The sequence below is a fragment of the Oryctolagus cuniculus genome, chromosome 9, assembly GCF_964237555.1.
Source record: "Oryctolagus cuniculus chromosome 9, mOryCun1.1, whole genome shotgun sequence".
In the NCBI taxonomy this organism is placed as follows: Eukaryota; Metazoa; Chordata; class Mammalia; order Lagomorpha; family Leporidae; genus Oryctolagus; species Oryctolagus cuniculus.
Genome location: NC_091440.1, coordinates 86,016,988 through 86,228,601, shown reverse-complemented (window position 1 = coordinate 86,228,601; position 211,614 = coordinate 86,016,988). Strand labels below are relative to the sequence as shown.

Here is a 211,614-nt window from a genome sequence, read left to right as displayed (position 1 = left end):
GAGTCCTTGGGCCCCTGTACCCACTTGGGAGACCTGGAGGAGGCTCCTGGCTCCTGGCTTCAGATCAGCCCAGCTCTGGCTGTTGCAGGTACTTGGGGAGTGAACCAGTGGATGGAAGACCTCTCTCCCTCTCTCTGCCTCTGCCTTTCAAATAAATAAATCTTTTTTTTTTTTTTTAAATGAAGTATATGGGGCCGGAGTATGCAAAGGCTCTATGCAAATGCCATGCCCTCTTAAGTGAAGGGACTTGGCCATCCAAGGGTTTTGGCGTTGGTGGAGTGGTGGTCCAGGAACCACTCCTGCCAATATACCAGGGGGTGGCTGTGTGTAAGAAAACAGTGATGGATACAAGAAGAAAGCCATGCAAGACAAAGGGTGTTGGGTAGGATTGCCAGTTTGTGCAAATGAAGAATATAGAATACCCAGTTGAATTTTCATTTCAGATAAACAGCTGATAATTTTTATAGTATAGCTGTGTCAAGTACTACGTTGAGACAGACATGTACTAGAGAATCCCCCATTGTCTGCTATTCACGTGCACCTGGCTGTCCTGTGTTTCATCTTGCAGCTCTAGATGGGAGTGGTGGTGCGATGATTCCAAGTGAGGTAATCTCACTAGGAGGCCTCAGTGAGAAGCTGATGGGTGAACAAGGACTTGCAAGAGAACAAACCAGCCATGCAAATAGCTGAGGAAATGCACCAGGAGCATCTAAGGAGTGGCAGGGGGGTCGGTGCAGCTAAAGCAGGGTTAAGGAGGAAGGGAAACCGGAAAGGTGGGGAAGAGGTGGTGTCTGGTGAACCACTTATAAAGCGTTCACTCTCAACTGGGGAACTGCAGGGGGGGTTGAACAAAATGGCTCCATGTTCCATCACTTGACAAGGGTCACCCTGGCCACTACTGTGTTAAGAATGGACCGGGAACAGGAGGTGAGCATCAGCTATGGGAGAAAGCACCCCACGTAAAAGATGCGGGATTAGACTAGGGTGGTGGCAGCTGAGGAAGTGCAAAGTGATTGAATTCTGAGTCTGTTTTAAAAGCAGACCCAACAGGAGGAGGCGTCCTGTTGGATTTGTTCGATGTGGAGTAAGAAAGGAAGGGAGAAGTCAAGAGTGACTTTAGGATTTTGGCTTGTCGCGTGCAGGATGAAGGGCTCTGCCGAGTTGAGAGACGCTTAGGCAAGAAGGGCTTTGCAAGGCAGTGGGAAAGACCACTGGGAGTTTGGTGCCCATTACATTTGAAATGTTTAGTACACATTTATTCTGCTAATGTATTGTTTCACAGCAAATGGCTGAAACCTAATGGCATAAAACATGCATTTTATTCTGCTCAGAGATTCTGTGGGTCCGGAACTTGGATAGGGCACCAGCAGGGATGGCTTGATCGACCCCATTGTGTTTGGGACTTCAGGAAGGAAAATTTCAGTAGCTGGGGGCTGGACTAAGGGGGGGACTGTCCGAGGAACACCTGCACATGTCTGTCCTCTATCTGCCATGTGGCTCCGCCTTCTCTGGGCATGGCAGCTGGCTCCCTGGGAAGAGCTTTTGGAGGGGAGTGCACCGTGATGCTCAGGGAGAAAGGGCGTGGTGTTCTCTGACCTGGCTTCCAAGTTAGGCAATGTCACTTCTGAATTCTGCCATTTCCAAGTGAGTCATAGAGTCAGTTCTGCCCTTGGGGGAAGAAGATTCGAAGGGAGAGTGGCAAGAGCGTGTTGCTAAACAGGTGGGACAGGACATACTATGTTGAACAAGAGTCGGCCACAGCAGCCAGGGAGGGATGTCAGTGTAGCGAGGTCTGTCCTGTACCTGAAAGTCATTATCGCATAGGTGCTATTGAAAGCCCTGACATCGGCTGAGAAGAGAGGAGTTCCGGGGCAGAGCCCCGAGGTAACTGGAGCACTGCTCAAAGGCAAGGGAACAGAGGCAGAGACAAGCAGAAGAGACAGGAGCCAGCGAGATGGGAAGAACAAAGGTGCTGGATGTCGGGTAAGACCGGGCCTGAGAAGTGAGCGTTAGGGTTAGCAGTAGTGGGGTCGCTGTGATCATCTGAAACGGTTTCTGTGAGTGTGAGTGTGAAAGCTCTGAGCGAGTGTAAGGTGACTGGGAGGAGAGCAGTGGAAGCAGATAGTGTAACTGACCCATCCAGGGAGGTTTGCTCTGAAGGGGGATGCAGAAATTGGGGTGGGGGCTGGCAAGGGAAATGAGGGGATTTTTGTTTTTTAAGACGTGAGAGAGAACAGCATGTTTGTACTATCCAGTGGAAAGGGGGAAAAACCGCTGGGAGGGAGGCAGTGGTGACTTGCTGGAGCAGTGTCTTGGAGCTGGTGAGGCCCAGGGGTCAGGTGCACTGGCCTGGGCTTTGGGTTGGCTGTGTGGAAGGGAAGCCATAGCATCCGAGCAGAGGTGCCGGCGGCTGTGAGGGTGGGAGTAAGCACTCACTAGGCAGCGGCGCCGAGTCCAGATATCAACCTACAGAATAGCATTTGTTCATTTGAGTCTTCCTAATGAGGCTGTGTGGGTTTTTTGTTTTTGTTTTTATAAATTAAAGTGGAAACAGGAAAGATAATGCCAACAGCCCGTAACTTAATGATTTTTGAGCTTCACAATGGTGCAAAAAAGGATCTGCCTTTAGTGGAAACTCTGCTTCAGGTTTTAAATTTTGATCTTTTCTGGCTGGCGCTGTGTGCTCCGATTCTCTCTCGGGTGCTGGGCAGCGGCAGCAGCCACGTCTCTCAGACAGCCCTGCAGTCAGGCGGGCACACAACCCACGCCCTGCAGTGAGCTCTTCCCAAACCAGGATGGTGCTGAGTTGGGTGTAGTAAGCACCCTTTTGCCTTATGGTGTTTTAAACTGACAATGCATTTACTGCAATGTAATCACGTAAGTCGAGGCGCATGTCTGAAATAAAGCTGAATGAATATAGTTTGAGATTAAGCAGGTTTTTTTTTTTTTTTTTTGACAGAGTTAGAGAGAGACAGAAAGAAAGGTCTTCCTTTTCTGTTGGTTCACTCCCCAAAATGGCCATTATGGCCAGCGCACTGTGGCGGGCGCACTGCACCAATCCGAAGCCAGGAGCCAGGTACTTATCCTGGTCTCCCATGGGGTGCAGGGCACAAGCACTTGGGCCATCCTCCACTGCACTCCGGGCTACAGCAGAGAGCTGGCCTGGAAGAGGGGCAACCGGGACAGAATGCGGCGCCCCAACTGGGACTAGAGCCCGGGGTGCCAGCGGAGGCTGCAGGATTAGCCAAGTGAGCCGCAGCGCCAGCCAAGCAGTTCTTTTAAAATGGTCCCCACCCACCCCCACCCACCGTGGGAAGTTGTGGTAGTAGACAGAAGGGCTTTTTCCTTCTTTTTTTTTTTAAATTTATTTATTTGAAAAGGAGAACTACACAGAGAGAGATCTGTGTATGTACTGGTTCACTCTGCAAATGGTGGCAGCAGCCATGCCTGGGCTAAAGACAGGAGCCCGGAACTCCATCCAGGACTCCTACATGGGTGCAGGGGCCCAAGTACTTGGGCCGTCTTCCACTGCTTTCCCAGGTGCATTAGCAGGGAGCTGGATGGGAAGCAGAGCAGCCAAGACTCTAACTGGCGTCCATAGGGATGCCAGCGCTGCAGGCCAGGACTTTAACCCTCTGTGCCATGATGCTCTCACCTGATTCTCCTTATTGCCGTGTGTGTGTGTGTGTGTGTCTGAAGATTAGCACACAGAGCTGAAGTAGAGCAAGATGGTAGCCGGGTAGGATGCTCCACGGATGGTCTCCCCACAGAGATGCCGGTCTGGGCAGCTTTTCACTCACAATCCACCTTTCCACCTTTGCAAGCGCTGGGGCAGCCAGGTGAGACACAGCACCTGATTTCGTGCAGTAATAGGAAAAGACCCAGTGAAGAAGGCAGAAAGGAAATAATTGCCTGTGTCACCCCTCCCTCAACCCCAAGCAGCAAAGTGTATATAAAGTGTGTGTGTGTATATATATATATATATATGTGTATATATATATGTATACATATATATATGGGGGGCTCCCATTTGGGGGTGACAGAGGGGATCTTTTTTTTGACAGGCAGAGTGGACAGTGAGAGAGAGAGACAGAGAGAAAGGTCTTCCTTTGCCGTTGGGTCACCCTCCAATGGCCGCCGCTGCCGGCGCGCTGTGGCCGGCGCACAGCGCTGATCCGATGGCAGGAGCCAGGTACTTATCCTGGTCTCCCATGGGGTGCAGGGCCCAAGCACTTGGGCCATCCTCCACTGCACTCCCTGGCCACAGCAGAGAGTTGGCCTGGAAGAGGGGCAACCAGGACAGAATCCGGTGCCCTGACCAGGACTAGAACCCGGTGTGCCGGTGCCGCAAGGTGGAGGATTATTAGCCTAGTGAGCCGTGGCGCCGGCCAGAGGGGATTTTTTTAAAGACTTATTTGTTTCAAAGTCAGAGTTACACGGGGGGTGGGGGTGGTCTTCCATCCACTGGTTCACTCTCCAATTGGCCACAATGGCCAGAGCTTCTCTGATCCAAAGCCAGGAGCCAGGAGCTTCATCCGGGTCTCCCATGCAGGTTCAGGGGCCCAAGGAGTTGGACCATTTTTTACTGCTTTCCCAGGCTACAGCAGAGAGCTGGATCAGAAGTGGAGCAGCCGGGTCTCAAACCGGCAGCCATATGGGATGCCAGTGCTTCAGGCCAGGGTGTTAATTCGCTGTGGCACAGCACCGGCTGGGAGAGAGGGGATTAAATGAAGTCTTCTGGGCAGATCCCCATGGCCCCTGCCCCAACCAGGAACCCAAGACTGAGTGCCTGCAACCAGCTTAGCCAGGTGACCAGGAGACAACTTCCAGAACCCCTGCCCCAGTCTTAGGCAGCACAGCCCCGATGGTGACTCCGCTGCTGGAGGGTGGACTGGGCATTGCAGAACATGGAGATACGCAATGGCCCTGTAAATATGGGATCTAAGCACATGGCACTGCTGTTCTCTCAACCCGAACCAAGACAGATGTGGTTGAAGGCTAAGCAAGAAGCCTCCAGCAGTCCCCACTCATGCCACAGATCCCGGGGCACTTAGCACTGGAGAGCCCTGTGTGCTTGGGGAGCTGCTGTTTACTACACTGCTGCAAGGCCCTGGTGGTGAGTGAGCCACCATTGTGCCCCCTTCTACCCAGGCTCTGGCTGCATGAAGTCATTTTGTGATACCCACCACGCCCACCCGGGAGCCCACGAGACAGTTGGATAGCTGCTTCTGGAAGCTCCACAGACCAGCCCTGTGAACTGGCCAGGAGGCCCTGCCCGCCTGCCTGTGCCTCTGGGAAGAACCTGGACAGCACACTCAGTGGCTCATCCCACAGAGGCCCTGGGGGCAGCTTCACCATGCCTGTCCTCCTGCCACCGCAGAAGCAGGCAGGTAGCCTGTGCACATAGGCTTGGCCCCAGGGAGTAGCAGGGCAGCCCAGCCCGCACTCCTGCTGTCTCATAAAGACCCAGGTGCACTACCCTTGGCCCAGTAAGCAGCCAAGGAGGTTTTCTTGAATGGCTTAGCCCCCTGAGGCTCCCAGGAATCAAGAGGCTCACCCCGGAAACAGTTCAACAGCCTGCTCTCAGCATCTTGACCCACTGAGGCCATGAGAAGCTGAGGTTATGCCCTGCCCACCCACCTCCAGCCCTGGGAAGCATCTGGAGGCCCCACAGAGTCACCTGGTAGCCCTCACACATGAGCGGCACCCCCATCTCACTACCAGGCGTACTGTGCCACACCTCCCTGGACCCATAGGGGTGCTCCTGCCCTCCCATAACCTGTAGAAAGCAATGGGCACCTCACACTTGCAGCCAGGTGTCCTGCACCCAGAGACGCCAGCAAACCTGCCTGCCCGAGGGAGCTGAATCTCAGCTAGCGGTGCAATCTTCCAAATCCTGCAGCCTCAGCTGCGGAGACACCCACAGACACCAGCAGTGCCGACTGCAGCTGAAGAGGCTGCACAGCCACTACACCAAAGCAGCCACCTGGAACCAAAGCCAGTGCAAGAATCCAACCAGCGCCCTGGGACACATCGCGCAGCAGAAGAGTCGCTTGCTCCAGGGGCCAGCATTGTGGTGCAGCGGGTTAAGCCGCCGCCTGCAATGCCAGCATCCCACATGAGCACAGGTTCAAGTCCTGGCTGCTCCACTTCTGAGCCAGCTCCCTGCTAATGCTCCTGGGAAAGCAGTAGAGGATGGTCCAAGTACGTGGACCCCTGCCACCCACGTGGGAGACTTGGATGTTGCTCCTAGCTCCTGGCTTTGGGTCAGCTCAGCCTTTGCAGTTGCAACCATATGGGGAGTGAACAGCAGATGGAAGATTCTTTCTCTGTCTCTCTCTCTCATCTCTCACCCCTTCTCTCTGTAATTTTGCCTCTCAAATAAATAAATAAATCTTTTATAAAAAAGCTAAAAGAGAATCTTTGATATTCTTATAACAAATGACAAATGTTTAAGGTGATAGGCATACTAACAACTCCCATTTGATCATTTCACGTTGTGCGCATGTCTGGAAGTATGACAGTATGCATCCTAAATATGTACGATTATGTGTCAATCAGAAAAACTCTGCATAAAAAGGACAACATACATTCACATACACTGCCTACGGGGGACTTCAAGAAGTTCATGGACAATGAAATCAAAAGATTATTTTGGTGCAAAAAGTTTTTTTCTATTTTTTATTTTTGACAGGCAGAGTGCACAGTGAGAGAGAGAGACAGAGAGGAAGGTCTTCCTTTGCCGTTGGGTCACCCTCCAATGGCCGCCATGGCTGGCGCGCTGCGGCCAGTACAGCACGCTGATCCAAAGGCAGGAGCCAGGTACTTATCCTGGTCTCCCATGGGGTGCAGGGCCCAAGCACTGGACCATCCTCCACTGCACTCCCTGGCCACAGCAGAGAGTTGGCCTGGAAGAGGGGCAACCGGGACAGAATCTGGCGCCCTGACCGGGACTAGAACCCGGTGTGCCAGCGCCACTAGGTGGAGGATTAGCCTACTGAGCCGTGGCGCCGGCCACTGCAAAAAGTTTTGAAATGCAGAGTTTCTCATATGCGTTTCCGTGATTCTTCTGCGGAGCCCCAGGGTGTGAGCACGCACAAAAGTTCACACGAGTGTCCAGCACAGTGGCTTCTCACACAGTGAACACACATGGGCAGCACCACCCACATCAGGAAATGCAGCGTCCCGTCCATGGCATCCAGTTAGGGTTGTAATACATTGTTTGCATTTTGCTTTTTCCTCCCTAAAATGCTCCTCTTTCACAAAATACTCACAGAAGCTTGGTCATCACTGTGTTGGAACCAGGATATATTTTTTTCAGTTTCCTGACCTGTGAGACCCAAGAATCTGAAAATGTGTTTTAACATTGAGGAGTCCATTAACCATACTAGGCTATCCTCCTGCAGAAAAAAAAAAAAAAAAAAAGAAAAAGAAAAAAGAAAAAGAAAGGAAGAAAGAAAGAATTCCCCAATGCACCATCAGTTTCCAGAGTCGTGAGAAAATTTCTGACCTGTGATGTGACACTGATTCCTCAAGCATTCTTCAAATCATTGTCCAAATGAGTGTTAGGGAAACCGAGGTTTTAGAAGGATTTCAGGCTACTGCAGATAAAGTTATCTCTTACGTTCTTCAGTTAGCCACGAGTTTACTGAAATTGGCCATTTACCCTCTTTCCTTCTTGTTGCCCTGAAGCAAGTAGGCCCGACCGTTCCCCTAGCAATGTGGTTTCCGTGCTGATGTGGTCAGACTCAGCACTCCGTAAGTCAGGCTGTTGGCCACTTTTTCTACGTCTACCAGTGATCGCCAGTTGTTTCCCTCCCTGGAATGCAATCCAGAAAACAAAACCGAATTCTCAGCTGGTGTACTTCCCTCGTGTTTTAGGCTTTTGTCTGTTACGTCCTATGGTTTCCTGCATGGCAGCCTCCAGGACACATGCACGTGCGTACGTGTGGACGCACACACAAACCTTGTAATTACGGTAACTGTTTATGGTCGGGATCCCCCCTCCCGCGCCCCCCAGAATGGAGGGCAGCGGTTTGCAGCCAGGACTCACTCACTGTGTGTGTGCACCAGTGGCTTCAGCATCCTGTTCACTCGAGTGTCTAGTTTTCTGGGCAATCCGCCTAGACTGGTTTTACTTCTTATTTACAGTTTGTACGACCCTGATTATTCAGTGCAGCCATTTTGTGATGGAAAGTTCTTTGCCCTCTCTGGTTGTGTTGGCTTTCTCTCTCTTGCACTGTGTAGTACTTAAGCTCTCCCAGAACACCAGTCCACCGCCCCCACCGACACCCAGTTTTCACTCACAAGATCAAGAGGAACACCTGGAGATAACTTTGGATGTTAATTTTATTATATGAAGATAGTATACAAAATACATTCATCATGGCTAGACATGTAGAACCAAACTATGTCTTCCTTATATCTGTAGCATATCTTCTTAGTTTGTATAAAAAGTAGTTTTAAAATTCCAGTTTCCTTAAATAGTCATGCACAAAACACAGAGACACACATACTTCCACGAGTACACAAACGGTAACGAGCACTTGCGGTCAGAGAGGCGCTCCCCCTTAGCTGGATCTGAGTGCGGCAGGCACGTGTTATCCGTGTCATGTCTGACACTCTCATGGGCTGGGAAACAAGCGAGAGCTGCACAGGTTTCAAGACTTGGACGAATTTTCCCAGGGGCTAAAACTACTTTCTGAGCATCGTTTCTGAGATTAACTTGATGTAAAACTTGCATATGGTGTCAGTCCCATCCCACCCACGCTAGTTCAGAGACGTGCCTGTTCCTGGTTAGTGCCAGCCAGTTCCGTCTTGAACGGCACACCAGTTCTGGAATTACCATCCGTTCGTACTTGCACTGCCAGCACTGTTTTAACGAGCAAACACTGTGCAACTCGGCAACACTCATGCCTGCAAGCTTCCGTTTTTCTGTGTTATGACTCCAGATGGGAAAATTTTTTTTGACTGATGCACTCGCGCAGATTACAAATCCGAGGCTTTGAAGAGGCAGAGTAGCCTAATTCTAATAGATTGGCTCATTTGGTCTCCTAAGATTATTAGACGACTAAAATCAAGACATCAGATGAGTAGCTAAGATTTTTATTGTAATCACTCATTTTTGGAGCCTTATCTGATTTGAAAAAAAGTAGAGAATTACTCGGGTCCTCTTCCGTTTCTCTCTGTTGAACCTCCTCCTAGGTTATCTTAGTTGTACTACTGCCAGTAGTCACAGGTGCTTCTGTGTATGCAAAGAAGAAGAAAAACAAAGGTGTTTCTCTCTTTCTGGCCTTGGCCTGATTTTGCTTGAATTTGGTTCTTGGTGGAGAGGCCTTGCTGCCTCCTCTGGCCTGGCCGTGGAGGCCCTGAGAAGCCCCCCTAGGCGCCCACCGCCTCAGCCGGGCCTGTGCTACCTCGCCCTGCTTTCCCCACAAAGAACCTGCACAAGAAAGTGGCAGGTGGAGGAGGAGTCTTCTGTCACCTGGGAGCTGGGGCCCCAGAGCCACCTCACCGGCACAGAGGCAAGTCCCCCACGCTCCTCTCGGAAGCAGCGGTCACTGCTGCCTGCCTGGCTTCCGTGCCTGCACACATCCTAACACACAGCCCACAGCTTGCACAAATAGCATCGCACAGAGCCGGTGGAGAGGTCCGGGGCTCGCTGCTCTGGAGCCCCCCAGAGAGCAGGCGCCCTTTGCTACCCTGTCCCCCGTTGCCTGCGGCCTCAGCCCCAAGGCAAGGTCCACAGCTGTCTCCTCCCCTGGGGATGGCTCAGGAGCCGCTATCCAGGGTCCCAGCTGGAGAGACACCTTGCATAAATCACATCTCACCTCTCCCTCCCCCGCCCCCTCAGGAGCATAAAGTGCTTGATGAACATTGGTTAACGCTCTCCACACCCTTTCCAGGTTAGTGTAAGACCGCAAGGAAGCACGGCTGACTTCCTGGGCGTCCGGGTCCCAATGCTTCTGCTGAGGTGGTTTGGTTGCTATAGAGACGGAGTTTGCGCCCTGCCTTGTTTTTCCCCATTTGTGCTAGTTTTCATCCAGAGAAAACCCTCTGCAAGACTGCATCTCCAGTCGCCTCAGCTTCCTTTTGCAGCTAACTGTACAAAACGATAGAACACGAAACAAAGCTAGTGTCTTGACTATACATTAATCTTGGAAATACAATCTGACGTCATTTTTAAACATATGGCTTTGAGCCCCATAGTGGACAACCCCTGCCAACCAAACTAATCCCGCGGGGCTCCTCCTGAACAGCGTGCTACAGAGGCCCGGAGCAGGCCGAGCCCTGCTAAGTTCCCAGTGTATCCGCCAGAGGAGCCCACCCGCCATCCTCAGTGCTAAAACTCGAAACGGGCCACGTGTGCAAGCGGGCACAGACCTGTTCCCACAGGCGAAGCTCTGACATCTACTTGAGTTCCAAAAACGGTTTGTCCTTTTCCTGCCTCCCAGAACCCAGCCACCGTCCCCTTATCGCTGCACTGTCTGGGCACAGGGGCCGTGGCTGGACGCCACCCGAGGGCCTGACATGCCTCTAGTTCCATCTTGGACCCTCTCCTGGTTCTTCCCCTCCTTTTTCTCTTTCCCCTTTTCTCTCTCCCACGTCTTACACCTGCCTCCCAGAAGATTCCACAGGCCACGTTTCGGCCAGAGAGCGATCCCTCCAGCACAGGCCTGTTGTCCCCTGGCTCCGGGGCTGTGGGGCTGGCCCAGCGGCGTCCATAGTGCACGCCCCAAAGCGCATGCGTGTGCCTGACGTCTCAGGGGTTGGAGCAGGTGCGTCACGGGGCTTCGAAGGGATTTTGCCAACACAGCGAGTAATATGAGGATTGAGCAGTAGTGTTCCTCACTTGTCACTATTTCTCTAATTGATCTGGGGTTACATTCTTGTTAGTCCAAAAAAAAAAAAAAAAAAAAGCACTATTAAAAACTCACAAAAAGCAGCTCACTCCTGTGAAAAGGAAAAAGTGTAAACTTATATATGCATAATACTGGCAAAAGCTAGCTTTCGGGGTGTGAATACACATGTGCTTCTAGACGGAAGGCTTCCCCTCGGGCTCTAGACCGGCGGGGTGCAGTACAGGACCACCGAGTCGTAGTCGGGGGGCGGCGAGCAGCGAGCCGTCTTCTGCTCCAGCTCCGCGTTGGCGAACGTGAACCTGCGCCGGCCTCGGCTGAGGTGCCCGCAGCTGGCGTGGCAGACAGGTGGCCCGGGGATGTCACAAAGCCCCGACTCCTTGCTTCTGCTGGTCACTCGCAAGCTGAAGAGAGAAAAAGCAACACCATCAGCTGTAGGTACAAAATGGGTGTCCCGACAACAAATGCACAATCTCTGCTTTCTCAGTGGGTGCTTTGCTGGCGCCCGTCCCCGGAGTGTGCAGGGTTCCCGAGCCCATCTCAACCTCTGCTCAGATTTTCTCCGTTCCAAAACTGGACGCCACCTCCCGGAAGCCTGCGTGGTGTCACCGGGTAGAAGGGTGCGGCCCAGGGGTTGGGGGTGGAAGGCACGGTTAGAGAATGAAAATTCACAATTCCAGCGGGCAGTAACTCCGGGAGGGGGGCATCTCTGCTACCCTTGGGTCGCATAGCTTCTGTGGTGGTCCCCAGAATACCCACGTCAAATCCACAGAACCTGTGATGACACCTTCTATGGCAACAGAGCAAAAGCCGCGGAGGGTCTGAGTGCGCTCTGGATCGTGAACAGAGGAGCTTACCCAGAACTCTCTGGGGGGACCCTACAGAGCACCGCAGGTCCTTACAGGAGGAAGGCCGAGGGAGGCAGAGCCACGCCTGACCTCCCACAGTGGGGAAGACCACGGGCAGACAGCACAGGGAGGTGCAGCCACAGCCAGGGAGTGCCTGAAGCTACCAGGGGCCACAAGCCGCCAGCACTGGATTCCCTCCCAGAACCTCCGAAGGCAGTGTTTGTTTAGTGGGAGACCCTCAGGACCCGGTTAGCAAGGCAGGGCAGGCCTAGCAGGTGCTGCCTGGTGGGCTTAGTGGGGGGAGGGCGTGGGGGGGATAGAATTTACAGTTTTCTTTCCTTCGTCAAAGATCCAGAGAAAGGTGCCCACCCACTTTCTGGAGTGTTCCAAGGTAGGAGGCAAAACCCTCCTTCCCTCCTTCCGCTTTTCATCCACCTCATGGTGTCCTCCAGGCTGCTGGGACTCACCCCTGGCCCCGCCATGATGCTTGCATTAGAAGGGAACGGACATGCAGATCACTGCCTGGGAACGTTCCCTGTCTTTCCAAGCTACTGACGGGTGACAGATTGTGTCCGTCGTGGCACTCGGATGTATCTGTTGCCATAACTTAGATTGCCCAGGGGCTGGTACCGTTGGGTCTATATTTTTTATTTTTAAAGGCTGTACGCATTCATTGGAAAGGCGGAGTTACAGAGAGAGGCACAAACGAGAGAGAACGGGGCTGCCTTCCAAACGACCATGGCTGGGGCTGGGCCGCTCTCCAAACGACCATGGCTGGGGCTGGGCCGGGCTGACCCCGCTTCTCTGAAGTGACACCCGCGGGGGTCCGTGGAGCTCACAGCAGGAGCCAGAGTCATTCTGGTGGGGAGGTTTGACCACGGCGGGGAGGGGGAGATATGCTCAAGTGAGAGAAGGGTGCCAGAATCCAACAGGGGGCAGGAGGGCGGATTCTCGGCCCCGAGGAGCCCTGGGACTCCTCTCGCACAAACCTTCTCACCTGCCGGGAGCCCACCTCCCTCTGCTAGCTCAGCTGCAGGCTCTGTTCCTCGGAGGCCCTGTGCGCCCTGCACAGCCGGACCCCGGCCGCCCGTGCCTGCAGGAATGTTCTGCAGCATTTCTCTCCTAAGCCCCAGGCTTGTCTCCCTGAGCTCGGCGTTCGCTTGCCTGACTTCATGCCCTGTTGCTGCGCTTTGGAGGGGAAGTGCTTTTCTGCGATGCCTGAAAGCCACAGCTGAGGAGGGCAAGTAGCTCTGGGATAGCCCCCTGCAGCCTTCCTGCCCTCGGCCCTGAGATAGCCCCTCTTGCCCACGGCCCTGAGAGAGCCCCCTGCAGCCCTGTGCCCCGCAGCCTCCGGCAGTCCCCTCCACCATCAGGTCACAGAGAGGAGGCCTGGCGTCCTTACTCGAGCTTCAGCGAGGCCTTGGGTTTGCTTTCAGTCCAGGTGAAGCGCTTCAGCAGCGGGGAGGCCAGCAGTGTGCCACTGTCCACCTGATGATCCTGGCGGGAGGGAGGGAGGGGGGGAAAGGTTATGGTCTGGCCTGGCCCCCGCAGCGCCCCTGCCCAGTCTCTGGAGTGATATCGCGATGAGCCTCTGATGTCCACACTCCCTACTGAGACAAAGCACTTTCTCCAGATTGCAAATAGGAACTTGGCGAGCGACAAGAAATGCCTACTCCTGGTGCATGGAGGTGAAGCGGATGAATCTAAATCACAGCAGCAGGTTAGCACTGTCCACAGATTATGTTTAGTGCCAATCACTGTGCAAGTGCAAGAAAACTACTTTTGGCTATGAGTCTGCTTTATTATTGTTTTTGAAGATTTACTTATTTGGAAAGAGTGACAGAGAGGGAGAGACAGAGAGGCATCTTCCATGTGCTCGTTCACTCACTCCCCAAATGCCCGCAAAGGCCAGGGCTGGGGGCAGACAGAAGCCAGGATCCAGGAGCTCCATCTGGAAGTAGAGCCTCTGGGACTCAAACTGGCACCTCTTCTCTCTCTCTCTCTCTTTTTTTTTTTTTTTTTAAACAGGCAGAGTGGACAGTGAGAGAGAGAGACAGAAAGAAAGGTCTTCCTTTTGCCATTGGTTCACGCTCCAATGGCTGCCACGGCTGGCGCACTGATCTGAAGCCAGGAGCCAGGTGCTTCTCCTGGTCTCCCATGGGGTGCAGGGCCCAAGCACTTGGGCCATCCTCCACTGCACTCCCGGGCCATAGCAGAGGGCTGGCCAGGAAGAGGGGCAACCGGGACAGAATCCTGCGCCCCGACCGGAATTAGAACCCGGTGTGCCGGCGCCACAAGGCGGAGGATTAGCCTATTGAGCCACAGCGCCAGCCTCTTCTTTCTCTTTTTAAAGATTTATTTATTTATTTGAAAGGCAGAGATCCAGAGAGGAAAGAAAGAAAGAGATAGAGAGGGAGAATCTTCCATCCGCTGGTTCACTCCCCAAACTACTCTAACAGCCAGGGCTAGGCCAGGCTGAAGCCAGGAGCCTCCCCTGGGTCTCCCATGTGTCTCAAGGACTTGAGCCATATTTCATTGCTTTTCCCAGGCCATTTGCAGGGAGCCGGATCAGAAGAGGAGCAGCCAGGACTCGAACCAGTGTCCATATGGGATGCCAGCACTGCAGGTGGAGACTTAACCTACTGCGCCACAGCGTTGGCCCCTCAAACCGGCACCTTTATACGGGATGCTGGTATCTTAAGCTATGGTTGGTTTAACCATGCTGCAGCAGAACACCAGTGCCAATGCTATATTATTTGGGAGCCTGATCCATAAAAGTTCTAGGAAATTATAAAGAGATGGTTCAATTTTTTTTCTTGAAGATTCTGTGGCATTTTCAGGCCCTCCTTAGTCACTGTATGCAGCAATTACATTTTCTCACGGGTTCACCTCTGGCATCGAGTGTCACGCAGATTCTTCATTACTCTGTTAACACAGCGTGCTCCGGTAAGTGGGTTCATAGGGCTCCCACCAGCCTTCAGGGACCTCACTGGGCTATATGCAATGTTCTCAAAGGCCAGCAAACACCGGAGCAAACAAAACAGCCGTCGTAATTCACCCCTGTGTTGGGGTGGGGTTTAAGGTTACAAGATACCTTCCGTGTTCTTCTCAGTTTTATCTCCTTGGACTTGAAAGGCAATTACAGAGAGAGAGAGAGAGAGAGAGAGAGAGAGAGAACATCTTCCATCTACTGATTCCCTCCCCAAATGCCCAGGATGTTGGAGCGGGGCCAGGCTGAAGCCAGGAGCCAGGAGCTCCATGCAAGTCTTCCACGGGAAGCAGGGGCCCAAGCACCTGGCCATCTGCTTTCTCTGGCACATTAGCAGGGAGCTGGACAGGAAGCGGAGCAGCCAGGACTCAAATCAGTGCCCCGGGACCACGGATGTTGACGTTGTAGGTGGCGGCTTAACCTGCTGCTCCACAACACCAGCCCGGCCAGAAATTTTTTAAAACACTTATTAGAGAGAGAGAGAGAGAGAGGGAGAGGAGAGACAGAGTAAGTGCGCCTCTGCTGATTCACTCCCCAGATGCCTGAACCAGTCCCTGGCTGGGACTGAAACGGGGTGCTGGGAACTCAGTGCATTTGTTCCACATGGGTGGCAGGGACCAGTGCTTTGAACCCTCACTGCCGCCCACCAGGAAGCCAGAGGCAGGCATTCTGATGTGGCACACGGGCATCTTAACTGCTGGGCTCACTGCCCACTCTGGGGTTTTTTAACGGGTGGCTGTTGCTTCTCCCAAGGCTGTATCAGCTGTGGTGATGATCTCTGCATTGTGGCTGTCTTCCAGTCCCTTTGCGGGCCATGGTCAAGATCAGCACTTCTCCGACTTTCAATTGCACGGGAGTCCCCTGGGGATCTGTGGCAAGGCGGAGCAGGTCCCGAGGGTCGGTGTTTCTAACCTGCTGTCAGGTCATGGCCCCGTGCTTTTCCAGGGGCCACAGGCCGAGTGTGAGCATGCGCAGTAGCAGCAGTGTGCTCCTGCCCACCCCTCCTCTCCTCTCCCAGGGATTTCAAGGGAAGAGCTGGTTGAGACACAGAGCCAGGGCCGAAAGCCTAGGTAGAAACCTACCAGATTGTAGGTGGCTATTCAGAGTGAACTCCCGCTTACATCTCAAGGCCTAGCTACTCACACAGCCAAGAGTTCTTCCTCTATTACTCTGAAAGCAAGGAGGCATCACTGATCGCCCAAGGGCTTAGAAACATGTATGAGTTTACCGAGGGTCTAATTCCTACCAGGCAAGGCCCTGGGTCTTGAGGGGAATTCTGGGTCATCTTCAAACCATGAAATTCTACTTTCAGATGAGCTCGGCAGAGCAAAGTCCAGCTGTTGGTCTGCCGACAGTGCTGGCTTGGCCGCCGGTGGCCGGCCCTCGGGGACTCCTGCAGCTGGGATCTGGGTGGATGCCGGCTGAGGGTTCTGAGGGGCCTCGAGAAGCTTCAGTTCACAACTTACGTCAAGCACGGAGGTGGTGTGTGGCGCAAGTTCTTCCAGTGTTTGGATTCTCTCCAGGCTCATGAACTTGAAAGTGTTCACGTATCTAACAAGGAAGCAGAGAGAACAGCCAGCTTGGGAGAGTGTACCAGCCGGGATGAGTCAGGAGACCTGGGGCTCCAGGGCCCAAGAAGACGAACCGAAACGCCAGAAGGCGCCGCTGAACTCCCCCAAGGCTCACGTTTCCCAGTGGTGGGCCCCTGGGAATCCTCAGGGCAATGCAACTTCCTCCCGCGGCTGCTAATTCACATTCCGTGATGTTGAGCAAAACCCCAGAGGGTCCCACACTGGTCCCTTGTGGAATCAGAAGGCATCAGGCCACCAAGAGACCTGAGACCTCACGTGTTCTGAACGCGCCTGCGGTGGACAACAGAGAAATGATGTCCGGGGAAGCAATCTTACCACTGCCTACTTCCTAAAAGGCTGTGAGGTCACACATAAAACGGCCTGCCAAGCTTGTAGCACAGCTAACTGAAAGGTATTGTGGGGGGCTGGTGCTGTGCCGTAGCAGGTAAAGCTGCCGCCTGCAGTGCTGGCATCCCAGATGGGCGCCGGTTCAAGTCCCGGCTGCTTCACTTCCAATCAAGCTCTCTTCTATGGCCTGGGAAAGCAGAAGATGGCCCAAGTGCTTGGGTGCCTGCATGCCTGCACCTGCATGGGAGACCCGGAAGAAACTCCTGGCCCCTGGCTCAGTTCCGGCCATTGTGGCCATTTGGGGAGTGAACCGGCAGATGAAAGACCTCTCTCTCTCTCTCTCTCTGCCTCTGCCTCTCTGTAACTCTGCCTTTCAAATAAATAAATAAATCTTAAAAAAAGGTATTGTGAAGTGCTGGGGCTGCACTTGTATGTTGTTCCGTGACTGCAGAGTGGGAGAAATGGGTAGTTATGTACATGATTTCTCTGTAAGTACCCACTGAGTTTTGTTGATGATCTATTTAGGAAAGAGTGGCAGAGCAGGTTACCCACCAGGCCAGCTGATACTCTGTCATCCTTGGAAGGCCAAATTTCTTTAGGCAAGCATCAAAGACTGAGCAACATATTAGCAGGGCCCGTGTAACCTGGACATTCTACGCCACTCCACACCACTCCCATCACCAGCCGAATCAGACCTTGCTAATCCAGGTTATCCAAGATAGCTTCCTCATATTTAAAAAAAAAAAGGCTGACTCATGTGCTCCGGCCTCTTGGGCTGCCTGTGAAGCAAGAGCACGGATAAGTCTGGGCTGCCCACGGGACGGCTGTCACACCAGGCTGCAGTTCTCCCCTGCCTCCCCAGGGGGCGGTCAAGGTCAAGGCCGAGCGCTGTGCCCACTGCAGACAAAGATGCTGGCAGGCCTGCAGGGCAGTCTAGAAGTCCTCAAGGGCGTCCGGATTGCCTGGGGTGCAGCGAGAGACGGTCAGAACTGCTGAGTTGGAAGCTTCGTTCTGCCATCCCTAGCCACGCTGTTTTGGCAAGCTCTCCTCCTTGGAGCCTTAATGCTGAGTGTGTAACAGGAAAAATCTCTACTTCACGAGACTTCTGGGGACCAAAGGAGCTGATGAAAGCACAGAGCCCAGGGCAGTGCCTGAGCACAGCGTGTGCCTGTGTTACCGCCGGGGCTGCGTGTGGTCAACGCACGTGTGACGACAGGTCCATGGCTGGCGGGGGCAGGGGGTGCCCACCATGAATATTTGTCCCCTTGCCCCTTCTCCAATTTCCTCTGCAGTAACGTGAGCATATTCATTTGCTTGACAAGAAAAAAGAGCCTTTTTTGTCTATTTAATTTTTAAAGATTATTTATTTATTTGAAAGAAAGAAATAAAGAAGGGGGGACAGAGAGAGAGAGACACTGTCCATCTGATGGTTCACTCACTCCCCAAATGGCTGCAATGGCCGGGGTTTGGCCAGGCTGAAGCCAGGAGCCAGGAACTTCCTCTGGGTCTCCCACCCAGGCGCAGGGGCTCAAGGACTTGGGCCATCCTCCGCAGCTTTCCCAGGCCATTAGCAGGGAGTTGGATGGGAAGTGGAGCAGTGCGGGTTTGAAACAGTGCCCATATGGGATGCTGGCGCTGCAGGCGGAGGCTTAGCCTTTTATACCAAAGCACCGGCCCCTGTTTATTTAATTTCATCTAAAAAGATCAATGTCATGGGGGGAGGGGGGGAAGAAGAGGAATGATTTTCAAATAAGATAGACTAAAGAAACCTCAGAAAATACCCTGTGTTACTCTCTATTGGGTTCTTGTTGTTTTTAAAAGAAGTATAAAAATGTTTGGCAGAAATTTTAAAAATCTGAATAGATGATATTAGGAATTACTTTAGTGTGATAATTTTGATGCAGCTACATGGAATTCTCTTCTGGCAAAAACACACCAAAAATAGTTAAGACTAAAGTGTTGGAAATGCCTAATGTTCTTTATAAAATGCACAGATATTTAGAGTATATAAACATAACAGGGCCGAATGGCTGCAAGGGTTGGACACAGAGGTGGGCATAAAGGTGACTGTTACACAGTTCTTCATTTATTTTTTATTACTATCATTTGGCAGGCTTGAAAATTCAGTAATTAAAGCTGGGGAAAGAAATCTTACCTGACATTGGCCGGCGCCGCGGCTCACTAGGCTAATCCTCCGCCTAGTGGCGCCGGCACACCGGGTTCTAGTCCCGGTCGGGGCGCCGGATTCTGTCCCGGTTGCCCCTCTTCCAGGCCAGCCCTCTGCTGTGGCCAGGGAGTGCAGTGGAGGATGGCCCAGGTGCTTGGGCCCTGCACCCCATGGGAGACCAGGAAAAGCACCTGGCTCCTGGCTCCTGCCATCGGATCAGCGCGGTGCGCCGGCCGCAGCGCGCTGACCGCGGCGGCCATTGGAGGGTGAACCAACGGCAAAGGAAGACCTTTCTCTCTGTCTCTCTCTCTCACTGTCCACTCTGCCTGTCAAAAAAAAAAAAAAAAAAAAAAAATCTTACCTGACATCATCAGAGCTTCCTGAATCAAACCCGGGAAGCGACACGCCCTCCTTGAAGAAGTCCTGGGAGAAGGCAGGAGCGGAGTACGGAAACTTACTGCTTCCGGTCAGGATGGCATTGAGGGGGATGTAGTCTTTCCCACCCTGAAACAGCAGAGACACAGCTCCAGTCACACAAGTCCTCCTTCACCCCGTTCCTGGGAAGCACTCGCTCAACTTCTGCTACGCCATTTACACATCTTGGTTCCATATGCGTGTTTCAAAGATTTATCTGTTTATGTATGTGAGAGGCAGATGGAGAGAGAGTGACGAAGAGATTGAGAGAAAGACAGAGAGAGAGCGCGAGAGAGAAAGAGAGGAGAGAGAGAGAGATCTTCCTAACACTGGTTTACTCCCTAAAGAATGCAACAGCCATGGCTGGGCCAGGCTGAAGCCAGGAGCCGGGAACTCTATGCAGTTCTCCCATGTGGATGGCAGCAACTCAAGTACTTGGGCCATCATCTGCTGCCTGCTGGGAGCATTTGTCAGGAAACCGGATCAGTAGGTGGAAGCAGGACTCTATCCCAGGCACTCTGATATGGGATGTGGGCATTGCAAGCAGTGGCTTAGCCTGCCGAACCACAACGTCCACCATAGTTGGGTTTTGAGAAGAGAATTTTGCACATACACGCATACATTTTTTTACACTGCTGATTTCAGCTATTCTGCTAATGGTGCTCAGAACGACAACAAGCGAGTAAAACAGCCCGCGGACTGTCGGTCAAAGGCATCTGGCCTTCTGATGGTCTACCTTTACCTGCTGAACATTCGCTTGCAGCAAATCGCCGAGTTTCTCTACAAGCTCTGCAAACCTGGGCCTTTCTTTTGGGTCTTTGTGCCAGCAGTCCAGCATGATCTGGTAGCTGTTGGGAGAGAGCACAGCAGGAGCAGCTGGAACACAGTGCTAACTACACATCGTCCTCTCGATCCAGCGTGGTGGTGTCAGTGGACGCGCCAAGACCAGGCTCGCAGTGGCAGGGACATTGCTCCCTTTTTACCTCTGGGCCTGCAGCACCAGCCCAGAATGGTCTCCTGGGGCCAGGTCGTGCTGGTGACAGGAAAACACCTGCCTACCAAGGCACGGTGACCAACCACCCGTGCAGAGCTCCTGGGCCCCCGCACTTTGGAGCGCCTGCAGCCTCTGCAGTGGCAGCTTGGGGGGCTCTGTAGAAAGGGGGCAGCAGCGTCTGCTCGCCTTCCAAAGCAGGACCGTGTCATTCACAAGGAAGCGCGGACACGGCCCCAGTCCCAGGGCGCGCACCGTCTGCCATTCTCATGTCCCAGCCTCGTAATTTCCACGTGCTGTTTCCAAGTCCTCACAGTGCCCGGGTGGGGCCCAGCTGTGGAGCCTGGTGAGAAGGCCCGGTGTGCACCACGCCCACCCCTTCCCCAGGGTGAAGCCCATGTCGTGTGCGGAGGTGCCTGCGTAGGGCTGATTCCTCTCCCGTTGCAATGCAGAGCTGCTGCTTATTACCAACTGGCCTCCCCCGCCCCCAGGCAAATATGACGTGTCACAGGCAAAGGCAGCAGGCTCCTTTCGCGCTCACATCTGCAGATGCACTCTGACCGCACCCCCGGCAAAACCCACGCTGCACCGCTGGGGTTGGGATTTATTCTCGTGAGGGACATTTATTCTCGGCTACCCCATTGGACTGCGTCAGATATGAACCTGAATGGCTGGGCCTTTGGAACTGGGTCAGAACCAGCCAGGCAGCATCATATCGCCAGGGACTGGCGTCTCTGTGCCCCGCCCCCAGCCCAGGGCTGGTGCACGTTAAGCCTGTGACAAACAGCTGCTGAAGGCAGCCAGCCTAGTCACCGGGAAGAGATGGCTCTGCTGCTGGCACGGGCACTTCAGCCAGGCTGCAGGCATCACTCGTTAGCTGGGAGTTACGTGTTTCAGGGGAAAACTTGAGGAATTCCAGTGCCTGCTCCTGTCCCTGTCTCGTCTTAGATCTGTGCCTTCAGGTTGCCCCAACAATACCAATTATCTCACCAGTGTGGCCCTATTTTATTTCAAAGCACGGGAGGTGACGAAGATGGTAAGAATACAGGAAGGTAACAAAACAGAGAGAGGAGGCGGGGGTAAACGGACAAGCGAGATCCATCTCTGGATTCTGAGCGCTTCAGCAGAGGCAGGTGCCAACCGTCCAGGCAGGTGGTGAGAAGGGGGGGGAGCAGTGACAGGAAACGAGGGAGGCGGAGTCTGAACACCAGGCCAGTTACTGGGAGGCAGTGTGGCCGTTCCCAGGCCTGAAATGCGAAACAAGGGCCTCCCGGGCCTCTCTCCCACCCTACCAGCCTGGCAGTAACGGCTTCACAGCACTGCTTTGCTACGAGGTCGGCCAGAGCTTGACCTGCAGAAAATGCTCTCAGCAAGGCAAAGCAGAGTGTCCCAGGGCTGTGTCCTAGGCTATGCGTTAGGCCCAGGAGAGAATTTTCGAGGCACCCAGGGAAGTGGAGGCACCACATGGTCCTTGGACACCTTCTCGGGGCCTTGGGTCTTCAGCTAAAAGTTTGCCAAACAGCTGGGCAGTGGAACTCGGCTTCTGCTGTCCAGTAAGTGCCCAGCGAGCAGATAGTGTGAGTCTTCGAGAAGAGGCAGGAGGCCTCAAGTACAGAGAGGCAGGGGAACCTGGCATCCACATGTGGTTCTGGACGACGGCCTCCCGCTCCTTCTTCTCCGTGCAAACTTGAACTTTAAAGGGGATTCTGGGTGCCCTCCGCCCTGTATCTCATCTCCTGTACCCACAGGACCCGACCCCTGGAGAGTGGGATGGGGTGAACTGGCTCCGAAAGAGCTGCGAGGGCCCCGTGGCCAGTGAGATGGCCCCCAGAGTCCCAGCCATCACTGATCAGCAGCACCAGGGAGTGAGGGCTCGGGGCCCTTGTGGCCAGAGGCACCTGGCTGCTCCAGGACTAGCCTCTGCGTCACCCTGTCTCTCCAGCCATCAACAAGTGGCCCGAGGCAGTTGGAAGAACATCAAATGTGTACCTGCAGAGTGTATGGAAGACAGCCAGGGCAAGAAAGGCTCAGACCAGGAAAACAAAAAGGAGCCTGGGCCACAGGCAGTAGCGAGCGCAGTCTTTCCAGCGGCTCACCGCACACAGTGGCCAGCAGGTGTAGGGGAGAGGCGCAGCCCCCAGCGCGACCCTCCCTGGCTTCTCTGCTGAAACTAGCAACAGGGACCACCTTCAGCCACTTGCTGCTATGTCACTTCTCATTCCTAGATTCCACTCCTCTTGTCTAGAAGGCACTGTGCTTCGCACCAAAGGAAGAAGAAAATCCACTGCTTATTCTCTTATTGAAAGACATCTGATGAAACAGGCTTGGGCGGGAAACCAATGGTTCAGCATTCTATGCTTTCACACCACCAAGTCAACAGGTGTCATAAAGAGACACTAGTTGTCCACAAACCCGGGATGAGAGGCCTATGGGAAGAGTGTTTCCTTTCCAAGCTGTCATAGCCCAAGTTCCCAAGTGCACACGGCTTTCGGCCAAGTTCAGAAGCCCAGTTCTGAGAAGCCGAGAGCGCTGTCCTCTCCCGGGTCCTCCTGCTGGTGGAACAGACCAGACGGCCATCACTGACTGCCTCTGCTTCCATGTGCTTGGGGAGACGCTGAGGGCTTGAGCTCTGGCTTCCCACACGCACCTTTCACAAAGCTTCCCGTCACGTTTGGATGTTTCTCCCAGAAATGTTCCCCTCCCCCAGAGCTGAGCCTCTCTCTAGTGACTGCTTGGGGTTCCGGGGACCCCGGGTGCAGTTCATGTAAAGACTTGAAAGTCTGATAAAGCCCAAGGAAGTTTAGTCCGGAACAGATGCAACTTTGTACCGCCAGAGTTCTTTTGTCTCAGAACGTGGATAAAGAACTGGAAAGAAACCTTGCACGTATATAGGACATCTGGACTCACACCAAGTTTGCTTAACTTATTAACAATGTGGCCTTGGGCAAATCATGGAGATGTCCAGTGCCTCAGTTTTCTCATCTGTAATATGGGTATTATAATAATAACACCTATCCTATTGGGCTGCTATGAGCATTAGGTCCATCAATCAATGTAATGTTAACAGTGCCTCTAAAACAGTGGCTAGTGGCTACTGGCTAGCATTTAGAGCACTGGAGAAATGCTGAGTGACTGAATGTGACTCCATAGTACTTGTAATTACTGTCACACTGTTAGTAAGGAGAACTGAGTCCCACGGATTGCAGATGATGCAAGGCACAGAGGGGGCACAGTGGATGGAGTGGGAGTGGGCTTCCGCCAGACACGCGGGGTCTTCTGTTATCTCACAGCCCCCGCACTGCAGGACCCTGTGGGTCCAGGGGACTGAGCTCCCACGGTGTCTCCACTGCTGCTGAGCTGACGGCAGACACAGCGTCTCATCACAGCGTCTGTCCAGTTCAGAGGCCGATGCCAGGACCTCCAGACCAGGAGATGCGTGGGAAATCAGCGGGGAAACCAGGAGGTGCAAAGTCAGGTCTCCTGGGGTTTGCTTCTCTGGCCAAGTTCTGGGGAAGCAAAAAACTTGAGACTCCCACAGCCTTCCACACTCTTCGTCCCAGGCCAGCTCCCGACGCTAATCTAACTTGGTCCCTGGCTCTCCCGAGGGGCTCTTGCCTCCAGCTCTGCCGTTCCCTGGTGAGGACCCCAGGCAGGATGGAAGAGCGCAGGCCCTGTGCCTGCTGTCCTCTGCCCCTGCCTGAGTCTTTGCAGGCCTGAGTCCTGGCCCCGTCACCCAGCTAGCTCCCCAGCCTGGGTCTCCCCAGCCTTGTCCTGAGACACCAGGAAAGAGCAGTGGCCTTGCCCTTTGGCCGAGCCCGCATTTCCTTAACTCCTTCCAGCTCCTCCCCAAACGCCTCGAACAGGACCCCATTGTGCGGGTGGGAGGGAGAGGGCCGCCCGCCAGGCCAGGTCAGGCCAGGCCAGGAAACCTAGTGCCGCCTCCTGGAGGCCCAAAGCCTTTGTCAGCAGTGCCAAAGAAACTGCAGGTGTCATCGCATTCCTGCCCTGGCCTCCAAGTGCAGGACCTGCACAGGGCTCAGGAGGAGTGCCCCAGAGAGGCGGGTGGGGCTCCCCCCAGGGTCGCCAGGAAGGCACAGCAGGGGGCCACCGCCAGGGCTCTAGGCCTGCGCCTCTCGAACCGATTCCAAAGCCCTTATGGTGCCCAGCTAGCCCGCTGTGGAAGATGTTACGGCTTCTGTCAGGAAACTCCCCTTTCCTCTCCTACAGCCTGAACCAAGCCCCTTGTGGGCCCGTGGTGCAGACGGAGGAGTGGTCCACAGCAGCCTGCAGCCCTCTGTCCCCAATTCATTTGGCTCCCAACCAGGTGAGGAGGGCCAAGGTCCCACATTCACTTCCTGGGTGGTCTAGCCCTCTGGCCTAGATTCAGCCCAGACACCCAGAGTCTAACTTCACTTCCCAGCTGCAGGCCTTGCAAAGCCGCGGCAGGGGTCAGGAGGGGAGTGGGTGAGGGACAGGCGGACCACTGTGTACCCTGCGCAACCCGCATCGGGCTGAGGGGGCACGCCGCCTGGAGGGGGCACTCCACACCCACCCCAGCGCTCTCTGGGGGCCGCCGTGGAGGAAGTGGGGAGGGTGCTCACATTTCAGGGGTCGCGTGGTCAGGCGCCCGCATCCTCATGCCTTCCTTGAGCCGGCTGCAGAAGTCTTCATCCATCTGCACTCCTGGGTATGGAGACCCACCTGGGTGGGGGGGGCAGGGCACGAGGCATAGGGCACGTTACGGCTGCAGGCTACAAACGGCCCTTCCACTAGAGTGACATCTTAGGTATACATTCCCAGGGATGGCTCCAGCGTGCAGCTACACACACACACACACATGCACGCACGCACGGAGGGGCTCAACGGACCCCAGCTGGCGACACATGCGTGGTTGGCCAGGCCCACAGTGCTGGGGGTCTGATGCTCTCAGGCCTCTCTGGTTTCCTCATTGTCAGGGAAGGGGCATGGTCACTGGAGGCTCAGGCCCGGGTAAATGAACCTCTCCTTTAAAAGCCAATGGACTTGTGGATCCTCCCTACCTCCCTGGGGGAGGATGATTTGGATTCCCTACTTTTTTTTTCACCAATATCTTGCGGCACAGGGAAACTAGGAGTGGGGACAGGCCTTGGGCTCCAGGTCCAGACTGAACGGTGTGAGGCCAGGGCTGCCCGGGGTCAGGAGACTGCAGACTTACAGATGCTAGAAGCGCCTCGATGCTGCCTTTGCCAATGTCCAAGATCCTCCTGTCACTTTCCAACTTTTACGGAGACTCTAGACTGGGTAGGGGTGGCCAAGGCCTCCCAGTCTGTTCTGTCCCAGCCCTTGACCCTACTCGACCCCAGCATTTGTTTGTCTGCACTTTCCAGGGATCGCTGCTGGTAGGAAGCAGCTGGGAGACGCGCGGTGCTGGCACTGTGTCATTGAGGGATCACTGTGGCCGCCAGGCTGCTTTCAAAGACTGGAAGCAGCAGGTGCCTGTCATTAAAGCAGGCGAATCGTTTTCACACATTACAGGAAACCAGGGATGTTACCCGGTGGCTTTTGCTCCGATGGGCTGCAAAGGCAAATCTCTGGCAAAGCCCAAAAGACTCTTGGCTAGAACCCGAGTTAGGGAGGCCTCAGGTCTGTGCTGTATGTCTGTGAGCAGATGTGGGCTTGTTGTGCATCTGTGTACATGGGATCTGGAGCACGGCTTTTAGCCACCCACCGTGGATGCCGCTGCCAGCAGAATAAATACAACCACTGTTCTTTATCGTAAACCAGGGTCCTGGACTGTGTAATGATAATGTCACGAGAAAGTACTAGAAGGTGCTAGTAGGTACTAGAAGCACTAGAAAGGCCTCCTGTTTCTAACAGCACCTTCTCTACTGGTTCAGTGTGCTTATCAAGGCCTCTCTAAGAAGAAATTCTGACAGGGGAGGTAGCGTAGGGGGCGAAGGGGAAGGGAGCTGGCTGTTTGAGGAAGTAGGAGAAGGGGGCATGGAGCAGAGAAAGATAAACTTGACCTCAGTTTTTCTGCCATCTGTGTAAGCCACTGATGACCCTACTGACCCTTTCGACAGCAAGGGGTGCACACAATGCTAACACCCATCCGAGCGTCTCCCTGGACCCAGGCCTCCCTAGGACTTGGCAGCTGTTTCACAGGCTGATCTGAAGGTGGTGTCCCTCCCAGGGGCAAGCACTTATGGGCTGTCTGACCGCTGCCCCCGCCCAGGTTTACCTAGGGAGAAGATTTCCCACAGCAGGACTCCATAGGACCACACGTCGCTCTTGGTGCTGTAGATTTTGTCGAAGATGGATTCCGGAGCCATCCATTTCAGAGGAAGTCGAGTCTGAAGGAAGCAGGGTGACTGTGAGCAGAAGGTCAAGAACACAAAGCAGCCGCAACCCACGTGCCCAAGGGTCACCTCCCAGATCACACTTGGCCCAGAAATCATTTCCTACAGCAGCCCCGGCTTCCTAACAGGGAGAGCACTCTCACCGCGCACATTGCTCTGCTACCAGACGGACCCATGTGAAAGCAAAATGGAATTAAAAAGTGAGTTTATTTTGGTGCCAAAAAAAAGTAATCCATGTGTTTTTCATAATACACATTTTCTATCAACGTTTTGCCGTGCGCTCCTACGCCATGCTGAGCTGAGGCCCATGAGGGCAACACACGCTTAGGAAGCCCCTCTGGTGTGTCCAGAAGATTCTCTACAGCTCCGTGAAATATCCTTCTGCCCCTGGGCGGGCGTTTGGTGCGGGGTAAAGATGCATGCCACATTGGTGAAGCGCTGGGTTCCAGTCCCTGCTCTGCTTCGGATCCCAGCTTCCTGCTAACGTTCACCCGCGGAGGCAGCCGGTGATGGCTCAAGTGTGTGGGTCCCTGCCACCCACGAGGGAGGGACAGGTTGAGTTCCTGGCTCCTGGCTTCAACCTGGCCCAGCCCCAACTGCTGCAGGGGGTTAGGGAGATGTCCCTCTGTGTGTGTCTGTCTATCCTCTTTCTGTGACTTGCAAATAAATATTAAAAAAAAAAACTTTAAAAAGGAATCCTCCCCCAAACATTCTACATTCCTTAGGAACACTTAAGGGCTTAGAAAAGACTGGTTTGAATTAGAAGGCATCCTGAAAATTGGTGATTTCTAGGATTTTTTAATTCCAAGGAAGATGATTTGAAAGGCAAAAAGGCAGGATTCTAAAAGTTTCTGAATAGGGAGAGTGGGCAAAGGTGCAGGAAAAGGGGAAGCTGACTTAGAGTTTAAACATTTAGTATTTGGTTTTCAGAAAATATATATTTAGAAAGAAATATTTTCAAGCATGCAAATCTCCCTTCTGTTTCATAGAGCAAGCATCCCAGTGAATGAGGCCTGCCACTATATATGGATGGGGATGGCTAAGACAGAGGAGAGCGGGAAGAAGCTGAAACAAACACGGACAGATAGCAAAGAGAAAAAGGCCAGATGGCAGCTTTGCGCAGTGGGGCTCCACGGGACGTGTGTTTTGTCCCCTCTGATGAGGGAGTGTGGGACACTGGGTCTCCAAGTCCTGGGAGCAGCTCTGGCAGAATCACTTGGCAGTGTGCTAGAAATGCAAGTTCTCAGGCCCCACCAAGGCTTCCTGAAGCAGAAGCTGTGGGGGTGGGGCCTTCTCTGGCTATCAGCCTGCCCACTGGAGTCTGATGAGTCCACAGTGGCGTCCAGACAGGAGTCCGGAGGCCACAGGAGGTCAGGCACGGAAGGAGAAAATCACACGGTGTTCACAAACAAGAAGAGCAGGGGCGACTGCACAAGCCAGCAGGGAGACACTGCGCCCGGCCGCCGCCGACCCCACCCTTTCCTGAGACGCACACACACCTGCTGAATCCATCATCCGGTTTATTCGAGGGGGAGAGTCCAGGCTGTTCTTTTCAGTGGGACAAGCAACTCCCCCAGGAGTGCGTGGGAGGGAAGGAGAGCATCTGACCAGGGCCTCCGCCCCAAGGACAGGGACCAAGCCAGGGATGAGGGACACACAGGAGCAGGACACACAGCCCTTCCAAGCCCGCGCCAGGGCTGTCTGGTTGGCAGAGCCTGTGTATCCTACACCAGGAGCACGTGGCGGCTGCGGCGGCTACAGCCGAGGAAGTGCAAATATTTACTGAGGGCTTCAGCCTGTGGTCTGAGAATGACAGAGTATAAAGGAGTCAAATAAACACCAAACCCTACTCACATCTCCTTTTCTCACATAATCGGGGTTCTTATAAATATCCCGGGCGAGGCCAAAGTCGCAAATCTTCACCACATTGTTCTCAGATAAAAGAATGTTCCGGGCTGCCAGGTCCCGATGAATGCACTATAATAAAGACGGCCGCAGAATCAATGCACTTCCTTGATTTAACCGACTGGTTTCCTGTGCCTTCTGGGGGCCATCAGTCTTAATTCCCTGATCCGTTTCACATGCGGCAAAGGAAGCGGCTGGCGAGCACACGGTGACCGTAAACACACAGCGCGTCTCTGCAAAGCCAGGTCCCTCAAGGCCCTGAAGCCAAGAAAAGCGCCAAAAGCACCGGGCTACTGTTTGCAGGTGGTGCCCTGGTCAGCATGGTTGCTGGCAAGCTGAGGTCTTCTAGTGACCCAAACTCCCCTCCCCCACCCCAGCCAAGCCTTGTATCTCGAGCTGCTCAGGGCAGATCTGTTGCCAGCTGCCGCCTTGGGGGAGGGCCCTCCAGGGCTGTATTACTAGAAGCACTCCTGGGGAGTCACAGATTCTGAGATTCTGGCCAGTGTTTGAAAATCAGCCAGCCGGGCAGAACGGTTGCCAGAGTGAGAAGCCCAAACCCCGGGATGACGTTTGTCCCTGGAAACCGGTTCCGCCTGCTGGAGTCCAAAGTTCATCATCCTTAAACCTTGTCCTATCCGGGCAAATGAAGGCTCGTGTGGTGACAATCATCCTACACTTCAAGCTGCAGGTGTAAGCAGGGTGGGGGATTAGAAATGGACTTGTTGCTAAGATGGCGTGCAAGCCTGGCAAAGCAGAGCCACTGTAAAGAACCAGACTGACCTTTCTGGACGATAAGAACTCCATGCCCCTGGCCACTTGAAAACTGTACGAAATCAGATCTTCCATGGTGATGGGCTGCTTGTGGAACTCATCCAAGTCTGGAAAACATGAGCACCGTAACTGTCAGGGCGCTTGTGAGTCCACCGAATCCCAATGTAGTGGAACAAGGTTAGCAAAACATAAACCAAAGCGACATGTGGGTCAGAGTTCATTTGCAAGAGCATCTGAGTTCCAACATGAGCAGCAGAGATTGTTCCAGGCCCTCCAGCCCATTTCACCTAAGCACGGTGGGGCCAGAGGATGAGCCCTGAAGACATAGAGGCCCTGAAGGGTGGGGGACCGGGAGGGACAATTCTGTCCCTGTCAGAATGAGTAACTCTAAATAATCTTAATTCAAATCTTATCTCTTCAGGCCACTACCCTTGGAGTCTCCCACGGATGTTTATTAAGGGCGAGAAATAAGAAAACAATTTCAGGGATGCACAGTATGTTATAAAAATATCCCAGGCCGCAGGACAGGAAGGACTCGATACCTACCCTCCTCTTCCTCAGCATCGCTCAGACTTTTATCTTCCTGGAAGCCGGAGCTCGCGAAGCTCTCGCTGCTGGTGACGCTGTCTAGTCTGGGTTTCTTGTCTTGTTCCAGGCCTGGCTCCGGTTTTTCTTTCTTTGGCTCCATGTGTAATGCTGCCTCCTTTGAACAGACCACGAAGGTACACAGGTGAGGAAGGGGCGCTCTAGGTCAGCCCCAGGGAAATTGGGCCCTACGCTGGAGACCAGGGGCCCGAGCTGAGGGCCTCATTCTGCAGAATGGACAGTGGTGGCCACACGCCTGGCAACTTGTGGGGTTGTGGGCTCTCTTCTGCTCCTGACCGGGCTTCTACATAGCATCGTAGATCAGATTTAAGACTGTTAATTCCAATGTGAAGCAGATGGCACTTACTGAATGCTTACTCTTTTAATCTTCCCAAAATTTTGCACAGGAGTTTTCTAATTTTATTTATTTAAATTTTATTTGAATGGCACATGCACACATACCCACGCAGAGAGAAACAGAGAGAAGAGAGAGCGCCTCCATCCACTTGTTCAATCCCCAAACGCCCGTGACAGCTGAGGCTGGGCCAAGTTGAAGCCAGAAACCTGGAACTCAACCCAGGTCTCCCACACGGGTGGCAGAGAGCCAAGTACTTGAGCATCATCTGCTGCCTCCCATGGTGCCCAGGAGCAGGAAGCTGGATTAGAAATGGAGGAGACGGGACTTGAACCCTGGGCACTCACCCCATCAAGTAGTTCTTAGATGTGGAGAAGCCAGTTCACGTGCCCCTAAGTCTGGCCAAGAAGACAAGTAGCTGCTTCTGCACACCACATATCATCTTGTGCAAGATAATGTGAATGATGGAAAAGTATCCCCGGAGTACCTGGGGCTTCATTTGAAATTCCATGAGACGCTTTAAGAGTAGGCTACCGTAGCCAATTTCTCCAGTTTTCCTGGAGGAGGGAACACGATCATTTCTTTTCAAAGATATATTCTGATCCTAACAGAGGTGGAAAAGGCCTTTCTGCGTGGAATGGGCACCTGAGCTTTGGCTGGTCCTCTGGCTCTTTCCAACCATCACGTGAGCTTGGTCTTCATGTTCACGTTCTGGGTAGCATTTTCCTCATCCCAAACCCTCTACCATCCTGCGGTGATTTAATGGGTTGGAGGAAAGGAGTTGGTTCAGGGTTTTCACATGGAACCGGAAAAGACTTCTACTGCCTTTAAGAATTCATGTATTAACAGCGACACTTAAAAGGCGGCACTTGCAGTGGCTTCAGGATTGGACCACGTGCCTCACCTAGCTTCCGCTAGAGGGCGATCCTGAGTCAGAGGCTGAGAGGGAGTGGGGTTTGGTGGCATCTCTTTATCCACCTGCACAGCGTAGCAGGGCTCCCTCTAACCAGCCTTCTCATCCTTCAGTGGCTTTTCTAGAAATGTCACACAGCAGGAGTGGTCCCTCCACTAGAGGGCACAGTAGGAGCAGGCAAAAGACAGGGAGGAGCTTCTGGCGGGACAGCCCCAACAACAGACCTTCTGCAAGGGTGTGTGTGTGGAGTTCTGCAAGGGTGTGTGTGTGGAGTACCGAGGCCCTTGTTCCCCAACAACGGACCTTCTGTGTGGCCAGAGAGAGGCAGGGCTCAAGAATGCACAACCCCCACCCACCAAATGCTCCATGCTCGCTTAGCTCTTCTTCTTTGCACAGTGCGAAGCCCAGGGCACCAAGTGTGCCTGAGGGCAGGTGGAGAGTCTCACCATTGGTGGCCAGGTCTCCAGGAGGCAGTGAGATTGGGATTTGATTTCTCACAAGACCCTCTCCCAGAACAGGAGGGCAGTGGAGAGTGCTAGCAATGGCCTGGGGGAGAAAAGTGACCCCTGGGCTAGTCTCTCGGGCAGCCCCTAAGGACCCAAACTTAGACTTTCTCACCTGCCTCCCGCCCTCCAACCAGTGGTTCATTCAGCTTGGCTTATGGGTAACCCTCTCTGTGAAACAAAGGTGAATTTACTGAATTTATTGGGAATATGGAACATCCTATTTTCAAGTCAGCTGTTTTTCTTTTTGGTTCATTTTTCTTTCGTCTCCTCTCTCTAGTCCTTTAGGATCCAAATAGAAAAGGTAATTGTGGGTTCTCCATGAAAACACTAAGCTCCACCAAGGTGCAAGGGAGGCGAACCATTAAATATAGTCAGGGAAGGAAGCAGACTCTTTAAAACAAAGGACGCACGAACCCAAATGTCCCATCCTGCCAAGGTCCCCAGGGCGTCCTGCTGGCTTAGTTCTTTCTGAACCTAGTCCAGGACTTCAGAACCGAAAAGAATATGCACTGCTCACAGCCCAGGGCACCACCTTCCACTGCTGCTGTTTCTTCCCCTTATCCAGTGTGGTGCACAGGAAAGCAGTGGGTGCAGGGTCAGGAGAGCTGGATTCGTGTGGGAGGTGGGTGTGTCCTTTAGCCAATCATGTGACTTCTCTGGGCACCTCTATCTCTGCCAGTGTGAACCAGATGATCAAAGAGATGCCTTTCAGTTTCAAGATTCTACCAATTAGAAGGCCTGGTTTAAAATCTGGGGAAAGTGTTTCTTGCAGACCATATCACCAGGCTGGTGGATCCCCTGTGTCTTTAGTTAGATCAAAGTTTGGGAGCTGAGAGAATGGTCCAGCTGTCTAGTATTGTGCAAAGATTCTTGACAGAGATGGGACCCATTCTCTGGTGTCTGACTCTTTATCTGCCATGTAGATCGGTGGCATTAAGTTGAACTCACCCAATCTTTTTGTCTCGGAGGGTAGATGTGGATGATGGTGGTAGTCAACATGTATTGAATGCTTCACTGAGATATGTTGATTCTCCCAACAATTCCATCAGTTGGGTTCTAGTATTAGCTCTGTTTCACAAATGGGGAAGTGGAAACTTAGAGAAATCGGGTTACTGGCTCAAGGTCCCAGATTTCAGAAGAGGCAGGGGCAGGATTTAAATCACAAAAGTCTGATTCTGGAAACTAAATATTTCATCTCTTTGCCACACAGATCCCTTACTGGTTAATAACATTGACTCATTGTTCACTGGACTTCTTGAGCCCAGGGAAGGACACAGCACTGGTGCAACGTGTTATCATAAAGTTTGAGTAAATTATTTCTTGGTAAGACTGGTTCAGAGTGTGTATGGGGATGACCTGAGCAGTGACAGTGCTAGGAAGTGAGAGAAAGGGCAGAAGGAAGAAAAGAAAATGATTTCCAGCTCTGGGCCCATCAGTGGTCTATTGCTGCCTGTCCAAGCCACCCAGTGGATTCAGCCTTTCCTTCCCTAACCTCATAAATGGAGAGAGTTACCCGTGCCAGCATCTTCCTTGAAGAAATCAGTGACTTGAATATGTGAGACTGCACAAGGGGGACGTCAAAGAATTCATGGGAAAATGTGCATTTTCTTTGAATTCCATTTTTTCCACAGACTTTTTAAAGCCCCCTCACGTGAATGTGTGTCATGGGCGTGCACACAAATACATGGACAAACACAGAGGGGCGACAGAGAAGTAACATTATCATACCGCATTACTGCTGCATATGCTGGGGTCAAACGATTTTCTGTGCTATCCACAAATTAGCGTGGAAGTAAAACATGGAAAAAGGAGATGGAATAAGCAGAACTGAGTTTTCGGCCCCAATTTCATTACTAGAACAATACAGGTCTAAGCTGTAAGTTGCTGCAACCCAAAGGGAAACTCAGACTCCAACCTGTAAGACCCTTACCTTGTTGAGAAAGAATAAGTCCCGTTTGCTCTTGAGGTAGTTGGACAGGTTGCCATATTTGCAGTATTCCACAATCACCATCAGCGGCCCTGCAGCCAAAACAGCACATGTCCGCCACCCCGGGGCCAGTGGACCCCTCCATGGGTGTCAGAGAAGCCACCACCCAACCTGCCTTGCTAGAGCTCAACTGGGGGCTGAGAGGCCCCGGAGCACAGTGACTTCTGCAAAGGAAGCTGGGAAGGGTAAGGTTAAACCTTACAATAGAAATAGGAGAAGATGAAGGGGTGAGTGGAGGGGGGGGGCGAGGCAGGGGCAGCGCAGGGGAAGCAAAGAGGGAAAGAAAAAGAGCACAGGAGAAGTAGAAAAATGACTTTGAGTCGGGGAGAGGTAAAAGCCAGCTACCCTCCCTGGCCCTGAACCGGACCCTGGCGGGTGAGTGGCTCCTGGTCACTGTCACAGCAAGCCTAGACTACTGGGCAGCTCCTCTGTCCCTCGCAGGGCGGAGAACAGGCCAGCAGGCCCGCCTCTGTCCAGCAGCGCTGCCACTTGGGGTCGTCTGCACAGTTTGTTTCGGGCTGTGTTGGAGGGTCTCAAGCAGGGGATTCGTCAACTCTTGCCGTTAAGGATCAGGCTTTGCAGGGCACCCGACTGTTCAGTGCTGGAGCCAGTCCCAGAAAACCACCAGAGGAGGGTGTCCGTGCTCCCACACACGTGTGAATGCCGAAAATGGACGCCACGCAATTTTACACGGCTCTTCATCTTTTGATCTTCTCTCCTCCCCCAACCACTTAAAACACACAAACTGTTCTCAGCTTAGAGACTGGCTGTGGTTTGCCAACCCCTGGTCTAACAGAAGCAAGAGGATGGGAAGGAAGCCCGGCTGCATTGCAGATGCCCGGTGGGGCACAAACCACTCCTTTCTTTTGTTGCCTGCTCCCCCCAAACCACCACAAGCACCACTTCCGGGTCAAAGCACGCATGACCCCGGAGGTGCTCCATGGAGCTGCTGCCGTGGGGCATGCTGGGAGCACACCCCGGATGCTGGGTGCGGAAGTGGCAGGGTGCCTTAGGTCGAGGTTGCCGGCGTCTGGGCTTGTCCTGGCTGTGTGATTACTACCAGGATTTTGCTGGTTTTTGAAAGTGCTGGAAATCCTCATAGCACCTCCTCCTCCCGCGGGGTTCTGGAACAGAAAGTGCTAGCACAGTTTGCCTGTCTCCTTGCCTACCTGGTTTACAGAATCCTGCCTTCAGCAGGGCTTCCATCCCGCCACCCGTGTCTCATGGACGGGCAGAGAGGTGGGCGGTCTCATTAGCTCTGATCTATTAACAGGTGCTAAATGGGAAAGCAGGCGGGGCTGTGTCGAGGTCCCCAGCCCTCACCTCCAAGCCCCTTTTTTTCTGGCTCAATCATTAACTGCACCGTCTACACCCAAGCACTAGCCTTGCCCTTGAGTAGGAAGAAAGGTCGGTGAGACCATGATGGGCCTTTCGTCCCAGGGCACAGCCCTGCCCCTTCCACTTGTCCCAGGGAGTAAGACCTGTCCACACGGTGGAGCTGAAAAGGAAGGGCCTCTCTGGCTATCCCCCATCACCTGCTCCCGCCATCTCACCCGTGGTGGTGAGTCGTGCATTTAGAGGAAGCTTCGAGAAATGTGCAGCCTTTCAAGTTTAGCTCTTTAGGTCACACCCTCTCCAAGTCACCCTGAGAGAAGAACGCCCTCCGCTTGACCTAGAGGCTGGAAGGGGTCGTCTCTTCTGAATCTGTGTGTAGGGAAGGCATTTCTAGGGTGGGAACGCCCTTCTGTGAGTGGATAAATTGTGTCACCTGGAGCTAGCGAGAGGCCACTCTGCTGGAGGGGGAAGAAGCACAGATAGGGGAAGGAGCTGGGTGTTAGGGAACCCCTGTTTCAGCCGGCGCCCTGCGGGGTGGAGCCCTCCCCACCTCCTTTACCTCCTTGCTTGGTACATGCTCCCAGCAAGTTAACCACGTTCAGATGGTGGCCAATGTGGGTCAAGATCTTGAGCTCAGTCATCAGGGCTTTGTACTCGCTGGCCGTGGCTCCCTCTGTGTGAGAAGAAGGAAGAGTCAGGGCGACAGGACAGTAGAGCTGCTTCCGGCAGAAGCAGTATTCCTGCCTGCCTTGTTTGTCAGTGCTCAGCCGGTGGCTTCATTAACTTCCCCGCATTCTGCAGAGAGGCCAAGCCTCCAGACTGTTTTCATTACTCCTACCCTCCCGAGCCAACATCCTTTTGATTACAGTAAGGCCCAGTGCAGTGCTGGGGTTAGTCATTGGACATTTCCTCTTGGTGGACCCAGTGCTCTTCATCTAGCACTGACTCAGAGCTGGGCATGGCCAGCCAAAGGCTTCCCTTCTGGCAGAACCAAGTGCAGCAAGAACGCTCTGGGCAGGGGAGGCACCCCCTCCCCCACTGGAGAGTCTCAGAGAAGGGGCACCGGGGGACCCAGCTAGGGCAGAATGGCTGCTTCTGTAAACATCTTTGCCATGTGTTATTTTCTCCTGCCCCAGAGTTCACAGGGTTATCTTGGGTTGGGAGGATCCGTAGCATCTGACTGCAACTTCACTCTGAGAGATAAGGAACACATCAGTCCAGGAGTTAGCAGAGTCTACCGCCTCCATGTGTTTGTTCTCATTGGCTCCTGTCTAAGGCATCCAAACTTTAGAAATTATTTTTAGAAACAGAAGGGTCCAAGAGTCTTGCCTTAACACAGTCCAACAATGTGAGTCGGAGTAGAAATTTGTGCAGTAAAAGGAGGATCCACTGACCTTCTTCCAAACTGCCACTGTTACTAGCTTGCGGTTCAGAACTTTTATGTATACTCCATGAGAAGTCAGCTTTGAAGGCGATCATATCTGCACGCAGATGTATTCTTAAATTTTGTTTTTCTCCACTTCCAATCTGTCAGAGGCCTTTTCTAGTCTGTGAAATGGATTAGCAAGCCTCCAGATATTTAGACTGTAGTTGTTTGGCTAGGACAGATAACACTGTGGTAGACAGCATGTGTGTAATCTTTGTGCACATCTGCAAGTGTTTCTGTAGGATTAGAGTGTTGGAAGTGGGTTAAAGGTATGTGCATTTCATGTTGTTAGATGTTAACATGGTATTTCATATGCACAAATCATATTTTAATAATAACCAAGTAAACACCAGAAGCCTCCCCTTGGGGCTGTGGCTGGCTCAGAATAGATGCTTAACAAGTATTTTTGGATAACCATACTTATTCTTCCCATTTCAGACATGAATGTTAGGTCCAAAAGGTTATGATTGTTGCTCAAAGAGCCTTTGAAAGGGCTTTGACTCGTGGCCTTGGTTTGACATTCTGCCTCTTCTGTTTCTCCCAGATACAGCTGGCCAACCAATTTAAGCAAGAGAGCTGAATGGAAATGGTTTTTAAGGAATTTTGTAGAGTGGGTCATTTGGCAGGGTTTTTTTTTTTTTTTTATTTCAACTCATGCTGATGACTTAATAAAAGATGTGCAGTTAGAAAGATATTGGACACACGATTTCTGTACTACATAGAAACTTTCTATGGATTCTTTAGAAAGAAACAAAAAACCTCGAGTCAGAATCTTCTCCCCCATCAGACCCTCCAGGCATTTATACCCTTTTGGCGCAGGCCAAAATCTGCTGACCAGATTGTTTCTTTTCTAGGCAGGATCCCAGGTGTGAACTTGGACGCAGAGCAGAATAACTCAGACATCCTCTGTGCCTCTCCTTGACACGGTGGGTGGCAGTGAGCTGGGAAGCGGGACCGGCTGAGGGCGCAGAGCTTCCTCCAGATCCGGCTTTGACTTTCCCTCCATGTTAGATATTGGACTGCCTCCCTGAAGCATGCCAGGATGATTTTTCAGGCCTTGCATACAAACCCTCAACTTACGCACAGAGCCAAGTGTGGCCTCGCAAAGGCTATTTAACCTTCTGGGGCCATATTTCTTCATCTGCACATTGGGAAGAATACCTCACGGGCTGGCAAAGGATCAGGATAATCAAAGTCTTCCCAAGCACACGGTTCCCTCCCGGGATTCTGTGCTAGTACTGGGTAGTTGTCCTGCTCCTTTTTTTTTTTTTTTTTTTTTTTTTTTTTTTTTTTTTGTCTTAAAACGATTTGAAATGGCATGAGCTCTCCATCACGAATGCTGAAGCGTTTTCTAAACGTTAAAGGGTTTGTACCAAAATGTATCTTGTAATTCCATTTCCCTTGACTTTTGAAGTGCACCCACAGGAATGGGTGAGACATTAGGCTTATGCAGTTTTTGCAGATTTTCATTTTCTGTCTCTTATGCTGGTAGCCATGACTCATTTGTGTGATTTGGCTCTTTCTCCTAGTATTTCACCGAGTGGTAGTATCTTTCAGCCCTAGAAAGATAACTTGGTTTTTGCAGTTTCTAAAGAAGAAATATTTTAGTGGTCAGGGCTGGATAATGTAAAATCATGTGGTGTTCTGATCAGCTGAGTTGTCCTAGATTTATAGTCTCCCTTTACAGTCAGGTCAAGGCCACGTTCTAAGCCCTTGGGATTTGTGATGTGCAGCTAGGTTTCCCTTAAGGCAGCGTCGGAGTGGATCATGTCAATGCTTGGAACCTACAGCTACAATGGGCTTACATCCTTGGTAGTGAAGAGGCTGAGACAACAGGAGAGGAGAAAGGCCTTGCAGGTGACAGAGACCTTTTTCCCATCAGAAGTGCTGGATTGTTCCATGGTTAAGGTTTATTCTGAGCTAGTGCTGGCTGGCCTCACGGGAAACTCCTGGAGTAGAGGGGCCTTCCGTGACCAGAGCAGGCATGGCTTGTGTCTCTACTTGCACCACTGTCAACCTGGGCCAGCATAGGGAGCACACGTAGGGCTGGCTCAGCTGAACACCGACCTGCCACACACGTACCTTTCAGCATCTTCACGGCCACTGTCCGGCAGGTGGGGGATTTCTTAATGCCAAACGCAGATGCTTGAACCACTTTTCCAAAAGCCCCTCGGCCAAGCGATTTGCCTGCAAGGAAAAGAAGACAGTAGGTTTGTTTGCCGAGTCAGCAGAGTGAGTTGAAGTCTTTTTCAGGAAGGAAATGGCCTTTTCCTCAAGGCATGTAGCTTTCAATGGATCTCAGATGAGCTGACACGTTTCTGGAGCCTTCCCATCACCCCGGCTCTCTTTTGCGCGCGACCCCACATCCTTCGGAAGGAGGCTGGCTGTCTAGGAGGCAGTTTCCTAGGAGAGAGGCTACCAAATCCTGGGTGGTCTCTCCATTGTTTAATAACGTGATTACTTAACCTAAGGCCTCTTCTTGCCACTTAAGGTCATTTCTTCTCATCTGTTTTCAGCTAAAAGAGAGAAATAGAGAACGGTGGTTTCTGCTCTGGGTTATAATAATGCTTCATAACTCAGTAATAATCGCCAAGCCATTTCTCAGACTGCCCTCTCAGGCAAAATATCCCCAGTCTTGCCAGCATGTCTCTATGCAATGATTATAAATCCTCGTGGCTCAGCATGGGAGCCCCGCGACCACTGCTAGGAACTTGTTTCGACCCCAGAGAAGCAGTTGCCAGCTGTGGTAACAAGACAAGGCTTCCTTCACTGTACCAGTTGGGCTATGCTATCACCAAGGGTAAACCTGGTTTTTTTTCCTTCCTTCCAGTGAGCCAACTTGGCTCGCAGGGACAAGGACCCTGTCTGAATCTTCCCAGTACTTTCCCCGCTGCCAGCTGTGCAGGTCCCCAAGTTTGTGGCCAATAGAATTTAGTATCAGTTTATCTTGGTGCAAAAACTTTTTGAAAACTTTGGGCTTCAAAATTTAATGGAGGTGCTGGCGTTGTGGCACAGCAGGTTAAGCTGCTGCTTGCAATGCTGGCATCCCATATCGGAGCACCAGTTCTAGTCCTGGCTTCTCTGTTTCAGACCCAGAGTCCTGGGAAAGCAGTGGAAGATGGTCCAAGTGCTTGGACCCCTGCCTCCTTCGTGGGAGACCAGGATGGAGTTCCAGGCTCCTGACTTTGGCCTGGCCCAGCCCCAGGGGCCATTTGGGGGATGAATCAGCAGGTGGAAGATCTCTTTTTTTCCTCTCTGTGTCTTTCCCTCTCTTTGTTACTCTGCCTTTCGAATAATAAAAAAATCTCTAAAAATAAAGTTTATGGAAGCTGTGTATTATGAAAAAACTGCATGGATTTCAAAATATTTTTGCATCCAAATAAACTTAGCCTTAATTCCACTTTTCCATGAACTTTTTGAAATCACCTTGTACAAACAACATCAAAGCGCCACAGGCCCAAAGTCAGTGCTCACCTTCTGAGTAACGTACCACGACCCCTCCTTTCCTGAGCGATTCTTTTTTCTCAGACTGCTTGGATAGTGTGCCTTCAGGTAATTAACCTTTCTTCCTCCCCTCCGCATCCTCTTATCCCCTTGCCCAAAAGACATTAAAATGAAAAGTGTCTCATAATGTTTCTTACGTAGCTTTCCTGTGCCTTTGTCATACTGGAGCCTTTATAATTTTTTTTTGGCCCACTCAGTGGTGAAAATGTCTTCCCCGTTGCCTCTGACCAGTGCCTCTACCTCACTGCCCCCCAGGTATGCAGTTTGGGTGCGGGCGAGTTTCCATTACCAGCGCAACGCTGACACCCTCCGTGCGCCTGTCTCTGCACATCAGTACAGGTACACTGGTGAGATGACCTGATTTTTCTCTGGTCAAACATGCACCCCGGGCTACTCCTACGTGCTGTTCCTCCCACAGCATGCCACTTGGGCAGAGAGATGAGGGGGTTCAAAACATTTATGGAGAATTGGAATGGAAAGCTAGATTTTATTTTGGTACAAGAAACTTTGAAATCCATGCCTTCAGGAAGTTCCTGGAACTATCATTTTAGTCTTAGAAGTGTATCTGTGGCCGGCGCTGTGGCTCACTAGGCTAATCCTCCACCTAGCGGCGCCGGCACACTGGGTTCTAGTCCCGGTCGGGGCGCCGGATTCTGTCCCGATTGCCTCTCTTCCAGGCCAGCTCTCTGCTGTGGCCCGGGAAGGCAGTGGAGGATGGCCCAAGTGCTTGGGCTCTGCACCCCATGGGAGACCAGGAGAAGTACCTGGCTCCTGCCATTGGATTAGCACGGTGTGCCGGCTGTGGCGGCCATTGGAGGGTGAACCAACGGCAAAGGAAGACCTTTCTCTCTGTCTCTCTCTCTCACTGTCCACTCTGCCTGTAAAAAAAAAAAAAAAAAAAAAAAAAAAAAGTGTATCTGTGAGCTACATTGACTCTGTTCTCTTTGTATTAATGTCATATTAGCATGAGAACTGATGAGGAAAAAAAAGCCCAAAAAGTTCATGAAAAATGCTTATGCAAAAAACTATGCATGGATTTCAAAATTTTTTTGCACCAAAACAAGCATCCTTTAATGCCATTTTCCATGAACTTCAAAAATTTTATTTATTCAAGGGATAGAGAGACAGAGACAGACAGAGCTCCCGTCTACCATTTGACTCCCAAGTGTCCGCAATGGTGGGACTAGGCTAGGCTGAAGGTGGGAGCCAGGAGCTCAATGCAGGTCTCCCACATGGATGGCAGGAACCCAGTTACATGAGCCATCACCTGCTACCTTCCTGGGTATACATTAGCAGGATGCTGCAATCAGGAGTGGAGCCAGAACGGAAACCCAGGTATGCAAATGTGGGATGGGTGTGGCCTAACCACTACATCAAACGCCTGCCCTTCCACAAACTTTTGAAAGTACCCTTGTATATTCCCCACTTCCTTCAGTAATATTATCCAAGAACATCATGGAGACTGTGAAAATAAGAGAGCCCTTTGTGGAGGGCTTTGTGGATCAGCAAGTTAAGCTGTTTGCTTAGGATGCCCCCATCCCATATGGAAGTGTCAGTTTGTGTTCCGGCTACTCTGATTTAGATCCAGCTTCCCGCGAATGCTCCTGGGAAGGCAGCAGACTATGGCTCAAGTATTTGGGTCCATGTGCCACCCTCATGAGAGAGCTGGATACAGTTTCTGGCTCCTGGCTTGGGCTCAGTCCAGCCCTGGCTGTTATAGCCACTGGAGGAGTGAACTAGAGGATGGATGGAAGATCCCTCTCTCTCTCTCTCTCTCTCTCTCTCCCTCCCTCCCTCCCTCCCTCTCTGTAACTCTCCCTTCCAAATCAATCAATAAACATTTTAAAAATTAGGAGAGCTCCCAGTGGACCCCGGAAAGTGCTGACATATAATCACGTGGGAAGTGCTCTGGCAGACACCTTGTTAGAAAGGGGTGCATTTGGGTTGGAGATTTAGTCTTCACTTTACTTAGGGACAAAGAACGATGTTTCCCTTCCACAGTGCCTTCTACCCTTAACTATGAGGAGAAACCCCGGGGCTCCTCTGCCCACACAGCGCCCCTGCAGGCGCTTGCCTGGAGCAGCAGATGGAATCCGTCCACCCCCACACATTCCCTTCCAGGCCATCACAACACACTTTGTTTTAACAAGTGTCTGGGGACTTCGCTTCCATCAGTGAGAATAAACGGGTTCTCACTTGGCCTCTCTCAATCTTTTCATTTACTCTCTTGGAAGCTGGTTGCTGCCTCATAAAACAGCATGAAGCTCATTGGATGGTTGTAGTCCATCTCAGAGCCATGGCTGGGAGCCCCACCCCCATCCCGCTCAGCTCCCAAACACTGGGCTTGGCCTCACCTCCTCCTCCTCTCCCCCCAAATTCTTCATGTTGCTGCCTGCAAGGCCACTAACCAGCTTGGCAGTGTGCGAGGTCATTGGCATACAAGGCAAGAATATTGGGATCCCCTCCCAGAGTGCCCAGGACTGCCAGTGTCCCCCACCACCCTGGGGGAGAGTGCACGGCAGCCCTAGCAGGCCCCTGTGTGGCATTCAGGGCTGGTTCTGCCATAGACAGCCCCAGCCTAGGCAGCATCCATTTGCCAAATTCCAGACTGCTGGTGAGGTTCCCTCCATGAGTGAATTTTGACTTTAAATTCTTTTCCACTGGAAAGATGCAGCACGGGCCATTACCTTAGCTTCTGTGATAAAATTTATGGGGGCTGACTTTTCTCTCAGGGTTAATGAGGAAGCACCACCACAAAACCAAACCAGGTTGCTTTTGTTCCTGAATTTCAATGGTAGCGACATCTTTGCCCCCAGCTCCAACTATAGCCATTTCTCAGGTCCTGCAAATGGCAACTTCCCTTGCCTGAGCTGCTCGCAGCAACCCTCAGAGGTAGCGCCACGTCAGACGCAACTTGGTCTGTGCATTTCTCTGCGTTTATAAACCTGCTGTAAGTCTGCCCATCAAACCAGCCTTTTCTCTCTGTGCAGACAAGCGCTCTCACTTGCCAGGCATTGCTTCAAATGACTGTCGCTTATTTGGCTTCGACAACAAAGCAACTCTCACGCCTCCATGCTCCCACGCGAAAGGGAGGAGCATCCCCCCGGCCAGCAGATGCCAGGGCACACTTTCTCCCACCCATCAGAGATGCTGCAGCAGACATGGGCCCTGTCATGGCACGTGGCATCTCCAGAAAGGAGGCTCTCCTGAAGTGGGATCGTGTAGATCCCCAGAGCCCCCGGGGACTTGGGTGGAAGGGTGAGCAACGTCCCTCACCGTGCTAGGGGTCACTGCCGTTCTAGGATGGCACGAAGGGACGGGAGGCACAGCTCACGTGTCCTCCGCTGCAAGAAGACACATGGTTAATCATGACTAATAACTCTGGAAAGCAGCGCGGGCTGAGAATGGCTCGCGATTGTGGGAAAATGATCCCAGGGTCCCTGCCAAGGTCACTGACAGGCTGGGCCAGCTGCCATGGAATTGAGACTTGCAGAAGGAACTCATTCAGTGTGTCACCTGCCCTTCACCACTCTAAATTTAGTTGGTCTCCCCACCTCCCCCACCCCTGTCAGCAGCCATTGCTAACTTTGTCGTGCCTCTCCAGAGTTTAATGATATCCACTCTTTGGTCAAAGCCAAGCAGAACATGCTCCCGGGGCCAGTCCTTTCACAATGGAAGTGGAATCATTTCAAAGCCCAAGGGGGAAAACAACAAGCCATCATACCCTCTCCGTCCCCTCCCCATCCCAGCCTGGTTTGCTCGTGGGGAGAGAGGCAACGCTGTTGAACTTGGAACCGCAGCTCCTTCGCACTGAGAGTGACAAACTCCAGGAACGCTGGATCCACAGTCTGTTTTCCTACTTCCGATCACTAATGACTTTGGCACACCCAGGAGGGAGTGGAACACTCACAGAAACCACAACCCAAACACTTTAGGTCGGCGTCATCGAGGCTCCAATTGTTCTGTAGCCCCGCGGGCTGGAGATGGACTCACTTTGTGACGTGAGGGTTGGAGGAACCGGGGTAAGCTAGAAGGACATTGGCCTGCTGTTTACATCGTCTCTGCTACCTAGAAAACAATAGTCTGTGCTCTTCAAAAATGAAGCGTCAGTGACCCCTTAGTGGCCCTGGGGAGCCCAAGGCCTGTAAACGGTGGATCTGTGCAGATGAGACTTCCCATCCACAACTTTGAAGAGCACCGACTCTCCCCAGACACGTGATGTCACTGTTGCTCGCCAGACTCAGTTGTACGCTGGCTGACAGCAGACACCTTTGCATCCCTAGGGCTTTGACCAGTGCCCGCGGCTGACAGGTCTCAAGGTGCGTCGTAAGTACTGCATGAACAGACCGCTGCTGCCGTGTCACCTGCCCTGCTGTCGAGGCATTGCTTAGGGTAGCCACCGTGTGTCCTTTCCCCTCCCTGGCTTCTGGAGGGTGGACTCCCGGATCTAAGTGACTTTTGCCCCCGCAGAGCACAGCACGGGCTTGAGAGTCTGTTGCACACAGATACATTACCCAGTTTGAGTCTCTCCCGGGCGAATTCCCACTTGCTGGCATCGTAAGGGAGCCGCTCACACTGCTCATCCAGGGGCACTTCATCCGGGTCCATGATAATCGACAAGTAGTCGGTCTTCATTTCAGAAGAAGACTGAGGAATAAAGAGATCGTAAAGTCACCAAGAACAAAACGGTATTATTATTCTTTTTTAACTTGAGAGTCAGGGAATTATTATTATTATGCTTAACCTGACAGGGAAACAGAGAGAGAGAGAGAGAGAGAGAGAGAGAGAGAGTTCTCCCATCTACTAGTTCACTCTCCAAATGTCTGCAATGGCTAGAGCTGGGCCAGGAACTCAATCCAGGGCTCCCATGTTTTTAGCAGGAACCTAATTACCGGAGCCATCAGTGTTTTCTCCCAGAGTCTGCATCAGCAGGAAGCTGATGGGAATTGAACGCAGGCACTCGGATGTGGTTTTGCAGACGTCTTACTTGGCATCTTAACTACCACGCCAAACACCCACCCCAAGAAGAAGACAACTTTTAAAATTCCAGAAATGCAATGTAAAACAGTACTCGGCAGCATCTCCTGTTGCTCTGGGTCCTTGCAGTTGAACCTGGTCGAGAACAGAGAGTGTGCCCTGAGCACATCCACACATCACAGTTGAGCGTGCAATTTTCACAAAATGATTCCTCACAATTCCCACACTATGTTTCTGCAGTGCCAGCTCCACCATCCTATCTTGGACAAAACACATATTCTCAAGCGACCTTATGTGTCACGTTTGTTCTTAAGCAGTTACATGGTGGGTTTTCTTAAAAAAAAAAAAAAAAAGTGCAAACCATTCTAATAAAATCATTCCACACAATGACCAACAAGGACTTTCCATGGCCATTCTGCACAACCAGGAATGTACATTTCAATTGGGCTAACACTGGAGTGCAATGCGGCTTCTCTCTCTTTATAAGGAGGTCAGAAGCCGTAAAGTAGACCCAGGGCTCCAGAGGCAATGAAAGGCACCTGTGTCGTAAAGTCTTTAAACACTTAGAAGGCTTGGGTTGCCTCAGCCACCTGTACAGACTACAGAGTCCATGAGTGAGGTTAGAGGAAGGTTTGCCTTCAGTAAGGAGTAGAAGTTAATTATCTCAAGGACAAGGGGTGCATGTGGTATAAGACTGATACACAGGCATGTTCTGGGTTCATCTGGCCATTTTGGGTGCCAGTGGGTAAGGCAGGCATCTGTCTTGAAGCACTTGTTTTAGCTCAGTCATGCAAATCAAGTCCAGAAAATAGTCTTCATTTCAGATCAGAGATAACTGGATTCACATTTAATGTCTTGGATTCATGTCCATGGGTGCCTTTCCTGCTAGTGGGCAAATTTCCAGAACTGACGTCTGCACATCTGCGGGCAGAGCAGAGAGGAAGCCCGTTTTCCCATGTAGCTCTTGTCTAGAAGCTATGCAAATTTCATTTAAATGAGTCTGGGAGGCCCTTCCTTCCGGGGCTGTTCCCCATGCCGGCTCAGAGTTGGAGTGGAGATGACCTCTCCATGCACATCACTTCACGCCCACCACATTCTTCTATCTTTACTCACCCTGTCCTGGGCTGTCACAGCCCACCTCATCCATCACTTGCAGTCGGGGGCTCCTTCTCCCCCAAATTATCACCAAAGTGTGTGATAAACAGCTCATGGCAGAAAAGCTTGCCTGGGGCCTCCAGAAACCAGCAGAGCACAAAGATAGGGAGCACGGGGGTCACAAATTGCATTTGCCATTGGCGTTGCACGGCAAGGACTCAGCCTGGAGGTCAACATGAGTCCCAAGGTGCTGGGTGTCCGTGAGAAGCTACGGAAATAGGCCCTCTGACCACACTTTTCAGTGCCCAGTAGAGCCAAGACCACAGGAACAATGCCCAATCCCCTAAGGGCCCGGGATGGCTACCAGGTAGCAAGGGACATCTTGAGTTTATGCAGGATGTGTAGGGAGGTTGGCAGTGGTGCTGACTGAGACAGGGGACCAGGCCATGGTGGACAGCCTCCCTGCGGGTCACCAGGGAATTTTACGGTTTATCTCAGTGGGGCAGATGAGAGGAAACACCACACAAACCTTAAGTAAGGGCTTTGAGGCGAGCGTGATAGGAGACCGCTAGCCGACAAATATTTATTCTTTCCATTGACGTTAACGCTGAGCAGCCTGCTAGGTGCTTGGCATGGAGGCTGCACAGTTACGTGTGCTGGAGCCCAGGCGGGGAGCCTGCTGCCTGGATGTGACTCAGGGCTTAGCTTCTGACCGAGTATGTGACCCTGGGCAAGTTCACTCCTCTAAGCCTAGTGTCCTTATCTGTAGAATCGTGTAAGAACAATCATCTCCCAGGGTTGTTGTGACTATCAAATGAATGAGAGAGAGTGGAAAACTCTTCGAGCAGAGCCTGGTATCTAGCAAGCATTAATAAATGTTAGCTCTAATTATAACCCTGGCTTGCGCAGGGCAGGGCTCAGCAGATAAGATCCTGCCTTTATCAGGGAAGAGTTTACACTGTGGTTAGAGAAGCCACATGCTTTTTTGATGCCTTGTTTCTTTTTGCCTCTCACAACCAATTCCTTTTTGAATTTTATGGGCGTTTGATTTTCAACATAAGTATCTCATGTTCTCATCCTTTTTCTTTTTCTTTTTTTTTTTTTAAGATGTCAAAATGTCACAGAATTTTAGAAACAGAAGAGAGTGCTCCCGTGGGGCAGGTGTTTGGTGCAGGGGTAAATCTCCACCTGGTGGGGCTGGAGTCTCGGGGCGGCGCAGTGGGTGAAGCCACTGCCCTGTCGGTGTCCCAGCTACTCTGCTTACTATCCAGCTCCTGCTAACGGGCCTGGGGCTGCAGGGAAGGTGACTCAAATGCTTGGGTCCCTGTCACCTCTGTGGGAGACCTGAATGGAATTCTGGTTCCTGGCCTAGGCCTGGCCCAGCCCTGGCCATTGGGGCCACCTGGGGAGTGAACTAGAGGATGGAAGAGCTCTCTCTCTCTCTCTCTCTCTCTCTCTCTCTAACTCTTTCAAATAAATACATCTTTAAAGAAAAAAAAAAAAAAAAAAAACCTCAGCTGGGGATGCCTGCAACTCATATCGGAGAGTCTGGTTTGAGTCTCAGCTACTCTGCTTCCAATCCAATGTGGGAGGCAGCAAATGATGGCTCAAGTACTTGGGTCCCTGCCACCTATGTGGGAGAACTGGTTTGAGTTCTGGCCTCCTGGCTTTAGCCTGGTCCAGCCCTAGCTGTTGTGGTCATTTGGGGAGTAAACCAGAGGATGGAAAAATCTCTTTCTCCATCTTTCTGCCTTTCAAATAAAATGAAAATAAATAAATCAAAAATTTTTTTATAAAGAAGGAACCACTTCCACGCAGGCCCAGCTACCTTCCCAGTCTCTGTGTGCCATGTTCTTGTGTGCTAAGTCACCAGACCACTTCCCCAATCTGGGGAATGGGAGGGGTCGGGCAGGCTGTGTTTCTCTGCTTCTTTTCTTCTAGCTACAGCCTTCAAAGTCTGACCCAAGCATCCCTCTCTCTGAAGTTTTTCCCTTCCCCTCTGTTCCTTTGAACTGTGGCCTTTGGGTCTCTGTCCAGCTTAGCCGAGTTTTGCTTTTGTTCCCTGTGTTTCCCTATATGAGCCCCCAACCCTAAAGCTGCTCTGTGCCCCGCCCCCCATTTCCTTCTCAGGCAGCGGCCTCGACTGATCAGGTCTCAGCACCAATCGCTTTGGACGGCACCAATGTTAGGTACTTGGCACCGGGGGCTGCTAGCCTCGCCTCTCGCACAGTGCTGTCAGAACACCTTGCCGGCTTTTTAGTAGCAACATCTAAGTTCCAACAGCCGGGGTCTGAAAACCAAGCTCCAAAAATAGTGGCTTGGGACCCAACAGAGCCTCAGTTTCCCTCTATAAAACAGGACTGACTGTGTAGCCTCCTCTTTGCGATTGGGGCAGGATTCACTGAGATCACCCCACAGGACCTCCTGACACATGAATAAGGCCTCTTGGATGTTTCTGGAATCTGTTGGCTTTCCCTCCTATCTCTCAACTCTAATTATTGATTTGGAGCTGTCCTCAGTTCTTTTTTTTTTTAAAAGATTTATTTATTTACTTGAAAGTCAGAGTTACACAGAGAGAGGAGAGGCAGAGAGAGAGAGAGAGAGAGAGAGAGAGAGAGAGAGAGAGAGAGAGGTCTTCTATCCACTGGTTCACTCCCCAATTGGCTGCAATGGCCCGGAGCTCCGCTAACCTAAAGCCAGGAGCCAGGAGATTCTTCCAGGTCTCCCATGTGGGTGCAGGGGCCCAAGGACTTGGGCCATCCTCCACTGCTTTCCCAGGCCACAGCAAAGAGCTGGATTCGAAGTGGAGCAGCCGGGACTCATATGGGATGCCGGTACTACAGGCAGTGGCTTTACCTGCTACGCCACAGCACCGGCCCCTGTCCTCAGCTCTTGCTTGGACTACCATAAAGCCTTCTGCCAGCTGCCTGTCTTTTTACTCTTTCTCACTCTGCTCCAGTCCTCTCACAGACACCCATCTCTGTCATACCTATTCCCTGCCCCCACCTTTGCTTACTCTCCTTGCCCCGTGCAAGGCTTTTACTGCGCTTAGAATGCACACGAAATTCCTCCCCAGGGCCTACAAGGGCCTGCCTGGCCAACCTCGCCTCCAACCCTGCCACCCCTGGCCCCACCGATGCAGCCCTCCTGGCCTGCCACTCCTCCCTCATCCTCACGGTGCTGCCCCTCCCTCCCTCCAGCCTCACATACGCCCTGCCCTTCATCGACAACACCTGTCTCTTCCTTCTTTTTAAAAATTCTCTTATTATTTATTTGTGCGTTTTTAGCAGTAAGCATGTTAGCCAAGGTTAATGAAGAAAGTGCACCTAACAGGTGGCATCTCAGCAAAGGTCAGGGAGCCCAGTCGGTGTCCAGACTGGAGTGTTTTTACAAATTGGTTATGGTTCCTGTTTCTTGCCCCTTCCCCATTCGGGGACATTACCAGGTGGCCAGCTTCCTGGGCATGGAATTCCTGAAATTCCAGAGGACTGCCTAATTTTCTCCTCTCTTCTTTGCCCGATCACCCCCCTTATAGAACTTTTGGTCAGCTAACTCTAAGTTGCAGTTTTTGTTTTGTTTTCATTTTCTTGGGAAGCCAGAGGGACAGAGACAGAGATAGAAAGAGAGACAGACGGGGCAAAGAGCTACTGTCCACTGGTTCGCTCCCCAAGTGCCCATAACAGCCAGGGTTGGGCCAGGCTGAAGGCAGGAGCTCCAAACTCTATCTGGATCACCCACATGGGTGGCAGAGCGCCAAGTACTTGAGCCGCCATGTGCTGCCTCCCAGGGTTCCCATAAGCAGGAAGCTGGATTGGAAGTGGGCAGCTGGAACCTGGACCCAGGCACCCTGACAGGGCATGTGGGTGTCTCGAGCAGGGACTTCACGACTGTGTGGCTGATCAAAGCCAGGCTCCTCCTTGGTCTGCATGTGCCACTACTTGTTCGCCACTGTCACCACCAGGCCTGCACAGGACCCAGCACTCGGCCTTGTGCAGGCTCATATAAATATTTGAAGCATTGCCTTTATTGGAACTGCCATAGTGTTATCTAAGAGAAATCAGGGTGCCTTTCCTTTTCATTTCTTCACAGAGAATGAGGTTAAAACAATGAGGATTTTACAGGTCCCATCCTGAATTTAAAGACTCAATTTCATATTTTTATATAAAAAATTCTTCTGTTTCTGAGATATATTTATCTGCTTTTTTGTTGTTGTTGTTCACCCACTGCTGCCTGTGGTCAGAGACATCTCTCTGGTTGATTACCAGTGCTGACGAGATCACAAAGAGGAATGAGCTCCTAAGGAAAGTGCTTGCTCCAGATATCAGAGCAGACTTGCTAGAATATCATGTAGGGTCCAGCGCTGTGGTGTAGTGGGTAAAGCCACTGCCTGCAGTGCCAGCATCCCATATGGGCTCCAGTTTGAGACCCAGCTGCTCCACTTCCGATCCAGCTCTCTGTTATGGCCTGGGAAAGCAGGGGAGGATGGCCCAAGTTCTTGGGCCCCTGAACCTGCTTGGGAGGCCTGGAAGAAGCTCCTGGCTCCTGGTCACGGCCATGGCCACTTGGGGAATGAACCAGCGGATGGAAGACCTCTCTCTCTCTCTGCATCTGCCTCTTTGTAACTCTTTCAAATAAATAAATAAATCTTAAAAAAATAGGAATATTATGTAAGAAGCAGAGCAGAACTTCACCCACATCCTTACCCTTTTCAGCTTTCGGATGAAGAGAGTTAGCAGGAGCCAGAAGAGAGTGGCAGCCACGCAGGTGCAGGTCAGTGTGATCAGCTCCAGGCTGGACTTGTCTGAGGTTCCTGGAAAGAGAAAGATCCCCAAGGTGGTGCTGACAGCCATACCTGAACCGGCATAAAGGCCCAGGGCCTCTACGCAGTCTGTTGCCACGTTCACAAGCTGCGGTGGCAAAAATTAGTCTCAGCTCGTCTGACTTTCTGAGTCAGGCAGGTGCACAACATTAGCATAAGGGACTCACATGACAATGAAAAGCTTTTCTAGACATTTGGCTGCTGGGTTTTCAAACTTCGTAGTCCCAGAGATGATGAATTAAAAAAAAATCAGAGGAGAAATTAAAAATGGGGGCAAAAAATGAAGGCACAGACAAAAGCCCACTAAAGTGCTAAGTCTGGATTATGTTAGCTCTCCCTAATGGGTTTTAGAGGAAATTCTAAAGAAAAGAAAAAAAAAAAATGGATGACATGAGAGCGCTCCTTTGGGACTCACAAAATTCTTCAAAGTAGATTAGAAAAATAAAAATAAAGCCCAAGGGCTGTCACAGTTGCCTGCTTGCTGCTTTCGGAACGGCCAGGGAAAAGCAGCCCCATCCTATGCCGCGCATCTGGGCGCTGTATGATCTCTTCACTGCCAGCCTGCAGGTGCTGGGAGGGCAAGAGGTATGGGCAGTACGGGGTCCTTCGAAGCCACCTCATTTCCCAGGGACACAGAGATCAAAAGCTGAGGGCTGCTCCTCCAAGACCAGAAAGGAGAGGCCCAATGTAGTCCAGCTGATGGCTCCGGGGAGGAGGCTCTTTGGAATTTGCAGAGGAATGCCCCAGTGGGCCAGAGCAGAGCTTCCCGCCATGACGATTCCAGTGCACGATTTCCCAGGGCGTGTGTAGCAATGCCTCATCCTCTACTTTTGTAAACACGAGACCGACGTTTATAGAAGGATGGGCTGAGGGCAAGCGAAAAGTTTTAGAAGTGAAGATGTGGATAAAGATGAAATTTATTGAGTGCTTATTAAGTGCCACGCACTCACATCCACCCAGTGAGAGAGTCAGCCGTAATATCCCAATTTCACAGACGAGGCTCATCTGGAGGGCTGTTTTAATTCTCTTAGATACACCAGCCTTACTACACCACCATGCTTGTCTACCAGAATGCGAACTTCCTGGAGCCTGCGGCCACACATCACATTTACTGTATTCATGTCAGTGAAGGGGCCAGGTTAGGGGCTGGACGAGACGGGAGAAGAGTCAGCGAGGGTAGCCACCCTCAAGGAGCCCAATCAAGCCTACCTCCGAGATAGGAGGCAAATGCAAAGAAACTGACTGCTATAAAACTTGGGAGATGGAGGGTAACTGATGGCTTTTGGAAGAGGTGGCACTGGAAGCAGATTTTCCAGTGAAGAGATGAAGGCAGGGAGAGGGAACAGGATAAATTATGACAGAGACCTGGAAACAATAGGGCACTCCCAATAGTGTGGGAGAAGACACAGAATGGGCAAGGCCATCGAAGGTCCTGAGCATCTGTGTGCATGGTTCAGATGCAATGTTGCAGGAGTGGGAAACTTCCCCACCCCAATCATAGCAATCACTCAAACAGGTAGATTTAGCAAGCCCTCTCTATCCCAAGGGCCCTCCTGTGGACTGACAGTGGTTCATTTATCCAGGACTCACAGCAGCCCTACGAGCAGCTTATTCCCACTTTCTGAAGGAAACTGAGACACGGAGAGAGAAAGCCTCTTGCTGCAGGCACACAGCCTGCGAGTTGGGGGTTGTGACTGTCGCCCAGGGACTGACGCTGCACGTATGACCAACTACTGAACCCTCCATGGCATGCCACTTCCTCCTCTCTCATCCCGTCAGCTTCTACACAAGCATATTAATCACTTCCTAGAGGCCAGAGCATTCTTAGTCTGGAAGGGAAAGAGACATTTTGCTCTCTGTCCCGTCCATCACCAAGTCCTGCCCATTGGACTTCCACGGTTCATGAGACTGTCACCACCTCTCCCGCCCCAGCGCTACTGCCTCCTCACCTGCACCAGGCTCACCTCCACCTCTGCAACCACAGTGTTCTCGCCAGAGCACAAATTTATTCCTTGCACTCCTCAACCTCAATACTCTCATCATTGTCAGCACAGAAATCCAGATCCCAATCTTGAATATCTCTTCCGCTTCATCCACTGCTGTCTCCCCACTGGCCCCAGTCCCATCAAAATACTTGTCATCTCTTAAATACACCAGCCCTATGACACCGCCATGCTTTGTCTCCCAGAATGCAAAATTCCTGGAGCCTGCGACCACACATCACATTTATTGTATTCACGCTGGCCATTGGACTTGGTGAATGGCTGCAGAAACTATGTTTTGCTTTATCTGTCTCTGATGAATAAGCTTTCACAAAGAGTTGAGGGTAAAATCTCTATTAATTCAATAAACATGTGGATGAGCACCCATGTCCCAGATTTGTTCTAGGGGCTGGGACCCTGTGATAGGGGAAGGGGTGTGGGTGGTGCTGTGGTATTCAGATCTGGACTGATGCGTGTGCTGAACGTTTTGAGCCACACTGCAGAATGCAGGATCATGACCCCCGGGGTCACAGCTCACATCTCCAGTGTCCAGAGAGTGCCTGGCAGTGGCAGGCATCCTGAAAGGAGCGGTCGGATGGATTTGCAAATGGGCTTCATTTGCTGTTTTGCCCACTTGTGGCTAAGTTCCCTTGAACATCTTGAGCCTGAGAACAACTTCCTTAGAGAAGTTTCTAAGGATGATAACCCCTTTCTCTCGGCAGCTAGCCTCACCACGGCAATGCCGGAAGTGCAGGTTCCTCTGAGTTTGGATTTCATCCCCTTCCCCGTGAAGTCTAATGCTTCTTTGCTGTACACAGTCGCACGCGTGAGCACGCACAGAGAGGTTTTATGGCATTTGATTGGGACCTGGTCAAGGCACAATGGCCTTTGGCCGGCAGGGAGACTGATAGCATCTCGAGACACGGTGCTGTCTACACAAAGCTCTGCACATGCTTCCCGCATGGAATGTGCCGAGAGAGGCCCCCTCTGATTGTGGGAACTTTCCCATTGCATTCCGCAGGGCAGGAAGTTGAGCCCCAAAGTCTAATTCCATAGTCCTTACTCAAACGAAATTCCTTTCAGTGGGACCAAATGTGTTTGTGTGCAAACACTGACACATTTAAGGAATTAGCTCATTAGAAAACATCTTCAAGATGGGCATGTATTAGAAGGGAAGGATCTATTTCTGATTAATACTATGCAGTATGACTTTCCATAAAATAAAGATCGACTTTTACAGTACACAAAGAAAATTGAATGAACAGATACATTTATTTTGGTGTGAAAAATACTTGAAGTCCATACGTATGAGAGGCCTTCAAAAAAGTTTTTGGAAATATGTATTATGAAAAAAATCTGCGTGTGGAAGAAAAGATTTTTTTGCATCAAAACCGATGCATTTTCCCCTAGAGTTCTGAAGAACTCTCTGTTGCAGGGTCTGCACTCTTGTCTGTTTGACAACTGGCTGTTGGGACAGTCATAAGCCGGGGGTAGAGATTCAAAGGAGCTCGTAGGTGTGGTCTAGGTGGCCAAGCATCTGTACAGCAGGCTGGTTAGGACCCAGCTCCAGCCCCTGGTGACAGCTGATGCGCTCAGGGCATGAAGCAGCCCAGCTGCACAGGGTGGGGGAAGAGAGCCCAGCATTGATGTGGGTAGAATCTGACAATAACAAGGAATTAGTGCTGGGTCTCGGGGACATCACTCCCATATGATGTGTCCAAGGCCAATGTCAGGACACAGCACAAGACTATTTTTTATCTGGGATACTGACACACATGTGGCTGATTTGAAGAGTGTTTGGTGATGGTGGCTTCTATCATAGATTGCTGACCCTACTGTCTGGAACATTCCGTGTCCATGTCCCAACCCTCTTGCAATGTGAAGAGCAGGCACCCCACAGGGATAGACCGGATTCCAAGGGGCAGTGTGCCTTGGCTACAGGGTCTGCCGCTCTTCAGTGGCCTGAGCCTTTCTCCTGGCCACTGCAGATCTCTGAGTGTGTGGCCTCGGCTGCATAATATGTAGCAGCTCACCAGCCACAGCATGAGGCAATGTGTGGTACCACACTGAATTCTCAGCTCATATGATATAACCAGGTAGAGTTTCTCAAGAAGTCAAGGAAATACCTGGCTATGGTTTGACTATGATCTGATTCCTGAACTCACACAGAGGGTACTCCTCAAAGTCTTATGATGTTAGTGGCACTGAGGGGTGGAAACCCACTCCAGTTATGGTCTTTAAGTGTGGGGCCTTTGGGAAATGATTGATTGGATCAGGTCATTGGGAGTGATGTCCCTGTGATTGGATCCTGGCAGCTCTGTGGCTGGAAGAGCGAGACCTCACATAGACAGACATAGACTGGCACACCTTCCATGTCTCTTGCTACATGATGCCTGTGCACCTGGGGACTCTGCCAGCAAGAACATCATCACCAGAGGCTGACCCAGTGGGGCTGCCTGATCTTGGGCTGTGGCCCTCAAGAACCATGGGTTGAAATAAACCTCTTTCCTTTACAAAGTTAGTCTTATTGAGGCATTTCACTATAGGGATGGAAAGTTGATTAATACACACTTTAAACGAAAGACCAGGGCCCCTTGGCCATAGAGCTTGGCTTCACTTAGGGACTGAGCACAGGTTTCATCAGGAAAGGGTAGGGAGCCCTCATGTGACCCTATGAGCACTGTGACCCAGGACTCAATGTCTCAGTGTCCTTAATCTTACAAAACGGGTAACAGCCCCTATCTCCCAGGTGAAATGGGTAAACCTGGTGCTAGCTAAATGTTTAAGGTGCCCTCGACTTCTCTCCTTACCTCCCTGCCCCTTCTCTCAAACCCTCCCATCCCCTTTACTTTTTTTTCCTCCTTGTCACTTTTTGGGCCTCAAATAATTTTTGTCTTCAGAAAAACAGACTGCACGCATCACAATTTGTCTTTTCTCTGACTTTGGCTCAGGTACTTGTAATTTCTGCAGACAGCTGAGCTGTGCCTGCCTCAAGAAACTTGCTTGGCACTGCAGGGTGGTGTAGGTGCTATTCTCTGGTCTGCTTGTTATTTTAATGTGGGGTAACAATTTATAGGGGCCCCAACTTATTGGGACCTTCAAAAAAGGGAGAGAAGGAGATTGATGAACGGATACTGAGTTACTGTTAGACAGCAGTGAGACGTTGTGGGGGTCTCCAGCACAGTAGGGTGACTAGATAACAATATACTGTACATTTTTCTAAAGAGAAGCAGAACTAGAAGGAAGGACTTTAAATGTTCTTATCATAAAGAAATGATAAATGTTTGTGGAGATAGATATGTCTACCCTGATTTGAACATTGTATAATGTGCACATGTATCAAGGCATCATATGATACCCCATAAAATTTACAATTTTTCTGTGGCCATTAAAAATAGATAGTCAGTGTTAATTTCATATCTCTAGCACTGGCCAAGAGGGTCTCAATCAAAATTGATGTGTGGATAAAAGCAAATTAGTCAGAGCCAACTAGACCTGACCGCTAGAGTTCCTGATCAACACGGGCTGATCAACAATGCTGCTTCCTCCTGTCCTAGTAGCTAGTGATCCAGCTAACCTTATGATGTGGGCTCGCTAAAGCTTACTGAAATATCAAAACTGGCCTGCAAGCCTTTGTGACTGTTTGTGAAGCTTTTTAGGAATGTGTGTACACCAATTTGAAACTGTGTGTGGAAATTATGGATTCAAATCTAATTTGAAGTACATTTTCAAAAATAATTTTAGGCAGATACAAAATACCGTTCTAATGTAACATTAGTTCTGTAATGTGTCTTTATTATAACTCGTGAGATCTTTAAGCCACAGGGGAATTCTGTGGTTTGGAACTCTCTTTGGGAAATTCACTAAGACCTGAAGTAAGTAGAATATCGAAAGTTGTGCTGAAATGGGATTTGGGATATTCATGTTAGCTAACACGTATGAAGTTTTTATTGTACACTGGGCATTGCTTTAAATGTGTTAATCCTACAACACACCCTATAAGGGTGGGAATACCATTATTAACATTCCCATTTTACAAGGAGAAACCTGGACGTCAGGAATGTGATTAACTTGCCAAAGGCTGTACAGTTCATGAGCAGTAAGCCACCTACCTTCAGAGTGGATCTTTTTTTTTCTTTTTCCCTTTTTAACTTTTATTTATTTATTAAAGAGGCAGAAAGACAGACAGGCAGTTTCTTTCCATTGGATCACTTCCCAAATGCCCATGACAACCAGGGCTGGGCAGAGACCGAAGCCGGGAATGCAACCCAGGCCTCCTCCATGGGCGGCAGGAGCAGTCAGGAGCCAGAGCTGGGACTTGAACTTTGACGTGGGACATGAGTATGCTACCTAGTATATTAACCACTAGGCCAAATGCTCTCCCTGAGTGGGTCCTCTTAACCGTGATATTCCTGCTATCACATAATTGAGAGATAATAGAGTGGAATTGTTCAACATGGCTTTAGTTCTCAGCTCTGCCACTTCCGAGCTGTGCAGCCCTAGACACGTCATTTACCCTTTCTGTGCATAGATTTACACTTTTAAATAACTGCACTTCCTTGCAGAATTATTGCAAAAATTAGCTAGGGTGATGCATGCTATGTGCTTAAAACAGTGCTTTGCGTGTTTTGTAGCCATAAGACATAATGCCATAGTCTCCAGCCTGCACAGCACCTAACACCAAGTTCACCAAGGCTAAGTCCACGGTCCCCTACTCAGTTTCATGCTATCTGCTTCCCACAGGAGGAATTAAGGTAGTTTGAGTTTGAATCAATGTTTTTGTCACAGAAACTATCTACGAAAAGCTCAAGCCACTCTAAATGGAATTCCACCCAGTTTTTGAATCTGTGATCCAGGCCAGCTTTATGTCATTGTTTAGATTGGAAGTAAAAAAGGCATGCGTGTCCCATCCCCCAGTCATCCTGTGTGGAATCAGCAAGCAGCCAGCTCACTTGCTGGGAGCACTGCTCTGTGCTTGGGAAACCCTTCAGAATTGCCAACACCCAAGCGAGCAGCAACATCAATCCCCAGCGTGTTCCTGCGAATGACTGTACCACATCCTTCCTCTGTGCCAGGAGGGCCACGGGAGGGGGCTGGGGGGCAGGATTCAGGAAGGGGAGGGCCAAAGTCTAGAAGACTCAGGGATCAGAGAGGTCACAGGAACAGGAGCTGAGAGCTGCTGATGGAAAGCAGTGGCTGGAAACCCCACACAGTTCTGCTCTCTTTGAGCCTCTTCCAGTCTCGACTCCTGGAATTTTACTAGAGAACACAGACCTCTACGTTCTGTACTTCCTACAGGTGAACGCAGCCTCAAGGGAGGGCTGATGTGCAGTTATTGTGGCAGACTACCGCCATGTCACACCAGCACCCTCACGTCAAAGATCAAGACTGCAGGGCCAGGGCAAGCCTTGGTGCCTTCTGCCATATTTTGCGTCCATCATCTCCAGAAAGTGTGTAAAACTGAAGTTGTGCTTCTTCAAGCTATTTTCTCCTGGGTAATTACAATGCTACTGAGTGCTAGGCCTCCACCTCGCCCGGGAATGCTCTTGTGTGTATTGTGGCTATTACTTGCAGTATGATGATAAAATTGGATGAAAACATTGCCAGACTTCCGAGGTGACAGTCCCATTGCATGTTACATTAATTTCAGAAATGATCTGGGTGACTAACAGCTTGGTTGCCGGTTTTGACATTGCAGCTTCCCCTCTGAGAGCCCCACGTGTGCCACACTCATGCTCACGCTCTGTCCAAACCAAACAAGACCTGTGATTATTTAAGGACACCACTTGGACTCCATGGTCCATGCATCCTTTTCAGATACCAAAATAACACATTGTTTTATCTGTGGGCATACGAATCTTTTTTCAAGGGAAATAAAAAGAGCAGACGGTTTCCTTCCTGGCTAATTCGTGACCCTCTTTAAATCTGTTAAACATAGCCACAACTCGTTTGCCTGGTTTTCATTTCCTAAACTCAGCTGGACAAGCTGGGTCAGTGTAGAGGGTCCACTTGCACCTCGCAGGAAAGCAACTCCAAAACTGGCAGACTCGGCAGCACCAGGCTGATAAGAATGGCTGTGGCTCGAGAGCCAGTATCCAAGTTCAACTATAACATATCTGGGCAGGCACGTTTTCAAGAGCAGCAGCCAAGGATCCAGTTTTTATTCAGTGAACCACAAGTACTTTAAGATCCTGCAGCTGGCTCCCACGTGCAGGCTTTCTTCAGATGCATGTCATATGAACTTCCAAAAACTCTTCCTGTTCACAAACCGGATCCTTGGGATGACTCCAAAACCCCCCACCCAGAAACTTCTCCTCCATTGCCCTTCCTTGGTTCTGATGCATCAAAGGAGGAGTTAGATGCCTCTTCCATCAGATAGCACCTTAGGCGTTGAGAACAAAACAGCCATGTTTTCCCCTGGGTTGTCTCCTTTTTTTTTTTAAGACTAACTATCCTCACAGACTTGCACGATTCTACCCAGGCCATGGTTCATTTCTGTATGCTGCTTTTGTACACGGGCATGGGACTCCAGGTATGGTTCATGGCTGCAAATCAGGCAATCCATTTTCTCATTAACCATAAATTTTAAGCAAACAGGTGGGAGACAGCCAATATTAGAGAGGAAATGACAAAAGCAAGCAAGCAGAAGGCTGACAAATGACAGAAAGTAGACACGAGAACTCAAAAAGCATAGCAGTTAAGGCCACTAATAGGTAAAAAGGAGTCATACAGGTGAGGGTACTTCAAAAAGTTCATGGAAAACAGAGTCATTAAAAGGCGTATTTTGGTGCAAAAAACTGAAATCGTGAGCATATAAATAAGCTTTAGAAAGTGCATGAAGAACAGATTTTATGAAAAATTATGCCTGGGTTTCAAAAGGGTTTTGTAGCAAAATAAAGTTCCCTTTTAATTGCATTTTCCATGAGCTTTCTGAAGCCCCCTAATGTGTCCACAGCTACCTTGCAAGTGGTGCCATTTCCCTAAGTGACGCTGAAGATTAATGCCACATGAAGGAAGAGGGGCTGAGTCAGAAGTACTCGCTCCACAGAAAACCTGATGCACTAGCCACTGGGCACGTTTGGAATTATTTAGACTTCGCTATCGCCCAGGGGAATATCCAGGTAGAAGAGTCAAAGCTGACTCGAGACTCGCTGTCTTGCCATTTCCTGCCAATGCAGCGTCCTACAAGACCGCCTCTGGAGGTCAAGTCCCCTCCACATCCTTTTCTGCCTGTGAACTCCGCTGCCCTCTGTCAGTAGCTTTGTGGAGCCTGTTTTCTATCAGCTCGTGTTTCTACTACACCCTGGGGAGGGGCTCAAAATGTCGATTGGGCTCATGAGCACCTTAATCTTTTTTCTTCATTTTTTTTTAATAAGGGAAAGAAGCATACAATTTATTAATGTACCCAATGGGAAAATCATGCCACAGGAAATCGCAGCCGTGTGATTACACACTCACTTGGTGTTTCAAAAACTGATATACTTCTCTCCCTGCAGGGAAGGGGAGAAATGGGAAATACAGACAATTTTGAAGGCTCGTAAACATGAATCTTCTCTCAGTTGGGTTTTCAAAGCACACTGAGGTTACTGATCCTAGCCTTCATCCCCATATCCTGCAGGGACCCAAGCAAATAAATAAGTTGTTAACTACTTGGATGTGGCTTATCTCTATCACCCTACACAATGTAGTAGTGCGTTTTCTTTTTCTGACATTAAATAGTGGTTTTCTAAATAGGTCAACCTAACAACTGTTGATGGAGCACTCTGGGATAGAAAAACGAACGGTGAACAACGGAAATCAGTGCCTTACAGGCCCACAGCAAGTGCTATGGGAGGCCAGGTATAAGAACAGGGACCAGGGGCTGGTGTGGTGGATCAGGTTAAGCCACCACCTGCAACACTGGCATCCCACATGGGCACCACCAGTTCAAGACCCGGCTGCTTCACTTCCAATACAGCTCCCTGCTAAGGGCCTGGAAAAGCAGCTGAAGATGACCCAAGTGTTTGGGCCCCTGCACTCACGTGGGAAACCAGAGGGAGCTCCAGGCTCCTGACTTTGGCCTGCCCAGCTCCTGCCATTATGGCATTTTGGGGGAGTAGACGAGCAAATGGAAGATCTCTCTCTCTCTCTCTCTCTCTCTCTCTCTCTCTCTCTTTCTCTCTCTGTAATTCTGCCTTTTAAATAAGTAAATCTTTACAAAAATAATAGAAATAACCAACAGACAAAAAGGAGAGTGATGGGAGAGCAAGAGTGAGTCTTGAAGGATCAGTGGGAATGCCCAGGAAGAGAACGAGTTGGGATGGAACTGGCCGGACACCAGGGAGAGACGGCCAAGGCAGAGAGGCCATGAGGAGCCCGATGTGTTCAGGAGGCCTTGGGCTGGTGGGGAGGGGGTGGAGGAGGCTGGAGGTACATATTAGGCCACCAGGAGCTAGTGCAAGATTTCAAGCTGGGGAGACACACATCCTAAGCTTAGATGGTGAACAAAATTCCTCTAGTTTGGGGGGTGAGTTGGAGGAGGGCAAGGGGAGAAGTAGACAGGCCAGCTGGGAGGTTGAGAGAGGAGGCCAGGAAGGGTAAGGGTCAGAACATCCGCCCCTGGGGGAACACTCTTCCCTTCCTCCGGAGCAACTGATTCAGGCTGACAGACACTTTCAGAAATGATCCGTGAGGCAGTAGCCTGGACATTGATCGACTTTTCAGAACAGTAAACCACTTAGTGGGAAAAGGAGTCCCCACAGGAAGTGTAGAGGCATGGAGAGAGAAAACCAAAACAGCAGGATAAGAGAAAGACTTCAAAAGACTGATTTATCATCAGACCTTGCCAATAGCACTTCAGCAAGAGCAGAGGTGGGGCTACTCCAATATTCACTCTGATGTGGACTCAAGTCTCAGCCTCACTGTGTGTTCATTGTGAGACTCTGGGCATGGTATTCAATGTCCTTGGGTCTCCATTTGCCCATCCGTACACTGAGGATAATGACTATGTGTATTTACTTAGGATTCTCATAAAATTAAGCTTGCACAGAGCCTGCAGTTACAGTACTAACTACATGTGCTTCGTGGGCATGCTGTGGAGTACCAAGATACAGCAGACAGTTCCTGCCTCAAAAAGTTTGCAGCTCAGCAGGGAAGAGAAGCACATTGATGCTGACATGACAAAAGGCAGAAGAAAATCAGTTCTGACTGATGATCCTGAAATCAGCATGTGAGAGAGCCAGGCAGCAAGTGAGTACGTGACTTGGCAGCTCATCTGGAGGCTGGCCGTGAGGGGGAGGCTTGTTTGGAATAGGGGATGGAGCCTGGACAGAAGACATCCCAGGCTGTGGTCACATCATGAACAATGGCCAGAGCCCTGCATTGGAATCCAGTCCAGGACCCTCCCCAGTGCCACTGCTCTGGCCCCGGGCAGTGCAAGGAGAACCTCAGGCATCCTGGAAAGCAGACTCAGAGCAGACAGGAGGGCGATGGTCAAGACCGGTAGGCGGAAGGCACACACAGATGTCCTAAAGCGCAATTGAAGCCGGGGGGCTCCCGAGGAAGCCAGATCAGCCTGGTGGGAAAGGAGGGCCTCTCTGCACAAACATATCTGTTTCACACCAGAGCACCTAAGCAGTCAGCAGTGGCTGACCCATGTTCTCTTCTAAGGCCAGCGGAGGCAGCCAGGGATGGGGGAGTGGGGGAGTCCAAGAAAGGGGTCCAGTTTGCATCTAGGATGGCTGTGACCTGACCTTGTAATGAGGTCACTCATGTTAGACCTTGCTAGAGGTTCCTAATTGCTATAGGTTTCTTATGTGGTTATTGCAAGGCTATGAAGGAAATGCCTTTTATTTTTTTAAAAGATTTATTTATTTACTTGAAAGGCAGAATGATGGAGAGGGAAAGGAGAGAGAAAGAAGAGAGAAAGAAGAGAGGAGAGGAGAGGAGAGGAGAGGAGAGGAGAGGAGAGGAGAGGAGAGGAGAGGAGAGGAGAGGAGAGTCCACCTGCTGGTTCACTCCCCAAATGGCCACAGCAGTCAGAGCTAGGCCAAGCTGAATTCAGGAGCCAGGAGCTCCATCCTGGTCTCCCACGTGAGTGGTAAGGATGCAAGTACTAAGGGCCATTATCTTCTACTTCTCAGGCATGTGAACAGGGAGATGGGATCACGGGAGGAGGAGCTGAGATGAGAACAGGTGCTGCCGTGCGGGATGCAGGCATCCCAAGCACCATTTAACCTGCTACGCCACAATGCCTGCACCAGAAAATACTCCTTGATCTGAGGATGAAGAATGCCTCCTTGCTCTCTACTCCCTGGCTTGATGCAGCCACACCCTAAGGACCACATCCAAAGTCCTTGTTAAAAGATAGATCAGTAGGGCCGGTGCTGTGGCATAGTGGGCTAAGCCTTCGCCTGCAGTACCAGCATCCCACATGGGAGCCTGTTCCAGTCTCAGCTACTCCACTTCTGATCCTGCTTCCTGCTAACATGCCTAAGAAAGCAACAGAAAATGGCCCAAGTGCTTGGGCCCTGCACTCGCATGGGAGACCCGGAAGAAGATCCTGGCTCCTGGCGTTGGATCAGCACAGCTCTGGCTGTTGCAGACATTTGGGGAGTGAACCAGAGGATGGAAGACCTTTCTCTCTGCCTCTCCCTGTCACTGTCTGTAACTCCACCTCTCAAATAAATAAATAAAATCTTTTTTTTTTTTTAAATCAGGAATCAGCCAGCGCCGCGGCTCAATAAGCTAATCCTCCGCCTGCAGCGATGGCACATCGGGTTCTAGTCCCGGTCGGGGCTAGCAACCAGGATTCTGTCCCGGTTGCTCCTCTTCCTATCCAGCTCTCTGCTGTGGCCCAGGAGTGCAGTGGAGGATGGCCCAAGTCCTTGGGCCCTGCACTCACATGGGAGACCAGGAGAGGCGCCTGGCTCCTGGCTTCGGATCGGCGTGGTGCTGACCTTTCTCTCTGTCTCTCTCTCTCTCTCACTGTCCACTCTGCCTGTCCAAAAAAAAAAAAAAAAAAATCAGGAATCCTTTGTAGAAAGGGGGTGATGAGGAGAGAGGCTCACTTAATTGTTTCCTCTGTGTACACACAGAAGAATTCAAACACTATTTTGAAATAAGGATTATTTGGGAGACAAACAGAAATGCTACTCTTTTACTTTTTCTGAAAGAACCAATTTGTAGTAGTCTCAGATTTCCAGGAGTTTCTCTAAAATCATCTCCCATGGGGCTGGCACTGTAGCATAGTGGGTTAAACCACTGCTTGAGACACTTGCATCCCATATTGGAGTGGCTGTACAAGCGCTGGCTCCTTAGCATCCAATTCAGCTCCCTGCTAATGCACACCCTGGGCAGCAGGGGATGATGGCCTAAGTGTCTGGGTTCCTGCCACCTATGTGGGAGTCCTGGGTGGAGTTGTTCCTGGTTTTGGCCTGGCCCAGATCTGGCTGTTGTAGCCATCTGGGAAGTGAACCAGTGGACGGAAGATTGATCTCTCTCTTCCTCCCTCTCTTTCTTCCCTACTCTGCCTTTCAAACAGACAAAAATGAACATTGTAACAAAGTAAAACCATTTCCCTGTAAAAGAGTGAGGATGCTATTCTGTCTTAAAGGAGGCCGAATTCTCAGAGTTACAGTCTCTAAGGAGCACAAGTTCCCAAGACGAGAGAACTCAACTATGTTGCTTTCTTCCTATTTCTTTTGCTAGAAAGACTTGCGTATGCTGAGACAGGTGGCTGAACAAGCTCCAGCTCTTCGTGTCAAACCTCAGTAGCCCATAGATACTCACATGAGAAGCATCAACGTGCTATTATATGGAGTTGGAAGTTTTCAGTCTTGGATGATTACTAGCACTGGAAAATTGAAATTCAGGTACAGTGGTGGGGAGCCTTTTTTTGTGCCCAGGGCCATTTGGGCATTTATAACATCATTAGTAGGACATGCAAAATTATCAACTTTAAAATGAGCCTGCTACAGATTTAGTAAATTTTGAGTCCCACCTGGGGTTGCCTTGGCAGGACCAGAGCAAATGCTTTTGCAGGCCTTATATGGCCCGTGGGCCGGCTGTTTCCCACCCCCGGAACTGAACAGAAGCTACATGTCCATTGGCAGAGCTGGACTAGGCTTCCTTGTATTTTCCTGCTCAACAAACGGAGGCCTATAAAGAGGAAGCATTTGGAATATTTTTCTTAAATGTGGTCTGTTTATTATGTGTTGTTCCCTCTTTGATAATACTTTGCAGACAACGTCATGTTAATTCCTAGCTTACGGAAACATACGGGGAGAGCAGCACACACCTACCTACCTCTGGGAATCAGAAAAGGGAAAACAAGGAACACATTTAAGTGCTGTAGGGTCCTCTGCCCATCTTCCCCGTCTCCCCCTCCCTGCCACCCTACAGCCTGGCTGATTTGGGGGTACGACCCTCTCTGGATCTGGCCTTGATAACTCAGGTCGTGGCCCTGCTGCTGTCAGGGGCAGAGGGCCCTGGCCCTTCTGCGTGGGTTGGTGCATCCACCCTGTGAGCAGGAGCTACTGCTCCATCCGAGGCTGTGTTCGGCTCACAGGCTCAGGATGGCCAGCCCACTGGTGGCTTCACCTGCTGTCTTGCCAGACAGAACCAGACAGCTGCCTCCCAGAGGGACAGGGAGAGGGGGAGGAAGAGGTCAGGGAGAGGAACAGGCTGGAGCGGGCAGCAGGAGACCGGGAGGTAGGAAGTTAAACAAACAGGGAAATAGGTGTCTGAGCAGTTTCTTGTTGCTCTGCTCGGCGGCTGTTTACCTTCCACGGTGAGGTATGCCGAACTTTCCACGGAGCCCTTCTGGTTGCTGGCCCTACATTGGTAGACGCCCTCATCCTCTGGAGTGACTCTTTCAATAAACAGCGTGCTGCTTCCTGGTCCTAAAATAATGCCTGAGGAGTGAGAGATGTTTAGATTAGTGGGCCTGGATGACAAACAAAGACAGCTCCTTCTGTAACACAACCTTCTTCCTATCATTATGCATTCAGACAAGGAAATCCGAGCTCCACTCCGGGTAAGCTGGGCCAGGGCTGCATTGTTTGTTTGCCCTCTGTCCAGGCTTTCTGCTAACACCTTCACCACCCGGCAGAGCTGGGACCTCCAGCTTTGGAGATGCAGGTCTGCCAAGTGTGGGGAGCGGCCAGAGCCAGCCTCAAGCACGGCACACATCCAGCAGGTGAGAACCAGCACTTGCCCTGCCCACAACCTCACCATTCCTACCTCAGCATTCAGAACCCCACCCTGTCTCCCTCTTACACACCAGGACCCTGAGAGTCCACGTGGCTAAGTCGCTTCACCGAGGGCTGCATCTGGACTGCAAGCCGTTTATGGCCCATGAGTCAGAGGCAGCCGTGTTTCGTTTGTCATGTTGTTTGGTGCAACCATGTGGCAGAGTTGTAAAGAGCATGGGCTGGCTTTGAATCCATTCCTTACTTACCACGTCAGGATCTGTCACTTTGGGCAAGTCACCTAACCTTTCTAAGCTCTGGTTTCCTCGTGTTAGGATAAAAATGAAACATCTCCTACCCGATGCAGGAGAACATGAGCGGCAGGTGCATGACACATAGTAAAAGCAAGCATGGACTTAACGTACTACTATAAGGCACGGGTTAGGGAAGGAGCCCCAGGAGTTTCCAGATCCCTGAAAGATTTCAACACCTAGGAGCTTACACACCTGCTACTGTCAACAAGTATTTATTGAGTATTTACTAGGTCTCCAGTCTGCATTAGAGACTTTGTGCGGAGGGCTGGGATGTGGTATCTGCTGAGGAGGGAAAATTAATGTATATCAAATGCACACATATACACTCTGTCTCAGACACACACACACACACATACACACACATACACATCCAACAAAACGTTTAATGATCGAGAATGAATAAATGTAGCATAGCATACTCAGTTAAGTGCAAAGTCTGGGCAAGGAAGGAGATGAGTAAGGAATGCTTAATGTTGAAATGAACATGCATTGAGCACTTGTTGAGGAACGCTGATAAAATAGGCCAGACCACTTGGTTGGCTATTTTTTTAGTTAAATAGTTTTCATTTTCTCTGATTATTAAAGATATACTCAATATAAAAATTGAATAATAATTGAAAGTATAAAAGATAAAATGTTTTAAAAATGATAAACCCAAACACCTACAATCTCGCTTCTTAGATGGTCCTTTAGTTATTTTTAAGTGGATTTCTTTTTTATAGTTCATTCATTTATGTGAAAAATAGGTTGACCTCCCACTATGTATTATATACGAACTGTAGATACTAGTGAGAGAATAATCAGCAAAGCAAATAAAATCTTGCCCGCCAAGGACTTAACTTCTGCTTTTACAGAATGACAAACAAATAACGTGACTTCGGGTAGCAATAAAGTCTATGAAGAAAATAAAGGAGGTTAAGAGGGCCATGGGTTCTGGAATGTGAGGAGGCCTTTCAGGGTTAGGAAAGCTCTGAGGAGGAGGTGTGTGCCAGCCCTGCACCCCCACGTGGGTTCCAGCCCTGCATTCCCACGTGGGTGGCAGCCCTGCACTCCCTCGTGGGTGCCAGCCCTGCACCCCAACATGTGTGCCAGCCCTGAACTCCCACGTGGGTGCCAGCCCTGCGCCCCCACATGTGTGCCAGCCCTGCACTCCCATGTGGGGCCAGCCCTCCATTTCCAAAGCACCTACTCTGAGCAGATGACTGGAATAAGTGAGCTCAGCTTACAGAGAGCTTTGCACTCTCGGTTGAGGAGATCCGCTTCGGTGTGGAAGGAAAGAGAGTCCAGAAAGGTTTCGAGCAGGGAAGTGACACAATGAAGGGGCTGTTTCAGGAAGTTTAGTCTAGGAGGAGAATGCAGGACAGACCGAGCCGAGCAGACCGGCACGTGCAAGTCCAGCTCCCAGCAGCTGCAGTTCAGCCGGGGACTGACAAGTCCTCCAGCCTGGATGGTGGGAAAGGAAGTGGAGAGGAAGAAATGGAAGCAGACACTCTGCAGAAACAATCCACAGGGATCTGTGCCTCACTGGCTTCAGGAATTCAGAGACATGAATCCAAAGTTGGCCCAAGATTTTAAGTCCAGAATATAGGAAAAAATGGGAGCCTTACCCTGTAACCTCATATAAATCATTTATCCTCCTGGGGGCTCTTTCCCTATCTGTACCATGAAAGTAATGGCTTCATTATCTATTTTATGGTATTGCTCTGAGGGTCAGTTTTGAGATAATTTAAAAGAAAGCTTGGAAGCCTTGAAAAGTGAAAGATATGGTCTAAGTGGCAACACAGAAAGTAGAAGTATGATTGGACACAGCGGTGAGAGTTGACAGTATCAAGTACAACAGTCATCTTGCTACCCACAACTGCTCTTCTGCAGGAGATCTGAACCGCAGCCAAGGGCAGATCAAACCCCAGCTTCAGGCTCACACCATGAACAAATGCAGCCAGAGGATTTGGATTGCACTGAAGGAGTTTACTTCCGTGCAACGGCGAAAGGGGAGAGGATGGACCCAAGGATGCGGATGAGCTAACAGCATCCGGCCCAGGCTCTTCCTTCCATCCCGTGCTGGACAAGGATGGGGTAGGAGCGAAACCAGTGGGCAAAACTCTTGTGTCTGATTTGCCTGCACAATGGACTTGGACAAATGGCACAAAGACAATGGTGCGTCACAGGCAGACAGGGCACTCGCCATCCTCACTGGGCACTTTCTCATCCTCTCCGTTTGCTCCTTAACTCCTTTATATACATAAAAAAAAAAAAATGGACTATAGGCAACAGTTCGAGTCCCAGCTGCTCCACTTCTGATCCAGCTCCCTACTAATGCACCTGGGAAAGCAGTGGAAGGTGATCCAAGTCCTTGGGCCCCTGCACCCACATGGGAGACCTGGAAGAAGCTCTGGGCTCCTGGCTTTGGCCAGGCCCAGCCCTGGCCGTTGTGGCCATTTAGGGAGTGAACCAGCAGAAGGAATATCTCTTCCTCTGCCTCTCCCTCCCCCTCTTTCTCAAACTGCCTTTCAAATAAATAAATAAATAAATAAATAAATAAATAAATCTTTTTAGAAAATGGACATTACTCCCTTATTATTTTCTCTGTACCTCGAGTCTTCTCATACTTAATTTGCTTAATTTGTAATTGTCTCCTGCAATTTCTCGTCTAAACCTTGACCTACTGGTATCACTTGATGACTCCAGATCTTTGGCACAGGTTCTGTCTGTCCTGTTGAGCACACCATCTTAAAAGGGGTCTATTTGAGTTTAATTTGAATTTTTATTGTAGTTAATGGAAACACTTTTTAAGGTGTAGAACAAATGTAGCCCATGTGCCTACCATTGACAAAATGTGTGTCAACATTTTGCTGCATTTGCTACAGATTCCTTTTCCTCCTTCTTCTACATGAAATAAAGTTTCTAGATACTTTATCCCTTCCCTCACTCTCTCCAGGGGGACTGCTATCCTGATGTTGGTATCACTCTCATGCATGGTTTTATATGCACAAACAACATACAATCTTGTTTTGTCTGTTGAATAACTATAAATGAACATGCTCATATGGTATGTATGCCTTTTCAACTTTTTTTTTCATGCAACAATGTCTATGTTTTTCCTTGTTGAAGCATGTGTTTTAAACTAATGCATAATATTCTACTGTATAAAAAGACACAGATCCAAAACCAAATCTACTCAGCTACTGTAGGATAGTTAGAATTTTCATTATTTTGCTTTGAACAGGATGCTTGAGTGAGCACTTGACAAAGTTTTGTGTATATTGCTATGAGCATGTCTTCTGGTGTGGGATTGGAGGGCACATCCATTTTTAACTCCACCAAGTATTATACAAGTGTCTCCCAAAGTAGATTAATTTACGATTTAATCAGGAATGAGTAAGAGCTTCTCTTTCCTTGTGTATTTACCAGCACTTGATATTATCATACTTTATGAAAGTATACTGAAATGATGGGTGTAGAGCGGTATCTTGCTGTGGTTTTAACCCACATTTCTCTGATTACTAGTCAGGTAGAAAATTTTAATTAACCATTCAGGCTTCTTCTTTTGTGACTTACCTGTTTATATCTTTTGCTCATTTTTTCATTGGCCTATTTGTCTTCTCCTCAGTGATGTTAGGGAACTTTGTATGTTTTGGATGCTAATCCTTTGTTAGTTAATTAGGTTGCACACCTCTTGTTCTATTTATTTATGGTGAATTTTTAAAATACAAAATCTTAAGCATTTTTGATGTAAAAGGTATCAATATTTTTTTTTTTTTACAGGCAGAATAGACAGTGAGAGAGAGAGAGAAAGGTCTTCCTTTTCCGTTGGTTCAACCCCCAATGGCTGCTGCGGCCGGCGCACCACGATGATCCGAAGCCCGGAGCCAGGTGCTTCTTCTGGTCTCTCATGCAGGTGCAGGGCCCAAGGATTTGGGCCATCCTCCACTGCACTCCCGGGCCACAGCAGAGAGCTGGCCTGGAAGAGGGGCAACCAGGACAGAATCCAGCGCCCCGACCGGGACCAGAACCCAGGGTGCGGGCGCCTGCGGCACGGCGGCGGAGGTTAGCGTGTTGAGCTGCGGCGCCGGCCAATGTTTTCTTGTTTTTTAAAAAATCTGCACATGTTGAGTACAGAGGAAATTTTTTTTCTGGATATTGTTAAAAGTTTATTTCTGTAAATTACCTGAAAGACAGAGATAGCTAAGTATTTCCCATCGGCTGGTTCACTTCTGAAACGTCCACAACAGCTGGAGTTGGACCAAGCAAAATCCAGGAGGCAGAAACTCAGCCCAGATCTCCCCTATGGGAGGCAGGGACCCAAGCACTTGAACTACCACCTCTGCCTTCCAGGGTGTGCATCAGCAGGAAGCTGGACAGGAACAGCGGCAGGAATTGAACTCAGGCACTCTGATATAGGGTGCAGCGTCAACTGTGTTCCAAAAGGGTACTCCTATACTTTGTATTATAGTTTGTGGTTTTTGTTTCTTGTTGAAAAAAATCTTCTCCTACACTGATGGCATAAAGAATTCCTTTAGTATACTTCATAAAATCTGTTTAAAAGATTTAGAGTTCACTTTTTTCTTATTTAGATGTGTAATCTGTATGGATTTTTCTTTGGGGAAGGCTATGTGTATGGTTTGAGGTACAGATCTAAATGTTACCATATAAATAGCCAGTGATCTCAGCATCATTTACCAAATCTATTTTTCCCCCGAGTTGTGATGCCAGTTCAACCAGATACTAAGTTTCCATACATTTGTGCTACGATTTCTAATTCTCTATTTCTTAACAGTAACGTAGTTCTTTGTCTATCCTTGTACCAAAAGGTTCATATTTTGACTGCTTGATAATACATTTGCTATCTAGTATGGTCTAATACCTTCTTCTCACAGTGATCTTGACTGTTCTTTGCTCTTTATACTTCAGTAGGAATTTCAGAATTAGCTGTTAAATTCTGTAAAAAAATACGCTTGCAATGTTCACTAGAATTCTACTGAATTTATACACTAATTTGGGGAAAATTATCACATTTACTTTTGAAGCATATAAAATTGTTAATATTTTGACCCACAAAAATGTTAGTAGGGTATCACATAATAATAAATATTTTCAACTAAGTGTACCAAGTGTCTGAGTTATTTAGGTATTCTTTTATGTCATTAAATACTTTCATGCTTTTCTCTTTAAATATTTGGCCTTTCTTTAATTAGATTTATTCCTGGGGATGTTGTAATTTTTTTGTGATACAAAAACATAATGGGTTATTTGAAAGGTTGCTGTATCTGAATTTTCTGTTTCCTCTTTAGCTGTCTGTCATTAGAACTAACACATAGAACTCACTTATAAACATGGTGCTACACTGTATTGCTGAGATAATTTAATTGCAGACCTATTTGCTTCTAGAGGGCTAGCTTAAGTCATTTCCATAGGCCTGTTTATGTGTTTCCATGGCTTCTGATACTAAATACAGATTGTTTAACCACTGAAATCATGACAACTCATGTAGAAGCTCCTATTATTTCTCTTTACTATAGGTAGTTGTATCTGATTGGACCAACAGGGCATAGAGCAGATCTTGCCAATGTAGACAGCTGCAAGGTGCAAGCAGGTAACATAAATGAGTTGGGGATGAGATGGAGGGAGAGGGATTGTGTCTACGGAGCATGGGAGGCTCATCTGCCATGTACTTCTTGGCTCCAACTAGTGGGAATCTCAGTGCTGTCTTCTAAGTTTAAATTAAAGGGAAGTCAAAAATCTAAATGTTTCTATAGCATTAAAGCTCATGATTTTTAAATGCTAACAGTCAAATCAATTTATATAAATTTACTGTGAGGGTCAATTAAAAAATCCCATCATAAATAGATTAGACACACTCTGCCTTAGAGGATAGGCATGGGGATCAGCTTTGATATTTGGATTAAACAAGAACCTTTGTAACCTAGACCATGCTTGTCTTCCTGGCTTCTGGGGCTATTACAGACTTAACTTTGCTTGGGTATGAGCCATGCTGATCTAGTTCCAGTTCCTGCCAAGTCTCAGTGACTTTGCCCCTGTTGTTTCTGTGGCTCTTGGTTAACAGGTGCTTGTTCTTCACTATTCAGCTCAGTGTTGGCTGCTCTGGAAAGCATCTTGCGACGCTCGGATCCCTTCTCTGTTCATCCTGTGTCACTCTGTTCATGGTCCTCCTCTGGCACGTCCCGATTTGCCATGAAACTGTTGGCTTCCTTATCTGTCCATTCCTCTGTGGGCTCTGGACCCACAGACCCGTGACCTTCAGGAACAGAGGAAGTGACCAGACACATCAAGACAATGGAAAGTGGGAAGTGGGTGATCCAGGAGGGGTGAGCTGAGTATTCTGAAGCTGAGCTGGTCATTAAAGCAGACTGTCTCCATGGCGGCATTGACTGAAGTCCTGCACTGGGAAGAACCTCTAAAATCATGTCGACTGGTTTTCTCAACTTGCGGCCTAAAAAGCCCCAGTTTGCAAACTAGGTTTCAGAGGTTTCTAAAACATTAGCTCCAAAGGGACAAAAAAAAAAAAAAAAACAAAAAAACTGTACCCTGGGTGGATTTTGCGGAAGCCTGTAATACCTCTCTAAGGTATTTGATGATGAAACTCAGTGTAAAGCCTTGAATGACCGATTGTGCTGGTTGCTAATGGAGGCCATGGATCAGTTTGTGATCATGTTAGTTTATTTATTTATACAGGGGGTGTGGCCTAAAATTCAAATGAGCTCACCCCTTTTACTATTTTTGCAGGACATTGTAAATAACTGTCTCTTCTCATTACACCTGTCGATGAAGAGCAATCTTGTCATTTTAATCCAACTCATTGTTGAGTAAATAAAACTGTACTGACTGGCATTGCAGCATAGTGAGGTAAGCCATTGCCTTTGAGGCTGGCATCCCATATGGGCGCTGGTTTGTATGCCAGCTGCTCCACTTCTGATCCAGCTCCCTGCTAATGTGCCTGGGAAAGCAGCAGAAGATGGCCCAAGTGCTTGGGCTCCTGCATTCATACTGGCTCCTGCTTTCTGCCTGGCCCAGCCCAGGCTGTTGTGGCCATTTGGGGGAGTGAACCAGTAGATGGAAGACCTCTCTCTCTCTCTCTCTCTCTGTCTTTCAAATAAATGAATACATCTATCTTTAAAAACAACTGTTGTGCTTCTGGAATCACGCATTTAATTAAATGAACAGGTATTGCTCCTTATTTCTTGCGCGCGCACACACACACATACACATACACACACAATGAACTTTTGCTTTCTTAAATTATCTGCTAATCTGAAAAATGACTCCTGTTTTGTTGTGCAGTTTAACATTTGCGCTTCTGATTTAGAGAACATTCTGTTGCTCCAATTTGGCCAAACTAATTGTCATCATCCCAACTCCCTTTTTTGGCAGGCAGAGTTAGTTAGATAGTGAGAGAGAGATAGAAAGACAGAGAGAAAGGTCTTCCTTCCATTGGTTCACCTCCCAAATGGCCACCACACTGGCGCACTGCGGCCGGCATGCCGCGCCGATCCAAAGCCAGGAGCCAGGTGCTTCTCCTGGTCTCCCATGCGGGTGCAGGGCCCAAGGATTTAGGCCATCCTCCACTGCATTCCTGGGCCACAGCATAGAGCTGGCCTGGAAGAGGGGCAACCGGGACAAAATCTGGCGCCCGACCGGGACTAGAACCCGGGGTGCCGGTGCCGCAGGTGGGGGATTAGTCTATTGAGCCGCGGCGCGGCCCCAACTCCCTTTTTTATCCAAAAAAGTCCAAGTCAAATGACATTTCTATAAATCCTCATATCACCTGTTAGAAGTGTTCATTTGAGATTTAAAAATGTGTTTATTTTCACATACTTGAAAGGGAGAGGAGAGATATTTTCCATCTGCTGGTTCACTCCCCAAATGTCTGCCACAGTCAGGGCTGAGCCAGGCCAAAGCCAAGAGCCCAAGACTTCATCTGGGTCTCCCTCAGGGGTGGCAGGGGCTCAAGCATTTGAGCTATAATGTGCTGCCTTCAAGGATACATTATCAGGAAACTGAATCAGGAGCACAGTAGCTGGGACCCAAACTGGCACTCTGAAAAGGGATACAGGTGTTTCAAATAGCTGCTTAACCTGCTGTACCACAATGCTCATCCCTCTGATGGAATATCACTCACATTGCACATTTGCAAATTGACTTTGCACCTGTTGTGTGTAAGTTTTTCATAGTTAAGCACTAGGTGTTGTTTATTTTCATTTTCTGTAGATTATAACAAAGTCATAATACCTGTTTTTAAAGTTCAATAGAATAACAGGTGAATCTTGTTTGTTACTATTGTGATAATGGCTCTCTAACTAAATGATAGGTTCTTTAAGTTGGCACATTATATGTTTTCAATAAATGGTAGTCATGATGATTGTGATAGTGATCATGTATTCAGTGCTAGATAGAACAAACGATTGTATCTTTAGAGTGGTAACTCTTAAAGGAGTTGATTAGTTGAGAGTTATGTATGAACGAAGGACTAGAAAAGCTAAACTACAGATTTAAGATGGCTAAAGGTGACCCAGGAAGTCTAGAGTGACAGTCTGGTTGACTTGCTGTAGCAAGAGATTTTCCATATCCAGTCAAACTTCAAAGGTTTGGGAAACTACATCTGGGAAAGAGAAATCCAAGTTTAGTGAAATGGCAGAGTGTGCTGAAACTGGGAGATAAAGAATGATACATCCCTGAATTGCTCCCATGGGCTTTTCAGCCACATCTGAATTCCTTAAGGGCTGATTCTGAGGTCAGAGTGTTCCTTAAAGCAACTGTCATTCTATGAGTCTGCTGTGTGGATTGCTTCCCATGTTGGACATTCCATCCATTTTAATTCTGTCTTTTCAGCACTTTTTATGTTTTGTGTGTGTGTGTGTGTGTGTGTATGCACAAACTGTTGAAATTTTTACTTAGTGTAGATTTAGTTTTCTGTATATAAAGTTAATTAAAAATGAATCTTGGGATGATGAAAAATGAAAAATGGGATGGGAGAGGGAGTAGGAGGTGTGTTGGGAGTGGAGGTATGAGGGTGGGTATGGGGGGAACTGCTATATTCCTAAAGTTGTACCTATGAAAATTGCACTCATTAAATAAAAGCTTTTTAAAAAAAGAACGATAGAGTTATTCAATGGCACTGAAAAAAAAATGAATGCTTCCAATGTTTCCGGATGACCACCTTGTGGCTTCTTCCTTCTTCACTGAGAATTTTCCCCCTAATATCAAATCTCCTGCAAAGCCTCTGTGAGAAAACAAAACTCTGATGAAGTGTAGGATCACTGGAGACATAATGAAAAGTGGTTTTAGAATAACATGTTAGGCTGGAAGAGAATTGTGAGGGTTTATAAACATGTGATTTACAGGAGGTCTAGTGTGCAGTGTGATCCCTGATGAGACGTGAGAGAAAGAAGAGGAACTCTTAGAAAAGGGTAAGATTGAGGACAATGGGTTAAGCATCTGCCCGGGGCACAGGCATCCCATATGGGTGCCAGTTCAAATCCCAGCTGCTCCACTTCCAATCCAGCTCTCAGCTCTGGTCTGGGAAAAGAGAGGAAGATGGCCCAAGTGTTTGGGCTCCTGCACCTATATGGGAGACCTGGAAGAAGCTCTTGGCTCCTGGCTTTGGATCAGCTCAGCTCTGGCCATTGCAGCCATTGGGGGAGTGAACCAGCAGATGGAAGATCTCTCTCTCTCTTTCTCTCTCTCTCTGAACCCCTCCCCCCCTTTGTCTGTAACTATGCTTCTCAAGTAAATAAGTAAATCTTTTTTTTTTTTTTTTTTTTTTTTTTTGACAGGCAGAGTGGACAGTGAGAGAGAGAGACAGAGAGAGAAAGGTCTTCCTTTGCCGCTGGTTCACCCTCCAATGGCCGCCGCTGCAGCCAGCGCACCGCGCTGATCCTGGCAGGAGCCAGGAGCCAGGTGCTTTTCCTGGTCTCCCATGGGGTGCAGGGCCCAAGCACCTGGGCCATCCTCCACTGCACTCCCTGGCCATAGCAGAGAGCTGGCCTGGAAGAGGGGCAACCGGGACAGAATCCGGCGCCCCAACCGAGACTAGAACCCCGTGTGCCGGCGCCGCAAGGTGGAGGATTAGCCTATTGAGCCACGGCGCCGGCTAATAAGTAAATCTTAAAAAAAAAGATTGAGGACAAAGATTAAAAAAAAAAAGCTGTATTATAGTCTTCTCCATGAAACCATCAAATAAGGAAAAAACCACAAAGGTCTTTTCATTTGAAATAATGTCTACTGCTTCACCAACTTATAAAATTGAGATATGAGCATAGAATAGCTCCCAAAAGCTTTCAATAAATGGTGTGCTAGTTGACTGGAAGAGGTTATAGTTGCTGTGAACCCCTTGAAACTTGGCCCAGACACACATATTTTTCAACACTTAAAAATAAAATAATTTTTGTTTTCATTCACCATGAATTCTGCTCTTGTAAGAGTTTGAGGATGAGTCAGGCATTTGCAAAATGTGTCAAGTGGTGCTCATCTATTATTACTGACTATAACATATTAGGTGTCAACTATGTATGTCTATTACTTGTAAACATACACAAATGCATGCACACACTGGTATACACACACACACACACTTTGGCCTCAATAACTTCCTGTGATATGTTTAAATTTGCCATTGTCTGTCATGTGAGTTTCATTCCTACTGCATGATATACTCATGTACCTATACTATGTGCTTTTCTTGTGTGATAAATAGCATTTCTGATGACCAGTTTAAGACTGGGATTGTAAAAGAGAGGTTAAAGTCAGGAAGGTATTTTTCTAGCAATTAAAGAATAGCTAAATAAATTTTTGAGATCTATCAATCTATATATATATATAAAATCTTTCTCTATATAAAGTTTATATATATATATATATATATATAATGGTGGATGACTGCAGAATAGAACGAGATAGAACACTATGTACTGACATAGAAAGATCTCATATTTTAGGTGATAAAAATAAGTCATGAAACAAATCCATTAGTATGGTCTTAACTCAAATTTCATCTCAGAGATGCTGGCTACTACTGACAAACAAACCCACTACTGACTCAGGGTAACCCATTATCTTACTTATTTGCATCACACTGGTTATTATTATCTGATAGTATGCTACCTGTAGGTTTGCTAAATTTCTTGCCTAGATTTTTCATGTTCCCATCACCCAGTACATGCTTGTCACAGAGGCTGCTCCCAGGGAATATCTGTTGATTGAACAACTGAATCCTGTTTATATACATATTTTTAAAGCCTCACATTTGTATGTTACACATATATAGATAAAAATGGAAAACTCATTGAGAAGAGACATACCAAATTATGTTAACGTGTTAATTCTCTATAAGGAGAGTGTTTATAGATTATTCTATTTCTTTTTTAAAAAATATTTATTTATTTATTTGAAAGTCAGAATTACACAGAGAGAGGAGAGGCAGAGAGAGAGAGAGGTCTTCCATCCAGTGGTTCACTCCCCAGGTGGCTGCAACAGCCGGAGCTGTGCCCATCCGAAGCCAGGAGCCAGGAGCTTCTTCTGGGTCTCCCACATGGGTGCAGGGGACCAAGGACTTGGGCCATGTTCTACTGCTTTCCCATGCCATAGCAGAGAGCTCGGCAGGAAGTGGAGCAGCTGGGTTTCGAACCAGCGCCCATATGGGATGCCAGTGCTTCAGGCCAGGGGGTTAAGCTGGCCACAGCACCGGCCCCAAGATTATTCTATTTCTATACTCAGTGAGTCTCTTACAATGAGAATGTACTCATGTATTACTTGTTTAATTACAATGAGTAGAAAAGTTTAGAAAACGAAGACCTCTTTAACATCAGCAGAGTCATTAAATAAAAGCTTGCATGCTCTATCAATCCAAAGCTTAGACATTTGTAAGACCTTGTAATACTGACTAGTATAGAGTGACCAAATATTTTGGAAGCAAGGATAGTAGCTTTACACTTTTGTGATAATGTATAGTTTTGGATTAAAGCAATAGAAGAGCAAACCCAAACCCATTCCATCAGGAAGATTGGCGCCCTGTGAAGCAAGTATGTGTGTGTGTGTGTGTTGGGGGTGGGGTTGCAGCAGGGACCATGATATGGAATATGTTTTCCATGTTTCAGATTCGATTTTCAGTGATGGTCAGTTTAATTATGAGCGAGTAAATGACTACTTGAACGAATTTGTATACAGTCTTGATTATTTAAGACTCCTTAGCAGCAGATTATGTAACATTCAGGGTGTGTCATTTCAGTGGAGGGGATGATGAACTTTGTTGATCTGACTGTTTTAGTAAGGACTGGTTGAGTTCACCTACCAGGTTATTTATCTGAGCACATGATCGTTTGCATGCTTTTCTAGACTAAATTGGGCACCATGGCAAGCCCAGAGGCACTGCTGAGCCTGTGTCTGTTAAGGTCCTGGTTAAATGACTCCAAGCTTGTGCTTGGGGGCATAAAGTCTTCCCGTGCAAATTTCATGCAAATTTCCATGCAAATTTTGATAGGGAAGAAACCATTTCACAAAGGAGATGGGGAGAAAGCGTATCTAAGGTAATGGAGTTTTCCTTTTTTGGTCATCCAGAATTCAGGGTAAACATGGAGGAACTTGTAGATCCCTCCTATTGTGAGAACTATGTAGCTCTTAATCTGGGGGTGTCTTTGTCAGGGTGCAGTCCCTGCAGAGCTCCGGAATGGATACTGGGAGAGGATGTCATTCCCACCATCATGGTCTCATATTTCTTTTTCTCTCTTCTCATTGTTTTTCTGCATTCCCCACAACATTTTCTTTGCCATTGGTCCCTCAAGCATTGACTGCTCTTCAGACAAGCTGCTGATCTTGGCGGGACAGTTTTGTGAGTTGCAAGAGGTCACAGAGAGCATCAGAGGAAGAGGTCAGTTACAGTCAGAAAGGAGAGGTTTGAAGGAATATGGGATTTCTGTGTGGGGTTATGAAAAAGTTCTGATAGGGCTGGCACTGTGGGATGGTGGGTTAAGCCACTGCTTGCTATGCTGGCATCCCATATAGGTACTGGTTCAAGTCTCAGCTGCTCTGCTTCCAATCCAGCTCCCTGCTAATGTACCTGGGAAAGAAGCAAATGATGGCCCAAGTGCACCCTGGAAGAAGCTCCTGGCTCCTGGCTTCCATCTGGCCTAGCCCCAGGCATTGCAGCCATTTGGGGAATGAACCACTGGATGGAAAATTCTTTCTCTCTCTCTCTGTCACTACCTTTCTCTCTCTGTAACTCTGACTTTCAAATAAATAAAACAAATCTTTAAAAAGAAAGTTCTAGGACTGGATAGTACCGACAGTTGCACAACATTGAGAATGTATTTAGTGCCATTGAACTGTATACTTTAAAATGCTCTCCATGGTAAAACCTATGTTGTGTTACTTTGCTACACTTTTAAGAAAAAGGAGATACTCTTTCTAAAGTGATGTCCACAAGGCTGGCATTATTGCACAGAGGCCAGTATCCTATAATGGAGTGCTGATTCATGTCCCAACTGCTCGGCTTCCAAACTAGCTTCCTGCTAATGTACCTGGGAAAGCAGCAGAAGCTGGGTCAAGTACTTGGACCCCTGCCACCCATGTGGGAGACTTGAATGGATTTCCAGGCTCCTGGTTTTGACCAGGTCCAGTCTTGACTCTTTAGGGGGGTGAACCAGCAAATGAAAGATCTCTCTCTCTCTTTCTCCATTTCAAATAAATGAATAAATCTTAAAAGCATTAAGTGAGGGCCACATTTGCAAGTTCTCTCTTAGTTCTTACATTCTAAATCTTTTGTTTGAAAATTCAAGAGAACTTCACACACACACATTCTCACACACTCTCTCTCTCTCTCTCTCACACACACACACACACAAACTTAAGCAACTCGCAGGGGAACCCTGTCATTTATATCCACAAGTCTGCTGCTGCCTAATGCATGGATCGCACAGTTGGGACCTAAGTGGCTAAATGGGACTGAGGGTGATATAATGTAAGATCCATCCCTGAAATTTTCTTTGGACAAAACATTAGGATATAACATATACGTGTATATGTAGGTGCAAGACTTAGTAAGTATACGTGCATATGCCCTGGATAAGCTGAAACTTGCCAATATAAATTTGTATTTGGGGACAAAGATTGATTCTCAAGAAATATCTTCCATCAATTTCTGACTCAAAATGGGACTTAGCACATGGGTTACCTTACTTTTCTGAATAGAAACAACAGAATGCTTCAGCTTATACTTTTCGTTTTCACTGAACTAGGCAGACATTAACAAATGGCTGCAGAGTTGTAGAAAGTAATGTTTTCCACTTTCTCACCAGGTGAGTGAGAGTTGTGGTTAAAGTCAAGGTCCCTGTGTTGTCTGAAGTCAGGGCTGAAGCTCTGAACTTGGGCATTGCCAACAGATGACACGTTTCCATGCTGGTATCCACTCCACTCCACTCCAGTCCACTCCGCTCCTTACTTCTACTTTTTTTCTCCCCTTCTAGAGGGAAGTTTAACCTTGGAAAGGAGCTAAACCTTGGTTGTACAACGTGTTCAGAGTCGCATTATTTACACTGTCAAAGGTACAAATATACCTGGAGGACTTTTGGAGGTCCTGGTGGGAGGGGAGAGGGGCGGAGGTACTGGTATATCTACTAATGAAGCCTGTTTCTTCTTGGTTTGGGTATACAGACTCGTTGACCTTAAGGATGCACATTGAAGGAAAAGAACTGTTGAGAACAGCTACTGAGCTAATCACACCAGAACAGCCCTGGCATCGGGGATGGTAAGTAGAGCAGCTGGCTCACCTGCCCATGCACTGCCCATGTGTACCTGGGAATCTTGTACACGTTTCCCTTCTGCAGTAATAGTGCTTTATTTGGGTGCAGGGGCCCAAGCACTTGGGCCATCATCTGTTCCTTTCCCAGATGTTCCCTTTCACATTAGCAGGGAGCTGAATTGGAAGTGGAGTAGCCAGGACTCCACTCGGCAATGATTGTTTGAGTTTTGCAGAAGATAGTTGCTATTTCTGAATTTGGTTATTACCAAGAAATCATGCAAATCTGCAGATTCTGATGGCCTGAGGGCCTCAGCACCATCACCCATCCCTTCCACTTTTATGTATCTTTCTGAGACTGTTCACACCACTTTACAGTTCAGAGAAGATTCTGCCTCCAGCCTGCCCCTCTCCCAGGTACAAGAATGAGAGGTCACCTGGATCTGAAAATGGTGCCTACAGAGGCACATTTGGTGGCGGTGACATAGTGGTGGCAGCAAAGATGTCCCCAGCTGATCACTAGGTAAATACTTAGTCCTTGTGACCATGAGAGTCCTATTACAGCAGGGATACTAATGACCAGCCTAGCGTGATGCTCTCCTCTTTCAGCCTGTCTATTTAAGACAGTTGATTTTTTTTCTGAACTCTTCGCTGTTTCGATTCTACTACCTTAACTAAATCAACTGTGTTGCAAAGGTTTGGCTGTCACGGAAGTTCAATTTCAACAACAGTTTGATGGTGGCTCCTTGGTGCAGGCCAGCTTTACTACGAATGTCTTCGGTCAAAGTTGCTTTTTGTGGTCGCAGGTGTTTTCACAGGAGGAGAGGTTGTGACTTTTTCGCAGCATTGTAATGACTCTTGCCGAAAATCCATTTTCTTTGCACAGTCACTGATGCCATGGTTTGCTCTTGTTTCAGGGCACACAAGGCCTCCACCAGGCCTAGCTTCCCCGCACATAAGTGCCACTAGGGAGTGGGGCACCTGCTTCTCCATACAACAGCTCCAAGCATGTTAGGACTGTAGTGGGCAATCTGGGAGGAATGTGAGGTAAGAAGATAATTTTTTTTATTATTTTGGAGGAGCTGCTGGTCCACTGGGCAGGGACAACTCTCAGAGTCATAGGTTCTCCACGGTGAAGCCGTGAACTTAGCAGTGCCAACAGATTATGTTTCTGTGCTGTTATCCCATAGTGGTTGCAAACTTAAACTTGTTGGCCCACTAGGAATAAACGTTTCTTAAAGGAGCCTTGCTGTCTGTGCACCCAAGGGACCAAGGGAGATAGAATGCAGGTCAGACACGGAACTCTGGGGTGGGGCTTCCATGGTTTTGCTCCCTCCCTCACCTCTGCTTTTTTTTTTTTTTTTTTGACAGATACAGTTAGACATTGAGAGAGAGAGAGACAGAGAGAAAGGTCTTCCTTCCGTTGGTTCACCCCCCAAATGGCCGCTATGGCCGGTGCACTGCGCCGATCCGAAGCCAGAAGGCAGGTGCTTCTTCTTGGTCTCCCATGAGGGTGCAGGTGCCCAAGCACTTGAGCCATCCTCCACTGCCCTCCTGGGCCACAGCAGAGAGCTGGACTGGAAGAGGAGTAACCGGGACTAGAACCCAGCGCCCATACGGATGCTGGCAATGCAGGCGGAAGATTAACCTAGTGAGCCATGGCGTCGGCCCCATCACCTCTGTTTCTTTACAGCATGCTTGCTTGTGCTGGTCTATTCTCTTTGCACCTATCTTTTCAAAGTAAATATGTCTTTTCTGTTTGTTTTCAAAAAATTTTGTTTATTTGAAAGGCAGAGCAACAGACAGAGGGGGAGAGACAGAACAAGAGAGAGCTCTTCCATCCTCTGGTTTGCTCCCCAAATGGCCACTACCCCTCAGGGTTGGGCCAGGCTGAAACTGGGAGCCAGGAACTCCACTGGGTGTCCCACATAGCTGGCAGGGGACCAAGAACTTGAGCCATCATCCCTGCCTTTGCGGCAGGAAGCTGGATTGGAAGTGGAGCAGCCGGGACTTGAACCTGTTCTGGGATGCAGGCATCACAAGCCAGGCCTTAACCCACTGCACCCCAACACCAGCACCATCAAAGTAAATATGTCTTAAATTGGCTTCATCTTTCAACACTTTGCACCCATGCAGCCCCTGCTGCTCTTCACTCAGTTCTAACTGGAGGCTCTCCCATCTTTAAATGCTTTCCTTATATTTTCTCCTGTTTTTCTCTGGACCCTTTTCCATATCAATATGTTCAGCTTATAAATGAGAAGCTACTTACACTTGGCAGTAAAGGAAGAAAATTAAATGCACAGGATGTATTGTTCATTTTTCTCATCCTGCAGCAGTGGGGAATGTCTGGCCTGCAGGCCACCACTGGCCTGGCCCTGCCAAGGCAACTGCAGGGAGGGCTCGAAATTCAATCCAGCCATAGCAGGTTCATTTTTAAGTTGATCATTTTGTACGGCCCACGAATGGATGCTATGAATATCCAAATGGCCCTGGGCAGAAAAAAAGCTTCCACACCCTTGTGCATCAAAGCTCCTTGGATTTTGTGATGAGCATTAGCATTTTCCACTTGTTCCATTTATTAGCTTATCTTATTCCATTTTTAGACTTGTTGTGATGATACAAAGGCTTGCTGCTTGAAGAAGCTGCATTTCATGTCAGCACACATGTACATGAATTACTTTTGCTTTTTGGTCATTCAGATTTTTAGGTGTCTTTTTCCCTGCTGTGTTCGCAGAGCCTTGCACATTGCCACAGATAAAGCTGTACCTTATAAACATTAGCTAAATAAGTAAGTAGATGAGTGTGGGGCTCATGTGGCATGAATTCTGGACCTTTGGAAACTTAGAAGTCACTAGATTTGCATCAACCCTACGGATTGTCCAGTTTTCAAAAATGCTCTTTTTTTCATAAATGTGCTTTACAAATGTTTAAAAATGTCTTCAAATAAACTGTCATCTTTAGGAGACAAGACTTAAGGGTTAGGAATGAAAAGATATTCATTTTAAAAAATTATTATTATTTAAGAAGAAGAGAGCGAGAGAGTGAGCTCCGATCATTGATTCACTTCCTCAAATGCCTTCCAAGGGGCCCAGGCTGGGGGCCGAAGCTGGGAGCAGGGAGTCAGTGCATATTTCCACTGGCGGTGCAGAAACCCAGCTTCGTGAGGCACCAGCTGCTACTTCCCAAAGTCTCCTGCTGGCGGGAGACTGGAGGCAGGAGGTGGAGCCAGGCGCTAGGCTCAGGTGCTCTGATTCAGGATGCAGGTGTCCCGACCACCTCTCAACCTCTAGACTTCGCACCTGCTGCAGCTATGCAGTTTTTAATGTATGTTTGCCGTTGCCCCAGTATGAAATGACCATTTCAAACTAGAGCGTGTTTGTTCTCTTGTGAGTGATATAATACTTAGCTGCACACACACAGTGCTCCGAGTGCAAACCTCAGAGGCCAATGCTTCCGGTGGGAACCTTGGTGGGCTGCCTACCAGCTCCAGGACCTGGGGCTGTCACTTCTCCTCTCTGCATTTCTAGACTTCCTCAGCCTTTAGTCTATAAAACAGACCCGATCATTTAGCAAGTCGCATGGAACTTTATGAGAAGTAAACAAATCAACACCAGTAAAACGCTCACAGCAATAGCAAGCACTTAATGCTTAGGTAAAAATCTTTGAGTTGCATCTGATAGTTAGACCTCTCTCGAAGGTGATTATGAAAATTGAATGAAATCTTTCTAAATACTCAACGTGCTGTCTTGGTGAATGTTCAACATGTCTTTATTATTATTTTTAGTAAAGGAGACTAATTAAAATACTTCATCTGTCTTCAAAGGCTTTAAAAGTAAGCCCACATGAAAGCAGAGAGCGGCCCAGGGGTGTGCTCTGTGAACCCACTGGACACGGAAGAAAACAGGAACAGTCACTGCCCTGGAATGTGTGAGAAGGATCCCTGGTGACAGCAAGAATTAGAGTGGGATTGAGAAGAACTTAGGGAGAGGAAGGAGAGGTGTTCAGGCAGCCCGAGGCCCAGGGGCGGAGGGGCGAAGACAATAGGAAGAGTGAGAATGAGAAGATTCAAGGGGCAGGAGGAGCCTTGCAGATGAGGGCCAGGAAAACCCCAGTGCAGTGCCCAGAGCAGGGTAGCAGGCAGCTGGTTTGCAATGCGCCTTCTCTTCTGATTTGGCCTACACTGATGGCCCCTGGGCACAAGTTTCCTGGGCCTGTACACTGAAGGTCTCTGGTGTTCCTGCTTGGTGCCCTTTGGCCCAAGAATTCACGGCTCAGCTTTCATGACCACTTTTTTGAACTTGTGTTTCTCCTGGAGAATGGCTGGGCCCATTGGAAGCTCTTTCCGGAGAGGAAATGAGAAGGGAAAAGAAAGCTCCCAGTCCCCCAGGTTCTCCCAGCCTGGAGCGCGAGCTCTCACCCATGTGTGCCCTGCTTCCTCCCTCATATTTTCTTTGGAATGGGAGCAAGTTATCACTTAACAAGTAACAATGATAATGGACCGGATCTTAGAAATGATCCAAGGTTGCTAAAATTCTCTGCCAAGCTTCAGATAAAATGATGCACCCCAAGTCTCTAAAGGATGCACACTCTATTCTCATGGTTTCTTTTTGTTGAGAGAGAGAGAGAGAGAGAGAGAGAGAGAGAGAGAGAGAATCTCTCCCATTGGCTGCTTCATTCTCCAAATGACTGCAACAGCCAGGGCTGAGCCAGGTCAAAGCCAGGATCTTCCATGTGGTGGCATGGACCCAAGTACTTGAACCATCACCTGCTGCCTCCCATTGTGCACAGTAGCAGGAAGCTGGAATCGGAAGCTGAACGTGGGCACTGCAGCATGAGTTGTGGATGTCACAAGCAGTGACTTCGGGCTGAGCCAAAAGCCTGGCTCATATTCTCAGGGCTTTGAAACTCAGTCTAAATTGCCCATGGCTCCGTACACAATGACCTAGCTTTCAGTCTTTTCAGGTCACCATCTTGATGTCCTTTCCCTTCAACTTTGGAATAATTGGTAAGTCAAAGATTAGCCTTTGGTTCTCTGTAACCTTTCGTCACAGGTTTATAAAGAGGAACAAGTTCGGCAGAGTCGGCAGCGCTGCAGGTATCGTTACGCATTAAAGTTAGGGTCCCTGCCACAGAGACTCTTGCATTGGCGACAGCATTTGCTGCTGCAAATTACATATGGAACTTCACAGAAACTACATACACTTAAGAAGATCAACTCCAGAAAAATCAAGAAATATCCCTTTCCAGAAAGGCTCTGGTAATTTTAAAGAGCAAATAAAAGGAAGCGAGAAAGACAAAATCAATCACTCAGCATAGTGGAGTTCAGTAAATGCTAATAGTAGCACACTAGAAGGATATTTGTAAAAGACTTTGGGTAAGAATGTACTGAAGACCCATTTTACATATTCTTCTCTTGACTCTCCCAAGATTAAAAACCTGGGCGGAGGAGTTCATTTTACCTATTTCATCATCATCATCATCATCATCATCATCATCACCATCATTTGAAGGTGAGAAACAGGGAGATAGAGAGAAAGAGCTCTCACTCACTGGCTCATTCTCCAAGTGCCCACAACAGGGGCCAAAGCCCGGAGCTGGGAACTCAGTTCAGGTCTCCCGCATGGATGGCAGGCACCCAGATACTGGAGCTTCACCTGTTGCTTCCCAGGGCCTACCGCAGTAGGAAGCCAGACTCAACGAGCTGGGCTACAAATGGGACCTAGGTGTTCCCTACGGGATGTGGGCATCTCAGCCAGTGAGGCAGGTGTCCTCCCCCTCAGTATTTTATAATTTAGTTTTCGAGTTGTTTGACATTTGAGATTATTATCTCTTGACATCCTCCAATGAGTTCACGGGCCAATTTCTGTATAAATGAGGTACATTGGAAGGTAACACTTAACTAAGCCATGACTATGGGCCAGCTTAACTGTTATAACTCATTTAAATTTTACCACATCCCTGTGTGGTATTATCCCGATTTTACATAAAGGTGTATCGGGGCTCAGAGAGTGAAGACAAGGGAAGGCTCAGAGCGCAAGGCCAAATACCCCAATTTTTTTTTTAAGATTTTTTTTTTACTTTTGGGAGGCAGAGTTACAGATAGAGAGATGGAGAGAGAGAGAGAGAGAGAGAGAGAGAGAGAGAGGTCCTCCATCCACTGGTTCTCTCCCCAAATGGCTGCAACAGCTGGAGCTGGGTCGATCCAAAGCCAGAAGCCAGGAGCCAGGAGCTTCTCTCCCATGTTGGGTGCAGGGGTCCAAGTACCTGGGCCATCCTCCACTGCTTTCCCAGGTATATTAGCAGGGAACTGGATTGTAAGTGGAACAGCTGGGACTTGAACTGGTGCCGTAGGTGGAGGTCTAACCTACTCCGCCACAAGAGTGTCCAAATTCTATGTAAAGTATAGGACAATGTTGAGCTTCAAACCATGTCTCCCTGGCACTTCATACTGGTTCCTTCTGCCTATAGGGATCACCGGGGCACATTCTCCTGCCTTATCTAGCTTCATGTCTCTCTATGGTCACTTGCTTTCAAAATTGGTTTAACGTTGATTCTGTAACCCACACTCAACATACGAAAGCTGAACTTATGTCAAATTTACTTATTTTGAAGGACCACTCAGCATCTGACACGAGAACCTCACCAAATGTATTTGTGGCCAAGTAAGTTTAGAGGTTAAGGTACTTAAAGCCCGGAAGGCTCCCAGGTTTTCTTTGGTCCAGAATCTCCTTGGCTCTCTCAGATGCTAATATAGGGGGGGGGGGGGTACTGCATGTATCCTCTCAGAAGCTATGCATTGACTCATGGATTAATTCATGCTTTATTTTGTGAGAACATCTCAAGGCAATTATTTTTCATGAAACTGCCCATCTTGGTGATGTGTCAGTACAGGGCAAACCACTTTACCTGTTTGGAATCGAGTTTTCTATTCTACATCGTAGGTTCAAGAAATTCTGCAGGTTCCTTCACCTCTAAAACGTCTGTGACATTGGCTCAACCCTCACCCCAAATCCAGGCGTTTGTGCTACCAAGGAGAGAGGGAGACCCTCTGAAAGCCATCCATTCGTTCACACATTCATGGAACATTTCTGGATGGTCACACACTGTGCTAGGCCCTGAGGATGCAGAGACAAGATCTAAATGAGACAAATCAGATACACTGTCTGCCTTCTGGAGGAGGGCCACACGTCTGCTTGTGATTAAAAACCAATAGTGTGGGGCCAGCGCTGTGGCATAGCAGGTAAAGCTGCTGCCTGCAGTGCCGGTATCCCATATAGGTGCCTGTTCGAGTCCCGGCTGCTCCACTTCTGATCCAGCTCTCTGCTATGGCCTGGGAAAGCAGTGGAAGATGGCCAAAGTGTTTGGGACTTTGCACCCACGTGGGAGACCTGGAGGAAGCTCTGGCTCTTGGCTTCGGATGGATGGAGCTCCGGCTGTTGCAGCCATCAGGGGAGTGAACCAGCAGATGGAAGATCTTGCTTTGTCTGTCTGTCTGTCTCTCTCTCTCTCTGCCTTTCTGTAACTCTGTCTTTCAAATAAAACAAATGGATCTACAAAAAAAAATGTACATTTTTCCACAAAAAAGAAAGAAAAAAGAAGGACTAAGCTAGAAGAAAGGATTTTAAAAGGCTTCATCATACAGAAATTATAAATGTCTGAGGAGATAGGTGCATTTACACTGATTGGAAGTTACACAACACATATATGCATTGAAATATCACAGGGGACAACACTGTGGTGCAGCTGGTTAAAGCCTCAGCCTGTAGCACCAGCATCTCATATGAATGCTGGTTCAAGTCTTGGCTGCTCCACTTCCCATCCAACTCCCTGCTAATGCTCCTGGGAAAGCAGCAGAGGATGACCAAAGGGCTTGGGCCCCTGTACCCATGTGGGTGGGAGACCTGGAAGAAGCTCTTGGCTCCTGGCTTCGGCTCAGCTCAGGTCTGGCCATTGTGGTAATTTGGGGAGTGTTCATAACTTTATCTAAAATAAAAATAAATAAATATAATCAAACCAAATAAAATAAATCTTAAAAAAAGAAACTTCACAGGGCACCCCATAAATATGTGCAAGGTTCATGTCAGTTAAAAATTTTAAAATTATTTTAAAAAACAGTATGGGAAGAATGCAGCAAAAACAGGCATGGCAAATACATACACACACAAATGGAAGAGTCTGGAGACCAACCTCAGTCACAGAGAGTGGAAACTTTGCTGAGTCACAGAGACAGAAGCAATTCTGCAGGGAGGTGGCCCAACATGAGTGCTACATGACAGGCAGGCCTCAGACAAAGGGAAGGTTCTCCAGGCAGTGGGGAGGCAGGAACAAGGAAAGCAGTGATCTGTGGGCGTCCGGCATTGCCAGAACACAAAGGTCAAGGCAAGGGAGGCCAGCACGAAGCTGCAGGAGCAGGCGGGGGCTGGCTGCCGGGGGTCTTCCTTGTCAGACACTTGAACTTCATCGCACCGCGTGCCGGGGAGCCTGCGGGAGGCTGGAAGCTGGAACTGACCTGCTCAAAGTTGCATTTCAGAGTATGGAAAACAGAAAGAGAGGCAAGAGAAGTGGGGAGACAAGCTGGGGTGACCACAGATGTTCAGGGGATGGCTAACGAGCTCCCAAACCAACGGGGCAACAGGCAAGATGGATCTGAGAAACACGCACCATGGAATCGTGGAACCTGCTCAGTCGGGTGACTGCTTAGATGAGGAGGTCAAGGAGGGGTCAGCCCCTCCCAGTTAGGTCGGCTGAGTGCGGGATGTCAACACTAGAAGAGGAGGTGCAACTTTAGGGAGAGCAAGGATGGGATGTGAGGGTGTGGTGTGTGCTGGGTGTAAGGCCTCCCTAAGGCATCTGTAGGGTTGCAGCACAAACTCATTCTGTGCATCAAAATGCAAACTGCAAACGGGAGCTTCCTTTTGTGTAGGGGACTCAAGTTTAAGGGCCATTCCACACTGCTACTTATTTAAGTTGCTGGGACATTGAAAATAAGTGACCCCATTTTATCTTCAATATAAAATAATTATTCATGAAAATCATAAATAAGATTAAGTTGACAATTAACCATAGAATTATGAGGCAGACAATAGACAGTCTTAATAGTTTATGTGTGGTTGTTTTTATTAATACTTACTGTGGAAAGAAACCCATAACCACTGGTTTAGATTTATTTTTTTTTACTGGTATGATAAAATATCATTTAAAATAGTCTTCTTTTTACCAAATCATCCAAATTGGTGTTGGTGAATTAAAAAAGGTTATGAATCTACTCTAAATGTCACAGACACCAGGTGCTCAAAGCTCTGTAATACCGCCAATCAAGCCATTTGCTCCTCACCTGTGCAGCCATCAAGGAGAACTGAACCATTTTCTGAGTGACCCATCTAGAACATTCCTTTCTGAATGCATTATTTAAAGCATGCAGAACAGATTCTGCAAGGCTCTTTCTAAAGGGTTGGGAATACAGTCTGCCTAAGAACTAGCCCAAGTATCCCTTTGTTGATGTTCATAGAAGAATCATCAAAAAGTTCACAGAAAGGGTGCATTATGACAAAAAAATGCACAAATTTCAAATTTGCTGCATCCAAATAAACTTCTTTTTAAATTCCATCTCCCCACAACGTTTGAAGTCCCCCAGTACAAGTATGAACGAGGGCCCAGTTTTTGCAACTCTATCAGCAGGTCCTGGAAAGTAGGTGATAGAAAAGTTCTAGAAATCCTGGAAAGCAGGTGATAGAAAAGTTTTAGAAATCTTGGAAAGTAGGTGACAGGAAAGTCAGGAGGCAAAGGGGCAAGTGCAAGGGCAAAAATGTCTTACCGGGCTCTTGCTGTATTTTGTGGTTGTTTTTAAACCAGGTTATCTGGGGCTCTGGGACCCCGCTAGCAAAGCAGTCCCACGTGGTTGAGCTGCTGACACTCACTCTGTGGTCACTGAGGTTTCGCAGGAGGGATGGCGCTTGCTGGTCTAGTGAGGAAAGAGAGGGACCGCGGTTACTCGTCAGTTTTATGCTTTGCTTGCACACGCATACGACATCGTCTCAACTATCTGCAGACAAGCGTCGCCACTCACCTATCGGGTCTCACGTGTGCTTTGCTCCCTAACTTTCTCTCCAGTGGCCCACCTACGGCTTCCTCTTGAACAAGATGTTACAGTAAGTTGAAACGGACTAGAACCCTAAAAAAGCAAGGGCTAGAGTCTACATGTGTAGATTTCAATACAAAAATTTTTGTCTGATTGGGTCATCCCTTACATTTTTTCAAGAGGAGCTTTTCTAAAACCCAAGGATTCTGCATAATATTTTCAGAGCCGTAATACAGAGCACAATTTTGTAGACAGGTTTGTAACGAATCTTTACATAATATAGAGAGAGCTGTGGTAATGGGCTAATCTGATCTCAGATGTATTTTTATTGATGTCTTTGTGAGGTCGTGTGTGTGTGTGTGTGTGTGTGTGTGTATGTGTGTGTGTTACTCAATTGCCAGTAACCTAAATCAGCAGACCAAACAAGAGAATTTCTTGAACTTGGAAAACTTTATTGATTACTTCCTTCCTCCGTTCCCTTCCCCAATGCAAGTCATTGAAGCATTAATTCAAGAGGCAGAGGCACAGGTTTGTAGTTTTTGCACTATATAATAGTACAAATATTGTATTTTATATTATTTTCTCTTAAAACATACAAATATGATACAATACAATTTATTTTAATAAAATGCCAACCAATATAGTACAACAAAATGAATTTAATACATTAAGATGCAATACATTACAACATGAAAATCCCACGTCGGAACAGCAGTACCCCCAAGGACCCCAGTGCGTCTCAGTGTAGTGAAGTGGTCAGTCCTGCTGATGTGTGTGTGCATTCTAGTTAGGCGGGCACTGAATTGGAGGCTCCAGCTTCCAAAGGAAAAGAATAAAACAGCTTGTAACATCTCTCCCAGCCTTCCAAATCCTCCCCATCCCCTTCAGTTACAAATCCTGGGACAGAGATCAGAGAATTGCAACATAACATAGGCATTCTGTGGCACTGGCTTCAGTTCTACAGTATGAGCTTTCTCTGGCCATTTGTGACTTCTTCATCTCAGTCTACCATCGCTCTGAAAGCAGCTTGGGAGGGATGACAACGCTACAAATGATGCTACCTGGCAATGCCTTGGATTCCATGGCCCTGTAGGTTTCTGCTGAGTCCCCAGACCAGGTAGACTCTCAGGATGAGCATTGGTGAAAGCCATTTAGAAGTCCCAGCTTACAAAAGGATATGATCATAGCACTTTTACGACATGTGCAAGTAGTAGAACATGGCATGCTGACTATCAGTTAGGAGGAAATTTCTCAATAAGATTTGATTTTCATAGCTCATCACTAGCCTTCTCACTTTATACCAAATGAAATCAGAAGTGTTAAAGGGAGGGCTCTGATTCTTGAAGGCTTCCCTCAAAATAACTGGGAAGGAATGATAGCAGTGGTTCCTTTACCTCCATCCTGTCTCGCTGCCCTAGATGGAGCCGTCACAATGTGCCCATACTTGCATTCTGGACCATGTGGCAAACGTCTTTTCCTAATGGAAAATGCGGCCTGAATCATACCTTCCATTTCTGATGACTTGTACATGCTTGCGAATTACAGTTCTGACATTTTTACACAGTGAGGATCCCAAACACATCAGTGACACACAACAGAGTAAAAGAACAGCATCATTGACGATGTTGCATCTTGTACAGTGGCAAGCCAACTTTGACATGTCTCATTTAAAACTCAGACCCAGTTCAGTGGGCTGTAATGTTAATAGCTTCCTCTAGCACATTTACAATTTCCCATGCATTCAGTATGATAAAATAATCTGTCATTGCTCCCAGAACTTACACAAAGGAAGTCTGAATTACAGGGCACACAACACCCAAATGATTGCCAGAGCCACAAACTGTTAACATCAGCAAGCAACACAGACAGGATTTGGACTTCCCTAACAGGTGGATTGGAAAACAATCCTTATATAGAAGAGAACATTTTATTTGAACATAAATGTCATGAAGAAGTCCCAAAGGCCCGCTTCGTACTGCACAAACTTTAGACAATAGAAGCAGCCACAAGGCTGTAGAATACACAGAGGCCTCCCAGGGAAAAGACAAAGTTCACATGAACACAGACTCGTGACGGCTTTTCCTCCATATGCCTTTCTGTAAAACATCCTCTCCTGTTGACAGTCGCAGTTTTGGCCACTTCCTAAATGAGCACTCAACGTGGGAATCTTACTTTGCCCATCCCTACTCCATGTGTTCCAATACGAATCCATTTTGCCATTTTAAATAAGAAAGGTCCATCGAACTCACCCTCTGAAACCTCGGTTACTCAGTGCAAGGAGTATCCTGCTTTTCCCACTTTAGCAAAGTGTAGCTGATCCCTTCGAACTCAGAAAACTGGAGTTCACAGGGAATTTCTGCTGGTTATCAGTAGCCCAAGAAAGCTGCCCATGGGGTTCTTCTTTCACTTTGCAGGGTTATGGCCCCGGAGCTGGGCCAGGTCCTATACATAGAGTTTCTACCCTGTGATTGGAGTGGGGACAGAGGGACCAGCCTCATACCCCAACTCCATCCTGGCCTCCACATAAGGCTTTTTATCCTTTCTTTTTCCCATGGTTATCCTTGTCTTGTTTCATACCCCTAAGAGGGTAGTGAGAAAAAAACAAAACAAAACAAAACAAAACAAAAACAAAAACAAAAAAAACAAACAGTTACTTTTTAAAAAACACCCCCTGGAAGGATGAAATACTCAGTGGTCCATTAATTGCTCTATGGGATTCTGAAAATCATCTCTCTTGGAAGTACTTAAAACCATCTTCTGTAAAATAGTAATAGCCTCTCGTCCCACAAAAATGGCAATAAAGGGAAGGCTGTGGTAGGTTCTGCGTCCAGTTGACTGGTTTTTTCCATGAGTGGTCTGGAAATCATCCCCTTTGCTTTCTTAGCTGGAGTCAACACCAGGACAGCCCAGTTCTGCGGTCCTAGGCCATTGTTTCTGTGACTTGGAACGAACAAAGACCCCAGGCCAAAGAGGCATAGGTAAAATTTCAAGATACAATTGATTATTCTTTCCTTTGGGCTGACAACTTCCAGGTTGCTAATTGTTTTCAGAGCATTTGGGACTCCATAAAACTGGCATTCTGGGGAAATGCTATTGTTTACTCTTTCACACTTGACAAAAGCAATTCCCACGTGAAAGACAAGTTTAGCGTGGGACAGAGGCTGCTACCTAAAGGAGGAAGCAGGCTGGTGAGTTCCCAAGCTCACAGAGCTGTCATACTGTCACCTCCTATTGAACTGTCCAGCCACGGGGTTTCTCAGCCATGGCTATTTTGGTTATTTTTTTCCTCCCTTCCCCCCTGCATCGTTCATACAGTTCACATATAATGATCAATCATAAATGAAAACAACAGGACAATGCATATTAAATTGGCAACAGAGTCACTTTTCCCTCAAATGCAAGCTTAAATCAGGAGATTAGGACCTTTCTTGATTTAAAAATGGCGTGTATCACAAAATGACTTTGATTTCTGCTTCTGCAGTCTGCCATTTCTTAATCTCCATAAAAAAGCCTATGAACATTTGCAGGTGGGGAAAATGGACTTTTCTGGTTGGACAAATTTAAAATTTACATTTGAAAGAACACATTAAACCTCTGGCATGGTAACCTTTAATTCCTTGATAAGGTGCTTGAAGTTCACCTTGAAGGCCACCATTGGGACACAAACAAAGCTCTTTAAAAGAATAAGCAGGGGGACAAAGATACTTAAAATGGAGGCATGCCAGGTGTGGCCGGTGGCTGTGTGGTCCAAACAGAGGCAAGGAGGGGGCAGACTCTGGGGCACTGGGGCACTGTGATGCGTGTTGCAGAGTGACCTGGCACTGTGGGGTGAGCCGGGGGAGAGGATTGATTTGGGGGGCTTTCATAATCCACATGATAACACAGCTTTATTATCTCTGAATTATACCAACAGCTTGCGCTCCTGGGGCGGCCCATTTTTGAAACTCCAGTTTAAGATTAATGTGCTTAAAGTAAGAAAGCCAAAGAAGAAGCATCTTCAAATAAATAAGCATTATAACTTGCTATCCAGGTGCTATTTACAAATCAAGAGCAGGTGAAACAGTACAGGACAAACCCAGGCGGAAGTCCGACAGCGTCTCCAATTCTGCTGTACTCATTCCGAGCTGGAGAAATGAACGCATTCGTGTCCATCTTTGGCAGAAACCAGCATTTGTTTAAATTATTCAGTTTGTGTAGCTTCAAAACTTAAAAGTAAAAAGAGGTTGGCATCAAAGTGGAAGGAAAAGGATCAGTCCCCGGTTGCTGTGGCTCAGGCAGGAGAAGACAGCAAAAGAAAAAAACTAACAAAAAACACACAGAGAAGGCAGTGCAGGGATCCTCCAAATCCAAATGCGCACCAAGTCAGCCCCAGAGGGCAGAGCCCACGCAGGGACCTTGGGGGGTCTCATTATTTCTCCTAGCATCTCCGAACTCATTTTGGGAGGAGCATCTCCTCTGGGCCTGAAGATTAGCAACAGTGACAATAAATCAAGCTGATATGAGACACCTGTTACTTTTTTTAAATGAGTCCTTTAATGTTTTACATGACTTTGTGTGGTACAATCATTCCTTGTGCTTTTAAATTTGGAGATCCGAGAGAAAACAGCCTTTTTGTTGCAGTGCTCACCTCTGATTGTCACTTCTTTCTGCTGCAGGGTTTCTTCCCCTGTGTATACGTTCCTGGCTCTGCAGGCGTAGGTGCCCGAGTCTTCCAGGGACACGTTCTTGAGGAGCAGGTTCAAAGTCACCGAGTAGTCTTTCGTGACGGCCATGTTTTGCTTGCGAATGCTGTGGCGCATTGTTCTGTTGTTAACTGTCCGCAGCAAAATCCAAGTGACGTCTCTGTACAGGAACTTGTTGACCGTGCACGAGAGTTTCAGGTCCTCTCCTTCCGCAGGCATTTTTTCCAGGTGAACGTGAAATCCATTTGGCACGTCTACAACATAAGAAGGCAGAACTTTTAGTTCTTAGAAAAAGCAGCCTCCTAATGGGCGCGGCGAAGATCTGTTCTGACACAATTCCCCCAGCTTTGGCATTGAACAGGATGAGTTCCGGGAGTGAGGATTTAGCCTGTGTTAAGAGGCACACATCCCACACTGGAGCGCCGGAGCAGGAGTCCCAGGCTTGCCTGGGACTCGTTTCCTGCCAGTGCAGTCTCTCTCTCTCTCTCTCCCTCTCTCTCTCTCTCTCTCTCTCTATCCCCCCCTCCCCCTTAAAATAAAGGTGTGAATATCTATCTTATCTTTTCCTTGAGAGGAAATGGTCAAACTTATCAGGTAGGCACCAGCTAAGCTCATTCCAGCAGAAGGGAGGCAGGAAGCACAGACCAGAGCAGCCTTAGGATGGCACTTTCCCCTTTCTTCCTCAAAGTTGCAGAACGTTTGTTCCAACTCGGAGTGATAACGTTGCTTCCTATGTCCTTATCACCGATACTCCTACTGGTAAGGAGTGGGCAAAATATTGAAGTAACATAAATGCAATTTGTACAAAAAATCAGACAGTCTTTATGGTCAACCTTATCTAAGGCAGCTTAGGCCGAGTGAGCACAGTCCCAGGTGTGTACCCATCAGTCCGCCTCTGGCCCTAAGCTTTCACAGCAAGAAGCAGCTGGGACTCAGTCCCCTCTTCTGCTGCCCTGGGTTTACTTTTCCTGGACTTCGGCACCACAGTGGCTGCAAAGAACCAGGCCCCTTCTCAGGACACTTTTTATGGTGACAGTTCTACTCAGACCCAACAGAGCGAAGGGGTCTGCAAATACAGACAGCTGACTCGGAAGAGTCACCAGATTCTACGGTAGGGAATAACTGTCGCAATGAAATGCACTCTCAAAAGCATTTACCATGTTCTGAGGGTGACTGTGTCATTAGCAGCCTGTCCTCCAATGCTCATTGCCAGCTAACCTTTACTCTCCTGTCTCAAGGGCTTTGAGCTCACCGACCATGAGCTCTGCTCTTGGCACTCATACCTGGAGGTTCGAGAGATCTGGAGGATTTCTTTCTTTTTCTTCTTCTTTTTAAGATTTATTTATTTTATTTGAAAGGCAGACTTACAGAGAGAGAGGGAGAGGTTTTCCATTCGTTCATTCAACCCCTGAATAGCTGCAACAGCCAGAGCTAGGCCAGACTGAAGCCAGGAGCCAGAAACCTCCCCAAGGTTTCCCTCGTGGCCACAGGGACCCAAGCACTTGGGCCATCCTCTGCTGCTTTCCCAGGCGCATTAGCAGGGAGCTAGATAGGAAGCAGAGCAGCCTGGACTTGAACCGCTGCCCACAGGGGATGCCAGTGTTGTCAGTGGTGGCTTCACCCACTGCGCCACAGAGCTGGCCCCTGGAGGATTTTTATTTTTTTAAATCACTGGCTACTGGCTCTAAACTGACCAGCTCTCAACACTGTCATTGCTTGCTGCTAGTGGTATCTCTATATTTGAGCAAAGAATTTGGGCCAACATTTTACAAAGTGCTTTGAAGATGAAAAGCACTATGTTATGCTATTATTATTATTATCCTTTCCACACAAAGCTATAAAGAAACCTTTAAACCTTTAGGGGACAATAGTCCAAAATTAGCTATCATATCAACTCTTTCCTAAATCTCACTTTGCTTGTTTTTCTGATTTTTCTGGGCTTTGGCTTTATTATAAAGTGTCACGTCTGAAGGAATGCCAAAGTATTCATTTGAAACCTGGGAGTGGGAGCTGACAGTGGCTTATAAAGCAGTCAGTGGTCAGTGGTTTCCAGGAGACCAGTCGAGGCTTTCCTGCGTTTAAAATGCAAATGAAAGAATGTGCCAGATGATACAAGAGAGCTGACCGTCATTTTTAGCATAACAATAAGGTGTCAGAGATAGCCCTCTCATTCAGCATCTTTTGACATTTTGGACATTTTCCAAGCATGAGAGGAGCAAACCATCAGCCATCGACTTTTACACAGACGCTAGAGCCGGGATGTGCTGCGCTGGTTGCAATCAAATCATTTCTGAAAAGACCACAACCTTTCCGTTTATGAGGTCTCATTCTGGTGGTCAGAACCCAAGAGAGCCCCAAGTAACACCATTGAGATCATGTAGCGAGTTTCTATTTACTTTAGTGATTTGAAACTTCCTGTGGAAATAGCTCACAGGTTTCCTGATGGAAGATTTTGTTTATCTTTGCCAAGCACCACCAGGAATCTCAAAATAAAATGCATTTAGTGACATTGGGAAACCAGGGAGATAAGGCAGTGCAGTTCCTGTTTCACCCTCAGTAATTGCTAACACACCCATTGTCATGCTGAGTGCCAGCAACGCAGCAAAAACACACACATAGGAAAAGAAAAGGGCCACATTCATTTTGAGGTCTGTTTCTTATATGGGGAACCCGGTCAGTGGAGCTAACTGGGTTTCTGTGATCAGACAGCCCTCTGGAAGCCAGGATCCAGACCTCAGGAGAGCCCCCTGCGCTGTTTTCTTTGGATCCCTGAAAGATGGTCAATAAAATGTCCTCAGCTATTTTATGAACCCAGAGGGATTTTCTCCTTCATTCACGTTGATTTTTTTTTTTTTTTTTTGAAGCTTGAGTACAAAAACCGACCCAAGAATCGGCTTCTAACCCTCCAAGTGAAAACAAAAAATCTTGGCACACGTCAGGACGTGTTGCAGATTGAGCACTGTCTTCAGCGTTAACAAAGGACATTCTAGCTGAGACCCCGCACACCCAAGGCCTCTGATGAGGTGTCACAGAGAAGACTCAAGCCCTGCTCAGCACACATGCAACCTGGGGTTGGTGAGAGAGTAACCCAGTCATCAAGGCGATCTCTGGGAGTAGACATCCACTGAGCCGGATCACACATGTGGATTAAGTTCACCAGAGAGATAAGTTAGGAATTTAAGAAGGAGGAAAGAGCTCTCATTTGTCAGGTGGAAATAAGGAGGCGTTCCTGCCACTGAAGAATTGAAATAGCATTCTCTACAAAGAAAATGAGCTGTGATTAGGAAGGGTGACTTGTTCAAACAGATGCCACGGACAGGTGAGTGCCAATGTCTGGAGCTGAAGCAGTCAAGAATTCTGAAGACTGTAGTTCACCAGCTTTCATCGATTTGAAAGGCAACTCTAAATTATGATTGTATACGAAAAATGTGTTTTAAAAATGCATTTGAGAGGCAGAGAAAGGAACCGACAGACAGACAGACAGAGTGCTCTCCATCTGCTGGTTTGCTTTCCAGACACCCACACTGGCTGGCCCGGAGAAGCGGGGAGCTCAGTTGGCTCTGCCTTGTGTGTGACAGGAATCCAATGACTGGCACCATCACTGCTGCCTCTCAGAGTCTGTGTCGAGAGATGCTGCCATCAGGAGCCAGGGCCTGGTAGGAAACCCAGGCACTGTGATGTGGGATGCAGATGTCTTAACTGGCATCTTACATGCTAAGCAAATCACCCCCACGCCACCCCATTATTGTATTTTAAGAAAGGGGCAGTGTGATTGGAATGAGAATTAATAAACATCCACACGTAGATCTTTAGAGCACAGATCTTAGCCGTTTTTAAAGCATTACTTGCATTGCATCAAGTATATGCACTGAACAAATAGATATTCATTTTTTTCCCCAGAAAATAGACAAGTAAGGTTTGTGACATTCCTAAGAATATTTAGTCTCATCTCCGGTGAGAATGAATCTCATGACAAAGATTTGAGTAAGAAAAAGAAAATAGCTGATAATAAATACTGAAATTCATTGACTATCCCCAGTCAAAGCTGGAACTTTTCAGGACTGGTAGAATTCAAATAAAGTATATTTCAAGCAATAGGGGCTTGATGGGCTGAACTTTTCTTCAGTTTTAAGATGAAAACTCTTGGGGTGGTCGTTGTGGCCAATGGGTTAAAGATGCCACTTGCAGTGGAGTGTCGGGTTAAGTCCTAGCTATCCTGCTTCTGATTCAGCTCCATGCTAACGCACCCTGGGAGGGACAAGATGGCGGCTCAAGTGCTTGACTCTCTGCCACTCAAGAGGGAGATCCGGATGGCGTTCCTGGCCCCTGGCTTCAGCCTGGCCCAGCACTGGCTGGTGCAGCCACTTAGGGGGAATGAACCAGCAAGATGGAAGTTCTCTCTGTCTCTTCCTCTCTCACTGTATTCTGCCTCTCAAACAGATTAATTTGAAAAAAGCCCTTGAATTTTTAGAGGAAAAGTGTTGCAATTTTCCAGTATATTATGATTCAATTATGGGTGTTCTTTTCCACAGAAAAGCCTTAGAATCTACATGATGTGATGAGAGGTTGGAGAGAATTTAGTGGGTGGCCAACCTCATTAACTAGGGCTTTTCAGCAACAATACTACGCTTAGAAATATGATGCAACCCCTTGCCCACTTTCCTGCTGGGTTATACTCTTTTTACTTTTTATTTGTCAGACTCTTTATTTAGTAGAACCATTAAACCATTGACTATAATATAGATTAAGAATGTTATCTCAAACAATTAAACTAAAAATTTTAAACCTGGAAAAAGCAATAAAAGAGAAAGATGATGCAGCAATGAAAAACTCAGTGGGACAGAAGAGATGCTGGTGTGTAATTAAGGAGAGTGTGTGGTCCCTCCTAGTGTGGGACAGAGTGAGGGGTGGATAGAGAGGATGAGGGAGCCAGGCCTTCAGCACGGCCCGGTGCTCTGGAACTTGAGTAGTCCCAGAACTCTAAATTTATTCAGAGTTGTGGCCTCTCCAGCCATCATGAAGGGATTTTGTTCATAGAAGGCTGAAACATATTCAGTAGCTTGTTGGCTTGTTTTAGAACTTAGTGTTTAGATGAGTGATCCGTGAGCCTCCTCTGGTACTCTCGTTTTGGGTTTGAAAATGTCATAGACAGTCTGTCTTCTTCTCTCTACCTACTCAAACTCTGTACTATCACCATCACCATCACCATCACCACCACGACCATCACCTCCACCATCACCATCACCACCACCTCCACAATCATCACCACCACCACCTCCACCATCACCATCACCACCACCTCCACAATCAGCATCATTACTACCACCACCTCCACCATCACCATCACAGCTACCACCAACACTTCCACCACCTCCACCATCACCATCACCAATATCATCACTACCACTATCACCAATACCATCATGCCAATCACCTCCACCATCACCAGCACCTCCACAATCACCACCATTACCACCATCACCACCACCACCACCTCCACATCACCATTACCAATACCATCACCATCTCCACCTCTACCATCACCAATACCATCACCACCACCTCCACCATCACCACCACAACCACCATCATCACCACCACCAACTCCACTACCACCATCACCTCCACTACCACCATCACCATCACTGATACTATCACCACCACCATCACCACCATCACCACCATCACCATCATCACCATCACCACCATCACCACCACCTCCACCATCACCATCACCATCACCGATACCATAACTTACCACCACCATCACCATCACCAACACCACTATCACCACCACTACCACCACCACCAACACCTCCACCACCACAATCACCATCACCCCAGGGCTTCTTCAAGTCCTGCCTCCTGTTCAGAGACTGGGAGCTATACTCTTAAACATGGTAATCGTGAACCAAATGTGGCTTCTGTGCACTTGAAATGTGGCTAGTATGACTGAAGACCTGAATTCTATTCCATTAATATTACTAATATTGATTTGAATTTGAAATCTGAAGCTGTATAATATTACATGTTAAGATGATTAGATTTTAGATATCCTGGATTAAATAAAATAGATTTTGTCTTTTAAAAATGTGGCTACTAGATATTTTAAACTACATATATGGCTTATGTTTCTACTGCACGTAGATGACTTCAGGGAGTAAATTCGTCTATCACATTACTCCTGCACATCAATGCTATTTAACATTTCATTCTTTCTTTGGTGGTGGAAACGTCTTCCTAGATAGAATAACACCTGGCCTATGGGCCACATAAAGACTGTGAAATCATTTGGCCTGGCTCTGCCAAGGCAACAGCAGGCAGGACTTGAAAGTCAATAAATCTGTAGCAGGCTCATTTTGAAGCTGGTAATCTGTATGGCCCACACATGATATAAACATCCAAATGGCCCTTGGCAGAAAAAAGGCTCCCCACCACTGTAGAAAGACAGGGTTTCACTGCTATTCTTTCAGGAGTGCTGTACAGAGCTGAATTGTACTGTTTAATTTTTAGTGCTCAGTAAACTGTTGCAAACTGCATGCATGTTCAGAAGAGAAGAGAAATTCCTCAGTCTTCCACATTCTAAATCAAGGTACAGTGAGCGTGGACTTGGACAGTCACCTGTTTCCAGTCACAATAAAGGACAGTACACACTGTTGCATTTAATTAGTCCACATCATCAGAAATTTATTAGAGGACCAATCTGTGTGAAATCTGTCAAATCCTTCTCTAAATAAAGGCCTTTTCCTCCTGGGAATGGATGCCAACACGCTTTCCCTTCCAGCAGTGGGCAGCAGGGGCTGACTTGGTGTGGGGCCGCTCTGCCACGTCCCTCTCCACCTCTCCAATTCCCATCTGGAAAACGCAGGAGCTTTCACACTGAACTTCTTCAGCTAGGACATTCTGGGGAAATCTATTCAAAGATCTCCCCACACACAATTGGTCTGTGGCTGTGGCTAGCTGGCCAGCAGGCTCCTGTCCCAACAACCTACATGCCTCATGAAATCAGACCTGCCCATTTCTTTCTGGAGACTTCTAGGCAATTTCTGCAGCCTGCCCTAGGCAGTGGGAAGTTTCCAGAGAGCTGGCAGACTGCCCAGGCTTCCTCAGAAATTGGGGGAGTGTGGAGCCAGGCAATTGTTTTCATACTTTGAGCTACTTACTTCCTTCCTGTACCCACAGAGGACATAAGAGTGCCATTTGTGTACGTTAGAGGTTTTCAGATTTGCAGAGCCCATCATATTGAAGACTACAAGTTCTTAAATGCTATAAAAATAGCCCAATAACACTTGCTAACAAGACTCTGTTTCAGATTTCTATAGGAGATCCTCAGTGCCCCAAAAGCAGAAGTTGAAAAAACAATTAGCTTCTTGGTTGAAAAAAGAAAGTCATCATACATATTAGAATTGACTTTGATTATTATATTATTACTATTATTATTATTATATTGTATTATTATAACTGGCTATGAAACAACCACTGTGTGCCAGACCCTATGCTAGCTAAAAAACATGAACACACGAGCTCCCACATTCCCGGTCGAGCCTGGAAAGCAGACACACACAAAGGGCTGGAACAGAGAATTCAGGGAAATAGCTCTTCAGGAGCTTCGATGGTGTGGAACTCCACTCCTGAAAGCAAGGATGAAGGTACTCAACACTTGGCAGTTCTACACAATGAACCTGGACGTTCACCAGGCTGGCTCCGTGGCCGCGGGCTGTGTGGCTTACCTGTGACATAAAAGCTCATGTTTCTTTCCACACTCCCCACTTTATTGGAAGCCATGCAACTGTAGATTCCAGAAATTCTGGAGTCTGCCACAACCAAGGTGCTGGCGGTCTGCAAGAGAAGAGGAAATTGCAGCTAGCAAGGGGACAAAGGACCCTTTGAACACCCCACGCTCCTTCTGAAGGCTGTAAGGATTCAGCTAATCCATTCATTCAGCAAAGACAGTATTGCCTGGGGGGCGGTGGCCAGAAAGCGCTCTGCTTGCTGCGTCCCAGCAAGAGTAGAAAAATAACAGGAAAGCAGGTCCTCAGGAGACCGGGGCCTCTGACATCCGACTCGTATGAGGGCTTCAGGCTTATCTCGTGCTGCTGGCCTAACAATCACAGACCTGAGGCCGAGATGTGGGACTGCACGTCCTAGCCCACGAGGTGGCCAGGGCTGCGTCACTAGGAGGAGCAGGTGAGGCCAGGCCTTCCCTTCCCTTTGGTTGGGGTGGGCTGAGAACAGGCGTCCCGCACGGAGACCGGGAGGCTGCTCTGCGGCGGCGGGCTCTGCTGCGGGCTGCGGGAGTGTTCCGGGAGCCGAGGTGGAAGAGAATGCCTGGCTGCACTAGTTCTCTCCCGGGCTCAAAGGAAGTGGCAGGCAGCCCCACTGGCCCTGAGGAGAAGAGGGACTGAAAAAGTGCGCTAAGATGCCTGTGTGAGTGTGTGTGTGTGTGATATCACTTAGTCCCTCTGTCAATTCCTAACCTCAAAAAGGGAGACATAGTTATTAACTAATACCACAATCTTAATACCTAATACTTACCTAATAGAATACCTGATACCTAACACTAATACCTAATAACTAACACCTCTAGATTTTGCTGCTGCTCCTAACAACTTAGCACCCTAATGTCAGTACTCAAGTTTGGATGCATTTCAAAGCACTTCTCAAGCTATGATGTCTAAAAAGGAATCAAACATGATTTTGGACAGCTTCAAGACTTGCAAAGGCTTCGTTTAAAGAAAAAAAGCAGCATCATGAAACAAACTGCTGAGTGTTCTTAAAGATAACTCATCTTTGCATAAAACAGTAAGGCATACTTCCAGCAAAAAAAAATTGCAAATCCTAGTTGTCCATCCTTGAAATTACCCAGGGGGGAAAAAAACCTAATCCAGTGACTTCTAAATCTTTGCAGCTTATCTCCTGGGCCATAGATAACTGGTCATGGGTTTGGAAATTGTAGAGGCTGTGTGGATGTTTCCAGAACTATAATGATCATGTGCCTCACAGGCTAAAGTAATGAACATTCTGGAATGTGACAGTGAACTTTCCAAGGTGGTGCTCATACTGTACAAGTATCCGGGTCATCTGGAAGGGTCCTAACATTCTCTGAGTCACTAAATAAAGTGCTATTTACTTGTGTTCTCTCATCCCACCTAATAAATTAAGGTGTTTTTGTCTTTAACCTATAAATGAAGAAGACTAAAAAACATATTCTCAATTTCTCTCTCTCTCTTTTTTTTTTTTTTTGGCCAGCACACGTATTGCTTCAAATTCTCTGTGATCTCACTATGGCAGAGTGAATATTACACCATACTTTCTCTTCTCTTTGTTGGAAGGATATGTTTATGTCTACTCATAAGTTCTTGGTGTATAATTAAAATTATTGGCAACAAAATATCTGTAAGGGGTAGCATTTTCCCTTCAGTTTAGTAGACATTACTAATTCATGAGAAATGTGTATGATGAAAATTTGATGTGTGAGTTTCAACTTTTTTGCGCCCAAATACACTTATCTTTTAATTACATTTTGCATGAACTTTTGGACACCCCTTATCTTGAGTGATTAGCAAGGCAATGCTCAGATGTTTGTAAGGTGACAGAGAAGAATGTCATAATCCCTACTCTTCACAACTTTTGAGGTGACAAATGAATGTCCCTCCTTGGAGATCAAGTATGTAGCATTCTCTCTTTGACAAAGCAGCACTCCCACAGAGTCAAATAACCAGCAGAGAAGAGTATGGAAAGAGTACATTATCTCCTTATTTTGATTCTGAATCTTGCTAAGAGGTGGGAAATAAAGGTTCTGGATATCTGTCTCCTTTAAATTATTGGACCTACCATGTAAGAATCATGGAAGAAATTGGAAGCGATTAGAAGAGAAGCTTGTAGGTGTCAATGTGAAAGATTTCTGTTACAATGGATGTAGAAAATGACACTGATGGGAGTTTACTGGATTTCCTTGTTTCTGGGTCCCTTTATGCTGCCCTGGTGGTACACCTGTGTGCAAGGCAGTTTACCTGCACTATCTTGTTGGATGCTCCCTAGCCTCCTAGAAGATGGGTGCATTTCCTGTTTCCCTATCCTACGGATAAAGCAACTGAGGTTTATGGAGGTCAAGTGATTCACTCCAAGGCCACAGATGGGCCCGGCAGCACTGGCGCCCATTGTGTGCCTGCGCAGTGCTTCTGCGCTTCCTCCCCACCCTCAGCTGCTTCTTGCCTACACTTTAACTGGAATAACACAGATCTGTTGGTAAAGCTCTGCTCCCTAAATGGAGTTTTTCCCCAAGAACACCTTCTTCAATCAGTAGAGATGGGTCACATACGCTAAATGCTGCCACATACAGACGTTTGAGCATCTAACATACACTGCAAGCTGTTTTTCAATAATAGAATGTTCTGTGGTTTTGACAATGTTATAATACAAAAAGAAAATTTTAAAATAAGGTGAAACCAATGTTATTAAAAATTATCTCATGTCTAGAGTGCTTCTCTTCTTCCAGAGGATATATTCATACATCATAAACTAAAACATTTTCATTAAAAAAAAGACATTTGGCATTGGAAGCTTATATCATATGGGGTCAGCAAACAACTCCACAGGAGCTGAAGGTCAGTGATGTTTGGGCTACAAGGCAAGTTCTCATAGGGTAGGGGTGTCAAGGCACAAGTTAAGGCACAAATTGACTCTTCAATGTGCACATCCAAGGGGGAAAACTGCAATACTGCAACACAGGGGAAGGGAACGTCCGGCCAGGAGCTGGACAGGCTGCCAAGGCAACCACAGGTGAGCCTCAAATTTCAATAAATGCGCAACAAAAGCTAATGTTTCAATTGATAGTTTTATATGGCCCGTGAATGTCACAAATACCCAAATGGCCCTTGGCAGAAAAAAGACTCCCCACCCCCTGCTCTAGCAGATGGAGCACCAAGCATCAACTTAATGTTTTAAAACAGAAAAGGGTCCAAATTTGAACTCTAAAGATATGTTTGAGGAGCCAGCTTTGTGGTGTAGCAGGTAAAGCCCCCACCTGCAGTGCCAGCATCCCATATGGGCACTGGGTTCGAGTCCTGGCTACTCCACTTCTGATCCAGCTCTCTGCTGTGGCCTGGGAAAGCAGTGGAAGATGGCTCAAGTCCTTGGGCCCCTGCACCCGTATGGGAGATCCGAAAGAAGCTCCTGGCTCCTGGCTTCAGATCTGCACAGCTCGGGACATTGTCATCATTTGGGGAGTAAACTGGTGGATGGAAGACTCTTCCTCTCACTCTCTCTCTGCTTCTCCTTCTCTCTCTGTGTAACTCTGACTTTCAAATAAATAAATAAATCTTTAAAAAAAAAAGGTACATTTGAAATGATAATCATGTATGGTATAAGGCACACCATAAGAGATTATCAAGGATGTCTGTATTAGTTCCATAATTAGTTTTCATTTTCCATCAGTAAAAATCAGTGAAAGAGGACAGAGGCAGGAAAAGAAGCAGAAGTGATAAAGTAAAATGAAAGACAGATGTTCCGTGCAGCAGTTAGCATGCTGCTGGGTCACACTCCTCTCTCAGTAGAGTGCCTGGGTTTGAGTCCCGGCTCTGTGCCCAGCTCAAGCTTCCTGCTAATGAGCACCCTGCGCAGCAGCTGGGTCCCTCTCACCTCTCACTCTGGGAGACCTGGACTGAGTTCTCAGCTTCCAGGCATTTGGTGAGCGAACAGTGAACAGGAGCTCAGTCTATCTGTCCTCTCTCTCTCTCTCTCTCTCTCTCTCTGCTTCTCAAGTAAGTTGCATAAGTAAAAATAAAAATATTAGAATAGCAAAATTCAGATCAGCCAGAAAATAACAGGTTCTTTCACACTCACTTAAAATGTACAGTGCCTCGTTGCATGCAACAAGCATATCAACTGACAACATTTAAAAAGTTCCATTTAAGTTGTACTTATGAAATTTATATTTATTAAATAAAAGCTTTCTATAAAAAAGGATAAAAAATGAGTATAAAGTAAACTGAAAGTAATCATTGTAAAAGTTCAGACAGAGACTAGAGAGGAGGGAGGAAGAAGGGTGGGAGTGTGGGCAGGCGGGAGGGTAGGGGGGAATATCACTATGTCCCCAAATCTGTATATATGAAATACCTGAATTTTGTTTACCTTGAATATAAAAAGAGTTAGGAGTGGTAAAAAATAAAAGTTCCACTTTGTCGTTGACTCAGTGATTGGAGACAAGCAGGCTTTCAGGGAGGTTTCCAGTCCAGTGTTCACTCCACACCCCTAAAAACCTTGCTCTTCTACTCCTCTGTTTATTGCTTTCACTTTGGGGGGCACCGCTGCCTTGGGGATGCTCCCACAGACCCTGCCAGGACCTCAAGCATTCACAGTAGAAGCAGATCCTTCCAGGTGCATCGTCTGGGCTCTTCTGTGCTCCTGGAAACCATCAAGTACTGCAGGTGCACAGCCTCTGCGCGCCCCTTCCTTCCTTCCCCTTCCCCGCATGAGTAATTCCCTACTACAACGTCATCCGAATCTCACGGAATAGGATGAATGGGGTGGTGTGTCATGCCGCCTACTTTCCAGAACCAGTTTTTAAAAACCTATATATGGAACAGCGATATTAATCTCGGAGTGTTTCTAAGGTAGTTTCCTTTCCAGCATTTCAGGAGAAATAAAAGTAGATGTATAAAGGTCATGGAAGAATCTAAAATTACCGTAGGGTAGCACATTTGGGCTGATTGATGGGAAAATGGAAGATGAGAATCAGAGAAAACGCGGGCGTGTGGGATCTGAACCACTAGCTGTAATTGTGTCATGGCTTTGTCTCATCCAGTACACACACTTCCCAAAGTGCCTGGAAAATGATTTCTTTTTCTTTTTTTTTTTTAAATAAAGATTTACTTATTTGGAAGGGAAAACAAGGGGCGAGGGGCTGGGAGGGAGGGAGAGAGAGGAAGAGAAAGAGAGAGAGAGAGAGAGAGAGATATTTTCCATCTGCTGATTCACTACCCACATGGCACCAACAGCCAGGGCTGGGTCAGACTGAAGCCTGGAGCCAGGAGCTTTTTCCAGGGACCCAAGTACCTGGGCCATCTTTACTCTCTGCACTCCAGACCCATATGCAGGAAGCTGGGTGGGAAACAGAGCAGCTGGGATTCCAACTGGGGCCCCACTATGGGATGCTAGCATCAAAGTGGTAACTTTACCCTCTGTGCCACAACTCCAGCCCCCTACAAAATGATTTCAATGGAAATGTTGTTAAATCATTAACAGGGTTCCAGTTCTCCAGACTCCATGCTGTAGCACGTATTTCCCATGTGTTTTTTCAAACACAGGCTCCTTCTGCTTCCTACTCTCTGTCTACAGACCCAGTAGTCTGCAACTCCATTTGAACAGTAGGCAAACTCCACATTTGCTCTTAGCAATGCCAATTAGTGACTCACTTTTCACAAATCTGGGCCAAAACTTGCCAATAAGGAAATGGAATTCGATTGTCCTCTATACCCTTATTTAAGTTAAGCAGAACAAAACAGAACAAACAAATGAAAAACAAGTCTCTGAAATCCAACAGGTTCCCCTGGGTGAGCACTGCCCAGTGATAGGTGGGGTAGGATTGCTGGGCAGGCTGATTACATGACTGGAGGAAGGGATCGTCACAAACTTTCATTTACTTTCTAAAAACGTAGAGAAAATTAGAGCAGTTTTAATTACAAAGAGCACTGCACCTAAATCAGAAAGAGCCACATTTCCACGCACCACCATCACATGAAAGACACTTCTTTTTACACACACAAACACACACACACAGAGATACACTAGCAGTTGCTAAAAGTCAATGAAATAAATTCTCCTAAATTTAGGACATGAAATCATATACTTCAAGTCTGATGTGTCACAGTTACAACTGCATAGAGGCTCTGCAACCCCTAGATATGTCAGCTTTGAAAGAGTATTAACTAAATATCTTTTCACTGAAAAAAATTGTATTTTTTTTGAAGAATCGTCTTCATTCTATATGTCCACAGTTCATTGGGGAAGTGGGACTAGGGTATATATTTACATATGGCAGTTGCTTTATTAAGGTAGCATTTGCAGAGGGCTTTTTCATGCTGAGATTTCATTTTGACCTTTTAATAGGAAGTTAGATGAGGCAGATATTGTTAACTCCACAGCAGACTCACCTAACATGGCCAGTAAAGGGCGAAATGAATGGACACAACCAATGGCATCTTGCAAGTTTTCTAGTACCTTGTGGCAACTAATTGGCTGTATTCTACTAATGATCTGAGGCAATTTTTTGGTTAAAACATCCAGCACCACCCAAATTAAACCTTCAAGTTTATAGAATTTTCTCTTTTCTAAGTATCTCATTAAATGGCTCTTATCAATAGCTATTACATCATGTGTGAGGGACAAAGAATTGTGAGCCACTTATAGCTACTCCTTTGGTTATAAAAACTGTTCCTAAATCCTTGATAAGCCACTGTTATAAGCTGTCACCACTTTCACTCAATTGTATACTGTGAGAGTACTGGGGTTTGGACTCAGAAAGACTTTGGTCTGACTTTCTCATTTTAAGCTGTGTGATTTCGGATGAATCATCTTATCACTCTTGTTTTTCTCACCTTTAAAGTAAGGCAATCACACTGATCTTCCCAAGAATGATTTTGACATTAGCATATGTGAAACAGTTTTCTAAAATGAAAACTGATGTTAGTTACTGCTATTGTTAAATCCTACACAGAAAGCTATGTCATCCACTTTGTCATCTTCAAATGCAAAGAATACAGCTGAATAGAACAGCGTGACCGGGCTCAAGCAGAGAGCGGCATCTGTGTGAGCAGTGCCCACTCCCAGTCCAGACAGGCATGTGTAAATAGACATTTCAGCAAGGGGTCATGGGATAGCTGCTTCTTGCTTGGGGCCTCGCTCTCCTGTGCCTGACCATAGCAGAGGTGTAAATGTATTCTTCACCCACTCAGCAAGAACAAAAGTCATCAGGTCTGAAAACCGAGGAGAGTCTGCTCAGGACTGCTGAGACTCACTGGTGCTTAGAAGAGTACAAAAGGAATGGTTCAAGATTGACAGAAGAAAAAAAAAAAAAAACCACCTGCTAGCCCTGATTAGGGCAAGGGATTTGGGTATAGATTGTGTCTGCATAGCTCAGCACAGAGGAAAAGAGCCTGCTATGTTTGCAATAAAAGCACTCAGTTTTTGCCTGAAGTTTCATACTAGCCTTTGCCTACTGGGACCCCACTGGCAGCTTATCAGTGATTCTTAGTCCTGGCTACATGCTAAAATCATCTGGAGAATTGTTGCAAGCCCTGGGCTCCACCCCAGAGATCTGCATGTAACAATAGTTAGTCAAATATTCTAATAGGCAGCCAGGATGCAGAAGCCCTGCTATGGACCCATTTGAAGTTCAAGAGGACAGCTCTAACTCTGTCTCTTCTGCTTGCAGCAGATATACCCATTGTCTTGGAGTAGGCAGTGACCAGAGAAGACAGAGTCGCTCTCCATGGAGACATATTTCAGAGACTGTCTCTCTCCTCTCTGAATTTTTGTTTCAGCACGTGAATTACTTCTGTCCCCATGGACCTAGAACTGCCAGCTGCAACTGGAGTGATAGAATCAATATCCCAATGCTCATTTTCATAAACAATACCTTATTCTTTCCTTCTATTATTGCTGTGCGCTGAGTGATGCTCTCAATTCTGTTTCCTGTGTTGCTGGTAGGATCCAGGAGAAACGCTTCTTCATTTTTGGAACAAAAATCATACCTGCAAGTAGAAAAGAAAGTCATCACCATGTTGCTGTGCAGCACAGTCCAGCCCATGGTGACAAGTGTGATGAAAGCCACTGCAGGGGCCGGCGCTGTGACACAGAGGGGAAAGCTGCCGCCTGCAGTGCCAGCATCCCATATGGGCGCCAGTTCGAGTTCCAGCAACTCCACTTCTGCTCCAGCTCTCTGCTGTGGCCTGGGAAAGCAGTAGAGGATGGCCCAAGTGCCTGGGCCCCTGCACCTGCACGGGAGACCCGGAGGAATCTCCTGGCTCCTGGCTTCAGATCAGCACAATTCCGGCCATTGCAGCCATCTGAAGAGTGAACCATTGGATGGAAGACCTCTCTGTCTCTCTCTCTCTCTTTCTCTTTCCCCCGCCTCTGCCTCTTGGTAACTCTGACTTTCAAATAAATAAAATAAATCCTTTTTTTAAATTTATTTGACAGGTAGAGATATAGATAGTGAAAGAGAGAGAGAGAGAAAGGTCTTCCTTCCATTGGTTCACTCCCCAAATGTACTGATCCGATGCCAAAGCCAGGTGCTTTTTCTTGGTCTCCCACATGGGTGCAGGGGCCCAAGCACTTGGGCCATCCTCCACTTGCCCTCCCGGGCCACAGCAGAGAGCTGGACTGGAAGAGGAGCAACCAGGACTAGAACCCGGCGCCCAGATGGGATGCCGGTGCCACAGGTAGAGGATTAGCCAAGTGAGCCATGGCACCTGCCCAAAATAAATCTTTTTTAAAAAAGAGAGAAAGCCACTGCATAAGTCTTCTGATAACAAAGTCACATATTTAATGTGAATCTTCTTTTCTGCAGATTATTTTCCTATATTCATCCTGAAAACTTAAAAGTAGCAAACATATTTGCCTAATATGCAGAAAAATCCATACCAGTGTACTGCCTTCCTCTTCTGCATCGTGAATAGTAAAGCAAAATGTATAAATTAGAAAATTTAATATCTCAATTTTAATGAGTTCCTACTAGAAGTAACATGTAAATACGGGGAGGGCAGCAGAAATGAAGTCATGTTAATCAATGAAAATCTCCAGGAAATAATAGCATTTCTCATCCAAAAAAAGGCTGGCTTTTCATCAGAATATTCAGTTGCATAGCTAATTTTTTCCAGGGTTAATTAACTGCACATAGAAACAGACATCACAGAGAGTATTTAACGTTAGTCTATTTCTTTTCAAGTTCTGGGTATCACGGCAAACTCTCACATCTCAGCATCTCAAGGCCTCAAGTGTCTAATTAGAAAACAAAAATGTTGCTTTCACTTATCTATAAGGCCTATGAAATCTCCCTCTTTACTTTAAACACTTCATCACTTTGTGCTTGTGCCTTCTGGACTAGAATTTTCCATGAGCAGAGAGTGTGCTGGTCTCAAATTTGTCCATGACTTGGGCAGTTTCTGGCAATGTTCACCCTGGGACTGATTTTTGAAGCCAGCGTGCAGAAAGAAGGGGTGGTTGAGCTTAAGTAGCCACCGGCAGTACTGACCGACACGAGACGCAACAGACAAGGTAAGGTTAGGGAGGAAAAGATAAGAGGACAGGGACCGTGAGGGTCAGAAGGATGTTTGGTTATTCGTTCTCTCTGGCGCCTCAGCCCGGAAGGGCCCCCAGAATGTTGGACTGTGGAGCCTGTGGGGCTGGGGACCTGTATTGTTGTGTCTTTCAGCAGGATTCTGCTTCTGAGGCTCCACTCCGAGCTTCGGAGGCCCCTGTGGGTGCAGGGGTCCGAGCTCTTAGGCCATTTTCTGCTGCTTTCCCAGGCTCATTAGCAGGGAGCTAGATTGGAAGTGGAGCAGCAGGGACATGAACTGGTGCCCATGTGGGATGCTGGCATCACAGGTGGTGGCTTAACTTACTACACCATAATGCAAGCCCCTAAAAATGTCTATTTTTACACATACATGATTTAGAATGAAAAAAAAAAAAAACTAATGTAGGCTGAGCATCCCTTAAGGAACTTCGGTGATTTTCACTGATGATTAGATATCATCCTCGGGTAAAATAATTGAACATGTTGACACTTATTGGTTAGTGGAGTAGACTGAACTAAAGCGAAATCATTCACTCTCTCCTTTATTGGAGACATTTTAATGACCAAGTTTTAAAATCACACTGTGAAAGCCACTTTGCCATCATTTTCATGATCATTCTTCTCCACATTCTAGACATCCATAAACTCCTGTTTCACTTCCCATCTTACACACACACACATGCACACACACACATCTGAGTATCTATAACACGCATGTAGACACATGTATACACCTATAGTAGACATGTGTATGGCTCCTTGGGACCATTGACACGCAACAGCTGAAACTCTCTTGTACCTGGAAGAGAACACTTTTAGCTTTCACCCAAAGCAATGAAAAAGGTAAGGGAGGCCCATGATAAAGATGTGAATTTCCTACTCCTGGTTTTCAGGAAATACAAAGAAATACGTTAGGGTAAAGCAAGCCTCGGAGTTTCCCAAGGGAACTACAGTCTCCTGTCTGAGTTCACTCAGAGCTGTGGGCTTCTGACCCCCCCCCCCCACCACCACCACCACCAACGCCCAGCCCCCATTCTTCCTTCAGTGCGCTAAGGGCAGAAAGCAACTCTGCCAGCCCTGGTCTGGAAGTTATAAGCTGGACTTAACCGCCGGCTCCCCCAAATGGAACGGACACGTTCTGTGGCTATTTTCTAATTGAGAGGTTGTTATTTTTCCCTCTTTGTCATTGGAACCACAAAAATAGAATGTCATTTCGGAGGCTGACTTTATAACAGCACTTGAAAAGAGATTTCGGGGGGGAGGGGGATTTGCCTAAGCCTTAAGAATACATCAAGCTCTTAAGGAAGTAGATTGTGCCATGTTTGAAGATGCAAAGATAATCACGGTGCTGGGAACCGTCTTGAGGGGGGAGGAAGCCGAACAACGAGAGGAAAGCAGCGCTCGCTTCTGATTTCGCACAGGAAGCTCACAGCACCTCCTGCCAAGGCAAGATAAGAAAGCTCTCATGCACTATTCTGGACAAGGCCACTGTTATCAGGCTCGGGCTGTCCTCTCCGCGCTCCGGGCCTCTGCCCCTCTCCTAAGGAGCTCTAGGACTCCCACCTCCATTTGCATACGGCATGCCAAGGAGGTATTTATAACCAGCGAGAGAGAGGAAAAAAAAAATTCTGGGGCTAAGAGTGGATTCCATGTCATCTCTGTCAATTACTCTGCAGCTCACACGACTTAGTTTCAGACTAGAGAGTGATACGCGTGAAGGAAAAGCCAGCAGCCCGTGACATGTCCAACACACGCAGCTGCGACTCTGGGTGACGCGTCGGCCTGTTTCACTCCAAGTGGGGGCCATCTGCCCCGCTCGCCCATCTGCTCTGAGTTACTGATCGTCTTCTCAACACAGCACAGGGCACTGTCCCCCTCCGTGGACGCAGATGACACTGCTGACTTATGTGCTTTGGGCAGAATCTCTCATCCTGGTGATGGGTTTGTCCCACTCCTTTCACATTCGTAAATATTTGCCTCCTCTGTGACCAAAGACAGAGGCAGCCTGGAGCTACAGAAAAAAGCAAAGCCAGGGGCCAGCACTGTGGCGTAGTGGGTAAAAGGCAAAGCCAGCCCTGGGCTCAACCCTACTATCTTAACACTGATTGCTGGTAGAATTTCCGCACTCACTTCCGGCTTGTTTCAGGATGTGTGCGTGGAACCTTTCCACCATAGGTGACACGGTATCCATGCGCTCCCATCATACGACAAGAAATCGTCCTACTCCAGTGCCCTTTTGTGTATAGAAATAGAAGTCCTCTCGGCTGTTCACCACCCAAACTTACTGCAGTTGAGAATTTAATGTCTTTTTTTCTCTATCTCTTTCCCTCCCTCCCTCCCTCCCTCCCTCCCTCCCTCCCTTCCTTCCTTCCTTCCTTCCTTCCTTCCTTCCTTCCTTTTAGCTCTTTATACATGATAGACCTTCTTTCCCAAATCTGTTCAACAGCTTTCATCTCACACAGCAAAAGATACAGCGTGCCCTATCCGCTGGTAGGGTTCATACTAGAGCGAGATCACTCCGCAGTTCCGGAGGTCTGCTCAGTTCCTGTTCGTCTTCCAGATCCCACACTCAGGACCACAATGCGCTCTGAGCGCCCTTCCATGCTCACCTGTGTTGTTCTCGCCCCGCTGGCTTCTAACAGTGCTGGTTTCCCCCAGTCCTCCTGTTTTACATCCTCTTCCCCCCTCTAAATCGCAGAGTCTCTTCTTCAAGGGAAGGACTTTGGCACAGGCTGCAATCCGACAGACCCGTCCAGTCAGGTGAGCGGCAGCCACCGCTAGTATTTGCCCTTGGTCTCTCAGGTAAGAAGATGACAGACTCTGAAAAACTGGGCTGGATGGGTCAGTAGCCTTCACAGAATCTGCCCCCTGGTTTGGTGCCTGCTATGGAACGCGGGACTCCGGCAGACACTACCCTGTATAAAATTCTCTTTCAGAAATACTTTCCTGCAAGTTTGATAGCCATTCCAGTTCTACAAGGTCTACCCCATAGTCATCAGTCTTTTTTTTTTTTGACAGGCAGAGTGGACAGTGAGAGAGACAGAGAGGAAGGTCTTCCTTTTGCCGTTGGTTCACCCTCCAATGGCCACCACGGCCGGCGCGCTATGGCCGGCACACCACGCTGATCCGATGGCAGGAGCCAGGTGCTTCTCCTGGTCTCCCATGGGGTGCAGGGCCCAAGCACTTGGGCCATCCTCCACTGCACTCCCTGGCCACAGCAGAGAGCTGGCCTGGAAGAGGGGCAACCGGGACAGAATCCGGCACCCCGACCAGGACTAGAACCCAGTGTGCCGGCGCCACAAGGCGGAGGATTAGCCTAGTGAGCCGCGGCGCCAGCAGTCATCAGTCTTAAGTTTGTTTTGTTTCATTTTTTTTGAAGATCCCCTTTCACCCTGTGATACCTGGTGTCATGCCGACTTGTCTTTCGAAGGCCCCGTTCTGCTCGTGTCTGGCTCCTCAGAAGGGAGATTCAGTGTGCCTGGGCTACTGCTAAGTGCCAGGCTTGGGTCAGGAGCTCCGAGCATTCATTCCTCCTCAGCTAATTCTCACAGTGCCCCAGCGAAGCAGGTGTCAGGATCCCCATTGCCCAAGGAAGCCAAGGCTCAGAAAGATCTAAGGCCTTGCTTGAATTCACAGAGAAAGGGGCAGAGCTGGGATTAGAACCCAGGCCTTCTTATCTCTTCCCATCATGGCTGAGCACAGCCCATCATACAGGGAGACCTGTCTGAACCTGTCCCGCTGTGCTTCCCCGGACAACATTTGCTCAGGGTCAGTTCTTACAGAGAAAGGCTCAGGAGGTCCTCTGGATTCGAACTGCCACAGTCAGATAAGCAGAAGAAGGATCCAGTTCTTGGGAAAGGAGGTGGGGGTGGGGGCAGAGGTGTACTTTATAATAACATTTCAACATCAATCGGCTTAGCTCTGATGCTAAAATTACAAGAACACTTTGTCTTCTACTGGCTGATAAATTTTGATCACTTCTTAAAAGCTTACAACAAAAATAAATTTCTATCCAGTGTTTGTCTTTCCCTGGTAATTTGCTTTTGTTTGCATGACCACTGGGTATTCTGGGGTGAAGCTGGCCTGTTTTCTTAAGAACCTCAATATTTGAAAGAGTAGCTGTAGGGCCAGTGGTAGAGCTAGGCTATGTACCCCAACCCCTGATGGCTGTCTATTTGAGCCTGAGCCTTGCCTCAAATGAATGTACATATTAGATGTATGCATAAAGCACATTCAGTTAGGAAAAAAGGAGGCTCTAGAAAGTTCTACAAAGCCCCAATACAGAGAATAATCTCCCTCTCTCGCTCGCGCTCTCTTTCTTTTTTGGATGATGAAATCTGAGGACTCTTGTGAACTCTGCTTATCTGTTTAATGGGATTTTACTGCACGCGCTAGAATTGCGATTAGAATCTGTTTGGAAAGAATATTGAATCATTGCAATGGAGGAAACACAAGGGGAGAGGAGCCCAGGCTGTAAAAGGTCTTGAAAAAAAAGAAAGGAAACATGGACCACCTGGAACCCTGCCAGAGGGCAGGAGCGGGACTGGCCCCCCGATCGGGCGCAGCCCTGGAGAAGTGCCCAGAGTGAACACTCCCAGGCCAGCTGCTGCGGGTGCTGTGTCAGAACTCAGCCACGGGGTGTCAGGGCCTTCAGATGAACAGAATCTGCTCCCACTATCTTCTCCCCTGCAAATCCACAAGATCAGAGCGAGGATGCTGGCAGAGAACGGCGCGGAGCTGGAAGGAGTGTTTAGACAGACTCATTCAGGAAAAGGGCCTGTGCCTTCAGGGGGGCCCCAGGGTCAGGGCCAGGGGATCCCAGAGGAGTGACCTGCTTGGGCAGGGAGAGACCTTGTGACGCCTGGGAGCCCATACTGAAAATTACTTCTCTGTCTCCGTGCGGAGGGCGGAGTGGAGAAGCACTTCGGGAACTGTAGGCTCTGGGTCAGCTCCCTGGACAATGGTGGAGGGGATCCAGCATCCCCCGGCCACCTCTGGTGAGATAACAGCCTTCCCGTGAGCTTCTTGGCTTGCACTACTTCCTGCTCGCCATGGCTCCGTGGTCCATTCACACTCAGACCAAGGCTGGCTCTCCCAGCCTCTGCATCCCTGCCTCCCCTCTCCCTTCTGCCTGCTGCCATCCTGAGCACCAGCAAGCCACCCAACCCCTGGCCCCTTCCCTCCTTCACCCCCTCCCCTCTTTCACACAGTCAGAGTCAGGTCCTGGGGACTCTCCCAACCCTGGGCTTGGGTGGCTCCAAGGGTGGGTACCGACTTGGTTGGTTACACCCAGATATTAGCCAAGGGTGGGTACCTCCCAGGTATAAGCCTCGGAGAACATCTATTTGTTCATTCATTTTTTCTTAGCAAAGAGCTGACCAGCTGGCTGAGGAAGGGTGATTTGATAAATCACAAATCTTTAGGGAAACATTAGGAGTGGCTCCAAATAATATCCTTCAACCCATTTAAGAAGGAAGCTTGTAATACTGGCTCTGATCACTCAGAAAAGAGTCTTTGAAGCTATCATTGCATTTTGTTCTCTGTATACAGAGAAAGAGTGGCTTACTTATTATATAATGGTCAATACTTATTATATAATGGTCAATACAAAAGTATGGGGCTGGGGCCGGTGTTGGAGTGTAGTGGGTAAGGTCGCCGCCTGCGGTGCTGGCATCCCATATGGGCACCGGTTCCAGTCCCTGATGCTCTACTTCCCTTCCAGCTCTCTGCTATGGCCTGGGAAGGCAGTTGAAGATGGCCCAAGTCCTTGGGCCCCTGCACCTGTGTTGGAGACTCAGAAGAAGCTCCTGGCTCCTGGCTTCAGATCAGTGCAGCTCCAGCCATTGTGGCCAATTGGGGAGTGAACCAGTGGATGGAAGACCTCTCTCTCTCTCTCTCTGCCTCTCCTTCTCTCTGTGTGTAACTCTCACTTTCAAATAAATAAATCTTAAAAAAAAAAAAAAAAAAGCATGTGCTGGTGCTACGGTGTAGCATGTTAAAGCCCTGGCCCTGCAGCACCAGCATCCCATATGGACTCTGGTTCAAGTCCTGGCTGCTCCACTTCCGACCAAGCTCCCCACTAATGTGCCTGGGAAAGCAGAGGAGGATGGCCCAAGTGCTTGGGCTCCTGTACCCATGTGGGAGACCTGGAAGAAGCTCCTGGTTCCTGGCTTCGGATCGGCACAGCTCTGGCCATTGTGGCCTTTTGGGGAGTGAACCAGCAGATGGGAGACCTCTCTCTCTCTCTCTCTCTCTCTCTAACTCTGTCTTTCAAATAAATAACATAAAATCTTGGGAAAAATACAAGAGCATCTAGAATGCCTTTGTGGGTCTAGGGGTGGAGAATCACAGGTTAGCGTGAAAGACAATAGATTTGAGAATTAGCCAGCCCTGAGTTCAAATCATCATTTCACAGCTTTCTAATTAGGTATGAATCTGGATTGTAAAATCCCAATTCTGAGAATCAAAGTCATAGAAAATTATGCAGAGGACTTGCAACCTTTTTGATTGCCTGAATGACTCTGAAATGTTGTCTCTGATCACACTAGCCCAGATAAATCATTTTTTAATAAATTCTCCTTTGGTGGTATGCCATTGGCCAGCGCTGAGGAATGCTGGAATTACCAGTCCCGTGACCCTCACTGCAGCAGACAAGTGGTTGAGGAGTGTGTGTGCTGCATCCCACAGACTATGAGGCAAGAAATCGTTCTCGCCCAGCTCAGCTGCCCGAAAGCTTACACTTCTCTTGATTTGTTTTCATCTTAGGGGCGCATTCATCTTCCAAATGTTTGTTTCCTTTCTTCTTATAAAGTACAAGAAGCTTTCAAAGGTTCATGGGAAATGAGAATTATGAAAAAACTTATGTGTGAAGTTCATAATTGTTTGCACCAAAACAACCTTCCTCTTCTAAATTCCATTTTTTGTTCTCTTGACTCCAATTTTCCACAAACTTTCTGAAGATATCCTGTGAAGTGTGTGGCCCATACCTCCATTCTAGTCTTAGCTCATTTTCTTGCTCCACCCAGAGCTGCGCGATTTGTGTACTTTTGCGAACCACCTCCCATTCTCTGGGAATGGAAGTGCTCGGAGCACGGTCTACTCCACGGTGGTAGCCCTCTGCCTCCACGCCTTACTACTTTTCTTTGATTACAGGCTTCAGAAAATAAGCAGAAGGAAAATAACTTCAGAATCTAAAGAAAAACCCCCTGACATCAGCAGATATTAGGGCGATACCACATGTGTTAAGTTGTCTGACGTGCTTAGCACGGTGCCTGGCACGTGGTCACGAGCTCATTCGGGTTATCATTTTATTCTCTGACCACCCTGAGAGCTGCTTAATGACAGGGACTCTGTCTGGCTCATCATTACAGCCTTGTGCTTTGCCCAGTCACCTGGTAGAGCGCAGAAGAGGAAGGCACATGTTGCCTGCTGTACGCTCGGTTAAGGCCTGAGGGGAAGAGGGGTTCCTTAAAGCATGGCCTGGCTGATGCAGATCCAAGCTCGTGGCAGGTGTCAACGCTGCCTTCCCCTTCTTACCTCCAACGTCACACTAGTGACCGTCAAATGACCCTCAAACAATCCCCTACACTAAGCACCATGTCACCGCCATCAGTGCCTCTCCATTCACCATGATGACTATTAATGAAGACAGGGGATCTCACTGGGCTCTGGATAGACTCGGCTCAGCAATATCTCTGCCTGACAAGTGGATAATCACAGACAGTTTCACACGGAGAAGCAGCTTCTGGTCCAGTGGAAAACAGAACCCTGACCAGTGTGGTCTTCAAGAATAGGGGGAAAAAATTGGCTGCAAAAATTATACCAGCACTGTTTTATTCAAATACAAAGTAATGTGTTCACTGATAGTCCACTTAGATATAAGCTCATGTCTCACAGAAGTTACGCTATTTAGTTCCTTCAGTTATTAAGGAATATATGTGTTTATTGAAGAAACGAGTTGAGTTCCTGGAAAAATAGAATGCAATTGAGCACAAGCAAGTGGAATAACAAGACGGCACGTGCCATACAGACTGAACAAGAGTACATTCAATGAAGATTTGAATAGCTGAGGGAGAATTCATGAAAAAGAGGAGTTCCAAGCAACTAAGATTCCACTAGTTTCCTAAGTAGGCTGAGACAACCACCATTTCTGGCCCTATTCTGATTTCTTGGAAATAAGTCATCATAGAAAGAAGGCATGCCCCAAAATGCAAGCGTGTTTCCTTGTGAGACATCAACCTAACAGCCTGAATCATCTTGTCAGATTATTTTCCAATCTCACAAGATATTGGTGGGGACGTGAAGCCACTTCAGAGGGAAATGGCTTTGCAGCTGGCAGCCACTTGAAAGCACCAAAAGTACTGGGCAACTCTCAGCAAACAAACTTAGTACTTGCAAGGTGCTACTCACTGGGCCAAGCACTTCACGTATATTACCTCACTTCATTCGTCAACAACCTTATGATGTCACTGCTATTATTCCTTGCATGGATGCAGAAACCCAAACCCAGAGAAGTTATTTTGCCCACTTATTCACAGTCTCTTTGCCATGTCAACGAGGACTGGTTTCTCACCAAGGTCCCTGGACTGATCTGGAAAATGGTAACAGTTTCATCCATTTCATAGAAGTTCTGTGACAATTAAATAAGATAATGCATATAGAATGGACATCAAGCATTTAACATCATGGGGAGGTGATCAATAAATTCTAGTTATAAAGAAAATAAAATAGAAATCTGAGGCCATCCTGTTTTCTCCCAGACATAACCTTCTGTTTGCCTCTAGATAATCTCCAAGTACACATTCTTGTTTTCCTTACTCATTGAAGGACTTTTTTTATATTCACAGAGAGGATTTGCCAATAATGTAGCCATCAGTGAGTCTCTTATGACAAGGCATAGGGAGCACTCAAGACCTAAGAGAACAGGATAGTATACACCCTTGCAAGTTTTAAAGAAGCCTGAGTGAAATTCCTTGGTCTTGATTTTCAGACACGGAAGGCAGAATTCTGGGGATACGACGCACGATGCACATGATACATGTTGAAGAAGAGCCACAGGAGTAAGACCACCAATAATGAGTATGTGGAAGTCCACCAGTCTGAAACAAGTGACCAGGGATACTTCTGGGGAAAATATAGCAGACAACCCGGCCCTGGCCATGGATGGTCAGCTCAAGTAGCCTGGCCAGCTGGCTTGACTATCCTGTCTCTATTCAAGAAATCCCACATCAAGTCCCAATTTCGCTTTCTAATTGTGGTTTTTACTTTTGTCTTAACTCAAACCTGATGCACCAACTAAATCAGTCTTCTGACACAACCTCATCAACTCCTTAACCCATTCCCACCTCCATGCCACTCCTTCACATCTTTGGCCCACTCCCTCTCCCTCTCTGTGTGACTTGACAGGACCCACCCATCCTTCTGCTTCCCCAGGGTTCCACAGGGCTTCCTCTAATCTGTGGCACACACTGCCTACTGTCTATGGTTGGCCCACTTTCTACAGCCAGGTTCTCAGCACCCCCGTGGAGACGTGAGACAATATTGTAGTAGAAATAACGCTAAACAGGACATCAGAGACACAGGTCTCATTCCAGGCTTGCTATTAACTAGCTGTGGGAGTGACAGATAACTGCTGATGTATGAGCGATAGTTTCTCATCTTGCTTTAGCTCTTTTTTCTGGTGTGTGTGGGGGGAGGGCTATACTTCTAATGTGTTCTTCATTCTAAGGGAAGTAATCCTTGGAGGTGACTGGGTCAAGGCATGCTGAGGCTGAAATTGGCAGGTTCCATGACCCCAGCTCATTCACTCCATTGACTATAAACCTTCATGCATTTTCCTTTGTCTTCTTTGGGCTCCTCCTCTTGCACTTCCTTCAATTACTCTCCGTGTGTCATCTCCATGTAATTATTCAGGAAGGCTAAGTGTGTGCTGAATCCCAATCCAGAACAATAATCCTGAACAATCAGTAAGAGAATGGGACACTCTGGGACAGATCAAATACCCCCAGCTGATGAGAGAGTCACAGAGAGGGCAGTGCTGGGGAGGGCCCTTTAACTGTCTGATTCACTGTACTACTGAGGTTGGTCTTGTCAGACTTGCTCATCCCCTTATGGTTTATAGCTCCTCAAAAGATCTACTTCCATGTGCAGGTTTGGGACCCAAAAGACAATTGTGAAATTCGAGCCGAATTCTCCTAATTGCTGCTAACTCATCATTCCTTTCTTTTGCCAGCCTCAGCGCAATCCTAACTCAACAGGTGGACTCAATCTGAACTCAATGCTGGTTAGCACAGATCTGATAGGCTAAGCCAGTCTTCCCCCAAGCTTCCACGGGAGGACGACTGCCTCTTCCTCTGGGAATGCACAGAAGAACCCTGTGGGGACAGCAATGAAAAGCAACCTTCTGAAACACCAACCTGTTCCTCCTCTTTGCTTTCATGCCATAATCTGGGATGTAACTCTCTGAGCTTCGGTTTCCTTGTGGGACAATAGGGAGAATTATGGTCATTATGTACAGATGACTGTGTGTTGAGGGCCAAACACAGCTTTTGGCAGAGAAAGGGCTCATTCATGAACCGTTTTATAGCTATTACAATCTGGTAGGGCGTTGTATTCAAGGAGATAGAACATCTTAGGAGGAGTCTAGAGAAAGTATGAAGAAACAAGGCTTAGTCACGGGAAGCCTGGTCTAAATCCTTCACACCCTTTTCCTATTCTCAGTTCTCTGTGTCCTGTTTCTTCACCTAAAAGACAGTGATGTTAGGCTGACATCACAAACTAGATTCAGTATTTTAAGAAATAGCCTACTGGAGCAGGCATTTGGTGCAGAAGTTAAATTCCAGTTTGGGACACCTGCACTCTATATCAGAGTGCATAGTTCATGCTCGGCTACTACACTTCCTCTCCAGCTTCCTCCTAATGCATACTCTGGGAGGCAGTAGACGATGGGCTTAAGTAGTTGGGTCCCTGCCACCCATCTGGGAGACGCGAATTGAGTACCAAGCTTCCTGATTTTGGCCTAACTCAGCTGTAGCTGTTACAGCATTTGGGAGAGTGGATCAGTGGATGGAAGATCTCTCTCCATCTGTCTCTCTGGCCTTTCAAATAAAGTGAAGGAAGGAAGGAAGGATGGATGAAAAAAAGGAAAGAAGGAAGGAGGGAGGGAGGGAAGTAAGGAAAGAAAGTCTAACAAGTCAATGGAGATATATCTAAAAGATAGATTTCAAAAATAGTACATGTTTTATAAATGATTTGTTTTATTTATCTATTAATGAAGGATCTTGTTTCAGAACATTAGTTTCTAGATTCAGCAATGAAAATACTCATTCAATTAAAAAAAATCTGTGAATGGCCACATAGAATGTGAGAGGTTCTTCCAGTCTTCTTAGGGAATCCTCCCCAACTCTGTCATTCTCTCCTGTCATTCCTAATCCTGGGAACTACATTGAATCTTGCTGAAAAGATCCCCACAAAAACCAGCCAGCATAGACTTTCTATGACTCAGCCTTTTTGTTTAATTTAAGACACATAATGAAATGTTTGATAGCAATTACAGGAGACAGTTAATTCATTAGAAACAATTATTCATCCGAATCACTATATGACCACGAAGAGTGGGAAAAAGGGAAAATCTCACAAAGCATATAAAAGTGGCAAAGAGGCATTTGGCAAACGAACTCGTGTTCTGCTCTCAGGTCTTTGTATGAAATATTAATAAGGGCTGTTGTCCGAACACTCGCATCAGACAGTGTGCACTTCCTTGTGCAGTAATTATATAACAGAATGCAAGAAGTTTCTCATTAGTAAGTGAACATCCACTTCTGGCTTGTGATGAAAGCCTCCTGTATAAGATGGCCAGTTTTATTTGGCTTTGTTCAAGCTCAAAGTTCGGCTAAAGTGGTCTGTGGTCAAGTGGTCTTCTTCATAAGGCTGATTCAAGATTTTGTTTGTGGCAAATTAAAATTCTCCATTGCATGCCTGATGGGAGCCTGCCATCGCTGCATAGAATATATGTTAAGAGACACATGGAAGCAAACTACGTGTGCACTTAAGAGGAATGTGGTAAGTATTAAAATCTGAGGTATGCAATCACATTTCCAAAAGGAAGTCTTCTTAAGTTACTTCCCTCAGACATCTGACCCGCATTTTGCACCCAGGAAATGTGGATAACTTTTTTCAAAATTGTTAACTTTGATTTTATGGACAGAAAATCAAATATGGGACATAAAACTGTTATAGCATAAAAATAATAGACATTCAAGCCAGCAGTTCATTCAATGTGGGTCCTTGAATCCATTTCTAATTAATTACCATTAACAACTATTTTGTTTTTGTCTTGTTAATTTTACATACCCCACTGATGCACAGAACTACATTTCCTCCAAATGATCTATCCCTAACACATCCCTAATGATTCAGGCCTTCCTTTCTTTGCCAATTTGCTAATGCAAACAATAGAGAAATGCAATTAAGCAAGCCCTTCTTAGAGTTTCTGGATGCCTCTGCCATTGCCTGGTTTTGTAGGCCACCCCCTCCCATCCCCTGGGAGAAAACAGCGAAGCACACTTCACACTGGAGTGGATGGCTTTCTCGGCCGAGCCCAGTAGAACCCTACTGATGGGGCTGATGAACAGTGTTTCAGAGAGGGCACATCACATTGTCACTGAGAGTGACAGGGGATATTATTTTCTATTTAACTTCTGCAATGTGTAATTACTTTCTACTCCAGTTCTGACCTCCATGAGACTTTTGGAATAGTCCCCTGAGAGTCCAGGTATGTCAAGGTTTTCCTTAGAAAACCCATCATTCAATGCTACACAAGTAAAGAAGAATCCTGTACCGACTTTCCCCCACCTCCTGTGCCTGGAGACTCCAGCACCTTCTCTGCATCCTCAGGGAGCTCACTGGCAAAGCACCAAATCATGCAAGTGAGGCGCTGGTGCTTACTGGGCAGAGAATGATAACATCTTCACCTGTATGAACTGGACCGCAGCTCGCACAGGTGGTCCAGCTTGGCCCTGAAGAAGTACTGCTTGACACAGTGGTGGAGGGGCTGTTGGACTTTTGTTTTTCCTGGGTAATTATCTGCTTCAGAACCAGAGTCAATTCTGTATCCCAGGGAACTACTTACAATGTATATAGGACTTCTGTTTTTTTTTTTTTTTTTTTTTTTACAAGCATTCTAATTTCATAAGTTGAAAGCTTCAGTTAATTGTGCACTGCTTCTCAGAGTGAATGGTCAAACGGCCTTACAGTTGGTAAGCAGTCAATGGGAAACATCATTGTAGGAACTGGAAAATTATTTTAAGCGTTTTGGAAAGCAGAAAATGTCATTTCAAGTGATTTTCTTATTTAACTCATCCCTAGCTGTGTATTATAAGAAAGGGGAAGCCCGGTAGCTGCCATTTACAGAAGGGGAAATGGAAGTACAGATTAAATAACTGGCCAAGGTCACCCAGAAGTCAGGGTCAGTGCCAAGAATAGAACCCGCTTCCTCGATTCCCAGGTCCCTACTCCTGAGTGTGTCACAGATATGCCGCAGGTACAAACACGACTCCTACACGGAATCTCCATGAACACTTGATTTTTACAATCCAAACCTAAGTGTGAACACAAATGACGTTTATGTTTTAACACATGGTGGGCGCCTCATAAATATTTATGCCATGAGCAGATGGCAGACAGTATACTTAGACTGAATATCGATGCCACACAAGGTTGGTTCGTAAGAAGTGAGCAATATTAATGCCATAGAAGGAGCAGAAGTGTCTAAGTAGATTTTTACTAGTCATCACCGATTGCTGATAAAAAAAATAATATTATCACAAAGAACCCAGTATTGCTTAATAATGTTTTCTGTAGAAGGAGAATGACATGGTATGTTTCAACTCTATCTATTAAAACTGACCACTGTTATTTATCACTCTGGGATGATGGCTGTGGTAGTTAGGTGGGGGGAGAGAGGATTAAAGTAGCCGTGACCTAAAAGACCTGTGCCAATCGAAACAAGACTGTAGGCCTTCAACCTCCCTCCAGGGAAAAAAGTCAAATACGTTCAATATTTTTAAAAGAGGCTTTAGTTGTTTTTTGGTTTTGTTTTGTTTTTTAAACAGAGGGAACAACCTTAGAAAGCACTGGGTAGCCTCTGGACACTCATGGGGCAGCGATCCGGGCAAATGGAAAATAGAAGCACCCAGCAGAAGCCGGGTCACCACCACACATAGACCCCGTGCTTTGGGGGACCGCGGGTGCTGAAGCACCTCCTGAGGTTCTTCCTGAGAACACAGACCCTGTGAGCCACAGAGCAGATGCACGGTGCCCAGGCTTTCCCTTCCCTGGCCTCTCGGGGTACTCGCGGTCCTCACAAAGGGGCCGCTTTCCCCCAGTCCTAAGCTGTTCCGTGTTCCTTTGCGGACCAAGCGCTTGGCCAGGGAGAGCTCATCTGAACAGCGTTTCCTCCGAGTCTGCACCCAGCCTGGCTCAGAGGGCTGGGACTGCAGCTGTAGCCCTGACCCGGGCGGCTGGCATGCATGGCTCCCCTCTCCCGAATGCAGGGAGGATGGGCGGTCTAGAAAGCAAAGGCGGCCCTGCAGAGCCCACACGCCCACTCTTCTCTACCCCAGCCTCGGGCAATTCAGGAGGTGAAACCACTTCCTCCGTGCCAGGAAACCACGGAATGGGTCCGGCCACGCGGACACGGAGAGTTGCCTCATTCCATGACGCCCCTCCCTCCAGCCTTCCTTCTACTTTGCCTAACGCTTCTGTAGTTCTAGAATTTCTCTCCTTCTGAAAAGTCACACCTTGCATTTTCCTCAACTCTAGGCCATTTCCTCTTTCCAGCCCTACTAAAATTCTGCTTCTAAAAGTGCAGCAGCGTTGCGTTTTACTTCCCACAGCGTGCGTTAGCTTCTCAGAAGTGCTGAGTGACATTTCTCACTGTTGTGAAACTAGCTCTCTAGCAGCAGAATTTTCCTTTCCAGTTCCTTAACAGTTCTTGGGTCTTACTTAGAGAAATGTACCCTGCCCCTACCCACACCAGCAATAATTGCAACCTCACAGTTCGATGGCATATCTATCCCCAGTACACTAGCTTGGGCCATGTAGCCTCTCTCTGAAGTGTGTGCAATCATCTTGATTTTGTACGGACAGAGCTGTGAACGCGACATGTGAAAAGCATCATCAGGGGACTTCACACAGTCCACGGACAACATTGAATTCAATGACAACTTTATGGATTCAGTCTCATTTTGGTGCCAAAAAAAAATTGAAATCCATGTATGGGTTTTTCATAAAATGCATTCTGCATGGATTATTTGAGGATCCCTTTATATACATATATATATATATATACACACACACACACACACATATATATTTCAATTCTCTTGCACCAAAATAAGCTAATCTTTTTCATTCCATTTTCCATTAATCTTGTGACGTATCCTTGTATAAGCTCAACACCATTTGGGATGCTCCCTAGACCCTAGGTTTATTCCAAGCTAACATGGAGCAGGTTTAGAAATATCTATTTAGAAATCTGTCCCAGTTGCTGAAAATTGTCCCAGTTGCTGAGAAAAAATCAAAAATTTACCTCATTCAGTGTTGATACCTGAAGCTCGTGTTATTAAACATTCAAAAGAAATAGGCTGGTTCTTCTACCACTTTACCATCCAGATGGGCAGAAAAGTACAACAGGGGAAGATTCTGTTCTACCTCTTCTCAGCTCATTCATTAGCTGTGTCAGTTTAAAGGCAACCATCCTTCCATGACCCCCTAATGTTTTATAAGAACAAATTCTTGGCAAAAACCAAACCAAAATATTATTCAGTTAAAATAGCGTACTTGCATGAAATCCTTTACGACATTTTTCAAAAGAGGACATTTCTAGTTGAACAGTAGTTATGATAGTTTACACATATAATTACTTATTTATTAGACTCCCAGAGATTATACAGTGCAAGTCAGAACGTGTTTCGATATTATCTTTTATTAAGTAGCTGGTCATATTAAACCAGTTAATAATTTTGAACTACAGCAAACAACAGTGTAGCCTCAAAAGTAATGTTTTTGGCTCTGACCATATATAGATGTGCCCTTTAAGTAGAGATAAAATTATTCTCCACATTGAAGAGTAATATATAAATGTATATATAATAATTATCCAATCTCTTGACAATCATGTTTAGATACTATTATGCAAACATGTCACTATAGAAAAGTCAGTGGGACAGAATCTCTTATTCATTTGCTGCTAATATTCCTGTCTACAATGGAATTTAAGTTAATCCAAGTGTATAAAAATATGTTTATATAAAGACATATTTGAAAAATCCAGAAATTAAAGAGGCTTCATGAACTGTAAATTTTGACTTTTCTCTCTCTGAGAGGATTAAACAGAGTTGCTAGATTTGTTTCCTAGCATAGCAAAGTCCCACGCATATTTCTGAAATCTTTCTAAGTCAAATGTACTGATTTAACCCCAGGCGCCACATCCGGGCCTGACACATGTAAGCTACTCCACCAGTATCTGCTCACTAAAGATGGCAAGCGTCTTATGGACGTGCATATTTATGACGTATAATTTCCAGCAACAACATATTAAAGGAATAAGCTAGCACAGTTAAGGCTTTCCTTTCTGATACATCTTGTGAATAGTCAAAAATTGAATGCCTCTAACAGAAGCCAGTTCAAAAAATCAACAAATGTGAAAAGAGCTGCTCGGAGTCTTGCAAGAATGCCTAAAGGAATGAGACATCTTTTCCGGCCTTGGTGAGTTGGCTGATAATGTAGAGGAAAGACCCCATACATCACAAAGAGAGGGAGAGGCCATGGTTACAAGGTTTCACGTCAGCTGGTCTGACTCTTAAATCCTATTTTATTAGCATCCTTCAGCTCCAAGCTTATAATCATATGTTCTATCACTCATAATTGTTATTTTCTAACAGTTACTAACTATAGTCTTAAATAGCGTTGAAATTTTAAGCATAATACTGTCAAAAGGAAACTTTTGAAATATCTCTAAAAGTCTATGTAATTTCACAAAAAATTAACTCTATGCTTTGAGCCTAATCTAATAGCTTTAATTATTTAGTTATTTTTAAATTTATTTGCATGCTAGGTTAGTACAAGTATTAAGACTTCTGAGGGTCTGTAAGTATTGATGCTTGCTCCAAATGAGCGAAATAATACCAAATCTCAGATCTCACTTGCTTGTCAGGTTAAATATCCAAAATGGTAAAGAAAGAATGACAGACTTGCAAGTTCTCTGTATTCCTATTTTTAGAAAATGACATTGAAATGGGAAATCAGACATGTGTAAACACTACTTCTCAGAATTTCCAGAACTCACCAGAAACTTTCCACTCTCTGCGTGATACACCCTAAATAAAAGCTTAAAACACAAGATGAAGAACTGGAATTGTGGGAAGAATCTAGAAAGCCAAGTAGCCACTTGTATCTGTTTATGTTGAATTATGCCTTGTTTATTTTTCATCAAACTATCCTTTTTTTAACAGAAATTCTCCTGAACACTGTGCTATAGGAATTAAAAGCAATTAAAAACATTTTTGGCATTAATGATGATTCTTAGATAGTTTCACTAATATCTTATTGTTGGACCTATCAGTTCTATTCCTGTTCTTCAAATGAGCTCCCATGAACTATCATTAGTATCATCCTTCTAGACTAAACAAAAAGGGGAAACAGCAAACAAGGCCCAGTGGTCAACAGGATGCAAGGAAATGCTACACAATTAGCAGAAGGTAGGGATGTCAGCATGCACAGGGCACCAGGCCTGGTGAGCAGCCCTGACCACACAGAGGTGGTCTCAGTTAGATGACAGCTTAGACAGAGACAAGCATGTTCACGCCGAGTGACCCAACAGTGGTGCAAATGGAGTGCTGGTCAGGCTGTGCAGGAAAAAGTGAGTCTGAATGAGGCAGGCAGGAGGGTTCCCAGAGAAAGTGATGCAAGAGCTGAGCTTTGGAGAGAGCCTTAGGGGACAGACAATGGGTGGAAGTGCATTTCAGGTAGTTGGAAGAGCATGAGCAAAGTCCATAAGTAGGAAACAATGATCATCAGTGTAGGGAAGATCTTGGATCCTATCCAGTGAGAATGAGGTGACGAATAGGAAGACCGGGAGCTGACAGAGGTGGGATGGCCAACATCCACAGAGCCTCACTTGAGGACCCAGAGAACTCTAAAGTAACAAGCTCATGCAGTGACCTTAATTCTGAGCCTGTGCTCCGAAATCTGGAAACCAGAGCGAGAACTTATGAAAAGGGTAGCCAATATCAAGGTATGTCTACTACAGAAGAGTAACTGACGTCTACACATTTCCATCGCAGGGAAAGCCTTTGTCCCCAGTATATTTCACATTCCATGTGCAAACTCCCATTGGTGTCCATTAAAGCATCTTAATGTTAAATTTCTTGAGGCTTAGTCAAGATCCAAGTGTTCCTACCTTGCTTTGGAATGATTATGGTTACAGGGGAGCCAGAACCACTGGATTATAGGTTGAGGGACGCCATAGACGGTGCAAGTCAGGATTTGTCTGCTGCCCAGTGGGTAGAGAGTCGGGTCTGGAAATGATGACACGGCCTTTTCATAAATCTGGGGCTTTACTGGAAACGAGATGGAGAACAGGACAGAGGTCAAGGGTTGTTACGATGTCCTTTTGGGCCACACAACGACCACAGCCCCCCTGGTGTTGATGTCAGGGGAAACAACAACACAGTAAACCTCCACATTTGTCAAGAAGACGCCAGCGGGAAAAAATCGAAGTGTTTTGAGAGCAGTAATAATTTGATTCCATGGTATGACCACCATTATAAAAAGTCACGTTGCCTATGGAAGATAAGCAAACATGAACTAGCAATGATGGAAAAAGAAGAGGTTTTCATAAGAATTACTTCACATTTTGTTTCCTTTGCTGTTCTATACTGATTTTTTGTACTTGCTAATTTTCTGTAATGTCCCTCTGCCCAGAACCAGAAGAGAGTATGAATGGGAAACTTACCATTTACAATTAGAGTGGCCGTGAGGTTTTTAGACACATTTTGCTCCTTTATGCGCAGCAAGATGGTGTAATCGCCTGCATCCTCTGCAGTTACATCTTTGATAATTAATGAATAGCCATGGACCAAATAGCGAGCAGATTTCTCAGTGACAGGTGACCCATCTTTTAACCTGTGGTGCAAAGTGTCATCAGTAGCCATCTCATCTGCCTCTCAGATATCCTCTGGTAACACTGCCATTTGAGTTTGAGAGTTTAAGTGATCGGTTTTGAGCCTTTGATCATCAATGTTGATTTGAAAGAGAGAAGCACCTTGGAAAGGCACTAACTTCCCGGTGAAGGTCTGTGTGGTGTTGAGACTGGGGAGCACCTCATTTACCTTAGCAAAGAGGAAGTTGTAAACCAAGGGAAGAAAGAAAAGCCATGGGTTAATGTTCCCAGCGGGATGCTGGAGGCCACACTGGCTGCAGTATTAATCCCCAGGCACCAGCTCTGATCCCACCCGAGATGTTTTCCAGAGTTTTCCATGAGGCTCCAATCGGCTCTACAAGGGCCATTGTAAGATCAACTAGATCATTTCTCCAGATAAAAATAAAAATAGATTTTCCCATTGTGGTCTCATGTGGAGTTCTTATTAGCTATACAAATGGTCACACCAGTTGTCCCTTTCATAAATGTAGTGAGATCAACACCATCAAGATTCCCCGCCCCCAGGAAGAACACAAAAGAAACAGAAACTTAAATTATAAAAAATTAAAAATACATAATCAATGCTGTGTTATCACTTAATTGTATAAAGACCTGGATACTCTGCCAAGTTTTAACCTCTGTTTTCTAGACTTTTCTAGAGTTCTCAGTGTCTCATTATATATATATATATATAAAATATATATATTATTAGGCACATATATATTATTGGGCACATTATATATATTATATATTATTAGGCACAGTTCTTTTAATGGGCACTTTAAGCATTGGTTGTGTTCTGTATCAGGGTGTTATATCAGAAATGGTATCGTAACCATGTATATACAAGGGTACTTCAAAAAGTTCATGGAGGGGCCAGTGCTGTGGCATATGAGAAAAAAGCCAACACCTGCGACGCCGGTATCCTATGTGGGCGCCAATTTGTGTCCTGGCCACTCCATTTCCAATCCAGCTGGGAAAGGCAACAGAAGATGGACCAAGGGTTTGGGCCCCTTTCCTGCATAGGGGAGACCTGGATGAAGCTCCTGGCTTTGGCCCAACACAGCCTTGGTTGTTGCAGGTGTTTGGGGATTGAATCAGCAAATGGGTGGTCTCTGCCTGTGTATATATATATATGTGTGTGTGTGTATATATGTGTGTGTGTGTATACACACACACACACACACACATATATGGGGTTTTGGTGCAAATATTGAAATCCAGGCATAATTTTTTCATCATAAACATTTTTCATGAATTTGTTGAAGGCCCTTTGTCCTGCAAATAAATTCTTGTGACTACAAGCTCTCAGTTCCCAAGCAGTTAAAATAACTAGACTGTATTTTGTGATTACACATATATCATCTTAGTGTTATTTTAAATTATTTCCCTAGCAAGTGAGCATTTCCGAGGTGAGCTGGAATTGTTCTGAGGCTCTTGCTGCTTACTACAGAAGAAATCAGTGCTCACAGATGAGGATACTGAGGCATGAGCATAATACCTCCTGGAGTCAGGACATTTCTATTCAAAATGTTGTTATCATGAGCCAAAAAATAAAATCCCTTTTCCACTGTGATGGTGTGAAGGCAGAGTGTGCAAAGTTTCATTTTCCCCTTTAATTTCCTATTAAGTATTTGAGGAAACTGGAAACAGGTATTACCCTCGTGATACTGGAAGCCAAATAAGCTCTGGTTGACAAGGTTCTAAAATACACCACTTCTGTATCATACAGACTGCTTTCCTAGTCAATTTTGCATTATACCCTTTGTTTTAAATGTAATGACCTGAGCCAATGGTACTGGCATTTAAAAGTAATTGCACAAAATGATTGCAGATTATAACCAGATTACATTGTTCTATACCAATTGTTGTCTTAGTGGATTTTTAAAAAAATATAACTGCTTGAAGAGTTTCTGAATATACAGTCTTTGAGCAAAATAAAACTTAATTCATTCAGGTAGGTTCATCCAACCTCTCATGCAACGAGTAAGTCTTGTGCCTATTTATGCTGGTTTGATTTTAAATCAAGACTGGACCTCTCAAGCCAGCTGTGTATGAAAGAATGATTTTCAGCATCGTCATTACAAGGCCCACTTCTTCAGGGTTAATAGAGCGTGTTACACAGTCATGATGCGTCCTAGTCAATGCTCAACATCCCATTGAGAGAATGCTGACCTCATAGGAAGGCTTAGAGATGCAGAGGCTGAGAGGCAGGGAGAGCCTGACTAAACTGAGCGCCCAGGACACCCTCAGCCCTTCCTGCTTCGTGATCTCCCTCCATACTCCCTCCACCCAGAAATCAACACTGTGCCCCGCTCCCTCTTGATCTTTGCTCCAAGTCACTGGGCTTTCACATCTTCCTACTTAAGGAAGCCTATCTTACACGGACAAGAAAATCATCAGGGTCTTACCATATCACTTCTGGTGAGGGAAATGCCTTCACTTTCATGGAGAGCCGGTAAGACTTCTTGCCTGCTACAGTTTCATGCACCTGCTGTCTCCGATGTTTCACAGTGATGAATGCTTTGTCTTTCAAAGGAAAGGTGATAGGTACATTAGAAAAGAGCACATTTATAGAAACAAAACCTCACTGCTTCACTAAGAGAGAACGCAAGTAATGAATAAACAGCTGAATTAGATGGAGCCTGACAAAGAGACTGAATATCCATGAATACAATACAACAGTACTTCAAAGAGCTCATGGAAAATAGAGTTAAAAAGATGTTTATTCTGCAACAAAAATGTTTGAAATCCCTGCATAATTTTCTCATAATTCTTGTTTTCTGTGAAAATTTTGAAGATCCCTCCTAATTCAAAAGCAACCTGATGAAATATTTTCAAATCAAATGGTAGCAAGTCCAACAGACATAAAACAGTGGGAACTACAGAAACTGAAACACCTTAAATATTTATGTCACAGTAACAAAAAGTGGAGGAGAGGGGATTTCTAAAAATCTACCCGGCCAATCTGAATAAGATTGGAGAAAGTTGTTCTAGATACCCTAACAACTAATTTGATATTTTGTAAAAATCAACTGGAGAAAGTCAACAAGACACGAAAGACTTTGGGTAAAATTGTTCCATAATTTCTGCTCTTCACACTGTTTGTCTTTCTTGTTTTTATTAAAAAATACTTATTCATTTGATTTCTTATTTGAGAGAGAGAGAGAGGGAAAGACAGAGAGAGAGAGAGAGATTTTCTACTGGTGATTCACTCTCCAAATGGCTGCAATAGTCAGGTTAGGGCCAAGAGGAAGCCAAGAGACAGCAGTTCCATCTGGTTCTCCCACATGGGTGGAAGGGACCCAAGTATTTGGGCTATCTTCCACTGCCTTCCCAGGTACAGTGTTTAACAAGGAGCAGGATTGGAAGTGGAGCAGCTAAGACTCGAACCAGCACTCTGAAATGGGATATTGGCATTACAAGAGGCAGCTTTAGTCACTGAGCCATAATGCCAGCCTCATGTTTTCCTTTTCAACATGGGGATAAATAAGGAATTTGAATATTGGAAGTAAGTGACAATATTAGGATTTCATGTAGTAAAACCAGGGTTAAAATAGCATTAATTCAAATAATTTAGCATAGCACATTTTTATTTCACTAATTCACGGTAGTAACTGCGAGACTTTTTCTCCAGAGAATAAAAATAAAACTGATCTCCATTTTCTAGAGCACTAAAAGAAGGATTCTGAAAGCATTTTCTAACTGCATTATTACCCCCAGCAAACTTCTAAAGAAAAGGGTGTCCAATGCAAAAGTCCTAAACTTAAAGACCACGTAACCTGGGCTGCTCTGGGGCAGGGATAGGGAGGAGGCTGTGGCAAAGCTCTATCCGTTCATGACAGTGAAGAAACACAAGAGAAATGTCACTTGTTTGAGCCCCAGGCATCCCCGGTGACTGGAGAGCACAGAGCGGGTGGGCAGGACTGCTCTGCAGCTTACCGTACACGTGCACTGAGGTGCTGGCAGATCTGAACGACGGTCCGCTCTTCACTTGACAAGTGTAAAGTCCTTTGTCTCTGTTCTGCACTTGATCAATAACAAGAACACTGTAGAATACATTGGCATGGGCACTGCTTTGGTCAATTCGTTGCCTGACCGAAGCCCTCTTACTTGTCTAAAAAGGAAACATGTAACAAACGTAGAAGTCATGATCCTTATGCTTAAAGGGATAGCATTTTAGTATTTCTCAGAGCAATTAGTTTGATGATAGCTTCTTTTTATACGCTAAGAAGCATGTCAAACTCACCAAGACTGAGTGGGCCTTTAGCCTAGCCATACTCCCAGGTCCCACATTGGAGGACCTTGGGTTCAAGACACAACTCTGGTTTCTTGATTCCAGCTTCTGGCCAGTGCAAACCCTGGGAGACAGCAGGTGATTGCTCAAGTAATTGGGTCCCTGCCACCCAATAGGAAACCTGGATTGACTTCCTAGCTCCCAGCTTGGCCCTAACCCAGCACCAGCCATTGAAGGCATTTGGGAGTAAACTATATATGTATATATATATACACACACACATATATGTACCCTACAAAGAGCAAGATGTTAGGAAACTAAACCTCTGTCTAGATATACCTTGAGTATGAATCATACTAGCATTTACTTAGCACTTAACTTTCTTCAAATAAAATTTCTCATACTTATTCGCAAATGCTTTACTTTTTTGTTTTTAAAGATTTATTTATTTATTTGAAAATCAGAGTTACACAGAGAGAGAAGGAGAGTCAGAGAGAGAGAGGTCTTCCATCTGCTGGTTCACTTCCCAATTGGCCGTAACGGCCAGAGCTCGCAATAGCTTTTCACAACAACCGAGGGAGAGTGGTAAGGTTATCACCCTTTCACTGATGGAGAAACTGAAGCAACAGAGACTCCAGCCCATGTAGGCTAAGAACTCAGGTCTTGTAGTGCTTCTCCTCCAGCATGTATACCTCTCTTAATGGTAACCTGTTCTTCTGCCACAGACAAACCTGGGCAATAATTATCCTTAGTTTCTCTTCTTTAACTTTTTTTAAGATTTATTTATTCATTTTGAAAGTCAGAGTTACAGAGAGAGTGGGAGAGACAGAGAGAGAGAGAGAGAGAGATCTACCATCTACTGGTTCACTCCCCAGATGGCCACAGTGGCCAATGCTGGGCCAGGCCAAAGCCAGGAGCCAGGAGCTTCACCAGGGTCTCACACTTGGATGCAGGGGCCCAAACACTTGAGTCACCATCCACTGCTTTTCCTGGGCCATTAGCAGAGAGCTGGATCAGAAGTGGGGCAGTGGGGACATGAACTGGCATCCACGGGGGATGCTGGAGTTGCAGGTGGTGGCTTCATACCGCAAGGCCAGCACCGGCAGTGTTTCTCTTAATAAATCACCTTCCGAGTCTTTTGCTAAAAATGGAAAGACTAAGGTAGTATCATCCCAGTTCACTCTGTGCCATGTTCAAGAAATTCTACCAAATCATAGCAAGTGGCTCTGGGGACATCCAGAGCCATGGAGGAGTTTAACCAGCGTGCAGCAGGTGCTGAGCCAGGTTGATCTCAGAGACGCCCAGCAGACAGGCCCGAGGCTCAGCAGTCTGTATGGTCACCACGACTTCATGGCTTTAAGATGAGATCACATTGCTTGCCTCCTCTTATCTAGTTAGCATTACATTTTCTAGTGTATATGTAATTTCCTCATCTCAATCCTTCCTCAAGGAGGGGTGGGGAATGGAAGAAAAGACTTGGGAAGCTGTCGAGACTGATCTTTGGGTCCTAAACTTAGCTCTTTGCTGTGCCATGTCTGATAAACTTCCACCCCACTTGTCCCTTTAGGTCTGTCGGTACAAGCACATGTCCCAGCCATCTTGTTCATTCTCAGCACTAACCAGAGGTAAAAGTCAGTCACTCTCATTAAAAATCAGAGAACTGAGGCTGGCACTGTGGCAGAGTGGGTAAAGTCACTGTCTGAGATGCAGGCATCCCACATGGGCGCTGGTTTGAGTCCCGGCTGCTCCACTTCCCAACCAGCTCCCTGCTAATTGCCTGGGAAAAGCAGTGGAAGGTGGCCCTGCAACCCACGTGGGAGACCCAAGTGAAGCTTCTGGCTCCTGTCTTTGGCCTGGCTCAATCCTGGCTGTTGTGGCACTTCGGGAGTGAACCAGTAGATGGAAAACCTCTCTCTGTCTCTTTGTCTCTGCCTACCACTTCCCCCATAACTCTTTCAAACAAATAAAACTTCATTTTTAAAAAATAGCATCAGAAATCAGTCCCCTACCATAACAGACCAGGGGACTTTTTGCACCCCCTTTTTATATGAGCATTACTTCTTTTTATTTTTTTAAAAGATTTATTTATTTGAAAGGCAGAGTTACAGAGAGGCAGAGGCGAGAGAGAGAGAGAGAGAGAGGTCTTCCATCTGATGGTTCACTCCCCAGATGGCCGCAACTGCTGAAGAGGCGCCGATACGAAGCCAAGATCCAGGATCTTCTTCCAGGTCTCTCACGTGGGTGCAGGGGCCCAAGGACTTGGGCCATCTTCCATTGCTTTCCGAGGCCATAGCAGAGTGCTGGATCAGAAGTGGAGCAGCCAGGACTTGAACCAGTGCCTATATGGTATGCCGGCACTGCAGATGGAGGATTAACCCACTGCATCATAGCGCCGGCCCCAACATACACATATTTATTTTTTTAAGACTTATTTATTTATTTATTTGAAATTCAGAGAGAAAGTTACACAGAGAGAGGAGAAGCAGAAAGAGAGAGAGAGAGAGAGAGAGAGAGAGGGGGGGGGGGGTCTTCCATCCGCTGGTTCACTCTCTAATTGGCTGCAATGGCCAGAGATGAGCTGATCCAAAGCCAGGAGTCAGGAGCTTCTTCGGAGTCTCCCACGAAGGTGTAGGGGCCCAAGCAATTGGGCCATCTTCTTAATGCTTTCCCAGGCCATAGCAGAGAGCTGGATTGGAAGTGGAGCAGCCAGGACTGGAACCGGCGCCCATATGGGATGCCGACACTGCAGGCGGTGGCTTTACTCGCCATGCCACAGCACCGGCCCCGAGCACTACTTCTTCCTTTTCTTTTCTTCCCAAGTTTGAGTTAACATTGGTGTAATTTCTGTTTTGGAAAACAACTCATCCTGTGTTTTGGAATTGGTTTGTTCAGTACGGCAGCCACCAGCCACATGTGGTTATTTAGGTCAAAATTTAACAAAGCTAATCCCAGTAGGCCACGTGTCAACCACTCTGCAGCCATAGATAGCACAGATCTGGACAGCAGATAGATCATGTTTGCTTCACAGGAAGTTCTCCTGGACAGTGCCACTTTAGATAATTGGCATTTCATAACCGATATACTAACTTACAGTAGCAACACTAGCAGGAGAGATTTCTTACCACTTGTCATTTGCTGAGAACATTTGATTTTGATCAGAACCCCAAAAATATTTCTCCAAGTCATAGAATCTTTTCTTCAAATATTTATTTATTATTTATTACTTATTTGAAAGGTAGAGTTACAGAGAGTCAGAGGCAGAGGCAGAGAGAAGTCTTCCATCTGCTGGTTCACTCCCAAATGGTCGCAATGGCCGGAGCTGCGCAAATCCTAAGCCAGGAGCCAGGAGCCAGGAGCTTCTTCCGAGTCTCTCACGTGGGTGCAGGGGCCCAAGCACATGGGCCATCTTCTACTACTTTCCCAGGCCATAGCAGAGAGCTGGATCGGAAGTGGAGCAGCCAGGACTGGAACCGGCGCCCATATGGGATGTTGACACTGCAGGTGGCGGCTTTGCGTGCTATGCCACAGCACAGACCCCAGACTCTTTACTTAAATGAAATAATAAGAGTTTCTAGAAGATGGTTTATGACTGATTAGCTCCAGTGTCCCTCTAGGACACTTGTCTCACCTTTTTGTTGCTAAATTAGTTTATTTCCATCACAAGAGATTGTTAATGAAAAACAATAGCTTGGGGCTGATCCATCAATGTGGCAAACAGAATTTAATCACAGCTTAACTGTGATTGTGCAATAATAATTGGGATATGACACATATGTCATCCTGACACAAGGAAATCGCCATCAACATTTTCTTAACATTTTCCCCATCTATATGTTCATAAAACAAGTTTGTGAGGATATTCGACTAGAATAAGGGAACTCAACTCAGTCTCCATTGTTCTCATTTTTCTGAAGGACAGAATCGCTCCACTTAAACTTAGCAAACAGAATCCTGGATGGTGGGGTTGCTGTATCTTTTGGAAACACGCTCTAATCAGGTGCCTGCCTGGCTGCCAGTACCTTCAATGAATGCACTGACAAAAACAGCCTCCCCTAAAGCTGTTGTTGTTACAAACGACAGTTCTGGCCTGGTATTTGGTGATAAATTTCCCTCTCATCTCTAAATCCTAGAGAATAGTTTCCAAGGATGAAACAATTCCCTTTCCCACCCAGAATCATGCAAGGCAAACACCAGCCTATACCCTTCAAAAACAAACACCCTGACATCAAAAGACTGTATCTATGCATATCACGCTCACGAAAGGGCAGGAAAGAAAAGCACCCGGGCCAAACCCAGGGCTTCTTGATTGACCAACCCTGCGTGGAGTCAGACTTTCCTGATTTTTTCCCATCTCAAAAACCCAAGGGGGCTTCACTTGGTAAAGATAAATCCTGCCCTGTGGAAGAAATAAAAAAACAGGTCACTCACTTGCCCGGGGTAACTCCAGGTCATCTGCACTCTGGTGTTGAGGGGAGTGGTGGCAGTGCAGTTGAGGTTCAGAGCGCGCCCCTTGAGTAGCTTGACTGGGCTCGGGGTGCTCATTTGGACATCCAAGATTGTATTGGCTGCAAGCACAAGAGAGAAAATGGCTTAACAATCAAAGATCCACGAAGCAGATGAACCACAGAGCAGGCAGACTTGGTGCCTGCATCACTTACTTAGCCGATGTATAAGATAGTGTGTCTTATACACTTGTCCGTTGACTGATGCTTCGCAGTACAGGATCCCTATTTCTTTGTACGTGGCACTTGATACTATAAAGCCCCTCCGGCTGTTCCAGGTTATCCTTTCCCCATGGGGGATCACTTGATCACTTGGAAACTGAAAAGGAAGAACAGGTTGGAATAAAATCATTTTAGCCCTGTAGCAATACCCTCTCCCTAGGTGTGTGTACAACCATAATTTTTCAGCTTAATGAAAATAATACAGGTAAAAACTCCAGCTTGTTATAATTGGGTCTTGGGTTTTCCTTGCACATAGCAAGATATATTTGTGTTATGATACATTATAGAAATTACGATTACTTATTTGGCAGAGAGAGTGAGAGGAAGAGAGAGAACTCCCATTCACTGGTTCATTCCCCAAATGCCCAGGGCTAAAATCTGGAGCTAGGCACACAGTTCAAGTCTCACACATGAATGGCAGAAGACCCAACTGCTTGAGCCATCACTTACTGCCTCCCAGGGTCTGCAATGGTAGGAAGCTAGAATCGCTTCTTGGCCTTTTGGCTAAGAACAAGTGTGGGGTAGGAAGCTAGAGCCAGGACTTGAGCCCAGACATTCAGATATGGGGCCAGCATCTTAGCTCTAAGCCAAAGGCCCATCCTTAATTATGATAATTTATTATCAGTCTTGGCAACAAGCTGCACCTATCAGGATAGACCTGACCCCCATGTCAGACTTCCTGCAGGAGCTCATAACTCCTTGGCCTCTGGGTATTTTCATAATAAACTAGTCTGTTACTCAATAGAGAAAGGAGTTCACATTTTTTTCCCCACTGGGGCTGCTGGATTATCTGCAGGTGTCCTGTTCACCTGCGGCTTTGAATAAGCCATCATTTCTCCTCCTTTGTTGCATGGTGGACTCTGCATAAGCCCAGGGACTCCAGACTCAGGGCACTCACTGGGGTGACCATTCTAAATCCCACTGCAACACCAGGAAGGCATCAGCCCTGTACTGGGAGGGAAACCACGGAAGCTCAAGTGGCTCACAGAGATGATGATTCGGGAAGACAGGGGCACCGTTAGCAACGGAGTGCTCTCGCCTTCTTAGGAGTATTTTCTTTTAAATTTTTATTTGTTTATTCAAGAGACAGAAAAAGAGAAAGAGAGAAAAAGGAAGAGTGCCTATCTGCTGGCTTACTCCTCTAATAGCTGCAAATGCCCAGGGCCAAACTGGAGCAAGGCCATACTCAGATATGGGACCCAGCTGTCTTAATCACGAGGCCCAAATTGCCAAACACAGGGAGTCTACATCAAATACATGAGTCCATAATTGCTTCTGTCCTTACACTTTCTTCCGATATCTAGGACTTAATTTTTAAAAACCCCAAATAAACACTCTTTCATAAGATTAAACTTTATTAAAGGGTCTTTGCTCTGGAGAGTGGCCCAGCCCAACTCCCCTGATGCCAGGTTGCCAGCCAAATTTTAATGGTTAGACTCTGACTACCACTGTCACTTATTCCCAGCTAGGAAAGGGAAAAAAAGTGAGTTGCCTTTAAGGAAATGCCAAATAGCCACAGAGAAGCTTGAAACCTTTTCAATCTTCTTTCAAAAAGTCTGACACTCCTCCCTCTACCCAGTTATCATTTATTTATATTGCTTGTTGGAAGAGCTAATCTAGATTTGTGATCTTGACCAAGAGGAAATTTCTAGTGTGAAAGTCACTAGTGCCTCCTTCCCAGGGTGCACGTGTGTACTGGTGTATGTAATCCATGTTATTTGGGTGAAAATTAATTATATCCTGCTTACAAAGAACCGAAAGCAACTGAAAGATTTATTATATGTTTTAGTAAAGCAAGATTCTACCTATAAGCATCCAAACATTCTGCATTCGGTGGGGAAAAGAGAATCTCTTCTTCTAATTTGGTGCAAACGATGAAAGGGAAAACTCAGAAAAATTTAAGCCAGGGACTGAAATCTCCAATACTTTAAAAATAAGTGAAAACCAGCAAGGGGCAAATCTATTAAAGAGAGGTTCACTAACAGACTTCCTCAGAGTCACTTCAAAATATGTCACAGATTCTTCAAACTGTTTCACTCACTCTCCATCTAGTAATGGCTGCCACAGTGGTACTCCACTGACTAAGTGTGCTTTGAGCTGACAAGAGCTGGACCAGGAACAGGCTGTGTGACTCTGTGAGCCGGCCCCGGCCACTTTTGTTGCAGGTGTCACAAGAGGTAGACAGGTGGGTGGAGACATGGTGGCCTCACAAGGAGGTACTGGGCAGGGAGGCCTGTCTCTAGTGGATAATGGCTATACCGAAGCAGGCATGGGAGAAGGAGAGGGAAAGGACAACAAATTAGAGGGAAAGAAGGATAAGAAGGGTGGGGATTTGGCACAGAGATTAAGATGCAAGTTGGGACACCTGCATCCCATTTTGGGTACAGATTTGAGTCCTGGCTCCATTCCCAGTGGCAGCTTCCTGCTGATAGACACCCTGGGAGGCAGTGGTGATGGCTCAAGTACTGGGGTCCCTGCTATTCACGTTGGGAGACCCAAATTGGGTTGTAGGCTCCTGGTTTCTGCTTGGCTCAGCCTTAGTTGTTGCAGGTATTTGGACAATGAACCAGTGATGGATCTCTGTCTCTGTCTCTCTGCTTTTCCAGGAAAAAAAAAAATAAAAGGAATAATAAAAGAGATGGAAGAGAAAGATAGTAATTTCACACCAGTGTAAGTATGAGTGTAATAGGTTATAGTATTTTCAATATATATGAAGGTGCCTCAAAGTGTAGAAAATGAAATTAAAAGTTAAGTTTATTTTGGTGCCAAAAACTTAGAATTCATGCATAGTTTTTCTGTGATATGCATTTTCCATGAACTTTTTAGAGACCACTTGTATGCATGGATTTTACATTGTGCAATGCAGATCTTAGGTAGAAAAAGAGTGAATGATCCCACTTTACCCCTCACTCCTCACATTTTTACAGGTGGGAATTCTGGAACATTCCTTATGACAGACAGCCAATCTGCACCAGGGCTTGTATGAGAGACAGAGAGAGATTCCTCTCCCCGTAGTTTTTCTCACATTAATCAAAAAGCAGTTATTATCTTGGGCTAAGAGGAGTTAAGCCATGACATTAGAAATATGACTTGATGATAAATCAAATGTTGGGTATTAAACAGTAAATAAGTGATACTAGTAGCTAACCCTTGAATAGGGTTTATCTTGTGCCAGACCTCTTCCTAAGTGTTTCCTGTGGACTATATTCCTGACCATGTGAGCTGCTCCTTCTGTAATCAGCCCATTTCTACAGTGGGGAAACTAAGATGGCGAGGGGTTTGTTAATTTTTCAGTTTGCCCAACAGTAAGCACCAGACTGGTCAGATCCAAGCAGTGAGTTAGCAATCTCTGGTCTTCTACACAAGCCCTCAGAGAGGGGAGGCAAGACCAATGAATGGGAAGTCAAGATATTGGCTGTAATGCCTGGGAGGTCCCCAACACCCTGGGAACCAGTTGAAGAGTTCAATTCCTCTGACGTGCCCAGCTCTGACATACACTTGCTTTCTGTTTCCCGGAGGTGGCACACAAATGCACTGCAAGCCAAATCCTGTCTCGGCTGGGTGATGCAGAGGATTTAAATTAGCCACACAGGAGAGTGAATGTAAGGAGAGAAGGCAGAGAGACACGTCAGCATCCATCAGGACTCAGGGTCAACAGGTGATACAGAAAATCAGTCTTCAAACTCTGCCAACCTGACCTCCACCACCATCAACGCCAAAGATTTCCAGAGCACCTGCTCCATGGCGGACCATGCGAGGTGCTGCCTTGGGGGCAGTCTTCACTTTGTTTTACCTCTTTCAGCAGTTTTCTATTTGGCGAGCTTGTCCAATTCTTAGTCCTAGTATACTGCCTACTCTTATTGTTGAATAATTAGCTTGAATGTCACATTCTAGTTTTGGTCTTTACTAGAAAACTACTCTAAATCTTTCTCTTTCTGCATATGTACGACTTATAATATGAATTCTCCTAGGTGGCTTTCCCTTTTCTTTCTCCCAGAGGCTATGTTTGGGTGCCCAGAGGAGGTGAGCCTTTGTCATCAGGAAATTTCCAGCTCAATCCAAGCTGGTGGCTCCCTGTGCGTAAAACACATCATTATGCACTCAGATCAATGCGTAAGATATGATCATTGTACTCGTTTGAGTACATGCATGGGTATAACTTGCAGCACTTCTCCTTTGTAGTAAAGGGACATTATAGAAAAGTGCACTGAGAAGCCCAAACATCCGTCAGAAGAGCATTCCAGAGACACAGGGTCATAGAAACCTGACGATGTTCACTGGCAGTAAGAAGCAGGCTGAGGGCAGCATCGCTCAGCATTACCTGTTTTAAAGTAACGTTGATGTTGGGTGATGTGACCCGGCAGGGAATGACAAGCTCCCGCCCCTCGTGCATGTACAGAACTTCAGGAATCTCTGTGTACATCTCTACAAAAGGCTTGTCTGCATCTGCATGGGAAAAAAATGAAAAAAAGTTACATAAGTGATTGAAACACAAACATTTAGACATTATAGTGGGTAAGGTCATACAGACCCTGCCACAGCCACACCTTCTTCCCTTAACAAAATCTGTAAATTCATAGTCTTTGCCTGAATTTGCTTTTTTGTGTTTCCGGCCAGAAAAAAAGAGAGCTGCTCTGAGAAAAACTGATCTCCTGTTCCGTTCTTGGCCTTTGAGCAGGTTGCCCTCAAACCCCAACGTGCAATTGTGAGACAGGGGGCATCTCCATGAGGAGAAGCCAGCAACCTGCAGTGAGAAACCGGAATATTCTGCATAAACTTTACAAGCACAACTATGATAAGTGGCCCAAGAGACGCCCTCCAGCGCCTTTGCTAGGACTCAGAGAGCAGAGAGGCAGCCAAGAGGGCTTCTCTCTGGGAGAGTTAGAGAAGATGCAGGACGCACAGGTGTAGAGAGAGGATTAGCATTTGAATGACAGAAGCATGACTTCAGGGTTTTCCAGAATTTCCTGGCCTACTAAGAAGCTCTGAGCTGCTTAGGGGGAGGGCAAGAGGTAGGCAAAGGCCCGTTGAATCCTAAATGTAATTCATATGCACATTGAGTCTGTTTCTTTGGTATGCACTACTTACCTACTAAGAACCAAGTAGGTGCAAATGCCTGCACTGCTCTGGAAAAGGTTTTAAAAAGAATCACCAAAATACCTCCCTTAAGAGTGCGGCCTTGAGCCAGTCTCAGCGGCAAGGAGGATTCACACCACCTGTTCGGTTTCCCTGAAATTCCTCCAGGAAGCTGGAATGAGCGTCAGATCCATTCAGAAACATTCTCAGGGTCCACCCTGCCCTGGCCCTAGGAACCTGCCGCCATCCACAGGAAGGGAACTCATCAGGAGACAGGGGGTTCTGATTCTCCTCCCTGGGCTCCAGCCCAATACTCCAGGAGGGATCTGGGCCTGAAAGACCAACCAGGGCGCCACCTGCTTGCTGGTTCTCTCTCAGACCTGTAGGTTAGGGAGCTCATTTTGGGTGCTGAATGGAGAACGAATTGGAGAGAAATAAGAACAAGAAGCAGACAGTGGCTGCATAGAATAGGTAGTGCTATGGTGACTATTATGGGTTGAATTGTGTCTCTCCCCACCAAAAAAAAAAAAAAAAAAAGAAAAGAAAAAGAAAACAAAATCATTGAAGTTGTGATCCCAGTATATTTTTTAATATGAACTCATTTGGAAATAGTGGTGTTGCAAATGTAACAATCTAAACTAAATAGGGTAAGCCCCTAATCCAACATGACTGGTGTCTTTTAAAAGAGCTATCTGGGCAGGAGAGAGGGGAAGGAACCAGAGACTGATGTGGAGCAGCTACAAACCTAGGCATTGCAAGGACTGCAGGCAACCAACAGAGAGAGGAAGAGATAAGAAAGGGCTCCCTTAGGTTTCAGCTGGTCTTGGGCCCACCAACACCGTGATTTCAGACTTGTAATATTATAGAGAAAAGACTTAAAACAAGCAGACTGCATGTTGATGATAATTAATTTGGAGTGGTAATTTTATGGGCTATTTCCTTATTTAGCTTTTCTGTATTTGTCAGATTTTCTTGAGTGATCATTATTATTTTATAATATTTTAAGTGACTGAAGTTAAATTCAAATTCTAAAGCATCATGCAGTCTCACGGATAACTGTTTTGCCTTTGATTTACTTTAGCTTTGTCCTCTGCACTAAAATAAGACATTAACTGTCGCCACCAATAAAGTTATGTGTTTATTAGACATTCTCAAAGGTTATAGAACAAATGCAAAGAGAAAAGTTAATTATACAGAGACAAAGATTCCTTATCAGCATTAAATTCCTCCTTTAAATAAAGTTGCTGAGCTAGACATTTAGCTAGGAACCATTGGGGTTTGATCATTCCTTTCCTTCCTCCTGTGAGTCTATATTTTTGTCTCCTTTGTGAGTCCCAAGGTAAACACAAACACCAGGAAATGGTTTAATTCATTTAACTAAACTGTAAATCCTTCATATTTAATGTACTGTCTCCTTTAGCAACCATTTTCAACAAAGGACAGGGGCATAAAAAGTTCCTACAGGAAATAGTAAAGACCAGTGAAGTCATTTCTAGGCTAATGAATGCCAATCCCAAATGAAAACAGAAGGGGCTAATTCAGTATGCTTTTGAGTCTCTGTTTTGCCTTTGGATCACAAAAACACCTGAATTTTACTAGACCTCTTGGCCTTTAAAAGCCAATACCAATTTCAGTGCAGCAGTTGTATTCAAAGATGTCAGAATTTCGATGATTTGTCTTCTCTCAAACAATTCAAAACATATCATTTATATAGCATTCACTGGCAGCCTTATAAATCCAAGGGATTATATCTGTACACACACCACACACACACACACAAACAATACTCCCTGGGCTTATTAATAGTATATTTCCTCTGCAATTTGCTTCAAGGAAGGGCTAAGAATGAACTTGCCTGACATATTAGAATACAAACATATTTTGTTTTGTGGGACCATAGATACAGAAGAGGTCACGGTTCCATTAATATCACCAGTAAAACCACTTACTACTCCCGTTGGACACATTCGTCTTTGTCACAAAATTAAAAATGACTTCCAAAGCCAGCCAGCACTGCAGAGCGGCTTCCTGAGATGAAATTGGCTGGTTGTTGAAAGAGTAAGGAAGAACTACTCCAAAGACTGCCAATGTCCTGGCAGCTCAGACACACTGTCACCGGACTCATGCCAGCACATGGCTAGGTGGAGGTCATGCTGCCCCCACCCCACCGGACTCTCAGAGCTCAGAGCTGGGACAGGAAGCTGGCAGAGAATATGAGGTTTTCTCACCCAACGGGAGTAACTGGGCTGTCACTTATCTTTCAAGTCAACAAGTGGGCTTGAACACACAGGGAAAGATCAAACAGGGACCCTGGTTCAGAATGGAATGATGTCTATTTTTAAAATGTGTTTTTTCCTTTGGAAATCTGTAACCACATTGGCACATCAAGGTGCACGGATGGACGGAGGGGCTCTGGTGGGTCATCCTCACTCTACTCCACTTCTGACAGGTATCACCTGGGAGTTCTGCTGGCTCCCAGCAAACGGGTGACCCCCAAAAGGTAGGGAGCTTTTCTGACTTGAAGCGGAGTTCGAGAAAAAACGTGCATGTTCATAAACTTTTCCTTGATGTCCCTTCCCTTTATTTTCACTTCCCTTACCCCTGAGGGCTGGTCCTTTGCAGGATGTGATTTTTCTTACTGAGGGTGAAATGGAGGGGACAAAAAAATAAATAAGCATGGCTGGCATTGTGGCACAGCAAGTTAAGCCACCAATTGTGATGCTGGCATCCCATAGGGAGCAACGATTTGAGTCCCGGCTGCTCCACAGGCTTCCAGCTAAAGCACCTGGAAGATGCCCAAGTACTTGGGTCCCTGTCACCCATGTGGGAGACTAGGATAGCGTTCCTGGCTCCTGCCGTTGGCCTGGTCCTGGTCATTCAGGGGGGAAACTAGCAGATGGAAGATCTCTCTCTCTCTCTCTCTCTCTCTTTCTACTGTCTTTCAAATAAATACATCAGTAAATAAATCTTTTTCTGAAAAAAGAAAAGCAAATAAGCAGTCTTGTGGAGAGGGCGCTGCATAGACACAGGAGCCGTCACATTACATGGGCTGTCATGTTGTGGACCATGCCATGGTCTCAAGGACAGCTTGTTGGTTAGGAAACTGCTTCATTTGAAATATGTGCAAAAAAAATGGAAAACAGGAAGATTTTCACTGACAGACACTGCCCATCGAAGCTTTTGACAATTCAAACAGGGCTTTGGAGCAATCACCACAAAAGTTAACATCAGACAAAACAGAACTTAAAACAAGAAACGTTAGTAGAGATGAAGAGGAGGATTAAATGATGAGTTAGTGCACCAGAAAGCTGTAATTATAAACATATATGCACCTAACAACAGAGCTCCAAAACACATGAAGCACAGACTATCTGAAGGCAGAAACAATTCAAAAATAAGGGATGAAAGCTTCATTTATTTATTTATTTTTAAGGATTTATTTATTTGAGAAGCAGAGTTACAGAGAGAGAGAGATAGGGAGAGACAGAGAGGGGTCTTCCATCTGCTGGTTCACTCTCCAAATGGCTTCAATGGCTGGAGCTGGACCTATCTGAAGTCAGGAGCCAAAAAATTCTTCTAGATCTCCCATGCAGATGGCTCTTGGGCCATCTTTCATTGCTTTCCCATGCCATTAGCAGAGAGCTAGATTGGAAGTGAAGCAGCTGGGACACAAACTGGCACCAATATGGGATGCTGGCACTGCAGGTGAAGGCTTAACCTACCATGGCACAGTGCTGGCCCCAGGGGATGAAGACTTTACTATCCCACTTTCAGCAATTGGTACCACAATAAGACAGCAGGTTGAAATGGGAATAGAACACCAGAATAACACTGTTAACCAACTATAACTAACAGACATCTGAAAACACCCAACCCCATCACAGCAGGATATACATTTTTCTAAATTCACAGGAAAATAGTCTGCAAGATAGACTATACGCCAGGCTATAAAATAAACTTCAGTAAATTTAAAAGGACAGAAATAAAACAAAGTATATTGTTTAACTACATACATATTCGTGTGGAATAAAAGTAGAAGTCACTAACAAACAAATCTGGGAAATTAACAAATATGTGGAAATAAAACAACATGATCCTAACTAACCAAAGAGTCAAAGAAGAGATCAAAGGGAAAATTAAAAAATATTTTGAGGTGAATGAAGATGAAGACACAGCACACAAAAATTTTTCAATGAAGCTAAAACTGCTTAGAGGGAAACTTACAGCCATAAATGCCTATATTGAAAAAGAAGAAATACCTCAAATCTATAATAGCCTAAAGTTCTACCTAGGGCCCTGGGTGATGAAGAGCAAACCAAACCTGAAGCAAGAAGAAGGGAGAAAATAATAAAGGTTTGAGTGGAAATTAATGGAAAAGAGTCTAAAAACAACAGAAAAAAAATTAAGTGAAACCAGAAGTTGGCTCTTTAAAAAAATCTGGGCAAAAATGACAAAATTTTAGCTAGAGAGGCCAAGGAAAAAGAGATAAGACTCAAATTACTAGAATCAGAAATGAAACAGTGGACATTACTAAATTATGAACATATTAAAATAAGAAGCATTATAAGAGTATGTTATGTGACAATAAATTAGATATCATGACATGAACAAGTTCCTAGAAAGACACAAACTACTGACACTAACTCATTAAGAAATATTCAGAGAAAGGAAGGAAGGGGGGAATGGAGGGAGGGAGAGGAGCAAGAGGGAAATATTCTTCTTAGAATTGTGTCTGAAATACATGAAATCTGTTCTCTATGCTTATAAAATTTTAAAAGGAGAAAACATATCTTAAATAAAGCTATTGCAAAATAAGAAAAGAAGAAATAGCCAACACAAACAGGCCTCTATCAAGCGGTTGAACTTAAAAAACAAACAACAACAAAAACAAGAAAACCTGTCCACAAGGAAAAGCCTAGGGCCAGATGGCAAGTGAATTCTACTAAACTTAAAGAATCATTACTAATCCCTCACAGAGTTTTCCACAAACTAGAGAAGGGAAAGCTTCCCAACTCTCCCTGTGAGGCTGGTGTTACTACAACACCAAAACCAATGACATCACACTAAAAACACAGACCAGTATCTCTTATGAAAATGAATGCACAAACACTCAACAAAATTATAGCAAATTTAGTACAGGAATATGTAAGAATAATTATACACAATGACCAAGGGAGATTTGTTCCAGGAATAAAAGATTGATTTACTCTAACAATATAAATCAATGCAATCAATATACCATACCAGCAGACTAAAAACCAAAATCATAAAAAGTATCTGACGAAGTCCAAACCTCCTTCATGATAAAAACACTAGTGGTAGGATAAATATAAACAAAGTAGGAATAGAATAAATAGAATGAAAGAATGCAAAATGGTATCCATAACAAAGTACACAGAAAAATCATACTCTTAATGGCAAAGCATTGGATTTTTTCCCATAAGATCAGGAACAAGACAGGGCTGTGCACTCTTGCTGCTTTTATTCAGCAGTGTAGTAGAGGTTCTAACGAGGACAACTGGACAAGAAAAAAGAATAAAAATCACCCAGACTGCAAAGATCAAAATGGTGCAGGAACTTGGGAGAACAATTTCCACTTTCACAGGACATGATCTTAAAGAAAATCCTAAGGAATCCACTAAGAAACCATTAGAACCAGCAAGTGACTTCAGCAAGATTGTAGGACACAATGAAACCATGCAAAAAATGGATTTTATTTCTATATGCTTATAATGAATCATCTGAGAATGCAATTAAGAAAGCAAAATGAATAAAGCATAGTTTTGGAATATATCTAACAAAAGAAGTGCAACATTTATACAGAACACGGTGGAGAGAAATTAAAGATCTAGATCCATGGAAAAACACCCTACATTCAAGAATCATAGTACTGGTGTAAGGCCAGGCATACAGACAATGGAACAGAACCAAAATCCAGAAATAAATTCATGGATCCATTGTCGACTGCTTTTTAAAAAGTATCTGTCTATCTATCTATATTTATTTGAGGCCAGACAGAGAATGCCCGTCAGCTGGTTTACTTCCCAAATGCCTGCAATGGCCAGGGGGCTGAAGCCAGGAGCCAGGCACTCAATTCAGGCCTCCTACGTGCATGACAGGGACCCAATCATTAGAACCATTACCTCCTACTGCCTCCCACAATTCGCATTAGCAGGAAGCTGGAATAAGGATTTAGAGTGAGGATAGAACCTACACACTCCACTATGGGAAGCAGGCATCCCCACTGGCGTCTTCTTGGCCAGGCCAAATGGTCAACTACTTTTTGTTTTAATTTTACTTAAGTTATACAAGTTTCATACACTTCATGTATACAGATTTAGGAACATAGTGAGACTTCCCACCCTTGCCTAGCTCCCACCCATGCTCCAACCCTTCTTCCTCCTCCCTCTCCTATTCCCACACATAACTTTTACAAAGATCTACTGTGTTTATTTAATGATCATAAAGTTAACCGTACGCTAAGTAAATAGTTATACAGATAGTATGAAGAAAAAAAAATACTGCTCCTCAACAGAAGAGACAAGGGCTGTAAATGATCATCAAATCTCAAAACGTCCATTTCAGTCCAATACAATACATTTTAGGTACTCTATTAGTTACCCCAGATCAGGGAAGACATATGATATCTGTCTTTTGGGGACTGGCTTATTTCACTAAGTATAATGGTTTCTAGGGGCCAGTGCTGTGGCTTGGCAGGTAAAGCTGCCACCTGTGGTGCCAGCATCCCATATGGGCACCAGTTTGAGTCCTGGCTGCCCCACTTCCAATCCAGCTCTCTGCCATGGCCTGGTAAAGCAGTGGAAGATGCCCCAGGTCCTTGGGCCCCTGCACCCACGTGGGAGACCAAAAGAAGCCCCGGGCTTCTGGCTTCGTATCGGAACAGCTCTGGTCATTGCAGCTATCTGGGGAGTGAACCAGCGGATGGGAGACCCCCCGCCCCCCCCGCCTCTCCTTCTCTCTCTGTGTAACTCTGAGTTTCAAATAAATAAATAAATCTTTAAAAAAATAATGGTTTCTAGTCGACTACTTCTTCACAACACTACTTAATGGATAAAGAATAATGTTTTCAACAAATGTTGCTGATACAATTTCAAATGCAAAAGAATGGAGTTGTATCCTTACATCACACCGTACAAAAACATTAAACTAGATTTAAGACCTAAATGTGAAAGCTAACTACATACTTTTTAGAAGAAATCAGAAGTAAAGATTCATGATCTTAGATTTGCTCTTAAGAGTTTTTTATATGATAAAAAAAGAACAAAGAACAAAAGAAAGAAATAGGCAAATTGGAGTTCATCAAAATTTAAAACTGCTATGCCTCAAAAAAAATACTATCATGGCAGGAGTTGTGGTATAGTGTGTTAAGCTGCCACCTGTGACACCAGTATCCCATGTGGGCACCATTCTGAGTCCTGCGGTGCCGGCATCCCATATGGGCACTAGTTTGAGTCCTGGCTGTTCCACTTCCCATCCAGCCTTCTGCTAATGTGCCTGGGAAAGCAGTGAAAGATGGTCAAAGTAGTTGGACCCCTGAACCCATGTGGGAGACCCGTATGAAGTTCCTGGCTCTTGGCTTTTGCCTGGTCCAGCCCCTCATCATTGTGGTTATTTGGGGAGTAAACCAGCGGATGGAAGATTTATCTCTCTCTCTCTCTCTCTCTCTCTCTCTCTCTCTGTCTCTCCTTCTTTCTCTGTAACTTTGCCTTTTAATGAATAAATATTTAATAAATAAATAAAATAATAATAAAAATACTGTCTAGAAAATGAAAAGATAACTTCAGAATGGGAGAAAATATTTGCAAATTTTATATCCAATAAGGGAATTGTATATAGAATGTACAAAAATATTTTTAAGGTGTCCTGAACCTATTTTTAAAATTCAGATATATAATATATACTTTTGTATTTCAAATATATAAAATCTCTGTATATACATTATATTTATGTATTGTACATATGCATGTTAAATATATAAGGTTTATTTCTAATTTATATTATGTAAATTTCTATTTTACTTATTTCTTTTATTTGAGAGACAGAAACAGAGAGATGGTCTGTCTACTGGCTCACTCCTAGGCACTCAATTAGGCGTTCCACATGGGTGAAAGGGACCCATTCACTCAAGTCATCATCTACTGCTTCCCAGAGAGCACAGGAAGCTGGCTTGCAAGTACTGTAGCCAGGGCTGAAACCAGGCACTTCCACATGGATGCACACGTTCCAACCAGCTGCTTAATTGTGGCACCAAAAGGCTCACCCCAGGCTCTTAGAAAGGATGGCCCCCTGCTTTCTGAGGCGGAATGGTGCCCAGAGACCATCCAGGGTAAACTCCTGATCTTATAGGTCCTTAAGACCTTTCTCTCCCACGCCCCTCAGACATGTCCTCAGGCCTGCACTTGGTTGCCCCGAGTCAGTGGGAAGCGTAAGGAAGGTACACCCTCCTGCCTTCATGAGACGTTACGTTACTGGCCTGGTGTGTTCATGTCGTGCAGTCCGCATGTGATGTGCCATTGAGTTCTTCCCAGAGTGGCTGTCCTGACCACCCAGATGACTGCCGTAAAACAATCAGCTAGAATTGACCAAGTGTCACCACTCCAGTGGAGTCCAGATCCAGACTCAGAAGTCTGAGAGCTCTCAAAGGCTGGTCTAGAGATGTCAGACTCACACCTCAGGTGAGCAGAGAAAGTCGCTGCAGACTCAAGATGCTGCCTTAAACTTAAAAAATGTTACATTTCATTATCTGTATGGCACAAAATAGGAAGTACCCTTTTTTTTTTTTTTTTTTTGACAGGCAGAGTGGACAGTGAGAGAGAGAGACAGAGAGAAAGGTCTTCCTTTTGCCATTGGTTCACCCTCCAATGACCACTGCGGCCAGTGCACTGTGGCCGGCACACCGCGCTGATCCAAAGCCAGGAGCCAGGTGCTTCTCCTGGTCTCCCATGGGGTGCAGGGCCCAAGGACTTGGGCCATCCTCCACTGCACTCCCGGGCCATAGCAGAGAGCTGGCCTGGAAGGGGGGCAACCGGGACAGAATCCGGCGCCCCAACCGGGACTAGAACCCAGTGTGCCGGCGCCGCTAGGTGGAAGATTAGCCTATTGAGCCGCGGCGCCGGCTGGAAGTACCCTTTTTAAAAAAGATTGATTTGAAAGTCAGAGTTACGGAGAGAGAGAGAGGGAGAGATCTTCATCCACTGAGTCACACCCAGATGGTTACAACAGCCAGGGCTGGGCCAGGCGGAATACGTGGGGCCAGGAGCTTCTCCCAGGTCTCCCACACGGACAGCAGGGGCCCAAGCACTTGGGTCATCTTCCACTGCTTTTCTCAGACCATTAGCAGGGAGCTGGATCAGAACTGGAGGAGCCAGGACTACAAACAAGCACCCACTAGGATGTTGTTGTCTCAGGCAGCATCTTTACCTGCTATGCTAAAAAAAAAAAAAAAAAAAAAAAGCTCTTTCTCTACAATCTACCTCTCTGCAAAGAAAGATACATCATTTTGCTTTTTCCTTGAAGTCCTAGTGCCCCAGAGTGGACTCAGCACTAAGAGAAAATGAGAAGAGTTAAAAGGAGAGACAAGAACAGGGATGATGGTTCTGCCTCTCTCCTCCTTTCTCGTCCGTGAATTTGCTCCTCAGGACATAGAGGTATGGCAGCAGAGAATCAAGACAATCAACTCATCCCACATCTAGCAGAAGCTGGGCACATGGCACACAATCAACAGGTGTTTCTGGAGAAGACAGCACATGAAGCAAGGAGAAAAAGTGAACCTGGGACATAGGACGTTTCCAGCACTGTGCACAAGGCCAAGTCCATGCATTTGTACTTCTCACAGTCTAGCGGCATGGAACACCCACAGGAAAGTTCATTCGAGGAACAACCAGGTATGAAATTCTGCCTTGGAGCCAAGTGGGGAAACCATTAAAGAAAAAGAAAGAAAGAAAGAGTTTGTACCTAGGATCTAAATAAATTAGCTGAGAGCTCAGTAAGAGTGGAGGCAAGCTCAATGGAGCAGACGTCAGGAGGTCTCAGGCTGTGGGTGCCGGCCGCGTCGTCACACAGAGCTGGCCTGCTGGCTTCTGCCTTCTGCTCACCAGACGATGGACCTCAGCCACAGCTTCCTCTGGATGAACTGGGGCATCTCAAAAGAAAAGAAAAGAAAGAAAGAAGAAGACAGAGTAAGGAAAGGAGGCAGAGAGAGGGGAGGAAGGAGGGAGGGAGGGAGACGAACAGAAAGGAAGGGGGAAGGAGGCTCTCGAGGGGACCGCTCTAACTCTCGTACTGCCAAGGCTTTTGGCCAAGTCCCAGGGCCTATTATTCCCAGCTCTGCCTCTGAACCATAAAACTTTAAAACCGTCAAGGGACTTTTAAGACACCCTGATAGGGCCTCTCATGTTTCAGATGAGGAAAACGTGGTCCAGCGAGAACACGTCCCCAAGCACCGGAATAACAGAAACGGTCCAGCCAACACTGAATTCTCGGTTCTGATCTTAGACCACTCTCTGTGGCCGTCCCTCCAGGAGGCCCTGACGCTCGTCCGTGACTCAGCAGTCTGCAGAGAATCACACAGCCCGGGAGAAACGGGGGTCTTGAGATGGGAGTTCCACGGACCTTCCCGACAGACGTAGCAACATCAGCAGACTGAGAAGTTAAGTCTCAGCATCTGAGTGAAGCTGGCTCACTGGGCCCCACGGACTCTGTGGGAGACTCAGTGATAACCACAGCAAGTCCTGATTGACAGAGACCGGGGCGGAAATTCCCTCGCAGGTGCACTGGTGCTCAGTCAGGGTGGACACTGGCTTCTCCTAGGAGGTGGCCCTGCTGCACTCCATCAGAATGGCACTCCCTGCAGGGTCGCTTGCAGAGGGACTCAGGAGCCTGTGCCACAGTGGGACTCACTCCCTGGCTTCCTGAAACATGGGACAGGAACCTTCTAGACTCATGATGTGTTTTGTGTCCACTTGAAATGTTCCTACCAGGTGTCAATCTGGGAGGCAGGCAAGAAGGCAGGTGACTAGAGGAACTAGATGTGAGACAGGAGGAGTGGGAGTGGTTGAGAAGTGGGGGCATATGTAAAAGAGGTAGTCCCTGCTCACTGAAACCAATTGTTGCCAAGTGGGAAGAGACCCAGAATGGTTAGATTCTCTAGTTTTCAAAGATAAGCAGGAAGTCAGATTTTGTTTTAACGTGAACTCTTCCAATCCTTATTAAAGTATTGGCAGCCAAAGGCACTGGAACTGCCAATCAAGACGTGTGCCAGCTGCATTTGGCCTACACACTCCAGTCTGCACACCTGCACTGCACCCCTGCTCCCCACCCTGATTTCATATGGCACACAAATGTCAGAAGAAGCTGGAGTGGGACCAGTGGCTCCACTGTCAACCAGACCTGTGCCCAAGCCTTGATTTGATCATTTACAAAGGATACAACTTTGAACATGGTACCGGATGTATCCAACTTTTCTGTAAAAGGAGACAGAGACTAGAATTTATCTCCTTGGTTTGTTGAGGAAGGAGCCTGAGACAGAAATCAAGAAATGCTAATGACATACACACCAGGTGCTTAATGAATCTCAATAGTGGAAAGGTCCTGAGTCAGCACTGTCTCACCCAGTCTCACCAAGTGAGTGCCTGTCTAGTGCTTGAATACCTACACACACAGGGAGCTCACCATCTCCCAAGATGGTTCATTCCACTTTGGGAAAACTTTAAATGTTGAGAGTATTTCCTTCTGTCAAGCTGAAATCATCCTGTCCTGACTTCTTTGATTCTTACACAGTTTTTCTGCCATCAAAGATTATAAATCTGAAGCTTAACCTCTCTCATGGAAGGAAACCTTGAAGGGGACTCTCAGACTTGTGTCTCCTGTTTTCCCACCCACCTCAAGAAAAATAAGAAAGCTCTCAAGTTATTCAATCCTCATAACCCTATGAGTCGGGTACTCATTTTATAGGTAATGAAAATGAAGTATAGAGGAGTTAAGTAATTTGTTAGGAATTCCCGTGTTCAATGTCCCTCTAGAAGTATAAATTAAGCAGTAGGACCAGCATCACCTTTACTCCAGAAACACACATTTTTTCATGCAGCTCAATATTGGGCTCACTCTCTTGGTGAATGTGGAGTCCACTGAAAGCCTGAAGCCTTTCCCATGTGTGCTTTCTCAGCCATGGCTTTCCCCTAGAGCAGGAGTGTAGTTGGTGAGATTTGCAAGCTAAATACAGGCCTTTGCAGTTATTCCAGCTAAATCCCAGTTTGCTGATCCCAGGGCACTGTGCTAGTCTGTTGGGTATGGTTTTGGATTATGGTTCAGTCACATGATGTGTAAATGATGGCCCTGGATTTGCCTCATTTGCTTATTTCCTCTTCAAAGTCAAGGAAGCCGTGTTGGACTAATACAAACATAAAAGTCCATTTTTCTTTCTTTCACTGAACACATATTTCTTGGGCATTTTTTATGCACCAGACGATGCGCCAGGGCCTGGGTCTAGTGTGGTAAGCACGCTGAATCCAGCAGTGGTCTCCACAGAGCTCATCAGAGGTGAGTCCTGTGAGGATAGAGACAGTCAGTAGCAGAGCTCCTCTACCACTGCTAGTTCAGGGGAGCTTGGGTTAGCTTCCCAGAAGGGGTGATGTTTCACTTGAGTCCTGAAAAATGAGTGAGAATAAGCAGGCGCAGAAGAGCTTGGGGAATGGTGGGAAGTGTCCCAGGCACAGCATCCCTCATGCACTCCCCTCCACCTTCTCTTTTCCTATAGTAATTCTTCTTCCTGTAGTATAGCTCATTCTAATCTACTTTATTTGACCTATTAAATTGTAGGTCTCTTGGAAGTTGAGGCTATCATCTTTGTGCTTCCTACTCTGCTTGGCAGAGTGCCTTTCACACACAGAAATGACTACTGATTGGTGCTCCTTGGTGTTACATGATGTGTATTTTATCATTTACTCTCCTAAGAACTCCAGTAAGTAGTGCTCTTCTCAGTTTCTGGGTGAGGGAACCAAGGCTCGAAAGTTGATAAGAACAACCACAGGAACAATAAACTTTCACAGGAGGCATGCTGTCCACCACATGCTTTTCTATATGCTTTATATGTATACACTCCTGACTATGAGAGGTGACAAAGGTCAAGAAATTTGTTGCTTTCTCTGCTAAGTACTGCTTATATGACCTTGGGCAAGTTACTTAATCCTCCCAGTGAAACAGATGGATATGATAACATTCCCACTAAGATCAGGAAGGATGTCCCTTAGACTACTTTCCAACATCATGCTGCAAGTCCTAGCTAATGCAATAAGACAATAAAAGGAAATAAAAGGTGTACATTTCGGAAAGGAAAAAGTACAACTATCTTGGTTCACAGATAATATCGTCTATACAGACAATGCAATAGAATCAACAACAACAAAACTTTTAGAACGAATAAGTGATTAGAGCAAGTTGCAGTACACAAAACCAATATGCAAAAGTCAAATGTTTTCCATTATATGCCAGCAATGAACAAGTAGAATTTCAAATTAAAAGCACAATACCATTGGCAATAGCTCCCTCTGAGTGAAATACTTAAACATACATCTAAAAGAACATGTATAAGAATCAATACATGTGAGAGAAACTACAAAACTATGATTAATTTAACCAAAGAGAAACCAAATAATTGGAGAGATAGCCCATGTTCATGAATAAGAAGACTTAATATTGTCAAAAATGTCAGTTCTTCCTGATCTATAGATTCAGTGCAATCCCAATCAAAATCTCAAAGGTTATTTTGTGGATACTAAATTGACCCTAACATTTTTGTTGGAGACACAAGTGACCCAGAATAATGAAAACATAATTGAAGAAGAATAAAATGAAGCACTGATACTACTCGATATCAGGATTGCTCTAAAGACAGAGTAGTCAAGATGGTGTGATATTGGCAAAAGGACATATCAATGTAAAAGAGTAGAGAGTCTTTTTGGACTTCTGCATGCCCTTCTGTGTGCCCATGTAACAGAATCCACGGATCTTTGAAGAGGATCAAAAGCAATACAATAGAGCAAAGACAGCTTTTCAACAAATGGTACTGGGACAAATGGATATCGACATCCTTATACTTTCCACATAAATAAACTCAACATGACCATAAATTTCCTAGACTATTACATGGGAGACAACCTGGGTAACCAGGAGTATGGCAATGACTTTTTAAATACAATACCAAAGGCTTGATCCAGCAAAGAAAAAACTAATAAACTGAACTTCACCAAAATTCAAACTTTTACTATGCAAAAGAAACATCAAGAAAATGAGAAAATAAGCCAAAGACTAAGAAAAAAATGTGCAAAAGACATTATTGGTAAAAGACTGTTATCCAAAATAGACAAAGAATTCTTAAAACTCAGCACTACGAAATGGATTAGAAAAATGGACCAAGGTCCTTAACAAGCAGCTCATCAAAGAAGACATATAGATGGTAAATAAGCACATGGAAAGATGATTCACACCAGAAGTTATCAGGAAAATGCAAACTATAACAATAAGATACTGATACACACCTATTAGAATAGCCAGATCTACAACACTGACAACTCCAAATGCTGGTGAGGACATGGAAGGACAGAAACTGTCATTCATTGCTGATGGGCATGCAAAATGGCACAGTCACATTGGAAGATAGCTTGGCAGTGTCTTACAAAACTAAACAGTCTCTTATCATACAATCCAGCAATCATGTTTCTTAGTATTTACCCAAAGAAACTGAAAACTTAATGTCCACACAAAAACTTGAGTATGGATGTTTTTAACAGTATTCATGAGTATTTATGTACTTGTGAGTATACAAAATGCCTGGTGATATTCAGTTAATAATTGCCAAGACCTGGAAGCAACCAAAATATCCTTCAATAGGCGAATGAGTAAATAAACTGTGGTACATCCAGACAATGGAATATTTCTCAGGTCTAGGAAGGAATGAGCTATCAAGCCATGAAAAAACATAGAGGCGGGGCCGGCATGTGGTGTAGTGGGTAAAACCACCACCTGCAACACTGCCATCCCATCTAGGTGGGCGATTTGAGTCTTGGCTGCTCCACTTCAGATCCAGCTCCCTGCTAATGCACTTGAGAAATTGGGAAAAGATGGCCCAAGTGCTTGGGCCCCTGCACCCACATGGGAGACCTGGAAGAAGCTCCTGGCTCCTGGATTTGGCCTGGTATAGCCCTGGTCATTGCAGCCATCTGGGGAATGAACCAGCAGATGAAGATCTCTCTCTCACTCTCTCTCTCTCTCTCTCTCTGCTTTCAAGTAAATACAATAAATCTTTTTTTAAAAAAAGAAAGGAAAACCATAGAGGAACAATTAATACTTATTACTAGATGAAGGGAGCCCATCTGAGAAGGCTACAGACTGTGATTCCAACTACGTGCAGTTCAGAAAAGATAAAGGTATAGAAACAGTAGAAAGGATGTGTGGCTGCCAAGGCTTGGGAGAGAAGGGATGAACAGGCTGAGCACAGAGGATTTTTAGAGCAGTGAAGCTTCTCTGTATGATATCCTCATGATGGGTACATCATTTCTACCTTTTTTATAAACCCATAGAATGTACAGCACCTAGAGTGGACCCTAATGTTTTCAAGTCACTGGACTTTGGGTGATAACAATGCCTCATTGTAGGTTTATCAGTTGCAACAACTGCACCACTCTGGTTGATAACAGGGGAGGGAGCCTGGCTATGCACATGGGGGAAAGGGTTCTGTGGGAAATCTCTGCTTCTTTCTCTCAGTTTTGCTGTGAACTGAAACTGTTCTAAGAAAAAGCAAAGTGTTTTTAAAATAATAATAATAAAAAAGAAATAGGGGCCAGCCTTATGGCAGAGTGGATTAAGTTACCACCTGCAACACTGGCAACTCATATGCATGCCAGTTCAAGTCTTGGCTACTCCACTTCCAATGCAGCTTCCTGCTAATGTGCCCGGGAAAGCAGTGGAGGATGGTCCAACTACTTAGGCACCTACACGCATGTGGGAGAACCATATGGAGTCCCAGGCTTTTGGCTTCAGCCTGGCCCAGCTCCTACTGTTGTGGCCATTTGGGAAGTGAACCAGTGGATAGAAGATGCCTCTCCCTCTCACTCTCTCTATCTCTCCACCTCTTTCTTTTGAGTAAACAAATAAATCTTTAAAAATAAATTAATAAATAAATTTTTAAAAATATATACACAAATTTTTTAAATGATACTGCTACTTGATAGGAGTTGTTGTGTGAATGAAATCTGTTAACATATGCAAAGTACTTAGGATGGCAACCAGCAAAGGGTAAAACCTACTCAAATGTTCATCATTATTTCTATCAAACATTTTGTCCCAAGTCAAGGACCTAGCAAGTATTAGAATAGGGATTTGAAACCAATCTGGAGCCCAGATTCTGTGGTTTCAACTAGAGCATATTAATTGATACTTGATGAAGGAAGGAAGGAAGGGAGGGGTGTTTACTGCTTTAGTAAGTGGCCGAGTTTGAATAGCACAATCAGCCAGGCACATGACTGCCAGTGTAACTCTGCAGAAAGCACAAAATGATGAAACAACAAACATTTAAAGCAGTAAAGGAAAACTGTGAGTATCAGAATTGCAAGGACCATAAAGATCAAAACAGACCACCCCCTCATCCCGAGGCAGGGCAGGCATCTCGTTATCACTGGTAAAGTTATGAAATGTCAGGAACTTAAAGCCTTTTCAGCTTAAGGGGATTTCTTCCAAAAAAGTCCCTTGCTCATTTTTCTTCAAACGTTACTTGAAGGAGATTTTTCAAAATCCTTAAAACCATAAAGTTTTGATCCACTATTTTTGACACTTCTTGATTGTCAGGGAGAATGAAAGGTCACGGCCAATGTTATTGCCTTTGGATTTCCTTACTGCCTGGAGATTTCACAATTCTACCCCAGTCATCAACTTTTCAGAGTCATACGTTGTATCCAAGTGGCTCATTCATTCCAATTAATTTTGAGTATTTATGTAGTTCTACAAAATACCTGGAGATGCACAATTAGTTGTTCCTAGCAAGACTTAGCAGTGTGGCTCTACTGAGCTGGCACAACAAAATTCCCAATACGGAGTCTAGGGAGCATCAGGAACCCTTCCCTGAGAGAATGGCCTGAACATATGGCAGGTACCATCAAGTTTAAGGATGAAATTCCTAAGAATGCACTAGACGAACACCAGGTCAGGGGCCAAGGGAAAAACATGCAACGGTGACTGCCAACAGATTCACCAACACGAGTGGCTTCCAATCCTATTACAGGAGGGTGATTGGTCAAGGGCCCTTGGTGTTCAATGACAAAAATGTTTCTAGAGGGGAAATGTGAAATGGCAGGGCTTAAGGATATCAAGAATGTCTTCCATCAAATGCTCATGTAGCTGGAAAGGAAAGTGGTTAAGAATTAAGTTACTCTTGTCTAAACTCTCGCCATGTGGTCCTAATCAGCTGTCCCCCCGTGATGGATAGAATGGATAATCTCCTTCATTCTTCAGCCCTGGAGGGAGCACAGAGCCAGGATGCACAGGGTCTGTTTCCCAAGGAAAAATCTGCGATTCCAAACAACCTAGTCAGTGTATATCTTAAACCCTAGAAATATTTGTTTCCCTTCTTTCACAACTTAATCAAAATGGAAAAAAAAAAAAAAAAAAAAAAAAAGCCCACCGAAACCTGACCTTGCATTAGATTCTTGAAGACGCTGTAAGCAGACAGGCTGGAAAATTCCTAGGAATTCTTTCCCAATCATTTAAAGTTGAATTCTGCAAATGCAGATCAGCTGCACATTGCTGCTGTTTTAGGAAATCCATCTAGGTTTCCAGACACGTCATGCAGTGGCTGAGAGATAAATTTTGCTCACCCCATAATATTCACCTGTCTCCTGAACAAAAACAGCAGGTAAAGATGTGACCCACCACCCAATTCCCTGCTCCCTGGCGATGCCCAATGGTACAAGGGCTCAGGTGACTACTATGCTTGACAATGTGCCTGAGACCAACAATTTGGAAACACAAGTTTCAGAATTTAAGTGGAAGACCCACGTGTTAAGGACAGAGGTGAAGTGGGTAAGGAAAGAGTGGGAAGAACACGTTGAAAACTGAAATATAAAGCCGCAGAATAACAGAATAACTGATGTCACAGATTGTCTAAGATATCCAGAGATCAAGGATCCAGCTAAATGATGTGGCTGAACATTTTTTGTTTTGGTTTGGCTTGTTTTTTGGTTGGTTTCTTAATTGTTTTCTTCCTATAAAATGTAAACAGCATTAGCCTATTTTCCCTGTGAGGGGAGTTTCAATCGGCAGAAACAATATTTTATCTTTAAAATCTCTCTCAGAAAACTGTGACAGTGATGCAGATGACGTACGTCAGAGATGACAGTTCAGCCACATGATGCTCCCTCTGCCCGCCAGGTTCTGCCCTGCGTTGAAAGCGTCACTGTTCGCTTTCAGTTCAGGATGAGGGGGTTCACCTGCTTTCTGCATTCCCGCCTCACACTTTTTGAAGCAGCCTCTTAATATGAGCATGTACATAAAATGGAAACAAAAATAATTCTACTACATAACGAACAATAGGAGCCAGCATTGTGGCACAGTGGGTTAAGCCACTGCCTTCGACATCCCATATGGGTGCTGGTTAAGAGTCTGAGCTGCTCCGCTTCTGATCTGGTTCCCTGTTAATTACCCTGGGAAAGCAGCAGAAGATGGCCCAGTCCTTGGTTCCCTCCATCCACTGGCAGACCCAAATGAAGCTCCTGGCTCTTGGCCTCAGCCTGGACCAGCCCTAGTCTTTGTGGTCATTTGGGAAATAAACCAATGGATGGAAGATTCTCTCTCTTTCTTTCACTCTGTCTCTTTTTCTCTCTCTCCTTGCAACTCTGTCTTTCAAATAGCTAAATAAACCTTTAAAAATAAATACATAATGAGCAATAAATATTCTTAAAGCTATTTGCAATATACTTGGATAATTTTCCATTCTATTCTTCTGTTTTTTAAAATGCTGGCTGTAACCCACTAATTTGACTCCATAGCCTCTGAGTGGGTTGGGATACACATTTTTTTTTTATAAAACTCTGCTCAATGTAGTAATAGAACTATGCCTCCCTCCCAGGCTATATGAGCTGGATTGCAGCAGTGAATCCGTGTACAAGTAGAAGGTTCAAAACAAGGCTCTGTCTTCAACCAGTGGCCACACAAAGGCCTCTGGGAGCAGAATCTGCTGCTCAGAAAAATACTCTTGAGACCAGACTCACTTCTCATTCTTCAAAAGAAAAAGAAACAAATAGAATTTGAGATTAAAAAAATAATAACCATTTAGGCTACGTTTTCAGGGATTAAAATAACCACTAGTCCATAGTTTGAAGTAAAAAAGTACAACCTGGGCCGGCACTGTGGCAAAGTGGGATAAGCCACCACCTGCAATGCCGGCATCCCATATGGGTGCCAATCCAGCCCCATGCTAATGTGCCTGGGAAGGCAGTGGAAAATGGCCAAGTGCTTGGGTCCCTGTACCCATGTAGGAGACCCAGAAAAGGCTCCTGCCTCCTGGCTTCTGCCATGCCCAGCCCCAGTTGTTGCTGCCATCTGGAGAATGAACCAGTAGCAGGAAGATCTTTCACTTTTTCTGTCTCCCCCCGCCCCAGTAACCCTGCCTTTCAAATAAATAAATAAATAAATCTTTTTTAAAAAAAGAGGTGCAATGACCTAACCTGGGATTCTGACCTGGCTCCCCCCACCCCGGTTTGTCACTTTATGAACTCTGTCCTTTGCAGTCATCAAGGCTCTTTTCTCATATACAAAATGGAAGAAGAGGCTGGGCACTGGCCTGTCCATTAGGCTGCAGGATGGGACCCCTGCATTGCATACCAGGATGTCCGAGTTCAAGTCTCGATTCTGGCTTCCTACTAATGCAGACTGTGGGAGGCAGTGGTGATGGCTCAAAAGGTTGAGTCCCTGTCACTTTATGTGGGAGACCTGGATGGAGTTCCTGGCTCCTGGCTTCAGCCTGGCCTAGCCGAAGGTGTTGAGGGCATACTAACTCAGTTTCTTTAGTGATAATTATGTAAAAGCTCTTAAGCAAATCCATTGCTTTACAAATGAGTGCATTGGATCATTCTCAAAATACCTGGGCTGCTAGGAATTTTTTCCTTAAGATTTATTATTTATTTGAAAAGCAGAGAGAGGGAGAGAGACACAGAGAGAGAGATCTTCCATCTGTTGGTTCACTCCCCAAATGGCTGCAACTGCGGTCTGGGCCAGGCAGAAGCCAGGAGCCAGAAGCTTCTTCCAGGTCTCCTACTTGGGTGCAGACGCCCAGGACTTGGGTCATCCTCCGCTGCTTTCCCAGGTACATTAACAGGGAGCTGGATCTGAAGTGGAGCAGCTAAGACTCAAACCAGTGCCCACGTGGGATGCCAGCACTGTGGCTTAATCTGCTGTGCCACAGAGCCTGTCCTGCTGTTTGGGTTTTTACTTGCTCAAACTCCCATACCCATGTAGAGCTTTCTGCCCACTAAATACAAGGGAATTCCCACAGTTCACGTAAAACACATATTAACAAAAAAAAAAAAATAATGCATGGATTTAAAAAGTCTTGAACTAAAAATATTTTTACCTCCATTTTCCCATGAACTTTCTGAAGTACCTTCATACATTTATGTAAGGGCATACTTAGTGTTTTCTCCGAGAATATAGATAGTTAAAAATTGTACTAATTTTCAGACGTTCAGTGTGTCTGATGACTTTGCTACCTCAAATCAAGCAGTTATGCAAATCTCATCATGAGACTTTATGCATATAGGAAAATTGATGGAGAAGAAAATCTGTTATGAAAATACTCCAAAAGAAAAAAACAACCAAGTGAATAAAAACAGAAGAAAAGGGTAGTAATGGGCAGAAGTAGAAGATACCCACCCAAACATACCTTCACCCCATTTTTCCACTTTTTGATTATAATTTATCAGGAGACATCATATTATAATTAACAGCACTTTCAGACTTGGGACTGAAGGAGGGCTGTGCAGGCTGACTTCACAGTGTGGGGAGCTCAACATGCTGAGTTCAAGGTCTTGCCAGCTAAACTGGAGGCACGGACAGTGTGTTATACACGTCGCAGGTGCCATTTAAAATCTCTTCTTCTCAGTCTGCTCACCTGATGGGCACCACGCATATATCGTAATGCTACTTGTAAAGAAACCCTTTACCTGTTAGGAAAGGCTGACCTGGAGTGCCAAAGTGCTGCTTTTTCTCACCACAGGGGATGGATAACCCTGAAGAGCCCTACACGGACATTCCTCTCGGAAGTTTTGTAACCAGCGGTTAGCTGGGAGATGCTTTGACATTTGTTTTTCTTTACGACTCATAACTGTGTGCCTATAATCACTGGAGGGTTCAACTCATTTTCACAAAAGTGATTTTTACAGGTGTGTATAGCATTTGTCGGCAATTCTCACTCAAAAGGCATTTGGTGGGGCCAGCACTGTGGCGCAGTAGGTTAAGCCTCCACCTGCAGTGCCAGCATCCCATATGGGTGCCAGTTCAAGTTCCAGGTACTCCACTTCCAAACAGCTCTCTGCTATGGCCTGGGAAAGCAGTAGAAGATGGCCCAAGAGCTTTGGCCCTTGCACCTGTGTGGGAGACCTGGAAGAAGCTCCTGGCTCCTGGCTTTGGATGGGCTCAGCTCCAGCCATTACAGCTGTTTGCGGAGTGGACCAGCAGATGGAAGACCTTTCTCTCTGTCTCTCCTTCTCACTTACTGTAACTCTGCCTCTCAAATAAATAAATAAAAAAGCTTTTAAAAAAAGGCACTTATTGCAACCACACCAAGGGTATATATCATGGAGGATGCCACAGATGCTGACGTTGTGTCACCGTGATTTCGTGGGAAAAGTTCCACCTGGTAATGGGGACTGCAACAAATTCCCAGATTGCCCCTTCCAGAACCTGAGAGTCACTTTGACTCCTCCCCTTGCCCCATCCATCTGACCTCTGACCCCAGAGGCTGATTGGCTCCCTCTATCACCACTCTCTTCCCCATCTACAGAGAATCAGGCCCCCTGCAGGTCTTCGGCTGCACCTGCTCTGGTCCCCTGTCTCAGTCTTGCCCCTTCCAATCTCCTCCCACCACTGAGAATCCGAAGGGAAAATCTGACCCCTCATCCTGCTGCTCTCACTTGTGCACCACTTCCCACACGGAATAACACTTCACTGGATCATGGCAAGGATTAAATGGCACAAGGTAAACAAAACCAGTTGTTTAAGTGAAAAGAAACATCCAAATGCAAGAAGTCGTTATGTTAATGGAAATGCATTCATCAGACAAGTCAGGAATGAACTACTGTGGTTAAATATGATTAGCTTTATTTGCTTCATGGTGTCAGAGGTATGTGGATTTTTGCAAGCTGTAATGATAAAGTTGTGATATTGATTTCCTGTACACTATATATCAGATGTCACACAAAGTCAGTGCTCAGATAGGAGCTGTGCCTGTTACACTTCAGGCAATTAATAACAGCTAAATAATAGTTTGTTCATAATTCACATGGTAGATTCAATGACAGAGAAAGTTATACACTCCTGATTCTTCTTCCCAGAATCCTACCGGACTATAATTTGCCTTTTCAAAAGATGTGTCTAAACAGGTTTTCTCAGCTTCAGAGAAAACTTATGTTAAATGCCAACATAGAAGCTTATCAGGAACAGAAATCCTCCAGACAGAATAGAATGTTCTCAAGTAAATATCCAGCAATAATAAGTAAGTGATAACCAGTTACTACGGTGAGTAATCAGAGCTGAGCATTAGGCCATGGTTAGAATTTAATTAATCTCCACCTCAATCCTGTGAGTCTGCACGTGAGTTCTGTGCCCCTGTACTAAGATAAACCCTTAATGGAAGTGTTCAATAAAATTGGAAATATAACACCAATTTTTATCAGGAAGAAAGGTAATAAAGTAAGAAAATAATGGAAACAGAAATACAGAAGGTATTAGGTGACTTGAAAAAAATACAGCTGTTTAATGAACTGTATTGCAGCTATCTTGGACTTGGACAATTTGTGATTATGAGACCGGTATCACAGTACCTGGAAACAAACAACAAAACAGGTGCTATGCTTCATGGTAATGCAGCTATGGCACCCAGTGTCCCCTAAATGTCTGTTGATTAACTTAGTTAGCAAGGGCAGCCATTGTAGCATGGCCAGTTAAGACACCACTTGAGGTGCCCAGATCTCACAACGGAGAACCCAAGATTGAGTCCTGCCTCTACTTCTGATCCAGCTTCCTTCCAACGTGCCTGGGAGGCAGGAGATAGTAGCCCAAGTTCTGGGGTTCCTGCCACCATTTTGGACACCCAGATGAAGCTCCTGGATCCTAGCTTCAGTCTGGCCCAGCCCTGGCTGTTGTGGGCATTTGGGGAGTGAACCAACAGATGGAAAATCTCTCCCTCTCTTCGTCTCTCTTCTTTCTGTCATTTTATCTTTCAAATAAATGAAATATTTTTTAAAATTTTTTATTTTATTTATTTGAAAGACAGAGTTACAGACAGAGAAGGAGAGATAGAGGGAGAGATCTTCATGTTGGTATCCCACATGGATGCAGGGGCCCAAGCACTTGGGCAATCTTCCACTGCTTTCCCAGGCTCATTAACAGGGAGCAGAATTGGAAATGGAGCAACCAATACTCAAACAGGCGCCCAAACAGGATGCTGGTGCTGCAGGCCTGGGCTTTACTCCACTGCACCACAATGTCAGCCCCTAAACAAATCTTTTAACAATTTTAATTAGCAAATGATTAAGAATCAAGAAATTCTTATGGCTACAATTATTGATCCAAACATATTTTAAGATCAGTACTATTTAAAAATAATCAGTCTCAATGTATATCCTAACAATTTTTTCCCAGTGAAATCATAGGGTATTCAAAGTGTATGTGATGACCTGTAAAATAATGCATTTCATAGTCCTTCCTTTTCTAAGAGCAGTCCTTGAAATAAACCATTTCCTAATGTCTAACAAATTGTACAGAGGTTTCGAGATAGTGGAACTTGTAACTTTAAGCTGATGTTTGTGCACTAAGTAAGCAGACATGATAAATGCATGGCCCAGTGGCCACTACTTCCCCTGAAATGCAATCACAGACATCAATAATCAATCACAGCACTTTTTCCCACTAAGCCTGGATTTATCCTCAACATCAATTTTAACAGTATATTCCACACAGCACCTGTTAGTCATTTACTCATTTAACAAATGAATTCTTACTGCATGCAAGTCAGATAAAAGTGATTAGGGCAGACATGAACCTTGCCCTCATGGGCTTAGACTAATAATCGTTTGACACTCAAGTAATGGTTATTGGTCGGGTCTGCTCTGTATGATTGGAATGGAAATAATTCTAAATAGCTAAGTTTCTCCTCTGTCATAAAAGGTGACGGAAGTGACCAGGTTCTACACTCCCTTCCTACTGGCTCCATGAACCCATGAGGTCTATCAAATAGTATAGCAGTTAAGAAGAGAAATAGCTGAACTTTTTTTTCCAAAGAGAAGGGATTCTTTTATTAATTTAAAATATCTGATGTGCAAGTCAGACTCTGATAAATGCATAGGAGAGGGCCAGTGCTGTGGCATAGTGGGTAAAGCCACTGCCTGTAGGGCCAACATCCCATATAGGCACCAGTTAGAAACTCAGCTGCTCCACTTTCGATCCAGCTCTCTACTATGGCCTGGGATAGCAGCAAAAGATGGCCCAAGTCCTTGGGCCCCTGCACCCGTGTGGGAGATCTGGAAGAAGCTCCTGGCTCCTGGCTTCGGATAGGTACAGCTCTGGCCATTGCAGCCATCTGGGGAGAGAACTAGCGGATCAAATACCTCTCTCTCTCTCTCTCTCTCTCTCTCTGTATCTCTGCCTTTCAAACAAATAAACAAATCTTTAAAAAAAAAATAGGAGAAATTTTTAGGAGAATTTCAGTGCGAATTGATATTTTTCTCCCACTTCCCAGAGGAACAGGAGGGGAGGAGTCTATGTAACGCACAGCGAGGGGCTTTGTTTTTTGTTTGGTTTTTTTTTTTTTTTTTTTTTTTTTTCCCAAAAGTGCTGGAGAGACTAGGCTGGACCACGTGGAACTCCAAACAGTGGCTGAGCGGTGACTTTTTTCCATCACAAGCAAGTGTTTTCTTTCCCCTGGAGCTGCAAAATCACCTCCCTGGAAATCTCTGTTCTTAATTCTGCACCTTCTCCATCCACCCTGTCTCATTTCCTGCCTGCCACTCTCTCTTCCCTCCCTCGGAAGAGGCTGACTCCTCCAAGCAACAGCCGGCCCCCTCCCTGCCCCGCCTACGTCTTCATCTTCCTTTTCAGGGGGCGGATGATGACAACAGCCAGAATGCTTCGTCCCCTCCCTACAGAAAAAGGCAGGGTTTCAGGACTGAGTCCAGGAGTGGAGACTTGAGTGCCCAGTCAAAAGCAGGTTCATAGCCGCTCAAATGAGGTCACAGCCAACATCACACAGCATTTCTACTGCCTCCTAAGTCAAACCCTGAATCTTACAGATATCATAATCTAGATCTTACAATATGAAGATTATGCTCAGGTAAAACATTAGCCAGTCATCTTATTTTTAAAATTCAAAAATGGTATTCGACTGTACCACCGCCAATGCAAAGGCGCCAGTTCTTTTAACATAGCAGGAGGTATACTCACACTACGTTTTTAGCTACCGAAGCTTTTGGTTGGTTGTTGTGTCTTTAAAATTGATTTTGAGCTTGAGGTGCCTACTCATTTTGCATCCTGTTCTCAAGGATGTTTTTCCTTAGTTTTTAAGCCTTTCAACAAGTAGTGGTAACTAGCTGTAACTCTACAAGGAAGAAAAAAATGACCGGCCATTTTTCTTATTCTTTCTCAGGGATCCATTTGTATTGTCAATTTATATTTCCTTAATGGTTTTGCTTTTCTTCCCTTTGCATATTACTTCATTTATTCATTCTCTAAGGGGGGAAAACATACCATAAAAACTGTAGCCCAAAATGACTAATTTTTACCTTTTGTCCTTTTTACTATAAAATGGCACAGGCCAGCTCTTATATCACTATAATACTTCCTCAGTGGACATGAAATAACATCACATTGTTAACTAGAGCCAGTTTTTTAACACCCAAGGAGCAACATTAAATTTACATTTATTAAGTTAATAGGAAAAAATCCCAATATGTTACAATTCCAACACATAAGACAATGCAGTTGCATTGAAGGACAAAAAAATCTCTTCTTTTAGGCTCCTCAAGTATTAAAAATTAGAACAAAGATCCTGTCGTTCATTATTTATCCAAACGCACGCTAGAGACTTCCAGGTGCTGCTGGTGCAGTGAGGAGAGTCTCCAACCTCACGGAACATCCAGTTCACTGACCAGGCCTTGAGGGGTCCACTTGAAATGGATGCACAGGAAATGCAGGAAAAATGCATTCTGTAGGTTTCTACAAGACGCCCACTTCCCTCATGCCCACTAGCAAGGATCAGGGTGGATGTGGGCTCCGCAGCAAAGCAATCACACAAGGAATGTGGAACACCGAAGTCTTACCATTAACATAGACATAGATGGAAGATTGTGTTTCCTTCTTCTTTGAAGTGGGGATAGTTAGGTATCTGCAGGTGTACAAGCCAGTGTGGTTGGCCTGAGCTGCGTCCAAGGTCAGGGTACTGCAGAACTGTTTGCCATTCCTTCCGCAGGTGGATTTCGAGATGTTCAGCCTTTCGCTTTCGCTCTCTCTACTCACCAATTTAGGCAAAGACCATGAGAGAGCCGCTTCTCCTCTGCAATCAGAGGGCAGAAGATAAAGTACAGTTACATCTGGGGCCATGGCTGGTGCCACTTGCTAAGAAATTTTTTTTTTTAAGGAAGCACTGTTCTAAGGTTCTCTCTTAAGTATAGTCATTCAGTATGGAGATTCCTCAGAAATCTGAACATAGATCTACCAAATGACCCAGACATCCCAATCCTGGGAATTTACCCAAAGGAAATGAAATTAGCATATGAAAGAGTTATTTGTACCCCCATGCTTATTGCAGCTCAATTCACAATAGCTGAGATATGAAATCAACTCAGGTGTCCACCAACTTATGACTGGATAAAGAAAATGTGGTATATATACACTATGGAATACTACTCAGTTGTAAAAAAGAATGAAATCCTGTCTTTCGGAACTAAATGGATCCAACTGGGAACCATTATGGTTAGTGAAATATAAGCCAGTCCCAAAAAGACATGTATCATATGTTTTCTCTAATATGTGGTGGTTAATATAGAATACACAAAAAAGTACAGGGATGAAATGGACATCTTGTGACTTGATTGTTGTTTTTAGCTCTTTTTTACATTCCTGTGGAACTGTGGTCTTTATATTTTTTATTTGTTGAATATTATAGTTAGTTGTGCATTAAACTCATGATTATACAGTGGATTGAAATAATGTTTTTGCAAAAAATAAAAAAGGAAGAAATAAGGGGGGTGGGGGAGGGAAGTATGGTTATCTTCTTAGAACTGTACCTATGACTGCATTAAATCTGTTTTCTTCATATTCATTACAATTTTAAAAATATTTTAAGTGTAGTCATTTTCTTCTTTGCAGAAAAGCAACATATTCAGAAGAGATTTTGAACAATATTCTGAATATGCACAAATGGGTGAGCTTCCTTCACCCCACTTTCCCTGAGTCTCTCTCCTGTCTGTGGGGACCTCTCTGCACGTGAGGCTGGGTACCTGCGGTTTGCATTCGAGGATCACCCAGACCACTGAGTTTCCTACCTCTCTTCTCTGCCAGGGAGTGAATTTTGCCTTGGGAAAGGTAACTAGGTTATTCCCAAATGAACACTGTCACTTACCTGCATTTGAGGTACAGTGTCTGTCCGGCTTGCATGACGTGCTGGGTGCCTTTTAAATTCAGTTCAGGACGTTTTAATTCTGAACCTGAACTAGCTCCTGGAAAACAAATGGTTTGAATATAATATTTGCAAATTGCATTATCATCTTTTTAAAAAAATTTCTTTCTATAAAGGTGATGTTTAATTTACTCACATATATAAAAAGACATTTCTAATAGACACTTTTCTTAATTCACAGTTTTTTCTAATCCAAACCTTGCTCACAAATATTATATATACTTTTAAACCCAATGACCTAAGTAATAATCAAAAGCCCATTTATTTGGAATATTAATAGATTCACATATGGTTCAACAGACAACCATATTAATAGATCTTATTAAAAACTCTCAAAATTAAATTAGTTTGTGTTATCCAAAATATATATTTTTTAAAGATCTATTTATTTTATTATAAAGGCAGAGTTACAGAGATGCAGAGAGAGAAAGAGAGAGAATCTTCCATCCACTGGTTCACTCTGCAGATGGCCTCAACAGATGGAGCTGCACTGGTTCAAAGCCAGGAGCCAGGAGCTTCCTTCTAGGTCTCCCATGCGGGTGCAGTGGCCCAAGGACTTGGGCCATCCTCCACTGCTTTCCCAGGCCATAGCAGAGAGCTGGATCATCAGTGGAAAAGTGGGGACTCGAACTGGCACCCACATGGGATGCCAGCACTACAGGTGGAGGCTTTACCCGCCACACCACAGTCCTGATCCCCCCAAATATATTTCTAATACTGAACTTATGCCAGTGTAGATCATCCAGTCACGTGGACTTGTCTGATCTTTATTCTAATAAATGTATAGAAATTCCTAGGTTCTCGATGTAGCTCAGTCACTACACAAGCACTGATATTTGGGGCCCGTCATTTTTCTTTTTGAAATAACTTCCTCATTTTGAAAACTAACCTTGGTTTTGAACTAACTTCCTCAAAATGAAAATCAAAGTCAGGTTTAGATGCCATTTGGCTTGTCTAACATAACCTACCAGTTCCCTCTAAAATGGTGCAGTGAAAGGGAACTGTCCACTCCTTACAGGACACAGGACAAGGGTATCTCACGGGGGACTGCTGAGAGGCTATGAAAGGACGTACGGCAGAGCAGAGTGCAGTAAAACCCGCCCATCTCTGGGCATCCATCCTGGTGACAAGCAATGGGACCCTGGACGTGTCACTCTGGGCGCTCTTAATCATGAAAGGAGAGATCGCACCTTTGACCTTTCCCAGAGCTTGGGCCTCCCCGGAGCTCTCACTGGCCATTGGGGAAAACACCAGGAAGGATCTGCTTGGCCTCATTCTCTCCCTCATCCCTCACTCCCCAGCCCTTGTCTCACCACTTTCTCCCCCACTCCTTCCCCTCCTCTTTCTACCAGGGCAGTAGCAAAGCCAGGTAACAGCAGATCAGGGACCGAGGATTAGCATCTTGAGGTAGCAATAGGGACTGGAGAAGAGACAAAAATTAAGTACATGGCACCAATGGTAGGGACTACTTTTTACTTACAAATGGGTTTACGCAATAGAAGCTTGAGGACAGCTGGCCCTCCAGGTCTCAGTGTTGGGTAACAGATCTGGGAGATGGGACACTCAAGTTCCCAGGTCAAGCCCAGTGATGTTCTCCGGTGTTTCTCTTGGGTCTTAATAGCTCAGGGAAAACTGGACTCTTTAAAAGATCTGCATTGGAAACTTTGGTTTCTGCTTCTTAACTACACGGCCTTAGCATAACTTAATTTCCTGCTGCTTAGCAGCCTCAGGAATAAAACTGAAAACCCATGCTCCCCCCAACAGGCAGGCTGTGTGCAGGAGTCAGTGTGCTGCCTGCCACGTGCCAGATGTCACCGTCACCCTCACTGGTGGAATTGCTTCTCTTGGCTCCTGGCAGAGAATATTTTGCTGTGTAGGTAACCACAAACATATTAAACGAACATCATATGTTTTTCTGGAGTTGTTGATGATGTAAATTAATATTTTATTTTTAAAAAAGCTCTATTGCAGTCTTTCTTTTTGACATAACTTATTTTTATTTGAAAGGCCCACACACACATAGTTAGAGACATCTTCCATCTGCTGGTTCACTCTCTAAATGTCCCTAACAGCCAAAGCTGGGCCAGGCTGAAGCCAGGCACTCAGAACTCAGTCTGGTCTTCCACATGGGTGACAGGGACCTAACTGCTTGAGCCATTGCCTGCTGCCTCCCAGGATGTGTGTGAGCAGAAAGCTGGCATCAGAAGTGGAGGCGGGACTCCATCCCCAGGTGCTCTGATATGGGATGTGGGTGTCCCAAGTGACCAAATGCCTACTCCTAAATTAATATTTTGAAATTAACTTTTGGGGCCAGGGTTGTGATGTAGCAAGTAAAGCTACCACCTGTGATGCTGGCATCCCATATGGGTACTGTTCGCGAGTCCCAACTGCTCCACTTCTTTATTTATTTGATAGGCTGAGGGGGCCAGCACTGTGGTGTAGCAGATAATGCTGCTGCCTGCAGGGCTGGCATTCCATATGGGCGCTGGTTCAAGTCCCGGCTGCTCCACTTACAATCTAGCTCTCTGCTATGGCCTGGCTCAAGTCCTTGGGACCCTGCACCACTGTGGGAGGCCCAAAAGAAGCTCCTGGCTCCTGGCTTTGAATCTGCGCAGCTCTGGCGGTAGTGGCCAATTGGGGGGTGAACCAGTGGGTGGAAGACCTCTCTCTCTCTGCCTCTCCTTCTCTCTCTATGTAACTCTGACTTTCAAATAAATAAATAAATCTTTTAAAAATAATAAAGAAAGGCTGAATTACAGAGAAGCAGAGGCAGAGAGAGAGAGAGGTCTTCCATCCAATGGTTCACTCCCCAAATGGCTGCAACGCCCAGAGCTAGGCTGATCTGAAGCCAGGAGCCAAGAGCTTCTTCTAGGTCCCTCATGTGGTTGCAGGGGCCCAGTGACTTGGGCCATCTTCCACAGCTTTCCCAGACCACAGCAGAGAGCTGAATCAGAAGTGGAGCATCCAGGACTGAAATCGGTGCCCATATGGGATGCTGGCACTGGAGGTAGCTGCCCAACTGTTACGCCACAGAGCCAGCCCCTGCTCCACTTCTGATCCTAGGCAATGAGCCTGGGGAAGCAGCAGAAGACGACCAAATCCTTAGGCCTCTGCCACCCATGTGGGAGACCCTGAAGAAGCTCCTGGCTCCCGGCTTTGGTCTAGCCCAGTTCTGGCCATTGTGGCCATTTGGGGAGTGAACCAATGGATGAAAGACCTCTCTCTGTCTTTCCCTCTTTCTCTCTAACTATGCCTTTCAGATAAATAAATATATCTTTTTTGTAAGTAACTACTATAGATAATACATCCTAGTAGTACTAGTTATTACTAGATTAAATGGCTCAGTATTTACTAGTATAAATTAAAATGTACATAGAGATACAACTGATCCATCACATACTCCCGCAGAATCAAAATCAGGCCTCCACAGGAACTTGAGGTTTTTCTAAAGCCACAGCCAGCAGCTGATGAAACCTACTCTGAAAAATTTCCAGGTCAGAATGGTGTCTGGCCGTCTTAATGACATGGAACCTGGGGGATTTAAATGAGCACTTGTTCATAGGCTGGAAAAGACCAGCAAAACTTTCTGAGGAAAATTCTAGCATTACTTGTAGTTATCTTTGTGGTCCACGTGGAGACAATGAGCTTTCCCACCGCAGGAGAAGCAGCCCACGAATCTTGCCCTTGGAAGGAGCACACTAGTTAAAAGTAGTTAACTGAAACAGAGGAAGAGAGAAGTCCCAGGGAACTCTTTTTCAGTAACTGGATGCTGAGTGTATCTGTATGCCTTGGCGCATAGGAAGCTAGAATTTCATTAAGATTAATGGCGATGCCAAGAGTATAGTTAACGGTAAAACAAATAAGGAAAAGGAAAGTGAAATATTTATTCCTCAAAGCCTTTGAAGTCACATTATGGGGCCTTGAAATATTTGTTTGAGGCAGTTTAATGTCCACACACCTATCTGGGCAATGAAGAATCTGCTAACATCTTAGAGTGTCTACTGCATAGCAGACACTTTTCCCATCACAGTAGTGATATATGTATAAGTAACACCGTGTGCCCATCTGAAAGTATGTCCATCTGCACACCACGGCGGTGCAGTTTGCTCTTCTCAGCCATTCCAAGTCACACTTCCCATTTAGATAATGAATCCACAGGGTAGTCCATGTTCAAGGGTGGAGCGCCGCAACTGAACAATGATTCCCCATTGTGAAGCTTGGATAGGAATCAAAACTTTCCACTGTTTGCCATGGTAGTCTAGAAATCCAATTTACAAGGCTGATTTTGTCCCCATGGGTTGGCATTGTCTGTCCCCTCTGAGAGCTACTGCTTTCATCACAGTCAACTACAATGTAATCGTGAGGGGCACACAGATCTATTTATAGGAGCAAACCTATTACTTAAATAAAATAAAACAAGCAAAGTACTCAATGCATAGCCTGACAATGGGCTTTATCACATGCTCTGTGTGTGTGTGTGTGTGTTAGAAAAAAAACTGTTAAGGTCAAGCAGTATGGACTAATAGCATTTAAAAAATAATAAAAAACCAACATCTGGACCAGGCATTTGGCTTGGTGGTTAATATGCCAGTTAAGACATCCATGTCCCATTGGAATGCCTGGGTTCCATACTCTGCTCTGGCTTCTGCCAATGCAGAACCTGGGAGCAGCCTTGATGGCTCACATAATCGGGTCCCTATCACCCTGGATTGAATTCTGAGCTCCTGTTTTTGCCCAGTTCAGGACTGGGTCTTATGGACATTTGGAGAGCAAACCAGCAGATGGGAGCATGCTCTCTAAGTATCCCATTTAAAAAGTTTTTAAAAAGCAAACTAAAAAACCCAACAACATGTGACTGCTACTTCTTTGAACAGTGACACTTTGTATTTACCTTGCTGGATATTTTCTCTGTTTTTTTTTTTTTTTTTAAGATTTTATTTATTTATTTGAGACAGTTACAGACAATGAGAGAGAGAGAGAGACAGAGAGAAACGTCTTCCTTCCATTGGTTCACTCCTCAGATGGCTGCAATAGTTGGAGCTATGCCGATCTGAAGCCAGGAGCCAGGAGCTTATTCCAGGTCTCTCACACAGGTTCAGGTGCCCAAGGACTTGGGCCATCTTCTACTGCTTTCCCAGGCCATAGCAGAGAGCTGGATTGGAAGAGGGGCAGCCCGGACTAGGACCAGTGCCCATATGGGATGCCGGCACTTCAGGCAGAGAATTAACCTACTGTGCCACGGCTCCAGCCCCCATTGTTTTTCTGTTCTACATTAACTGGTAGGTAGAATAGAACTTAATGACTCCTTGGCATAAACCCTCTCTTCTTCCCCACAAGCCTACACACAGACGTGTCGAAAGGTCACCTCAGTGGCCCCACCATTGGAGTATTGTGGGTTTCAATTCCCAGCTCCAGCTCCTCACTCTAGCCTCCTGCTAACTCAGATCCTGGAGAGCAATGGTGATGGTTCAGGTAACTGGGTCCCTAACACTCAGTCGGGATACTTGGATTAAGTTCTGGGCTCCTGGCTTGGCCTCTTGACCCAGCCCAGACCATCGCAGGCCCTTTGGGACACTACTTGAGTGAACCAGCAGATGAGAGCTCGCTCTGTCTGTCTCTGTCTCTGTCTGTCTGTCTGTATATGTCTTTCTCTCTGCCTCCCAAATAAATTTAAAAATGTTTTTGAAAGCATAATTTAATAAAGTGACATCCTCCAATCCCCACCTAATTTCATTAGGCAGAATGGAAGACTTCCTTTGATTTCAATGGGAAGAGTGAGTAAATTTCCAAGTATGGTTTTATTTTGCAATCAAATCCAAAACCCAAATGACTGAACCTCTTTATTCAAAGGCTTGTCAAAGCTACTGTGATGGATACTGAGTGAACAGGCAAGAGGTCGTCATGAAGCAGACAGCTTTGCTATCATTTTAAAGATCCAAGGAAGACACTTACATAAAGTCTGACTAAAAGGACCTTTAGAGAACTTCTGTTTCCATTGATGTAAATAAAATCAATGTTCTTGGGAGTTGAATGCAACTTCAAAACAAATCCCATATTTTGTTCATCTTACTAACAAATGCTACCCTACCCCCTCTGTGACACTGGAATCAAAGCATTATTCTCTGTAAGAAAAGATCTTTTCTCAAATATAAATCATGAAATGCCTATCTTTTCCATTTTTTTATGTAGAGTCTTTAATCTCCCCAGCTCTGCCATTAACTTGTTATGTTATGGCCATGGGCAAGCTGCCTTAAGTCTCAGATTCTTAAATTGTCAACAGAGGTTAGACTGATGTGTATAGTCCCTGTCAGCCTAAAATTGCCATTGATTCTGAGGTTAGTAATTAATAATAATGTAAAAGTTAGAAATCACATTGTAAAGATATGGTTAATAAAAAGACAAATAGCCCAACCTTGAAAAAATGACAACGGTTCTGAATGGATATTTCCTCCAAGAAGATATACAACCGACCAACAAACACATGACAAGATGAAGGACATCACTAGTCATTAAGAAAATGCAAAGCAAAAATTCATTGAGATAATATTTTATACCTACAGACATAGCACAAATGAAAAGGATGGAACTAACAAGTGTTGGATATGGAAAGATCACAACTTCATGCATTGCTTCAGGAATTTTTCAAATAGTGCAGCCACTGTGGAAAACAACACAGCAGTTTCGCAGATCTTTAAACATCGAGTTCATCATAGGCTAACCATATTTTTCAGCAATGACACTCAATGGGTATCTGCCCAAGAGAACTGAAAACTTATGTCCACATAAAAGCTCATATATAAATATCCACAGCAGCAATAGCCCCCAAAAGAGAATACTATCCAAATGTCTGTCAATGATAAATGGATATACAAAAATGTAGCACAAAATCCATACAATGGGATTTTATTGACAATAGAAAGAAACGAAGTACTCATGCGTGCTACAACATAGATGAGCCTTGAAAAAATTGTCAGCTCACACAGAGAAAAGGTCACGAGAGGACACAGTGAAAAATAGGCCATCTGCAAGCCACAGATAGAGGGCTTGGGAGATTCCAAACCTGCAACATCTGGATCTCAAACTTCCAGCTTCCAGAGCTTCGAGAAAGTAAAAGTTTCTTGTTTAAACGGTGAAAACAGGCCGGGCACTGTGGCATAGTGGATTAAGTACTGCTTGAGATGGCCTGAGTCCCATATGGAAGCACCATTTACAGTCCTGGCTGCTCCAGTTCTGATCCGGCTCCCTGATAATATGCCTGGGAAGCAGCAGATGATGCCTCAAGGACTTGAGGCCCTACTATAGGGAGATCTGGATGGACTTCTGGGCTCCCATTTTTGGGCTGCCCAGCCCCAGCTGTTGTGGGCATCTGGGGAGTGGACCAGCAGACAAAAGATCTCTCTCTCTCCCTCTCCCTTTCTCTGTCACTCTGATATCCAAATAAGTAAGTCTTTAAAAAAATTTTTTTAATAATGAAAACAAGGGCAGGTGCTTGAGACATTGGTTAAGACTTGGGATGTCCACAACCAATGTTGGGATGCCTGGATTTAAGTCCCAGAAAGCTCTACTCCTGTCTCCAGCTTCCTGCTAATGCACACCCTGGGAGGCAACAAGTGATGGCTCAAGTACCTGGGTCCCTGCCAGGAATTCTGGATTGAGTTCTTAGTGCCTGGCTTCAGCCTGGCTCAGCCTTGGCTATTGTGGGCATTTGGGGAGTAAACCAGCAAATGGGAGAACTCTCCCTGCCTTTCAAATAAAACAAAATAAATAAATAAATACATCTTTAAAAATGAAAAGCGCTATGTTAAAAAACATCTTGCTAAGTTTAACTAAAATAAAACAATCACAAAAGGCCACATGTTACATGATTTCATTTATTTGAAATGTCCACAGCAGGCAAATCCATAGAGACAGAAAGTGGAATAGTGATTGACAGAGGTTCAGGGGAAGGCAAATGACTGATAACTGAGTAGGGAGTGTCTTCTTGAGGTGATGAAAATGTTGTGAAGTTAGATATTGGTAATGGATGCCAACTCTGAGAACAGAGCAGAAAAAAAGCCAGTGAGTTATGCACCCTAATATTCTGGTCCCCTATGGTCATCATTTGGGGAGTTTCAGTATGTGAACTGTATCTCAATAATGTGATATATATTGATATTGCAATAGGGCAATATATACTGAGATAAAATTCACATACAGTAGGAGGCCAGTTTCTGACTCTCAAAATGATAGAAAACATCAAGTTATAACCAAAGTACTCACAGAGTTAAAACAAGGCCTGAATAAGAAGAAATTTGGAGATGTGTTGCCACCTATAACCCATAAATGTGACGGTTTATCCAGCTACAAGTTGTAGAAAACTGATTGCAAATACTTCTTTCTTGTTCCATAACATTACTATTTATGAAGCAGAAGTTTTACAAATATATCACAAAACACATCAGTTTACTGCTGCCCCCCTTTCTCTCTTTCAAATTTAACATAGTCCTCATTTCAAACCACTTCTAATTGCATATTTGTAATTTTAACTCTCTAAATTGGCAAAGTGACCCACAGTGAAAACTATGTTGCTAGTGCTCCCTGAAGAATCCACTGGGATTTCCTTTTTTATTAAAATGATTGATTTTCAATTTATTTGTTTTAACCCAAAGCTTTGTATAGTACATTTATTTCAAATGAGAAGCACCTGTCTTTGATTTTTGCATATTGCATTTTCTATAACACATAATCCTACATGATAAATGACCTCTTTATCTAAATATAACTCCCAAGTATCATGTTTCTAAAACTTGAATTTAAGGCCATGGGCCTTCTACAAAGGTTGAATGGGGTCAATTAAACATAATTCATAATAAAAGAAAAAATTACTTCCCCAAGATGTAGCTTATTAAAAAGCTGTCTTATAAACTAAATCCATGGAATCTTTTGGGTTGGCGGGAGAATGGTTAAAAATACAGTTGGGGGATCAGTGCTGTGGTGTAGCAGGTAAATCCACCACTTGTGCCACAGCATCCCATATGGGTGCTGGTTCATGTCCAGCTGTTCCACTTCCAATCCAGCTCCCTGCTAATGCACCTGGGAAAGCAGCAGAAGATGACCCAAGTATTTGGACCCCTGAACCCATGTGGGAGACTGGATGAAGCTCCTGGCTTTGGTCAGGCCCGTCCCTGGCCATTGCTGCCATGGGGGGCAGGGAGCGGGCAGTGAACCAGCAGATGGAAGATTTCTCTCTGTGTACCCATCTCTAACTCTGCTTTTCAAATAAATAAATAAAGAAATCTTTCTTTTAAATGAAGAATTTAGTTGCAAACTTACGAAAGTTACCAAAGTTTCTGTTTGAGATGCTAATTCCTATAGCTGGCATAGGCTCAGGTACTTAATAATAAACTAATTCTCAGTCTTAGCCTCCGTGAGGTGGACATCAGAACTGAATGCACTGCTTAGAATAACTGCATTCAATGAAGACTAATTGTATAATTAGCCTCACTCAGCTGAAGAGCATTTTTAAAGGGCTTTTTTTCTCTTATTTCTAGGCCAATGGAGAAGGGCCAAGTGTTCAAGTTCCACTCACCAACAGACTACATAGAAAATGTGAACTCCAACAAGCATTCATGTGATAGCAACATAACAAGTCAAAATAAGCCACGGTGCCAATTTTTAAAATAAATTTTCCCTCTAAAACAACTGGCCTTAAATCAAGGTAAAATCTAATGAAATTAAAGGATGTACACAAATACACAGATATACATATCTGCCTACAAATATATGTACACTTTTCTGTCCAAGGAAATCTCAAGTTTGCTTGAGCTGTGGAGCAATGGTAGGTATGGAAAGGGGAAGAGGTGTTTGGTGTGTGCTTGATTTATATATTTTTACATTTTTATTTACTTATTTGGGGAGAGAGGGAGTTAGAGATATAGACAGAGACAGAGAGAGAGAGAGACAGCCCCATCCACTGGTACACCCCCCAAACGTCCACAATGATTGGAGCCAAAGCCAAGATCCCAGAAACTCAATCCAGGTCTCCCGCCTGGGTGACAGGAACCCACTACATGAGCCATCACTGCAGACTCCCAGTCTGCATTAGCAGAAGGCTGCAGGCAGGAGCCAGGGCAGAGTCTTGAATCCAGGCTCTCCAATGAGGATCATGGGCGCTTTAACCAGTATCTTAGCTGCTGGGTCAGGTGTCTACCTGTCACCACAGGTGTGTGTTTTGATTGCATTCTTTATGCAGCTCAGGCATAGGGAAAGCTCTTTCCAGGCTGGGATTTAGAAACTGACTTGTATGTGGCAAAGCATGAAACTCTGACTCATGGCTGAACGATGCTTTTTGTAGATAAGATTATTTGTGACTTTAAATTGGCAATTTTACAATATAGAATATTTCAGATTAAGGTCATTGTGTTATTGAACTTCAGGGTCCAAGAAAGGGTTGAATAAACATCGAGAACGCTGCTGTCCAGCAACAATACATTTGATTTGTAGAAAATGTCTAATCCCAGGGGCCTGGTTTCTTCCTTTTATATCTTCATAATGTATTAAAATCCCTATTTGACCACGCAGAACCCACAAAAAGAATTCACTGGTTTCTGGCTTTAGTTTTTTGATTCTAGGTAATTCTCCAAATTCAGGTAATTCCCTAAATTCCCAGCTGCTCCACTTCTGGTCCAGCTCCCTGCTAATGAGACTAGGAAAGCAGCGGAAGATGGCCCAAGTGCTTGGGCCACTGCACCTAGGTGGGAGACTCAGAAGAAGCTCCTGGCTCCTGGCTTCCGCCTGGCCCAGCTGCAACTGTTGCAGCCATTTGGAGAGTGAACCAGTGAATGGAAGGTCTCCATCTCTCTATGTATCTCTCCCACTCTCTGTAACTCTGCCTTTCAAATAATTAAATTTTTTAAAAAGTCACTTAAACAAATCTGTGTGGCTTAATATATTTACCAGGAGAAAGCTCCTCTAGCAGCATCAACATTCCTACTGCCAACGTTTACGACGGCTGCCTGTCCTCTGTGCACATATCGGAGCTTTTTCTGGACACTGGCTTCTTGGGAGGGTCACGGTTTAACAGGGCACATTCATTGATCACTAGGCCTGTCACCAGCTACCATCAGGAGCCTACCCTCCCCATGACCTATAGTCAGGCCCAGCTCCTTTTCATGTGACATCACACTTAATTAAGGTTGGTCAGAGAGAAATCTCCCACTGACCACAGTGCTACCTTTCCCCTCTGCCAAAAAAAAAATATTGCTTTCACTCCCACACTGCTGTTCTTTTATTGCACGCATTCAAAAACCACCTCCACTGAGCTGCCGAACGTCGTTTCGGTTTACGGTACAATGTCAGGGCGGTTATCTGAGCTGCCTGGAGCAAAGGTCAAGATCTGGCTGACAGGGCATGAGATGGAGCTTGTAAAGTATTTGGCAGAGAAGTCTGGGAGGCCATCATCTGGTGATGCAAAGGGCAGTGAACAGAGCAAACGCTCTTCACACCCTGAAACGCACAGAGGCAGGTTTTGTCTGTTGGGTAGGGCTGGGACACATTCTGCTTTCTCTATCAGTAGCAGGAGCCTTGTTAACATTTGAAGCCTGCTCCCCCTTGGCCTCTGTTCTCATCCAGTGTCACTGTGTAGAGCCCTGTCTGGACACAGAGGTCTTGCTTTATCGAGTGCACCACAGTCACCAGTTCATGTTGAAATTCACAAGTCACGTCTATGGAGACAATGAGAGCAAGAGCAGGTCTCCGAACTTCATGGACGTTGCTATTGCTGTGGGTTCCCTTAGGAGGAAAGCATCTCAGAGAGAGAAGATTGGGAGCAGGGGCCGGCGCTGTGGCATAGCAGGTAAAGCTGCCGCCTGCAGTGCCAGCATCCATCCCATAAGGGTGCCAGTTTGTGTTCCGGCTGCTTCTCTTCTTTTTTTTTTTAATTTATTTTTTATTTTTTGGACAGGCAGAGTTAGAGTGTGAGAGAGAAACAGAGAGAAAGGTCTTCCTTCCATTGGTTCACCCCCCAAGTGGCCACTATGGCCAGTGCGCTGCGCCGATCCGAAACCAGGAGCCAGGTGCTTCCTCCTGGTCTCCCATGTGGGTTCAGGGCCTAAGCACTTGGGCCGTCCTCCACTGCCTTCCTGGGCCACAGCGGAGAGCTGGACTGGAAGAGGAGCAGCCTGGACAGGAGCGGCGCCCCAACCAGGACTAGAACCTGGTGTGCCGGCGCCACAGGCAGAGGATTAGCCTAGTGAGCCACGGCACCGGCTGGGCTGCTTCACTTCTGATCCAGCTCTCTGCTATGGCCTGGGAAAGCAGTAGAAGATGGCCCAAGTGCTTGGGCCCCTGCTCTTTTGTGGGAGATCTGGTAGAAGCTCCTGGCTCCTAGATTCGGATTAGTGCAGCTCCAATTGTTGGAGCCATGTGGAGAGTGAGCCAGTGGTTGGAAGACCTCTCTCTGCCTCTGCCTCTCTGTAACTCTGCCTTTCAAATAAACAAATAAATCTTTAAAAAAATGAATATTGGGGCAATATTTTATCAATTCAGTTTAGGGCTGTACCAAATGATGGCAAAGACCAATAGTGGAGATCGGAAGCTTTTAACGTTACTCAGTCACTGCTTACAAACTGCCATGTGACACAAGTACTCTTCAGGTTCATACACAGTTATTTCTGGGAAGAAAAAAAACTGAGGCAGGCATTTAGCACAGTGGAAGAGGCCAGCATTTGGCTCAGCAGGTTTAGCTGCCTCTTGTAATGCCAGCATCCCAGATCCAAGTGCCAGTCTGAGGACCAGTGGCTCTGCTTTCAAGCCAGCTTCCTGCTCATGCACCTGGGAAAGCAGTGGACGAAGGCCCAAGTACTTGGGGCTCTCACATCCACATGAGAGGCCAGGATTGTGTTCCTGTCTCCTGCCTTCAACCTGGCCCAGACCTGACTGTTGCAGCCATTTGGGGAGTGAATCAGTGAATAGAAGATCTCCTTCCCCCATCTTTCAAATTAAATAAACTTTTTTCAAAATATAGGAAAAAAATTAAAAGGGAAACCTCAGAGATCACATAGAATGCCTGCATCTACATCAAAGTGCCTGGGTTCATGTCCCAGCTCTGCTCTGGATTCTAGCTTCCTGTTAAGGTGCAACCCTTTGAGGTAGCAGCAGGTGGTGGTTCAAGTATTTGGGTCCTTGCCACCACAGAGGAGACTTGGATTGTGTTCCTGGCTCCTAGTTTGAGTCTAGTCTAGCTCATGCTGTTGGGGGCATGTGGAGAGTAACTAGTAGATGCTAGCTAGCTCTAGTCTGTTCCTCTGTATCTCAGACAAATACACACACACAGTTAAAATTCAGCACTAATTTTCACATCACATTCTGCTAAATAAAAGAAAGAAAAGGAAAAACCCAACATGTCATGAAGCTGTAACACTATGATGCTATTAAATAACCATAAAGATGTTCAAGTTTTTTTTTTTTTTTTTTGTTTGTTTGTTTGTTTGTTTGTTTTGACAGGCAGAGTGGACAGTGAGAGAGAGAGACAGAGAGAAAGGTCTTCCTTTGCCGTTGGTTCACCCTCCAATGGCCGCCGCGGTCGGCGCGCTGCGGCTGGTGCACCACGCTGATCCGATGGCAGGAGCCAGGTACTTATCCTGGTCTCCCATGGGGTGCAGGGCCCAAGCACCTGGGCCATCCTCCACTGCACTCCCTGGCCACAGCAGAGAGCTGGCCTGGAAGAGGGGCAACCGGGATAGAATCCGGTGCCCCGACCGGGACTAGAACCCGGTGTGCCGGCGCCGCAAGACGGAGGATTAGCCTAGTGAGCCGCGGCAAGTTTTAATTTTGAATCCAAAATAATGCCTTAACATATTTGTATAATAAAGAAAAGACAGGCTGGCAGGCAACACTGTAGCTATTGGTGCAAGAAAAAGCCAAAAATGTTATAATCAATGTGGTTGCATATATTCCCTTCTTATACTTTTCCACGTTTCCAATTCTATAATCTCTTACAAATAATGACAATACCATTTGCTCTGCATGTAAAACTAAGGAAAAAAAATGAGACAGGAAGGCTGGGTGTGATGAAGTTCTTATGTGAATTTTGAGTTTGCTTTGATATGATTTGCCCTACTCTGGTCCCTACTACAGAACAAACATTCTTCTGCACACCCATAGGCTGTGGACAAAGGAGATATTTTAAGAGGGAAGTTGAGGGAATCTCTGGTCTTTGCAGCCAGTAATATATACAAACCCTCTGACCTTGAAGATTTAAATAGCCAAGAGCATGTGATAAAGTTATCCATCACAGGGGAATTGAGTTTTTGAAAGTCACGTTAGCATACTTTCTAATGCTCATTAAAACTATTCTTGACAAGTACTTGCTTTCTGTTGCCAAAACCAGTTTCCTTTTGAATTTGACACTTTGTAATAGAATTGCTTTCCATTACATGTATTTTGGACGTAAATCCTGCTTGGACAATGGGGTGAACATGTTGACTTTTTTTTTTTGAGGAGGGATGCTTTTAATTTTCACATTTTCTTAAGCTCACTTAATTTACATAGTAAATACTGTAATAACTGTGTCTTTCTAAAATTCTGCAAACTTTTTAAAAAAAAAATCTTAGAACCAACGGCAAAGGAAGACCTTTCTCCCTGTCTCTCTCTCTCACTATCCACTCTGCCTGTCAAAAAACAAAAACAAAAACAAAACAAAACAAAAAAAACCTTAGAATTAATACTAGACAAGTTTTATGGAGAACCAAGTTTCTGGAAGGGAAAGAAACCCATTGGAAGTAGTATGTGTCTGGGCTGGTGATGTGGCACAATGGGTTAAGGCCCCAACCTGCAACGCCTGCATCCCATATGGGCACAGGTTCAAATCCCAGCTGTTCTACTTCTGATCCATCTCCCTCCTAATGTGCCTAGGAAAGCAGCAGCAGATGGCCCAAGTCCTTGGGCCCCTGAACCCACATGGGAGACCCTAAAGAAGCTCCTTGCTCCTGACTTCGCACCAGCTCAGCTCAGGTCATTGTGGCTATTTGGGGAGTAAACCAAACAGCCACAATGTCTCTTCTTCTTCCTGTTACTCTGTTTTTTAAATGAATAAAATAAATCTTTTTTAAAAAAAATAGTATGTGTCTACAAGAAGTATCCCACTGTTTAAAAGAAATAAATTACCAAATGTTTTCCAATCATGGCAGTATATGATACCAAGGTCTTCCCTATATATATCTAGAGAAGACTTGAGAGCTTTGTGTTCCTGAACCTGAGAAATATTGGTTTCAATTCCCAGGGCACTTGTATCATACACTTCCTTTACTCTATCCAGAATTCAGCTTCTAGAAACCAGCCTTTTTAGATCACCCAACATGTGACATCTGTCATAGATGAGACGGCCTCTATGATAGAGAGGAACAACTTCTGTTGTTGCTTGGCCTTCAGCACAACAGGCTGTGAAATAGCTCAGCTCACTCTGGACAAAACTAATACCCGTCAGGAGAAGTCACATAAAACCAGAAGGAGACCCTCGTGCAGAAGCAAGAAGTGCCCAGTGCCCTAGCTGTTCCCAAGGCTGATGAGATGCACGAACTAGGTGAGGGTTGGATTTCCCTGTTCAAGTGGAAGGTCTAGTGTCTATCCTTATCTCTCTTTTACCACCAACCAACCCTGCTTCTTTTAGTACTGCATTCCATGTATGACTCCTTTTGCTCACCCTCTTACCTTGTTGATTAATCTGTAACCCCAGCATCTCTTTCATTATTATCTTTGAACCATACTCGTAAACAGGACAACCAAGATTACTTTTTAAAAAGTGTTTATGATTTAACACAGACAACAGATAATTATAGGATGGAAGTTCATGGAAGTGTGGACATCAGCCTATGGGTTAAGATGCTACTTGGTACATCCACATACCACACAGGATTGCCTGGGCTTGTGTTCCAGCTCCATCCCTGATTCCAGCTCCCTGCTAATGCACACCATGGGAAGCAGCAGGTGAAGGCTCAATTGGTGGATCTCTGCCACCCACATAGACGACCTGGAATGGGTTCCTAGCTCCTGGTTTTGAGCTGGTCCAGCCCTGGCTCTTGTCTGCATTTGGGGGCATGAATTAGCTAATGAGAGGTCTCTCCATCTCTATCTCCCTTTCAAGTAAAAAAAGTTCATGGAAAATGCACCTTAACTTTTAATTCCACTTTTATGACCTTTTTGAAGTCCCCTTGTATGTTAATTATATATAGAGAGACTTACCTTTTATCTAAATAAAAAATTAAATTGTAGTGTGTGTGTCATTATGAGTAAGTATCAGATGTGAGAGTCTCACTCAGCCTAGGGAGGGCGGGACATTTTAGAAGAATGAAGGTAAGATAAGACTTGAAGAACAGAAGTGTATTCGCTAAAGGATATACCAAGATCTCTTTCTCACTCTTTCAAAGACTTCCCAATCTTCAAATCCCCTAAACTGCCTTTACTTTTAAGCAATTGTTTTCTTGTAACAATGTCCCTTAGAAGTCTCTTGCCTTTCACTACTCTGCTGGTTGACCTCTTGGCTGAAAGGAGAAAGTTCAGTGCCTTCTTCAGTTGCCTGGGTTTGCACATCTTTTTCACTCTGAGCTCTATCTGACTCTGCTAGCTGCTGTTGGTGGGGGGCAGGGGGGAGTCACACACACTTGAGAAGATACAACTGTGTCCTGCTGTGCTGTGCTTTGCTGTGCTTCCTGGAGAGGACTGGAGTGGAAAGTCAGCAATCAGAGGGATGGAAGGAAGCTACGCTCTGTGACACGTTAGCCAGGACTTGGTCTGTCCATCTAGCCTACACTGAGGCTAGTCCAGAGCCAAGAGGAAATTATTGGAAGGAAGGAAGGAAGGAAGGAAGGAAGGAAGGAAGGAAGGAAGGAAGGAAAGAAGGAAGGAAGGAAGGAAGGAAGGAAGGAAGGAAGGAAGGAAGGAAGGAAGGAAGGAAGGAGAAAGGAAGGAGAAAGAAAGAAAGAAAGAAAGAAAGAAAGAAAGAAAGAAAGAAAGAAAGAAAGAAAGAAAGAAAGAAAGAAAGAAAGAAAGAAGAGAGAGAGAGGGAGGGAGGAAGGCAGGCAGCGATGGTAGCATTACCTAGTAGCTCAGGCTATGGTCGTGCACCTAGAAGTAAAGTATCCCAATCAAGCTGTCTTCTTCCTGTGTTGTTTGGGAGCCCTGACCACCTCAAAGACAATGTGAGGGTACCTCAGAAAGTTCATAAAAAATGACAAACAGGTGCCGAGGCTGTGATACAATGGGTTAAGCTGCCACCTGCAGTGCCAGCATCCCATGTGGGCACTGGTTCAAATCCCAGGTGCTCTACTTCCCTTCCAACTCCCTGCTGATCCTCCTGGGAAAGCAACAGAAGATGGCCCAAGTGTTTGGGCCCCTGTACCTGCAAGGGAGTTCTTGGGGAGGCTCCATGCTCCTGGCTTGGGACCAGCCCAGCCTGGGCTGCTGTAGCCATCTGGGAAGTGAACCAGCAGATGGAAGATCTCTCTCTCTCTCTGTCTCCTTCTATCTCTGTAAACTCTGCCTTTCAAGTAAATAAATAATTTTTTAAAAGTTTTTTTTTTCATTTTACTAGAAAGGCAGACACAGAGAGAGAGAGAGAGAGAGAGAGAGAGAGAGAGAGAAAATCTTCCAGCCACTGGTTCGTTCTCAAATGCCTGAGATTGCCAAGGCTAGGTCAGGCTGAAGCTAGAAGCCCTGAACTCAATCAGGGTCTCCCATGTGGGTTGCAAGAATCTGACCACTTGAGTCATCACCTGCTGCCTCTCAGGGTGTGCACGACCAGGAAGCTGGATCTAAAGTGCAGGTGGGATTTGAACCTAGGCACTCAGACAGGGGCTGTGGGCATCTCATGTGGTGTCTTAACCACTGTCCCAAACACTAGCCCCTAAACTTTTCTTTTAACTCCGATTTTCCTTGAATTTTTTAAAGTATCCTTGTCTCTCTCAAGAACCAATTCTCAACTGGCTGGGTAGCTTGTATTCTCATTCTCAATTTTGAATGTAGGAGTGGTGGCACAGAGAGTTAAGCTCAAGTACTTGGGTCCCTGCCACCCTGTGGGGGACCTGGATGGAGTTCTTGGCTCCTGGCCCAGCCTTAGCTGTTGTGGCTATTTGGGGGCTGGACCACCAGATAGAAGATCTCTCTCTCTTTCTCTCTCCCCCTGTCATTCGCTCACTCTGCTTTTCAAATAAATAAATGAACATTAAAAAGAGAATCCTGAGTGTACAATCAATTCAGGAAAACACAGTTAGCTCAGCCATGGACAAAAATAAAAAAAATAAATAAATAAACGGCCACTGGGCCCAGAGGATGGCCCAGATGGAAGGAACAGACGTTACATATGTATTGGGAGACTCATTGCCAGCTCTTGGGCACATTTTTGCAAACCTCCTCCTCTACACATATACACCCAGGTTCTTAGTAGGTGAGCCAGTGTGCAGCTATGACTCCTACAAGGCTTCTGAGACCCAGCAGAAGGGTTCATGGTACAGTCTCTAAAGTATAGCCAGCATTTACTGTGTGACTGCTATGTGCTATGTGCAGTGGATTCACAACTGCACGGACGATCAGACAAAAACCCTACCTCTTGAAGGGCTTTCAGCCCTAAGCTGCCTTCTTAGGAGATGTCAATTAGAAGTAGAATAGATGAATACCAAGACAAAGGGCAGATAGTCTAAATCTTCAGGGAGAAACTCTAGGCTGGGTACACTTTGTGCTTAAGAAACACATTTCCTATTAAAGGGAGCCACGAAATCTTCACTAACAAATGCGAGTCACCATACGAAAATTCACAATTAAGCTCATAAACTAAGAACACGTTTTCAATGGTAGACATTCAGCACAATATATACAACTACATTTATACTTCAAAATAAAAATAATAAGTTGGTTGATAATCACTTGAGCACCTTTTAAAAAAATACATTAAATGTTCTGAAATAAAGCACTCTTCCATGTATATCTCAAGTCAAGTTGGAAACTGGACATGAATCTACAATGATGATTGACTAGGAGATAAGCACCAGGGGGATTAAATTTGATATAAGCTATGTTTTTCCTTGTGAACTCATGGCACAAAATCCAGCTTTCCAAATCATTTTAATATGTTTCTGAAATCCCCTCCCAAGTTTATCTCCAAGTGGAAAATGAATTACTCTAGCAGTCCTAAGCCCATCTGTTTGGACCATAAGGCACATTTTTAAAACAAAGCAACAAACACTTCACTTCTACATTTGAAAATTTTACTAACCCTAAGTGAAGATCTATCTGAATATAATATCACTAAGTTTAATATCTACCCAAAAAGGTTAAAGCAAAAGCAAGATTCTCATAAATTAGCACCCCTGCATTTCCTCTTTGTATTTCCTTAATTAAGTTTTGTATTATTATTTGAGAGACAGAAAGAGAGAGAAAGAGAGGCAGGCAGACAGAGCTCCCATGCATTGGTTCACTCCCCAGGTACCCACAACTGCTGGGGTTGGGCCGAGGCAAAGCTGGGAGCCAGGAACTAACTCCAGTTCTTCCACATGAGTGGCCGGGACTCAGGTATTTGAGCTATTACCACTGCCTCCATGGGTCTGTGTTAGCAGGAAGCTGAAGTCAAGTGCTGCAGCTGGGATTCAAACCCAGGCACTTGATGTGGGATGTGAACATCTTAACCAGTGTCTTACTGCTAGGCCAAACGCCTGCCCTACCCCTTTGCCTTTTAAGCGACTTTGTGTGGCAAATACTTTGCATAGGGCATTTTTTACCTACTGGTGTTGAGGACAGAGGCTGGGATGAGGTATAAGCAGGAGAAACACATTTAATTTGTACAGCCATCACCTGTGTCGTGTACTTCCCAGCCCTCTGGGATCTCTAGGCACCCAGAGTCCATTCCAGAGCAATGCAGTCACTCAGTTTCTGTACAGTCTTTTTCTCCAGTTCTACCAGAATCCCCTATAAAGAAGCTTCTGAAACTTTAAAAATTTCCAAAGATCAACAGAGAGTAAAAAATCCGATCCAGCACGGACAATAAGTGGGAAAAGAGAGTGAACCATGTTTCTCTAAAAGAAAACAACTGGATTCATCCCCGCGCACTGCCACGGCAAGCGCTGACACCGCCTTTCAAGTTGCTCACTTGCAGTCTCAGCTCACAGGTCCCTGCCTCGCTATCCACTTGCACGAATTTTTGGCTTCTCGAATGCCAAGTTAGAAAACAGAAAACCACCATTAACATCGAACAGCGTTTATATCACCACCCTTGAGAATCTCCAGCCAAGGCATACCCATACTCACACTTAACTACACTTCTCAGCTGTTTCCTTGGAGCGAAAGATAGGTGGCAGGAGAGGATTTTCTCAGATTCTGGTAAACATAGGCTGGTATGGAAAAGTGTCTCACTCCACGCAGTGGAAGGAGGAAGAAGCAACACACTATTTCCTCTTTCTCAACTTCTTACAGGTCTGAACAATTTGAAAAGAAAGATCCAAGGTGCAGGAAGAGACATACACACAAGGTGCAACAAAACATCAGGAATGTCCTGCAGCTCCGCCCACAGGGCCGGGCCTGCCAACTGTGCAGGGACGTCGCAGCCTGTGGCGTGACCACCCCTGCCACCTAACCCCCTGAAGGAAAAGGCTCTCGGAACGTGGGCTCCCTCACAGACACGGCAGCTTTGTATTGTAAACACTGAACGCTTTTCCCTGAAGATCCCGATTTGATCATCAAGATCAGAAAGCCCTCGGTTTGCATCCTGTCCTGGTGACTCTGCAAGTCCCCACCTTGTCCTGGCTCTGGGGATTTCAGCGCAACAAACACATCTCACAGAGCGGGAGCACCTGTTGGCGGGTGAAGCAGCAGCTCCCCTGAGCTAACGCAGGGAGCTTTCTGAGAGCTGAGCAAGCACAGGCTCAGTCTTTGCATTCCTTCCCCTGCTCTGGGGGCAGGCTGAGGTCGGCCCTCCCGCGAATTCATGCAGCGTCCGCCTTCAGGAGCCAACACTCTGGATCCCAGCTCCAGGTCCTCAAGGCTGCTGAGCACCTGAGAGGTGCAGGGGGCGGCAAAGCCCGGACTGCAGGAACAATCTGTCAGCCGGTCCCGGCTTGTGGACCCAACCCGCCTGAGAGCCTTAGGGGTGCTGCCGTCATCCCGCCCTGCTTTGCAAGTGGGCCTGGTTTGCAGTCACTGAGAACGCAGCACGCAGACTGGAAGCCCCCATCAAATTCCGCGCTTAACGGCTTTGGGGCCCTTTTCAGACTTTAACTACGATGGAGACTGGGACGAGACCTGCCGCACACAGCGGCGGAATCTGCCAGGGCCGCTTGAAGCTGAACTCGCAGCGGCTTCTCACATTCCGTGGACGTGCCAGAGCGCTGCGGAAAGAAAGCCTGGCTCGCTCCCGCCCACGCTCCCTTTTCATGGAGGGGGTGGGGTTTGCCGCCTGATTGGGACCAGACTCCATGACTCCACCTTTGCTGGCCACTTCCGCCATCCAAGGAAAAATTTACCTCGCGCCTATGAATGTGAGTGAAATAACATGTTAATTACAGCGCCTGGTGGTCCTATAGAGATTAGTCTCCTCCCTTCCCTCCATCAAAGTGTAGGGGGCACTTAAAACGTCCGTGGGAAAATGGAATTAAAAAGGTAAGTTTGGGGCAAGCATGTGGCACAGCAGTTCACGTGCCAATTTAGACGCCCACAGCCAGGGCCAGCGTGGTGGCACAGTGGCAGCATCCCATATCGGAACACGGGTTCGAGTCTCAGCTATTTTGCCTCCAGTTCCTTGCTAATGTACCCAGGGAAAGTGGCAGATGATGGCCCAAATACTTGGGCCCCTGCCATTCATACAGGAGACCTGGATGGAATTCTAGGCTCCAGGCTGCTTCTGTCTGGCTCAGTCCCGGCCACTGTGGCCATTTGGGGAATGATCAGTAAATGGAAGATATCTCTCTCTCTGTCTCCCCCCTCCCCACACCCTGATACTCTGCCTGTCAAACAAATCAATCAATCTTTTTTTAAAAAAAGATGCCCACATCCCATATAGGGGCACCTGGGTTCATGTCTCGGCTCTGGCTCCAGATTCCAGCTTCCTGCTAATGCAGGTCCTGGGAGGCACTAGGTGATGGGCTCAAGCTGTTGGATTCCTGCCACCCATGTGCGAGATCTGGATTGAGTTCCTGGCTCCTGGCTTCAGCTCCAGACCCAGGCTTGGCTATTATGGGAATTTGGGGGGACAAATCAGCAGATGACAGCTCTGTCTCTATCTTTGTTCTCTGTTTCTCAAATGAATAAACATTTAAAAAGAAGAAGGAGGCAGGGTGATGTTGCAGGAGCTCCAAAGCCTAGGTTGCAAAACATCCTGCAGCTGCCACTCTTGGGCCCTTGGAATGTCCCTGCCACCAGGTAGGGAAGCACTGGGTTAGCAGTGAGTAAGGAAAGACTGTGTGGAGAGGGAGACCCAGTGCCAAGGTCCTAGTCAAAATTCCAGGGACAGTGGCCACAGCCGTGACCCACTGAGACATGAAGGACCATCACCCAGCTGAGCCCAGCACAGATGCCTCCCCAGAGAATCATGAGACAGACTTAGTTTGTCCCAAGGAAGCTTTGGGACAGCTTGTTAGCTAGCAGTAGGTAGCAGGTACAAATAGCTACCATGATTCCGTTCAGCAGAAGCAGTGACTGGGCAGTAGGTAAAGGGCATGCGCTTGCTCTATCTGGAAATCCAAGTGTCCAAGTGGAGCTCACACAGTATCAGGTATGAAATACCCCGCAGGTTCCCCTTGAGAGAGTGAGCTCAGGGAAGGGAAACAGCTGGGATTCTTGGTGTTTCCCAAAGTGCACGTCCAAGATGGGAGGCCAGCCCTGTGTGCAATCAGCCATGCCTTCTCTCCACCACCAGACTGAAGCAGGGCACAGAACCTCCCTGACTGCTCCCATGGGGAGAACCCAGTCCATCAAGTGAGAGGTGCCAATCCCAAAAAAGGAAGCCTGGTTAGGCCAAGTCTCCTGCGGCTTGAGACACCATTTTTTACAAGGAATACTGGAGGGAAGCAAAGCCTGCCTGAGGCATGTGGATGCCCAGGGCCCCCTGATAAAATGGCATTGGCCAATATTCATCTGGGGAAAAGGCTGACTGTCACAGCACTTAGGGCAGAGAAGGAGGGCTACTGTTAGGGCTGCTGCCTAGACCAGCAACACAGCTCTGGCTCTGAACCTGCACACCCCAATCAGCAGAACAGATCTGCTGCCCTCAGGGGGCAACTTCATTTAGCTGCTCTGGTTACCTGGCCCTAGCACCGGATCGAAACATTCCTTCTTCCACACACTACTAGCACTTGTGCTTCCTAGCAAGAATTCCCGAAAACATGGCTTCTTCCATCTTAATATATGTCAAGTGATGATTTACTGCCTTTTACTGCTCAGCACCTGGGCAGGTGTCTCTCCCAGGTGGCCTAGTTTCCTCAAACATGCCCTAGGGCAGGGGCTTCGAAGTGTGACCTCTGGAGCAGACAGCAGCATTGCCTGGGAATGTCTTAGCAAGGCAAATTCTCTGTCCCATCTCACATCTACTGGATCAGAATCTCTGGGGTGAGGCCCCAAGAGCTGGAGTTGAGAAAGCCCATGCTGTGTGCTAGAATGGGTTGTTCTTGACTTCAGCTCCTCCTTGGAATCACCATGAGCTTGAAAAGTACTGCTGCCTGGGTACCACCAAGAGATGGTGATTAAACTGGTCTGGGGTGCAGCCAGGGCAGAGGTTTTTGTTTGTTTGTTTGTTTTTGTTTTAAATAAAAAGCCTCCTCCCCACCTTGACAATTCTAACACAGAATTCAGGTTGAGGACCATGGCCCTGGAGGGAGGCAAAAGATTTCTCAGCAATCACTTGGCTGGCTAATTACCCAACAGGGTTTTGCTATCAACAGCCTTGAATTTAAGTGCTTTTATATTTGTGTGTAACAAAAGCCAAGGCTTTTCATTTGGACAAGGTTCACTTCAGCCCTCTCTGAACAAAAGAATCTGATAATTGTGGCCGCTTTGCCTGTGCTGACCGCACGGGTGGGACTGCGGCTTGAAAGGAAATCCATTGACCCTCCACCCAAACAGGAGGACTGAAGCCCAGGCTGAGAAAACGTGCCTGGGAGCAGCACGAGAATCTGTGAAAAGACACACACCCTTGCCAAGGTCTGCACCTTAAAGTGCAAGTCAGTAAGAGGCCCCTGAAATACATCAGTGGCAGCAGGAGACAGGGACCCTCCTCTTTGACAATTGAAAATTCTAGGGCAGACCTCACCGCTGCTAGTTTTTTTTACCAGGTAACGTTTGGGAAGCAAATGCCTTGTAGAACTTTTGTTTATGGTTAAAGCCTATGTATTTAATGCCATTTTTACTATTTCCCACCAAGTCCATATTTTTTAAGACCCATGATTTGGTTAACCATAGCATGCTTCAAAACCACAACTCCTGTTTATGTAGATCATGTCCAAGCAAGTCTAAGATTTTGTAAAAAAGAGCTTTGAAGCAGGAGACAGGCGTCCCAGAAGAAGTCGGGGCACAAGACCAACATGGGAGCCGGGAGAGGCTTCTGGCTGGCCCAGGTCTGGTTCCTTAATCATGCAAGTTAAAGGTCACCCCTAGGCTGTTAGTGAAGAGGAATTGAACCCTGACTCCACAACTGACTGTGCATCCCTTGCTAAAACCAGTGCTGCTTCATTCTTCATGTGCACATAAGTCACCAGGGGATTTTCTTAAAATACAGGCTCTGATTTGCTGAGTTCCAGGGGATATGGATGCTGCTCAGCCACGGACCACCCTCTGAGAAGCATGTTTTAGAGCATGTTGTGGTCAGGGGCAGGATTGAGGCGGAGGCAGGCAGAGGAAGGCACCTGCTGGAGCCCAAGCCCCAGGATTCAGATTTTAAAAACATACTAACTGCACTTTTACTTATTATGAACTACTCTCTGGTTCCTTCTTTAGGTTTTCAAAAGTATTTTAAAATTGTACAATTGACACATAGTTGTTACACATATGTATTCAATACATGTACCCAGTGTGTAGCAATCAGATCAGGGTAACTGGCATATCTGTCACCTCAAAGGTTTATTGTTTCTTTGCATGGAAACATTCAAAACTCCTCTCCAGGAGCTATTTTGAAACTTTCAATTGACTGCAGTCAACCCTCCAGTGCTACAGAACATGGGAAGCTAGTCCCCATCCCCAGCTGCATAACTGTGCCCATTAAACACATTCTCTCCACTTCCCCTCCCCCAACCCCTCCTAGACTATTCTACACTCTACTTGCATGACATAAGTCTTTTATAAGTTCCCTTATAAGTGAGGACCTGCCATATTTGTCTTCTGATGCCTAATTTATTTAAGAACGTGCCTCATGCCCAGCAGGGTAGCCAGCAAGAAGGGCTGAAGAAAACCCAGCCTAAGGCTAGAGGAGGCCAGGCAGCCCAGCTGGGCCCCACAGCAAACAGCATTGATTCTGACGGTGGCCAGGCCTCTGCCCTTCGGGTATGCAGCCAGGCCAGCACTCAGGTTTGAGTCTATGAGAGGGCAATGGGAGCAAACCATGAAATCCAGGAGTTTCATTGACTCCAGGAGTTGTGTAAGACACCGTAGGATAAAACCAAAGCACTCAGCCCTTCTTCAAATAGAGGCCAAGATGGACCAGCAGAGACCAAAGCCTGGCTTTGGTGTCTCAGAGGCCCTGTGAAGCATCAGGCCACAACATGGAGGGTGGGAAGATTGCATAAGACAGCTCTCAGAGAGCTGAAGATCATCACTGATTTCCTACATCTTAGTCATTTGCTGAAGGGGACAAATATCTATTGAGAAAAGTCATTCTGGGTCATCCATTGTAACTGAGGTTGAATAGACAGGCATGTACAATATACTGGAATAAATTAATATCAGGCCTTGAAAGATTTCTTTGAAATGGTAGTGTGACTGCACATTCATTCATTCATTCCAACAATTACAAAAAGTCTTCATGCCAGGCAACACATTAAGTAGAAAAGATTTAACACTTTAGGAGACAGCTATGATGTGGTCTCACCCAACGAGGGAGGACACAGACACATCAAATATTAACAGGCACTGTGAGAAGTACTGGAGCAGGGTACTTCAAACAGCTCCTGGAAAACAGAACAGAAAGGGAAGCTTATTTTGGTGCAAAAATAGTTAATGCTCATGAGGAATCTTGAAAAACTCAATGAAATTGTGCATTATGGAACCACCATGAATGGATTTCAAAAATGCTTTACACCAAATAAACTTATCTCTTAATTGCATTTTTGCCATGCATTTTTTGTAAGGATTTGTTATTTATTTGAAAGTCAAAGTTACAGAGAATGGAAGAGACAAAGAGAGAGGGAGAGAGGGAGAGAGGGAGAGAGGGAGAGAGGGGGAGAGGGAGAGAGAGAGAGAGAGAGAGAGAGAGAGAGAGAGAGAGAGCGCCTCTTCCATCTGCTGGTTCACTCCCCAAATGGCAGCAACTGCCAGGGCTGGGCCAGGCTGAAGCTAGGAGCCAGAAGCTTCTTCTGGGTCTCCCACGTGGGTGTAGGGGGCCAAGTACCTGGGCCATCTTCTGCTACTTTCCCAGGTGCATTAGCAGGAAGCTGGATCAGAAATGGAGCAGCTGGGACACGAACTGGCACCCATTATAGAATGCTGGTGGTGGCTTAACCCACTACCCCACAACACTGCTCCCCCACTCCCACCCCCAGCTACAAACTTTTGAAGTCCCTCACATAAGAAGGCAAAAGAAACCACTAGTTCTGTGTGAGGCTGTAAGGAGGAGCTGCTGGAGGTGGGGATTGTGCAGCCCAAGGAGGAGGGAACACAGAGGGCAGGAACAGATCTTGCAGGCAGCCAAGCCTAAGGAATAGTGACAAAAATGAAGGCCCCTCAGGACAGAGGTGAGACTCTCATGTGTCTAAGGCAGAGCTGTGTGGCTGGAACAAGTGCTGGAGGGAGTTGGTGAAGATGAAGTTAGCACACAATCCGCGGCTGTGTCGGCACCAGCCATGGAGAAGAAGACCCCAGGAGCTGGGCAAGGAGAAGAAATCTCCCCAGATCACTCAGAGAGAATGCAGCCAGCATTCTGATATCCTTCTCTTAAGCCCCTTATGGGCTTTAAGAAAATAGAAGACATTTCATATTTTTTTTTTTTTTTTTTTACAGGCAGAGTGGACAGAGACAGAGAGACAGAGAGAAAGGTCTTCCTTTGCTGTTGGTTCACCCTCCAATGGCCGCCGCGGCCGGTGCGTTGCGGCCGGCGCATCGTGCTGATCCGAAGCCAGGAGCCAGGTACTTATCCTGGTCTCCCATGGGGTGCAGGGCCCAAGCACTTGGGCCATCCTCCACTGCACTCCCTGGCCACAGCAGAGAGCTGGCCTGGAAGAGGGGCAACCGGGATAGAATCCGGTGCCCCGACCGGGACTAGAACCCGGTGTGCTGGCGCCACTAGGCGGAGGATTAGCCTAGTGAGCCACGGCGCCAGCCTAACATTTCATATTTTTAAAATGCCATTGTTTAGAAAGAAATATTAGCATGGCAACAATGTTATTCTACAAATATTTGAAACACTCCTCTGTTTGGGGTGGATGGAACACACAGATGAGGAAGACATGTTTTTCTGTATCCTAGGAGCATCAAGTTTTCTCCTGGGTCTGGCACTGGACCTTGAAAAAATCCACTACACTTCCCTGGGCTGCTTTTCTCGTCTCTGGGCTGAGTAGATTAGATGGGAGAGACGCCATCTAAGCTCTCATGATGCGGTTGCCTGTGGGACAGCATGGAGCCTCAAGGAGCTCTAAGGCAAGGCAAGCAGCCACCAGAAGTGGCGGTCAGGCCACCAGGCTGACCAAGACTGATGGGAAATCCCCAGGAATTCTTGACATCTCCCCACATCCGCCCCAGCAGCAATGCAGGAAACCTAGTCCGCTATCTTCAGCAGCCTCAATGGAACTGCTTCCTTAATGAAACCCCCCTCAGCCCCGACGGCTAAGCCAGAGACTTTCCTTTCAAGCCTTCCCTCAGATACCCCATTCCTCCCATTTCCTTCCCCCTCAATCTGGTTCAAAATCCAGCAAATTCATCTGCAGCATGCAGTTTCCAAGGCAAGCAAGGGTCCCAGGTATCAGCAGCCATCCTAGAAAGCCCCTGGTGAGAGGCCTGGTCAATCGGCATGAGCCTGTGCGGTAGGTGAGGGCCCCTGTGAAATGGGCTGTTCTGTTAAACTATTTAAGCCACGTGCAACCAGCCAATAGTTTTATGCCTTTAATCACCCTTAGTAATATATTTTGACTTAAAAAAATGCTTGCTATGATTTTAAATCCCCTTCACTGCCTCTCGGCAATGACAAATATACTGAAAAATGGTGATATTTACTGGCTCACCAACACACCCCCTGACCACGCAGCTGAAAGAAAAACCTAGCATGCCTCGCAGCTGAAAGAAAAACCTAGCATGCCTCGCTCTCCACCCAGCAGGTCGTGCATCTAACACCCAAGTGTCAAGGGAGCTTCTCTCCCTTTCGCTCCATCCCTTTAGTCACCCACATGCACATCTTGGTCTAAAGCACTGAAGAAGTGATCTACTTTGTTATTTGTTCTTGGCCTTGCAAGCTGCCCAAGCCAGAGTAAACACCAGCTATACTGCTGCACAGATGGCAGTATGAGGGTACTTCAAGACATTTGTGGAAAAGTGGCATTAAAAGATAAGTTTATTTTGGTGCAAAAAAAATACATATACGGTTCTTTTTTCATTCTACACACCTTCCATGAACTTTTTGGAGACCATGTATGTTGCATAATCTTCCTTAAAGATGTTACCTTTTGGGGATAGGTTTAAAATTATTCTTTGCCACATATCATGTTCAACTTAGACATTCAAGGTCGATTCAGAAATGTCCCCAGCAACAGTGTGCCGCTGATGTTTTTAGAAAGAACAAAGTAAGCATTTGATGTATGTCTTAAAAGTCACAGAAAATACACACAACTTTAAATAAGGGGTTTTAGTATCCCTGTGGAACTCTTTTAGAATAAAGGTTCTTTTTTGAGCAAATAAAAGTTTATTTAAAAAAAAATCAAGAAATGCATGGGGACTTGAAATGACTGGAATCTTTAAGGAGGAGATAATGCAATTAAAATTCTGAAGGAGAGCCGGCTTCATAGTGGTACACATTCTGCTGGTGAAGAAAGCCCAAGATAATGATTACTCCTCACTGGAACACTGTCTACTAGCCCATCTTTGGCAAAATAGAGCCCACGGATGACCGAGTTAATTGTTGGCCAGGTACATTCTAATTTCTACATTAAGAACGTACAGTGTGATCCCTGACAGCCATATAAGCCCTGTTCACCTTAAACCCCAGCATCAAGCGGTCCATCACTCGCTCTACAAACAAATATAAAGGGGGGTGGGGTGGGAGTGGAGGAAAAGGAAAGACAGACACGCTGTGCAGTCCACTTCCTGGAATCATTCATGGAATTTTAGAGTTGGAAAGAGACCTGAGAAATCAACCATCTACTCTGCCTTCTGCGATTTTGTATAAGAAAACAAAAAACCCACTTGGTGATCCTTGGAAAAGAAATCAGATAGTCTATTAAAGAATTTTCAACAGGCAAAAAATAAATAAATAAAAGTAACAAAGTACTGACAGAATAAAATAAAAACATGTGAAGAAGTAGAGTAGGTGCTCCTGCCACAGGAGCCATCAGGTGGAAAGCTATGTGGGCAAACAAAGGGTACTAAATAATTAGCATTTTTAATAAGCAGTTGGGGTGGGGAGAGTGTGGTTGCATAAGCCTCAGAGAGAACAACTTATGTATAAAATCTGCTTTTATTATGAGTTATTTCATTCAATTGGGAAGTAGGTATTTTGATCTAACTCAGTATTACTAATGTGGATTTCCATCACAAAATGTACAATTTAAGTGCTTCCAATTAGTTCCAGTAAATCGTAAATGTCCACTGCTTAGGAACTCAAGGAAAAAAAAAAAAAAAAAAAGAAAGAAGGAAAGGAAGAAAGATCTGAGGCCTTAATCACGGGCATGGGGCCTGGAAAAAGAATGTGAGAGCCAGAGAAAAAGGACCGCGACCCTCCAGATCGCAATGCAGAGGACTCAAACTATTGGAATGGTGGGCATCTCTCTACCACTTGGCAGGAGGTAAATACGCATTATCCTTTCTCGTTCCTGAAACTCTTGGCTGTTTTACACACAGTGCACACAGTCTCACAGGACACTAGGAACTGATAGCTACGCAAAGGGGTAGCACCTGAAGGAGCTTGGACTTGGGCCCTGGTCGGGGAAAGTGGACTCCGGATACAACCACGGACCGGGAGAGAGGCCTCTTTCTGGACCTGATCCGTGCTTTGAACGCCTGAGGTGGTGGGAAAGCTGGGAGCTGCCGGCTTTGCTGCAGGGTGTTTGTTAACCAGCCCAGAAGGCACACACTGTGCAATCACAAACAGAACTTTCTTCACGCCCCCAGGTAAAGAAAGTGGTTCTCACCTGGCCGATGTTTGTGCCCCATTCTTCCTACAATGTCTAAAATCTTCTTAAAAGCCCCAAACAAGTACCAAGATTTCTGTTCTATTTAAGAAAGTTATAGTCTAAGAGGACCCACTTCACATTCCCGTAAAGCTTCCACTCCTCCAAGATGTTCTCAATCATGAAGCTAACTTCACGAAAAATCAGCCACGTTTTTGAAGCAAGGATATATACATTCGCGGTACTCCCAAAAGGTCGTGGAAAAAGGAATTAAAAGAGCAATTTATTTTTGGTGCACAAAGAAATGGAAATCCCTGCCATTTTCTCATAGAACACATTTTCCATAAACTTTTTGAAGATCCTGTGGTATGTGAGAATCCAATAAAATGTGTACTTTTCCCACTACAGCGTTGGCTTCACAGTAATTTACCTAGATTTACCTTTACATAGTCGAGGAATGAACCAGGTAAATTCCCTAAGCAATTGAATTTTAGCATAAGCGACTTTTCAAAAAACAAGATACACCTCTACGAAATGAAAACACAAGCTCTGATTTAATGTGCTAATTTTGGGATCTGTCCCAACCTCCGCTGAGGGCTCAGCCACTACCGCTTCTCTCTGCCTCCCGCCTGAGCAGCGTCACCGACTTGCCAGGGACCTGTCACTTAGAAACCCGCGATCACAGCAGTCTTCGCATTGAGAAAGACTGTTTGCTCCTGCCTTGCGGGTTTAACAAGCCTGGTGTCTTTTTGGTTTTTATTACGCTCAGCCTTCTTGCCTTCTTCCTGCGAAGGGCTGCAATGATTTATTTTACGTTTTTCTATTTTATGTCACTGCCTCTTTTACCTTTTCTCCACGATCCTGAAAAGGAACGCGCCGGGCGGTCTGCTCCTTAGGCGCTCAGAGTGCCGAACGCACCGGGCTGGGCTCCCTGCTTCACCGAGCGGAGACCTGGAGTGCGATCCCCCGTGTCCCCTGGGCTGTGACCCCTCGCGGCAGCTGTCTCCACGCCAACTGCCGCTAAAACCTCCGCGCCCCTGCCTGACCTTTCCGCCGCCCCTGTCCCAAAAGCCCGACTGACTTCGGTGGCGGCGCCGACAGGACATCACCGATTTCCACTCAAAATGTAAAGACCGGACTTACAACGTCAAACCCTGACGCTGTTTGGGCCCTCGCCCGCCTTCGGGGGTCAGGGTCGCTCCCCGCCGGCGACCTGCGCTGGACGGCACACCCTGCCTGCTCCGCGCAGGGGTCCCAGCTTGGTGGCTGCGCGCAGCGCGCTCAGGACCCCTGGTCGGCTCCGGGCTGGGCGCTGCGGGAGCTCCCAGAGCTCCTGGGGACGGTCCGGCTTGTTGGGACAGTTTCGCCGGTCCAGAGACACCAGCGCTGGCCCGGTCCCTGGATGCGCCCGCTCTACGCAGGCACCAGCACGCTCCTGTCTGGCTCTCCTGCTTCCCTCTCGCTGTGCGAGGTCCTGGCCAGTGCCCAATATTGCCAACGCCCTGATCGCCTCCCACTCCCGGGCAGCCTTGCAGGCGTTCCGTAGCCGCTGCTGTTGGTCCCGGAGGGCCCCGCAGACCCGCGCCAGGCAGCCAAGGACAGGTTCTCGTTGCCAGGTCAGCCCGAGTGTGCGGTGCTCCCCGTGCCCACATCCTGGATGGGCTAGGTCCTGCCCCGGAGCAGGGCAGAGAATCCTGCTTTAAAGGGGCAGCCCCAGTGCCAAACTCGGGCGCGCTGCAGGCGGCGGGTCTGGGCGGTGATGCCCGCGGGCTCCGGTCAGCCACTCTCTTAGGAGCCCACTTGGAAAAAAAGGCAACGCGGTCCCGGGCGTACCCGCCGCAACTGTCTCCGGTTCCCGCCGGGCTCGCTTCTCGCGGCTGCAGCCTCGCCTGCCTTCCCCACGTATGCACCTGGCCCCGACTCGGGGGGCGAAGGGGGCTTGGTCTCTGCTCCATGGCCGTCCCAGCCCAGCGCCGCTCCGGCCCCGGCCCCCTGCCGCGCCTCACCTGTGAGAAGCAGACAGCCGAGCAGCGCGCACAGCAGGACCCCGGTGTTCCAGCAGCTGACCATGGTGAGCGCGAAGCGGCCTGCTCGCCCCCGGTGCCTGCGCTCCTCGCGGCCGACCACCCGGTCGCCAGCACTCGTCCTCCCGCGCTCCGCCGCCGCCTCAGCCCGCCGCGCGCGCTCCTGTCCTGCGCCCGGAGCGCTCCTCTCCGCGGCTCCAGCCAGGAGACAACCACTTCCTCGGCCACTCCTCGCCGCCCGGCACTCCGCTGGCCGCTGTCCCCGAGTCCCGGAGCCGCTCCGAGCTGCCGCCGCTGCTGAGGAGGAACTGAGAAGAGTGTCCGCCTGGCGCGCTCCGAGCCTCCCGCGGACCTAGATTGAGAGGAGAGGAGGGCGGGGGCGATTTATAACCTTTCCCCAGCCCACTTCCTACCCCGGCACCTCCTTCTAGTGACGTCAAGGGGTCTCCCACCCCTCATCCGCCTCCCCACCTACCCTCTTCTTCCTCCCAGGCTCGCTTCCCTGCGGCCCAGGAGAGGGGCGGGGGCCGGGGGACCCGGCGCCGGGCGCGCGAGGGGAGGCGCTGGCCTCGCGGGCCCGGGAGCTCGGCCCCGGCAGGTTCAGGGTCCTCGCTCCGTGCCCTCCTGCCCCTGCCCCCTCCCGCTCCTCGCGCTCAGGAAATCCTCGCAGGCTCCCTCCGCCCGGCTTACTCAGCTCTGGGGGCCGCCAGACACTGGGGAGGGGACAGGGCTGGAGCTCAGCCGCCCGGCTCTCGGGCCGGGAAGTCCGATCCAAGGGAAGCTGGCCGCGCCTCCGAGACCGTGTCCTTGGCACCGAGGAGCGAGGCGCAGTCCGGCTCACTCGCTCTGCCTGCTTCTCTCGCGCTGCCCCCGCCGCCCCTGACCCCGCCAGACTGTCCCGAGAAGTCTCAGAAGGTGCCAGAGACCCTCAGTACGAGTCACTGACCAGGAGCGCCCGAGAGGACCGGACGCCCGCCTGGCACCTGGGGAAAGACTGCGAACCGGCTCGGGTCCCAAGGGAGCGCGTCTGAGACTTTTTCGGCGGTACCGAAGCACCCGCCCAAGTCATTTCCTCAATCCCCTGCTTCCCAGAAGCAAAACAAGGAATAGCATCAGGATACCTTTAATTAAAAAAAAAAATTAAAAGGCGCGGAGGCTGAAAAACTCCCCTACAACTCCTGAGGGCCCAGTACTTCGCTTCCCAAAGACTGGGAAATGCTATCGGACTGGTGGCAGCTGGCTACGCAGGACGAGTGACTCTGCTACTCTTAGAACTAAACCAGGCGACGTGAGGTACTAGATCATTTGTCAGGACACTCATTCCACGCTCTGCCTCAGCTGGGTCTCCAGCACCCCCAAGGCTGGGGTCATCCTGGGCCCCACCGAGCGTTGCGGTCTCACCTAAGTCCCACAGGTTTGAAAAAGCAGATGGCCACGATAAAGACACTGCGTGGCTCCTGAACGGGACTGGTGAGTCTTCCTGAAGGAATGGACGACCTCCCCGCCTCAGGGAGCTTGGGCAACGCGAAATTGCCACATCTTGGGCCACACGGCAAGGAGAGCTGCCGCCCGACGGCTCCCCGCAGGAGACCCGGGTCCGGCCCTGGAAGCTAGGGCACCTGCACCTGCGCTGCCATCCTTCCATCCCCCATGGTTCCCCGGAGGTGTCATGGTTCACGTGCTGCTTCCCAGCCCTTTCTAATGCTCCTTATCCCTCTGGCTCGCGGCCCCCCCCCCTCCTTTTTTTTTCTGCCTCCAGCCCAGGTGATTCCTCCAAACCACTGAAAGGAGTGGGGGTGGGGGGTTGAGAACAGGGTTTTCCCCAGCCCATCCCCCAGCCCGGAGACAGGCTGGGGCACACGCAGAGCCACGTTGACCCTCTGCCTCATCTCATTCCCTCACCCTCTCCCTAAGAGAAGCTGGCAGTCCTGCCCTCCTCCTGCTGCACCCACGGGGGCCAGGCTTTGTGCCAGGGCACAGCCCTAGGATGGAAAGACCCTATCTCTGCCTTCTAAGGGGCTGGGAGTGTGGGCAGGGGGCCATGGCTTGGGGCCCCCAGGACAATGCTGGAGGGGAGTGAGCTTTTCAGGAGAGACCTTGGGCTGCTCTAGGGGAAAGAGGCTCAGCATGCAACAGCCAAAGGTTTACTTTCACTGAATCCATTTTTTTTCACGTGCTCTTTTTAAATTTTTTTTAAACACACAGAGATAGCACTTGCCAAATCTGCCACCAGAGTTTAGGCTGCATCAAGTCTGTAAAGCAAGAACAGGTATTGGAGGGACAGCTGGAGCAATCTTTACCATCGGATACACTCATTAAAAATACTAAAGCATTGCCTAATTATTTAGGGTTGAGTCATGGTTGGATCGAACTTAGATTAATGTGAATATCGTGCTGTGATTAGTGTCCTTTAGAAACTTTATTCTTTTGAGAAGCTGCAGGTTTTTGCATTAGTCAGCCATTTCTTTACTACTACTTCCTTTTGTTAGTTGTGGTAGTTTCCTACAAAGAACCTAAAGATGCTATAATTTGTCACAATTGTGATTTCATTTTAGCTTGACTGGGGAATAAAGGTGCAGTAGGCAATCTGTTTTAGCTGGAAGAGATAATGCCTTTGAGTGAGAATAGGCTTCGGCACTCTTCGAACTGAATCGCTAATGAAAGAGGTGTGTAGATCCTACTGATGAGAAAGATCAAATTCAACACGCCTGGTTGGTATAAAAAGCTATTGAAGTCCACTATCTGCTTGCTTCCTGCTCACGTACAAAAGAACATTTCATCTCTTGTTTGGTTAGCAAAACCAGACACTGTAGAGTGTTATCAGGGACAAACACTCTCTGGAGGGGTCTTTCTCGCCCCTATTGGGGAGCACACTGTTGCACATGGCAACAGCTGTCATAGTCCAGACCAGGAGACCTGTTGGAGCCTTAGTGTGAGAGACAGACAGGAGAGGACCCACGGCCTGTTTCCCTGCTATTCACTGGGGGCGCTGTCAGGAGCTCCATCCCCACATGGGTTAGGTGACTTGGTGCAAAAGAACAGATGTCTCCCAGGACTACACACTGTATGGTACAGACATGCGGCGATGGTCACCAGAACCTCACAACCCTATAAAACTCATCCACATTATGTGAATGAAACCTTCACATTCCAGACAATTCAAGCTCCTTTGTTTAAGAGGCACTCAGTACAGAATCTCTTGTGGGACGTTCTGTCGAGTTCTCCAGGCAGGCAGGCATGGGAAAATTTAATTGATAAGGTGCTGATCAGTCCATTGGCTCAAAAGCCTTGCTTATGGCAACCTACCACTGAGCCTACAAGTGCCCCCATTGTAAAAAAGCTTCAGCAATGACCTTAAAGCGATGAAAATCATTTCAAGAGCCGTTCAGTCCATTGACTGAGCCAAGTCATGGATTACTTTTATTGCATCCTCTTTGAAGGCCCAATGTTTTGATGTGAAACTTGACTGCGCTCACAAACATCTCCTATGCCCTAGGCACCTTTTCTCCAGGCTCAAAATCCACCTAATGTTGACCCCTTCCTCAAATGACGTGCTCTATAAATTGCTTTCAGCTGCCCTTCCAGTTTATCAGTGTCCTTGGAGGTGAGATACTCAGGAATGAACACGCAGCATGACTTGTTGTTTGTCTGTTGTTTGTTTCCCTCCTCGTATCCAGAGGGTTTCTTCCAGGCATGTGGGAAAGCAGAGCAGGCGAGAAGAGCCGCAAGGGGAAGGAGGCCCAGGGGAGGCCCTCAGAGAGCTGAGCCAGAGGCTATGGATGCCCTTGTTCCTCCAGCCCCCGATGCACAGGCTTGCCTGCACCTGCCGGCCTTCTCCTTTGCATGGGTTGTTGCTGCTGCTGCTGCTTATATGATCTCCTGTTGGTTGATTCAAGGTCCTGCCTGCTCTGTGAGGTCCCGTACTCCAGCTCTGGATGCCTTGCACTCTGGTCCCCAGGGGGTGTGATAGGGACATGATACTCTGTCCCTGCATCTCAGATCAAAGGAATCTTTTCTGTCGGCACCTTTACACCTTGGACTCTTACTCTTGGTTAAAACCCCTGAGACTTTCTGAATGAGAGCTGTTGTGTGGCCTTCCTGGCACACCAGAGTTTTTGAAGACTCGTGTTGCAGAGCCTCCTCTACGTTCTCATTGTGCTTCTTATTTGATGTAGTCCGTCTTTCCAGGCTGTTGAAATCTTTTCGGTTTCTGATTCTGCCATTCAGTGGTTTTTCTACACTTCCTGTTTCAAATTATCCACAAATTGAATAAGTGTGCCTTCTAGGCCATCATTAAAATCATTGACAAGGACAGAGCTGAAAGAAGAGGGAGAGGAGAGACATGATCTCACCATGTGTGTTCACCAAAAGAAGCTGTGGCACTTTCATTATGATTATTTAGGAATAATTGATGACCCTAGCAAGAGGAAATTAGACGTATAGTGTTTTATTCCAGGCATTCTAGGAAAATAAGAAAAAGGAAGTCCAAACTGAGATCATTAGAGAAAGATGGAGCAGAAAAAAAGGCAAAAGACAGAGAAGTGAAATCTGTATAATGGGCATTCAATCATTATAATTAACTGTCTTCCATATGTTGATTTTATCGTGCCGCTTAACTGGCAGCTATTGACTTTATTTCTTATTCTTTTTTCATAGTCTTTTAGTTACAAAATATCTTAGACAGATGAAAAGATAGGAGTGAGCTGGAAATGACTCACAATTCCATCATCTGAACAGAGCCACTGTAGTCACGTTGCTGTGTTCCATTCTAGAAAGACAGAGGGCCCTTTTGCGTCGTGTCTCCGTCCAGCCTTCACAAACGTCACATTTGATAGTTGCAAAACATTGCCCAGTGCTAGATCTAGTTTCTACTTTGTAAATTAGCCCCTCACCTATTTCAATTTGACACTGGGATGTTTGTCAGGTGTGCGAGCGCGCACGCACACACACG

At 46.6% G+C, this 211,614-nt stretch overlaps 1 protein-coding gene across 2 annotated transcripts; it reads right to left on the bottom strand.

Annotated features, from left to right (window-relative positions):
- Positions 1-8,331: 8,331 nt before the first annotated feature.
- Positions 8,332-207,637, bottom strand: FLT1 (fms related receptor tyrosine kinase 1). 2 transcript variants are annotated; one of them, XM_070049070.1, is made up of 31 exons: positions 207,354-207,637; positions 206,646-207,015; positions 174,110-174,206; positions 172,809-173,041; positions 145,457-145,581; positions 141,070-141,232; positions 140,840-140,976; positions 136,117-136,291; positions 134,586-134,703; positions 131,989-132,158; positions 131,434-131,593; positions 111,312-111,426; positions 103,405-103,513; positions 95,620-95,928; positions 90,729-90,875; positions 65,447-65,578; positions 50,588-50,694; positions 44,327-44,459; positions 38,391-38,495; positions 35,442-35,555; positions 33,491-33,579; positions 29,748-29,904; positions 29,211-29,308; positions 28,380-28,502; positions 26,408-26,519; positions 24,789-24,888; positions 19,939-20,044; positions 19,144-19,286; positions 16,163-16,247; positions 13,110-13,204; positions 8,332-11,263 (listed from the first exon to the last, which is right to left on the bottom strand). In XM_070049070.1, exons 2-31 carry the CDS (start codon positions 206,707-206,709, stop codon positions 11,062-11,064), a joined length of 4,023 nt encoding a protein of 1,340 aa, XP_069905171.1. In that variant the 5' UTR covers positions 206,710-207,015; positions 207,354-207,637; the 3' UTR covers positions 8,332-11,061. The 2 variants fall into 2 exon arrangements, with proteins under 2 accessions (XP_069905171.1, XP_069905172.1); XM_070049071.1 differs by lacking the exon at positions 207,354-207,637 and adding an exon at positions 207,139-207,342.
- Positions 207,638-211,614: the final 3,977 nt, after the last annotated feature.

Coding starts and splice junctions, on each gene's coding strand:
- FLT1 (XM_070049070.1), bottom strand. CDS start 206,709: ATGGTCAGCTGCTGGAACACCGGGGTCCTGCTGTGCGCGCTGCTCGGC. Junction 140,977..141,069: donor CTATCTTATACATCGGCTAA/GTAAGTGATGCA, acceptor TTGTGCTTGCAG/CCAATACAATCTTGGATGTC. Junction 13,205..16,162: donor ACACCACCTCCGTGCTTGAC/GTAAGTTGTGAA, acceptor CCCTCCCGCCAG/GATCATCAGGTGGACAGTGG.